This window comes from Scomber scombrus, chromosome 2 (assembly GCF_963691925.1).
Source record: "Scomber scombrus chromosome 2, fScoSco1.1, whole genome shotgun sequence".
Classification (NCBI taxonomy): domain Eukaryota; kingdom Metazoa; phylum Chordata; class Actinopteri; order Scombriformes; family Scombridae; genus Scomber; species Scomber scombrus.
Genome location: NC_084971.1, coordinates 5,619,112 through 5,899,111, shown reverse-complemented (window position 1 = coordinate 5,899,111; position 280,000 = coordinate 5,619,112). Strand labels below are relative to the sequence as shown.

General features: G+C 40.3%; 12 protein-coding genes across 19 annotated transcripts; 5 read left to right on the top strand and 7 right to left on the bottom strand.

Moving 5' to 3' along the window:
• The first annotated feature begins 61,091 nt into the window (after positions 1-61,091).
• On the top strand, positions 61,092-68,117 carry LOC133991781 (E3 SUMO-protein ligase CBX4-like). Its single transcript, XM_062430333.1, has 5 exons — positions 61,092-61,279; positions 61,497-61,540; positions 62,128-62,193; positions 64,041-64,107; positions 65,353-68,117. Exons 1-5 carry the CDS (start codon positions 61,211-61,213, stop codon positions 66,844-66,846), a joined length of 1,740 nt encoding a protein of 579 aa, XP_062286317.1. The 5' UTR covers positions 61,092-61,210; the 3' UTR covers positions 66,847-68,117.
• Positions 68,118-74,575: 6,458 nt separating this feature from the next.
• Positions 74,576-78,046, top strand: cbx8b (chromobox homolog 8b). 2 transcript variants are annotated; one of them, XM_062437877.1, is made up of 5 exons: positions 74,576-74,732; positions 74,849-74,892; positions 75,101-75,166; positions 75,298-75,364; positions 76,453-78,046. In XM_062437877.1, exons 1-5 carry the CDS (start codon positions 74,664-74,666, stop codon positions 77,320-77,322), a joined length of 1,116 nt encoding a protein of 371 aa, XP_062293861.1. In that variant the 5' UTR covers positions 74,576-74,663; the 3' UTR covers positions 77,323-78,046. The 2 variants fall into 2 exon arrangements, with proteins under 2 accessions (XP_062293861.1, XP_062293860.1); XM_062437876.1 differs by lacking the exon at positions 74,576-74,732 and having other exon boundaries at positions 74,753-74,892.
• A 1,265-nt stretch (positions 78,047-79,311) lies between these two features.
• c2h17orf67 (chromosome 2 C17orf67 homolog) lies at positions 79,312-83,448 on the bottom strand. The gene is made up of 4 exons (XM_062437878.1): positions 83,292-83,448; positions 81,802-81,902; positions 80,184-80,335; positions 79,312-79,545 (listed from the first exon to the last, which is right to left on the bottom strand). Exons 1-3 carry the CDS (start codon positions 83,422-83,424, stop codon positions 80,219-80,221), a joined length of 351 nt encoding a protein of 116 aa, XP_062293862.1. The 5' UTR covers positions 83,425-83,448; the 3' UTR covers positions 79,312-79,545; positions 80,184-80,218.
• Positions 83,449-86,351: 2,903 nt separating this feature from the next.
• On the top strand, positions 86,352-100,027 carry dgke (diacylglycerol kinase, epsilon). Of its 4 annotated transcripts, XR_009927359.1 has the most exons (13): positions 86,352-87,019; positions 87,425-87,584; positions 87,709-87,828; positions 87,959-88,102; positions 88,220-88,377; positions 88,881-88,929; positions 89,126-89,239; positions 89,399-89,470; positions 90,613-90,740; positions 90,929-91,040; positions 98,610-99,345; positions 99,511-99,535; positions 99,778-100,027. XR_009927359.1 is itself a non-coding variant. In XM_062437872.1 (11 exons), exons 1-11 carry the CDS (start codon positions 86,568-86,570, stop codon positions 98,634-98,636), a joined length of 1,536 nt encoding a protein of 511 aa, XP_062293856.1. In that variant the 5' UTR covers positions 86,352-86,567; the 3' UTR covers positions 98,637-100,027. The 4 variants fall into 4 exon arrangements, 2 of the variants coding, with proteins under 2 accessions (XP_062293856.1, XP_062293855.1); XR_009927358.1 differs by having other exon boundaries at positions 99,511-100,027; XM_062437872.1 differs by having other exon boundaries at positions 98,610-100,027.
• LOC133998532 (E3 ubiquitin/ISG15 ligase TRIM25-like) lies at positions 95,902-103,382 on the bottom strand. 2 transcript variants are annotated; one of them, XM_062437874.1, is made up of 8 exons: positions 103,233-103,382; positions 102,319-102,992; positions 101,920-102,015; positions 101,559-101,792; positions 101,009-101,177; positions 100,849-100,905; positions 100,034-100,237; positions 95,902-97,055 (listed from the first exon to the last, which is right to left on the bottom strand). In XM_062437874.1, the coding sequence occupies exons 2-8, from the start codon at positions 102,943-102,945 to the stop codon at positions 96,841-96,843; spliced, it is 1,602 nt and encodes a 533-aa protein (XP_062293858.1). In that variant the 5' UTR covers positions 102,946-102,992; positions 103,233-103,382; the 3' UTR covers positions 95,902-96,840. The 2 variants fall into 2 exon arrangements, with proteins under 2 accessions (XP_062293858.1, XP_062293859.1); XM_062437875.1 differs by having other exon boundaries at positions 103,229-103,347.
• A 6,791-nt stretch (positions 103,383-110,173) lies between these two features.
• Positions 110,174-118,207, bottom strand: trim25 (tripartite motif containing 25). The gene is made up of 10 exons (XM_062437870.1): positions 117,919-118,207; positions 117,001-117,607; positions 115,897-115,992; positions 115,095-115,328; positions 114,786-114,951; positions 114,626-114,676; positions 114,408-114,527; positions 113,931-114,029; positions 113,746-113,793; positions 110,174-113,659 (listed from the first exon to the last, which is right to left on the bottom strand). Exons 2-10 carry the CDS (start codon positions 117,598-117,600, stop codon positions 113,127-113,129), a joined length of 1,947 nt encoding a protein of 648 aa, XP_062293854.1. The 5' UTR covers positions 117,601-117,607; positions 117,919-118,207; the 3' UTR covers positions 110,174-113,126.
• A 1,555-nt stretch (positions 118,208-119,762) lies between these two features.
• On the bottom strand, positions 119,763-131,091 carry rasal3 (RAS protein activator like 3). Of its 3 annotated transcripts, none has more exons than XM_062436501.1 (19): positions 130,264-131,091; positions 127,922-128,064; positions 127,754-127,823; positions 126,457-126,524; positions 126,271-126,350; positions 125,952-126,081; positions 125,706-125,804; positions 124,937-125,608; positions 124,641-124,785; positions 124,404-124,548; positions 124,033-124,269; positions 123,717-123,918; positions 122,894-122,985; positions 122,678-122,800; positions 121,635-121,827; positions 121,321-121,431; positions 121,028-121,218; positions 120,709-120,793; positions 119,763-120,153 (listed from the first exon to the last, which is right to left on the bottom strand). In XM_062436501.1, exons 1-19 carry the CDS (start codon positions 130,886-130,888, stop codon positions 120,043-120,045), a joined length of 3,522 nt encoding a protein of 1,173 aa, XP_062292485.1. In that variant the 5' UTR covers positions 130,889-131,091; the 3' UTR covers positions 119,763-120,042. The 3 variants fall into 3 exon arrangements, with proteins under 3 accessions (XP_062292485.1, XP_062292478.1, XP_062292493.1); XM_062436494.1 differs by having other exon boundaries at positions 121,635-121,845; positions 122,687-122,800; XM_062436509.1 differs by lacking the exons at positions 127,754-127,823; positions 127,922-128,064; positions 130,264-131,091 and adding an exon at positions 127,147-127,310 and having other exon boundaries at positions 121,635-121,845; positions 122,687-122,800.
• Positions 131,092-135,996: 4,905 nt separating this feature from the next.
• On the top strand, positions 135,997-165,001 carry si:dkey-237i9.1 (SEC14-like protein 1). Its single transcript, XM_062435593.1, has 16 exons — positions 135,997-136,347; positions 137,920-138,009; positions 153,800-153,949; positions 154,130-154,261; positions 155,513-155,641; positions 156,061-156,373; positions 156,518-156,627; positions 156,968-157,157; positions 157,756-157,844; positions 158,981-159,051; positions 159,911-160,082; positions 160,351-160,485; positions 160,611-160,745; positions 161,167-161,418; positions 161,531-161,709; positions 164,315-165,001. Exons 2-16 carry the CDS (start codon positions 137,947-137,949, stop codon positions 164,409-164,411), a joined length of 2,217 nt encoding a protein of 738 aa, XP_062291577.1. The 5' UTR covers positions 135,997-136,347; positions 137,920-137,946; the 3' UTR covers positions 164,412-165,001.
• A 6,541-nt stretch (positions 165,002-171,542) lies between these two features.
• LOC133997032 (lactose-binding lectin l-2-like) lies at positions 171,543-172,137 on the bottom strand. Its single transcript, XM_062436588.1, has one exon. It carries the CDS (start codon positions 172,062-172,064, stop codon positions 171,567-171,569), a length of 498 nt encoding a protein of 165 aa, XP_062292572.1. The 5' UTR covers positions 172,065-172,137; the 3' UTR covers positions 171,543-171,566.
• Positions 172,138-175,494: 3,357 nt separating this feature from the next.
• On the bottom strand, positions 175,495-176,129 carry LOC133993517 (lactose-binding lectin l-2-like). The gene has a single exon (XM_062432510.1). It carries the CDS (start codon positions 176,025-176,027, stop codon positions 175,536-175,538), a length of 492 nt encoding a protein of 163 aa, XP_062288494.1. The 5' UTR covers positions 176,028-176,129; the 3' UTR covers positions 175,495-175,535.
• A 5,240-nt stretch (positions 176,130-181,369) lies between these two features.
• Positions 181,370-246,929, top strand: LOC133989228 (endonuclease V-like). The gene is made up of 9 exons (XM_062428126.1): positions 181,370-181,493; positions 182,114-182,285; positions 184,656-184,790; positions 186,528-186,567; positions 188,019-188,131; positions 197,001-197,069; positions 197,283-197,411; positions 215,794-215,863; positions 246,661-246,929. The coding sequence occupies exons 1-8, from the start codon at positions 181,450-181,452 to the stop codon at positions 215,848-215,850; spliced, it is 759 nt and encodes a 252-aa protein (XP_062284110.1). The 5' UTR covers positions 181,370-181,449; the 3' UTR covers positions 215,851-215,863; positions 246,661-246,929.
• Positions 246,930-269,526: 22,597 nt separating this feature from the next.
• Positions 269,527-274,203, bottom strand: LOC133991847 (neuronal pentraxin-1-like). The gene is made up of 5 exons (XM_062430432.1): positions 273,612-274,203; positions 273,060-273,267; positions 272,013-272,254; positions 271,454-271,633; positions 269,527-270,851 (listed from the first exon to the last, which is right to left on the bottom strand). The coding sequence occupies exons 1-5, from the start codon at positions 274,035-274,037 to the stop codon at positions 270,630-270,632; spliced, it is 1,278 nt and encodes a 425-aa protein (XP_062286416.1). The 5' UTR covers positions 274,038-274,203; the 3' UTR covers positions 269,527-270,629.
• Positions 274,204-280,000: the final 5,797 nt, after the last annotated feature.

Below are 280,000 nucleotides of genomic sequence, written 5' to 3'. Positions count from 1 at the left end.
ATGAAAGGGTTTTCTCTTTAACATTTAATAATAATTAAAACAGCTCTCAAAAAGTGCTCAGTTTTCAGAAAATTCCCTTTTCATTTTTGTGTGGGTTTTTATTGTGGTTAAAAAAAACATGACAATAATCTTTTGAAGCTGTTGTTGATAACAAAGAGCTGCAGGGACCTTCGGAAAAATGTCTCTACGGATTTTGTGAAGTTAGTCTTATCTGAAAGTGATTAAAATCATAACGTTTGAAGGTCAGCCGTCTTCATGTGGAGAAAGTGGATTTATCAAATGAGAAACATTTCTGCTTAGACCACAAAGGGCAGCCTGAGCCTTTTGCAAAACCTCCTGCTTAAGCTGTTATTGCTTTAGGGAGAAGGGTTTAATCCAAAAGAACATTATAATTAGCCTGCCAAGACAAGACCTTCAGAATGTATCTTAAAATATTTAAATATGTGTGGTGCTAGATGCTACATGGATAAATATTGCAGTCCTCTTTCTTTAAAGTCATCCTTAGTATTTTTGTTGTGCCAGACTACAATATTTGAAACAAACCCCCAGCTAGGCACCATATATAGCTCAGTGTTATCTAAGAGCTGACAGAATCTAAAGGTTTAACTTTCAATTAAGTCTCACAGTGACAGAGCCTCGTTTGATTGAAAGCTTGTAATAAAACTGGGAGAAGCTTTATTTCTGCTTTGTGCTTTGCACTGTAATGATGACACACAGGGTAAACTCTTCAACCATGGAAGGATTGATGGCCTTCCATGGATGTTGTAATCACATAGTAATATCTTGTTGGGAGTAAAACATTTGGATATAAACACAATTATTATACTAAGCAATTTGCATATACTGTATGTGTGAATATAATCCTACGGCCAAAAAGATGACCAATAAAAAACCACTGACAACACAACAGTGTCAATCAATGTGTGTCTTTACAAGCTACTTATCACATTGTCTGAAAAACTTGGGGCCAAATCGACCAAATGATTGCACGGCTGCCAACCGGTGCAAACAAGGCAAAAAAAAAAAAAAAAAAAGCGTCTAATTCAGGCATTAATCCAACCCACATTTGAGTCACATTAATAGCTGTAATCTGGCATTTGACTTTTCAGTTGATTATGTTATAGATGTGAAATACTGGGGAAGTGAAAGAAACAAAATACATGAAAGTTGGTTTGTGTTTGCGGAGAGTTCTGTGTGTGCGCACCTCACCCAAGACACGCAGTTTGATGCTTTCACGCTCTTTGCCGGTTCCAAGCCTGAAACAATGGAAACTGTTCTGTTCACACAAACAATTTCAAAACAAGGGCAAATTGCACTTAGCTGCAGAACGTTATGGGTGTGTTTCTGCCAGCGTATTATTAGTGCAAAATCTTTTGTGGATAGGATCTTAAAACAGAGCAGATTGTGGGTGCAAATGCTGCACAATTCACAGTGCTGTTGGTGTGTGCAATCCATTCTTTGTGGATTTGGCGCTTAGTCGTTCTATGCCATGTCTGCCTCTTTGTAGTAAAGCTAGTGTCATGGCGCTTGGGATGGCAAAGTTGATCTGTTGGTCAGTTGGTTCACTACTTTGTTCCAGACAGAAATATCAACTGTTATCCAATGACAACTACTCCATAGAGTCCTCTACTGGACTCTATCAATCAATCAATCAATCAATCTTTATTTGTATAGCGCCAAATCACAACAAAGTTATCTCAAGGCACTTTACACATAGAGCAGGTTCTAAACCGTACTCTTCAAGTTTTAATTTTAAAGAGACCCAACATTCCCACATGAGCAAGCATTTAGCGACAATGGCAAGAAAAAACTCCCTTTTAACAGGAAGAAACCTCAGGCAGAACCAGGCTCAAAGTGGGCGGCCATCTGCCTCGACCGGTTGGGGTAGAGGGGAGAGAGAGGAAGAATAGGAGAGAGAGAGTAGCACATTGAAAATAAACATTGAATGGGTAATACTCTCCTCCAATACTCTCCTCCAATCACATGTATGCAATTGCCCACTGATTATGTGTGTCTCACAGTGTATAATGCCCAGGGCGCCGTACAAGCTAGAGTCGCCACTGGGACTGCCTCACTGAGCCCAACCACTTATAGGTTAATCGCTGCGGCCCTTCTACTTCTTTATAATCCAAACTGCTTCAGTGGAGCAGTAGGGGCCCAACCCAGCAAGTTAACATGAGCATGAAACTGGGTGTGACCATGGGTTAACCTCACAGGCATCAAAAACCAAATACACTCACACTCACCTCATTCCCTGAGTCATCATGGATCATGGGAGAATACAGAAGTATATTGCCCGGCAGGCAGTCAGGTGTACCGTAGCAGGATAGGCAGGAGCAGTGTGAACCTTACACACTCCCCTGCCATGGCCATAACCTTCAGGAAATCACTAATAACTGAAGTTGGAGGTAGATTTCAAAAGGTCAGAGATGTTGCAGTCACAGATGAGAGGCTGCCGTCATTGTCTAGCAGCGAAGCAGCTGGGATAGTCTCAACCAAGACATCCGGCAGCAGCGCCAGGGCACCAGACAAAGCGGGTGACTCACAATCGACCAGGAGATCTATCTTGAGCTTTTGGTCACTCTCGCTGTAGATACAGTTGGATAGAACAGTGTTTTTAAAGTGGTTTCTCAATGTTGTCAAAAGCAGTTTATCTTATGTTACTTGTCACTTTTTACCACAGAGGTCCCAGAAAAATGCTTGTGTATATACAAACATGTGTGTCTGAAACTCTGTGTATGTGCACATATATGTTGGATCTGGAAGCAAAGTTTGTTTCAATTGTGGCTGCATGCAAATGTCTGAGCAGTGAGAGACTAAACAGTTGCTCTAGGTTGCATCAGTTGTGTTTTTCTAACTCTGCGCCATATCATCACAGTGAAGCTAAATCAAACTAAAGTCATAATTAAAGGCCACTAGTGGCTACGTGGGAGTTGTCCCAGAGATAGGCAGTGGTTAGTTTTGAAACAGAGAGGAAATGCAAAGTGTCACTCAGGTAGAAAAGCCTAGTGGTTCAGCTTAAGCTCATGTTGACTTCCTTTACCTTCCTTTGCTGTTCCTGTCCTGTCTTTTTTTAAATGTTTCTCTTGCATTAGCTGTAATAAACTAATAACCTATTTCCCTCTGTGTGTGTGTTTGTCTTTTTGTCTTTCGTCCTCCAGTCTGTGGTTTATTCAGATTGTTTCATCCAGAGGCCCCTGTACTGTCCTGGAAGTTGACAGTTGACCACAGGTGAGCAGCTCTGGAAAACCTCTGGCATGTTGTCACCTAAACTCAGACACCACCTCCACGCTTGAGCTCAAGGTAAACATGAATGTCAGCAGGCAGGCACACACACACAAACACACACACACACACACAAACACACACACACACACACACACACGTGTTTCCATCACTTGAGAGCACATTACATTTTCAGGAGATTTGTCCTAACCTTAAACATAACCACCACATACCTAACCCTAACAATTACCTTAACATAACCCAAATTAACCTTAACTTTAACCCAAGTTTTCACCCTAAAAATAATGATTTATGTTAAGGGAACTAGATTTTTGTCCCCATAAGGGAAGCATATCCCCACAACGTGACTGTGTAAACAGATACGCAAACACACACAGAGTCCACATGCATATACAAATACATGGCACCAAGTCACGCACACTGGGTCTGCTGACATGCCTGAAAAGCTCATAAATTAGGGTTTGTGACATGTGGGCGTTCTCACACACACACTGACACACATAGGCATATATACAGAAAGAAAACAAGCCATCCCAATTCATTGCCACACACACTCTTCCCCACCCTGACCTCTGACACACACACACACACACACACACACAAGCATATTTACCAAACAGTTTATAGTGGCTGCTGAATACTCAGCCTGTCTCTTGGCGCTGTGTCACTCCATCTTGATCCCTCTGGTATTTACAGTATGTGACAAGTGTACACAGTGGCCAGTCATGAAACAACTCAGCCAGGATCCACCGGGCGTAGTTTTTCTTTTTCCTTTGTAACCCAACAAACATCCTCTTTGTAAGCAGTTGCGTTGCTAATCATAGTGTGTAAGCTGACCGCTTGTTGCTGCATGAATGTCAACATATCTGTGTCAACAGAAAGCTTAACAGTTACAAATGTATAGTTGAATTAAGTGCTTTGTCAAATTTGGAGGAATAAGTGGAAGGCAGCATTACTCAGAGCAGAAGAATCATTTACAGGCAGGTGATTTGTTTTTTTTTACAGGGGAAGTTTCACAGACAAATAATGAGAAAATAAAATTCTGTCTTTATTTTGTGAACTGTAATCAGTAATGGAGACTAATGGTGACACACCCATGAGCACATACCTCTCTGCAGTTTTGTGACCATTCCTGGCTGTTTAACTCACCTTACCCTTCCAACTATTCGTTGAGTTTAATTACAGCATTAAGCTAGTTCAAATGCCATAAAAAACTGTGCCTGTAAGTCAATGGCCTTGCATGTGCACCCACAGCTGAAACAGCCATTTTAACAGGTATTGACGACAGGCTTTAAACGCATTCTCCACCACGCTTAAAAGCCCATGTTCTACTGATTAGCTAATTAAAACCTAGAGCGAGGGCTATCGATCTAGGGGAAGGGCACTCATGAGGCATCTGTCCCTCAGCTTGAGATGGCCCTGGTACTCTGACACACATACACAAACAAACACACACACACACACACACACACACCCCACAGACACACAAAAATATAATCTCTTCAATTGGTAATCTCAAGCGAACGTTCTCAAAATAGAAGTAATAATTTCTACTCAGAGCCAATATATTGATCCAGTGAAGTGTAAAAGGCCTTGATAATGCTTTTAGCCCCTAAGTTAAGAGGTGTGTGTATCTGTGAGCACGCGAGGTAAGAAGGGCCACACCTCCAGCTGCGTCGATCAGTCCCCAGCCATGCTCCCAGTAATGGTAGACACTTATAGCCAAAGCTATCAGACACACCTGATGGAGGCAAATTACAGGTTTATGGCTGGACTGGTAGCTTTAGAGGTGTTAGCCCTCACTTTCATAGAATCAAGACTCTTTCCTTTTCTGCCACCTCACATTATAGCTAATACCATGATATCACCAAAACTGTGTGAGACAAGCCTATTTTTTGTGGTAAAAGACACAAATACATAAACACAGTGTGTTGTGTTAAAGGCTGATTCTAAAAAGCACACCAACAATTGGCGCCACACTACTCAGGATTTTTTTGAAACAGGTCGCTCAAGGACAAAGAACAGAAATTAGGCTTGGTAAAAAATGTGTTATGGAAAACGGTAACAATGCATATTATTAATGTTAGTTAAATTCAAAGAATAATGTTATTATGTATTAATACATTTTTCATGATGATTACAATAGAGCTGGCTCCACCACAAACATCTTCAGTTATTCTTCATTTGATGTAATCAATATTCTGTGTATGTTGGTGTTTTTTGATTTATTTTGTCAACTCTGATTTTGATAAATATTTAGTAAATTCAATAAACTCATAATCTTGGAAAAATGTCTTTACCAATAATGTAATGAAACTGTCTAATCTAAATCTAATCTATCTTTCAAATCTAATTTTAATTTGGTACATATTTTATAAGTGGAAACCTTTAATAAACCTTATGTGAACAAAACTGACAAAAAAAGTAAGACTTTAACTGAACAAAATGTTGTGTTTGAGCTCCTGCCTGCATAACAGCATGAGGTTAGCTGAGGTTGATGGCCAGTGAATATTTCATTGGCATGGTTATGCAAGACACACACACACACACACACGCACACACACACAAACACATACTGTAAACACACACGCAAACACGATCACCTGTGCGGAAAGTAGGCCATATTAGTTCCATAATCACATTATTTCATAATGATACTTATCTTATTGCTGTTTTGGATAGGATTTACAAAGCAAATAAACTGTGTGTGTGTGTGTGTGTGTGTGTGTGTGTGTGTGTGTGTGTGTGTGTGTGTGTGTGTGTGTGTGTGTGTGTGTGTGTGTGTGTGTGTGTGTGTGTGTGTGTGTGTGTACAGTATATGTGTGGATGTGTTACTACATCCATGAATTTATCCAAACAATGTGTATGCGTATATAGAGACAGTGTGCAGTTGATGGTGTAGAGCATGCAGCGCCTTACAGACTCACATTTCCTCCTCTGTATTCATTAGCCTCCTGCTTGTCTCTCCTGGGATGGAGGATTAGCCCGAGAAGGGAAATGAATGCTTTCTGGGTAGACGGCATTCTCTCTGCCTGCAGCAGGAGGTCCATTGTCTGGTTTGATATCCGCGCAGAACACGGGACATCTGATCTGGCAGCCCTGACACACATGACACAGCCGTTAGCACAGGGGGACTGGAGAGGAAGGTGAACCATGTTGACAGGAAGTGCTGCCGTTTCCATCTGGGGACTACTGTTTGATCGGTGGAGTGAAATGTGCTTGTGATTGACTTAACTTGTAAAAATGTGGTGGATAGTATAGACTTTATTGGCTTCCTGTTGACAAGTGGGGACATGTCAACAGGAAGTTGATTCACATTCAAGGTGTGAATAATTAAAACGTGTAAAGAATTTGTAAGAGGAGCAGGATGTTCAGGAGTTAAGTCTTTATTTGGTTGCAGGTTAGAGAGTAAAGAATAGAAAATTGAGTTTGACTCATAGAATATGCTGGACAGGGATTTATAAGCATTAAAAGCATGTACAGTATGTGAGGCAAGGCAGCTCTGTGCTGAACCACAGAGCTACAGTAGGAGGGAGTTTAAATTTTGATGCTATCAATGGTAGCCGGCATAAATGCAAAGAGGCTTTCATAATGCATTAGCAGCTTCTAGTAGTATTCTGCTTCAATTACTGAATAATGTTACATCAGGAAATAAAACATTTTTCTAACTAGTCTTAAAAAAAATCTCTAAGACAAAATTACACTCAGCAAATGGCAGCATTAAGCTTCAGAGGATAGAGCGCATCTCACCACACTACCCCCTTCCCCTCTCTCCTCTGTCCACAAAATCCATCAAGGGAATTTAAGTAGCTGTTAATTACTTCCCCGTCCCTATTGAAAAGAGGGAGAGAGTGAGAGAGAAATCAAGAGAGAGAGACTTTAAAGGAGCTAAAGCTTTGCTGTGGCACAAATCCTCTCTTCCTAACAAAACCAAATCAATCTATACCCCTCAGCAATCTACAAACCACTCTATGCTCACACATACACACATACGGGAAGATGATCCTGTAAATCTGTGGTCTCGAGGGGCTGTTTGAGTGCTACTCCAGGGAGTTTGGGAGGGGTTGACAATGGGGGTTCCAGGATTGAAGGAAAAGCGTAAATATCCCCAAATTGCAGCTAAAATGTAACATTAGGATTGGTAAGCCCCAATCTCACCTATAATGTTCCACAGCTCTAAACCACAGCACTAAATGACCTCTATTATAGAGCCTGAACCCATTAAGTCGATACAGGAGAGATTACCTGTGAAATAGAGGCTAGCTGCCTGGTCTGACAGACGTGGCCCCCAAAAAAGCCTAGGGCAAAATTAGATTTGGGGCCGAACATGGCGTGTGCCTGTGGGCTAGTATGTAGTATCGACCTCCACTTGCTTGTTAGGAAGGAATGTGTATACAGGGGCATGAGGGTTGATCACAGTGCAAATGGCAAAGATCAAAACCAGAGCAGTGTTTTGTGATTTAAGACCAAGTGAGATACCAAAAGCTAGAAACTAGAAAGCGAGGCGGTCAGGTTTTTAGGCAGGATGCCTTTAGCTCTGAAAGGCACATGTTGAAGCCCTGTAGTCAGTGTTTCCATCAGCTGCCACATGTCCTGATGCAAACTTGCATGCATAGTTGTTGGATTAAATGTATGTATGCCAGAAATGTAAAAATGTATTGCTTAACAGAAAGTGGTGATTTATTTACACAATAGCATTCAACTTAAAAGACTCAGCAGACCGTCAGCCTGGTGAGTCTATAAAAGAAAGTTTGTCTTTAAACTTGTCTTCAATGTCAAGTTTACACTGAGTGCATTTAATAAATTGATTTACTAAATAAAGAGAAAAATAACATATATAGAGAAAAATAACTAATAAATATAGAGAAAAATAACAAATAAAATAATGAATCTGATCTTCCAACTGCTGCGATGCCATGTTGCATCATGAATCGAACACAAACATTACTGCTGCAGTTATTTCATAACTAGGGGTTGAGAGTATTTAAATCAGTATTTCTGGAGTCTATAATGTACTCTGGTCTAACCTACAATGAGGCCTTTTGTTTTAAAGCATCAGTTCACCAAAATTACAAAGAAAAACATATTATTTCACCAACCTCTGGTTGTTTTTAAACAGTTTGAATTTGAACTCTTTTCTACAGAAGCAGTCGTCCCTAGGAAAACTGTTTCTTCTGTGGATTATCCAGAGTTACACGAGCACCGTTCCTGAAAAGAAAAGTTGCTGTTAAATTTTAAAATGTTCTTTCCATGTCCGTCTGTAGATCACAACCTCACTTGCTAACTAAAAAACAATATTTTAAAACATTTCTCTTATCCCCTGAATCTCCTCACTGAACCTCTCCATCTCTCTCTCTCTTCCTCTCTGTGCCACACTTTATTCTGTAGCATAAACCCCATAATCTTTTCAGTACATTACTCTGACAACACATGTTCGCTATCATGCAGTCAAGACTGAAAATGAAGTTGGATGTTTGTTTGTGTGAGTGTGTTTTCCTGTCCGATGATATTGTATCAGAACGAGGTGATTTTAGTGCTATGGGCATGCAGGGTGACACTGTGCTTTGTGTGACGTGTGCTAAGATGCATGCGTGTGTGATGACAAAAAGTGAGGTGTGTGTGTGTGTGTGTGTGTGTGTGTGTGTGTGTGTGTGTGTGTGTGTGTGTGTGTGTGTGTGTGTGTGTGTGTGTGTGTGTGTGTGTCTATATATGTGTGTGCAGTGTTTGTTGCTATAGCAGACATCCCGTGGGGAGCAGATAGTGGTGGAGATGGAGGGAGGACGTTTTTAAGCACTTCAAAGTGGCCTCATTCCACACAGCTGAGCTCAGAGGTGTGTGCTTTTGTGTGTGTGTTTGTTTCTCAGCATATGTCTGTGTGTAAATGTACTGTATATGTTTAAATGTAAATGTGTTTGTATTTGGTGTTCATAGATACATCAGTATAGACATCTCTGTATCTCTGTGTGTTTGTTTTGTTTTGTTTGATTTTATGCATGTTTAAGTGTGTGTGTGTGTGTGTGTGTGTGTGTGTGTGTGTGTGTGTGTGTGTGTGTGTGTGTGTGTGTGTGTGTGTGTGTGTGTGTGTGTGTGTATGTGTGTGTGTGTGAGAGAGAGAGACCATGAGAAACAGTGTGCATGTAGGGTAACATTGGACTGCTGTACATGGCTTTGTTTATGCCCTCCTCCAATCTGGGCTCCTCTTGAGAATTAACTACAGAGAGTACTGCAGTGCTCTGGGCCTCTGTTTGAGGTGTGTGTGCGTGCGTTTGTGCATGTGTAGGTACCTGTTTGATGTGTGTATAAAAAGGCAATATCTCACACATAGTAGAAGAGTGAGGGAAATAGAGGAAAGTGAAAAGATAGACAGTGTCACAGTGACTGATGTGTTCCTGGTTTCAGGCTCGGTCACAGAGAAAGTGAAATCCACTTTCTATTGCTTTGTCTCCTCTTTCCCCGCAGGAGAAAATGGAAATAGCCTACATTGAACCAATGCAGTCAATACCACTCTCCAGAAAAGGGCTGAGAGGGATGCTCTTTGCCACAGAGCAAGACTGATGGAGGGAGGAGTGGGCGATAGCCAGAGTATGTCAGGTTTCATCTGCCCTGTGTGACACACAGCTCTCTGACAGCTCTGCTACACTTGATCTAGTCTGAAAACTATCTCTCTTATGTTCACACACACTCTTTCTTTCCTTACATTTTCCTCTCTTTCTATCATGTGCACACTCTTTCTTCCCCTTTCTTTCCATTTCTCACTCTATCTTTATCAGTCTCTTACCCCCTCTGGGCTGCCATTTTGCAGCATATGGCTCTCCCACTCAAGTGTTCACACATGCACCACCATATGCGTTTGCTCATGCAACCTTACATGCGGTTTCTTTCCTCCTGTTTATTCACTCTTCTTCCCGCTCTGTGAGTCTCTATTAAAATAGCACCTAGCCGACTCATTCACATTTAAATTAGCTAATTATGAACAAGTAATGAGATGGACAGGAAGGGGTGTGATTGGAAAGATGATTTTGAATTTATATTGGAGAAAATGAGTAAGTAAAATAAAATAAAAAACAAACTACACTCTACCTTCAATCAAGATGTCACTGAGTTAGGCTTTCGGTTAACAAGGCTAGGCTCTGTCTTTTGTTGTTTCCACTGACCTTTAGATTGGCTGAACTGGCTGTCAGTCGGGGATTCATAAACTGTCAGTCACTGTGAAATCTCACATCTCCACATGTAATTTGATTTGATCTGTCGACATCTTTCACTTTCTCTGCCCATTTTTGTCAGACAAGTCGAACATTCAGTTACAGACCCTGCAGCTTTGTCTTTCAAGCTCCAGGTGCTCCAGAAGACTGGGTCGATGAAACACTGGTAGTACTGGCCGAGTGTGAATACGTGTTACCATGTGTGTGCGAAGCAGATCGTTGTGTTAGGGCTGAAACATGCTCCATCAAAGTAACATCTTGCACAAAGGTGTAGCCTAGCATGTTCGCTCACCAAGGAGCTGATGTGCACATTTCCAAAATCTGAAACACATGTACATGCATATCACACAGACAATTAACTTTGTGCCCGCTCACAACCCACACAGCCCACATGTTTTAGGTTTAATTAAGGTTAAGTATACAGATAAAAGTTAATTGTGGTGTTTTTCTCATTGGGATAGGATTATGAAAGTTACAATCCAGAACAAAAGGGATTAACATGGGAGAGATCCAGAGAGACGAGATCTGAAGCAGGTGGATTTAAACTACAGCAACAAACAGTATGTCTGTATCATAGAGGACATTTGAAGGAATTTACACACCCAGCGGCAAGAATACAAAATTAAGTCTCTTAATAACCGCAGTGGAACTCACATTATCCCTGCTGCATGGTATATAACGACGGAATCATCACAAGATTGCAGATGTGGCAGGAGTAGTGCCAAGGAAGACATGTTTCCCCGTAGCTCCTGGATGTGACATAATCTAATAATTTCCTGCACAAATCTGGTCATTTATAGTTGGAAAACATAGAACAAACACTTAAAATGTGTTTAATGTGACCTTTTAAAACCAAAACATCCAAAATGTCTTCCATCAAGGGAATATCTCATCTAAAATCCAAACCACCCAGAGGAGGCCATAACAAAGTCTCACATTTTCCTGGACCGGTGACTCAAACAGTGATTGAGGCTAATGCAGATAACACACTCCATGCTGGATTTTTTCAAACTATGATGGACTCCCTGAAAGCTGATATCTTTGGGAAATTTGACTCTTCGTCTCCCAGTCTCCAATTCCAGATTTCCTCTGGTCAACAACATGGGCAAACTATGCTAAAGCTTGAGCTAGTGGATGCAGATCATAGTGTCTGGATAACGTAGTTGGAGACAAGAGGTAGCAAGCTGATGTCTCAAATTAAACATCTGGATGACTGATGTGAGGACCTGGAGAAGAGATCCAGTAGACATAGTATTCAGTTGGTTGGTCTACCCGAGGGATTGTAGGAACCCCGTCCTACTGAGTCTATTGCCCAACTGCTAGACCAAATGCTTTTCCTGGAGGCCCATGGAAGCCCATTGTACACAGCAGGACAAGCCCAAAGAGGGAGGTGCACCCTAACCATTTGTCATTAGAATACTAATAGTAATAATAATAACTTTATTTATATACAGTAGCACCTTTAAAAACAGTGTCGTGCTTTGTTTGATAGAGCAAAGACAGACAAAACAAAAGCAAACACACATACAATAACAAGGTTGATATTAAAAAGACAGTAGTACAACACAATAAAGAGATGATAAAAAGATTAAAATGTGACAAAAAGCAAATCTTTTGAAATTAGATTTAAAAAGTAGTTTGAAATAACTTGGTGATTCTTCTATATTCACATTCACAGTGAGATTATATGTCAGGCCATGAAACTCTCTCCTCTCCTCTACCGATTTCCATCACTATCACTAAAAAACAGGCTGCTTTCGGCAATGACGTCCAGAAATCAGGTTTAGGCTGCTATATATGGCAGTATAGTCACAAACACCAGTTCGAAAATCAATATTAATCAATATAAATGTTTGATACATTTTTTTTTATTCCTGTTAATTGCAGTAATTTATTTACAAGAAACTCATCTTAGAGTTTTTGATTAGACTAGATAAGATATATATGTACATCTGCACTGTTGCAATGTGGAAGCAGTACTGAGTACCTGCGTATCCTAGGAGACACAGCTATTATTTATTGTATATTAACATTCTTACTGTCACTGCTTAATTTTTCTAAGATCAAAACATGCTGCTTGTCGTACACTAGTTTCTGCAACTTATTTAAAAAACCTACAATCATTACTGTATGATCCAACTCTCAGTCACACAGATCTCATCTCATTGTTCTGTCTGTCCCTTTACAAGTGATGGTATTGTGATTTAGTTTCCAAAATACTAAATCACAATGTAATGTTTCCAAACTTTTTACTGTTGTATCTTAGTGTTTTCCTGCCAATTCTGTGGATTCTTTGTGCTGTATTTTTAAGCCTTTTCATACACAGCTGTATTTATCTCAGTTTTCTGATTCAGGAACCTGTTATAAAGAAAGCCTGTAGAAGCAGGCCTGTAGAAATCCAAAAGCAATACACAAAGCTATGTTGTTATGTGTATTTTTTATTAGCATGAAACTGCATGCAGTCTTCATAGTGCAGAGGAAATATCACCTGTTTCTCTCCCACACATACAGAACATACATAATCATTAGTTCTCTCTCTCTCTCGCTTTCTCTCTCTAATCAGTGGAAGCTCTGTCTCGTTCTTTCCTTCTGTAATTACATCCCACGTACCGCATCAAGCAGCAGATTGAATCCTCATCACAGTGCTAAACGAGTTTCAAGAGGAGAGATTGAGAGAGAGACAGAGAGGGATCTCACCCTCTGTAATGAATTCTGTCTGTCTCTCATCCCTGTCGTCTCTCTGTCACAGTGTGTGTGACAGAATGAGGTTCTTATATGACGGCTTGATCAAACAAACACACACACAGTGACATATACACTTAGGCCCTCGTCACCAAATGCACACAGACATGTTTGACTGCAGCAGTGCTGCTTATGTGTTTTTATTTCCTACAACGAAAATACAGTTTTAAATGTTTTGTTATCTCTTGCATGAATGTGAGCATTGCTTTGATTAGCAGCAATTGTTAGAGGCATTTGTGGGTCATGAAACGTGCTGACTAATGAGATGTTAATAAGCACTACATAGGCACTAACACTGCCAATGGAAGAGAGTAGTCCCCATTCATAATCAATAGGACTGTGGTCTCGCTGCCATGTCTCTGTATTGATCTGCCTGTGCTGCTAAATTAACACGTGTGTCTCTTTGTTTTGTTTTGTTTTTGTTTTTTTCCTATGGCTCTGCTCTTCAGCGCTCCTCTGCTTGTTCTCCCTCTGTGTGTGTTTGTGTGTGCATCTGGGTGTGTGATTATGGGATATGGATATGGCTACCAGGGTTGTGTGTGGGTGTGTGTTTATTTGCATTTTCGTGCAAACTTGTGCACACACATTTAGTGTGTTCCTCAGTGTTTGTGCCAAGAGATAGCATATTTCTGCGTGTTTCTTTGTAGTTTGTTACAGTTCGTCTGTGGGTTAACCGCAAAGATCAATGCAACCTTTTTCTTGGGTTCTGTGTGTGTGCGCGCGCGCGCGTGTGTGTGTGTGTGTGTGTGTGTGTGTGTGTGTGTGTGTGTGTATGTGTGTGTGTGTGTAGTGTACGTGTGTGTGTAGTGTACGTGTGTGTGAGGTGGGGGTCTCAGGCGCTCCTGTGGTGAGATTGCATTGACCGCTGTGTTATTGCTCTTTAATTATCAATTACGCAGCCCCCCATCATCCCGGGCGAAGTGGGGGGGTGGAGGCGTATGCGGAGGTGATAATGAATACAGAGCTGCCATTAGGACAGTAACAGGGCTCTCCGTCTGGGGCTGGGGAGCGAGCGTGGAGGAGGCGGAGGAAGAGGGAAGCTGCCTGGTGCGCTAATGAAACAGACTGCAGCTCAAGACAAAAGAAAAGCCACCATCCGTCCCTCTTCTTTTCTCTCTCTCCCTCTCTCCATCCCATCTTATTCCCCTCATCATCTTTTTTTTATGTCTCTCATGTATTTTCTTGCTCACTTTGCATCCCACGCCTTTAGATGTGCTCAGCTGCTGTGACCACCTCTGTAGACATAATATACGCACAAATATTCAAACACACTCACAAGGGACTGCAGTCTAGCAGACAAACAGTGCATGTATTTACTGAGGGGGTCATCTTTGAAGCTGTTGGTTAATCCATTTAAAAGTGTTCCCCTTCTTTCTCTATATATCATTACTCTGAATATTTCACATCCTCTTTTTGGGCATTTCCTTTTTATGGCCATATTTTCCCTGCATGTATTCATATAATTGGATCAAAACAAAAACTAAAATTTAAATGCACACTTGAAATCTTGAAATGTGAAAAAGATGCTTGTGAATAGAATCCATTAATCATTGTTTAATGTGTCACCAGACATTATATTTCCCTCACCTGTTGGTTTATTCCAGGTGCAGTGGGTAGGTGGGCATCCTGTGGATTCCTGAGGGAATTAAAGATGGCTTTTAATGAGACTGAAGCCAGTCAGTTCTTTTTAATGTCTTATTTACAGTTTAATAACAACAACAGTTTTAATGTAACATGAAAGAACAGCGGCTGTAGAAGGTTGAGTTCACTTTATTGTGCTTTCTGCTCCACATAAAGAGCCACATTTCTTGATAAAAGATATAATAAAAACAATTCAGTTACATTTGGAGATTTTCTTCGTAAAAATAAATACCTTCATTTGCATGTTTATATGTTATAAATAAAAGTGTTTGGGTTATCCCACAAGACAAAAAATGATTTTAATGTGTAGCCTCTCAAGGCATGGAGTCAATAAATCACTGTGCCTGCCTGCTGTGCCTATAAAGAGATGCCACATGACATTATGTCAGCAGCGCTCACATGTAAATAGCCTGTTTTATTTGGCTGACATGTAAATGCCATCATAGCAGCTGAATAAAGCACAACGGGACAGACAGTAAGGGCTTTCTCTTTGTCCTTTCGCTGCATGACAGATGAGAGCTGCTCCTAAAATGCAGCAGACAATCACATCCTATTTTTCCCTTTTAGGAGATGAGACACATTAAATGTCTCCTGGAGGGGAAATGTGAAAAATAAACAGAAATAACCGAGGCCTCTACTCCAGCATACCAGTAAATTACTGAATTAGAAAAAAGGCTATAACAGCTATGGGCAAAATGATGGCACATTTTCATGTAGTGGCATATTATCAGTGTGACACCATCCAAGAAGTAATGAGCAGACATGAAGAAGCTCTGCTAAATGTTTGTTTTCACTAACTAAATAGAAATGTGCTATATGAAGTGTGACTGAGAGGCAGCCACATCTACTTTATCACATGTGCTGTCTACCTGACCAGACGCCATGCTGTGCCGTGACAAACGGCTCCACCTGTTGTAAATCTGCTCCGGTTCACTGATACAGTTGCAGATATAGAACTAAACCCTGACCTCTAGTCTGTTAGCCTCATCAATCTAAAGAAAGAAAAAGTGAGTCAGTTGGTTGCTTATATATCCAATATTAATGAATAAAGTAATGTTTAATTTCAATAGCCTGTTTTCACAGTTAGAGGGATCACAGCTCCCACATTAAATAGCTCTAAATGACAAAGACATTCTCCTAACTCAGACTGAGAATAAATGGGCTGTGTGGCTAAACTGGGTTAAGGTGGTTTTACCCTTCAGTATGTATTAACTGAATTAATTCCCAGAGTCAGGCCCTTGAAGCGTACAGTAATTCACGTATCCACAACCACACTTGACTTGGTGGACAAAGCACTGGGTTCAAGTCCATGACTTTACATCTATTCAGATTTTTCAGCTAAATATTTCCTGAAGGGATTAATGCACCTCAGGCTTTATAGAGGCATGTTTGATTGTAGATTGAGGTTTACTCAAGGCTGTAAAAGAAGGAATGATTATTAAATGACATTATCCTTGTGGCCTTAGCTTATAACATATTTAAAGACGACATTTGTCACCATTTCTAAACTCATTTTTTTGCAGCTTTAATACAAATGCACATAATTAGAAATAGAAAAAAAACATTTGCAGTGAAAGGCTCCTGTGAAAGGATTTTGTCAGCATTGCATTTATTTTATAAATGGTTTCTAAAAACTGGTACAAATGTCCTGCATACTAGTCTGAAAATATGTTCTTAAATGTTTCAGACAGTATGCAGGTTCTCTTATTTTTCAGAGGATTTCCATTTTCTTTTCCATTAGCAATTCTTTTTCTGAACATGTCTGAAAAATTGCACATTTTTTATATATATTTCATTTTTTTCAAGCAAATTTTATTCTAGATGTGCTGTAACAAGCCATTTTTATGTAAAGAATAAAGTGTAGCATACAAAGAAGTAGACTGTGTTGGCCTAGAAATATTTGTATAAACATTTCTACATTTAAAATTTAACAATAAGTGAAAATAAAATTATTTGCATCATTGGCAAACTTTGGTCTCGCACAGACTGGGTTTATGTCTGCTCAACACATTTATTAAAGTCGAAGTTAGAGCATAATACATTTCCTGCTGAGTCATTGAGATGTTGCACCATGTGAGGTATCTGTTACACTTTACAGATACCTCACAGCAACTGTGTAGAATTATTTCACTAACTCTGTCACAAAGCAACATTTAGCCTTTTCAGTATCAGAATTGCAGTAAATGTAGAGAAGATTGTCTTATATGTTCTGGCTCATGTTTAACAGGACTAACAGGACTGCACTTTGAGATTAAGAATGGATAAATTACATGTTATTGCAAAGAGCTCTAAGAGGATTTTCAGATTACAAATGACAAAAAAAATACTATAGGAAAAATGAGACATTAATACAGCCCCTCGTGTCATTATTGGCTTCCTAATTTAGCCTGCAAAAATAGAAGTCCACTGGGCTTTCAGTCAGTGTCTTCTCTGAGAGCAGCAGGAGAGGATGCAGCCATGTTAAAGGTCACATGTTTTTATATAAATGGAAACCTTCTTCATGTCCATTTGAATCTCAGCAGGACTGCATTTTTATATTAAACAGTTTAAGAATTTGGAAGAAAATATCAGTTTGTTTTTGTAATAAAAAAGACAAACACAGGTGTGTTTTCCTGTCTGTGGGGAGCACCTGAAGTCTGCAGTGGGAGTTAATTTCTACTCACTGGCCCTTCCCTTCTCTCCTTTGAGACGCCCCAGCCCCAAAAAACAAAAACATACTGTAACCACTAAGACTCCAGTGGGAGTTCAAATTGCAGGGTAAGGAGGGGCAGGCGGTAGTCTGACCACACAGAGGATGTTGGAGCTCATGTCCCAGTGCCACCTAGATCCCCTGCCAAGGCCCAGACAGACAGGCAGACAGACAGATAGGCCAGCCGGGGGGGAGGGGAGGGGCAGGAACAGCGGTGTGTACAGAAAGCTGAGTCTGCCGGCGTCCTGCCAGCCAGAGCCAGCTGTGCGGAGAACAGGAAGCCCACCCTCCCTGTCCCCATCTGTCTGTATCTCCATGTCTCCATCTCTGCCCTGCTGTCTGTATCCCCATTTCTCTTCTATGCTGATTGATTAGCTGTTTACATGTACTACCCCAATCACCCCCCGCCCCCTCCCGCAACATTGCATCGTTGTCTTCTTTCCACTCCAACCTACCTCCCTCCCTTTTTCTATCTATCCACCCCTCCTCTCCTCTCGCTCCTCCTCCTCCTCCTTCCCTCTCACACGGGCAGACAAAAACACCACCACCCCGCAACCACCATCACCACCAGCCCCATCCCCCCCCCCCCCCCCCCCCCCCTTCCTTATCCGAGAAAAATAGACTGGATGCTCATGCTTGCCAAAGTGCCTGCGGAAAGCCTGGCCGGGGCTTTCACAGAGCTCTATGAGCAGTAATAGGCAAGCAGAGGAGGGAAAAAAACACAGCCCAATTTGGTCCATGTGTCTTGTTTCAGGAAATTGCATTTTAAAGGGCAGCAGGTCTTTTTGCACTCAAGCAAAGGGTGAAAAACCTTCACCTACACTCTGTTGTTTGGGAATATCCTGTGTGTCTGTGTACATGTATGTTATTAGATCCTATTTTTTTTTATTTTTTCAAGCATATGAAAGACCCAGCTTTAGACATTTGAAAAGATTAGAATCTCTAGACATTTCTCATAGCGAAGAGGATGTTACAGACACACACTGTTCTGTATCAGCTTATCTCTCCCCTGAAGTCACGCTGTAACACAGATTTATGTTATTTCACAGAGCCTTTTTTGTTTTTGCCAATGCTACTTTTGTCTCGTTTTTTTAGCAGTTGCACTGTCCTGTACTGTTGTTATCGCACGCCGAAGCCCCGTAAGGCAGAGAGATAGAAAAGGAGCAGAAAAGGATGAGGAAAAACAGTTTCGCTTGCAGATAATTGTAACGGAAACAACATCTCTCTCACACCATTGTTTTGCCCCTGCCCCCATTTGGATGTTGCATAAAGACATAATTCCCCTAATGTGAGGTATTTGTAACACTGCCTTTGTTGGCAGCGGGTCGGCTGGCATATAACACCAATCTGAGGGGAGGGTGCCAGCCTCGCCAGCCTCACGCTATCCATCACAAGCATTGATGCCAGGCGGGCTTCAGCACACATGATCCTCCACCCAGGCACAGTCCTGGACTTCTGAGATGGCATCAGGGATGTGTGTGGGTGTGTGTGTTTGTGTGCGTGCATATGTGTGTGTGTAGCTCTGTAGCCCTGTTTGTTAGTCATCTCATTGTCACTATAAACAGCGTTCTTTTTGTCTTCCCACAAGCCACAGTGGTGTGTGTTTTTTACAGGCCAGGAAGTGCTCATTACTGTTGCAACTTAAACCTTCACACAGTCCCTGATTCAAGATCACATTAGACTGTTACATTTTAGTGCGTTCACGTGTTTCTCAGTGAGTCAACAGCAGTAATTCAAGAGTATTTTGCTCCAGTTTTTCTTAACAAACCTTTATCGCCACTGAATTATGTTCACAGCTTGTGTTAAGCTTTCATATGCACCATGTATCAAAAGCTAAACCAATTAATTTCATAGAGCAAAAACCTTAATCACTCTTGTAAAATACAACAAAAGAGCGGATTGTGTCCAATCACAGTGTGAATAAGGCTTAGACCTTTAATTTTAACTGCTTCCATCCTCTGAATGGCTCATTTAAACTAGCACTGAGCTCACTGGCATTGTTCACATTTTTTGGCACCGTCCGTCTGCCGCTTGGTCCATAGAGTTCAGGAAGAGACGGGGTTAAGCCTGAAACACTTTTGTCATTCAGCCGCTCAGCAGCCAAACAATTCCGAGGATTTTGGCTCTTTGTTTCTGCTATCTCTGTTTTCATATCCTGAACGCAGCCAAGAAATAAATAGGAATTAGAGAGAGAGGAAGAGGTTTCAAGACAAGTGAAGAGACAGAGACTCACACAACCATAAAGTAACAATTGCATCATGATGATTGCGTCATTGACAAGTGAGCATGTGCATGCACCCGTCCGTGTATATGTTGCTATTATTTACTGTGCCAACATCAGCTTTACTTTCCCCTCCCTTTATGCCCAGTGCGGTACTGTGTAAAATTTTGGTGATAATTACTAACAGTGAATAATGTTGTATCTGCTAAAAGGGGACTTGATAATTGACTATTATTTGCTCAAGTTAATCAAAACTGAGGGCATTAAGAGATGTATGTGATTCTGCACTTACTGAGTGAATAAGCACATTAATGATCTGATAAATATTAATATTACTACAATGTATGTGATTAAATATACCATACTTTTATTATTATTGTGAAAAGAATGCAGTTGAAATGGCCTCTAGTGGTCGCTGTTTGAAGCAACCAACAGTAGTTGAATGATCTGTGCCAAACTCTGATTGAAAAAAATCTGAGGACTGAGTTTCAAGGCCAATGCGGGAATGGAGAAACTCGTGCCCAAAATAAAGCCTGACCAAGTCGAAGTCAGGTGCAGCAGGGACAAGAACGAAAATACTGTACCACCATATTGAATGGTGCCAAGAAAATGAGATACGGTTGTTTTGAAAGAAAGATGATTGGTTGAAATTGACTTCACTGTGGAGGAGTTGACGCTTTCCCACGGAGGTCAGCAAAATTAGAAGTATAAAAAGAAACTTATCTGAGATCATTGTATCATTTATGCTTAGACGCTGTCTGTGTGTTGTGGTTCCGGGTTCTGTTGTCGACAATAAAACTGCATTCAGCTAGATGACTCCTGGTAATATCTGATTGAATCTTTTGAGACTCCAACATCTTTTGAACAACGAACACTGCCTCTTCCATAAATGCCAGCAGTCAGGAATTCATCTAATTCATAGTATTTCCCATCCCCCTGTCAAAACAGAGCCTTATCCAGCCTCATGCACCTCCTTGTTTACTCTGCTGCTTTATTCTTCCTCCTTGACATACACATGCAGCTCCGACCACAGTCAAGACAAACACAAATCTGTAGGAACATGTTGTACAAAATGTTAATGCCACCTTTTTAATAGCTGAGCTTAAGCTCATTCAGCACGTCTGTCACAGCTGTCCTAAAGATTTTCTTACGTATTTCTAGCTGTAACTGCAATATTGTCTAGGTTTCAAATTAGCCTGTTTAACTATCTTCTGTCCTTTTCATGAAAAACTAAGACCTTTATCTGTATGCTCAAGAGCCAAGAGATATATTTCAGTAGAAGAAAGGTTCATGTGGTGGTTTATAGGTGGAGGTTTAAAATTCCCTGACCCATGAAAGTTCCTCATTGATCTAAAAAGTAGGACTGAGAATTTGACATTTTGCAGATGAAAGTTGGAAAGAGCACCATGAAGAAGAAAAAAATAAATTCTTTTGGAAGCCAAAGGAAAAGATATTTGATTTTATTCGACCAAAGTAAGACAAACGATCAGCTTTTGAAGCCAGAGACATCTCATCTCAGCTTTCAGTTCTGCCTCTTCCCCAAAGGAAATTAACCGATGGATTCCTCCTGACAGACAGCTGTTCCTCCCACAGTGGGTCTTCTTTATAACCTGCACCTCCCCATGACACACACACACACACACACTATTCTGAGTTGCACCCTCCCAGGAGAATAAATCTGCAATCAACTGGGCCTATAAATAGCTGTGGCACACTTCACTGCTGCTGAGGCCCCCCTGCCCTTCCCAAAGAGCTGCTAACACACACTCTCACACACACACACACACTCACAGGCTCTCCACCCTTAATCCAAAGCAGGGCACCCAGCCTTTCTTTGCTACTCTGTTTCCTCTTACTGTCGTTATGCACAAAAAATTCTGTGAGCAAACACATTAGCAGAGGCTAATTAAAGTAATTTGTCCTTCACATATCTGCACATTAGTTCTAATAGCTTTCAGGCAATTAATAGCCTGAACCACCAGCCATATTAGCCATTCCATCTGAATCACTGTGCTTAAACCCTCAAAGAGAGCCACTAACGCTACGCTAGGCTAACGCTAGTTATTGGTAGCCGGGCCTTATCACCTCATTAGTCAGCAGGCTTAATGAGATGTGTTATTTAAGTAGGCTAGATACTGTATCAGGCAGGACCTGTTCCTCTTGAGCCAATACACAACAGTGAGAGGGAGAGAGATTTTTATCATCATTAATCTTACACGTGCATAAACACACTAATGGTTTCACAGTAAAAACAACAGAAATAGATTTTATAATGAACACCTTAAATCAATGTAAATCACAGTCTGAGAGAAATTCATGTTAAAGCAACAAAAACCTCAACGGAGAGACAACGCTGAAGAAATAAAAGTCTTGTTGTTGGAACAGAAATATAGAAACATGAGAATGCAAAAGCCAGACATTTGACTGGTAATTATAGAATATTTTATTTCATATTTCAATGGATTTTATTGAATGGAGGTCATAAATTGTAAACAGTTTTCCAGTCATTCCTTCCAAGCTCCTCTCCACACTCCTAAAAGTCATAAATCTGGGCTTGGTTTAGAGAAATGGTCTGAAAAAGGAACCCCTGGGATGTGTGACACAGCTGTTACACACCGGTCCAGTCCATCCCCATTTGTCCGCTTTAAATCCCTGCAGTGTTTTCCTCAGGGTCACGCAGGAATGCAGGAGCGAGATTTCCACCATTAAGATACATTTCTGGGCTTCAGCAGTTGAACCCTAATAACTTCATTATTGTTTGCATCTCTTATGTTTGAACTCCCCTTTATCATTTGTGTCTTTCATCTTTACTTTTACTTTGAATCACAAAATTGTTTGGTAAAATACATACCTGACAATAAAAACCTAGGTTGTTTAACAACACTGACTGACATTCTGAAGGTATTTCCAGAATCCACAAAGACCCTTTTTATTGTCTGGATGACAAAATATTCTGTCCACTGCACAATAAAAACAATTTTTTTACCCTTTTCACAAGTTGCATCCTCATTAAAAGGTGGATCCAGAAATGCCTCTCCCTGATTTGTACAATGTGAACCCAAATGTATACATTTCATCATCAAATATATATATATAATTTTATATTTTCAAACAAAATAACATATTTGTAGTTTTTCTGTGTGGTTCAAATTGAGTAAAGCTTTGTTAATTCCTAGTTGGAAATACTGTCACAACATTAAAAATGATTTTGTGTGTGCAGCAGGCAAAACATTTTTTTATCCAGATGGTTAAAAAAAAGTCTTTGAAGGTTCTGGAAATACCTCAGAACAGCTTTATGTTTTATTAAATGACCTTCTGAGTTTTTCAAAGAGAAAAAGCATTCTGCGACTCAAATGTAATGGTAATGCATAACAGACTGATTCACTGTTTGGATCTGTTTACTCCAGAGTAATGTTGATCAAACAGTAAAAGTGCTCATAAAGAACCTGTGGTTCAGACACTAAAATGGTCATTAAAAATAAAATAAATGTTTATTTTCTAAAATTGGTCAAAGTCCATAGAGTGAGGTTTGGAAGCCCTGTTTTAACTGTAACTAAAATAAATTGGGGAAAAAAATAATAATAATAATGCACTACTCAGTTTGCCATTACTAGAAGAGAGAGAGAAAACAAACCAAATGCTGAAAACAGCTCAAAAAGGACAGAGTGACTTATTGATAAATGAGGCCTAACATACAGAGATGATTGTTTTTGTCTGCAGGTGCTCTGTGTGAGAAGGTAGACGTGTGTGACATACTGTGTGTGTGTGTGTGTGTGTGGTGTGTGTGTGTGTGTGTGTGTGTGTGTGTGTGTGTGTGTGTGTGTGTGTGTGTGTGTGTGTGTGTGTGTGTGTGTGTGTGTGTGTGTGTGTGTGTGTCTGTGGTTACTGCAGTGGTACCAGACCCCTGACCTTTCCATGTCCTGATAGTGTCCCTAGGGAGAGAGGGATGGAGGGAGAGGCTGAGGCTGAGGAGGGGGGGGGAGTGAAAGGGGAGGCCTTTGTTTTTCAGCTAGAGGCCTTAATGTCACTGCAGCTTTGATGAAGCAAACAAGCTGTTTTTCTGACCCCAGCTTGCAAAATACAATGATGACAGTACCCAAGAGGAAGAACTGAATTATGATGCAGCTTAATATGCTGCATCTGGTTTATTTTCTCACCTTAATGCGACAACACATCAGCGTTGAGTCTCACAGCTTTTTCTTTTGTTCTGCCCTGCAATAATTTTAGAGGACACAAACAGTAAACAAAGCCTGTTTTTCTGTCAGTTAGACGGAGACGTACACATCCTCCAGGAGACAAAAAAAAAAAGCATAATGCATAAAGCACCTACACGATGAAAGCAGTCCAGCGTGTTGATGGCAGATTTAATTGTCTGGGGCAAAGGCGAGCGTAAACTGCATGCCTCACGGACAATAAGTGCTAGTGTTACCAGGCTGCGCAATGTGTTAATGGAGAAGCGGGGAGAGGGGGGTTGAGGGGGTTTTTCTGGTGCTTCCGACCCGTGAATCACATCGCCTCCTCCCCTCCTCTGCCCCATAACACCCCCATCACACGCCCACCATTTGCTCATCCATCACTATCACCTCTCGGTCTCCTCTCCTCTCCCGTCTTCCATCACTCCACCCAGCCAATTTAGTTCATGCTCATTTTTCTCTCTCCTCGGCACAGCACCTCTCTTTTGTCCTCCATCCTAACATCTCTTTCGCTCTTCTCCGTCACCCAATCTTCTCTCCATCAGTGTCTGATTGCAAAATTTGAGCAGTCTGTTGTTGGAAGAGGGTGTTGAATGACGGCTCTAGGTGTCTCTTTTTGGCTTCATTTTCGTCTTTTCTGTTTTTGTGTGTGTGTGTGTGTGTGTGTGTGTAGTTTGTTGTTGGTGTGTTTAAAATGCATGTAAAAACTGAGCACATGTGTATTCATATATACTGCGTGTGTGTGTTTGTGTGTGTGTGTGTGTGTGTGTGTGTGTGTGTGTGCGTGCGTGTGCGTGCGTGCGTGCGTGCGCGCCTGTGTGTATTCTCAGTCTGTAATTAAAACCAATGATGACCAAAAGAACAAAAACTACACCCAGGCTTCACCATCTGTCCCACCGTAAACCTGATACTCCTGAACCACCTCTGTCTCTTTCTTTCTGCGTCTCTACCTCTCCACACTCACACACACTCCCAAATGTTCCACTAATGCTGCCATTGAACCATTTTCCAGGAGTCTCTCTGCCGTAGCATCCAGACTCCAAATTAAAAACCATTAGTTATGACTGCCGTGTACAGCACCTTGGCCTCAGCCTATAATGTTCACGCCATTCCTACGACAAACACACAAACATTATACCCCCTAACCCACACTCTGGCTACCCATCCACACACACACACACACATCTTACCCCCCACCTAAGCCCCCTTTGGTCCCCAGGCTCTCTTTGCCACTCATTAACCCTGTCACGTTTACGGTATGAATTAAATGATTCCAGTGATGCATCCCCACGCACTGAGGGAGGCACATCCAGACCTGCCACCACCCCCCCTTTCTCTCCCAAGGCTGTAGGAACGGCCCGAGGCACCACTGTGCGAGTATGGTGGTTGAAGCTGCCACACTGTTGTTTTTGCATGTGTGTAGTGTATGGTATATATCGACTACGTACTTGTCATAGTCTGGACGGTTGATGTTTTAATGTATGAATGGAGGCAGAGCTATCAGAGAGGTTGGTTTGTGCTCAGAGTTGTGTTATTCAAGAGTCAAGTGTATTTGTCTCAGGTTTCATTCAAAGTCTGACATATGACTCAAAGAGAAGGTGTGAAATGATAAAAAAAAATGATCCAAATGCTGAGTTTTAGTAATAATCCAAAACATTTTAATAGAAATTAATGTATGCTGTATGAATCATGCTTTTATATCCACAGTTAAAAACACATAGATGTTTTCCAGTTAATAATGCTGTGGTACAAAATGCTGTGGTTACCGTAAGCCGTAGCTTAAAAATGGAAGAAAAAATTAAATTGACTACTAAAGAAGAGAGAAACTCAGACATCAGAAATATACTACTAAGAAATACTGTGATAGCCTAATATTTTTTTTAAAAACTTGACAATCTTTCTTTGTTCATTTCTAACAAAAGGCTTGAACACAACAACAAGCGGGCACACTCAAGCTGTTAAAGGTGACCACATCATACCAGCAAGGGAAATTGCTTATCGGCCTTTTCTTTATCAGTATCACATGACTGCAACACACCTGTATAAACCTGCATGGTAGTCTTGTTGGAAAGTTCAAACTTTGCATGTTGGAGGGATAGCTCCAACATGATGTTTAATAATATTTGTCATTAGTCAGAGCAGGAAAATGTAGGGTTTCAGATTAAAAAAGGAAGGTTTTTACCCAAATGTAATAAAAGAAAATTAACTGTAAATATGAAATAAACTGGGCTCTAAAACAGGTCGGTAAAACAGAGCTGAAGTCAAACTACAACAACACCACTGTGTAACTTAACAAACCTGAGCAAACACACATCTGAGGACACATGAGGGGAATATTTATGCTGGCTAGTCAAACCAATTAAACAGACAAGGTGTGGACAAAAAGAAAATAAATAGGAATAACTATACAACAACACTAAACACACTAATAAAGTATGCCAGTTAACAATAAACTACCGCTAACCAGAAAGAAGTGATTTAAGAAATGTATAAATTAAAAAAGACTCTGCTTGGTTTGGCAGTCATGTGGATCAGTCAGCGCTTTCATCTAAAAATTATGTCGAAAAATTCTGATAAACTTAAATGATTAATCAAATTTTGATGGTTTAATTATGAAAATGTAATATAAACCTAAATGAGAGAAGAGATCCCATTAAGTGGTGAGTGGAAAACCGCTAACTAATTGCACTTTTAGTATTTGCTTGTAGGCCACATTTCTGTAATCTTGTGTGATGTTTAGTCTCAGCTGTTGTACATTCATGATTGTTATTTGCACTTCTATCTTTTCAGCAGCTTTTATGGCTTCTCTTCATTTTTTATGTTGTATTCCTTCTGTGCAGTATAACCATTTTGAAGTTGTTTATATGGAAGCCTATTTTTAATCATTCATTTGGAAAGTTACTATTTTGACTTTATATTTCATAATTTTAAGGTACAGTTCCATGTATTTTTTGTTTTTTATCATTCCATATCAATCTATTTTTTCTTCCCCTGGTTGAAATGGGCATCCAGAAATTGACTTGCTGTTTGCCTTTCTTTTTTCTATATTCCTTTAACCATCCAACTCAGGAAGTGAAAATGAGCCTTTAGCTAAACCTGACACATGGATGTTACTTGATGTACACCGCCCCTGATAAATAAAGTAGATCACTGAATGCACTGTAAATATGTAGAGTCAAATATCAGATTACCACTTTAAATGTGTAATGTAAAATAGGTCCTCAGTTAAACATGATATGTGGAGGCCTTTCTATTTCAAACACATCAGCTAATGTCAGCCAAAAAATGCATAACTATTCTTTATAATCATGTAATGTAATCCTGTTTTTATCTTACAGTGTAAGTGAGCTCTTATATAGTAGATTCCTCTTTAAGGCCGTCGATCCTGCATTTGTGCTCAGTTTAAATTTGTTGGTCATTTGGCAAGTACACACAAATATCCTTAAAAAAATATGAAAATAAATGCATCATCTTTTATATTGTTGGCCTTTTTACAACTGAGCCACGATCGACCCAAATAAAAACACCATTCACCTTCATTCTCATTTTGTGTATGTGTAAGTGAAGTCAAACGTGACCCTCTGCCTGCTTAGCAAAGCAGCGCCTTGACACGTGTTCGGGTAATGGCGCTAATACGCTCATAAATCGAAATCAGCCCAGCAGTGTCAAATAAAAAAGAGAGGCTGTGTGTGTGTGTGTGTGTGTGTGTGTGTGTGTGTGTGTGTGTGTGTGTGTGTGTGTGTGTGTGTGTGTGTGTGTGTGTGTGTGTGTGTGTGTGTGTGTGTGTGTGTGTGTGTGTGTGTGTGTATATAAGGTCTCAGGCTGCCAACAGTCCCATGAAGCTTATCAGCTGAATCATCCTGTCCTGATGCTGTTTATGACTTTAAGCTAACATACACCTACTTGATTACTCTCTGATAAGATACCTGTGTGTGTGTGTGTGTGTGTGTGTGTGTGTGTGTGTGTGTGTGTGTGTGTGTGTGTGTGTGTGTGTGTGTGTGTGTGTGCGCGCGGGTGCGTGCGTGTGTGTGCGCGTGTGTGTGTGCTTGTACGTGCGTGTGCATAGGTGTGTGCTTATGAAGGACGTGTCAACTACACCCATTGAGACAGCTCAGTGCTGTTAACCTGTGTGTCCTCCTCATTACGGCCTGTATCCGTGTTGCTATGGACGATATGAGAGGAGGGAGATAAAGCAGTAGGAGGGATTTGCATGTTAAAGCCCCCTTCTCTCTCCCTCTCCCTTTTCATACTGAAAGAAGAGTGGCTCCCTGTGCACACACACTCACAAACACACACCATATCCCACTCTTTACAGGGCTTGAATGCATAATCACACTCTTTTGGAGCAAAGCAGACCTGAAGTCCAAGTACATGAAGCACTAGTTTGAAACAAATGGTTGAAAGCCTGCAGGGCGAGGTGGAAATAGAGAGTGAGAGCAGAGGGGAGACACTTGAAAGGGGGAATTTCTGGAGGTGGATGAGAACCATCGATATCCTTTCAGGAATTTAACAAAAACCCCATCATTTTCAGATTTATGGCCACATATTCTCAAAATTGTATCATTTTTGTCACATAGGCCTCTGTTCAAACCTTAGGTTTGCTTTACTTAGATCATATTTATCCCTCAAGTAAATTTAAAAAAAGCAACTCATCTGAGTTTTTTGTGTTGTGGTCAAAAAAAGTTTGGTGTGGTATATTTGATTAAAATGGTTCACAATGCTTCACAACATTTTCTTTGTTAGTGATCAGACCAATCATTTCACAGTGAGGTGTTGACTGATTGGCTGGTGCTCATAGTTGAAGTGAATCCTCCTGTTATCTTCACATTTACTATTATCTTTTATCCTTTGGGTCAATTTGACACCAGCAATTCAAACCGCCAAAAAAATAATTATAATTAAAATCATTACCCAAATTAAGGTGTCAGGTAATTTCAATGGTTTCATATTATTTCTAAGTACAGATATTTGTTATTTACAACATTTGGAAAGAAAAGACCTATAAAATGTAAATTTGGGCATTAGGGATTTTTCTATGTTACTGTAAGTGCTATGTATTCAAAACAAATTTACATAGTCACCAAAATGAGTTTGACAGGATACAAAAAGCATAGAATATGAACAGCATATCATTATTCCAACAGGCCACCAGAAGGTACAGTCTAGCCTTTTGTCTACACTACTGCACGTGGTGAGCAGAATGTGTGTGTGCTCCTTGCAGATGTATTTCTTGCATTTCACAGAGGTGTTGCTGGTCTTGGAGGCCTTTCTGTTGGGACAGACCTGGCACCTTCCACATTTCCTGCCTGCAGTTTGATCCACAAGAGGAGTTAGGCTGTGTGTCTCCATTTGGAACAGTTACAGCAGCTGTTGATGCTCTTGGAAGGCACTGTCCTCTCTTGATATGAGGTTTCACCAGCACGTTACCCAGCTGCTCTAGGAGAATCCTCCTTCGGCTCAGTTTTTTTCTGTTCCAGTCCTTGTTTATTTATCTCCATATTACAAAAACATTGTAGATGCTCACATCTATGATGTTGAAGAAAATGACAAGGGGTCAAGGAACAGTCATGTGATGGCAGCCATATGTGGCTGTAACTTTGTCAAGGTTATCAACACCTCCCTTTGTCTTGTTGTGGCCCAAGGCAATTTGTGGTTTTCTGTATTCTCTGGTGCTCAGGACAACATCTTTGTGCATGGTGCTCATCAGCAGCACATTTTACCCATTTCTGGGGGCAATAAGAGACTGCAGTGGCTCTGTCAGTGAAGGCAAACATTGAAGTTACCTTCTTGTTCTTCATCACATGAGGCTCAGAGGGAAGTTCTGACTTGTTTTTTGTCACTGTCCCCAACATTGTAACCTTTCTTTTCACCAGTTCCTCACCCAGAGCATACAATGTGAAAAAATGACCACATGTAATGTTATAAACATTCAGTCTTTCAGACATGTGTAGTACCCCCTTGTGATTTTTTTAGGTGCTTACCCAGGGGATTTACTGTGAATCACATGCTGCCCATAGTTTGCTACAGTATTTGGCCGATTTGCTTTGTATGAATTGTCTGAAGGGACAGTGCCCACGAAATGCAACCAGACATTCATTTCATCATCCAGACATTCCACAGTCATGTGGGGGCCTGGAAAGGGTTATCGCTAAACCCGCTTGTCCCATGCGTCCCATATTGCTGCAAGTTTGTCACGCTCTGATTGGCCCTGCCTTGTTTCTCGGTCATCAAAGCGTATGACATGGGAGAAAACATGGAATGTCTTTAGAGACACGGTGGCCGTAAATATTGCCCCAATGTCAACATTCCAAAGGCTCGCTGTTGCTTCGCCTTTTGGCTTGTACACGGCTGCTAAAATGAGCAACCCATTGTAGGCCTGCAAGTGGGTCACATCCAAGTCTTTCTAACTGTTCCCAAACATGTGCCTCTCATCTAAGTTCGTGAACTTAAGTATATCCTTTTCGATTGATGTTGTTACAAAGAACTCAAATGCTGATTTTATGTCTTGGACATTGCTGACAGTGTATCCTCACATGTGCAGTAGATCGGCAATCTAAGGGAAGATTTATAGATGGTTGTGACTACATGGACAACAAATTGGGAGTGTCTGCAGGGCCTACGCATTCACCCTCCAATGACACAATTTACTTCAGACACATTCTTCTCTATTTAATTTTCACTGTCAAAGACCTGTGAGAAAACCCTATTGGCAGAAAACCTTTGCTTAGTGGTCATTTTCAGTTGAGATAGAGCATAAAGAGAGAGTACACAGAGCACCAAGAGGTTTAGAAGGCTGCTGTGCAAGCTTTTATATGTTTGCTCTTCCCTTATGTTGTGTGAACAATCAATATCTTCATAACGACCATATTTTAACGCCCCCACGGTGCGGGATATATCAAACTTCTCTTGGGAATTCCTAGATAAGCTCCTGCGGCTGCTATATTCACTCCTGTCCTCTGTCAGCAGAGTGATAGTTCATTTGGGGTCAAACGATGCAGCTCATCAGCAGTCTGAGCTAACCAAAACTGATTTTAATGTTTTTAACTGTATAAGTAATTGTGGAATGTCTGTCTACATTTCTGGTACTATCCCCAAACTAGCCCATGTAGCAGAATCCTCAGCCTCGATACCTGGCGTCAGTCCACCTGCACAGCTCACAATATATGTTTTATTGACAATTTGAATCTATTTTGGGATCGTTTCTCCCACGGAGTCCACCTAAACAAATATCCGCTAACATACAGCATGCAGTGCAGTCCTCTCCACATAACTTACTGTCTACACTCCGCAACCCCCCTTTTTTTAGTCTTTTAATTTTATTCAACATATGTGTGATCCCACATGCATTAGGGGTCGTACCCTGGACTTGGTTTTTACGCTTGGTTTAAACTTTGATTGTATTTGCTCTGCTGAGCTGCACGTTACCGACCATGAGTGTCTTATGTTCAGCTTGTCTCTCAGTTTAGATTTTCTGCCCAGCAAATATGTAAAGTGCTCTTGCATCTTGCATTGCCTCTGAGCTGAGAAATGTTCTGCAGCTTTTGACCTAAGCTCAGTGTTTTCTTCTCACACTGACATGACTTGTCTGGTCCACTCTTTTAACACACATTGCTCCACCATTTTGGATAAAATGGCTCCTAGCAAAATTTGATTTATTCCCTTCATGGTTAACAACATGGTTAAAGATGGGAGGGCCTCTCATTTTGCTAACCTAAACACCACCAGTAAACAGAGCACTAATGTCCTGTTTAACACCATCAGAAACATGGTCACTCCTGCGCCTCCTGATGTGCCTGTTCGAGACAGAGGGACAGACAGGGTGGAGCTTTTCCTCAAAGCGGGAAAATGTCTAAATTAACAAACAGTCAAATGTTCAGCAGGGATTTATTTAGACTTCTACAGACTAATTCACTTTAGTTTTAGTCAGACTCTGGATGGAATTATTTTTAAATACAAGGACGTATTCCTTCATGTAATGATCTCTCCTGTCATCCAACCACTCTATGCTGTACTTTCTTTACTATGATTATTTCTCCATTTTATCACACAGGGTAAATGAGAGGCCCAAGTTTACTCTAAGGGGTGGTTTAGCAGTATGGTCTAGTCCTCAAGTAAAATTGCCCTTTTAAGTCTTGCCGAGCAAAAGTCACCTTCTGAGTTGTGTATTAAAATAGTCCTTGATTTGAAATTATGTAGGTTAAAATGGTCTGCCTTTGTAGTTCTGATTATTCATTCCTGTATAAGATTACTGTGTAACTACATCAATTAGTGGTGCCTTTGAGAAAAGCTACAACAAGAACCAGTGGGTAAAATCTTGGGATTGGAATTAGATAGTTGTAGTTTGTACTTTGTTAGTTTAATGTTGTTCAGTCAGATTTAATTATCCAAATCATATTGTAATGTGTTGTAAAGCTATTTCATTAACATACAATGTTTGTCCTTGTTTAACATTGAAGAAGGCCTAGTAGCCTGCAACCTATTACCATTTTAGGCTACATAATTTAATTATAAATATAATTGTAAATATGAAATAGCCATTATTCCAATAATCGCTTCCTGTCCTGATCCACTCACTTATAAACTGATGCATTCTCGGTTTTTATAGCACCTTCAATCTAACCCTTCTAGACTAGCATAATGACTTAATCCAAGAGGTTAGGTGGTGTAGAAATGCATAAAATTTGTTTTAAATTACTTTTTTTCTGGGGGAGAACATAAACATTACCAGGCACCGATGAAGACTAGCATCACTTCTTCCTATACTTCCCTTTTATGCTAATCAAATTCAAACATAAGTTTTGGTTTCATTGGCTTTCATACTTTCCTTGCAAGACCGTATTGATCTGGTGGGCAGTACGAAACCTTCCTCAAGCCGTGTAGATAAATTAACAACTTCCATGCTTAAAAATTTATTATTGGTCCATAGTCTCCAGTATGAGTAGCTCCCTGTAATCTGTTGTTCAGCCTCTCCTGAACAAAAAACAACCTTGATCCATCCCTTCCCAAAAAATGACCAGCCTATATCTCATCTGCCTTTTATTTCAAAATGTTTCGATGAAGTTGTTGTCAAACAGCAAATTGCTTTCCTGACTGCACACAACATTTTAGATACATTCCAATCTGGTTCCCATCTGAAGCTTTCCCCTGAAACAGCTCTTCTCAGTATCTCCAATGACATAATGATATCTTCTGATGTGGGTTGAAAGTTCTGTTTTGGTGCTTCTGGATCTTGGCGCAGCTTTTGATACCGTAGATCACAGCATCGTGACTGAAAGGTTTTGGCAGTGGGTGGTTGTCTCTGGGAGCGCTCTGGAGTGATTCTCCTCACATCTCTTGGATTGGAGGTTTTCTGTTTCACTTGGTCCTTACATGTCTGAAACTGCTACTTTTTCCTGTGGTGTGCCCCAGGGTTCCGTCTTGGGTCCTATATTATTTCCCTTAAGTCATATTCTCAGCAAATTTAATGGTATTTCATATCACTGTTACTCTGATGATATTCAGCTCATTTAAGCCTGATCTGTTTTGTACAATTGTCTGACTGTCATAAAAGACTAGATGGCTAACAACTTTTTACAGCTAAACAAAAAGAAAACTGAGGTCCTTATTGCTTTACATTACATGCATCTTCTTTACTGGCTTCCCATCAATTTTTAGATTAATTTGAAGGTTCGTGTTTGCACATATATGGATAAGAATTTTACTTTTGTGAAGCACTTGTGATTTTGTTCTGTGTTCTGGAGCCAGTGTTTGGTATGTCTGTTCTGGGCTACTGTAGAAACATGGTGCAACATGGCGGGCTCCACGGAAGAGGACCTGCTTCCTATGTAGATATGAAAGGCTCATTCGAAGGTAACAAAAACACAACACATTTTAGTTTCAGGTGATTATGAACTGATTAAAACATACTTACAAATCTTATATTATATTTTTGCCAAGTCTGTTCCATTAGATGCCACTTATTTCTACGCACTGCACCTTTAAGACTGAAGAACTTGATCAAATATCTGAAAAGGCATCCCTCAAAAAACAAGAGAGGGAAATTTTATAACAGAACAGCTGTTGCACTGGTGTTTGTTTACCATGTTGGCAACAAGACAACCACTTATCTGTGGTCAACTGAACTCAAGTGGAGTTAAACTTAAAGCTTTAGTCTGTCGGCTGTCTGAAAATGTAAAAAATAAATGTTGCAAATTTGACACTTCAAAATAAGACACATGGGGAAAGCTGGATGTTATGAGAGCTGTAAGGAGTGTGTTTTAGGGTTAAAACAATGAAGTATTTTACACTGATATGACTGATCTGAACTGTCTCATGCAGTACCCAGAGTGGGTTAAAAAATGTGAGGAGGTTTGCTTTGTGTGTGTGTGTGTGTGTGTGTGTGTGTGTGTGTGTGTGTGTGTGTGTGTGTGTGTGTGCGTGTGCGTGTGCGCGTGCGTGCGTGTGTATGCGCTGTCTGCATGTGACTGTGTGTCTGCCTGTTTACTTTATGCAACAGCCTTTGGCAACTCACTCTCCTCCAAAGCTCTCCTCCAAACTTTAATTAACTACAACCACACACACAGAGAGACAGACACTCACATACAGCTGCACACAAACACACACAGACTTATGCACAGACACAGAGAAACACACAAACATACACAGCACCCCAGAGAGTTCAGGGGAGCAAAGGGAACCAGGGAAGGAAAACAAAAATATTTCTCTGACTGAAAAGGGGAACCTGCTTCCAGTAAAAGGAAAGAAGAGTGTTAAAGATTGTGTATAAGTTAGTGTGTGTGTGTAAGTTAGATAGTGTGTGTGTGTGTGTGTGTGTGTAAGACGTAGATGATGCGGTGACTCACCACCCTTCTGAGTCATCACTAACGATGGATGGATGGATGAAATAAGAAGGGGAAGAAAGAAATGTGATTTAGGAAAGAATAGCAGAGTCAAACATGGCTCCCTTCACACATCAGTGTTGTTTCAGAAAACAGTGAAGTGTGTGAGTGCACATGTGATCCTGCACTGACAGCAGTATGAAGGGTGTGTTTATGTGTCTGAGTGTGATTTCCCACCGAGTGTGTTTGTTTGCGTTGTGCTACAGTGAGTAGGAGGACTGACCTTCAACCAGATGTTTCTTCAGTCTCAGCGTCACAGTCGTGTGTTTACGTAAAGTACAAAAGTCAGCTGCATTCACGGCTCATTTTGTTAGCTGATTAAACCCAGAAAATAAACATGGACGTGAACATTTCAGAGCTTAAGACATTCAGATTTGACTCTCCTTCTGATAGCGTTTGAGACGTTGATTTGAATAGCACTGCATACTGAGTAAGCATCCCCTCCCTCAGAATTCATTGTGGATCTACGCCACTGGCTGCCATAGTTTTGTCTCTGCTTTTGACAATTCTGTTAACATGCAAGGTGTCCAAGATTAGAGCAAGTTGTCCTGTTGTTGGCTGCGAGGGCCTACTTAAATGCCTTCACATATCCCAAGCATTTGGGGATGGAAGGAAGAGACGTTAAAATGTATGTTTGATGAAACAGTCAGCAAAACCCTCTAACATGTGTGCTTCATGTCAGATAACCCGTCTGAGCCGCTCTTTAGCAGTGAGGTGAGGAAGTTAACCAGATCCACCAAACCAACCAGTTTTCTTTTGCAAAACAAAAAATACAGTTTGAAAAACAAAAGAACAGATTTCCCTTTTGTGTTTTTGTCAGTTTGTTTTTGAACTAGGTGAAGAAGATACTGCATTTAAAAACAGGCTTGTACAAGCCACACAAAGGTGAGATACATACTTTATCGGACTTGTTTCCAGACAATATGTTTTACTTTTCTAAGACAAAAACTGGTTTGGCAAATGTTTGTCTGGTTAACCGCCCCACCTCCATTAGAGAGAAGCACACAGATGCTTTTCCATGTGAATGATTTTTTTAATATATCTATTTATATGTTTTTCAATGCTTTGTAATGCTTCATGATGACTGTGGTGAAGACCACCAGCCAATATGCATTGTGTTTGTAAGTAGTAAAATGAGCAAAATTACCAAGTGCTGCTGGACTTCTGGACCTCTATAGAATATTTCTCTTCTTCATGCAGCAGAATCTCTGATCACAGTTAGTGTTCTAACATCCTGACTAGGAAAATGTGCTAATTAGGTTTGTTAGTAATTCTTTAGCAAATAGTAACTCTGTAAACAACACATTTATGTTTCTCAGTCGTACTTTATTAAAGTGTAGCCTACTGGTTAAGACGCATACCAAATAACCACAACATCTGACTTTGGTTGCATGTCATACCCCTCTCTCTCTCTCTCCACACCTGTTTCCTGTCTCTCAGCACATTCAGATATCTAATGAAGGCAAAATGCAACAAAAAAAAAGGACATAGAAAAGCTTTTGTACAGTTCCAGTATTTTAAAAAGATATTATACAAATATCCTGAAGCTTTGGCAAACATAAATGTAGAAACAGCTATCTGACAAGTAAAAACATATCAAATGAAAAGATCCTGTGAAACAATGTGTATTTTGAAACATTTACAAGTCGAATCCTAAAATATAAATATGAACCTGGAAATGTGCATAATATGTGACTTTTTAAGCCACACCAATAAATATTAGTGCAGCATCAATAACAAATGACTGTGAAGTGAACCATCCGTTCTCACTTTCCTTTCAGGAATTAGGAAAAAAACAATCATTTTGAGATTTATGGCCACACATTCTCAAAATTGCATCATTACTTTCACTGAGGCCTCTGTTAAAAGCTTCAAGCTGGTTTTACTCAGAGAATACGCAGGCCCTAAAGTCAAAACATGCAAATTATCAGACTTGCAGTTTTTTGTATGTTCAAAATTGCGATAACACCACGTGACGGCCTTTTGTAGAGATTTATGTTGAGGGTAAGAGGTCTCAGCATGTCTGTGATATAAGGGTGTTTTGTGTGGTATATTTGATTAAAATGGTTTACACATTATGATTACTCCAAACATTTTTGAGGTTTGTGGTCAAACCGATCGCTTCTTGAAGGAGTGTTGGCTGATTGTCTGGTGTTCATGGTTAAAGTGATTTAATTCTGGCAAACAAGGCTCTTTTAACTTTCTTATGTTTTTCCAAAAGAGTGGATAGTTAGATAGTTTCAGAGTGGAATTTCCATGGTGGAAAATGTTAAGGCTCACATTTCTGAATAGCCATCTCTCACAAGAAACAACAGAACAGACATTGTGCTAGTGTTTACCTTGGTGTCACTAATCCCATTAACAATGACTCATGACAGTGTGACAGTGATGATGAGTCAGCATGAACGACACCAGGATCTTAAAAGTGAAGCAGCTAAATGAAATTCAGACATTGTTCATTTTATTCATCTTAATGTCTGTTTGCGAACACATTCAGCAGAACCCTAACCTTAACCCTCACCCTAAGCCTTTACAATGTAGTTTTTTTAGTTTGTTGTATCAATGAATGTAGCAGAAAATAAGAGAATTAAAGTGTTTTTTTCCACTGACTAATAAACTTGTTTCCAGTTTATAGGAATAGTGGAAACTTCATAGTTCTGTTATGACTCATTTAATGAGTCAGAAAAAATGAATCTGATCGCCCGACATCATCTGCCCTCATATGCAGCCAAATGTGTCAAAACCAAAGTTTCCACAGGTGATATATTACATTGAAACATATTTCACATGGAAATGTCTAAAAATCAGACCTGCTTATATATGAATTTAACATGTATGAGATTGTGTTTCATATGTGATATTACATGTTAAATATCTAAAATTCACATGTGAAAATGTCTAGAAACCACATTATGCAATTTATTGTCAAATGAGTTTCTCATCTGATTGATTCAAAAGACCATTTTCATATGTGAAAATGTGAATTCCATGCAGGATGAATGCATGGTGCAAAATTCTTCTTTCTTTTTTTTACCCATGAGCCAAATGACTAGTGAATGTTTTTTTAGCAGCCATTCAATAGATTGGAGATATTGGAATAGATTGGACTATTGGAGGTTTTTTTTAGCTGGTGAATGAAACAACTCTACCAGTCATTTGCATATTTTACCAACATTTGACTGGTGCCTGGTGCTAATCTTGAGCCCTGCTGTAGTATATAAAAGTATTTAAATTAAAATGAATGAAATAAATGTTTTATTTCTATTTTTATAAGGATTACAATACAATACAATACAATACAATATACTTTATTGTCCCGCTTAGGGAAATTTGTTTTGGACTCAGCAACTGCGCCATAAATGCCTTGACAGCCACAATGACAACAGACAAAACATCACCAGCCATACCATCCCAACAACAATTACATAACAGTATTGCACATATCCCATAACATTGCACACAACACATACATACACCAATGGTGTATGTATATTCTACATTACTGTAGAATGACTGTAGAATGTACCACATTAAGGTTTATTTGGGCGTAAGAAATGCTGCTCTGTCGTGGAGAGCCCTGCCCCCTTTCCTCCTGTCACCTGATCCCCACCATTTTTACACCTCCAACCAACACAGCGCCATCAGCAGAGTTGTTCACTACATCAGGATGAGGCGTGGTGCAGCTTTGTGGGCAGCTGATAAAACTTTTATCACAGCGGATTGATTAAGATAAGCATCCGCTGCACAGGACGTTTATATAACAGTCGATGTTGACTCACTGTGGACTCCAACCAGCAGAGTCATCTGGCTCCAGCTCTGTGGATGATGAGTTGGTCCAGAGAGAGAAGTAAACAAAGCCGAAAGGAAGGAGGGAGGGAGGGATGACACATGTGAATCACACACACGGACATGCACACACACACACACACACACACACACTAAAACACACACCTGTCCAATGTTTTCCCCAGCTGTGAGTACAGTCTGTTTCTCCCAAGGACTCTCACAGAAAGACGTTGAACGCCACTTACACTCCGCTCCACCTCCCCCTTCACACACACACACACAGTCGTACGCACACACGGACACACTTTTCTCTGTGGTTTAGAGATGTCACGTCTGGCTGAGTTTGAAGTGTATCTAAGGGCCTATGATTATTATTGTCCGCTACACACACACACACAAACACAAACACGGTCACACAGGCACAAACACAAAACATACACTCTTCTCTGGAGAGCCTCGGTCGATCCGGGGATTCTGTATGAAGGCTGCAGTTGATGACTCTGCTCGTTGCACTTTAACGTTGCCTCTGTTCAGTTTGATGCGGACCTGTGCTTACTGTCTGAACGCTCCACTGATCGTTCTACCTGCTAAACACGACACACACACACAGACACACACAGCGAGCTCTGTGAGACACATGAGACAAGGAATAGACTAAACAACACAAGCCGCTATAACGCTTTCTTGTTATACAAAGATTTTGTTGTTATTTTTGTCATAGTTTAACCTTAATTTTTTTATACTGTCACTCTCACCTTTTATCTTAAATTTTCACATTTAATTCTGCTAATCTTTTGCACATATTATAACCTTACATCTACTCCGTCGTCAGTTCTGAAGATTACGTGGTGCTATCAAATAGATGATTATATCTAACATTTGTTTTCATGGTTTCCTCCTCTACATCTGTGTGAGGAAACCCATGCAGCATTTAAAGTAATCTCACTGCCGAAAGCTCAGACAGTTTTTAAATTATTTGTTCATTTAGTTACACTTGAGGCCTTGTTTCACCTGTAAATTTCACCCGCATTGAAAGAAAAATATACATGTAGCCAATAGTGATTTTTATCTGCAGCACAGATTATTCAGTCCCTGAACACTAACTAACTCAATGGACCAGGTTATGTTAGAAAATAATTAGTTTCTATGACAACATGGAAAGGCAAAAGTGTAACTGTTTAAACAGTTCAAACCCTGAAGAACACTCTTTATATAACAGGCTTACATTAACGTAGGTATCAGTGCTTGCACCATTCAAAGAGAGTGTATTAGTTTCATAACAGGAAGCTACTGAGAGTTCAGCCTTGTTCCAGTTATTTATGTGCATCGTTTTGGGTTTTGTTTTTGCATTTTTTTATCAGTACATCGCGGTTAAAGTTATCAGAGAGTGTGTTGAAGATTGTGTTTCAGTGGAGGTGAAATGCTCTGAGGGGAAATGCATGTCCTCAAACAGTGTCACATAATGAGGACAGTTAGGTCACATCTTCCCTTAAGTGGTCATTATGGGACAAGCGACATTCAGTCATGTAGTATGTTGTTCAGTACGTGTGTGTGTGTGTGTGTGTGTGTGTGTGTGTGTGTGTGTGTGTGTGTGTGTGTGTGTGTGTGTGTGTGTGTGTGTGCGTGCGTGCGTGCGTGCGTGCGTGCGTGCGTGCGTGCGTGCGTGCGTGCGTGTGTGTGTGTGTGTGTGTGCGTGCGTGCGTGTGACTGTCTGTGTACTTACTGACACTGGATCAGTAAGGGGAAACATTGACACAATTTGTCCATTCAGCTTTGTGTGCGTGTGTGTGTGTGTGTGTGTGTGTGTGTGTGCGTGTGTGTGTGTGCGCGCGTGTGCGTGTGTGTGTGCAGTCGTTACAAAAGTGCTATTGGCAGGAATGATGCAACACCTGCTGATGGCGACTTGTGTGCCGTGCCACTCACTAGAGGATGTAGGAATATATTTTTACAAGCTCTCCGTTACAATTTCCTGCCTGCTGACGGGTTTCTAGGCAATGGCACACACAGTGGAGAAAATCAAGCCACATTCCAACAATAACACCACCACTGAAAAACAATATGTAAGGATTTCATGCATATAGATGTATTTGCACCATTTCAGCTGCTGGAGTTGTGTTTTTACAGGCAAAGCCAGCAGCTGTCGAGCAGTCCAAAGCTTAAAAGAAGTTCAGTTTAAAATAACACTAAACAGAAAAAACAGCAATTAGTCACATTTGATAAGCTAGTACCCGTGAATGTTTGGATCTTTTGCTTGGTAAATTGATTATTATAAAATATAAATTGATAAATTATAAATCACTAATCAAAATTGTTGCACATTTTCTGTTAAATGGATTAATAAAACCATAAATATATCTTTAAAGAAATGTGTTGAATTTGGTTTCTTGAGGATGACAGGATATAGAGCAGGCCTCATTAGGGGCCCACAGCTAATTAATGCCCCAGGGCCCCAAGTGGGTTAATCCAGCTATGTGCAACTGTTAAAGAATAATTAAACATTTTGGGAAATGCTTTCTTTGTGAGGGTGAAGAAAAAGAGCAGATATCTCATATATTTGTGTGAAGTGCAGAGCAGGACCCTGGACATGTTAGCTTAGTTTAGCATTCATATTGGAAGCAGAGGGACAAACAGCTAGCTGGCTCTATCAAAAGTTCAAAAATGATCAAACATTATGTTTATGATGGTGGAGCGAAATACTTGCTGTATTTCTTTCTTTGGACAAAGCCAGACTATTTGTTTGACCCTGCCTCTGGTCTTTATGTGAAGCTGGGCCAGCCAGGTCCTGGCTCCAGTTCTGTACCACATAATAAAGTACGAATATTTCCCTAAATGTCAAACTCTTTCTTTTAAGCAAAGCCATGCCAACAAACTGCTTTGATCCATCTGAAGTGGATGTTCTTCCTGTTTCATTTTCATGAGGTTTTATGATAAATGCTCTCAGCACAAATTAATAATGCCAAAGACAGATGAATATTTAGCTTTCTTGGCATTTTGTTACTGTAATGTGGACTTAAAGTACACAAATATGGGATGGATCTTGAGCTTGTGTATTTAAAAAGTCAGTGTAACAAATTAGCCCTCATCAACCTTCTTTTTCTTTTTTTTTTGTCTCGAACATCACACTGGCTGTTTACTGAAAATACTTGCAGCAGTTGTACATATGTGAAAAAATAAGTATTTAATTGACAGTGAGGGGTGCCAAAGAAGAAGTGACTGTAAAATAACAAAAATATGCAGCGACCCTGCAGACAGCTGTTAAGGACATAAAGAATCCTCAAGGGCTTTATGTGTGTGTTTGTGTGTCTAGGGGATAACCTGCTGGGATCGAGCAGCAGTGACACCCTGATGTATTGCCAGGCCTTGAGCGTGACCGTAAGGAGAGACCTGTGTGTATGAGAGAAAGTCTGTGTGTGTGTGTGTGTGTGTGTGTGTGTGTGTGTGTGTGTGTGTGTGTGTGTGTGTGTGTGTGTGTGTGTGTGTGTGTGTGTGTGTGTGTGTGTGTGTGTGTGTGTGTGTGTGTGTGCGTGTATGTTGGCAAGGTTTGGGAGGTGCAGTTGCATAAAGTTGAAAATAATCAAGAAAACTGAAGGAGATGAGAACAACAGAGATCAGTGGAATGTATTTAGATTGGCAGTTAACATACGGCACTAAATCTTATCTGTAAACGGTAACACCGCAGATATGTGTGTGTGAGCATGAGCAGCTGTGCATGTGTGTGTGTGTGCGTGTGTGTGCGTGCGTGCGTGTGTGTGTGTTTGCAGATGTGGGTGGAGGTTATCAGCTATCCAGAGTTTTACTGCCTGTGTTAAAGCGCTTCCATCAGAAAAATGTTTTGATCCATTGCCACACATGGTTAAGCATTCACCACCTGACTCTGCTTCGTTTCACACAGCAGCCTGAGGGAAAAAGACAGAGAGAGGCGGCTCTAGAGAAAGTCCAACTTGTGGAAAAAGAGGTGTTGAACTGGTCAGGCGTGCCTGCCCTTACCTCCCCACTCGCTTTTACCTGCCCCCAGAGCTCCCTAAAGCAAGTTTACAGGAACATTGTGTTTTTCCTAAAGTTTTTTTTTCTTTTTTTTTTTTACGTGAGAGGTTTGCTTTCTTTCCACTTCCCTACTGTCTCTCTTTCTTTCTTTCTCTCTTGTTTTTTTACTCATTCTCCAGCTTAATGTGTCTCTCTCTCTCTCTCTTTCTCTCAGTATATCCACACTCCTGCAGCAATGGGAAATCCTTCAAAATCTATAATTCACGCTTCACTGCTCCTCTCCCTCCCTCGTCTCCCACCATTTCTCCCTCTGCAGGCCTCTGTGTGTGTGTGTGTGTGTGTGTGTGTGTGTGTGTGTGTGTGTGTGTGTGTGTGTGTGTGTGTTTGAACTGGAGAGAGAGGGAGAGAGAGAGAGAGACCTGAATACAGATGCAGATTCCTTGTGGAAAAATACTAACAAACATATGGTTCTGCCTTTACACATACACACAGTGTCGCACACTCCTCCGCACACATTACACTTATTTACATGCACGCACACACACACTATGCACTACACTATTATGCAAATAGTTGCTCATTTTAATGATTCTTAATGCAAAGTCTTTTAATAATACTGTATGCAAATTAAAGAGATATTTCCACTGACTCATTCTGCACATTAGAAATAGTAGTATATGAAAGAGAAATCCATGGCACACAAATTAAAATGCATGTAAAGTAAGGCCTGGTGTAGTCAAACCCACAGGGCGAGTAGGTCATCGGGAATAAATTCAGCACACTGGAAAATTCACACCAAAGCTGCTTCAAAGTTGGAGATTTGCCAGCATGTATGTTTTCATGTAATGCAGAGTACAGGCAAATTTTCTATTTAAATTCTTTTTTATTGTATGTATGAAAAATGAAGTTCCAGATGATAGCAGAATTTATTAGTGTTATTTCAAAATAGGACACTGACAGAATAATTCACTTATGATAATAAATCCCACTTTTGAATTTAGGTTACAAGCTGTCTTAATCCTTTTTACTCATAACATATTAACACAGGCCTGTTTCAAAGCACACATTTTGACTCATAGTAGGAAAGGCAAAGGTGTTAATAACCAATAACATTACTGGAATCTGTCTGTTTGGTTTCTGTATTGTGTGGTGATTCACCAGTATCCCTCACTTGAATGGAACTGAGCTGTCTTTAATATTATCAGTTCCACCTGTGATTGAAGTCAAAATATCTGCTGTGAAAAAAGGCTATTGTAGTGATGTTGCTCCGTTCCCAGATTTCAGATATTACACATACTGAGCTCCAGATATAAAACAGAAGTTAAGACTGAAAGTTCAATCTTTACCTTAGAAACAGCAGTTGATAAAAAACAGCAACATACACTTGCATTACACTATCCTTATCAGCAGAAAGAGGTTGCCTAGTTGCCATGGAATTATAGATGTTCATTTCTCCTTTTTTTTTTCTAAGCCAACATGGATTTCACATCCATGTTGGCTTAAAAGTTTAGATCCGTCTGCTAAAGAAGGGTGTGTATTATGATCAAAAGCACCAGCCACTGAGAGGACTTTGTGGTGAGATTATATTTTTCAAAAACCCAAATCGTAATTGAGCAGAATTATCCTTCAAGAACAGTCAACCTCAAAGTCAAAGATGGAAATAATCAACACTTCCACTCTCCGTCCTTCCATAAATATAAGGTAGCGAGTATTCGCTCTTTTCGCGTTTCATGGTATATTTGTGTCACACTCTCTTTCTCTCAAACAACCTGAAACATACACACACACGCTCATAAACTCACACATGCACAGTGATTCGTCTCATAAATCAGCAGGCTCTCAGAGAGGGCCGGAAACCTAAGGACAGCTCAGACACGTGGAGCAGACACAGCCAAGACCTCCTGGTCCCACGCCACCCTCTGTGTGTGCGTGTGCATGTGTGTCTGTCCATATTTATGGCTGCCTCTGAATGCTCATTCCCGAGTGTGCTCTCCCAAGCATGTGCACGTTTATCTATCAGTTAAGCGTGTGTGTGTGTGTGTGTGTGTGTGTGTGTGTGTGTGTGTGTGTGTGTGTGTGTGTGTGTGTGTGTGTGTGTGTGTGTGTGTGTGTGTTTGTGTAGTGAATGTGTGCTCTCGCTGCCAGACTGGCCTCTTGTCTCTCTCTCTCTCTCTCTCTCTCTCTCTCTCTCTCTCTCTCTCTCTCTCTCTCTCTCTCTCTCTCTCTACCTCTATCTCTCTCTCTCTCTCTTTCTCTCTCTCTCACTCTCTCTCTCCCACTCTCTCTGGGCTGTGTGGACTTGCACAAGGCCTCTAAGTTATGAATCTGCAGACAGCCCTCCCTCTCTGGCCCCTCACCAACTCTCTGCTCTGCCAATTGGCTTTTGTACAGACAGAGCATTCAGTCATGTGTGTGTAGGTGTGTGTGTGTGTGTGTGTGTGTGCGTGCCGGTATGCATGCTTGCATTTGTTTCTCTATTTGTGTCTTCGCTGTGATGTTTATTTCTGTCGTTTTCTCCACGCTCGCGCACGTTTTTATGTCCCACGACGACACGCACAAGCTAAACCCGCACTTAACGAGCTTTTCATCCCCAAATGAGCCTGACCCCCGTTAATGGCCACCTGTTCCGGGCCTATGGGGAACGTGCTGTAGCCAAACACTGTGTTGTTTAACATGATTACCACACAACAATGCAGGGGGCGGCGGATGGAGTGTGCGTCAAACAGAAGCTATTGGTTTTTAATGATGTTTTTCAGGCTCTAACTGACTCTATACAGCAACGCCGAGTAGAGACCATTGAAATGAAACAGCAGCAGGAAAATGTCCTGTTGTCTTTTGTGTGTGTGGATGGGACTGAGAGTTATTTATGGGGTCTTTAACACACAGAGGGGACGGGGAGGAGGTGAGCAGAGTGTTGGACGGAGAGGACGGCTCATTCAACAGAGACAGTGCCAAGCTGAACAGCTTTTCTCCGACTCCCTCTGTAAAATTCCTTCCCATTCTTACAGCTCCCCCTCCTCCCTTTTTCTTTCCCGTTTTCCATCGCTCCCTCTTCGACGCCCGACACTTTCTCCAGATCTGAGGGATAATTACAATTTTTCCTCCCTCTGCCTCTGAATCAAATCTAATTTATCTCAGGTCCACTCCTGTTAATTTGGCGTTAATGCTTCGATCCTTCTCCTCCACTTCTCTTATCTGTCTGCAGCTCTTTTACTCAGGATGAAATTCAAGTGCAATTTTAAAATCTCCCACTGAATCAAATCAAATTCTTCTCACCGTCTCTCACACTAATGTGTATTTAAAAAGATCTGATGCTCTATGTCTTTCTCGCTCTCTGGTTATCCATTCCTCTCGTATCTGTGTGTCTGTGTTTCTCCAGCAAATGGTGAGAGCAAGAATGAAAGTGTAAAGAATATACTGATAGATATTTCAATATTGTATTACAGAGGATTGTAGGGGAGGTTTGAGAAGATGAGGAAGATGGTGATGGGAAATGTATAATGCTTTGCAGAAATGTTTTATTATAGCAATAGAATTGTATTTAATTTATGTTTAATTCAGAGCCTTGCTTAGATGAAGCCCTGAAATAATTTGTAAAGGAGTTTAAATTAAAGCCAAAGTCTAGTTTGTCTTTGAAATTTTTTTTTTTTAAAACTCCACTTTCTGTCCATCTCTCTTTTTTCTTCTCCAATGTTTCCAGTCTCACTCTCTCTTTTTGTCTCTCTTGCACTTTATCTCTATCCCCCCCCCTCTCTCTCCTCTCCTCCAGTGTGTAACCAAGGGTGCGAGATGTCTGGTCAGAGAAAATGTTCCCACATATCAAAAGGCTCCTGGGTTCTGAGTGGAAGCGGCCAAGAGAAGGAAAAGGTCAAGTTGAATACAGTGGGTGAGGAGAGAGGGATGAGGGCAGAGCTGTGAACGACGGTGTTTAATACCAGCAGCAGAGAGGCTGCAGCACTGAAAGGCCACTGAGAGCGGGAACTAATGCTGCACTGCTTTGTCCTTTATTTCCTCCCTGAAATATCCATTCATCGCACTTCTCTATTGTGAATCAGTGTTTTAGCATCACCTTCAATTTTGTTAGATATGGTTTTGATGCGTAGAACATTCAAACAAGTTGTGTTAAGAAGAATAACATAAATATAACAAAAATAACATGATTTTTTTATTGGTTATCATAAATGAACATCTATATTTTAAAGGATAAAGCTGCCATTATTGTATATTTTTCTTTTTGTCAACAAATCCCATTCCTTAGTTTGTCTTCAAGTACATCTCTCCTACCTGTCTGTGGCACTCGACCCCAGGCAAACTACTTCCTAATGAAGATGGAATTCTTTAAAAGTGACTCATAAACATAGCTTTATTTTGTAAGACTTGTAGCTTCCTCTTTTGGGGGGCATTTCCTAAAATAACTGGGCACTTTAGATTTTAGCAAACAATTCGAAAACAAGTGGAAAAAAGTACAGTCGCTGGGGACCCTTTTTTCCACTGCTGATTAATACTTGTGGTGTTTTTGTGAATATTTCCAACCAAAAGTCAAAATAAATAACATTGTGTGTGTTCATGACAATGAAGAAACATGCCACCCAGTGCAACAGTGTGACTCATAGATGTGTTTTTAATAGGTCAACAATGGAGCTCGGTGTATCAGGCTTAGAGTACACTGACAGTGTTTGTTAGTAGATCTGTGCATTGTTGGTTTTAGTTCTTTCAATGGGATTTGTTGACATTATGGATGTATAATATATTGACAGGCGTATTCTTTAAAATGTACTTTTTGTGGGGGAAAAACATCAATTATTTGAGGAGATAAGTATAGCCTGTTCATTTATAACTGTTCCTCAAAAAATAGTGAAATACTAGACAATACGACAATAACACATCTCTGTAAAATGGCTTTCAAAAACCTTCTTATTAGTGAAGCTGCCATTTTCATGCTTTCATTCCGTGTTTCGTTTCTCTCCTTGTTCTCTCCCTTCAGACACCACGTAGCACCCTCTAAAAATAAATACATTTAAAATTCAATCACAATAAGCAAATTTGCTCCCCCACAGGACATCATTGAGTGGCGCACAGCAACAGTGCAAGGTACTCCAATCAATGGCCTTGTTCCTTCAACACGGGCCCGGAGCTCGTAATTTGCATGACATTGGACCAGTTAGCAGATAGTCTCTCTGTATCTCTCTCTCTCTCTCTCTCTCTCTCTCTCTCTCTCTCTCTCTCTCTCTCTCTCTCTCTCTCTCTCTCTCTCTCTCTCTCTCTCTCTCTCTCTCTCTCTTTCTCCTTATCTTTTACTCTCTCTCTCTCTCTCTCTCTCTCTCTCTCTCTCTCTCTCTCTCTCTCTCTCTCTCTCTCTCTCTCTCTCTCTCTCTCTCTCTCTCTCTCTCACTCATACACACCCACTAACACAATTGCATGCATGTTATGATCACACACTTATTACACTTCATAACAGACAAAAGACACAATGCAGGCAAACACTAGCTCACACACATACACACAAAAAAAACCCCACTAAAAACAGAGGCGGTGTCGTCCTTATGAGACATAGATGTGAAGTTTCCACAGAACATTAATCCAACTTACTGCTGCCATGATGTGCTCTGGTTCCTGTCTGCTGCTGCTGCTGCTGGTGGGCGGATAATGGACTTGGACTGCTGCGTTAGTGTGTGTTTCGTATGTGTGTGCCCTTCAGTCAGTTTATTTATGAGTGCTATGAAATTGACTGTTCGCTTAACCCTCTCCTCTGAACACTAAGAGCTAGACTAGACAAGAACTAGTTAGTAGTGTGTGTTGTTCAACCGCACTTGAAAAGCATTTATAGCCACTGTACTGCAACATGTGAAGGCTGGGTGAAAAGCAGTCTGTGGGGATAAACGGCTCTCATTTTTAGGCAGTCTCTCCTGGAAGGCATTCATAATGTTGTGCTCATTTGCACACCCAAAAAATTACAAGAAATAGTTGTGTAGGGAATAAAAAAAACAAGAGAGGGAAGAACCTGCTTAACTTTTCTTCTATGCACACCTGGACAATTGCTGCGAGACGTGTGAATGTCAGATTGTTGATTCCCTTCATAATTTCAACATCAAAAACATGTGGTGGAGGGGGGTTTCCGAAGCTGTTCAACCATCCAACAAACAGCCTGAGGAAGTCATTTTTTCACCTTTGCAAACCCAAAAAAACGTACAAAAACAAGAGTTTAAACAGTGTTGTGTGCTCAAATTTAGGCTGCTAATGCTTGCATGCCTGTCTAAATAGGCTATTACAAATAGCCTAATAGCAACCTAGTTAGTGACCTATACTACTATTTATACGGTAATATATATAATTGAAACTGCCATTTTATTTAGTGCAAATGGTGTAATATAGCTTGTACTTGACTGAGCAAACTGCTTTTGGGCCAATACCTAGTCAGTCAGTGGGGAAGAAATTTCTTGCTGACTTAGTTTTTTTGTTGTTGTTTTTTAATATTGGATGATTGGTTTGTTTATCTTATGTAAGATGTGTTTCTGGGTCTGAGAAACATGTTTCCAACTTAACTGTCCCTAAGAAATTATCCTACCTTTCAGTTCGTTGGTACTTTTTTCATTTTCCAGGCCAATATACCTCACATGTAAAAGCGAGAAATATTGTTTGAAAAAGCAAACAGTTCACTTTGAATATATTCTGACACTTGTCCAAGTATGTTTTTATATGATAAGCATCCAAACAAGTTTCAAACCGACTCATGCCTCATACAGCTCATGTTAATTAGCCCGCTAGAGCTGATCAAATCTACCAGCGGCACCTCGTTCAGCCGACAAAATTGATGGATGCCAAATAAAAATGAGAGGCTGATTTTGTCTTCTAACTGCCAAAAGTAGTATGAATATCCAAGAGGTCATTCTGGTATGTTATCATTGTAAGCTGCATATGTGCCGGGCTAGGAAGGAAAGCTTGACAGGCATAGCAACAGTAACTAAGGGGAGGTGGGGCCTAGTGAAAATTAGAGATAGACAATACACACACACACACACACACACACACACACACACACTCCTGTCTTCCTCCTCTGTCTAGCAGGTGAAGGGCAGAGAAAGGGTTTGTGCATTTGGCAGCTAAGTGGCTCAATGCGTTATCGACTGGCTCACCGTGGCAACCTGCAGAATTCCACCGCCTCCCCACGAGCCTGGCAGACTATCTGTTCACCCTCCCTTCCCTCCTCCTCGCCTTCTCCACCTCCCTCCCTCTTTCCCATCCCCCACTCCAGCAGATCCAGGGAAGCGGTGACGTGGGGGCTCCCTACTCTGAGAATGGAGAGAGGGAGAGAGAGAGAGAGAGAGAGAGTGAGGCATGGAAAGAAAGCCTGGCAGGGAGAGAGGAGGAGAGAGAGAGAGAGAGAGAGAGAAAAGACAGAGCTGCCGCACCACAGAGAGAAGGAGAAGGAAAGAAAAGATAAAGATCCTCCCTCTCCCAGCACTCGTTGACAATGATACTGGGAGAATAATTTCAAAGCAATGAAGCAGAAAACGCAGAGCCTCCTAAGCACGACACTCAGTCACCACCACACCACAATCACATTAATCTCACAGAGAATAGCACGGGCCTAATAAAATGTGTGGCAGAACGCTCGTATTATAAAAACAGCCTTTTTGAATGCAGTGAAAAAAACAAAATAGAAAAGTGAATTGTGATTTAGTGACTAGTCCTGTCAGTGTAGCTCCCACCTGCTTGACTTATATCGATATTGAAGATTAATGTTTATCTTTTTTTCTGATACCATGGTTCAATAATTAATACATTTTATGTATATTCCACTGATTGCTTGATTGATATGTAATAACAAAATCATGAGGTACAGTATATTTCCAAAATTGTCATTAAAAAGCCATTAAATAACCAAAACAATAAATATCTGACTTCTTTGGCTGCTGTACATAGTGAAATGTACAAAAATAAACACATAAGAAACCAAATAACAAAATAAAATTGCCATTCACAGCAGCTGAGTGTCACATCACTTATCCTTCTCCAAGTAGGACATCTTGTAATTGCCTGAATTGAATATTCATGGCCCAGCTACAAGCCCTACTCCACTTTCTCTTTCTCCTGACAAAAAAAAAAAATATCAAAAATACCAATTCATTTCCCCCTATCAGCCCCGGGACATGTGCTGACGATGAGATGGAAAACACAGCGTGTCGTTAAGCTGCCAGCTAATCAGCGTTTGCTCATAACCCCCCCCCCCCATTCCCTTTCTGTCGCGTCTTCCAAACAGGCCCCTTCTCTCCCTCTGCCACCGCTGCTGCTGCTGCTGCTGCTGCCGCACTGCTGCTGTAGTCAGCCTGTGAGATGGGTGGCTCAGTCCTAATCACCCCCTGCAGTGCATTGTCAGCATGGCTGAAGGCCGCCCTTAACATTTACACTACATGATCACACACGCACAAACAATAAACACAAATCAATATGTGACAAAAAATGCATCTTTCAATCCTCTCCTTCTTCCTTGTTCTCCTTCTTCTGCTTACAGCTCCCTCCCAGCCTCCGCTATGCCCAAGGCCAACCACACACCACCACTTCTCTCACTGTCACCTTGGCTGGATTCAGTGTTATTCAGTGTGCGCCCGAGGCCTTGAGGGGCTTAGGGAGGTAGTCCTCCTTCTCCTCTTCCTCCGCCTCCTCAGACAGCGCCTTCCTGTTGTTATCTCCGGGCTGGAGTCTCATCAGCCTGCACAGTAGCTCTGGCTTCCAGCTGTTTCACCACCAGCTCCGACAGGGGAGAAGGCTGCCAGAGGATCTGAGGGGGAGGCCGCTCCTATATCAGCATCCTCTCATGTGGCCAGCTTCAAGGTTCCTCTCTCTCAGGCAAGCCTTCAGTCAAGTTTACATTGTGGCACGCACACATAGACACACACACACACACACACACACAGTGATTGGCATTCATTAAGAGTATCAGAAATGCAAATCATCACACCGTTTCTCCCAATTTAAAGGATTTCATTGTTGCTCGGTGGTTCTTCTTGTTACTGAGGTTAACAGGCTGAATGTAGACAGCATTTTATTACACTGAGAGTTCTTTCTGCAAGGACCTTCCAAAAATATGCTTGTAAGAAAGGAAGAGGTCAAAGTCACTGACCAGGAGTGAGTGGATCAAGGAGGCTTTCTTGATCTTTCACAATTAATGTTGCTCTATAGCTTTAGAGGTTTCTAAAGTGTGAGAAAATAACCCTGATGATTTCTTCAGATGACATCGTGATTTGATGAGGTAGGAAGAGCTGATAGAGTTTAGGCCGTGTGATGAAGATGTCAGGGGACTAACCTACTGCTGTCCAACCTGAGCTGCAGCAGTCATCCTGCTGTCACAGTATTTCTTGTTCTTACGACACATGAAGCTTATCTTCTTCTGCCCCTTTTTTGAATCTCTGATCTTGGAGGGCCAGCCCTCTGACGCGCCTCTTGGTAAGCAGCTCCTTTTAATAGCCATCCTGCTTTTCAGAGAGCTTGTTTTTGAGAAGAGCTCCTTCTTGGTGACTCACCTGATTATGAGCTTGTCCCTCATTTCCTGCTGTTGTGTGGCCTCTTTCCAATCTTTTCCATTGATGACCCTCAACCTGCTGGTCACCTGCTGGCTGACTGGCCTATAGTGAGATGAACAGTTCTTCCTTCCATTTCCTCTGTCGTTGTTCTCCTCGAACAATTTCCCAAACTCTTCAATCCAAATATTTTTGGTCCAGTATAAATACAAATAGATGTGATTACTTAGTGAGAAATTCTGTCTTTCAATTTGTCCATTAGGCTCAAGGGATGGCAATGTTTGTCTAACCTGAAATATCTCAACAACTATTGGATGGACTGCCATTACATTTTGTAGACATTCACAGTTCCAGAGAATGAATCGTAATGACTTTAGTGATTGACTTTTCCTCTATGTGGCACCAGCCAGTTCACATTTGTAGCTTTGAGTAAAATATCTTAAAAACTATTTGATGGAAAGACATGAAATTTGGTACGCTTTCATGTAAATTTTGGTTTACATTAATCTGTACCTTTCATTATGAATTGTAAGTTTATGTCTAAATGCCTGCAGTATCAATGACACTCCCATCAGCCTCGGCTGTACTTTGTGTTTATTGTAAATGTTATGAAACTAAGCTGTGAATGTGAACATGGTTCACGTTGTGATTGTGATCACATTAGCATGCTGATGTCTGCATTTAGCAGAAAGCACTGCTGTTCCAAAGTACAGCCTCACACAGCCAACAGCGTGGTTGTAATCTCATAGTTTAAAGTTTTTCTAACAGTTAATCTCCCCAGGGAAGAACCAAATAAAATGCAAAAGAAGAGACCTTCACTGTTGTCCCAAATCATTGAAACAGCATAACCCCTGTCCTTCTCTACATTTGGGCAGTGGTGGCCTTAAGGTTAAAGAAGCAGGCCAAAAGGTCAAATGTTTGATCCGCATATTAGCAGAATAAATCTAGCAGTGGAAAGTGAAAGAGTTAAGCTGATCAGTGACCATCGGTGGTTGTATTGAGAAGTTTGTATTTGTCTTCTTGCAAAAGAGAGCATTGCTCTCAGTGACACTTTTCCTGAATAAATAACGGTTAGGGGGGGGGGATTACCTGCCTGTCCCACTGTGTGTATGTGTGTGTTTCTATCTATCTGTATTATACGTGTACATGTCTGCTCCCCTCCTGACCTGCTGACCTGACCATCAAGTTAAACCATGTGTCCGCTCCAAAGCCGGTCATCTGCAGACTGTTCCACTCAGCTGTCTCGTCCATGCAGCTCGTTCTCTGTCTCTCCTCCACCCTACTAACCAACACCACCTGTCACCTACACCGCTCCATGCCACACACAAAATTAGGCTGCAGGCTATTAGCACTATTACATCTGAGGTGCAAAGAACCCGGCAGTCAGATGCTGCTGCAAAGAACTGCATTACCCAGGAATCATTTGGTGGAATAACAACAGTCAGTTTATGGATGGACCTGTTGTTGTCCACTAGCCCTCTTGTTTTCATTTGCTATGCTAGCACGTAATGGAAACTGCAGCTAATTGTTGTCATAAACCAAACGCTGATGCCAATGATCATATTTATGAACTCACGGTATCCTGCTTAGCTGTTTGTGAGTGAGTCAGGCAGGGTAGGAGGCACAAGACTGACCACGAATCATTGGAAAATTATTTTTGATAAACAATTTTAGTTTGCATGTGTGGTTGTGTGTGTGTGTGTGTGTGTGTGTGTGGGTGTGTGTGTGTGTGTGTGCGTTCATGACCCATGTCACTATCAGTTTAAGATCCATTATGTAGACTTTGCTGCTGTGAGTCACCGAGCACAGCAGTCACCGCTCTCACAGTCATGCCTGTTACCTGCCTCTGACGTACAGAAACACACACACACACACACACATACACACACACACACACACACACACATCTTCATCAATTACACGTCTAGAGTGGAGTCTGAGTCACTGCGATGCCAGGGCACTTTTCCTCTCTCACTCTAAATGCAGAGGAGACACAAACAGCTAGTGTTGTGAGCAGGGGCGCTGTTGACGTAAGCAGGACCCTTTTGAGAGCTCCAGCAAAACCTCCTATGAGGCTCATTTCACCTATGAGTCATGTGCACCTATTATCTTCTACGTCATTACATTTCCGATACAAATAACTCCAATATCAGCGTTGAGTCTTGAATCCCTGATTGCCTTCCGGTGATTCATGTGTAGCGCCTGCTTTATGTATCTCTGAAACCTTTTTGAAACATGAATTACGCTCAAAGGAGGAGATAATGAGTGTGACTTCATGAATCCCAAAGAATTGACTCTGTCACTGGAGCAGGTTAAAAACATTAGTCACACACAAAGCACCTAGTGAGAAATCAGATTCTCTGGAAGCAGCTCAGAAGATTCGTTTTCTTTTATGAGTCATACAAAGACAAATCTCTGAAGAAAAGAAATTGTTAGATGTGTGCATGCGTGCGTTTAACTCACCTGCTGTTTCAATCAGTCTAAAAAAAAAACATCATTCACATTTTCAGCACAACTGCGTGTGTCTACTTTGGGAATATACACACTCATGTTGCTTTTCAACACATAGCAGGACACACTGACACAACGTACACAGATGTAGCCCGTAAGTCATTGAATAAATAGAAAAAACTGACAAATGAGGTGTGAAAATCTCGTTGTCAGACATTTCATGTGCGATTTAAAAAGTCACATAATTAAGTTATGAGCCATCAGTCATTTTACAAGCGTAGGTGTCACATTGCATAGTCTTGTGTTAAAAAGATTATTAAAAATGTGTGTTGTACTAAAGAGCTATGTGCCTTAACTAACAATGGTCGATTTGGAGTTTCACTTCAGTTTACAACATTATAAATCCAGTTCTCCTTTTTTTCAGTTTCATTATCCATCACTGCTACCAAAACCAATAAAATACGTCACAAGCACAAGCTGGGCTGTTGTTAAAGTGGCACTAAACCCCGGGTGCAGCGGTGACTCAGTTGTTTGATCTTTGTGAAAAAGCTGAAGCAGTTGTCGTGAGTCCCCGCTGAGAATAAAATGAGCAGCGAAACAGAGCGATGACAGTTGGGCTGCTCAGCTGTGACCATCAACGAACCGCATCAGAAACCTGTGCACCGCTCTGATACTTAAAATAACATTTACCTCATTCCGCTCAACTCAATGTCAAGTCAAACTGTAAAATTTTCAGGAACTGTACGAGGAACGATCGACTCGTTGGGCGGAACATCTGGCATTTTTAGTTTTTCCAACAAGTTTTGAATAGGTTTCATTAAAAACATGCCAACTCAAATTTTTCTCAAGCCATAGAGGAACTATGTGATCTTTCAGCTCTGTTCAAGCACAAAAAAATGTGTTCGAGTCAGATGAAAAAAGGAAGATTCTTACATAACTGAGTGCATTTTCCTTTATTTTACAGCTGGTGATTGAGTGTCTGTAGTTCCAGCTGATTTCCTGCCATGTTATGGATACTTTGAAGAAACATTTAAATTCATTAAATCACACAAAGGCTTTTAGCTGCAAGACAGCATTCCTTTTTCCCAATGCTGAGAGTCACTTAGTACATGCCAGCAGTAGTTTGCTGCACTTTGAAGTCTAGTATTTGCATTAAATATGTCATGTAGGGAATTATAATTGATCTTCGATAACAGAAAATGTTTTTATTTGAGAGATTTAAATTCTACTTCAGTAAATGTAGTTCTCCGTGAAGATTAAGGGTTTGAAAACTAAGGAAACTTTATACTTCAGACAATATGAGTTTCCTTTCAGGTTCCTCAGAGGGATTTGCGTTCGCTGTTACATTAAACAGTCCAGCTGATTTGGAAGTACACGTCTATATTTCTGCTTTTCTAATGAGCAAATATGTGCTATCATTATTCACATCCTTTGAACTGGAGTTTGTTTAATGACCTTGTCAGCTCTCCATCCTCCGGTTTTTCCCCTGCTGTCATTTGAGCCATTGTACAGCGCTGTGACGCAGGCAGAGCGTCATTTCTTCCTACGTGGAAATGTCATCTTAATCAGATGTGCTCACTTGACAGAATAGAGCAGGGGCATCATCGGATCCATGGATCCAAGTATTTTTGTCCATAAACATCAGCTCCTCATCCACACCTGCTGCTCTCCACCCTTTCTGTCCGTGTATCACACAAATAGATGTGCAGCAAAAAATCCCCTTCAGTAACGCCTCATAAAACTCTTGGGGATTTTTTTCCTTTTTTTCTGTATTTTTGTGTCTCCCAGCACAACACATTTGTTGTAAATTATGTTGTGAAGCACTGAACACAACTGTCTCAAACACTCCTCTGATTAAAGAGGTTTGAACATTTTTCTCTCTGTAAAGATCCTAAATTTTGCTTCTCCCTACAGTAATATCAGTAACTTCTTTTCACTCTTCATTTTCACTTCTTGTCTTCACCTCCTCCCTGAATGACTTGAAGACTTACATCATGTGCTTTGGATTAGTTAGTTAGTAGAGGTAAGGTACAAGATGCTGGTGTAGAGAACTGCAAACAGTTTCAGGACAGCTACAGGGGAAAAAGTAATGTGCTACATGATAACATAATGTTTTAGTCCCTCATTTTCTTACCCATGTAGTTTTAATTGGATTAATACCTGCATTTACAGTATTAGTGCTGTGCAAGGAGTTAGAGTTACAATTTCTCCATTAAAAATAAGATTCAAAATTAAGTTCCTCTCTGTAATTTCCTGTGGAGGATTCTTGACATCTTTACCCATTCTGCATTTAGTGAAGGAAAGTGATCATCTTCAGTAAATCCCATTCACATGCAATAATTCAGTCACTTTCACCAATTTGACAGTTTACACCTGCACTTCGCGCAGTTTCATATAAAAGACCATGTCATGTCCGTGTCTTAAAGGAACGACGACAGCTCAATCAGTGAAGAATTGTCGCATTTTTTTCTCGCCTGTCTGAAGACTTGTCAAACTAAACTTCTCGGTGTTTTTTTTAATTGAAAGTCGACCTGTTGAGATCACATGTTGATAAGGAGAGCAGGTTTTTAGTTTTGTTGATTCCTGTTTATGATGGCACTAAAATTCCACCAGACCTGTTTGTTCGCTTGTGTCAGTCACATGTCGGGTTTTTTTTTCTTCTTTTTAAATAATTTTCCTTGTCATGAAGCGTCATTTTTTTTCATCGATATGTCATTAAACGAGTCGTGTTTGAAACTGTTTGACACACTGGTTGAATTTACCGATGTCTGTGCTGATTTTCGTTGATTTGGGTTCTTAATTTGTTTGGGGGGTACATAAATAAATAACAACAGTGCGGGGCTCTGAGCGGGTTTCTATGCGGTGCCGTTTCTGGTGACATTTAAGTGCGCACGTACCATTAATAACACACGCACGTGCTGCATCACATTCCATCTGTCCTTGGTGCACGTGCCCTACTCCAAATCTCTTACATCTTGGCAGAACTGTCGCGTGAGCCTATGTTTATCAACTTTTAGCCCCCATAAGCTATATTATTATATCAACACTATCGAAATACCATATGTGAGAGGCATATAAATAGCATATGTGGTCAATAAAGTCAGGTGTTGGTGAAGGCATCAGGTTGTGTGGTGAGAAGAGAAGCAGACAGGTGATATTGGATATGCTCTGTGGTCGTCTAATAAAAGCTTCCTGACCACTGCTTCAGAGCAGTACCTTTCTTCAACCCTTTAGCTACTAATTGACGTCCGTGTTTCTTGCCGTCGCAGTTAATTTAGGAGTGACGCAGCTGAATTAGCAGACTCTATGCGTGGCGCTGTGCCCTTGAGCGCGCGCAGAGGCTGCTCGCACGCCGTGCACGAACGCCGCCGTCTCTTGAACCGATAAACCGGTGAAGAATAATGGATGTTTAGACAGTCTGTGTGCTTTTTCAAAGGGTATTTGAAGCATATAGACAATTGTGAATGCGCCGCAGTCGTTCATTTCGTTTGATATTCCACCGCCGATTTGCACTCATTGCCTTATAAGGAAAGACAGTCGTGCCTTTCTGCAATAGGCCGAGCGCTGCAGCCTGCGGGAACCCTGCACTTTAACCCTTTCGCTGCTGAATTTTATTTGGTCCAACTGTATGAAACAATGCAACTAGGGCATCGTAGACAATTGTGTGTTTTTTATTTTGATAGCAATATATCGAACATGTGTTCCTGCTGTAGATATGACTGTAAATATAACATTAAACAGCTGGATAAAGAAGGCATTAGCAGTAAACAACTGGATATGTTAGGCTATTTATAATGTCTCCCCCTTTTTCGGCTTTATGACAATATTCTGTCCTCACTTAGATGCGACTTATGGCACTGCCATTACCAGCCCAAACTCTGGGTTTGGTGCCAGATGAGGTGTGTGTGTGTGTGTGTGTGTGTGTGTGTGTGTGTGTGTGTGTGTGTGTGTGTGTGTGTGTGTGTGTGTGTGTGTGTGTGTGTGTGTTGTGTGTGTGTGTGTGTGTGTGTGTGTGTGTGTGTGTGTGTGTGTGTGTGTGTGTGTGCGTGCGTTTTGTGGACGTCAGGCCTGAGCTGGTTCATACCGTGAGTGTTGTGTGCAGTGCCAAGTGATAACTAAACCGGCTGCTGCCTGTCCTGTCGGGTCTCCGCAGTCAGAAATAACCCCGATGGAGCTGAAGCCGGCGGGGTTGGAGCCCCGCAAAGGATGCTGACCTACATCGGGTGCCACGCAACCGGGGGCTATCTTTTAACACGGCGAAAATCCAGCATAAAATCCCCGCGACACGGTGGTGTCTGAAATGTCATCTCTTTGTGTGACCTTGAGTCAGAGAGGATATGGAAATCTATTCATTGTAATGAGCATAACAGCGACCAGGCTCTGTCCTCAATTTAACTTTACACAGGCGATGATTCATGTCGCATTATCATCCCACTGAAGCGGCTTCATCCACACCACAAGAGCATCGGATAAAATTGTTTTCCTATTTCAGATGGATCCCCTGTTATAGACAAGGCCGTGTCATGGCGGCCGTGATAAATCCATGTCAGCCAGTGGCCTTGACTTTAACTTGGGCCTAGGCGATTATTTTTTGATATTGGTAGCCTTATAATTAGGCTACATGCAACCCAGCCGTATTATATGCACCAGCTCATAAATAGGCTACATTGTGGGTCTGTGGGTGGAAGACTGTGGGCGCACACATCCTAAACACACATCTGTCAAACCCAACCTACTGATGTGTTGCGACAGAAATAAAATGAAGCGAAAGGCCTTGTAAGTTGCTACATTTGAGTTGGTGAACAGCAGATTCAGGCCATCGTGGTTTAGGATAAAACGCTCTCTTTCATAGCACCCTCTTGCAGTTAGATCTCCCTTCACATCCAGCGACGTAGGAGGGGGTGATGTGGCGTTTACGGTCTCATTTCAGCTCGTACTTTTGACAATCATAATCACGCGTTCAGTTAGTGATCATTCGCCTGCCCTTTGGTTGATCAGTAGAAACAATACGGTGCTTCATAATAATCGGAGTGGTTATCAGTGGTTCTGATTCCTTTGCCATGCAGGTTTTCCTTCCAAACATACACCACATTAGCTGATTTCCAATCAGCACACCTTCTCAACCAGTGATGTACACAGTGTCAGCTGGAGGGAAAACTTCCTTGTAAATTCTTCTATGGTGCAAGTCTGGACACAAGCATACCAAAGATGAAGAAATATGCACACTTTGTGTTAAAGGGGACCTATTATGCTCATTTCCAGCTCTACATATTTTAATCTGGGACTCAACTTGAGTAGCTTTGCATAAGTCACAGATCAAAGAAATCCTTATTATTATCTTATACTGGCCCTTTGTGCAGCCCCTCATTTCAGTCTCTGTCTGAAACAGGCCATTAAGCTTTGGTTTCTTTACAGTCCCCCTCCTTAGCAACCCAATTTTTTCTCACTGGTTAGTTTCCAGGAAGCTGCATCACAGCTGACTTGTAGACCCTCGGGAGGCAACATGAACAAACTATGAAACAAACTATAGTGGTAGTATTTCTTTTTTTTTTCTTGTTAGTTACTCATCAAAAACTTTCTGGCACACCTGTGTAGTCTTTGTGACAGGTGCGTTAGTGAAGCAATGTCAAAGAGCGAAGCATTGAAGAAGGTCATTGACAGAAACTTTGTATAGGCCTATAAAGTATCCTTATTGAAGAAGTGGACACAGTGTGCAGGTGCACCTTCCTCTTTCTCATTCTTTACTTAAAATGTCAACTTCTCAAATACATCTGCACATCCGTACATTGTTCACTTCCATATTCTTGAATCTGATCCGAAATACACATGTGAACAACAAAAACCTACCCGGAAAAGTGTTAGCAACCAAGGCAGGCATGCACGATGATCTGCTTAGCTCATAGGGTAGAAAAAAACACAAAGGCAGTGTTCATAGCAGGTTGAAGCTCAGCCATTTGATTTGCTCGGAAGATTTCTACATATGCTAACCTCAAGTTTTGGAACTTTGACAATGTTTAACGAATATATGCAACTTATTATGCTTAGCTTATTATTAAGTTTATTATGCCTCAATAAGCTATGTAGCTGTTATTTATGCAGATAATGACTAAAGGTTAAATAATGGATGATAATAATAGAAATAGAAAACAAGTCTAGAAAGGTCAAAGAATAAAATGGCCTACAGTTGTAAAATTCACATCTATAGGCTACTACAAGTTGTTACTATGGTATCCATTCTCCTCACTTAATATCTTGCCATAACATATCACTTTTCATTAAAAAAACTAAACAAAAAAACATATGTTGGTGCTCAGGCGCCGTCGAGGTCGTGATTACATTTTTTCCGACAGCACTTGAAAGTAGCGTGATAATAAACACCGCCCATATTACCTCCCTCTCGTCTGACGTCACGCCAACGGCTATTTGCATCAAGTGTTTTGTAGCTGCGGCTTCAACTCGGCTGCAGAACGAGTCTCTCAGAGGGGGAAAGCGAGGGAAGAAGCGCAGTGACTATACAGAAGGAGGAGGAGGAGGGGGGTCTCTTGTGCTTCACATCAGAGAAGTGAGAAAAAACGGCCTGCAAGCGAGGATAAGGTGTCGGAAAGCAAAAGCAGGGGGGAGAAAAAAACAGGAGAGCGGCTTGTTTTATATCGGATAAAAATGGAGCTACCCGCCGCGGGAGAGCACGTCTTTGCGGTGGAGAGCATCGAGAAGAAGCGCAGCAGAAAGGTTTGTCACAAGAGCACTGAAGGACATTCTTTTTAATGATTGCACTTGGAAATGAGGATGATTTCTCTTTGGCTTTTCTTCTCACTCTGATGGATACATGCTTTTTTTCTCCCTCCTCACCTCACAAGATAATTTCTATGATGACGGTGCAATGCAGAATACATATCGCTGCGTAAAGTAACGTTACGCTCATTATCCCGTTTGTCTCCATTCACAGGGGCGGGTGGAGTATCTGGTCAAGTGGCGAGGATGGTCTCCCAAGTAAGTCACCTTATTGAATTCAATCATTAAAATGATGATGGTGATGACACAACATTCAAAACAGATGTGTGCGTGTGTGTGTGTGTGTGTGTGTGTGTGTGTGAATTTGTGCAACCGCGTGAACGAGGGCGCGCTTATGGGCGTTTGCGCGTTCTTGCGTTTGACTCGATGATGAATGTGATTTTACAATGTATGCAATCCCCCAGTGTGCCAATTAAAGGAAGACATGTCTATAATTGAACCCTATGTTTAAGAGGTGCCCATATATCTACAGTTAAGTAGAGACTGAGCCAATTGTATCCTCTTCCTCCCTCTACAGCCGCGTGCGTAAAAGTTACTCATGATTTATTACACGTGCATCCATGGGGACCACAAGTGTCTCAGCATGTTGTTTAGACATGCACACGCCTACAAATAAGAGTTATGGGAGAATGCAGGAAGCAAAGATTGGGCTATGGACAGTTCAGGGTCGTTTTGGTGCTTATGAAGTAGAAATCACCTGCTATCCTCAGCCAGTGCTTAATTATATCAGCCACTTTTTGACATGCCTGTGTGTCCTCCCTGTTTACTCTTTCCTCTCTGATTAGATACAACACGTGGGAACCAGAGGAAAACATCCTGGACCCAAGATTACTTGATGCTTTCCAAGACAGGTAAGTTGACAGTGGGATAAACAGTCATGTACATTACACAAATTACCATGACCAAACAGGTTTAAGTAGGCAGTGAGCGTTTGTGGTTATGTCACACTTTAAAGATAATCCCATGTTGATAATGAACCATGGACCGGTTAAAGGTGCAGATTCAGCATGTAGTGTAGGTTTGGATTAGGATTAAAAGTGGTGTCATTAGAGGGTCAGGTTAGAGTTACACCCAGGTCAGGCTTACCATAACAAACTGTGACACTTTGTTCAGCATCTACTTTTTGTCACCTGATAGTTATTTGAGTGTCAGCATCAAGTTATCGTGTAAGTGCTACCTGCTGTCCCACCATCCATTCACCAGATGCACCTGTGTCATCTTCCACAGATCATGGCAACCATCTGTATTGACAAATAAACCAAGTATTAATTTTCCAAAATAATGAAAAGATCAGATTTTTATCATCCATTATTTAAGTGGATACAAACCTGAAGACCCCCTCCAGAAATGTCAAGAATAATAAATCAGTAAATAATTAAAAAATAAAATAAAAATAAAAAAGTTTCAGTTACTCAAACATTCAATCACAAACAACACATTTTTCAAATTTCAAAAGTTGCTGCTGAAGACATGTTCAGATGTCTCCTACTTCACTGAAAAGTCAGTTTTTCAATGTATATACACTGGAGTTTTTACATTTTCACATCACACTTGTAATTCTCATGTTGGACAACGATTGGCCACAAATTAGTTGTGATTTCACAAAATCATCTTGCACATAGCCTATACGTCTCAAAGTCAGATTTAAGATAATTACAGAGAAGCAGATGATTGTTAAAACAGTCTTCTAGTGTCAAACACAGAAAGTCAAACATCTGAGTGAAATCACAAAGCAGAACACAATTTTGAGTGGATGGGGTCTTTAAATTATGAGCAGGGAACTAAATAGTAGCTCAGAAATTATTATAAGTGGTCCTCCATGGTGAAATTAACTGCTTGGCTTCATTTCTAAATAGTCTGTTGATTGCTGTCCAGACAACTCCATGTAAAGGAAAGTGTAACTGAAATTTTTATAAATGCGTGGTGTGTTAAACTGTCACTGGCTTTTCTCTTGGCCTCCCCCGGCTTTTGCTTACAGCAACCTCTCAGGCCCAGGTCACACGTTATAGCAAAACATCGACATCACTCTGTGTCTGTTTTTGCAATTACCTCTCTCTCTCTCTAAAGCGGCAAGATTTTATTGAAACTAATTGCGTGTCTCTCAGGGGAGCCAAATCGTCTGAATACCAGGCTATGAAAATACACTGAGTCGTCATTGTAATTAGATGTGAGGGAGGAGGGTGGGGGAGGGGACTGACATCACTCCTGTCTGCGGTATTGAGTTACTGCCTTGGAGAGACTTGTATGGAAACTGAGTTAAGCTAAGGAAAGTCAAAGAAGGGTTGGCCTTCATCTCCTAATGTATCCACTGTAAAAGGTAAAGGTGTTCAATCATCTATTTATTGCTATTCAGGGAGGAACAAGCCTAAGTTAATGCCACTGTTCAGCTTGTTATTGCAGTGAGGGCTGACAATAATTAGTGGTTAAATATTTGATACAATGTAAAGAAAGGTCATTATACTGTGAGAAGGTAAATATATATATATAAGGATTGGAATTAAAATCTCTTAAAACTCCTTCAATTTGCGTTGAATAAATGCCACTTTGCATCAGGAAGTGTAACTCCAACCTGTAACACAGGCTCAGTGTTTTCTAATTGAGTCTGAGGAGGACACCCGTAATGTTGTGTTGCCATGCAACAGAGACTCATGTCTGTGAGATGGTTTCACTGATTGGCTGCTGTTTTTCTCTCTCACAGGGAACGTCAAGAGCAGCTGATGGGATATCGCAAGAGAGGACCCAAGCCCAAGCATCTACTGCTTCAGGTAAGAAAAGAATAACACTTGATACTCTTGATTATCTATCATGTAAATGATACATTACAGCTATGCTTAAGATTTCTTTTCATGCATGATTCCCTTACAAATAAGCCTATATATTAAAAAATATTATAAAAAATGTACGTTTTCTAAAATAAGGCTTATTTAAAAGGGTACTCTAGCAAGTTCATATTGGACTTCCATAAAGTGTGGGGACTTACAAGAGACAGATTTAACAAAGAATGGCTATGAGTGGTTAAGATCTTTAGTCTTTAGTATGCGTGAAACTCTGAACATTTATCATAATGCAACTTTGAAAAAAGTGTGTTTTGTTAGTCCCTCCCTGCCTAGTAAATGCCCACATCCTTCAAACTCAACACCCCCAGTTTTAATGCAGGTTTTCTGATATAAATTTGCAGCTTTCAAACCCAAGCAAAGATAACCCTGATGACATGAACAGGGTTATTTTCTTAGACTTCAGAAAGCTTCCTCCAGGACATCATACATGGACAGAAGGCATTTTCCCCCCTGCCCTGACAAGTAAACTGAACTTCATGGTTAAAATTGGCGACACACCCCTTTTAACACTGGTGTTGCATACCGAAAATTAGAATATATATTACAAACAACAAGATATTATCCGCGCTAGATTTAAAGGGGCCAGCTCCCTAACTTTACAGTTGTAGCTAAATGACTGTGAATCGTACATTTAGCGCATCAATCAAAGGTCCAAAAGGCCAGGGGAACCTCTCAGAGGACTGCTTTTGTTCCTCTCAGGAGGGTGTTTGTGGTAACACATGGGATAAAGTCAATGACGGGACACAAAGCAGCCAGTGACATTCCTCCGAGCTGAGGTCACAGCCACAGGAGACACTTTGAAATGTCACTGTGATGGCCGGGCCGGTGGCTGAAAGAGCTGCTCACGAACTGTAGGAGGGCTGTGTGAACATGGACGAAGGCCCCCGAAATAAATGTTGCGGTGGTTCTGGCCTCAGAAGAGCCCCTCCACACATTCCAAGCGCCGTTGGGCACAGTGCAGCTTGTGGGCCCCAAATGAACCGTAGCTTTTTGTTGTAGCCCGACATAGACACATGTATAGATACTGTAGACAGTTGAATCATTAATCAGATCCCCTACAAAGAGGGATGGCCTTTATTTTGAATAGTCATGTAAAGGGAGAAGAAATGTAATATTCATTGAGCTATATGTTTGTGCTTCTCTGAAAAGACTAATGGCTGTCTTGTTTCACAGGTCCCTTCTTTTGCCCGGAGATCCAGTATCCTGGCTGACTTACATGAGGCGTCCTTGGACAACGACAGCTGTCAGAAGAGCAACCCCATTCAGATGCTCCGTCCCCAAAGCCAGCAGTACCAGCTGAACAGCAAGAAGCACCACCAGTACCAGCCGCTGGGCAGGGAGCGCGAGGCCGAGCAGCAGCAGGCCAACAGCAAGAAGTACTTCTACCAGCTCAACAGCAAGAAGCACCACCACTACCAGCCGGGCCTCAAGGTGCACGAGCCTATGTTCGCTAAGCCCAGAGAAGTCAAGGCCCCGGAGCTGTCCAACAAGGGGTACAACCTTCCCCCTGTGTTGCAGCAAAAATGGATCCGGGACAAGGACTCCGGCTGCTTGACCAAAGTAAAGGATATCACCATGGAGCTGAAGAAGCTTCCAGCAGACCTCAACGGCCACAAAGAGCCAGAGAAGGTAAAACCAAAAGAGGACGCCTCGCCGCAGTCTAACGGCGTCAGCAGCAGCAAGCTAAAGATCGTGAAAAACAAAAACAAGAACGGGCGGATTGTTATCGTCATGAGCAAATACATGGAAAACGGGATGCAGGCGGCGAAGATTAAAAACGGTGAATCTGAAACCGGTGGGAAACCACCGCAAGGAACGGACAACAGCGTGGAGAACCACCTCGAGAAGATGAAACTCGTCAAAAAGCTGGGCCTCATGAATGGATTTGCGAAAAACCCCAAAGACAAACCGACTCTTCCCAGCCCTGGATTTAAGGGAGGTTGCCCCAAAGAAAAGGAACAGTCCCCTAAGATGGAGCCAACTGTGACGGAACAGGATAAACATGTCGAGGTCAGGGGTCAGGGGCAGCTTCCAGCGGATCAGCCTTTACAATTGACAACCAAGCCTAATCTGGTCTCCTTGCCTTTGGATAGAGGAGTTCCCTCCTTAACGGACAAAAGAGGAAGCCAAGGTGGATTTCAAGGACTAAAGCGACACCTCTCTGACACAAGCGGCGAGGAGCATGGGAGCAGTAAGAGGTTTTTGGGCTCTAGGAGTATCAGCGTTCCTAACACGGTATCTTCGCCCGCCCAAAGCATCAGCATAAACCAAAACGTTTACCAGGGTCACCTTGGACAGCAGGACTGTGGGTACGCAGACCAAGAGGAACCCATTGACTTGAGAATAGTGAAGTTCAGGCCTAAAGCCGCATCTTCCACGGTGACTCAGGCCGAATCTCCGACACAACTTGAAACACACACACAGGATCAAACACCCACACAAGCTGAAACACAAACACAGATGGACACACAAACACAAACCCAAACCCAGGCCGAAACACAAAAAATTGCAGAAGAGGAAAAACCCGAGTCATTGTCTGTTTCTAACCACGAAAAGAAAAACGAGGAGTCATTTCCCTCTTTCCAACCTTTCCTTGGAAATATAGTCATCACAGACATTACTACGAACTGCCTCACAGTCACATTCAAGGAGTATGTGACAGTGTAACAGAACTGTGTACCAACTGTAACTGTAGAAATGTACATGAAATATATTTGTATTTTCAGATGCTTGAATGTACAAACCAACTCTTAATGTTTTCTTTTTGTATAGTTCAGGAGAAAAAAAAGCATATTTGGATCTTTTATCCCATTATTTGCATATTTCTTTTTCTAAGCTCTACCTGTTGTAATTTCTGGAGATTTTATCACATGCAGTATCTAATTTCAGCTATTTCAAACTTAGTTTAAAAAGCAAAATTAGATGAAATGAATGCGGGAAGTTTAATTGCAGATGCCCTTACACTTGCTTACCTACTTACTTGTAAATACTCTTCACTTTTCTATAGATGTAATTTGATTTATACACTCAACTGTCTACATTCTCAGAACATGCTACACAAATGTAGATTATATGGAGAATTTTGTAAGGAAGAAAAATTATATTGAAACATGGTAAACTACACTGTGTGTGTGTGTGTGTGTGTGTGTGTGAGAGAGAATTAGAGTGTGAGTGTGTGTGAGAGAGCAGATGGACAGATTTAAACAAGGATGTGTGCTGCTTGGACAGATTATGCCATTAGGCATGCTTAAACAAGCAGATAAAGAAAAAAATAAGCGCCTTTCTGTCAATAAATGTCATTTGCATTGTTGAAAGGGAGGATGTTTTGAAAATGAAAGAATATTAATGGTTAATGTTTGATATATGCTCCTATTATTTGGTCTCTGTTCAAAGTGTTTAAATCATGCATCTGGAGATCTGATACTGAGCACAAGTCACTTCCATTACAACAGTAGACATACAACCATGTCACCATATTGATTTCATGTTTTGCAGCGCTGCAAACGTCTCATAACAACGGTTCATTTGAGTTATATCATTCACAATCCTGTGTTAACATTGCCAGTTGAGCTGTGTAATCCAGCAGATTAGTCCCACCAGGTGGGTGCTCCATGATCCATGATTCAGCTTTTCATGTTCCTGCCTCTGGCACCCCTAACATGCCCTATGTAGATTACAGAGTTTTTATCATTTTAAAAGTATTGTCAAAGCACATGTTCCTGTCATGATCAGATCGGTCCCTTTGTGTTATACATCCATGCCCCCTTGTGTGTCATTAAAAAAAAAAAAATCCCTTCCAGCACTGTGTGGTCTGGAAGTCCAGAGGTGCATTGAACTGTGAGAACGATGATCAGATGCACTTTTGATGTTTTGTGTGCAGACTAAGTGAAGGCTTCCTATGATACATTTTGCAATAATAAATTTGTTTGCAAGTGGAATTTGGACTTGTGTGTGATGTGTTTCTTGCTACACTTTTTAAAAAAATTTTCTTTTAATTGTTTTTTTACACATTATCCTATACTACCAACCATTGTTGTCCAGAAAAGAAACCTCATGGTTGGTATTCTATATCACATTCCCACTAAGAACTAAAGAGTTTAAAAGGAGAAGGGTGGCTGCTATAATGCTCTTAAATGGCTGACGTTACCTCAGAAGTTGCTAAATATGTACATGGGGGCTATTTGTGGCCCTGCGTGTGTCTGTGTGTGTGTGTGTGTGCAGGCTGCGGGCCGTGAGGATTATTACAGAGCCTGTGAGTTTATTTTCAGATGGGCATCATCTAACCCTGCGCGCTGCCTGGACCAACTGTTTGCCATCTATACTATACAAGTCAAGTTTCGTCTATGGCTGCATAAATCAATAGCTTTTCATTACTTCCAATTTACCAATAAATCCCATTTAACGCGACTCAAATGGGCCACAGGTGGAGATTTGCAGTTACAAAAGAAACTTATAGTGTTGTAAAATGATCAACAGGGGCCTGTATTATAGCCTAGCGTTAGACTATAACTTCAATAAATATAATATCCAAGAAAAACGTCAAGATATCGTGATGATTGTCTAATAATTGTTCTTAATTGCTAATTGGAGGTGAACGAAAATCCGACCCACTGTGAGCGACATTAGTAAGGGAGGATATTAGTGTAAGGTTGATCATTTTAACACAGCTTACACCTCAACCTATCAAATATGCTCTTCAATAAATCCTCCCGACGTGCTGAGAGGCTCAACGGGAGGCGAGAGGGTTTATTGCAGGTTCACTTTAATGACATCGCGTATTATTTATTTCCATCATGTTTTTTCCAAGGTTTTGGCCAGTTGCTGTTCCTCTGAATCAACTGAATGGCGCTTTGAAGCAGAGATCTGCAGAGAAGCTCATTCCGCTGGCGAACTAAACCACTAAACCTCTCCCTCCAAACGCTCCTCTTGTTTGCTGTAATGTGAGCGCAAACCCCCCCACACCCCCTCCCCTCTACCTGATGTCTTTTACACGGACATTATAATTGACGTGAGCGTGTTCCGACGCTGAGCTGACGTCACTCTCGGTGTAAAATGATAGAGACGGTAAAGCACTCGACCATTTCCTCTGCTGCAGCCCGCCAATAAAACTGCTTTCTGTGCGCGTTAATGTGAGGAACGACAGAGAAAATGGCTGTCCTCTCTCTCTCTCTCTCTTGCTCTCTCTCTCTCTCTCTCTCTCTCTCCCTCTCCATCCACTTTTTCTTTTTCTATCGAGTCTCTCTGAAACGCCTCGCAGCTGCTGCAGCCCACAAATAATTGCAACAATGTTTCAACTCAGTGGCTACAGCTGGAAATCCCCCGCTGGATTTAAGTAGAAATGATTTCATCAAAGTAGCATATTTATGGCTTTTTTTTGCAGGTATGTGGGTGCAGCTGCACGAACAAGCTGGTCATGTTGTAAGATTAATATAAAAAAAAAAGACATGTAAATAAGAGTGCAATGACACATCCTCTTTTCCTCTTCCTCTTATCTGTCAGCTCATGCTGTATTTATGCATGCATGGCTGATTCAGGCCTCAAGGTGCTCTGACACATTGTATTTGAAACTTTCTACAATCCCAAACATATTCAAGGAATCTTTATTTTTTTGGAAAACTTGACAGTGACATTATGTGAATTCTGGGTTAAACATGTAGTCCACTCCACAGACTCACAGTCTGGACTAGGCCTGCAGATTGTTTTCTCCCACAGAAAATAAAGTGCTGTGTTGCAGATTTTAAATTGCGCCACAGTCTTCTAAAACCGAGTGACCTCATGTGATTGACCCTTATACAGCTTTCCCACGCGTTCAGTCTTTTATATATAAGTATTCCAATAGGCTATAATTAGGCTCACTTTTAGCAAACTGAACACACATATAACTTAAATAAATTGAGATCGTGGCTGTTTGGCTTGTGAGCTATACAGACCGCCTTTATTTTGTAAAAAATGTATGTAAAAATTCATTTTATAAAAGAAAAAGATGTCTGGATCTCTATCACAAAACCAGCACTATGAGAGAGGTAGAACATTTCAAATCCATTCGTTAAGAAGATGTTGGATATAACGAACAGCTCACTTATAAAGTCTGAGTCTCTGTGTAGACTATTGACTGGGTATGAAAGCGTTATTCACAGTGACTAACCAGCCAGGGTCAACCAGCATCATACAATTTTAGCGACAAACAAACAAGATATGACTAAACCTCCGAGTATTCAGTGACTGATACTTAAAAAACTGACCTCACTGTGATTCAACACCACTAATGAAACCGGTGGATTCTTTTCGTTGAACCTGGGCCTGTGTACGCATGAACATCCAGTCATCTATTGTATTTTCAGTGTGTGGTTCTTTGGAGATAAAATAAACCTGAGCGCGCAAACATCTCACCAGCCACATTGTTCATCATACATGTAAATGTGTTCTGCTGTGTTTGGAATCATTTAAAGGATGGTAGGCCTTACATGGAAATAGCTAATTTGCCCTATTAGGCAATTATGAGAGATACAACCAAACGCATCAAGACCGCACCATATCTAAGAGAATGACGTTAGATTAGTGAAACTGCCTCACCTCTCCATTAGCCACGTATGGACTTTAAATGAATAGATCAATTAAAATGATTTATGCCTAATTGGAGAGAAAATGTGGAATGACCATTTATTATTGTCATTGGTCATTTCGGTCAGAGGTGACATATCTCCACATCGACATTCCTTAACTGTTATTTATTTACACCACAGTCTGATCATCGGCTTTATGAGGTGAACGGGTTCCATTTATCTTCCTCTTCCCGCATCAGTGCTTCTTTCCTCATTACTGCGCCTTTGTAATACGGCCGGGGTTTTTCCCCGTTCCTGCTCATACCGGGAATCCGCGTCTTGCCCGGATACAAGCCAACCAATGATGTTTTAACGGCGGCGGCACTGCTGCACTGCAGACGCGCCGAGACCAATCGCATCCAGAGTGTGAGGTGCGCCCATCTTCCCTCTCTGCCTGTGCTGACTGTTTGTTTATGCTGTCACAATCCGACAGGAAAGAAGGGCAATCATATATATTCAAATGATCAAAGTAGACAAACAGGTTCCTTAATAAATAATTACCTGCTCCCGACGCTCACCTGAAAAGATTGCGATATCCATACTTTGTTTTTTCTTGTGACAGCATATCTTTACATTTTCACACATGTCACATATTCTTTTTATTAATTGTGCATAGCTTACAAAAATAAAATGTTCAGTCAAACTGATTTCGTTTTTGTTTTTTTTCCTCTTGGCTTCAGCTCTGACCGATGTCTTGTTTGGCAGATGTTTTCATTGTGAAGGCATGAAACAAATGAGCAAATAATGTGATGGCAGAGAGAGGTCTGCTTCTGATGGATCTTAAAGCAGCGCTTTACTGTCCGGGAACAGATGTCCTATTACCCCGCAGGAGACTGGACCAAACTGTCTTCGTGAGAAACAACAATTCAGGCAAATAACACTAAATGTGTCTTCATTTGGTCGCGTCTAAATTAAGACTTTGGAGAACATTCAGGGCAGTTTGTAAATGCCTAACGACCTTATAACGACCAAGTTTTGGTGTTAAATGGATTAGACGTGATGCAAAGATGTTATTGGTCAGTGTGTAATAAATAACTGACCCCGAATTACCCCTTATTTGTCATGAACTGCAAACAGATCTTTTCATGCATTCAATTGAATAGAAATGCATTAGAAATGTGAACACATACGTTTATTTTATGTGCCAAATGATTTGAGTTAAGCCGTCAGCCTGAGGTATCACATGTCATCTGTCTGACGTTATCTTTCACTGGCAGGGTGGTTTTATTGGTTCTGTTGCAATGCGAGTAAACGTCTATCTTAAAAAAAACAAATTTAAATTAGTAGGCGGCTTGTATCTTTACAAATACACAAATAGTCTAATTTAAAATAGACAGGTTTCAAATATCGGCAATAAGTCAAATGAATTGTTTATGTATCTTGTTATATCATTGAGAATCTGATAAGCTTTACAAGCGTGTGTTGCATTTAAATGCATTTAAATCCGCAGTTGGACATTTTTATTTGGTCTGTACAAGAAAACAGAAGCCTACAATCATTTAATTAAAACGGCTCTTATCTATTAAGCTCATTATCAATGACTGCAGCAGTGATCAGAAAAAAAACCCTTTTCTTTTATCAATAATATATCTTCATTTGAATTTTTAAAAAATCGCATATTAGACTTTTAATTCCGTGCTCATTTCACTCATCGGTTCTGATTAAGATAAGGAAAGAAAACATCAAATTGATCAAGAGTCCAATATTTTTTATTTTTAGGCCCAACGTAATTATTTAGATTTTTTTTTTTTTTTTTTTTTTAAAGTAACTGACCTCTACTGACCTTATTTAACAGCCAGCAAAAGTCACCTAGGCCTATTTAAATAACCCTATAAGTGTCACCGACGTCAACCATCATTATTATTATTATTATTAGGATTTGGCTTTATAATGTAATTATATATAGGCCAACTTCATTATACAGCTTTAAAACAGGTTATGAAGCCAGAGATCTATTTTCATTTTTTAAATGTTATTTTCGCCCCTGTTTTAATCTTTTTAACAGATACGTCGGGTTGTATAATAGCCTACACTGTGAACAAAACAGAGAGCTGACTCATAAGACGAAACCACGTTACTGTGACTCAGTGCTTTTTTTTAAAAAGTCCACATAAAAAAACTAGGATGTCGGATTTTATTAAATGTATTTTTTATTGAGTTGTTAAACTAAACGCGAGTGAGCACATGAGATCAGTGATATTTTCTCTTCACTTTTCCTTATTGATTTATTGTTTTTGTGTGTGGCTCTTTTATTGCACTGATTGCTCCATTAAAACAGCAGGCCTCATGGAAGCCTCTAGATTATCTCCGCATTATTTTGGTTGGGTAATGTCATCAACAGAAAAAAACACTTGGACATAAAATATGTTATAAGAACCCACAGAGCAGACGACAGACTGTTCTCACAAGTTTTATTGAACACATCGATCACAGAGACGTGTGTCATAATGCAGAAACAAACTCTTTCCTGACCGTCGCCAGATGTTGACTTGCAAATCATCTTTTCTTACCATATTGTGGGCCATGGCAACAGCTCCGTTTCCCAACATTTTATAAATCAAATCCCCTAAATGTCTGCATATGGTCAGTGACAGAAATCTGACGGGATGTCAGTTCACCTAAAGATAAACTGATCAAACTGACCATTCAGTCCACCAACTTGACAGCTCTTTAAATATATGGCACGCGGTGAAAAAAAAAAAAAAGATCATATGAAACAACACACATCCAGGCTACGGCATTGGCAGCACTTCAAAAACATCACTTGCTGTCAAAGTGCGAGTTAACCTGCTTATAGATGTAATAATATGAATAAATAGCCTGGCTATAATTTTATACCAGGGAGTGGATTTATCTTCCCTATGCTTGGCCCGACAAAGCAAGGACAAGTCAAATGTATTTATACACCACATTTTAAAAATAACCGGAGCAAAGTATTGTACAAAATAGATACACTAAAAGCACATGTAAAAAAAATGAAATGACATAATAGTAAAAGGCAGAATAACAACAACAATAATGATAATGATAAATTCTGGTTTCTCTCACATCTCTCTCCGTGAGCCCTACTGGACGCTGCTGTTGTAGTTTTGATGTATTTATGAATATATGAACGATGTAGCGTATGACATATGACTATTTTTCTTTTACTGTGTATGTCAAGTTTTGTGCACACACTGCAACCCAATTTCCTTGTGGGATAATAATAAAGTTCGTCCAAAATAGTCTAATAAAATAATAACAATGACAAAGTGAATGAATTACTACGGGCAGGTGAAACGTGTGTGTAAGGAGAATAGGCAGACTTTACAGTTTAGGGACTGATATAAACACCCTCAGCCGGGCGGGTTCACTGTCTGTGCACATAGAAACATTGCTGGATAGACTGAGCGAAAATGAGGGTGTGTTGCTCCCTTTTCGTTTGTTTATTCCTACTTTTCTCGCTATCCTTGAATACACCGTCGCGTGCACGTGCCTACCGAGTCCACTTTTGTGACCACGTGCGTTTTCGAATATCATAACTTGCGCGTTATGATTCATTCGCCGCGCGGGGGAAAAGAAAAAAGAAAAAAAAACGAGCCTCCATTTCCCGCCCCCCCCCCCCCGAAAGAATTCACACACACAGGCTCACGCTCCTCCCCTCACTTAGCAACCCGAGCACGTAGCAACGGCTGGACCAATGGGCGTCCCGTTCGAGGTTCCACCGACTGCGGTTTCCTTAGCAACGCTGTAAAAAAAAAAAAAAGATTGCGCTGACGTCCATTCTGCTCGGGAGTATTATGGTCTGTCGGGAATTCAGAGTGGCTGGGACTGGAAAAAAAAAGAGCTGCTTTGCTAACGTTAGCGTCCGCCGAGCTAACGGTAGGTAGCACCGGAGTAAACATGGAGCTGTCTGCCGTCGGGGAGAGGGTGTTCGCTGCCGAGTCTATCATCAAACGGAGGATAAGGAAGGTGGGAGATGTAATGCGCTCGTGTTGAATATAATGCACCAACACTGCACTCTTAAACATTACTGTTGCCCTGCGAGGCTAACGAAGTCATTTGTGTTTCTTTCTGACGGCATGCAGGGTCGCATTGAATACCTTGTGAAATGGAAGGGCTGGTCTCCCAAGTAAGTCCTGCTACATTTGTGTCTGTCGCATGTTTTCAACCCCCTGCCGTCGGTACTGTCTGTCGTTAGCTCGCCACAGTTAGCGACAGACAGTCAGATTAAAGCCGAGGTGTAACACGGTGGGGACTTTAGCTCGCAAGCTGACTTTTAGCTCATCGTGGCCATCCGCATCGCTTCCTCGATATTAACTTCATGTTTTATCTCGCAGATACAGCACTTGGGAACCAGAGGAGAATATTTTGGACTCCCGCCTGTTTGCCGCTTTTGAGCAGAGGTAGGATGTTTGGGCTGGCCTTTATGGGCAGATCCAGTGGGTGTTAACATGTCCAATAAATATCTGGTGTCCTCGGTGCACTTTGCTCCCGTGACACTCAAAATGGGTGTCTGACTGTATATATTTCACAGAGAGCGTGAAAGGGAGCTCTATGGGCCCAAGAAGAGAGGACCAAAACCCAAAACGTTTCTGCTCAAGGTAAGTCCAGCAGATGTTTTTTTTAAAAATTATTATTATTGGTGTATTGCATGCTCACAGTGAATAATGCAGAAGTGTAATCACATCAAATCATCATACCATAATTTCTCTATCGTGTCGATATGTTCACTTCTGCACAGTTTACTTATAACACCTGCAAACTCATTTTGGGCTCATGTAGTCTAAACGCGCAGGGATCCTTAATGATGCTAATCATGCATGTAGAAAACAGCGCATCTGGTAATATTAGCTGATGGGGACTCGTTAAAAGAGTGTCATCCGTTTGGAATAACAAGAATAACAATGAAGCAATCTTCAGGTCAGATAATTGCTTGTGTTTCATCTGTCAGCATGATTTCATACATCCGTCTCTGTAAAGGTCAGGAAATATAATTCAAGCACGTTTAATCGTACGTGATTGTAAGTGGAGTGTGGGTTGAGTAAAGCATCATAGCCTGATACAGTCAGCAAGAAGGTTCAGCTTTTCAGGACGGCGAACCGTGAAAATTGCTTAATGACCGACAGTTTATCTTGAACTAAATACAATAATCTCAATTGACAGCTGCTGTTAAAAGAAAGGGGGGGGGTGTGTAGTGGAATTTCACGAGTAGATACTGTGTCCAGACAGGAACTGCTTAGTGTTGCGTTTATCATCCTAATTGTGTATAATTACAATCCCATGCTACTAATTCCTCCTTCGTTTTAAACTGTTGCATTTGTAGTCTGGGTGTAACAGCGGTGTCCAGTGTCAGGCATGAGCAGCAGTTGAAACGATCAAAAGGCCTTTCACAGCAGACATTTTGACATGTCACAGCAGGGAAAGTATAGGTAAAAATAAATTAATTAGTGATGGCTGAGTTCCAATTAGCTGCTTTGGTTTCAGGGGCTTGGTATTGCGCATGCTGGCTCACCTTCAGGGTTTATTGAGGACACTTGAAATACCAGAGTGTTTTCCTGCTGTCACAGGTTTAAAAGTCCTGCTGTGAAAAAATCCTGTTAAGTTTATTATGAAACACAAAAAGGGGAAATTGATTAATTTAATCATTTTTAATAATATTTTCTTTCCTGTTTTAATCATTTTCTCACAGGCACAGGCTAAAGTTAAAGCAAAGTCTTATGAGTTCAGGAGCGATGCAGTCCGAGGGATGCACATCACCTACCCAACCCCAGAGCCGGTTATCACCCCCAGGGCCAGAGAGGGACTGAGAGCCGTTGTTCCCACCATCTTCCCACCCAGCACCGTCAATCGTGGAGAAAGTGTACGTGTCAGACCACCAGAATTGTCCCGTGAGCACCAGCAGCTTGGCCTCCAGCAAACCGGTCCTGAAGGGCTCATCCACATACCCAAAAAGAGAGGCCCAAAGCCTAAGCCCCGCTTTAAGGACAGCAGCTGCGGCCCTGCTGTCTCCGAGCCCCACAAGAGGAGAGCAGAGGAGCAGCTGAGCCACGGCCCTCACAAACTGGTCAAGCTCCAGGGGGGTGAAGATATGAGGCTGGTCAAAGTTGCCCAGAGACACCCAGAGAACTATGGTCACAGCTATAAACATCACCACCATCACCACCACCACCACCACCACCACACACACAACCGGGGAATGTCCAGTGGAAGCTCCTACAAGCAGCTGTACTCAGACTGCAGCCTGCATCCACACAGGACAGACATGGACACACACAGGACTAAGGACGGCCCCAGCTACCTGGCACCTGCACACTTCAAGCACCAGTCCAAAATGAGCCAGAGCCGGAGTCGTTCTGTGCAGAGTCCAGAGATGGAAAGGCCTTACTTCTTGGACAGGCCGTCCCCGACCCGGCTCCTGGACAACTTGGACGAAGTGACGTGGAAGCCTTCCCTCTGCAACGTGGAAAAGGTCCTGGTGACAGATGTGACCACCAACTTCCTGACTGTCACTATCAAAGAGAGCAGCACTTCTAAAGGCTTCTTCAAAGACAAGAGATGATTTCTTTATGGCACGCTTCGTTTTCTAGGACATGGTGTGATTAAGCAAAGCTTTTTTTGTATGTAATGTATAAAGGCAAATTACATTATGTGCATATGTGTATATATTATAAAGCTGGACATCTATTTAATGTATTGACCAAATCTAATGAAGTCCATTTCACACCTTGCATTGGTTACATGAGTGACTTTTTCATGTTTCCTTTGCAGCAGCTGGCTACTTTCTGTACAGAGCTTGTGAATTTTACTATTTTGAAAAGTAAAGAAAAGTGTAACAAAGAAGAATGTATTTTTTTCACTCTCATATTTTCTAGCCTGAGCTCATACAAGTAAACTGAGAGGTGAGGCCAGACTTAATCTGTGGATTGAATTAATTTGAACCGATTAGACAGAAAATAAAATATTATTTAAAAATGTACTCAAGCACTTTGAATTGAAAAGTATTAAGAAAGAGTCCGTTTGTGTTGTGTTCAAAGACCGAGCGTGTCCCGGTTTTTACAGCCATGCTGACTTTGTAATGTCATAACATTTCTAAATGTGTGCTGAATTAATAAATTCATGTCGAACATGTTACCAAGTTTTCCCAAGTTGTGTATAACTGCATTTTTTCCATTAACACAGTATATTTTACATTTTCATAGAAAACGAAGCTTTGATGTAACAAAATAATTACAGTTGGTGTCAAATCACTTTTTAGACGCATTTCAATAAACCTTTTGAATTCTCATGTTGTTGTGTCTCATGTCTCTTCCGTTTTATTAGCAGCGTTTATTACACAGCCGTCGGCCTTGACCCGTTTTAAATAACATTTGAAGGCAACGCCTAAGCTGAGAAATGAGCTTGTGGATTTGTTCCAAACCTGTAACGATATTAGGCCTTTAAACCACAGTTTAAAAACACTGGAAACATTTTATTAATTTTAATATATTCTAATGGCTTTAATGTAAGCTTTAGCTAATTGGAAATGCCTGAAAAAGCTGCCCTGTTGTGGTTTTAAATAGGCCTATACTCCATGCTAAATAAAGAGTGGTGGGTGGAAGTTGGAGGCCTCAGGCTTTGGACGAAGTAACCTCATTTAGTCAATTCAAACCTTCAACAGGCCCTCGCTGATTTCTGTTAAGTTTGCTGAGCGACAACACGCCTTTTCTTCCATCAAATAAAACGTTTTGTGTGAATATTAAATTTCGAGGAGAGCTTTTCGTCGTGCGTCTCAGGTTAGCTTTATCTAGCTAGCTACCTTTAAATTGAGTCATTTGAATAGGCTACATTTGACATGGATGTGCAGCCTGGCGGGGGAAATACAGCTTCTCATTCTTACAGGCCCCAGCTCCTGCATTGAATCTATTCTCTCATTTCACAACCATCTAACTGATAATGCAGTGTTAAAATATTCACGTTGTTATATTTTTCTAATCAGGTCTTGTATGAATAGGCCTATAATTGCCGCTTTTGCAGGCACGGTACTGCTCCATTTATCAAGATTTTAGTGTTACATATAAGCTTCAAAGCCGACACATTCGACATACTTTACATATCCAGGATTCATCCCTAAACAGGTACCTCTTTTTGGTGCAAAATATGAATAAATGACATAATCGAAGTATTGTATTTAATGAGCTCAGACCGTTTTGATTTCATATATCCCGCTCTGATCTAAAAGGGTTATATTTAACAGGTGATAGATACCAAACGCAAATACACAGTATTAAGGCCGCATAGCTGATTGTCATAGGGTTAATTAAACCCGCACACTCATCAATCTATATGCAAATGTTGATCCCACATTCAAATCGGAGGCGGTAAAATCCCCTCAGTCACTGTATCCTCAACGAGAGACAGGAGTGGACTGAATGTTGAAGCCTTCACACCTCATCACCCCTGCTCCTCTTTGCAGCAACAATAAAAAATGAACACAAAATATGATAATAATAATATAATAATAATAATTATAATCATGATGATAATAAAAACACAACTATTGCTTCCCAACTCATGCATTTGGATTTATTTGACACTGATTTAATCATTAACACAGTTTATTCTCTATGATACATGATACACAATTTAGAATATACATGTAGAAACTATTGATGACAGTAAACTACACAGTTGTAATACAGTAAGTTTATATATGCACAAACATTTACTCCACAGATATTTCAGGAGATCAGATATCAGTTTTCACTTCTGCCATTGTCCATGCTTTCATGTCTCTGGTCCTTTTCTGTTGAGATAAGAAGATAAAGAACAGTTCAAACTATGAATCCTGCAAATGATATTACACATGCTGACACATTTCAGTATCAGAGGTGAAGGAAGCAGATGGGATTACTGATTAATATTCAGTTAAGTGTCGCTGAGTCATATTCTTCAACCTAATAATCAAGTTTAGTTATATATTAAAATGAGAGGCTATCTCCACGTTGTAGGATTTACACAAGATAACTGACAGTGTTGAGAAAAATATTACATGATATGAGCGTGACTCATAAATTGTTTCACAGGTTTTTTGAGGTTTCCTGTTGTACCAAGCAGTTCAGATAATATCACAAAAAAACAGGAAGAGCTATAAAACAACAGCAACAAGAAATTACAGACACTACTAATTCAGTATGCAAAGGATAACAAGGCAGCAGGGAATAAAAGGAGACTTGACTCAGGCCTTGAAGCAGGACTTGCTTGTGTGTGTTGAAATGTGAAAGAACATCAACATCAACTCAAGAAATCTGTCACTGCATTTTTTTTTTTTTGCACCCTGCATGTACTGCTAATGGCTTAAATTAATACTGACCATGTTGCTATGTAGCTGCATGTACAGTATGTATTTTGGGATTTGAAGTGAAATTTGAGACTTTTGGTGACCTTTGTAATCATCATTATCATCATCATCATCATCATCAGATGGGGTATCCGTAGTTCCTGTTACAGCGAGGGTAGCAGTGAGGGTTCAGCCAGTTCTCCATGTTGGTCTCCTGGGCCCTCTGATCCAGAGCCTGCATGTGGATCAGATGCTCCTGGGAAATGATGCATCAGTGGATGAAAGTAACATTAAAAAGAGAGAACACATGGAGGCTGATGAATGTGAACTTGGTTGCTACCCACATTTGCATAAACAAAACCAAATGTAGAACAGGGGAATCACCAAGTTAAAGTAAAACTTCTCTGACTGAAAACAGTTTATTCTCTCTGTTTTCAGTTTCACAGACAGCACGGCAGCGTGATCACATTACAATTACAGATATGAGTATAGCTTATAAGTGGGACACATGCTGGGACTTGTTCAGTGATGACTAGAATTATTCAAGAAAAAACCCAATCCAAACACCCGGAGAGTAATATAAAATCATATTTATATGTGCTGCTGCTTGAATTCGATTTTCCTCAGGTCAGAATAATTGTCAAAATAATTACGCAAATTCAGAGAAACAGATAGAATGCACATATTTGATTCTACTAGATTATATACATATCATGAGTTAGTGTTAAAATTATATTTACTATAAATGTGCTCTTTACAATATGTTGAAAAACAAAAAACAAAAACCCACTTAACTAAAATTCCCTCCCTTTGGTACTGACTTTTAATTGATTTCAACTTAGAATTTAAATGATAAATAATGTCAAGTAATATCTCTCAAAAACTCCTACCTGTTTGTGATCATTGAGGATTGAGCTTTTTGCAATTATTTGTATTGATTTATTTATTTATAATTAGTAGTTTATGTATTTGTTGATTTTTTTGTTTTGTCATGTTGATTTTAATTATGCATTATTCAAAAGTTGACATCCAAGTTCAAATTTAGATAATTTATGAATAATACAAATGATAAAATTATATATATTTTTTAACAAGATAGTAATGTGTCAATAAATATTTTTACATAAACACTAACAAAGTGATAACACTTTATTTAAACCATCCTGCATTAATTATTATTATGTATTCATAATTGTTTTCTAATTAGACATGATATATTGCACTATTAATTATACTATTTATTCAATGTTTATTAATGGTATTTCAAAACAAATGATACGAAGCCTACATTAGAGCTGCTTGAAAACATGTAACAAAGTTCTTATGATATATAATCATATGAATTGCAAAAATATTTATAAGCAGGTCTTAACAAACCTGAAATTGATTTGTACATGTCTGTAATTAATGCTTCATAACACTGGAAGGATTTCCATTGATTATTGTTCTGTTATATTTAACATTCATTAACTGCTATGGATGCTTTATATGAGGAGTTATAATTACAAAGACATTAATAATCACTTCAAATTGTGCTCTTTTTTCACAGCTACATTATAGTGTTAGAAGAATGTATTCAATGTTTATGTACTGCTTAAAATGCTGAGGGAGGGTTAAAGTGAAGTGTTACCTAAAAGAGTGACAAAGCTCAGTATAGTCAATAGTATGTGGTCAGTCTACACCTTGTATGTATCTGTGCTCTTTGCTCTGAATGAACCTTACCCTCATTGGCTCATCGGGGTGGCCGGGCTTCATTGGTCGGTCCTGCCTCTTGCTGCGGAGCAGCTGCTTAGCAAAGCTCTCCTTGATGATAGGGTTGGCATCTGAGGGAGTGACAGAGATAAGAGTTTGTCTGGAGAGAGATAAAATGTTTACTCTAATGTCTTGTGATACGCATCCAGTACTTCTGCTGATGCTGGGAAAGAAAAGATTAAACAAAGAATTCATGAATTAGCTATGTGAAAGACCATAAAAGAGATGAGAGACAATTTATGTGTGACAGGTTTATTGTTGATGTGAGTGTGAGTTAGCAGTTTCTTTTATTTTTACTCGCTCCTCACAACACACAGGATAGTCTGCTCCGAGGTTAACCTCAGCCTGAGTTATTTTGTTTTTGCAAAGAACATAACAGCTGTTTGCTTGGTGGCTGGGTATTGGCTAATCAGGATCACATTCCTCTCACTTAAAGCTGTGTTCAGACCCATGAATAAACCTCTCACCACTATCCACTATCTGTGGCTGCTGAGCTGTGGTTGGCCTGATCTGTTCAGCCAGTCCATGTGAGGCTGTTTATTCCTCAGCACCATTCCCAAGGGAGCTGCTCTCCTGCTCCTGCTCTCCCCGACACACACACACACACACACACACACACACACACGCACGCACGCACGCACGCACGCACGCACGCACGCACGCACGCACGCACGCACGCACACACACACACCCACACACACACACACACACACACATGCACAAACACTCGCTGGCCTCTGCAGAGCGAGGGCTCTCTGTCTCTGTCTCCCTTGCTCTAACTCAGGCCTGTTTTGAGAGGCAGGGTATTTGGTGGAAGGTAACAAAGTGCCCATTCATCCTCCTCGCTCCCCAGGGAGTCCGACCCGTGCAGCACGTGACCCCAGCAGGCAGCCAGGCTGGCTCTCTGTTGCTCCCTTCCAGAGGGAGCTACTGTGAAAATGAACCCAGCTCTGTCAACACAAGAGCAGAGCTGCTACTGCTGCTGCTGCCTGGACTTTCACAGCAACGTGGCAAGACAGCAAATCAATATAAGACAGACTGATTTTACCCTGCTGTTTTAGTTTGTGCTGGCTTTAAGCAGGTATGCATGCTGCAAATTGACTAATTATACATTCTAGGTGCAGCTCCTGCAAAATGCAATAATGAGGTTAAAGGAAAAATGAAAATGCATCAATTGTTAACATAAAACAAATGTAAAATGATATTTCTTCCACATGATTTACCATCTAAATAAAGTCACACAGCAGAGGAAAGTAAAAAACACCCATAAAACCGAAATGGCATCATCCAAACCTCCATGATATGCATCATTCACTATCCTTCATAGCCCTTATCTGACTCACTGGTGTAGATTCAATCTGCAGGAGAAAAAAGTTTTCCCCTCGATTCAAATTCCAACCTGTGTGCAGAGATAGGCAGCTTTTCCACCTCAGGTAAAAAAATTCCCTAAATGTTCCTACCTGAGTACACGGTCAGCAAGACCAGGCAGAGCAAAAACACCAGCAGCTTCTTCATCTTCTTCACCTTTTTGCTTCTCAAGCCTTCTCTGCTCTGAGGTCCAGATGAGGGTCCAGAGGGGGTGAAGGGGAACATTCTCCTCCCCCCTGCACCTCACCCACAAACATAGCTGCTCATGTTACTGTCGAGATATTTTAAATAAAGTGATTGTGCTGAGACATTAACACTAGATGGCAGTGCAGGCTGTTTTTGATGCTGTTTCAAACCACATCAGTGAATGAAGTGAACCACTATAATAAAAAAAAATACACATAGCTACAAGCTTGATTTATCACGTATCAGTTTAAAACAAATAGTACCACTCACCGTGTAGTTTACTGTTGTTTACTGAGAGAACAACCCAGATGATGTCAGCTTCATAATTAATAAAGAGAGCTGCTTCACAAACTGGGAAAATGGAATTTAAAAGATGTGGGCGTTAGCCTGTCAGTGAGGGTAAATAAACATGCTGTCACATTGCATTATGGGAAGTATAGTTGTTTCGGTTTTTTTTAGAGCTTGACCCACACAAGGGAATAAATAAAAGTCAGCATGGCTCAGACCAATTCTTAAAAAATAGAATAAAATAAAATAAAAATATGCCTCTGACAAGTCCCCCAACTTAATGGGAGTGCATTAGAACATCTTGGTAAGAACATCAAACATCTGCTTGGGGCCCCCAGACGGTTTAAAAAAAAGTTATTAAAACAAAGTAAAAATATAAAAAAGAAATAATAAAATGGAGAAAAAAACTCATGGGTGAAACCACAATAACAACTGTGATTCGCTTTTTTGTTGTTGTTGTAGTTATTCTCAACATGGTAGCCTAATTGTTTGTGTTTTCTTCTTGACATCACTGCTCTCTGCTGTTACTGAGAACACATTTCCGGACAAGGATCATAAAAGTTTTATCTCATTTTAAACATGATTACGTTTATTATGATTTCAGAGTATAGTTCTTTGTTTTGTTTAATCGACTACCTGCATAGATAGTAAGCTAATATGCTTTTTAAAATGTATTTATTATAGCGATGCCAGTGACGTCATCGTGCGTCATTCTTTCCGTTTCCTCCTCTGCGCGCCTTTTTCATGACGCATGTCTTCAACAGCCACTGTGCGGACTTATATTGCACTGATGTTATTGCTTTGATTCATTCCTGAAAGCTTTTGTTCCTGAATTGTGATTATCTCACACGCTATGGGCTCCTGATGCAGAATAGAGCGCATGCGTGCAGAGGAGCGGCTGCCTGCGCATCAGGAGCTCACAATCAGAGATGAGAATGGAGTGAGATATTAACTATGTTTACTTCCTTGTTCGTTTCCACACTTTTTTTTCACTTCTAGACTTGTACTCAGATTTTAGTTGGGTGGAGATATGATGGGAATCATGTGAGCTCACTTAAACCCAACATTAAAGGTGCAGTGTGTAGAATTAAGTGGTTTCTAGCAGAGCAGACTTGGAAGAAATGCAATATAATATTCTGTAGGCTATTGTAGCAACGGAGGAGTTCCCAGGTTTTGAATTTCAGTCACAGATGCACTTCCAATGGACTCGTGGTGCGACCATCCCAATTCTAAAACTAATTTAACAAAGGAGGGGTTTCGCGCACCAGGTCTTGAATCCCAGTCTCCCAGTCTCCCAGACCCCAGACGGTGTTTATCAGTCAGTCAAAGGGTCAACCTCTAGTCTTTAGTCATCCATAATTATTTACAGTATGTTTTACAGAGTGTATAATCACCTGGAAATAAGAATAATTGTGTTGTCATTACCTTATAATGGGCCTTTATATACATAGGCTACATATAGAACAGGTCCTCTTATACAGAGCCTGCATGTTTCTATGGTAGCCCAGAATGGACAAATCTAACACCAATTTCATGGCCACCACAGGTGCTCCTAAATGCTTAGAAGGGGAGCTGCTGGTGAGGGTGTGTATTAGGTTTGTTGCAATCTGCAACTTCACAGGTATATGCCACTAAATCCTACACACTGGTCCTTTAAATCATTAAGAATGATTAAGGTGTATCTCTCAGCCCAACAGGAGGGTCAAGCTGTCAGTCAAGTGCAGTCTGTACCTACAAGCGGTACATCCCAAGTATTTTATTTGATATTTCCTCATTCCTTGCTTGGTATCCTTGCATCTCTCCATGCATTCACAGAGGGAGGGACTAATACACAAGAAAAAGAGGGAAGTGAGGGAAACATGGGGGCAATTTAAAAGACATGGGATACACCCAAAGTCATCAGAGGAGGTCTAATTAGGCAAATGAAGTGAAAACCCCTGTGTGGGTGTCCCATGAGAGGGCTGGGTCTTTTATTTTGTTACACTACAGTTACTAGAGACCCACAGTAATCTCAGTACTGCAGCTACATCAGGGTTATAGAATACTTCTTCTAAACATCAGTTTTATCAAAGTATTTTCATATAGACTTCATTATTTTTAATTAGATAATTATCTCAACTATCTCAATGATCTGATGTAGACACCAGGTACACTTGTAGCTATCTAGTGGCACTTGAATAAGACACTTCATTTCAATAGCTATAATTTGTTCTATTTAAGCCATATTTATTTCACTTTAATCTGTGCAATACGAATATCACCTCTGGTATATTACCACTGAATACAATTACTTTTGCAAATAATGTAAATAATGTAGATTATTTTATTATATATTTTTACTATTATTGTTTTGTCTTATTGCTGCTCTTCTATTCTATTTTACTGTCCACTTGCTGATGACTAATAAAGGAATATCTTATTTTATCTTATCTTATTTTACATGTTATCTTGTTTTCGGTATGTTCCAGTGTTATATGAATCGATATTAGAATAGATTACATTGTCTCTACAGTTTCCTTAAAGGCTTGTCCTATGTAATACATGTTTGCATGTCTGTAGTGTAGCAACGTGTAAACAGCTGCTGTTGTATAATGTAGGATATACACAGCGCATGTGTGTTTTCCTGTTTGTCAGATGACTATCTTGGTGATTTCATACTCTTTGTTGAAGCTGTCTTAGCGAGGTAGCTCGTGGGCTCAACGTCACATCGTTTCGACTCAGTTCTACATAAAGATCATTGAAGCTGGGATTAGTTTCACCATCCAGCTGCTGTGTGAGAACATGAGTGTCGCAGAGGAGTCGTGGTGCTCCTCCTGCCTGCAGTCAGTGTTGTTGACATAGCTCTGCTCTGCACTCGTTAGCATCCTCCGCCTCTCCCCTGCCGACCAGCAGCGATGTACGAAGAGGGGGAAGAGGTGCAGGACGACTGCGGCTCCCGGGAGGAGTGGACGCTGCTGTTCTGGACCTCTCTGGCCGTGATCGTCCCGGTCATCATCACGCTATGGTGCAGCGCGCAGCGATCTAAGCGGAAAACCCACATGAAGGACTTCTTTCGCAAGAGCAAGCACGGCTGGCACTACACAGACCTGTTCAACAAGCCCACCTACTGCTGCGTGTGTTCCCAGCACATCCTGCAAGGGGCTTTCTGCGACTGCTGCGGCGTGTGTGCCGACGACCAGTGCCTGCGCCGGGCCGACCGGAGTTTGCAGTGCAAGGAGATCATGGCCCCCTCCCGGCCTGATGGGGCCATGGAGCACCGCTGGGTGCGGGGAAATGTCCCCCTCGCCAGCTACTGTGTAGTATGTAAACAGCAGTGTGGGACGCAGCCGAAGCTCTGCGACTTAAGGTAATGTTGACATTGAGACAATGCATCCTCATATGTTGGAGACTCACTTGCAGACCTCCAAATCTGTAGCTGCGCTTGTGCGTAAAATACCGGTTGTGATTATGTTGCAGACATTCAGTCACATTAGGGTCTTGAGGATAGGTGGTCGTCTATACGTAAAGAACAACTGCAGCTTCCTTTACTGATGTACAATCCAAACGTTCAAGGTTAACTTAACATAATGGAGTTCAACGACCTTTCATTTTAATCTGTCATTAATTTGCTCTAATGCACTGCTGCTGCTATGTGGAACTGCATGGCACAGTCTGTCATAATCTCATATTAATCCCCCTTTAGCAGCGAGGAGTCTGAACCACCTCTCTGTATGTTCTCTTTCTGCTATGCGTGTGTCTCTTTAACTTCTAGGTGTGTGTGGTGTCAGACCACGGTCCATGATGACTGCATGGACAGCCTGGCGGATGAAGACCACTGTGACTTGGGCGAGTTTCACAGCCTCATCATCCCTCCTCACTACCTCTACTGTGTCAACAAGCTCCGCAAGAGACACCCTGACGAGTACAGCAAGGTGGCAAAGTTATGACTTGGTAGTTTGGGGCCACAGATAGTATATGTGTTCTTACAGCGAGCTTTGTGTGGTGTCCCAGAGCTTTTTTAAGCAATATTGGTATTGTGTTCTTGTGTTTCTTCAGCTGGCGTCTTGCTGCGGCAGTGGCTGGACTCCAGTGTTGGTCCTGGCTAACACACGTAGTGGTAACAACATGGGGGAGGCTCTGCTGGGAGAGTTTCGTACCGTCCTCAACCCTGTGCAGGTCAGTCTTCTCTTTGTTCATGTTAATTAGTCTAAATCATCCTTCTGCTCTCCCTTTTTATTGTCATCCTGCCATCAAAGCCTGGCGATGAAGCTAGATTGTAATTTCTTTCTTCTCCTCTCTCCTCCAGGTGTTTGACTTGTCAGAGCTGTCTCCCTCAAAGGCCCTCCAGCTGTGCACCCTCCTTCCCCCTGGTAGTGTCCAGGTGCTGGTGTGTGGGGGTGACGGCACAGTGGGCTGGGTGCTGGATGCCATCGACACTATGAAGCTGAAGGTGAGACGACAATGAAATGGGATGATTTTTGCAGTTTTGAATTCAACACCTCTACCTTCAATTTCTCAGTGCACAAGATAACAACATAGCTGCTGCTCTTGTACTTTACTGTTTTAGGGCCAGGACCAGTTTATCCCAAGAGTGACCATCCTGCCCCTGGGCACAGGAAATGACCTTTCCAACACTTTGGGTTGGGGTGCCGGGTATGCTGGAGAGATCCCTGTGGAACAGGTTCTCCGCAACATCCTCGATGCCGAGGTGGTCAAAATGGACAGGTGGGGCAGCGATCGCCTTCAGTCTATCTAGTCAGATCTATCTATCTATCTATATAGTAGCAGAAATGTGTGGTAATTTTCTTGTAGTTGTGCAAAGATGTTCTTGCTAACAGCTTCTCTGGTGAAACCGGTATTGTTGTGATAGTGCAGCTGGCATTGAAAGGTCTAAAAGGGTCTTAAAGTGAGGCTGAAGAAACTTGCATGAAGAATTAGTTTTTTGTTTAATTATCTAATTTGTGTGCAGGGTTGTGGCTAACATTGAGGACACTGAGGTCAAGTCTTTTTCGTATTTTCACTGGGCTTGAATTTGGGGTAGTTTATGTTGTGTGTGTGTGAAACTCACACATGGTGGATATTTTACAAGGTGATTTCAGTATTTTTTGATACTGTAATGTTAAATTTGAATACCTATAAAGCAGCATATATTTTTAGTATCTTCCTGTAGCTACAGCCATGTTTGTGTTTCTTATGTTTCTTATTATTGCCTGCTTTATCATTTTCAGATGGAAAGTGCAGGTAGCTTCAAAAGGCCTCTACTTTCGGAAACCAAAGGTAAGTTTGATATGTCTTTTGATTTAAAAAAAAATAAATATACATATTTATCTTTAACTGCTGATATGTTGTTGTACTGTTTCTCCAGCTTTGTATTGTGGGGTTTTCTGTGCAGTTTATCAATGCCATTGTTAGAAAACTCACCCATTGACACACTTTATTTTAAATTTACACATGTACTGCATGTCCTCCACAGGTCCTGTCCATGAATAACTACTTCTCTGTGGGGCCTGACGCTCTGATGGCGCTCAACTTCCACACACATCGTGAGAAAACACCCTCCTTCTTCTCCAGCCGCATCATCAACAAGGTCAGAGAGTTTGAAAGGCTTCATTTGAATACAAATATCACTTTGCATTTGAATTTTCATATCAATGCACAGGTAATGCATCTAAATATGTTGGTTCATTGTCAGGAACATCAGTAAACAAAGTGCTTGATATTGATACCTGCTTTTCTCTTTCCCCAGGCTGTATATTTCCTGTACGGCACCAAAGATTGTTTAGTGCAAGAATGTAAGGATCTGGATAAGAGGATTGAGGTACAAAAGCCTTGTTCATGTAATGAAGTTTCATGTTTATTCTGTTTTCATGTCTACAGCTCACAAAGGGTATCAGCCAGTGTTTTTACTGTATGTGTGATATTCCTGGTTGAAAATCACATTTAAAATAATTACTATTCTGGATTTTACACTGAGTTTTCTTTACTGTAGATTAAAAGCAAATGCTAACGATAAGGCTTAGCATAAAGACTAGAAACAAGAGGGAGCAGCTAGCCTAGCTTTCACTAAAGCTCAAAAATACAACTGTCACTCTCCATAAAACTACACTGTCTTACTTAAATTTCTATATGAATTGAAGAAACAAGATACAACATATTAATAGTGAGCTTAAGAGTTGTTTTTCAAGTTTGGACAGAGCCAGGCTAGCTGTTTCCCCCTGCTGTCAGTCTTTAAGCTAAGCTAGGCTATCTGTAGCTCCATATTTATCCCAAAAGCATGAGAATGGTGTCAGTATTTCTACAATACATTAAGAGGACATGACCACTGATGACAGGTTATAATCACTATCAAAAATGTACTTTCACCACACACTACCTCATTTATACGTATTATTGTTCAGCAGAGTTTATTATAGCTCTGTTTTTATTGGCTCCTTTTTTAGCAGTAGTTTCTTATCTCAACTTTAATATATTTGTGTTGTTTATAGTTTTTAGTGAAGTACTGTATACCTTTTAAACTTTAGTGTACTGTAAAATATCCCACTCTGTCTATCTTAGTTGCTCTTAAATAACAAAATATAAGGAAACCTCATAAAAATAGTTTGTCTTTGTTATGTGTTGGTGTTAATATTGGATGATACATTGTTATCAGAGCGTTTTCACTCTCAAATGTTGTCATTGTATTGGCCTGAAAAGTCCAGAATTGGTTGGGCTTTACTCTTTCTTTTTTCCCCCCCTCTTATGTTGCTTACAGACATGCTGGACAGCACATAAAATATTTTTTTTTGTATTGTTGGTCAGCGTGTCCAGTTATATCTAACATTAACCAAGCTGAAATTCAACTAAGACCACTGACCATTCATCTAGCAGAGTAATAGTGCCAGGGCTGGGTAGGGAACAATAAAACTAATTAACAATGATCAATACTGTGTGTGTGTGTGTGTGTCTGTGTTCCTGCCACAGCTGGAGCTCGATGGGGAAAGAGTGGCGCTGCCCAGTCTGGAGGGCATCATAGTTTGCAACATTGGTTACTGGGGCGGAGGCTGCAGACTCTGGGAGGGTATGGGAGATGAACCCTGCCCCCCAACACGGTAAGACCAGCATGAGTATATGGGACAGTTAGTTATTTTTCTGACGATTATTTTACGGCCCATCATAAGTAAGCAGAATCCACTTTCAGTTATTATACTTTGCAATTCTTAGAGGGGTGTTTGTATGAAGTGCACCAGACTAATGTGGCAACCAATCATGAGCAGCAGTTTCCTGTCTGTCTGTGCAGGTTGGATGATGGTCTGCTGGAGGTTGTGGGTGTCTTTGGCTCCTTCCACTGTGCTCAGATCCAGGTCAAGCTGGCCAATCCTGTGCGGCTGGGACAGGCCCACACTGTCAGGGTGAGGCGATATCACACACACACACACACACACACACACACACACACACACACACACACACACACACACACACACACACACACACACACACACACACACACACATTGTTCCTTCCTGTTTACCTTAATAAATGGATATGGAGGAAGATAATGAGGGACTCCAATTAGTTTTCACTACCATTTGCCTTGTAGCAGCACTCGAGAATCTAATTTTAACTAATCTCGTTAAGTACATATTATTCGACTCTTCCATGTGCTAATTTTCTTACCTTATTTTCACTCCACCTCACTCTGTTCTTTTCTTTGCTCCCTCTTTCTTGTTAAGCCCTTCAGGAAAATAGTCCACACATAAACACTCTCAAAAACATGTAAAAAATTAAGAGCTACACTGCATTTCAAGGTCACCAAATTAGACTTTCAGAGACTTATAAGCGCTTTCAAACAGTGAGCTGTTATTGCTGCCACCTCCATTATTTTCACTGTAAACACCACTTCAGTGGCACTGAAAAGGAGAGGATTGCTGCCATTGTTGTGCACCTGCATCGTTATGTGAGTGACCGTGACAACCACAGGAAAAACAACAAGGGAAAAGACGGAAATGAAAAGAACTTGCATAACTGGTATTTGAATATCTTACCTGGTTATTTGCAAAGGTAAGGGTTACGGTCTTTGTGAATTCTATTTCTTGCATTTGTACGTATTTTCGTTAACACATTATGACATTCAAGCATTATATAATAATTGCAGTCAAAATAACTAGAAATACTGTGTTCATTTCTGTATTACTAATGAATGGTCTAACCCTACTGTAAATTATATTCTAGATTCATTGACAGAAACCTGACAATGATAGATAATATACTTTGGTCTTGAGCCAAAAAATAATCCAGAACACTTTTACTTTATTGGTTTTGATAATTCATATAATGTGTCGTATATTTCAGAGATTATTATAATATATTCATTTAAACATGAATCATGAGTGTTTTCTTATCTACGCAGTTAATAAGCTTAACAAGGTCTACCGGTCAAATGGTTAGTCTGTAGCCTGACAGACGAAATCCAAGGCTCATTTGGATTTAGTATTAGGGCCACATGAGGAAAACTTTTTTTTTTTTTTCACAACGAGATTAAACTCGACATGACGGCTTTATAGTCAGCACTTCGACATTAAACTCGAAATGTCGAGAATAAAGTTGAAATATCATGCTGACTTTAATCTCAGCGTGTCGACATGTCGAGCTTAAAGTCGAAATTCCAACAATAAGGTTGGCATGTCATGTCGACTGAAGGTAGCCTAGATGAGTATCTTTATTTTTATCATGTCCTCCTGTCCCAAGTGGGAATATGACCAAAAGAGATAGGTTTAGCATATCAGCAACCTGTATTATAGTTATTGCCATGGCAACCCAATTGCACACAGCTCGGCAAAATATATCACTGAAACAGATGTAGAGGTTATCGCTGAAATCGCCATCACTGATGATTCCCCCCTCTCCAGTTGGTTCTCAAGAGCTCCAAGATGCCCATGCAGGTGGACGGGGAGCCGTGGGCTCAGGGTCCCTGCACCATCACCATCACCCATAAGACCCAGGCCTTCATGATGTACCACAGCGCCGAGCAGACAGATGATGACGACGACGAAGACGAATCTAGCGCCTCTGAGACAGAGAGCCCTACCCCTCACGACTCACCCAGGCCCCCTGGGCCAGCCTCTGCTCGTGCATGACCCACCCCAAACATCATGTGATGTGAAGCTCTTCTCACCTTAGTTTCTGCCCTTTATTTGACCCAGCTTCTATTAATCGATTGTCATAACGGCTCATGTTATTGGGCGGTTAGTCATCATCCTCTAAGATCTTTGAACACACTTTATTCTCAGATCATGGTGATGAGAAGAGATGTTATTTTTTTCTTGTGTAATGGCTTCATATCTTTTTCAGAGAGCTTGCAGGGGTTGGAAAGGTTAGTCTGATCCTTTATCTTCACACTCCCAAATATATATATATATATATATTATAAGCCAGAGCTCAGGCAACTCAGTTAGAAGGAGACGAATGTTTTTGGAAAAAGATTGCTGTTTATTTGCACTGATCCCTTGTGCCATAGATATATACTGTATTTTACAAATGCTCAGTGCAAGCCTGCAGGTATCAGTGAGCCATTTTAACAGGTTGACCAAGTTTCATTGCTCAAACCCCGTCAAAGCCATGTCTAAATCAACAGCAGGCCATGAAGTTGTAACAAAGGAGAGAACAGTACTTTAACGCATGTGGAGGTTTGCCTGAAGGTACATGTAAGTGGTTGTTTTTATTCCACAAAGAGCACAATCAGATTAGTAAATCAAACAGCAAACTCATTTTCTGCATAAATCACAGTGCGATTGGACTACAGAGGATGGTGGGTGAAACAGGATAGTTTTCAGTTCCTCTTTCAGGTCCATCATCACAGCGGTGATAGTTTTTTAGTGTCTCTTGCATTTGTTACCTAAGATAAGGCTTTGAAATGTGAGTGTGTGTGGGGCAAAAGGTCTCTGAACCTCTGTTCTGTTACAACTGCAATGGGTTCCTCACCACTGGATGTTGATGTCTGTTTACGTCATGATGCACTGTCTCAAGTAGCTCGCCAAACTGCTGGTTTGTACAACAATATATGAAACTATATTTAACTTTCCTGTTAGAGCTACAGGAAACAGCCTGACTTACTGAGGTTTTGAAAGTACTGCCAAGTAACTGATCCATTTTGCCTCCATGTGAACCCTTTTTCTTTTCGTTTTGTTTATATACCTCCTCCTCTTTACATTTTCTGTGATGCACTGTTTTGGCACTTAAACTAATAAATACCTTACACTGCATAGGAAGTAGATAATATTGATAGTGATGACTGCTGATGATATTATACTGTCCCATGTACTGTTGTTATTTTGTGTTATTCAAGCAGTCCTCTTGCATTTTGTGTTCTACTAAACTATCCTTGTTTATGCTCTCATCAGTACTCACCACTAGGTGGCAGACTCAAGACAGTATTTTTTTTAAAGTAGAGTTGGTCTTGTACTTTAACCTCTACAGTTTAATATTAATACCATCAGAGTAACTTGCATGTATTTTATGTGTAGTGATCAGGTGACATTGATGTAGCTGTTGAGTTTTATAAGTCTTTCCTGTGCTCTACATAATGTGTGCAAGAGGTCATTTGTGTTTATTTCTGTCTACCTGTAGGGAGAATTGATTTTTGCCATTTGAGGTCATCCTGTTTATTGCAGAATGGTTGCCTGTCGCTCACGGCCATAACAGAAAAGTCTGTAGAATAGAGAAGCTCAACAGGGATCAGTTTATAGCCGCGTGATGCCTATGCTTTTGCAATATTCACCACCTTGGCAGGTAACCAAGGCTAATGGTTTCATTACCCTACCTATTTGTTTGGTGAATGTCTTCATGCTCAAGGGCACTTATTTGATTTATCTTATCATCCATGTTTACCAGAGCTGTGGGTGTTGTGTTACACTGAATTTACTTGTGAGTGGGGTTTATTGGCAGGTTTTTAGCCATGTTAGCAGCATGGCTCTAGTTCAACACACTGTTTTAGAGCTCAGTATCTTGACAAATGGATTCATGCTCCCCAGAATCTTAATGTTTCTGTTGATCTTCTGAGTATTTATATAGCGCCACCAATAGGTCACAGTTGTGCTTATAAAACGCTTCAGTTCATGGTGTGATAGCATCAAGCCAACATGCTAGCTTTTAGCACAAAATAGAGTAGGTCCAAAACTCAGCTGTGGTGTACAAAATACACTTTAATTTTTTTATTTAAAGTGCCAAACCTCGAGAGGAAGATTTATTCATAAATGTAGAGTTACGTTTAGCGTCTTTCATTGTACGGCCTGCAACTTTACTATTTCGGTTTAATCCCCACGCTCTCATCAGCCTCATATCCAGCAGTAACAAGATTCAAGATGTAAGAGAAGAAACAGGCAGTTACCAGCCAAAAAAGCTCAGATAAACACTGTTGCCATGTGCCCTGCAAAAAGTGGCACGCAGACAAAGTCAGCAACTAGCTTACAGTTAACTATATCAGACTAAGATAAGTCACTACAACACAACTCCAAATTCATCAAACTTGTATAATGCTCAGCTTGTTGCAGAGTTTTCCCAAGCGGTGATTTATGCAGTTTTAAAGTGATAAAAGTTGACATGTGGAGCTGAGCACAGCTGAATGCAATATGTCCCAGAAACTTCCATGTGTACAACAACATGGCCTGTTTTCTGGCACCTTCCTGAAAATATGTTTCCTCACTAGTGGTAAGGATTTAATAATAACAAAGTATTCTCTCCATTATTATATCATAAAACAAATTGTTCCCTGCATGCAATGATGACCTCACAGGTCACAGGGTTGCTAGTGTGGCTAAAGACTTGCCGGTTTTATTGTGGGGTGTGGAGGAATATGACTGTAATGTTATTGGTTGTCAGTTTATTACTCGTATCTCGGCAGATGTAAAACAGCATTTATATAGACTCAATTTCAAACCGAGTGATACTGTGTCAGATACTGTATCTAACCTATGTGACTGGCATCAAATAATTAGCACTGGCTTTTGCATTCAAAATCCAGTTGATGCTCATATTTTACTGTTTGTACCAAAATGCTTTATTAATTAATACATACACATTTGCAAATGCTTGCCTTTTTGCTGTCAAATATGTGTACACCTAAAAAAAATAATAATAATAACACAAGGGAACCCTAAGACTGATAAGAATGTGTAGAAAACATTAAGTGATTTCATTTTGACTAACATATAAGAAGGAACCCCTTTTTTTTTGGTCTCTGCTAAATAGAAATGAGAATAATAAGAAACATAGTCGGGAACAAAATGAGTTTTTATTGGTAACAATCATGTAACACAGCTGTTTACAAAAATGGTAGTGAAGAGGGTGTGGTGAATTTGCTACTACGAGTGTCAAAAGCTGATTTTTGATTGAACTGAATGTAATGAAGTGGTCTTTTGAATTTGAAGACATTCCCATAAATATTTTCATATATAAACCATGTGTCTGTGTTTTTATTCAGTTTAATTTTAAATACTTGAAGAAACTTGAGGGCAAAACTGCTGCTGTGACAGTCAGACATCACAGCGGCTAAGCTCCTGGATATAATCAAATTTCAAAGTTTTACATAATACAGATTCACCAACAAGAAAAATCAGACCATCAAATTAAATAAAAACTCAGAGCTTAACATTAGAAAACCATTTGAAAAATACAATTTTATTACAGTTGAAGATCAGATCAGGACATAAACAACACAACCAGTCAATACAATCACCACTGTTCATTAAAGACAAATATTAATATTATGCAAAATTAATATTGCATGTTATTTAAAAAAAGGTACAGATGCACATAATCACGCTTAACATTAGCATCGAGATGCATTGGATGCTGATTATAGAATGGTAAGCAATGATCACTTCACAAACTGAAATACCTCACAACACAAACCCTATAAATACCAGTTTTCTAAACTAATGTGAGAATTTATCAGCCAAATTGGTATTTAATTAATCCAGAATCGCTTCTACTTTTCATTTACACTTGAGTATTTTTGGGCTGAAAAAACTATTAAAATAGTAAGAGCACCAAAAACTGTATGTATGTGTGTACACATTTATTAAGCAATAGAACTGTGTCATTTCCTATTATGTGACTAACTGTTAACTTCCATTTGTATCATGCATAAGTCTCACGGTGCATTGTTCCAATTTGTATAAGAACTGGAGATAAACACACATGCTGCTGCATTCAGTTCTTTTTGTGAGGCCGTTGATGCTGTTTAGTTGATTTGTCTGAAGGAGAGTGGCTTTTGGGGTTGTCATGTGGTTTCTTTCCACCTGGATGACTTGGCTTACCTCCACCTGGATTACTTGGTTTACCTCCACCTGGATTACTTGGTTTACCTCCACCTGTAGTACCTGGTTTATTTCCACCTGGAGCATTGTGAGGCTTTTTGTCTGGTCCTGAAGGGAAATATAAAAAAGAGTTTGAGAGTTGTGCCACTTGACAAAACTGACAAAACTGCTCACCAACTTCGGGTTGGTGAGCAGGGCCTGAAGCTATGAGTTTTTATTGGCAAGGCTTGCAGACACTGCTAAATCTACTGCTGTCCTGGGCAACTGTGCAGATAGGTGCTCAACTTGTTATACATGGTAACAACTGGGCAAAGATCATCAGGTTCACATTTGACATCATAATCGGTGGGAGTCAGAACATTTCCTGTAAAACAGCTGCACCTCAAGCCTATCCAGTCCTACTCAATAACTCATTAGCAGCAATAGAAGCACCAGTTTCTGAGGTCCTTGAACACAATCTTTTAAAAACGTTGGAAAGCTTATTGTCTTGTTCACTCTAGTCTCTCACTGCTATGACTCTACTGTTGTTCTGGGGAGTGTTATACCCATGATACTTGCAGGCTACTCTCATATGAAAGCTCACTCAATGAAACTGAGAACATTTCTAATAACAAAAGCACCTCAAACCAGCCCTGCCACATACCTGCAGCTCCTTGTGTACACACACTCTCTTTAAAAACTCATATCATCAAATTATCAAATTTCACACACATTGTGCAAATTCAGAGCAAAAATGGCACTTTTTAGCCACAGATGATTAACATTCCAAGTTTGTAAGTACCTGCAGTCTACTCTCCAGGCGGTCCTGGCCCTAGTGCATGGAAAGCTTCCAAGACTAACATACTTACTGACGTGCTCAATGGGCCAACACCTTCATAGTAAATAAATTAGATCACTAGAAAAAAATCCACCACCAATTTAGAAAGTAATGTGTTGAGTAATAATGAGAAAAGTCCTGCAGGTGGCTTGTGGACTGCAGTGTTTCCACAAGGACTAGTAAGTGTTCTTCAAGACCAAGGGTGTGTCTCGAGTCAGATTCAGCAGCACGTCATGTGCCACAACAAACACAACATCGAGGTGAAACAATACAGGTACTCAGCCTTATTATACTGGCTTCTAAGAATTAAACACCTCTTCATCAACCATAAACATTAGAAAAACAGTCTTGGAGAATCATCCTGCCAACCATTTTTCTCTATTTTAAAGGCCCTGAAAAGTTGGTTTCAAAGCTTTTGTATTAACATTACATTGCTAAAAGAGGAACAGTCGAGTCTAAGTTCAAGAAAATCATCTTTTTAAAATTGATGTAAGGTTTAAGAGTCAAAAACTCAGCCAGTCTACTTCTTCAGGGTTAGGGTTAGCAGGTTTGGTTTGATCATGTTTGATTGAATAGAATAGAATGCCTTTATAGTAATTGCATGTTAACATATAACGAAATTTACTGTCTCTCTTAAAATGGAAAACTGTTCCCCATTCACTCTACTCATTTATCCTTTCACACACATGCACACACAGTAAAAGAAACTGTGGGTTTAATGAGTTAATAACTATATAAATATATTATAAAATAAAATATAAAATGAATGAAAGTGCTTATGCTTGCTGAATCTTGATTGGTGAATGCATGTGACATCACTTTTTTTTTTTTTTTTTTTTTTACAGCACCTTGCTGTCACCAATAAAAAATAAAATACAATGATATCATTAAGTGGAGAACACCACATACTGTCTCAAAGAAAAGAGAGATAAAATTTGACGATCCCGCCATCATCATACAGCGATTAGCCTGGCGAGTGCAGGTGAGTAAAAAGGTGCAGTTTGAACTTCACACATTGTTTTTACTACTTGTGTCATGTTTTATGTGTCCAATTGTGTGTGACATCACTCATTTGTAAGACTAATTACATCAATTCAACAAAGTTAAGCTAGAGAGAGAGAAAGCCAAGGCAGTGAGGAAAAATGACAAAAATGTGTCTTGTTTTGATCTTTGTTTTTGGGTTTGCAGCTGAGTGTGAGTGTGTTGCTCTTCTATTTATCCTGGTAGTGTTTTTCTGAAGTTGGCAGAATTCTGCATTTTTGTGTCCTGTGTTATCATTTGGTCTTCACTGGTTGTTATTTGTCTAGTTGATTGACCTTGCAGAATTCTTATTGATTACTGCATCTTTCAGAGTATTCTGACCGCATACGTTTTTATAGAAAAATGATGCAATCATTGTTGCTATCAGTCTGTTGTGACAACCAGAAGTAGTTAGCTATTAATTATATAGCCTCTCTGTAGTACAAATTAAGAGAGGACTTAAAACAAAATTTGGAACAGCGTCTCAGAAGATTAGAATTGCTCAGGAGAAATTGGTGTCAGGCAGCAAAGGGGAAACAACACTTCACTGTTATTGAAAAGGTAAGGAACATTTTTTTTCTTTCTTTCATTTATCAGTTCTTTTTTCTTATAATTTTCCCATAACAACATTCACCATATATAACAACAACAATTATACAACACGTGTAAAATAATTAAATAAATAAATCAACTTTTCTCTTGTAATTATTTTTGTTTTCCTTTCAGGTTTTGTTCAAAATCCACCTGTGAGGTGAGTATTTAATCAGTATTAAGTATTAGTTTATTATCAGTATTAGTATTAAGTTTATTTCTGTTTGATTAGAATGCCAATTTAGTATCAATAAATCCTATTTTATAGTGCCTTCAACTTCAGTTTCTTTAGGTTTCCTTCCTGTGTGATAGTTCTGGCTCACTTCCTTTTATTCGCTGTACTTAAAAGCTCTGCCTTCACCTCCTGATGTTTCTCTCTGTCTGGTGTCTCTCTTGGCTAAGGTCTCATCAAGGGGATTGCAGGAAAAAAAGCAGTATTGATTGGAGAATTGAGAGATGAGCAAAAAACACGAGATAAGACTTGTGGCACCTGAAAATCTGCTGCTGGCAAAACTGGCTGTTAACATCTAACTAATAGAATATTTTAACATTAATTCACATATAAACAGATTTCTATAAACACACATACACTTTTCTCTAAGGTTGCATCACCAAATAGTTTAGGGTGAAGCAAACACAGCTGGCGGTAGTGACTTACTTGGTCTGTGGCCTCCCATAAAGCGAGGAGGAGCCATAAAGAAGCCGCTGTGTGGCCCAGCCATTGAATGCTGGGGTGGATTCCAGCCTGGGTGAGACCCCATAAAAGGAAAACCAGGTGCTGGGTGGAAGTATGGCTGGATGGGTGGACGACCTGGACTATGGGACCTGGGAGGATTTCTCTGTGGTGGAGGCTCTGGCGTTTCTGAAACAAGAACAGGAAACGTTTCATCACATTGTAGAGAGTCATGTTTTAAAAAATGCTAGTCCCGCATGGAGGCATGTAATTAAAACCCCTACATACCTTTAAGTTTATCAAACTGTGTATACAACATGCTGCAAGAAATGTTTGTTTAAATATTAAAGAATCATTCTAAGAAAATATTCTAGATTTTAGAAATGTATTACGTATGTGACTTGATTAAATTTCACTTTTTTCGGACTTCAAAGTCACTGAACACAAATTGTTGATATAATAAAAATCAAAAATTACGTTTGCTGCCAGTATACGTGTTCAGTTATCTACAAGACTTGGAAAACTATCCCTGTACAGAATATTATCTGGTGCTGACACAGTAAATATATCAACTTAGAATATGGTCCTATTTTTTTTTTTTTTTTTAAATTCGAGTTCAGTTTTAGATTTTAGTTATACATGTTTATTACTCGTTGCTACCTTTTTGAGTGTCCTTTTACTGTTTGTTTTGTGATTCTTATGTGTAATTTGGCTGCTGTAACAGTGCAATTTCCCTTTGGGATGAATGAACTACTCCATTTATCTGTCTGTCTGTCTGTCTTCTATAGAGATGAACATACCAGATTCCCGCTCTGGTTCATTACTTGCACCTTCTGAGACAGAAGCTGCTTGTTCCCCTGTGAAGATCAAAAAAACTCAGTCAGAATTGGATACTACAATACTTTCAGAACAAATATCCAAATGTGAAATATCCCACTACAAATGCACTAGCACACTCACCTGTTTTAACTAGTGGTAGTCTGTCCTCAACAGGCTGTTTAAAGAGCTTGCTCAGATGTCCCTTAAGGCCAGAAGCAAAGGTCTGTGTCGCTATCACCTTCTTGGTGTCCAGGTTGATTCGAGGTATGTGAGGTTCACAATTTACGACCCGAGGTAAGTCAAAAGTATCCTGTGAGGAACAAGGGACAGGAAATGTATATTTTTATGGCATGTAATTTAATTTACAGGAATGGGAAAGTCAGAAAATGTTAAAATATATCATAAACATAAACTTATATTGTGGTGGCTGAACCATCTCATGCAATCAAATAATATACAGCCCTTCCTGCCAAATGTGAGCTAGGAGTATACAGCCATGCTATAGAAGGTATGCAGGGGCCCTTTAAATAATTCTGAAAATTCCAAGTCTATTCAATAATGAGGAATGTTCTCATTTGAACTGCGATTCCTCTCTGTACAATAAATTCTGTCTGATTATTTTTGGGCTGAACATTAATGTCCCCTTTACCCCTTCCCCTACTTTATCTTTCTATGACAGTTGTTTCCCCACCTGTAGAAAGGGCAGGGTTTCAGACTGACTCAGCAGACTGTTGATATCATCTTTGGCTTTTCTCATAATCTCAGTGTTCTCAGTGAACTTCTTCAGGAAGTCCCTGTGTTTGGTCAAACCGATCTCCAGCTCGCGGTCCACCGCATGCTGGGCCTCGCGCTCCTCTTGGGTCAACATGTCCCGCATCGCCTGGTACACGGCTGCCAATGCTGTCTTCCTATTGGTGGCCGCTTCCTGTGGGCAAGGAGAAAAATGGGAGCCAGTGGAGTGGAGATTTTGAAATGATTCAATAATTCACTTGTTTTCCAGTTGGTAAGTGCTCATGTGAATAATTTGGGAAATTTCACTCTATAAAAATTACCTTCAGTTTGCCCTGCATGTTGTTTATTTGAAATATAGTTTTGTCGGTCTTCTCGATCTTCCCATCCAGCAGGCTCAACTTGTTTCTCAGGTCAGACTACAAAGACAGATATAATGCACAGTTATTGTTTTATATGGCAATAAGCCTATCACTTGCCAGAGTCCAGAGGCCTGGAGCACAATGCAAATGATGCCTTTTGTAAACACTATCTGCTTTATTCCTGTAGCATCACTCTCTATGTGGCATCATTAGTGTCAACTTCTTATTGTTCAAATGTTTTTCTGATGCTCAAATGTATTTAAAATCTTGACTGATTCAAACGCTAGTGATTGATTTCTATCTGGTATCACACAATATTTACTTCAACACACACACACACACACACACACACATACACACCTCTTTCAGGTTCCTCTGCTCCTCAGGAGATATGTAGTTGCAATCTTTGTGTACTTGGAGGCAGACGCTGCAGATCAGGCGGTCATGTTGGGTGCAGTAGAACTCCATCATCTTGTGGTGGTCTTTGCAGATACGCTCCATCAGGTCGTGGAGAGGCTCGCTCAGCTGGTGGAGACTTAACTTTGGATTTTCCAGATGCGGCCGCAGGTGTTCCTCACAGAAAGATGCCATGCAGGTGAGACAGGTCTTGGACGCTTCTGCTTCCATACATGTATCACAGCGTAGGACTTCATCTTCTTCGGGGCTGTCCTCCCCCTCCTCCTCATCCTCGTCTTCCTCCTCTTCCTCCTCCTCTTCGGACAGGCCGACCTCGCTCTGGCTCGAGCTGGCTCTGAAGGTTTCCACGACGGTGCTGAGGACCGTGTTTTTCTTCAGTTCCGGTTTGATGTCGAAATGGGTCCGACATTGAGGACAGCTGTAGTAGGTGTCCTCCCAGGAGGCGATGAGGCAATCCTGGCAGAAGTTGTGTCCACAGGGGATGGTCACCGGACTGTCAAAGGTGCTCAGACAGATACTGCAGGTCAACTCGTCCTCCAGACTCATCAGAGAGAACTGACTCTCGTCCATTTTGTCCGTTGTGAGGCTTGTGCAAAAACGAAACTTAACTCCAAGTTCTGGAGAAACAAGAAAAAAAGGGATTTCTACGTCATCATGATGTTGTTATTGAGACCTCACCCCGGTTTGGATATATAGTGCACAAAAATCTGTAAAAGCCAAACATCTTTCTTTTCTGGGTCGCAGTTTAAATATTACGACGCCACACCTTGTAATGACACATTACTTATTTCAGACTACTTCCTTCTCAAACATGACATATTTCTGTAAAGTGAATAATTCCTTTTATCCACACTTACCTTTGTACTAGTGCAGATCACTTCAGCTCATATACACACCTCTGGAATTCTGACAGCGCTATCTAATGCTAGACAGCCTATCTTGTGACTGCGCACATCACACTCTCACTCTCTCTCTCTCTCTCTCTCTCTCTCTCTCTCTCTCTCTCTCTCTCTCTCTCTCTCTTTCTCTCTCTCTCTCTCTCTGTGTGTGTGCAACGTATTCCTCGTGTTGTGGGGACTTCAGTCTATTTACAGTTAAATGTGGGGACTGGCTGCCCTTTTTGGCGATGTTTGCCGATGCGTGTTTGCGTATGGGCATAAGGTTGTCCATCTTGATATTTGTATAACCCTTAGGCTACATAGCCTACTAATTTCACCCATTTTTAAAATTTGAACACATTTTGAAAAACACCTTAAAACACCTTCCTTTTAGCCACAAATGACTAATATACTTATTAAAAAATTCCAAAACCACCATTCAAAAATCTAGTTTTTTCATCATTCATTGAAAGCATTATGTTCTCCAGTGTTATATAATGTTGGACCATTATACAGTGTGATTGTAAATACTTTTTCTCCATCAACTAAAAGAGTAAGTCTCTCTTCTCACTGAAAGCTTCATTGAGGATTTATCACCAACTTATTAATGACTGATGAGACGTTCATGAATGATTTGTGGTTTCAAAATGATGTATAAAGACTAATTATGAGGATATATTGTGAAATGCCCGAATATGAACAGTATGTAAGGATTAATTGCATTGGTTACCAAATTGTCAGCCAATTGGAAAGGTAGAGGGGCGGGATGTACAGGTGACCCCAGTAGAGTATAGCCACGGACTATCATGGCTACCGGTGTTATGTCGAAGTCAGATGTGTTTCCCTTCCCCCATAACCCCAACCAGTCGTCCTCTGGGGTGCTTAACCTTAAACTTCACCCCAAATTGGCCCGGCTCTTCCATACGGGCAATCTGGGCCCTTCATCAGAAAGGGTTCCTCAATGATCTCTTGATGTTGATAATTATTGTCGCTTTTGTGCAAAGAAAACCAAGTCTCATGATTGACTTGATCATTTCTCAGTTTGACGGCTCTGCAAGTGACAATTGGTTTAGCAGTTCACAATGCACTGTGGTTAGTTTGTATCAACTAGTGTGTGGGAAAATTGATCACTTTGCAGGAAATGGACAGCGCCAGCTGTAACCACAAGCCCAGTGGGGAAGGCAAAAGAAAGAAAAAAGGAAGAGAAAGAAGCGGCTGCAATAAAAAAAAACGTCCCGTCAATAAAGTCTTATTCGTAGTAAGGAGGCTTTCAGCGCTCTCTTTCATGCCTCCAGTCCGAGTTTGTGAAGGAGCTGGACTTTGAACACCTGATCTCTGACTTTGTAAAGAGAAACTCAAGAAAGAATCTCTAATAGTAAGAACCATTATTCTTTCTGTGCATTCAGTAGTATAATATGTTGTGATTTGGTGACCAGATAATGTAATACACACGTATTTACATATTGTGGATGAGTTTATTTGATGATATGATACAGCTCTAAGCCTATTTGTGGGAGTTGAGTTGTCATGTGTATTATATGTTGGCTTTTGCAGTGTGAGAAGTTCCTTTGCTCAATTAGTGCCCCTTATTTTGAAACCTGCATCCACTGTGTGTACCTCAAGATGGCATTGTTGTACACTTTTGCTACTTTGACTTGAGTAGAAATCTGGACAGGTTGATGAAGTGTTTCCAGGACCATCCTCTCTGGTGTATGCTGCTTTTTGCAGAAATTCTATTTTTTTTTCTAGTTTTTGAAATACTCTGGAAGGAAGGTCCAGTTCATGCTGTAAGTTATATTACACCACAATTATAACTCTGGTGTAGATGACTGATCTCAAACTGTCAAACTGTGGAAATGGATTAATAGATGGTCTGTGTTAGCCACCGATCAAGGCTTTTCAAACTTTGTGAAAACAGCTGATTTGATTACACCAAACCTAACATCTACCTCTGTATTACTCTGTACTATATCTTATCTATACAATGTTACACATGCTTTTCTTGCTATGTCTGTTCAATATATCAGCTGTGAAAAAGACTTATCAAATGCTGCTGAATAGACAACGTCCCCTTAGCAGCGCTGTCCAGAGTGCTGATCCCAGTGCTTTTCCCACCTGATTCACACCAACAGTTTATATACAGTAAGTGTGATGGGGTTTGATTAGAATTATGTGACAGAGAATGAAACCATTATCAATCCCTTATTTTAATTTTTAATTTCAATGGGGGAGGGGGGGTGACTGGAACAATGTTGTGTGGATGGATGAGACCAAAATCAAGCCTTTCAACTTGAATGAGAAGGGTTTTGTTGGGCAGTAAGCAAACTCTGCATTGCAACATAAGAACCTCCTCTCATCTGTTAACCATTGGGTGCTGATAGTATCATGGTTTGGGTCTGCTTTGTTGCGTCTGGACCAGGACAGCTCGCAAACATTGATAGAGCTTTGAGTTCTGAGTTGTTCAAGCAAATTCTACAAGAAAATGTCAAGGTATCCGTCCATGACCTGGAGATTAATAGGAAGTGGGTCATGAAAAAACACACAAGTTGTTCTACCAAAGTAAAATAAAGTTCTGTTTTGGAACAGCTAAGTCAAAGTCCTGATCTTAATTCTACAGAAATACTGTGGAAGGACCTGGCAGGCAGCTCATGCCAAGAAGCCCAACATCTGTTCTGTGAGGAGGAACAGGCTAAAATTCATCCAAGCAGATGTGCAGGGCTGATAAACAGTTACCAGTAATGTTCTGTTGAAGTTATTGATGTGAAAAATGATCATTACTGAAAATAAGGGTTCACATATTCTTACCTCACACAAATAGCAAAGATAGAAGAAGATATAATATTTTTTCTCAATAAATAAATGATTTTTTACCCTCTCTCCCCATTATCATCTATTCTGTTGTGTCATTGGATCAGCTGGTCACTCCGGTCAAATCGTTTGTTTAATCAGGTTCTCTTTGTCTAGTTTAAGGACTGTAAAAATCTAATCGTGTTTCAGGTCATGTTTATGCAAAAATAGAGAACATTTTAAAGTGTTCACAAACTTTCAAGCAGCACTGTATTTACATTTCATTAAGGTGTGATTTGAGTTTAAAAAGGGAATAGTATTTCAAAGCATGTCTAAGTGGGATTCAAAATTACTGATTCAAAGTTACAAGCCTGCTAAGAGGAGGCACTGTCATATATTTGTAATTCATAATTGGAATAAAAGTTTTTTTTCAAAGCTGATAATTTAATTTCTGTTACACAGGTTAACACAGTCAGCCACAGGTAAGAAAACCCAGGGTCCAACCTATAGCACTACAACACTCAATAGATAGAAGCAACAGGAGTCGAGTGCTCTGACGGTTGGCTTTGAAGCCAATTTGACATAGCAGCCAAACTGTGTATTTATAACATTACATGATGCTACTGGGCCCAGAAAGACTTTTCCCATAGACTTACAATGTGAAAGAGACATCTGAGTGAGCATCACACCACCCGTGAAATGTCTGGTTTCACTATCAGAATTTGAATTTGATCTGTTTGGTCTGATCACATGTTGAAAGTCCTGAAGAGTTGCACTCAGTGGCGGCTGGTCAATGCGCCGCCCCATCCAATAATCTAGAGAAAGTCTACTTAAACATATTAAATATAAATTAATTAGATAATGCTAAATCATTATGAAATAAAAAGTATTTGCTTGTAAAATGCGCCTGTTAGTCTCTCAGCGCCTGTCAGCATTCATTATAAATCGATTCCAAATTGTATTTTATTAATTTCTATATGTACTTCCCGTATGCGCGGCGCCGGCCTAATGGGAGTCAATGCAAGCCCTCAAACTTTTGACAAGCACATGACCTGAGGCTGCTCTCTCATTGGCCTGCGTCACGTTTCCCAAGGGACACGCCCACTTTTATTGGCAGCGAATTGTTGTTGTTTCATGTTTTTTAATCTACTGTGATTGGACAGTTCTGGCTGTCATTCACGCCCTCCCGTCAGCTGCTGTCACCCAAACTCCTGCTGACGTTAGGTTCAAAAGATGATGTTAAAGTGGAGCCGCGGAAATTAAAGAAGATTATTTTGTAATTTCTCTACAAAAACATAATTTCACAAGACTTTCACTACAAGAGAGAAAGAGGATAAAGCAGCAGCAGGTGATGGAGGAGCTGAGAGTTTCTCCCGCTGCTGTTATGATAAACGGAGCTGGCTAGCTGGATGCAGTGTGAGTTATTCCTTTTATTGCTTTATCTGTTTGCTGTTTCAAAGTGTCAGCACCGAAGCGTTGTGGACAACGACAGGGGAACGAGACCTAAAAAATCTCTCTGAAAAAATGCAAACAGAAAGCTGCAGCCATCGAGACAATAGCATGGAGCTAAGTTGTTTTTAGCAGACTTAGCATTGCTGAGCACTTTCTGCAGCTGTTTCACCACATCTGGCCACATGTGGACCTCTGCTATGCCAAGCTCCACAAGAGGAACATAGATTCAGTCAGTGGCTGCATCTAGCAGCTCCAACAGGACATATAAAAGATCAGGTAGTAGCTGCATTCCTGTTTTTAATATTGTAAAGTGTTAAAAATACTTTATAAAAGACATAACTATGAAGTGAAAAAAACTAAAATGCATAAATGCAGGATAAGAAATGATGGAAGTAATTTTGACTATTACAGTTGATTTGGAGTACATTTCATTATTAAAATAAGTTAAATAAGTTATGCTTAATCACAGCAGTGTATAGTGCTTAATGCGCCATCTATTGTCATGTTTAGGTATTGCAACAACTAACAGATTACAGTGAAATCAGGACTGAAGACACAATAACTAAAATATAAGTGGTGTCTCTTTTTAAGCATATTACCTTATTGGTAACTCTGCTTTAACTGCTGGTATCTTTCGGTGATGTGAGTGAATTTTATCAATTTTTTATTACTCTCTCTGTTGGTCAGAGATACCATACTGGGACAAACCAGGGATCATTATAGTGTGTTGTGTTATTTTTAGATTGGTTTTCCTTTCTTATTTTAATTTTTTTGCTGCGGTATGAAGTGGTGCTACGGCTTGTTTGAAACTGCATCAAACTGCGCCCCCCCCAAACATTTTTGTCACCAGCCGCCACTGGTTGCACTAAATAGTTTTTTCCTCATTCAAGTTAACCAAAGGGCTAAACCAGAGTATCCGGCTCAGCCAGCTGAAGTCACCAGCTTCATTGGGCACAATGGTGCAGAAGCTAGGCAGAAGAGGAAGAACATTTTTTGGCTTCACGAGCCACTGAGCAACTTTCATAAGGGAATGCTTCCACGGAGCCTTCCATGTTGCATCATTATGTTTCTACAGTAGCCCAGAATGGACAAACCAGACACTAGCTCTAAGAAGGCCTTTTTCAAGTTTTATAGCACCTGTGGGTTCTCCAGCAGACTTGGAAGTGGATGCTACTGTAGGTACAGTGGGGGAAATAAGTATTGAACATGCAGGGGGAAGAAAATCAGTACATTTATTTCCAGTGAGGATATTCACATGAAAATTTCCCCAGACTTTGGTATTTACTCAAGAAATCCACACATATAAAGAAATCAAAACATTAAAGTCCATATATATAAAGTTATGTGTAATAAAGTGGAATGACACATGCTAACTGAAATGTATTTAGTGGAGAATGCTTTGTTTGTAATGACAGCTTCAAGATGCTGTGATGTGCAGTACTGTTTCTCCTCCAAACATGGTGTGTAGTATGACAGCCAAAAAGTTCCATTTTGGTCTTCAATCTTGGTCTACATTCTACCAGTATTTCATAGGCTTGTCCAAATGTTGCTTTAAATGAGCTTCAACATGCCTTTTGAAGCTAATGGAGTCTTGTCGTTCATTGCCTACGGTTTTCTCTGTAACAGTTGTACCTGCTGCCTCCAAGTCTTTCTGGGGCTCTTTCCAAGTGGACCTTGGCTCTAGAGCTACTCTTGTTACTAATCTTTTTACTCCCTGGTCAGAAATCGTGCGAAGAGTTCCTGTGCATGACTGGTTGAGGGTGGAGTGATGTTCCTCCCACTTTCAGATCACCACATTAAGTCTGATGCAATGTTAAGGCGCATCCACAAGCCAATGATCAATGTGGTTATTAAATGGCCCTGTTATTAAGTTAAATATGATATTTCAAACCAAAGACACATAAACATACAGTGTTGTTCATATGGACCAGGCAAAACAATCATTTCTGAAGAATTTTCATCTTTCTTTAATTTGTAGAAGAAAGTATGTATTCATCGACACTTATATCTGTTAGCAGAATCCAATCATCAATGGAACTTTATTTAAATAAATTAAAAAAATGCATATTCAGATTTGGAAAAATATGAGAATTGTGTGTAACTACAAAATGCCCTTTCTTATGTAAATATAACAATAAATATTCAAATCAAAAACTTGAATTAATCATTTAAATGGAATATGTTGTTTCAAAACACATTTATATACCAAGTGATATTTCTTTTGTCTGTAGCTTATTTTATTGTTTTACAGCCTGTATTGTATGCTGCATAATAAATCAACACAATACTCAGAATTATTGCATCATGCATGTCCACATTGCTAAGAAGGCTGGGTGGGGACCACTTAATATCTGTGCAATGTTTCTGCTTGTGAAATATGCAGCTGATAAGTGATGAGGATGAATCAGAAAATATGAATTAATTTTAACTACCAAATGATCATAAGAATACAGGAACACTGATAGTTTACAGAAGCATTCTTGTCACCTGCTTGTATCAAACTAAAAAGATCAATATCAATTTTATTTATATGCTTTTAGACATAAATATAGGTCTAAAAGCATATAAGCTGGATACACAGAGATGAGACTAGATATTGTTAAGTTTCTAATATATTTCCCATGATGTAAGGACTGCTAAAAGCACTTGTGCATTTTCAAAATAGAGGCACAGAAAGTGTGTCTGAGAGAGAAAAAACTTTTATTGAATGAATCATTTGGTTAAATTGTAATACAAAGTTATTTTGATTAAACAATCTAGTAGAGCAATAACCTTTTGAATGATAAAACAATCAAATAAAAAGTTGATACTTCATCTAAGAATCTCTTGTTAAGTACACAAAATAAAATCACAGCAGATTTGGCACAATTTCCTTTCACCAAACATGTTTCACGACACAGAGCGGCAAGCACAGGACGATTGAACATTGAAGCATTACACAAAGGTTGATTTGATGTAAAATGACTGACACCTGAAAATATATCATGCAAAGAATAATGAAAAAAAAATCAAACAAAATCAACAAAATGATTTGCAAGCTGATCTATATAATGCATCTTACAAAACAAAAACAGAAGCCATAAGCAATAACATCAAATACTACTTGAAACAAACTTAACTATTCACTGGGTCTGCTAAGCACGGACACCTCTATTATGTTACTCCAGGCAGGTTGTAAGAGTACACAAGTGTCAACACACTACCAGGACTTGGATACTCATGGTATGGGAACATGCTCAATTGTCTCCAACAGCTATGTATCCCAAACCTAAATTCTCCATTGTTATGATAAGCAATGGCATATAGTGAAAACAGCAGATTTCACCACACAGGTTCAGACCTTATCTGCAGTGATGGACAACACCTTCAGATATTGGAATGTACTGGAATCTAAAAATGAAGGTGTGTAACAACTGATTTATTAACCACAGCAGTCATCATGTCTTTTGCCTTAGCTTATCAATTAAACCGTTCGGAACAACAACCTGAGCCTCTACAGTATGTTAGTTCTTTTTGTCATGAAGAACAAAGAGAAACGTGTTGAAAGTGCAACATCACTGAAATGTGCCGTGCGTTCGGTGGACGAATCTCAACTGCTTCGCACCCATACAGTGACAATTGACACCTTTTAGCGACACCCAAGACGATTCTACTCTGACCTCATGTGATCAGCTGACTGAACGCTTCATCACCTGAGGAACATGAGTAAATTAGTCACTGAGGCTAACCCGTGTGACAACCAGTGTGTCACCAGAGTTCTTCAGCAAACACATCTCACAGGCCAGGGGTAAACTTTGTGTTATGCCACAAATGATCTACCCCTGTGAAGCATCTTACTACCATCTTTCTGCCCTACGAGCAACCAACAGAGCATTTTGATGGCTTGTTGTTTTAATGTGCCTACCATAGATTTACAGTTGCATCGCAGTGTAATTCTATGAGGCAAACCATTACTTACTGGTTCTAACTCCACCAATAGAATGACGTGAAATAATCAAAAAAAAGAAAAAAAAGAAAAAGAGACTGACAGACCTTGATAAGAACACAGTCTATATGACTTCTGCTCTCATCAGCTGAATCAGTCACGGAGTTTAGGAGATGACCTTATAGGGCTGGGTGATACGAACACACTGCTTTCTAAATTGATCATCTGATCACATCACCGAAACAAAGTACTATAACTAGCTATTTATAAGCCAGTCCTTCAGGATCAGACTTTTTTCTAATAAAATGCATTACAGCGTTGTTTGAGTTGAGCTTAATATACCACATGCTATTGCTTTGGTTTCAAAACTCCAATAGAAGGAGGACATGAACACTAGTTCACATGAAATTTTGAGTGTCAGAAAGAAAGTGACAGCTCAACCATCACAAGGACTTTAATTGTGGATTTATATGGAATTTTAAACTTAGTGGAATCGTTAAGCTTGCAAGAAATGATCCATATATTGACATAAGCTGATATGAAAACATGTTTTTCATATCACCGGGCCCTATGAACCTAATAGCCACACTCTTATATGCAGATATATTGAAACACTGTACTGACATGTGTCTGACAGTAAAGTAATTAACTTCTTTACCTGCACACATTCAGAACCATCACACAGTGTGTAATAAATACTCTGCATAACAAATAAAAAGGAGTACACACAAGTACACACAAGCTGTATAATAAGTATGCAGTGTGTGTGTTATGTATGTGGAGTGAAAAAGGAGGAGGACATTTAAACCGACACCAAGAAAACCTAGTACTTCTCTACTCTTCCCAGTCTGGGTAACTAGTTTCGTGTGACTGACTGACAGGGAATCTGACTTTTTTTTTTAACTGCATTATGTTAAATGGTTATGGTTATATGGTTACTTACTGTATTGGATTGGTTACTGTATCAATACAATTTATAGGAAGAAAAAAGAACACCTTATCTTTTATATCCCTCATCTTTTTCACTCAAAAATGTTCTTATAATTCCCTCTGCATGTTAGGCAAAAGAAATATGATTTTTTTATCTTGTTTTTTAAGAAGTGATTGGAATGCATACTATATATATACTTGAAAACACAATTTAAATTGCCTGCCTGAATTTGCAAATGTAGCTGTTGGAAGCATATCAGGCATATCTAACGACATTAGCTATGACATGCTATGTCATACCTAATGTCATTAGCTATACCAAACCTTTAGGACATAGCTAATCTTAATAACATGCTTATCATTTGTGAAGCTTCAGGCTGACTAAGGACTACTATTCTAATGCCAGGCAGGCTCAACCACCACTTACTATTTCTTTATTTAGTTAAAGGAGACCTAAAGGAAGGGTACTTAGAACAAAATGTTAGCATTGCACAGTTTTAACTGTACAGACAATATAAATGTTAAACTTTTAATGAAAAGAATATTGACAAAATTGTTGGTTGGGTGCTATACCCTGTCAGCCTCTTAATGTGAAAAAATGTCTTAATCAATGTACTCAAAACTAGCAAAGAACTGTTTCATGTTATTGTTTCTATTGAGAACAAAGACTTGACTGTGTGTGTGTGTGTGTGTGTGTGTGTGTGTGTGTGTGTGTGTGTGTGTGTGTGTGTGTGTGTGTGTGTGTGCATATGCAATTGTACTCTATGTGCATGTGCTACTCATGCCTGCAGCTTGCACAAAGAAATGGACGAGCCACTGGAGAAAATCCAGAAAGCTGGATACACAGCTTCAGCAAAGGGAAACACAAAGGAGTGGAAGGGATATGCCCTGTCTGCCACGTTATAGAACGTAGCAGTGCCCTCCTCACAATCCAACAGCACACCTACGCGTTTAGGACTGGAATTGAGCAGCACGGTCTCACTGCTGTTATACCAAGCCGACAGCTTGACGTTAAACCACTCCACGCACCAAGACTGGTTGTTGCGCCCCAGTCGACTGGTGGGACCTTTGCGGTCAATGCTACCGTACGCCAGGCCTATACCAATGAAGTTGTTGCTGCTCAGTCGGACCTCCCAGTAGTGACGCCCCCTAGAGAAACCTTTGGAAGCAAGCACCTGGGAACAGACGGCGAAGCGATCAGGGCATTCAGGGTAGTTTACATGCTCATCTGACACAGAAGCCTTAGTGAAGCCATCACTCAGCGAGATGCGTTTGTGGGCCGTCTTTGGATCCAAAGTGAGCACCGAAGCATCTAAGACAGAGGAGACAAGGCCATTCTAATAAGAACTGCTGTTTCTCTCATCATGTTAGTGGAAGATACCTTACAAACACACTTACATTTCAGAAGTTCACTTCTTTTTTCAGCAGATGTAATGTCCACAGTTCCTACAACAGAAGACAAAAAAGACGTCCATCACCAAGGACAGTGATAACATAAAAAATGCCATCTCGTCATGTGACATGTCTGTTGCAAAAATCTCATATTGCTTTGATGTCTTGACGCTAATGCAGAGGTTGTCTACCTGGTTTGGGCTCACAAAACTCCAGCAGGTTCTCCATCGAACGACCTAGATTCATATTTCCCATAATGCCTTCTGTGGGCTGGGGAGGCTTTTTGGGTTCTGATGGTTTTTTTTAAACAAACAAAAAACAACATAATTCATGTTTATTTTGTGAATGTAGTGAAAATTCTGAAGAGCTGAAGGTAGAGTTCTTACACGAAAAAACAATGATCTGGTTGAAGCAGTGACACAAAACAGGAGTCATCAATATAAATGGTATGGACAAAATATTTGAAACACTTCTCAGTATAATGCAAATCATTTCAATAGCACCAAAACAAAACTACAAACTCCAAAAAGAGCGTTATTGTTGTATCTATACCTTTCTACAACAGTTTTCACAAAAACGGCTTATAATCTTAATAAAGATATGATTTATTGTATTAGTTTCAACTCTGTGTTGAAAGTAGGGAGTAAGTGGGTGTCTTTTTTTCTCACTTTTATCTTTTTCTTCTTTCTTTTTCTTCTTTGCGGCGGATGCTGCTGCTTTGGGCTGAGAAGCTTGACCTGGACTGTGGGGGCTGGGGAGTGTGGGATACCCCAGTGGCCATTTTAGCTCTGAAACAGGAACAGGCAAAGGAGAAGCATTTTCACCATGTTCAATCGTCATGACAATAAAATGTCTGTTTTTTTTTAAACACATATCATAAACCTACCAGACTCCTGGTATATTCCAAGGCTCGGAGAGACAGATTCTGCTCTGTCACCTAACAAACAAGCCAGAGAGTGTCATCAAAATCATGATTGACTTCACTATACTTTCATAACACGCTTCCATATGTAAAGTCTCCCTGATAATTGTACCAACAAATTCACCTGTTTTAATTGGTAGTCTGGTCTCAGTAGGTGGTTTACAGAGTTCAGTCAGATATTCCTTCAGGAAAGTGGCAAATGTAAGTGTTGCCATCACCTTCTTGGAGTCCAGGTTGATTCGAGGGGTGTAAGGCTCAAAGGTTACGACTTGGGGCAGGTCAAGTGAAGTCTGCGAGGAGAGGAACAAAATGTTGTTTTTCTTAAGTAGAACAAAGTTATATTTAAACTGTTGAGGTACAAATACAGTATTGTCTATACATGGCTCAAATATGACACTTTTTTGACACTTTTAGATAATCACATTTGTCTCACCTTTAGGAAGGCTGTGGATTGGGACTGACCCAGCATACTGTGGATATTTTCTTTCACTTTGCTCATGCTGTCAATGTTGTCTGTGAACTTCTTCATGAGGATTTTGAGTTTGGTCTGACCGCTCTCCACCTCACGGTCCACCACATTCAGAGCGTCACGCTCCTCTCGCGCCAAGATGTCCCGAATATGCTGATACTCCACTACCAAAGCTTTCTTCCTGTTGGTCCCCGAGTCCTAGGAGAAAAAAACAGATCAGCACGTCATGAGACACGTAAATACAGGGCTTTGGACTAGATAAAGGAAATGCTTCAAACTGTAACATCCCTGCAATAAAACAGCAGTTTAATGAAGTTGGTTTCTTTACACGGCTAATCAAGTGACCATCTGACATTTTGATTTGAATAACAAACGATGTTCTGTGTCAGCTATAAAGGGCTGGTACTGTTTCCATTTCCTTTAGAAATGCCAGTATGATACATAGATTTTTAGTACTGATACCACCTTTTCAGTACCTTTTAATTTGGGAAATATAACATGTTTTAACAAAATATGCCGAACTAGTCAGTGCATTAGTATTATAAAAATAACTCTGCCTAAATGAAATATAGTTTAGACCATGTGTCAGCTTTGACTGACAACTGACTGGTACTATTTTTAGGAGCAAGTTTTCCAGGCAGCATAACTTTGAAATACATAACGCCTTAACAAATGTACCATCACTTAAGCTTTTTGTCTTTCAAGCATTTTTTTGGTATTGATGTGGATTACAGTACAGTAAATGTCAATGCAAATGGCTAGTTACCTTAAGTGAGTTCTGCATGTCCTTCATCTGAAATATAACAGTCTTATTCTTCGTAATCTTCCCATCCAGCAATCCCAACTTGCTTCTCAGGTCCGACTGCAAACAGAGAAACATGGTACATACAATTCACTGAGATAGAGATTATTAGGTTCATTTGTTTTTCAGTTTCAGAACATGGTGTTAGGGAATTTTCCATATTTAGGGTCAAGCATGGGCCTTAAGTTCACAGTAAAAGCAGTACTGTCATCTTGGCACAGAGAAGTACTGTTTCTCTCCTTGCGACAGTGAAGGCAATTGATTGCGGTGTTTTGGCGCAGCGTTTCTGTGGCAACCAAGGTCAGGGGGTATGACTGTCGGACTCCCTAAACCCACAGATGGGTAACTGTGTTGCCTTGTTTGTAAAATAACGAACCAATAGGCAAATTCCATTACTGTAGATGCATTGAGTATGACCGTTTATGGGGCTTAAAGACTATGCACTGAGGACAGTTTCCTCAGATCTGTGATTGCATCATCAGAAGGGTGTATTGATAATACTTTGATTCTACTTGGCCAAGATTCAATAAACACTTTCAGCGGAAGACATCCGGGACTCCTGAGCACTTTCCCCACTGATGAGGTTAACCACTGACAAACAAATTCTCCATAACACACTGGAGTTCACTTTTAATGGGACTACATCAACAAGCTATCATGATCAGCATCACCACTACAGGGTCATGTGACCTTCTTAAAAGGTCTTTCTTGAATAATCTTCTGGAACATCCTTTTGCAAACCAACACATAATCAAAAACATTGCGGTTTAAATGAGAAAGGCAAAAGAAGGATGAGGAAATAGTCAGAAATAAAATTGATCACAGCAAAGCATCTTACTCAACTGGATCTCAGTGTGAAATCTTCCAATGAAAACATTTCAGTGTGTTCTGTTTAACGATATGGATTTTTTTTAATGTAATGTAACTTTTAAATACTGTGGGTACTTAAAATACAATTCCACTCACTTCTGTCATACATCTGCTTTATCAATATGGTGGAGCGTTTTTTTCTTCTATTTTGAGTGAACTAGCCTTTTAATCTTCTCAAGTGAATACTGAGACACACACCTCTTTCGCGTTCCTCTGCTCCTCAGGAGATATGAAGGTGCATCCTTTGTGAACCTGAAAGCAGAGGCTGCAGATCAGGCGGCCATGGTCGGTGCAGTAGAACTCCATCAGCTTGTGGTGATCGCTGCAGATGCGCTCCATCAGGTCACCGATAGGCTCACCCAGCTGGTGGACGCGGAAAATGGGGTTATCCAGATGTGGCCGCAGGTGCTCGTCACAGTAAGATGCCATGCAGGTGAGGCAGGTCTTGGATGCTTTTGCCTCCATACATGCATCACAGAGTATGGCTTCTTCTTTCTTGGCTTTGACCTCCACCTCTCCGGACAGGCTGACCTCATTCTTGTTGGACCTGACTCTGAAGGTCTCAACGACGGTGCTGAGGACCGTGTTTTTCTTCAGCTCCGGTCTGGTGGCGAAGTGGGTCCGACATTGAGGACAGCTGTAGGTGTCCTTCCAGGAGGCGAGGAGGCAATCCTGGCAGAAGTTGTGTCCGCAGGGGATGGTCACCGGACTGTCAAAGGTGCTCAGACAGATACTGCAGGTCAACTCTTCCTCCAGACTCATCAGAGAGAACTGACTCTCATCCATGAATTCAGCCATGATGAGGCTGCAAAGAGAAACGAAACTTACTTGTCAAGCGCATGAAAACGAAACTTAAAAAACAGTTTCGCTTGAAAGAAATATGTATGCTTTAAATCGAGGGTTTTCTTTTACTTTAACATATATAAGCAGCGAAGTTGTTGTGTTAGGCTAAATAAATCTGTTTTAAAATGTAGATAAACAACTTCAAATGAGAATTGAGCATTCGGCGCTACGCTGAGTTTCACAATCAAATTTTCATTCAGATATTATTTGTAGTGTAAAAAAAAAAAAAAGAAGCTGTAATATGGGCTAGTTAAGCAAACTCTTAAATATTACCTTGAGTCCTAGGTGTATTGCAGGATAACGCAGTCCTGCTTTATAGCTTCGTGCAGTCTGCGCAGCTTGTGACACAGTGACTTAGGAGTCCGTCCTACACGCCTCCCCCAGTCTGTTTCCTTATACACACACACACACGCACACACACACACACACACACACACACACACACACACACACACACACACACACACACACACACACACACACACACACACACACACACACACACACACACGACAGACCATGGTCACTTTTGGGGACCTTAAATAGACTCACATTCATTTTCTGGAGAATTACACTCACCTTAACCCTAACCACTATGCTTAAACTTACCTTCACCACAGACCCAAAAATCAGCCTGGGGACCACAGCTGTTTTCCTCTATTGCCGTTCTCAATGAACTGGTCTTACATTTGAAATGTGTCCCCAAAAGTAGCCTATGACTGAATCACCCACACTCCCCCAACAGTTATAAAAAAAACTGTTCAAACAAATACTGAAGATATTGTTTTTTGTTTGTTTTTCTCTAGAGGTCCAGCCCATTCCCGCAATACCGTCAGGAAAACATCAAATAAAATACATCAATTCAAGGTTAGTAAAATGATAAGAGAGCAGGTATAATTTACTGAGTCCAAAGTCTGGCTGGCAAAATCAAAATGAAAATATTTGATCAACTAAAATCTCAAACCTTTGACTAAGTATGACATAAAGCTCAATTTTAAATGAATTGCATCAGAACTACCATCAAAATATAAGCATCTAGTATTTTATAAGTAGTGTATAAGATGCCATTTAGGCTACTAATTACTTTGTGGTTACTTGCTTAAGCAACATGTATTTAGTAAAATTCTTGTGAGCAAAATATGTACTAAAATAAACAAAGATAAATAATGATAATTGATTTATTGATTTATTGATTAATTACCATAAACTAATTACCAGGGTTCTGTGGCAGTTTTGTAGTCTAATACATATAATATCATATCATATGCTTGCTATATTTCCCCCTTAAATGCACAGTATAAGTATTGATGGGAAAATACAAATGTCTTATTCATTTTATGTCTCTATAACCAGTAATACTAATGTCTTATATTCATTGATCGTACTTTTAAGGTGTTTAGAATGATTAGCGTGACTATTTTTATGACATGTAATAAAGATTGAAAGTGGCTGTCCTACACTCTTGCTTTTAAAGGCTTAACAGAGTAAAGGCCACACGTTAAAAGGTTAAGAAGCAGTACATTTCAAAGCCTGTTTGTGAACTGTTTTGACAAAGAGTATGTGAAGGTCACGGAGAGAAGGAACGGGAGGGTACCGAGAAGAAACAGCCCAGCACCTGGTGCCCTGATAACGTGGTGGACAAGAATGATTTGTTTCCTTTGTTTAGTATAAATCTCACTCGTCAGGACTGCCCTGGCGAGCATTTTCCTATATGTAACTTGACTTTTGAACTTGGTCTCTGCCTCAGTCTTGTATTAAATTTTTCTATCAAGTATAAATAAGAATATCATTAAATTAAAAGGTCAGTTACCTCAATTAAACCTGCAATAACATATTATTTGCCACTTGGGGGCAGTGCAGGCAAGTTGCAAACACAACACTGATGACACTGTATTGTTGAAAAAAACTGCCATCTGCAGCCACAAATGAGTGTGACAGTTGCAACATGGACATCCTTCACATCAGACATAGTCATTTGACACACTGTTATTAAGAAATTATTGATTAAAGCCTCTTATCAGTACATTAGTGCAGTATATATATTTCCCACCACTGTTACATTGTTAATGACAAATTGGAGAATGCACTCAGATAAACAGAAATGTATTATTCTTTTATTTATCAGAAAGTTTTACAAATCAAACACATTTGAAGCTGAGATACATTAAAAGCTGAAATGCAGACACATCCAGTAGTTTTCATGTTCACTTCTGTGAGAATTGTCTCACTCACATCCATGCTGAATATGTTCATGAAATAAACTTACATTTAATTAGGAAACCAACATTGTGACGTCAGGTTGGGGTTTTTACATTTACTACTTATTAACTACTTATACTTTTATATATACAAAATTGTTGTGATACTGTAGCTCGGACCCTTTTTTTCTTTCAGGGTTCAGTTGCTGTTGATGTGTGGCCTTTCAGGATTCTGTATGTTGTTTTGGCCACTGTTGTGGGTCTCACTGAGCTGGTGAAGTTCATTCACCAAGCCTGCAAACTGCTCCTCCTGTGAGCACATAGAAAAAAACAAAAAGGGTGTTATCAGCTCACTCTTGTATGCAATTTAACTGCAGTGTAATGTAAATGAAGGGGTTCCTCACATAATATCTCCATAGTTAATATTTTGGTATTTTGAAAAAGACATTTAATCTGAACTGATGATAACAACATGGACTGATGGTTAACTATCTATTATCTTTTCCAGCACATGCCCATTAAAATGTTTAAAAGGGCACCAAACACACAAGTCATTCATAAAATCATTACACTTTCATTTTAGTACTCCAAACTAGTTTTCACTATGATTAAGTGTCTTCAAATGTGTTTTGTGGGCACACAGTGTAATATATGTACAGTATGTACCAAATTATCTCCTGCATTTTTCTCATGAGAAATTATCATTTTTGAGGTGAACTATGCCTTTAACAAGGCATTAAAAGTACAACAATATACTGTATCTTAATTGTGTAGTAATTTTCCACAATAGGATAGTATATATCTAACATTTGGATAATCCCTCAATTCATATCTACTTAATAAGTGAGGTTTTTTTCCTTCTTACCAGTACGTTCATTCGCTCAGCTGCTGCAATGGCAACATTCAGTTTCCTCTCATCCTCCTCCCTCTCCTCCTCAATCACACCCAACCTATCACAGAAACAGATAGAAGAGATGCTCATATTCACAAGAACAGAACAGAAACAAAACATCAAATAATCATTGATAATTAGTCATTAATAACAATTTGAACACAGCCTAGCCCACTGGCTTCATTAATAATCATTTATGAAGTATAGAGTATGCAGGTCCGATATGATAAAAACACTAATAAAAAAAATTGGATATTTGCTGGCAGTATTACTGTTGTTTCCACAATATTACCTGAAGGTGGCGCTGGCGAGTTGCTCTTCTCGCACAGCAAGCAGATTCCGAAGTTCGTTCACCTCAGTCTGCAGCATTGCATTCTGGTCCTGGCTTTGAATAATGAAATCCTCAAGCCGCTTTGCCATATCCAGCTCACGCTCCGTCACCTGCTCTATCCCCAGACGAAGCTCTGACAGTTCCTGAGCATGCTGGTGTGTGATTCACAAATCAACAGTTTATGAAATGTAACAGTGAGATGATGAACTATAGCCAGAATTATGTAACTTTAGTGGGGTGCAGATATGACATACCCTATCTAGTAAGCTCAGTTGTTCATTCTGAGTCTTCATCTCACTGGGCTCCCTGTTGTGTATGTCTTTGATCCAGGGAACTGGTGCAGGTGGACGTTTAATACTCTCACTCTGAAACAAGATGAGAGATTGTATAAAGATTCCTTCTACTAAACCAGACAAAGTCATACTATCAATGTGTTAACTAAAATAACATCAACATTAATCAAATAAAAGACATTCAATATTTCAAGACAGCGTACTAGAAAAAGGTGTATTTATTTATTACTTTGCAGCATATGGCCTGCTGGCCTGAAGTTCCTCTTAGTACTCACAGTTTTTGGTGATGAGATAAGTGGTTGGTTGGTCTCAGTCTCATTCTCAGTCTCAGTCTGAGTCTCAGGTTCATTTTCATCAGTTGGCAGAGCTTCAGAACTTATCTGCCTCTTCAGAGCATGTTTTGTTTGACCAGGACGTCTGTGTGGGGCACTCTGAGTTCTGGAGACAGGCTTCCTTTCTCTCATACTTCTCTGATGTCTGCCATCCCTATTTAATGAATTATTTATTATTTTAGGTAATATGCATCACATGGTGGTATTTGCTAATCATTTTAGCAGGTTAATCTGTTCTATATATGTGTCAGTGTACACTTAAATAAAATGCTTGTTCTCTATATATTGTTACTTGAAAAAGGATACATGCAAGTCTACTGACAATTACACTAACAACAGAGATTTATTGCAGTAAAATATAGTGAACCCGTTTTGCATGTGGATAAAAAGCTGCTATATATGTTTAAATATTCTTTAAGAAAACTACTTCACTACTGGTATAGTTTGGGATGAAAAACATCAAATTTATAGTATTCAAACTTGGACTAAAGTCCAAGTGGCCTGTCTGACTTGGCCTTATCTACCATATAACTATTGTACATATGGTCATTAGCTTTAGGTACCAACTAAAAGAATGAGGCTGTGATGAGATAGAATGAAGAGCTCAGACATCCAGAAAGAGCTCAGATTAGAACAGCTGCTCTTTGGTATTGAGAAGGAGGATCAGTTAATGTTATTTAAGCATCAGTTTCGATGCTTCCCAACCTAATTGGATGGTTTACATATCCTCTCTGGCCTGGGAACACCTCTGGATTTTCCAGAAGGATCTGGAGGAAATAGCTAGAGGTTTAGTATCTAAGGAGGTGTGGGCTGCCATCACCATGGTATACCACCACAAGCTATATTGGGTAAATGCTAGAAAATGCATGGATGGACCATTGGTACATAACATTCAATCAAGGAGTTCAGGGAAAGTCAAAAAATCGCTTTCATGATTACTGACATCTAAAAAGCGATATTGGCTGAGCCCAGTAACAGACAAACACCCATCATACCCATCTCGTAGGCCTTTGGAGTCCTGAGGAAGCTGCTGGAGGGATGATTGGAGAGGGCTGTATTTGCTCAGGTCTCTAGGAGGGACATAGATTGGCTTGATTTGTCCCGTTTCACTGCAAGAAAAAGTCTGCTTAAGTGACATCTAACACCACCACGTTTGTAATACCTCACGAGATACTGACAAGTCAAGAAGACCTTCAACATACTTTTTAACTATGATCCGTTGTGCTTCAGGGCCCAGTGACTCTGTTATCTGGTTCAGAATTGAAGGCAGTGGGTGCAGCTTGTCAATCGTATCCTGAGGAAGAAACAAGCTGCTTGTTAGGCCCAAAATTTGAGGCTTTTGAGTAATTTCTTGTAGTGCACCGTAATGTCTATTCTCGTATGTCTTAATGCTTTGTCATGTTTTATGTAAAGCACTTTGAATTGACTTGTTGAAATGTGTTGAACAAACAAACTTGCCTTGCCTTTCCATTTAATATAATCTGTGAACAGGTGATCAATATCTTAATACGTTGTATTGATTTTTTTTTTTTAAATACCATTAAAGAAAGGGGTACATGCAAACAGCAACTGGAATGCAATTGGATGGCCTGATAAAGTAAGTCTGGCTGATTGAAATGAAAATGTCTCTTTGCAAACATCCAGAACTAGGTCTATATTCAGATAACATCTGGATACACCATTTAAACTAATAGGTTTAAATGAGACCTGCCTTGTTAGAAGTGTAATGGTTTGTCCTGAAGTATTTTGTGTGTTTGGCTCAATACATGACTTTCTTCGGTTTGGGGCATTAAATGAACCAAATAATTAATGACAAATAGGCCTAATATGATATAACACGTTCTACGTCTTGGCACATGAAAAACATAAATTCAAAAATGCTGTTACAACCATAGAATGCACACCTGATCTTAAGTGTTAGTATCAAAGCTGAAAATATTTCATATGTATATAAGTCTTCAAATTATGCTTGTAAACACGGTAAGTTACATAAACCTGTAAACTAAGTATTTGTTTTTATCCTACCTGGTTCTTCTGATAGATAATGTCTACCAGCAGGCCATGTAGCACAGCCAAGCGCAGAGGCAGATCCACATAGCCATCAAAGGAAGTCATTGTGTTGTCTGTGTCTGGATTGGAGACAGTTTGTAAAAAGCCCCTCATTCCATCCCAGTGCTGCTCCAGGAATTCGTTCATAAAGAGCATGTACTCCTCTTTCTCTCCGAACCTGAATTGGAACAAAAGACTGTGTTTATTTAAGCCACTTCAAGTGAATTTCTCATTCCTAGAAAACTTGTTTCCTAATATATCAAAATATGATTATCTGATGAACATCACTCACAGGGTGAAGTTGGCCAGATTCTGAATGACTTTGGCAGTTAAAGTGAGGGTACGCAAGGTGTTTGGCTCTGGATAAGGCTGTGTCAGACCAAAAAGAGAAGGACTGAGGATAGCAGGGCACAAGAAGCGGAGGAAGAGGGAAGCAGTGATGAGACGTTGGCCAATCTCTGGTCTGCCCTGGTCTTCGCACAGCTCCACCCAGCTGGAGAAGATCTTGTGTAATTCTTCAGGAAAGGCTCTGAAAACAAAAAAAACATCAAGCATCAGCTGTGTGAATACTGTTTTTCCATCTACAACTCTAAAATTAAGATGGCCTAAACATTTCATATTTATTATTTCAGATGTTTTCTACAATTAGCTCCATTCTCTCACCCATGGAATTTAATAATTTTCTGCACCACTTCCTCACAGGTTTCCCTCATGTGCTTCTGGTTGTTTGAGAGGTCAGAGGATTGGCATTTACGAGGGTCAACTTCACAGCTCTCCATTATCGTATAAAGACGGTTGATGAAGTCCCCTGCATTGTAAAGGAAAGCACAGAGTTCAGTGAAAACAAAGCACCAACCCATACCAATCAGAAGATGCCACCTTACCACTGAGTTACCCCACCTAGTGTGTCAATGAGGTATTTCTGTCCAACCAGTTTCATATATTCATCTATGGCTTTAGTGGCAAGTGTGTTCTCTCTGAAGATCAGTGCTTGATTCTCTCCAAGACGCTGCACCTCTGCACCACCCAAATCAATGAGGAACTCCTGAAACATACACATACAAGCAAAGAAAAGTATGTCTGATTATTCCTTTTTGCTGTGTTATTATATCAGATTGTATTGAGTGGTACTTTTGGATTTCGAAAACATGATGATGTTAGCATATATATATATTTTTCTGCAACTCATTACTCACCTTGGCCTTGCCGATACTCTGCAGCACATGAACCAGAGCTCCTGCTAGCTCTTCCTTCTCCTTCACATTGAGAAGTGGCTCCAGACCTCTGCACATTTCCACATAATCCAATGTCACATACTCTGCAAACTCCTTGTATTTCTCCATGGGCAACACCTGCAGATTCTGAAAACGGGCCTTGATGCGAAGGGAAGCCTGTTGGCCCAGAAGTTCTTTCCCAGCTGAGCCAGTGGCCTTGTATGGAGTGATGGGATACCATTTTTCCTGATAGGTCCTACCTCGGATCTCAGCTAATGGTATGGCCACGCTGCCCAGTGGATGCAGGCTGGTCTCGTCTCGGGAGTGACGCTTTTTTTTGGGGTCCTCTTCGCGGAAGAGGTGCAGGGTGATTTGGGAAACGCAGGGCAGGTTGTCTAGCTCAAAGAATTCACCCCAGAACAGCTGACACCCTCCAGCCACACCTCCACTGCCCCCCTGGCCTCCTGAAGACCCAGTAGAGATGTCCCCTGCCAGGCTGGAGCGGTTAGGTACCTTGCCAACAGATCGGCTGCTAGTGCGGGCAAATAGGGTCCCGTCTAGGTGTACCTCACAGTAATAACTCCGTTTGGGTAGCAGATCCTTAGCTTCATTTACCCACAGACTTAACGAGTTCTCTGTGCGCTCAATATTATCCTGTAAACAATGATGAATTATAATATCATTTTATTTGCATTTTTGCACCAGAATATTACATACACTTTTTTTTAAGAACAAATGGCAAATAGCTGACCTTATTAGGCTGGGCAGCCCGTCTAAGGTCTTCAATCCAACGGTCGCGCTCTGCAGCTGAGGAGCAGCCAAAGCAGTGTGTGTTCTCAGAGTTTATCACCTACAAGTACAATTAAACCAACAGGATTGTGTTAGCCATCCTGGAATGTGAAGTCTCTGTTCTTTGAGACAATGGCAGGTAGTGTATGATGCTCCCGAAGTAACCTGAATTTTACACACAAGTTAGAATGTATAAGTCGAAGCGTACCTCAAAGCAGTATTTCTCCCCCAAAATAGAGCTGTGGACCGGTCTGATGACAGTGCTGGTGTCTGCACTCAGATTCAGACTTCCTAGTGCACCGACGGGAATTGACACAGACTCCCGGGAGCCAAAGTGCCTTAAGTAAACAGATTTGGGAAAAGTCGGTCAAAAACCAAACTGATAAAGACATAAAGTATCAAATTTGGATTGATCCAGAGTGATTTGTCCAGTGTGCTGGAGCCAACACAACCAAATAATAATGTCCAAGTTACTCCAAGTTACTTACTGTACTATTTGCCTTCACATACATTACATTGTACTTTACCTGTTTCCTTTTAGTCCCATGGTATTCAGTTGAGTGGTGCTATTCTTCTTTGCCTTGTCAAATTGTCGCTTAATCCGTGCCTAAGGGTGAATGATACAAATATGGTGTAGGAGGGCAATAATGTTTGACATCAACAGGAAATGAAGCGCTAAATCTAAAATTATCTTGGAACATGACAAGACTCACCCTCACACCGCCATCTTGGGTCTTTGATCGAAAGCCTCCTGCCATGCCCACATTGTCAGGGCTACATTCTAAATATTAGAAGGAAATCATACCATATTGACGATGACAACGAAGTAAAATTGACAGTGTTACAACAATTCTTGGGAACTGATGTTAGTTTATCCAATGCAATTATACACAGACACATTCTTCCTTTGTGGGCGTTGTGTTAGGGTTTGTGGTCATTACTTCTTCTTGACTTTCTATCATTATCAGGTAATGAACAACACAAACAAATTTTTGACTGATGCTCAATCAACTGATTGATTCTTGCTTAGTTTGAAACCCTCAGTTGCATAACAGCTACCAGCACTTTTTTCTGCTCTTCCACTGAAGAGAGACTTCATACCTTACATTAGTCAAGGCTGTATTAGCCAACATAGACAAATTAGGCCATACAGGATGTGGTTCAGCTGAAGCTACAGCTATCTAAGTTAGTTTATTTTCATCAGCAGGCATTCTTATTATTGATACCTATTTGAGCTTTGCGGAGTATAAAACTGGAAAACCACATTCTGCCATGATTTTCCCAGATTTTCTCTTCATTGTCGCATTTGTAACTTTATATAAAATAAAAATATCTTAGAAGTTAAAGATGTGAATGAACAAGTTTACAGTACTATCATACAGACATCTCTCCTCTTTGCTTACCCAAAGCCCCGCCACAAACAATCCAGCGTCTAAATCCCATCATTTAGTCCAGAGGTTTGCCACAGTCGTTTTTCTTCAAACCATTGCCCTACTCTGTTTATCAAGAAAGATGCTGGTGCTGACACAGCCAACCAGCCAAAGTCAATGCAGGATCAGCCACTAACTCAGTGCAACCTCAGAGCTTCTTTTTCTGAGTAAAATGGAAGAAGAAACAGACTCTATCTCTCTCTCTCTCTCTCTCTTTCTCTCTCTCTCTCTCTCTCTACATATGACTACTACACCCAGGCGCGATGTTATCTTCCCCAAAAAACGTAGAGGAAGCAATTTGACAGCCACTCGCACGCATAAACATTCAGCTATTTCCTCTGTGACTGTTCACAGAATCATAGTTCTAATTGTTGTGATGTTGATAGCTATTTCACTTCTCATGATACATTCCTGGTATTTTAATGTCTGCTACATTTTGAAATACCTTAATCTGTTCGACATTTTGCTTAAACTCTTTGTGTGTGTGTGTGTGTGTGTGTGTGTGTGTGTGTGCATGTGTGTGTGTGCATGTGCGTGTGCATGTGCGTGTGCATGTGCGTGTGTGTGTGTGCATTCTGACCTGTGTCAATATCTATGGAGTTCTGCGCGCTGACGTTGGACAGGCAGCGGTTTCGGGTCCACAATGTTGGCTGAAAAAGACATACACACACGCACATATATATTCAGCCACTATCAAAATACATTGTTGTATATTTGTACATTTGCACTGTGTCTGTGGAAGTAATACCTCTTCCTCTGGGGGAATGAGAATTTGTCCATCTTCAAGAATACAGTTGCTAATGTCCCATAATGGAACCTCCTGAGGTGGTAACCATTGTAGTCTTGGAAGTTCAGCGAGGGTCGCATGTACAGGTTGAACCTCATCCAATTCTGCAACAGAAGCAGCACACACACACACGCACACGCACACACACACATGCACGCACGCACGCATGCACACACACACAGGCACACCACACCCCACACACACACGCACACACAGGCACACCACACACACCACACACACACACACACACACACACACACACACACACACACACACACACACACACACACACACACACACACACACACACACACACACACACACACACACACAGAATAATATATTAATCACTTCACAGCTTACAGAATCGCAGGGAAGTGAAACAGATGTAAGTTCTTTATCAACAACACAATCACAGACTAAATTGATTCTGCAAAATTCCTAACACATCCAGTCTCTTTCACTTTTAAGAACTGGCTATAGTTAGATAACTGCACGGCCATAATTACAGGCACAAGCCGACCCTCGTTTGTTTGGTATTTTTGGTAATTATGACATGATGGCACTTATCTCCCACAAAATTTGGCCACTCCCATTTGTGGAGTTGCCGGGGCCACTGATGCTATCTCTCTTTTCATGACACACCAGGATGAGCTGCGCACATCCTGTGGTTCCTTTGTAGTTTTTTGTCATTATGTATACATCCTTCAACATGACTTGTACTTTTTTTTTCTCCTTTTCAGTAGGATTTGTTGTGTGAAGCACAATATGTTCCTCTTATTATTATTATGTGTTGTGGTGGAAGGAAGTTATTTTATATATTAAATGAGAGTTTATCTTAATTATCCTTGTTCATTTTTGGTAGTCTGGCAGGTTGTATGCTGTCAGTTGAGGCCCAAATATCTAGTGAGTTTGTGTTGGGAACTTTTGGTTCAATCTAAGTCTTTGAAGTTTTTCCAAGGCCAGCTGAGGTTTCTGATGTAACTCAGTGTAAGGCCTCAGCCTCAGTACAAGTTGAGGACTCCGTCCTTTCTTCAGCCATTTGTAGGCAATAGCTAAAAGTAAAAAGTAACAGGACTTTTTTTTTTTTTTAAATACGGTTGAAGATTTTGATACTTCAGCCTCAGCACCCAAGAACCCACCATGAAGGCTTTTTGTCCCTGTTTGACTGGTCATTACACTGTGTCTGATTGGAAAGTAGTTTTTTTTCAGCCATGTTCAGCAGTCAGCCTTTAATGCCTCAGCTTGAGTTTCATTAGTGCAAAGCAGAAGTTTCATGTGGGAGTGGTCTAAAGTTGGTTTGTTCCAGCGACAGCTGAATTTCAGGGTTATTTCTCTGCAGTTTTGACCTTCTTTTTTTTCTGGTGTTGGTTTAAGCCTTTTCGTCATATTCACTTTGAAAGTCTGACAGTACTGATGAGATAAATGACTAGATCATTTGCATAAAACAGACGCGTCTGTGCTGAAAAAAGTGAGACCAGGCGGTTTTCATACTGTCCAGTAATGTCACAGGTTAATTTACATACATTAGAAGAGGATAGGGCTGAGATTACAGCTTTGCTTAACACCTCCACTCAGATTTTTAAAAGACTCTTCCTAGTGTACTGCTCTTTGATAGTTTAGAAAATAAACCAATGTATAATACATCACAATTTACAATTTTAGTGTGAAAATAAGTGAAAATGGTATGTGAAGGTTACCATTTATTAATTCTCAATAAGCATGTTCCTCTGTAAAAGTTTAAGATAATATCACAGGTACAACAGTTGCTTTACTGGTAATATTTTTGTAATTCTTAGGCTTATATGTAGCTTAATGAGATTTGCTGTTGTGCCTGAAGTTCTAAATATTTTCAAATTTTTTCCAGTTTCAATTAAAGTTCCAGTTTCCCAAATTTTAACCCTGTTCATTTCATTGTTACCAGTTTCGTATATATTGCTCTTTAATGCAGCAATATTTTAAAAAGTCACACGTACCCCACCTACTGTTGTGTCACATTGAGTGATCCTACGTGAAAGGAAATGTTGCGGTGAATCACGTGGAGTACTATTTTGCTGTGTGAAATGTATTTGTTGAGTGTATTTTATGTGTAGGGATTCACATTTCATCATAAATTGCCCATGAGTATCTATCAAAACAACTAATCAAGCTAAATGTGAGGAATTTTGCCAATTTCTGTCTCTCATCCCTTGTACAAAAAAGCAACAACTACTGCAATAATTTCAAACATTACATTTAAAATACTTTGAACTGGTTTATAAGCACTTTAACAATCTGTGGTTGGTTATATTCAGATGCCTCACCTGGCAGTAATGAAGGGGTGCTGTTCCGGCTCTGAAGCTTGGGCCTTTTGAGCTTCTGAGACACCGTCTTCAGGTACTTTTTAAAGAGTGCTCCTCCACCTCCTCGCTGAGAAGGGTCTGTGGGGGAGACCCCTGAGGCCTCGGCAGCAGCTGACGATGGAGCTGCGTGAGACGTGTTGGCAGTGCTGGAGGAGGGGGTCCGGGCTGCAAACAATGACCCCGGAGGCTCGGACATGGCCCTTCTGAAGGGGTTCTTTCGGGATGATGTGGCACCCTTATCCGACTTGGTTGCCTCTCCATTTTTACCAGTTGAATTTTTGTCTGCAGTTTCCTCACTCAGGGCCTTGCGCCAGTTTTGCATCTTGTTCCATTTGGTGGTTGAGGCCTTCTGAAATCTATCGATTGTAGACGTTGCAGAAGACGCTCCTTCTTCTCTGTCTTCTTTCACCTCATTAAGCGTTCCCTTCGAGCCGGTATGCCATTTGTATGTGTTGAGAGGGTCCGTGGTCTCGGATGCTTGACCTGGAGGATGCTCTGCTGGAGCTTCATTTTCCTTTTCTGGTGATCCTTGGTCCTTCAGTGGTTGTTGAGCTGCTTGCTCTGAATCTTTTTCCTCAGTGCCCATTTTAGATATTCAGTTTTTCTCTCCTCTCAATGTTACTTCAAACTAAATTAAATGTGTGCATACAGATGACAAAATAGTCCGTGCCTACTCTGCTTTTGCCTCTCTGCTTCTCTCGTTTCCTGTCTTGCAAAAATGTCATCCGGCAACAACTTGCGACAAGCTGCTCTGCCTGTAGTCGCTTTTCTGCAGTGCCCAACTCTTCTCACCCCATTGGCTGTTTGCTTCCTCATGAAACAAGAGAGAGAGAAAAACTCACCTATTTTTCTATATGTCGCAACTTTTTCATCTCTAAATGTTTTCGCTTAATACTTCCCTTTGTATTCACTTCCTTGTATTTCAAAGGTTTTCCTTCAAATGCAGTGTTCCCTTACACACATATGCTGTCTTCGAAGTCTGATTTTGACACATGGGTCTGCTGTAGGTAGTTTTCGATTGCATGCTCACCTCAAAGGAAGCATGTTGGTCTGTCAGTTATTGAGTCATTTAGTTTGTCACAGTATGAGTATGAATGTGGTTTTGAATTCAGTACTTTTGACATTAGTTTTGATGGAGTTTGAAAAATATGCAACAACAATTACAGCTGAATTCTAAACATTACCTGTGCCTTCTGTTTATTAATCTATAAAGACGTTTAATGATTGAATGACGCTGATAATTAATTGATTGAATTAAAGTGTAACTGAGATTTTTTTTTGTCCCCATGTTTAGAAGTATACTTGTGGTAATTATTTATAAAAACAAGGGAAACATCTCTTCTGTCCTGCATGGCTAAGTGACATTGCAATGCACAGATACTGCCTGTGACTGTTATTAAGACCATGATCAATATAATAAAGTAATAAAGTTGTGACACTATCTATTTGTTATGAGCTACCTGTGGGTGTATGAACTGTTGACTGTTGAGAACAGTTTCCTGTCTTAGCGAGACTGCACTTCCTGTTGAGATCGGTTTGTCAGACTCTGAAAACCACTTCCTGCACTCAAGTCGCTTTGCTTGAACACACCTGCAGGATTTTTCTGTGTACCAGTGGGGCAAATGTACATAACTATACCCATGTTAGTTGCTATGTGATAGAGAAATAGTATGTGGTATGATGTGATAGAAAAAGAAAGGCCCTGCAGCATGCTGGGCATTCAAACAATTGCAAGCATTTAAGTGTACAGGTTACAATTGTACTGTTTATTTAAGGGCCTGACACCTATTTTTAAGCTTTAAGCTTTTTCTAGGATCCAGTCAAAACATCTTACACATATAAATGTAATGCCTTTTTAAGCAATCAGTTTCACAGTATGAAATCACTAGACTAGGGGTTAATTGATGTTTGTCTTGTATTATTTAAGCCATCTAGTGGCTGGGTCTTGCTATTGGTAATGTATTAACATGGTATTAATATTGGAAATGTGTATGGAATGCAACTAAATATCACTTTCTCATGCTTTTTTGCATGGGTTGTAGATAAAATGCAGCCTCTGCATCTGTGAAATACCATTATTAAATATCAAAATGCCTAAATTAATCAAGATTATAAAGGGTTGTGGGATTATTAAACTATCAGCAGGGGGAAGTAATATATAATATGTTGTAAAAGTATTGATTCAGGGCCTATGTATTTAAAATTTGAGCTTACTAAAAATCATGCAAAAGCATATGAATTGTTTGAATCGTCCTTTTACTGTACTTATCCTATATTGTATATCTGATTGCAGTGGATGCAACATAATGGATGTTACCATGTTAGTCCTGTAAGATGTGAGCATGCTATGTTGTTGCTGGAATATGACCTCTGCATCATTGAAATGTATTCAAATAAGGTGAGCCAGTAGTTATTTTACCTCTCAATTTGTCGACTTGCCTCTACTGCAAATTGTTGTAATTTCAGCCATTTGCCAGCAGGGGTCACTGCACATCCATTTTAAATGTCCTTAGGTCACACTGAATATTATCTTTTTTTCTTTCCATATAAACATACATTACTTTCTGCTGTCTACTTATAAATAATTGATCCAGAGTGGCATGTCACAATTTAATACAGATGCCACTGTCTCATATTCCAATAAGAACAAATCCTCTTATTTAAACTCTGCACAGATTATCAGCCTGTTAGCACAGTCTTTGAATGTTTTCTTCCACATCATCAGAAAAAATGTAACAAAATATGTGTATTTGGGGAAAAAAAGTATGCAATGATGAAAGGCAGTGAGGAGAGGTTCATATCTTTTATGTTTTAAAGATATTGCAAACCCCTAATCTGAAAAATGTGAACAAAAATATGAAATATGGCAGTCAAAAAAAATGGGAGAGTCATGCAGACTCATATGTTGTTATAGAAAGTGAGTTAGGGTCTATTATCAGGAGTTGAAAGTGAGTGTGCAGGTAATATACAGAGGAGCGGGATACAAGGCAAAGCAAAGAGTGATGCAAGGCAAGAATCACCAGCTGGATTTGAAGCCTAGTGCATCACAGTCATGTCGTGTTTGCCTTCAGGCTGCTGTACACCTCATTTAATGATGTATTTGTTCTGTTCTTACAGAGTGGTGTTGAAGTTTACCCTTGCCGATACGCCGAACAACACACAGCACGATGACCTTTTGCAACGACCCCTTGACTGAATCTCAGCCAAAGCTGTGATATTTGCTGCTATATCCTGTTTTCATTGTAGGAAATGAATAGTGTACTGCTCTTTTATAACAGATTCACAATGGACCACATTCTCCTCTCTACCCAATCCTCCAGCCGGACATAATGGGACCATACAATCACATTTTGTTTTTCCCTTTTCTTTTTTCTTTCTTTTATTAGACTGCAGTTGTTCTTTAACATTTGGTATGGTGGCAGACCTCGGTGTAATCTGCACATAACTCAACTAGCTTGCCCTTTGAAACACAATCGCCTTAATGCTATCATCCACTGCCATCGCCGCTAAACCTGTTACGTAATTAGGACGTGAATGTATTTAACTCTGAGAACTAAACAGAAGCTTACAGGCTTCAGTAACATCCGGACAATTGTGCAACAACAGAGGAAATAAACACTTTGGTATGAAACACGAACTAAGAATGATGACAATTTATCATTAAACATTTCACTCGTAGAAATATATTCTATGTGCAAATCTTAACTACGTGTGTATCTTCAGTTTCCATCTACAAATCTGCCTCCTATCTTTTAGAGTCCATTGTGTTGAATAGCAGAGATATTCTGCATATGCCACATTCTTTATGAATCAAATCTCGAACTATGAATCATTTTATTGCTTATTCTCGAATATGTGGTGATACTGACAAAAGTTATGGAGCCAGTTAAAAAAATCCTGATATTAAATCTTTATAAAACTATATGAATCCAGTGAAAATAAGTGAACAATACCATATAAAACGATGCTACTTACAAGCTTACACTTGGCTGCACATTTCAGAATTCAATTTTTTGACAATAGCCAATGGTCTTGTGTTACATGTGTATAAATAAGCTGGCTCATAGCTAAACTACTTGTTTACAACGCTTGTTTTACATGTCACAGGTACCAGTAAGGATCAGATTTCTACACTGGGATTGATTTACCTGGGTGTCCTGAAATGGATTACACTGTATCTACTTACATTAGGTACAGTATTTGGTGGCTTGGCACACACTTCGATGTTCCTGCGGGTAAGAACACACCGCTCTCTATCATTTTGAAAAGCTCAAGTATATAGATGTTGTGTTTTTGGTGTAGCCCAGCTCATTATCTTGTCTGTAGTGAAATCTCCAACCATTAATCAACACCTACACAGATAATGCTGGAGCATCTGCACAAGCAACACTTTTACAAGAGTGGCTTTGCATTTGTGTCACTTTGGAGCTGCAGCCTTGTAAACTCCTCGGTCACTTAAGATCATTTTCTAGTAATAACTTTATCTTGATATAGTGACTGGTCTGTGACCCTGTGGATTTAACACATAAAGATCAGTTTATTAGGCACGAGGAATACTGCTCACCCTGTGAAAACGGTTTCATAGCAGTTCTACGGACTGAAAGCGTGCAGTTTGAAAGATCTGAGGGTGGAGGGTGGAACTAAAATATACCATAAGCTGTATTATTGGAAGGGCAGAATCCATCATTTGTAATTGTCCCACACTTGGAGCTTATATTTAGGATATCTGCTTCAATTTTTTTGTTAATCTATGCATGTGCAAACATTCGTACTGGGTGTAGCCTCTTCCTTTATGAGGAAACGGCAGTATCAGTTGCAACATCATTTCTCCTTAGTGACAATATTCGTGATCCGGTGGCACAAAAAAATCTGATCATTCATTAAACTATTTTTTTAATTTATCTTTTCCATTAATACTGGTTTACATGATCTGTTTGCATCTTAATTTTACTATTCATTGTCTCTTTTAACTATCAGTATTAAAATGTCTTTATGTTTACTTATACATTTGTATTGTGTATAAACACTCACCGGCCTCTTCATTAGGTACACCTGTGCAATCTAATTCAATCCAATACAACAGTAGAATTTATGGAAGAGCTTTTGTATTGAATTGAATAAGATTGCACAGGTGTACCTAATGAAGTGGCTGGCGACTGTATGTAATTCTTTAATCTAGGAGGACCTAAAGTGCATTTCACTGCACACTGTATTGTATACCAAGGGTCCTTGAGGGGTCCCAGCAAAAGAGGAATGATGTATCACTTTAATTCCAGCCATAAGAAACACAATGACAGAATGTGTGACTGTTTTGGTAATAGGTTTCATACCATGGGACCAAATCAGGGTCAGGGGTCTAATTTGAGCCAGTTTATGGGTCCCTGATGATAAGAAGTTTAAGAACCAGTTGTATGCTTTGTAAAGAGCTTTTCATCTTAAAACTGCAAATAAACGTTGCATACAATAAATCACATCAGTCCAGTCAGACCAAATTCTTTAAAAATAAAACATGAATGCAGTGACATGACGACACTGTGACACATGTAAGTTGGTGTTTGCTTTGCTCACAGGTGACTGTGTCGTCTCGTTTGTCCTTCAGCTGAGCAGCTGTGAGGCTGGGAGATGGAAAAAAACTGAGTTTACTGTACGACACAAAAAAGGGGAGGAGCGTCGGCGGCAGCAGCAGCAGCATGACGACCGAGGCAGGAGGAGAGCACTGACAGAGGGACGCTGTCCTCCCGTGCCGACACTTCATCCATTTAGGCGTGATTTAACAGCGGACTGTTCGGTGGGGGGAGGATATTTCGTTCTTCTAGCTCTTACTGTGTCTCTCGTTACCGGACTGTGAGGAGGAACCTGCTCGGGTTAGCCTGTTAGCCACTTACTCCGGCTACATGGACAGCTAGCACAATAAAGCTAACCCGGCGAAGTGGAGAGAGCTGAGGACGGGAATGGCAAAGAGTCCACTCGGATAGCCCCTTTGAGAAGAAACGACGACTTACCAGACAAAACCAGTCCTAGTTTCTGTAACGGGTTTAATTATCGGTAAGTAAGCCACCGTTGTGTGTGTTTTTTTTTGTCAGCGAGTTAACAGCGAGTTGTAAAGTTAGCGCTAGCATGCGGGGCTACTCTCCAGTTATCGTTACTGTGTTGTGAGCTAACGATGAACCGAGTCAGCGTGGCAACTGTTATGAACCAGTGTCGAGGTTGTTGTGTCAAAATAGTTACCGATTTACTTTTATTTATCATTTTATCCCTCAAGCTATACATTTTACTATTGAAAACATGTGTAGTATCACATGTGTGGTTCAGTTAAACAAATGTTACTGGATTCCTCTAACACTGACAACAAAGCAGTTCACACAACAAGAGGAAAAACGAAAGCATTCAAAACACCAACAAGCAGCGAAATGTTCCAACACGAAAACAGGAGAAACTCGGCTACAAGAAAGATAATGTAGATAATAGAAAAAAAGATGATAACTCTTTGATTGGAACTGTGTGTTTGCTTGTTTGACATGTCATCACAACTTTAGAAAGTAATGGTTTTGTTTTGACGTGTCTTCGAATGTGCTGGCAGATCCTGAATCATGACGGTAATTATATATTGCTGTAGCGATGCTTAGATATGTGGTCTTTAGAGAAGGTGTACTGTGGCGACCTGTATTTTTGCTCTGTCTGTCCTAACCCGGTTTATTATTAGTCTTGCCTCCCTGCCTGCCTGCCCTTATCCCTCTGTAAAGTAGTACTGGGACGGTAGCTCAGCCCTCTCCCCGCAGCTATGTTGCCATCACAGCATAGCATAGAGTCCCAGACATGTATCAGCACGCTGGACAACCACAAAACATCATGTTCAGTTCAGATCACACTTTGAACTTATTTTAAAAGAACCTTTAATAAGCACAATGTGTCCTTTTACACCTTTTTTTTCCTTTAAAATATGTGCATTTGTTTTTAATTATTCAGTTTATCTAGAGGATTCCTGTTTTCACCCTCAGTCTCACTCTGCTCAAATGTTCCAGCAATGAGAATGTGCTGTTTACATTATAAAGAATGAACAGCACCTGCCTTTTTTTTTCTCTTTTCTTTTTTTAAATCATTACATGGAGTGCTGTCCTATAGATTTGTGACCTGAGCTCCTGCAGAGGCAATAGTCGGACCTGGCGTATTTATATCCCCAGTAGTTTGCAGTAAATGCCATTGCAGTGGTTGGGTCCCAGTTTGATAAACGAGCGGGAAATGCTGCATCCATTGATCAATGAGGTCCTCGGTCACGGCTCAGGAGAGTTCCCTTCTGCAGCCCTTCACTATGCGTTGGGTTTCTCGTTCTTTCAGCTGCTGGCCAACACAAGCGCACACACACAAGCACCTGGCATCATTGAAGCAGTCAGCCAAAGCACACCTTTATTTAATTACACGCTGAGTCTCCTGTTTTAGGGCCAGATGCCGCTATAATGCTGTAATTCTGGCACTCGGTGCACTGTTATTGTGACGGTGCCAAGAGCGAATCAAATGCAGCCTCAAATACATTTCATCTTCTCTGTATTCCACTAATCCCTGTGATCGTAATTAACTCTTTCTTTTTTTTTCTCCTTCTGATGTTTATTTGTTGTTTAGGTTGTTGAAGTTACTGTAATCCCCAACATGGTGCAGAAGTACCAGTCCCCTGTGCGGGTGTACAAATATCCCTTCGAGCTGGTGATGGCGGTAAGTGTCTTTATGCCTGTATTTGCAGACCTGACCTCCTGTCTACATTAATATTGCATGCAAAAGCTGTAGAGTTATGTAACGCCTGCAAGTGGGCGCTTTAGAGGTCACACCTGTGTAAGGTCATTGGATCACACACCTTAGCATGTGGTTTGCACATAGATTCAAAGGCTTCTCTTCATGTTTCCGCTGTTGGCAACTATGTCACCTTTTTTCTCGAGTTAGGTGTTGGCAAGCTGCATCGCAACCTACAGCAACACTACTACAAAACTGGCTTCTGACCAGCAATCATAACATACCTTTGTTCCAAGTAGAAACATGAAATCCAAACAATCATCACAACTAATGTTACTGATAGTAGAAACAGACTTGCAGTTGTTTTTTTCTTTAGTTGCTTGCAGTTTGAACTCACGCAGCTGCCTAAAACACACCAATGATTAAGCAGCTGCCATGATGACTATAATTAAGAGGTCCTCTGACACACACACACACACACACACACACACACACACACACACACACACACACACACTGATGTCAGCTACTGACAGCTACGGACATGGCCCACTACATCTAGCTTACTTGTCGTCTCAAGCTTTAAAAATTCCACTCTTTTGTTACCGAGGTGTGGAAACACCCCGCCGTACATCTGCATGCTCAGCATCTGAACACACAGCGTAACGAGTCCGTCGTGTCAAACAGAGGTTTCACAGCGAGCTTGGTGCTGGCAGTCCATTTGCGGCGTAAAAAATTAAACGGCACACTCACAGCTTTTAGCGAGGGGCCGCCTCCCTCGCTGCTGCCTGTATTCCTTTAGGTTTTTAAGTGTGAGCGGCCGCGTGTAGTGCAGAGAGTGTGGATTTGCATGATTTCTCTCATTTTGTAGCTGCTCCTTTCACCCTTGTGATGTAAGACGGGGGATGAGTGGATGTAAATGCTCCATCACTGATGAAGGGCCTTAATGGATCTATTTTCTTTACTCCAAAAAGAGAAAAGAACAGAACACAGTGTGAACTATAAAGACACACTGGATGGATGAGCTACCCATCAAATGTCTTGACATCAGCGATACTGATTATACAACTATACACTGTCTCATTAATCAAAGACACTTTATTGCCATGCCGATAATACCAGTGATCTATAGTTCCTCATGCTTTATTCATTTAAATGACCGGTCCTCTGCTGATCAGGAAGTGAATTAGCAATGACTTCCTTTTGTTACAACCCCATCATGCGTTTTGTAGCACGGCAAGTTCCAGACAGGTGCCGATTTCTTTAAATGGAAATAAGCTTTCTACACCGGGCCAGAGAGAGAGGGATAGAGAGAGGATGCAGGGAGACTAAATCTCCTTAGCGCAGGCTGGATTGAGCACTGGGGCAAACAGATGGCTATAAATAGAGGGCCCCGGTGCCGACACCTGGGTCTGCGGGGGGGGGGGCGGCAGTTATAATAGCAGAGCAGACTTATACAATTTGTGAGCTGAAGATGACCCACCTCACGGGTTTGTGAGGATTGGGGGGGGGACACGGGGACCGAACCGAAGAGGCACGGGTGTTTCTAAAGTAGAGCAGCAGCGGATAAGGTGGATGTCAAAAGTTGGAAACAGAAGATAATGTTTGCTCTGTCTAGTCAAGCAATTGTTATGACACAAGCAAGAGGCCAAGACGTAGATCTCCCATCTGTTTATGAAGCCGGTGCATTAAGATTCTTTTTCCCTCCTTGTGACTTCCCTCTGCAGTGAGTATTTTTGCAGACACTGCAGAGTAGACTTAATAGTGCGTCACAACACTCGCTGGCTCCTTCTGTTTTTTTGTGTTTTTTTTTTTTTAATATTGAAATTCCAGTGCAATTTCTCCCCTCTCACTTCCTCTACAGCTGGCCTGTCACCGTCGCACTTGTATTGGCATAACAACATCCTGCATTTGTGGCGAAACTGTCAGAAAGCTTCAACACAGCGGACTCTTTATCTTACGTGTGCAATCAGCTTCTTTGTGCAATCCCACTTTTTTTCCTTCAAAGCATATAAGGTTGACATATTGCCAGGTAGTTTGAGAAATCACGCTATTTCCAAAGAATACACATAGACTATATAGAGCCATAGCTCAGTCAAGCCTTATTATTCCTCCTTGCAGTTCCTCTATGTGAGGTTTCAGAAACACTCGCCTGTAATGTCTTCTCCCTTTCGTCTGCCGGGGGGGCGAGGGGAGGAGGATTATATTTGACATTTCGCTTTGTGGAATTTGGTGTTCTCTCTCCACTTGACTCCAGTGTTTGGATACTGTCACTGCTTTGAAATTCCCCTATACTCTTCTAAGGGTAAAAAAAAACAACCAAGGCTCTACATTCCTCTGTTAAAGCCTTTAAATGCATTCCTGCAGTCTAGAAGAAATGTAGCATCTCTCTCCTCACACTGCCTCAAGGAGCCACTCAGCGGTTCACTGACAGGTGCTATCGGAGAATTGAAACCTCCGGCTAACGCCGCTGTGGCTTGAGTGTTCTGTTGCATAAGTCAAGCTCGGATGTATGATGCCCTTCAGCTGTTTTTGTTCTGCAGCGGTTACTGTACCCTGCGTTCAACATGGTCCTGTCTGTGTTCCCAGTATTCATGTCTCTTTTTTGGCAGATTTAACACTCTTCTCACTGCTTGTACTTGGCAGTTATAAATCTAATCTGTTGTCTTCAAAACTGCAACAATAATGACACACTTTAAATACATTTGACCAATGTAGAATTGACTGTAATAATAATCCAGTTTATTTTTATAGTGGAGATACCCATGTGTATATATAACACAGACTGGACATATTTAACAAGTACGACTGCAGCTAACCATTATTTTCCTTATCAAGTAATTGATTTTTGAGAAAAACAGTGACAATTGTTTATATTAATGTATATTATAATGTCTTAGAGCTTTAAGTGCCTTTTTAATGTTTGATGTCTTTTGTTGTGTTTGTGTCGTCTGATCCAAACACTTTCAGTTTACCTTCATATTTGACACAAAGGATTTGAGAAGCTGTAATCAACCCATTTTTATGCTATTTTTCCTTTAAAATCACATAAAAAAAAAAAACTGTTGCTGATTGATCAACTAATTGATTAAATGAAGTTGCAAAAGCAAGAAAATGAATGTGAAACAAACAGTTAATGTAAAATCTCATAGCAGTGGGTGTTGTAGCTTTCATTGTTTTAATATTGACTCACTGGCTTTGTGCTTTAAGATTGCAGCAGTAATTAAGCGCCATACAAATATGCTCGACAGGACCAGACACAACACTTAATCAAAGATTGCACTGTAATGTCGCATTCTGATTTATTGCCATCACATCTGTTTTGTCGAAGATTGCATGTCACTCTCAAAAGAACTCACAAGATGAGAAGGGCGTCGGAGTGAAGTGCAGATTCACGGTTTGTGCCCTCATAGGAAACGCTGAACTTCCTTTTGTAGATAAAGTCAACTCAAGTCAACAACAGCTCCATCTTTCTGAGAGCTGTGCACATCAGCGAAGGGGGGGGGGGGGGGCTGCGTACCAACAGCTGACTCCATCAAACAAACACCCATGTGTGTTAGTACTAACCTTGAAAGCTTTCTCATTCCCCTGCAAATTGTGTGTTTTAAGGGGGATTCAGAGTATCGCTGAAGTAAGGAAGTACAGCAGGAGTGTATTGTTATTGTTTTTTTTTTTTTTTAAATCACCCTTAGCCACAGCGGTCCCTCGAGTCCGCGCCGCATCTCAATAACAGGAAATGTAGTCGATGCTGCTGCTGCTATTATCGCCTCCGTCCAGCCTCAGAGCCTCTAGTGTGTCCTCGGGGAGTCACAGAGGAATGTCAGCCAGCACAATACCCCTCTCTTGCTGTTGTTTCAGGCCTGAAGGGACAGTTGCTACTGGCACACATCCACGATAAAGAAACACCTCAGTTAAGATGACGAATAATATATAAAACAAACAAACTGAGCAACCTGGAATAATAAATAACACACTAACTCTGGGATTAAAAAAACAATAACTCCCCTGAAGTCCCATAACTCCTAGATTAGTACCCATGCTGCACAGTGAGGGTATTAAGTGAGGCAAAGCCTGTGGTCTGCTAACCTGCTCCATGGAAACGTATGGCTGTGTAGTTAATCCATGAGGACAAGAGGAAAAGAACAGGATGTGCCATGCCAGTATAATTCTCACAGCACCATCAACAACTTGGGACGTTTCCTTTTCGCTGACTAAATCTGCTCCATCAACGGCGGTGATGCAAATGCATACGTGTACGTTAGTAACCGAAACGTGTGCACAGTAACAGAAATAGCACACCAGAAATAATGTGTCATCGTTTAGCAAAGTGGTGTAATGTTGAAAATGTGACTCATGCAGTTTAGTAAGTGGAATACACAGAATAATGAGGCCAAACAATTAGGAAACAGAGCAGGAATGAATCTTAAATTTGCCGGAAACTGAATTTTCACAAGGCCGAGTGAACCAGACTATATGAGCTGTTTTATTAGGCTCGGCTCAGCTCGTCCATACAGTAGTCTCTAGCTGACAACTCTGCCACTTCACATTTTCTGAATTTCAGCATTTCCCTCTCCGTGGAGTCCACACACACACTCTGTTTTGACTCTAGTGAAAGTGAACAATGACACACACAACTCCTACTCGGTCACACGCTTTCACACATTTCGTGCCACTGCAAAGTTAGACTGTAACCTTTTTGTTTGCTTATTAACAAAGGCTCATTAATGAAGCCTGCAGCGTATGACTGAATATGGTCGTTTCCTATTATTATTATTCCAGAGTTGCATGAACTGCCTTTTATCTAGGCTTGGCAAGTGAATGAAACAGGACCAGCTGTGCAACTCATTTTGAATAAAACCTCTGGCCTGCCTAATAATGAGATGTGTTCTCATCACATGGACGCCTGCGATAGGCGAAAGGAGACGTCAGTGTCTATTTATAGAAAACATACATAACCAGTTGTGCAGTTGATTTCTGTGCATTGTGTTACATGCTGCCGTTCTGTCGAGAATTTAAGATCATTTTGATTCCTTTCCTTTATGGTTTTTCTAAAAAAAACAGCATGAGAGTAGTTTTTTACTCTGGATCATTGCTGACTGCTAGATATTTTAAAGTTTAAAAGTCAGCCTCAGCTAATTCAAAGCAGAAAAAAAGGACCTTTTTATTCGAGGAAGTACAAGAGGCCAACAGATGCTCATCAGTGTCTGCTTTGCCTGTTGGTTAGTTAGATAACAAACCAAAAGTCAGCTGTTTGAGATAAGAGCTCACACTCAAGTTACTGATGAGATCTTTTTTTGCTACTGTACTTAGGAGCACAGATCCAGTAAAAAGTCTGTTAATTTTTGTCTGTATTTGTGGATATGTCGGTCATCCCCGCGTCGGGACCGTTTTAATTTTAGTGCCTGTTTACCACCGAGCCAATGTTTCTAAACCTGGCTCATCCTGCTTGTCCCCCTTCCCTCAATCTAGCCCCGGCTCATCTCAGAGCAGCCCTGCCAGGGTGACATCCTGTCCCTCCACGTCCTGACCCACTTATGGCCCGGTCTGGTTACAGGCTTTTTTTGTGCAGCTCAATTCTCCTGTCGCCAATACATCCCAGGCTTTACTCTTATTGTTTTAATCCGCCTGTGAGCCGCCGGCTTGTCAGCCACTCATATCACCTAATGGTCTCACGTTTAAAGCCGTGTCGGATTCACCTGCATGTCAGGCTTGCTTTGACAGAAAAAGTGGGTCATTGTATTATTGCACACAATCTTATCCATTGAAAAAGAGAGCACGAACAACTAGATATGAAACCTGATTACTCATCGTTGACTGTCGTTTATTGAAGGGGAAGTTTTATACCAGGAAGGCAATTTAATACAGTCTGTCTTAGTGAAATGTTTGCTGACGTTGCTGCTTTTTTGTCATGAGCTTTTTTTCCCAGCACTGCACCTGTCTCCTCCGATTCAGAAAATTTCCATCCACTCTCCTGAATGAATCCGTCAGAGTTTTTCTCCGCAGCATCTAATTCACTTACTACCGCTAGATGCTGTTTGCCAAAAGCAATGAAGAGTTATGGGCCTGTCGTAGGAAGAGGAGCTCATCATTTAACTGCATTAAGAAATGACTGTACCATTACCACTACCAGCAGCGGCAGCAGCAGGTGACTGTAAGGGCATATTAGAAAATACTGGAGTTAATTTCATTCCCCGATCAGCAGGACACTCATTCACCCTCTTTTTCCTGCTGCAAGGTCGAGACGCTGCCCCAACAAGCCACCCCTCCCCCACCCCGCTCCGCTCTGCCAGACACGGATGAATGTCTTCACACATACCCTTACACAATGACCCTTTAGCGTATTTTACACCGCAATCATGCTACAGTGTGGCAACGGACAGTGACTCAGATCTATGCGGCAGCTATGCAACATTAATGGGAACGTATACAGTCCACTGTGACAGCTTTAGTATGCACGTCTTAATTTAACACCTGCCAAGTGCCCAATGCGGCTAGGTTTTCAGTTTGAGTGAATCTCGGAAGGCTAATGAAGTCTTTACCACAATTTGACGTCATTTACGATCACGCTGCTCACTCACACACATACACGCACATTTTCTGAATGAATGGATATTTTGCATTATTTTTGCCGCAGTTTCCTGTCACTCATTGCTCATGAGGAATTCTTATTGGCCTATCAGCAGTGGTTCAGATCTGTGTAAAGAGCAAAGACGATCATTTCGATGTTTAAAGGTAGAGTTCGGACACAATATATGTAACAACGCTCTGTGTTAAAGTTAGTTTATTTTTCTCTCCATCAGCACTAAATGTATTCTTCAATATAGAAGACACTGCACAGGAATGGAAGCATCATATACATAACAAACACCTTGTTATGTATATGATGCGAGAACAGGCCGATTTGAGCATGTTTTCTTGAAGAATATCTCAAATGTATTCTTAATTTTTTAATCTATTTTACTCCATGACTTGAAGTTTAGTGGGGCTTAAATGAACTGTGCCTTCAGCACTGTTTGCTCACATTGTCACTAGTTCCTGTATGTTTTCAATGAACTTGCAGACTGAAAGCTTACAGTGACGTGCAGTTACATCTAAAGAAGCTCTTACACCAGCAGAAATCTGTGTAGCATTTCTCGTTCCCACTCTGATGGCTTTTTGATAGCCGGCAGATGGCCGGCCTGCTGCTTTCTCTGCTCTGCTGCACACACACGTATAAGCAGTCATGCATGCATCACCTAGGTCCACAGCTTAGCGTATTGCATGGCCCACCAAATATTTAGGACCTTACACTTATACACGATCCATGTCCTTGGCAGATTGGACCCTCGCTCCTCCTCCTCCTACTCCTCCTCCTCTCTCCAAGTTGGTAGTTCCAGGCGGTTCTGCCATTACAATGCACACTATAGCAGTGAGCTCAGTGGAAGGAGAGAAGTGGGTGGTATGGCATGCAGAGACCAAAGGCTCTATTGTTGCATCTGTTCAATCCGTTCATTCTCTCCCCTACCCCACATCCACTCCACACCTAGGCTTAGTCGCTATTTGACCTGATGGGTGGAGAAAGAATGGACCTAATCTAGACAAACGAGTAGGTGTCGCATCAGTACAAACAAACAATTTGGACACTTGTGATGGACCGAAGTTGAATTCTGCTTAGAGAATTGAAAGTGTCAGAAATATAACATATATTCAAGACTTAACAGCTCAAACAATTTAATTGCATGGCAAATACTACATTAAGTAATAAAATAGTACTATATCAATACAGCATCTCTGTAGCGTTTGAGGTGTAAAGCTGTTTAACTGGTCGGCCCAGCTACAGAGAACAGGAGCATAGAGGCCCTTTGATACATGGCACCATCTTTTCCCAAGAGTGGTTTCACCTAGTTCAGCTTCTAAGAGCCGTCGTCTATTCAAATGCTCAGTCAATACACAATCATTAAAAAAAGCGAGATGAGTCATAGTGAAAGCAGCCTAATGGAGCAAACTGAGGTCTTAGTACTGTCGTTTGGGCCCTGACAGCTGCTGCAGGGACAATGAACAAAGCTGTGAATGTTTGTTATTAATCATTTGTCAAAAGAGTCACTGTTAAAGGTTCGACTGATCAATAATGTATTAAGTGACACTGTGCAAAGTAGAGCTGACCGATCAATCGTGTTTTCATCATCACGATATGAACATGCACAATAAAGCATCAGACAAGACTGAAACATCTAAGAAACATAATTGTATTGCTTTCATTTGCTTTTTTGAAGATAAATCACAAAATAACTGTAGCGTGTGCTCGCCTTAGTCCACCCAGGCATTTCTCTCACAGTCGAGTTCTTCCTTTTTTCCTTCCATCAACATCACGTTATTAACGAATAGATTTTCCTGATTTAATCTAATTTCCTCCTGATTTAGTGGCTTTACTCCACTTAAGTTTCCCCCCTTCATACTTCAGATCTCTGTTGGGAGGAATCCAGGGCCTTGATGATTGTAATGGGAAACATTAGCTGTTTCATTTATATTTATTGAATTATTTCAGTTGTTTTCCCCCCGCACATATTTTTTATTTTGACATTGCTACAGTTAGAAAAGATTTTGAAAAACAGAACAAAAGAAGAAGAAGAGGAAAATATTTTAAAGGCAGCAGGGGAAATTAAACTTCAGCTTCCTATAATTATAATGTCTCATTTAAATTCAAATTCTGTTTAATTTAACTTCTTTATTCAGTTGACAGGCTTTTAAATGTTTGGGATCTCTCTTAGCGGTGTTCATTTTACAGCAGAAGACATAGGAACTGTAGAGTTCATGTGCACACTTTTATGCAGGCCTAGTGCAAAGTGGCATTTTATTCATGTTGTCAGGTAAATCCTCTAAGTGGAGCAGGAGCAAAAAGATAGTGACCATTTATTTAATTCAGGATTCAAAGAAAATTACTTATGTTCATTTATTTTTGACTCGAGTCCTGATTTCCTATGGCTATACTACAGAGATGGCCTGTGTCAGTAGTTTAAATTAAGCGTGCATCCCTACACAGCATATGCTGAAAGACTTAAAAAACACAGTCACATAAACAGTGATGGTCATAGAGCCCGCCCCATTCAAAGAACTGGAACTTATGAGAACTTGTGTGTTAAATCAAATTCCACATATTTAGCTGATGCCCTGAACCTGAATGTACTACTAACAAAAACACAGCTTAATTCCAATCATTGCAGTGGTTTAGGTGTAAGGATCAAATAACCCAGACAGCTCTGGAGAAACTGATCATGATCAAATAAGTGAAATATGAAGAAAGAAATGAAATCCAAACACAGGAAAACATCTCTCCTCTTGATTTCACTTACTGGATGAAAACTATTCCTTCTTCCTGATCACCAGTCATCACCAGTACCCAGATAAACCAGTTTAGCCTGTGGACACAGGTTCTTGATATGTATGAACATATCTATAACACTTGACACCATGTTTTTTTTTTTTAATTTTCACACTTCACTGTGCTTTTGAGTCAATCAGAAGAAACCCAGAATTTGAAAGCTGCCTGCTCAGTAACTTTCCTCTCTGCTCTCCCCCCCTCCGTCCTCGTCAATGACCTAGTTTGGAGTTTATAGCTTTGCTCTCTGAAATGAAAACCAGGAGGATATTTTTCTCCTCTCCATTTGCCGTTCTCTATACCTCATTCTCTATAACCTATGTCACCTAAAACCCAGACCCTTTTTTTGTAATGTAATGTTGGCTTAACGGATGCCTGCTAGATCCCGTCCGTAATAACCATCAGTTTAAAGAAAAAAGCTTGCCTTCTGTCTGCTACAACCTGCTTCATTCACGAACATGGCATTATCTGTCATTTGGCACCAGAAGTGGAACACTAATCTGTGCGCCTAATATGCTCTAATATTCTTGTGACCACGACTCAGCATCCTAACATCCTCTTTGCAAAAGCAACACCAGCAGCATCTAACACAACCCAGTCAGTCCAGTTAATTATCGGCACTGGCTTAGTGGACAACGCCCCAACAAAAAATACAAATACGTGACAGGGCTGGTGCGCATACTCAAGCCATGTAATGACGTCCCTAAAAAGTCAAAGCCCAGAATCGCCTAGCGGTAACGGGCAGGGACTCGTAATGATTTTTGCCGTCAAACATGGGCTAAATGACATCACAGTCCTGCCAGCGGCCCTCGCTCCACGCCAAGTTTTGATGATATGATACGTCAAGTATGGCGGGCAGTGATTATTCAACTGTATCGGGTGGTTAATGAGGAAACATGAGGAGCGTGTCAGCACAGCCAATAAATGCGGCCTGTTGTTTGACCAGAGGGGGGGCTAGTTCATTAGCCTGACTGCATTCATTGAATTGATAAAAGGACAATTTGTGAGTGAGCGTTTAATGAAGGATTTGCTGACTCATGCTGCCATGCTAAATCTTTTATTACTTTAGCACAAACACCAACAACAAAACAACATATGTAATGTGTTCCGTATTGATTTATAACTGAGACCAAATGTGCAAGTCAGCATTCCTCATTTATTTGTTACAAGAGGAACAAAAAGCAGAGTTTGAACAGAACATCTGCACGTGTCACTGCAGTCACGTATACTGCAGTCAGAAGTTCTCTTGAGCGCAAACACATCCAGCCTTTTGTGAGCCTTGTTCAGCGTTATGTTTTGACATCATTTCTAAGCTGTCCTCATCAAGCATCTTAATCTTAAAACTGCCCCCCCCCCCCCCAACCCAACCAAAATGTTCCCATTTTCCCAGCTGCCAGAAAAGCCAATTGACAAAAATAGCAGGGACTGACCTCGCAGGCGACCCTCGTCTCTATTACACAACCCTTTTTCACAAGCTCCAGAGATGTGACACTGGAACCGAGGAAGTTGGTGTCAGTCCCCCAAGGAGACCTCGCAGGGACCACGGATTGAACCACATCTCACTTTAAGGATTGACCACGTGAGCGAATAGCCTTTATAAATAGCGTCAAACGCGACAGAACCAAGAAGCGAAGATGACAAGAACAGAACAGTCTTGTCTACCCAACCTCGTGTGTTTGTGTCTATAAAACTTGATCTATCAAAATATTTACCATCGAGTCACTTCATGTCTTAAACAGCTTCTTCTAGTTCTGTGGAACAGCTGTAAATCGACTGCAACATTGCATCAGAACTGTTTCTCTTTTAAAACTGCTTTGCCTTCAGGTCAGGGTGTGTGTTTCTTACTTCTAATCCAGTCCATTACAACTATCTCGCAGCACTTACATTACAATAATCTGGTGGATTCGCATAACCTCCCTTCTCTAACCACATGCCACACGTTTGAGCACATGGCCTCAATGCGCAGTGCCACAATTGTAAAAATGTGAAGTTATGAGTACATTTTGTAACTGTCACTTCCTCTACTTTGCGTTTACTGTAAGTCGTTGCGTCGGGCATCAGTATGACTCAGCACTCAGCGTAGATGGCACAACTTTCTGAACAGGCATTGTTAAGTAAAGGAACAGACCAACTATTCATTCATGGTATTAAAATGTGCTATATCGAGATAGGTATCGTCATATCACCTTGATCGCTATGTTAATTGGTATGTGAAAGACAATTTAATCATATTATCCATCTCCTATTAACATATGTAGGGCATGTTCTAACATTAGGTTTTCCTGTAATTGTTGAGAACATGCTCACAGCTATATTTAAGTTTGTTTTTTTATGCCACAAGTTAAAGCCAGATAATGGCTGGGCTGCCTGCCGGTACTTTTTTTTTTTTTAAATTGTTGTTGTTTTTTGACCAGTTATACATGCACCACGCAGCCTTTTGTAATCTTACAACATGTTATGCATCCCCTCAGAATTCCTGAATTTCCTGAATCTCCCTTCCTGAGCTCTCATTTTTCCGTCTGTAGCCCCCCATTATCCTCATTCAAGGTCACGCATGTTGTCCAAAGAAGAGAGGGGGGGGGAAAGTTTAGCATGCATGCAGGAAAGGATTAAGTAACCATGTATTGTTTTGATATTTTTCTCTCATGTGCGCCTGGAAAGCAGTTGAAATCTTCCGGCCAAAAAAAAATTCCTGGAAACATTACTCATAGCCTGGCCCTGGCCGAGGTGTGTCCCAACATATCCTGTCGCTATGGAGACCGGAGAAACCGATGTTCTCGCATTCTTTTTCCCTTTTTCTTTTTTACACACGCACAGTTGTTTTCAGCCGGGCCTGGAAACTCTGAAGTTTAAGTCAAGTGTTCCAGGAAAGGAGAAGAAGAAGAAAACAACAAAAAAAGATGAATGTATTTATTGTTGTGGAGTTTAATTGTGACTGATCTGGTGTGTTTGGGTTGATGTGTCATCGCTGCCCTCTCCTTATCCCAGCCTACGCGGCAGGATGTCGTCATGTACAACCATGTTGTTACTGAGTAGCACTGTAGAAATCTGGTTTAGATGATTTTTGTAGTTAAACTCTTAAGCACACACTTGACAATGCTATAAAATGTTGGATCTGTATGTAATAGATTCAACAGCAGGTTCTATGACTGTATCTCATTCCCCATATTCAGCACATTTTCTCTTAATAATAGAAAAGAAGAGAAGATAATTAACAGGTGGATCCTTTAATACATACTTCCACACTGTTTGCCAGCAATACTTTCTAAATCAATATAGAGTCAGGTGATTATCTGGACAAATGCGAAATGACTCAAATATTGACTCGGTTTCAATTTCCTTATTATTTGTATTTTGAGTCACGCGTGCATAACATATTACGTGACACGCGTGACTGTGGGAGGCTCTTTAATAGATGTCAGTGCAGATGAATATAGGTTAGATCCTGTTGAAGGTGACGCATCCTGGACAGACTGGTGCTTCAGGGTTCACAAACTAAAACAAGATCTTGTGTAAATACCCACGAAAAGGATGAAAAAATGTGTTGCTTGGTTGGTAGGGTCAAAAAAGGAAAGTCAAAAGGCCAAGAAATGAATTTGGGACATTGAGTTAACCCTTACATAGTGTTCACGGTCAAATTTGACCCATTTTTTTGGGTCTGTCAGTATCAGTTGGCCAATCATATGAAGTATGAATGTCATGTGACAAAAGACTAATTTATAAGCTTCTAACTTTGTTAAAATCAGCGATTTGGTCAAATAATGCTGCACAATTAATTCTTAAATTCTGCCTCTGATATGTGATATCATGTGTACGTGACAACGACACTGCCGTGTTTGTATTAGTGAGAAGATCCCTTGTGTTAAAACAAACGCACCTCTTACACCTCAAGCCGCGTCAGCAAATGACAAACATGACGTGGATGTGGAAGTCAGTAAATCCATCATGTCCCTCTGTATACATCCACGGTTCTTAGGTACAACAAAAACATGTCATGAAACATCAGATACTGTTTTTGAATGGATAAAGTATCGGTGTAAAATCAACTGTTGCATTATGGGTTGTTTGTTTATAGTGAATGTTTTGTTGGTCCAGTTTAACCAGCAGGACTTTCTGAAGGCTTGTGTAACGTGTTTTTCCACCACAGATGAAAATAATTAACGAGGAGTAAAACGAGTCAAACATCTCTAATGAAAAAAAAAAAAAAAAACGGAATATGTAAAGCTGCCAAATAGCACTGTCACAGTTAATGAGGAGCTCATAAAGACGTGTGCTAACTCAAGCTAAATGCTAACTGCCAGAAAAAATTATGTTTGACACTCTTTCAAGAGCCTGGCAGGAGAGAGTGTGCGAGTATGTAACTGTACTATGATGGAAGTTGTATTCAGAAAGTCCATTTCCAAAAAGAGGTAAATGAAACAGGAAAAGGGGCTGGGGCCACCTTATAATCTGGGTCTCCTAATATTTGAGACAATACCGTATTTAGGAACCAATCATTTCATAACATCTGAGGTTTATTTATTTATTTAAATCGCAGTTACCATTATGGTTTGAATGGCAGTCACATGATCAGATATGAGCAGATGGGGTCTCTGTGTATTTTAAGAAGCACTGTAGCACAACAGTGTGCCCTTACATCCCCTTTTTAAGGAGTAAAATCATGACCTCCCCGTTTCCTGTTGTTTACACTAAAAAGGCTATTTTCAGTGCAAAAAGAGGGCAGCTTAAACTTTGAATGTCTTTTTTTTTTTTTTGTTCCTTATGTAGTTTGCATTCACAATCTCACATAAAGTCAACCCTGTGTTATTCCACATTATGTCAGCCTATTGTTCAGGTAGTTGTTTAACAGTGTTATTGACAGTGCGCCTGGCATTCGTGCGTTCGGGGGTTTGTTATTGACGGTTGTTTTTTTAACGGGGTGAAACCGATGTTTACAGTCAAGCGGCCGTTATCGCTGACGGCAGTACAAAGCCCCGGCGGCCCAGTGTTCCAGAGCATCAGGGCTGAAAGACCCAGCTCAGCATTCAGCCGGTCAGTGGACAGTGGGCAGCTGATCGACTCAGTAGCCCTGGCAGCGGTATGCCAGGAACTGCTAAACTCTATAGACTGCCTACTCGCTGCACAAAACACAGGCCGCTGCTGCTGCTGCTGCTTGACATACTAAACAGCCTAAACCTACGCCCGTTTATGTGGAAACACTCCGAACAAGGCGACATTGTCCTAACTATTTGTCCTGTTTTGCATTTCACAAGCGATCATTGCATCTGAAAAAAGGCTCCGGACAAGAGCATCTACCTTCAGCTCTGCAGTGATTTTCTCTTCTCACGCTTTTTCACAGGATCTCAAAGACACACATATATATTATCCTGTGCTCCAAAGAACACAGCTCCTTTTTCTCAGCAGGACTCAGCTGACACCACCTCAGCCGACCCCAAAAAGTCTTGTGAGCAGCTCTCCGCTCTCCTCCCTCAGGCTTAAATCTCAGTCTGCCCCTGTTATTTCCAAAGCACGCTGTGTGTTTGCAGACAAAATCGCTGATGAAGAGGATTGCAGCTGATAGCATTGCACCCTAAATTAAGTCTTGCATCATTTACATATTAACTTATTCACTGAAAGATAAATGTATGCATTCATATTCTGGAGACTGCACACGCCAATCAACAATTAAGGGAAAAAAACAACACATCAGTTCATGCAAAAAAGGGTACACAGGATAATAGTCTGAGACAAGCTTTTATTTTGACTAACTTTTGTCATCTCTGGCACACGTTATCAGGAACATACTGTACGTGTTTAGACTTGGCGGTTATGCAACCACGCCAATCAAGATCCAAGATTGGTATAATGGTGGTGATAAAGAAAAAAAAGGGATGTAATGGGTGCTGCCGAGGTCACGTTGTGCCAGTTAAGGCCCCTGTTGCATAACAGCTCGCCTGGCGTCTTCACAACAGTTTGCTTGTGTCTTTGCGTTTATGAGAACACTTAATTCGGAGACGCAGCGTTGCCCTCAGGCTCAGAGCCTCTTATTGTGTATGTCAATCCCTTTGTTGCGAAGGGATTAAAAAATACAGCCAATATTGAACAGTGCAAAGTTTGAAGGAGCTTTTTGTTTGCACATTGAGATCTTTTCTGCACACCTATTCAAATTCTTTCATAGATTCATAGATATGTGATTGCATACCTTTCAAAAGTGAAGTGTACAATGTTATTACCAGAACAGGAGACAATGTCTCGAACACCGCCATCAGATTTGATTATCTGCCCTCTGTGTGGTATGAAGAGCGATAACACTGGTATATATTGGACTCTCTGTTCTTTCTTTCTGCTCCTTTTCTTCTCAAGAATGAAACCTGAAACCTAAAAAGATATCTCCCCAGGTTGTGCGTTTAATGACAGCTCTGCTCCTCCTTCCTCTTCCAGGCTTACGAGCGCCGCTTCCCCACCTGTCACCTCATCCCCATGTTCGTGGCCAGCGACGTGGTGGACGAGGAAACGAGTGAGGACGGATCCACCAACAGGGTCGAGCGCCGCTGTGCACTGGACGTGGATGCCCCGCGCCTCCTCAAAAGGGTAAATTACTGATCAGATCATGCAGAAGAGCAGTGCATTGTGGTTACTATGATTTTTACCAACTCGTTGTGAGACTGGTCATTTTAGCTCAAGGAACAGTAGTTTATAAACGCTTAATTTAGTGTGTGTCATGTGAGTTTAGTGTCTTGACTCATGAGTTTTTGTGTCTCTGGTTTGCAGATTGCAGGCGTGGACTACGTCTACTTCATCCAGAATAACACACTTAACAGAAAAGAGAGGACGCTCCACATCGAGTCTCATAATGAGACCTTCTCCAACAGGGTCATCATCCATGAGATCTGCTGCTATTCGGTCAGTGGCAGCGTTCAGTGCAGGCTCCAGCTGCTGCTTATAGCACATGAATATACATTTTTAGTCCAGGTCGCCCCAGAAGGAAAAATCCAACCCTAACCCTGACACTTTCTTGTGACATGCTCAACCCATTGTGTAACAGAGAAGCACATGTCTGCATGCTCACTGATACACGCACACACGCTCTGTAAAGCAGTTGTTCAGCTGCTGAACAGGAAGCGGCCGACAGCACACTCATGTTAATGTCTGTGCGGTCCATAATCTCTTCCCTGCCTTCCTGTAGAGAAAGCCTTGTTTAGACCAGCACTGAGCATGTTGCTAGCTATCTCTGCCCATCTCTCCCAGTAAATTATTCAGTCTTTTTACATTGTAGCTGAATGCTCTCAAATTCTGATCTGAAACCAGCGTGCCCTCCTTCCTCAGCGCACTGCATGCTTAACTCTGACTTCAGATCTGCCTCTCCCCGAATGGATGTGCACTGAGTTAATGAGGTCAAGCACATCGCATTAGCCTCCAACCATTCCAGAGCGCTAATTTTAGGTCCAAGGCCACACAGAGGTTCTTATTGTGTGCTTTAGCACACTGTGCTAACAGTAACTGGGATAGACAGCTCAATTAGACTGAGCTAATGGACCTGGCTAAAGCTGAAATATTTTGGTGGCCAGGGATAATGAAGCTACCAGCGCAGTGCCTTCAGAATGCGTTTAACTCTTGACTTCTGTCCAAATTTATTGACGTTGTAGTCTGAATCAAAATGAATTTAACAAAGGTTATTTGTTTAAAATATACACCAAAATAACGGGAACATTTTTAGGTTTTGGAAACATGAAAATATTAACTTTGAATTTATTTAGATGGAAAGTAAAGATAGATAGAAAAAAATTGTTCTTCGTGGTGTGCGACATTGATATGTCAATCCTGACAATTAGCCTCCGTTTTGTGTAAAAGTGGCAGCACTGTTTAACATTAGCCTCTCAGAACCAGTACACCACACACCAGAAATGTGTGTTCTTGCATGTTTGTGCGCTTTTTAGCTCCAAACTGTATGTGTAAAGTGCTGGCTAATTGCTGACAGACTGACGCACACATACACACACACACACCCACTCATAGTGCACAGTGTGAAAATTGCTCTCCGCGTCATAATCTAGTGAAGTTGGGTGTGTGGTTACCATAGTAACACGGTCATCTTTTCTTCCTCGCTGGTCACTACAGTATGATATACAATATATGCTCTTATGTGCTTAACAGGTCCACCCGGAAAACGAGGACTGGACGTGTTTTGAGCAGACCGCCAGCCTGGACATCAAGTCTTTCTTTGGCTTTGAAAGCACAGTGGAAAAAATTGCTATGAAGCAGTATGCCAGCAGTATCAAAAAGGTGTGTGTTGTTACATCAACTCATTACATGTACATTTTGCCTTTTGTAGTTTTGGTGCGAACATAGAAACATAAATTCACAGGAGGTGAATAGTTACAGTATAATGTTAGAGGTATTTGGAGTATGTCAATCTGTCTCACATTGTAATTGTTTAAATAAGCTTGTATAATCACTAAGAGTGGATAAGGGTCCTTAACAGTGGACCCAGTGAGTCATCTGCCTTCATTTAGAATGGATGTGGGCTTTTGTCCTTTTAATTTTCTCTCTGTTTTCATTACCTAACACTTATGTTGTTAATACTAAATGAATAAACAGAATCTGGTTTGAAGATATCAAATCATACATTTCCTCGAATTCGCAGCCCCTCTCACCGTTTTTACTGCAATTCTCACACTTTTCTTCTCTCATGTTATTCACAGGGAAAAGAAATCATAGAGTTCTACCTGAAGGAGCTCGAAGATGAGGGGATCACACACGTGCCCCGCTGGACTCCTTCCTCCTCCTCCTCCTCCTCCTCCTCCTCCTCCTCCTCTTCCTCCCTCTCCCTGCCTCCCCCCAGGCCGACCAGCCTCTCCGCCAGCCCACCTGTCCTCCCTAAACTCACGGTCACGCCCGCCGTTTCCATCCCACTACCCGCTGACGCCAATGACAGCGACTCTCAGGACGCCAAGCAGGACAGCAGCGCACTTCAGGGGGACAACGTGTCTGAGATCCTGGCTGGCACACCTGACGGTCTGTTCTTTTTTAATAAACTGAGAAAGTAGTTCTACTAAAAAGGGTTGTGGTTTTGAAATGTCCTGAACTGTCATATTATGAGGTTAATTAGCCAGGTTCCTGTATCATGTTAATTTGAGGTGTTCTGTTTTCGTGCTGCAGATAAACTGGATGCAGATTATATCAAACGTTACCTTGGCGACCTCACCCCCCTGCAGGAGAGCTGTCTCATCAGACTTCGCAAATGGCTGCAGGAGACACACAAGGGAAAGGTGACACACTGTTATTGAAGCGTTTGTAATATAGACGTAAAACAGAATAATATTTTGTGGTATTAAAATGTTTAAAGATTTAATATCCGCCTCCAAATGAATAACTATCAGGATCATATGCACAACACTAGTTGAAGTTGAAGTAGATTTTGAATCATACTTTAATCTGGCTTTAACACTCTTATTATCTGTTTGAATTCGCCAGCTGACAATGATATTTTTATGAAAGTTGTGTTAAGTTCAGTGTTTGATTTTTATTTTCCTTGATCCCTGACTTGACTCTTGATTTTACACACAAAAAACACCAACAACAGCTAAACATGCTCTCCTGACATTTTAGATCCCCAAGGACGAGCACATCCTGCGTTTCCTGCGAGCCAGGGACTTCAACATGGACAAGGCCCGGGAGATCCTGTGCCAGTCACTGACCTGGAGGAAGCAGCACCAGGTGGACTACCTGCTGGAAACCTGGAGCTCACCACAAGTCCTCCAGGATTACTACACCGGGGGCTGGCACCACCACGACAGAGGTAAATTTGCATCTACACCTGCACTCCTCAAAGACAGTGGAACAAGAAAAAATGCTGCGTGCACACTCACGATTTATGTAGGCCATCTCAGAGCTGGCTATTCTTGTAGCGTTAAGTAGAGGGAAGATCTCAGCTCTCGAGTTTCTTACAGACTCGAGTTACTCACTAAAGATCTTAACCGGCAGTCTTCAGCCATACAAATGAATAAAACCTGAGGCCAATTTGTCAGCACTACTAAGTTACCCAGATAGCCCACACACACACTACCACACACTACCACACACTCTTCATTCTGAGTCATGATTTCTTGTTTAGAGGGCGCAGAGGGCGACTGTTGACATTACTCACCTCTAATGGCTCTTACGTCAAATTAGCGTGCAGTTAAGCTTTTAATTCAGTCTGTCCACAAGTATTTATTTAAACGGGCACAAAACATAAAAGCATAAAAGCTTTTTCTTTGTGTACACACTCACTCATTGTCTTATACCACACAGAGGAGGAGGCAGTAAAACAGAGCAGACCTTTTCTCTTTAACGTACAGCATCATAGAATGTAAACAGCGCAGTGGGTCATGTGAATGTTTGCTTTATTGTCTCAGATGGTCGTCCTTTGTACATCCTGAGGCTGGGCCAGATGGACACCAAAGGACTGGTCCGCGCTCTCGGAGAGGAGTCTCTGCTCAGACATGTACGTACCTGTAGTGCACGTGTCAATAGGTTTAGGGCGCACTCACACTAGGGCCAGTTGTTCCGTACCGTGCTGAAGCACGAATGTCCCCCCTCCCCTGTCCCCCGCTGGCCCACACTCACATTACCTCAAACCCAAGTGTACTCAAGCACGGTTGCCTCTGACACATAAGTTGCACGTTGTGTACGTAACCGTGTCCTCATTAGGGTTTAATCCAATCAAAATCATGACGGGAACCGGGAAAATATAGTATTATTTAAAAATTAAAAAACACAGAACATTGGTGAAATATATTCACTAAAACATAGGCGGACAGTTTACTTTCATAAAACATGCACAGGTGTGTGCGCCGGTAAAACACAAAACAGACGATCAATTAACACAACGCACTATGATTAAAAAGTGCAAGCATGTTCTTCTGAGTCATGCCTGTGTAGTATGCAGATGTAATGAAGTCCACGCTGCACGCTGGATGCAAACTAATATTAAGCCTATAGCCTATTCATTATAATGTCGATGGACATAAATTGAGTTCTTTTGCCCTAATAATGATAAAATAATACACAAAAAATGGTCGGATTGGGAACCCATAGCCTATATGCATAATTTCTCCTCGTTGCATTTAGTGTTGCTTGAAATGACCAGGGCCCAGCTAATGTTGTCTTTTAAAAATCGTTGATTTCCTGGGATTCCCGGGAAAATTGGCTTCTTTTCCCGGGATTTAAAATGTCTAATTTTCGGGGGGAAAATATTCATGGACATGCGTGACCAAGTGTACCGTGCTCAAGCACACCTCTTCCAACCGTACTGGGCCAGGGAAGTGTACCGTACTCAAGCATGGTACACTTGCACTCACACTAGCCAAAAAATCCGAACTTTAGGGGTCAAACGTGCTTGGGCACGGTACGATTGCCTAGTGCGAGTGCGCCCTTAGAGGTCAGGCTCAACTCTTGGATTACAGGTTAGGGGAATTAATGTCAAGCGGCATGACCTGACAAGTGTATTAACACCAGGATGTATACAGTTCATGTATAAATAGTGCGCTTGTTTATGGTGTTGCCCTCAATGGAAGGGTTTGACATGCTTGACATGTCAGATGGTAACATGACACTGAGTTTGCGTTGTGTCGTTTTTAGGTGCTGTCAATCAACGAGGAGGGTCTGAGACGCTGTGAAGAGAACACCAAGGTGTTTGGGCGACCCATCAGGTGAACAGAGAAACAATTTCTCTCTTTAAAAGTGACCGGCACCCATGTTTTTCGTCTTTAAATGTGGTTGTAGATCCACAGAAAGACAGGATGAAGTGGAAAAGATTGAAAAATATATTTTAAAAAGCAACATTTCACAGGTAGAAACTAATACATTACACATTGACCATGTTTAAATATCAAGATGTCACTCTGTCAGTACAACCACCTACATGTGTTTTTTTAAAACCACCTACCCGCTGTACAGGCTGTTTGGAAGCAGTTCAGCAGCCTGTTGTAGCCAGGACACACACACACACACACACACACACACACACACACACACACACGCACACACACTCACACACACGCACACACACACACACACACACACACACACACACACACACACACACACACACAAACACACCATGAGCGAGTCCAGAGATGTATTATCTACAGCAGAATGAGAGGAATGCACAAGGCCTTTCTCCGATCCACACGGCGATGGAGAGAATGAGAGGGGAGGGAGGGAGAGAGAGAGGGAATGGAGATGGTATCTGTCATCTGTCAGGCCTCTCAAACAGGAGATGGCGGCCGGGATCAGAGCCACGCAGGAAGGCATGCAAACTATGAATGGCTGTCACGTCACACTCCTTAGCCAGAAGGGAGGATGTGGAGGGAGTCAGTGCAGGGGGAGGTGAAAGTGGTGGGGGGGAGGGAGAGTCCAGAATTAGCAAGTGTTGCCTTCACCACTTAAGCTTCACTTGTGGGTGACAGGTGCTAAGTGGTTGGAAAGAGGCTGCAGCCCTGTTCTTTGCGTGTGTGTGTGTGTGAGTGTTTATCCACACACTAATCCTTGTCCCTTCCTCTTCTGTAGCTGTTGGACTTGTCTGGTAGATCTGGAGGGTCTGAACATGCGTCACCTGTGGCGGCCAGGAGTCAAAGCCCTGCTGAGGATCATTGAGGTTGTGGAGGCCAACTATCCAGAGACTCTGGGACGCCTGCTTATCTTGAGAGCTCCCAGAGTTTTCCCGGTCCTGTGGACACTGGTGAGAACCAGCGAGGACTTAGATACTAGTTCACACAATGTGACACACTTCTCTTACAGTACAGAGTGTATATGTAGATTTATGCATACTGTAGTCATTTTTACCATGGAGTGAATAGAAGAGTGTTCACAAAGACCTCCTGAAAACACCTGCCAAAACACAGGTGACCAGGTGATGTGTGTAGACACTGATTACACTGACTAAAGTTGCTGCTATGCAGCCTGTGTAGACACTGTAACTCACATTCTCTTCTGCCTTTGCCCTTTAGGTGAGTCCATTCATCGATGAAAACACCCGCAAGAAGTTCCTGATCTATGCAGGCAATGACTACCAAGGTCCCGGAGGTCTGGTGGACTACATAGACAAGGAGATCATCCCTGACTTCCTGGGAGGAGAGTGTATGGTGAGCGAAGAGTTACGCTTTATTATTTGAGAATCTAGTTTTACCTCCCATACTGATACCTCCTTCATTGACCCAATTGCATGCGTACGTGTCTTTATCCGTGCACATGCTTCCTCTTTCTGCAGTGTGAGGTACCAGAGGGCGGACTCGTTCCAAAGTCTATGTACCGCACGGCGGAAGAGCTCGAGAACGAGGATGTCCGCCTTTGGACCGAGACCATCTACCAAAGCGCCAGCATCTTCAAAGGAGCGCCACATGAGGTGAGGCTGAACACAGCAGCCTGCAGTGATGTTTAAATAATTATGTAGGGCAGGAGAAGAGAGAGGTGTATGATGCCTCAGATGTAAACCTACTGCCATCTAGTGGTTGTAAAGTGTATATTACTTTATTTTGTTGTTTTTTTGAATTGGCGATGCTGTGGAACATAATCTGCCTGCCGTGACAAACTGTTAGTCACGTTATATAATTCATACCAAAGGGAGAGATGCATCGTCATGCATAATCACCCCTCTGGAAGCAGTTTTGGCTTCCTGTGAATGAGCCAGCAATGTCACAAACAGAAACTCACATTGTATTTCTTCTTATAAAATGCATGTAAAGCAAATGAAAGTTCATAAGAGATCAAATGTGTCTCTTCTGCATTTCTTGCCTGAAAAATCTCCCCACATCCCTTTTAAACAGCTTCTGATTGAGATCATCGACGCCTCCTCGGTCATCACCTGGGACTTCGACGTCTGCAAAGGCGACGTGGTTTTCAACATCTACCACTCCAAGCGGGCCCCTCAGCAGCCACGCAAGGACCCCCTGGGAGCCCACGGCATCACCTCCCCGGGAGGCAACAACGTCCAGCTCATCGACAAGTCCTGGACGCTGGGTCAAGATTACAGCATGGTAGAGTCCCCGCTCACCTGCAAGGAGGGAGAGAGCGTGCAGGTGAGAATCCAGGAGTGCGGATTGATGCGTAATAGTCTTGATAATTCTCTGCAAGATGTTTTTTTTTTTTTTTTTTATGTATTATGAACTCGTGAATCTCTGCTGTCTTTAGGGCTCCCATATTACACGATGGCCAGGTTTCTACATCCTCCAGTGGAAGTTCCACAACATGCCAGCCTGCTCGGCCACCAACCTGCCCCGAATGGACGATGTGCTGGCCACCCTGCAGGTGTCCTCGCACAAGTGTAAAGTCATGTACTACACCGAGGTGTTGGGCTCTGAGGACTTCAGGTTGGTAGCCTTTAATGTGTGTGAGTTAGTGTGTGTGTGTGTGAGAGAGAGAGAGAGAGAGAGAGAGATGCAGTATAAAAGTACACTCGTGTCAATGTTGTGTATGTATGTGTCCATAATTTTTTAATACGTTTTAAAGAATTTTACTATGATGTTGTAATAGTTTTAATTTCAAACATTATTCCTTTATGACTGCTCATTTTTCACTCCTGTCTTCTTACAGTTTTTCCCTTCTACAACCTACCTCATAGTGCCACGTATGACTTATTACTTGTGAATGAATTCAATCTGTTGCTAAAATGACCTTATGAAATGCCCTGAAAGCATCATGAGTTTTCTAGGCCCAGATTTTAAAATGAGGATTGCTTCCATCCCTCGGAGAATCTCTTTTATCCAGCTTTTTCTGTCCAATACGCTCCTGTTCTATTGCTCACAACCCACTCCTCTTCTTCTTCCTCCTCCTCCTCCTCCTGCTCTATCTTCTTCCTGTGAAGAACGGCTTGCTGTGATGTGCAGAGTTTGTAAGTGGCTCAGTGTTTGCCCCTTTTTATCCTTTTTAGCACTAGCTCATCACCGCTGCTTCTGACTGCTAATTTGAACTTCAGTGGCACTCACGCTTCCCATCCAGCAAAGAGATGCCTGTTCGCATCTGTTCTTGCTGGTTTTTGTTAGCGCCGGCTAACAGAGTGTGTCGTAGTCTTATGAGCGTGTCTCCAGTGAAGAAAGGATCCTTGCACAGACAGTCTAACTCTTCACTTGCTGGCTACAGTCACCCCGCTTGCATGACTAACAAAACTAAGAATCCAAGGCTGGCCTGAATTCAGCACACTTGCACTCAGCTGCTGTATACCCACACAACAACACACACACTTTCCCTACGCACTTCAACAAACATTTGCAGGCGTGTATTTGTTTTTCTGCACTCATCCATTCTACTACAAACCCACTGACCTACTTTTCTTTCAATGCAATCACTGTTTCATTTTATTTTTCTCCTTTAAAAGCACTGACCCGACTGCACAACCCTAATCTAACTAATTCTAGGAGTATTTAACAAGATGTGCTAATTGTTGAAACATTTATTTGAGACTAAATATCTAAAAATATCTTAACATCTAAACCACCGGTCTGAACTAAGTGAATATAAAATGTGGGTAACATTCTCTTTGACCATATCTGTAATGTTTTATACAAGGATGTGTATACATATATAACATCCTCAAGGCATTACAAACATATATTTAGTTCTATCAAAATTATTTACAAGTTTTGAATTAATTTGAAATATTTAACGTGTTAAAAAATTACCGTGATTAACACATCAGTGTGTTTCAGAGGCTGTAGGCTCAGATTCAAAGTTAGTGGAGATATTGGTATCATATAAAACTAGACAACCTAAGGCATCCATTGGTACCAAACATGTCATGCTAAATATTGCTCCTAAATTAGGCTTAATTTTGGCGGGAAAAGAGCTCCCTATGAACCCCCCATGTATGAATCAGGGGTGGTTATCTTTTCCATATTTTGGGTATTATTGTGGACCTTGTTGAAACTGGCCTTGACGGTTTTGAAATGTAACCGGCACTTTAAAGGCATAAGTTTTGTTATTGGTGAGTATAAGAAATCTGCCTTTCAAGCTGCCAGTAAATGGGCTTGATGGTTTTATTGGAAATCTATTAGAGAATCTGTGTGAAGTTAAAAAGATGAATTGGTCCAAATATAATCAGATTTTTTCTTTCTTTTTTTTACTACTTGTCAAATAGGATATCAGGCTAACAGCTCCAGTATGTGCTTGGCTCATTCTCTGAATAGAAGAGAATTGATAATATGGTTCTGGCTTCTCATATGGCCCTGTAAAAGCATTTCATAAACTTTCTTGGTTGAAATTGTGATACAAGACTCTGTAAGGTATTCTGACTATATTTCACAATATCCTAATGCATTATCATGTGCAGGTATATATGATACATCACACACAGGCCATATATTGCCTAGTGGAATCAAACCAGTGAAATGAGCAGCCTCTCTACTACATATACCTTGATTTATAAATGTTGAAGCACTCTTTAAGAGTGCTTCAACATTTTAAAAAAAGACACAAAAATGCTCCATGCTTTGCCACCTGCAGGAAGCCGTAACACTGAAGGCTTTTTAGTTAGTGCACGCGAGATAGTGGATCTGCTTCAGCCTACAGCACAGCACAGCCTGCCCTGAAAGAGCAATCACTTTTCACCCATAGTATTTATGAAAATACTTAATCTGGAACAAACAAAGTATTTATAGCATCTTGAAATCCTCTCTCACACACACAGTTTAATTCTAACAGCCCTGAAACGCTTAGTTGTTGCAGCCTATGGCAGAGCCTCGTGTTGTGTGCCACACAGAGTGAATCCTCCTCCTTCTGTGTGTTTGTGTGTGTGTTTGTGTGTGTGATTTGGCTGCATGGGGATTTGTGCAGATAGAATGCATTCAATTTTAGTCACTGGCAGATTGAGGTTGCTCAGGTTTTTGCATATGTGTGAAATTAGCTGGAAAAAGTGCAAAGTTTGTGTCCTCTAACAAGTTCTCTGGATCTCCCTCTCTCTCTCTATCTCCCTCACCTCAGGGGTTCGATGACCAGCCTGGAGTCGAGCCACAGCGGCTTCTCGCAGCTCAGTGCCGCCACCACCTCATCACAGTCCAGCTCCATGATCTCCAGGTAGAAATTGGAAACAGAGGACTTTTAACGCCCACAACAACCCCCCACTGTTCCTACCGTCAACACGGAAGCCAACTCTTCCTCCCACCCCACCCCCCTCTCTCGTCTTTGGACTCTTGTTCCTATTGCACAGCCAGTCTCTACTGAACTGAAGCATGCTTGCACAAACAGAAGACAAAGAATAAAGGAAAACCGAGGCAAAAAGAAAAAAAAACTAAACAGAGACTGTATGTACAATTTAAAGGGCTGATTTTTGCACAGAGGTCATATATTTTTTGTGCCTGGCACCTCCGCTGGGGCAACAGTTTGAATCAGAACATTTGCAGAATGTTGTTTGTTTGTTTTGTGTGGGGTTTTTTGCGTCACGTCTTGAGCAGGGCGGGAAAGGTTAAAGAATCGGAAGCTGGAAAGAAGCAATATTCTCTAATGCCGGGAGCCGCCAGGGGACCGGATGAAGACACTGGAGACACTGTTACATGCATTTACACGCTCACTCATGCCTACACAGTACTGAGACGACGCAGACCTCATGTGCGTCGCCTTGAAAAGACTGGATGAGCTGTTACACACACACACACACACACACACACACACACACACACACACACACACACACACACACACACACACACACACACACACACACACACAGACGTTTGATGACATGCAAAAAATCTACAGTGTTTGCCATATTACCAGAAGGATTTGTTTAATCTGGTGAATTGTTTATAGGTCAAATGGGGAGGGGTGGGGAGGGAATGGGGGTGTAGACTCTTAACTAGACTTGTGTCGAATATCACTTACAAATAACGTGTTTTTCAAACCAGTCCGGAGTTTTTGGAGTTGAATGGAGCTTAATGAATCACGACAATACAGACAGTGGTCGGCACAGTTTCCAGTTTTATGAGCTGTCATTGTATCGTCACAAGTGGCACAAAAAAACCAACCCCCACCCGTCTGTCTCACGAGGGCTTTATCACACCCCCAGAAAAAGCATCCGAATATTTTGACCTGGGTCTGACTCTTAGCGAAGTTAATCCGCTAGAAGCAATAACACAAGTTTCTACTGTGTGAAATATTTCTATTTATCATGAAGATGTTATGTGGAGGATCATGGGTGCTGCTGACTTGCAGATGACCTCTTTTTTTTTTTTTGTTGTCATAAATCGTGTGTACAGGCAAGCAGAGCGGGTAAACATCAAAATTATCACTTTGCTTTTCGTCTCTATTGTTACATCCATTTCCGGAGAGAAAGAAAAATAACTCGCCATTGGGGGGTTTTTTTCTCTCGTGGAATGATCCAGATTTGGTTTCCAGCGTTTGCACGACTGAGGGATCAAGCTGTCAAGGAGACGCCTCGTCACTGATTTGTGAATGTGCTACTGATTGGCTAAACCAGTGAAATGCCTGAATTTTGAAAGGGTCATGATGTAAGCGGGCACTGGCATCAATGGATTTTTTTTGGAGAGTGATGTAGATTCAGTGTGCATTAGAGGGGATGAATGTTACTGTGTTGATGATGCTTATCATTCGACGGAGCGCCAGTAGAAAACATTGATACTGTACATGTACTGTTGTCGGTTGGAGTTTAACTGTTTCTGGAGACGAGTACTTGATGGAGTGAAGCAGTATGGTGTGTTACTGCATGCTCATGTGGTGATCGGGTTTACTATTTAAAAAAAGAAAGAAAGAAAGATAGCCATTTTAAGAGCCATGTGTCAATAAATACCATTTTAGCCTTTGTGAGCATCACTTAGAAGCGTACCTGCTCTTTGGAAGGTCACCACTGTATTAGATGAGCGGTTTGTGAATCGAATGAACATTTCTAAATGCAACGCATCCATGCAACAGTTTTTTCTTTTTCTTTTCTTTTTTTGATACAGTGTCTGTGGTTATTAAGCATTGATGATTTTTCCATATAGATCTTGCCTATGTGGAGGGTGTAACTGATCACCATTGCCAAGAGTCATCGGGTGCTGTTGCCATGGTTACTGAGTGCAGCTGAGATAAAAAAAAAAAAAAAAAACATCGATAGAGGCTTTTACATGGAAATCAAAGTCCTGACAATACTGGCCCTGCGATTTTTGGATACATGAAACAGGTTGTTTTTTTCTTTTTACTGTAAATGAAAGGTCAAGGAGTCATTTGCGGTGTATGTATAATATGTCCTTAACTGCAATAACATGAGATGCTTTACTGAGAAAAAGGACCTCATGAAAAATGAGGGCTATCATGTGTGATTGATGGTGTAAAAGAATGAATGTTAGAAATGGTGAGAGGAGGGGGGAAAAACAAAGGATATGCCTGTAAACTGTAAAATCTCCCTCTGACTCTCCTGGCAGGTGTGTATCTCTACTCTGCCTCTTCTCACTTGTTCTTCTTCCTATTATTCTTCTTCTTCTTCTTCTCTAAAGCATGTCTAGAACCACAAAACTGACTTTCCTTCAACTGCTATTTCCTTCAGTACTTCATTTCAGGGTCTTCTGATGAAACAAAAAGCAGACCTAACTTCTCTAATTTATCCTCTTGTGTCTCTTTCTACTCTTTGTCACTCGAACACTCCAGTTTTGCTGGGTTTTTTTTGCTTTCCAAACACTTCGATTGTGTGTATCTGAAAAGCAGAGTGGACCTTTTTTAGATTTGTAAGACCGGCTCACCTTCTCGTCTAGAGCGGAAGCCGTGGGCGTTAAGCGTACTGAGATCAGATGTTTCTTTTCCATTTGAATCATTGAATCGAGTGTTAGAGATACCAGAGAACTTTTCACGGTCTGCTTCGTCTCACGCCTCTCTGACTTTCAGCTCTTTCCGCACTAATTAAACTTTCATAAAGATCTCATTGACGAATGAGGGCTATAAGCATTTGTCTCTACTGTTCCACACATTTGTCCGTCTCTTTCCTTATCTGACATCGTTGCATATCTTCTCTTTATTTGTGAAAATTATGTAAAAAGTACTTGTTTGAATTAATCAGAATATGGCGCCTTTACTTTTTTTTTGTGGAAAACATTAAACTTGAATTATGAGAAAATATTTACACTTGTGTCACATTCATTAGCTTCCAAAACTACCATGTTTGCCCTGAATCCATGAGCTAAAATGCTCATTTATCTCCTATATCGTAGAAGCACTGGGCCTTTGGTTGCATTCACTTTTTACTGGCCTTTTAATTAATGAGAAACATATAAAATGAGTCATGTTTGCTGCATGACTGACTTCCGTAATGATCAGAGAAGATGATCCGTCCCCACTGACCTGAATCACATTAATGAAAATGATTTTTGGAGCTGAATGAACATCTCAGGTGCTGGTTATTCTACTGTGGGTTAGTTCGGTTCGCTCACTGTGTTGCCAATACAGTAAACTTTTAAAGCTGCTGTCAAAATGAAATGTTCTTGGCCAAGAGTATGAAAGCTTTCTTTCATCTCATTACATTGTTCACCACTGATTAATACTCAATAACTCACAATAACATGTCATGAATATTGACAGCAAATAAATGTTATATTCATGTCTAAAAGTTGTTGTTTTGGGTGAAATCATGTGTACATAGGCTGCTCTAGAGCTCTACAGTACATCTGTGCTTCATGACCCAATGTAACATTTATCCATATCCAATTCTCCATATTATATAAAGTACAATATAAAATTATTATTATCAACTGTAAAATAAATCATCATAGCCTATCGACACTGAGTGCATGATTAGTGTTTGGCTAATTATCAAGCAGGACTGTAAAATGAAAACAAGGAAATCAAAGAGAAGCAATAACAGATGAATTATTGATCACTATTGATTTACAGTTTTTGAACTTTGCCACTTTCAGGAGAGCTGTTTTTTTCAGTATTTATATTAATTATATTTCTATTGCATCAAAAACATGCTCAACAACACTGTTACAATATTAGTCCAAATTTATTTTGGCACTGCTCTTGTTTATTACAACTAAAGATCGAAGATTCTTTGACAGCCCTAATAAAAACTGTCCCAAATCTTCAAAAAGAAAAGTGCATTAAAATGGTACTATTATTATCTGTAGTTGCATGATGAGATTTCAGCTATTTAAGTTAATTTTAAAAGTAAGAAATATTGATCCATCTGTCAATTTACATTTAATACACAAAAATGGGTAATTCCCTTTTTTTAATCAGTTGAGTTCCTTGAATGTCCAATGTTGTTGAAAATTAAGGTTAGCGAAGTGCACACATTTATTATTTTTTTATTTTTTTTCATTAGACTATGGTATTTTTGTTCTAATTGGTAATAATCATGTTTATGTTGTACAGTATATATCATGGGCTTAAACATTTTTCAGACTGCAGATTTCTTTTCTAAAGTACAGAGCCCCTCTGGTGACATGGTCAAAACATTTTTTTAATTGTGGCCACAATATAGCTATAACTTGCGCACAAAATACTAATTTTGGCCACGAAATAGGTATAATGTGCACACAAAATACTAATTAATAATATTAATATCATGCCTGGACAGCTGGGTAAGCAAATCGAGCGCACCTTCTCTAGAACCTGCAATAACCTACGTCCGGACCAAATTCTGTTCACAATCAGCTTAAATAGTGTCTTTCACTGATCATCTCCTTTGAAAGTAGCATCATGTGTGTGTATATATATATATCATCTTATCCCAAATGTCATCTTATCTTATCCAAAATAAGATGCAAAAACGACTGAAGAGGATTTCTCAAAGTTTTTGTAACAAGGATGAACACAAATTAAGAAAAAAAAAAAAAATAATATAACTGGTGCTCTCTTAGTAGACTCATCTATATGTGGGTTCACTGCTACACTGCTTACAATACATTAAAGAGAAGATCATCTTGAAGCTCATCAGTTCAAATTATTACTGAATATGGACATTTTTGGACAAATAGTGATTTATAATTCATTTCACACTTAAAAGTTTTATTTCATATTTCTGTAATAGTCAGTCATGAACACTGAAAACCTGTGAAGGAAAGAAGATCCTCATAATTTGTATGAGGAATGTGTTTGGGAAGAATGTCTTTGAGTCTCCTACTCTGTTTTTTCTTATAAAGAAAATAAAGTCTAATACAGTGGTCTCCAACCCTGCTCCTGGAGAGCTACTGCCCTGCATGTTTTATGTATCTCCTCACTCTAACTCGTTATCAAGCAGCTGAGGCTCGTCAAAGGGCTTGATAACGAGTTGATTATTAGAATCAGGTGTGTTAGAGTGAGGAGATACCTAAAACATGCAGGGCAGTAGCTCTCCAGGAGCAGGGTTGGAGACCACTGGTCTAATAGATCCTTTTCGTGTATTAAATGTAAAATCATGGGTGGAACATATATTTATTTCTTTTAAAATTAAATGAAACAGCTAAATTCTGGTCATGCACCATAGATGATAGTACGATTTTAATGTACTTTTATTTTTAAAGATCTGGGACTCGTTTTATTAGGGCTGCCAAAGAACCTTGGACTCAGGTAGATGGGTCAGTGACAAATAACGGTTGGCAAGATGAGCAATGCAAAAATTGTTAGGGTAGACTAAGGGACCAAAGCACAGGACATGACGGGGGTTAGATTTGAAGAGTTTATTTACAAAAATGCAACATGTGAGGATGGGGGAAAAGTCCAGGCAGTCACCAGGGAAAACACCAGGGAAAACACCGGGGGCGAAGTGAAGTCAGAGTGTGATTGAATCCAGTGAAGACAAAGACTCTGGTGGATGGTGGAGAATTTCCTCTGGTTGCTGGCAAAGGATATGGCATGCAAATGATCCACTGTGGCAAGTACAACAGTCTGGTGAAGAGTGGGTGAAGATCTGGGGTATATATGCACTGCAGCTTGAAGAGTAGATGAGGAGCAGGTGAGTATAATTTACTGGGAGTGGAATGTGACACAGGTCAATGGAGGTGAAAGGAGAGTGGAGAAGGATCCGCCCACACCAGCAGCCTGACACATGACACACAGAGACTGACAGGGAAGGACACAGAAACATTGGGGAAGGAGAAACAAAGAAAAACACTTGGAAATACCAGCAGTGTGTACTTTGCTTAAAAAATTCACCCTTAAAAAAAAGAATGATAAATATTAAATATTTAATCCACCTACAGTGTATTTAAGTGCACTTATACAAATCTGATACATTGCCTGACCATGTTCCTTCTACAGTCAAACACATTGTTTGTTGAAGAAATTGAACCTGAAAATCAAATATGACATTCAACAAGGTTCAGTGAACTTGGTTTTTCATGTTATTTCATTTTAGAAAAAGGAACATATGACGACAAGAAATGATTAGGGTAAACTTTTGTATTATATTTTAAATCAAATTTAATATTTGAAACAACTGTATTCCATTAACCTTTAATTAATAAGAAACAGTAATAATGTAAGATTATACCAGACTAGTTGGTGTGGTATTTTGTTGAGAATTTAAGTATTTTTAAGCAAGTGTAATTATTTGTTTTTTATGGTTACGCCAATTAGACATTTTTACCATGATCCCCTTATATATTGTCTGAAATGGATTAAAAGCAGAAATTTTATACTTGAACAAGAACAAAAGAATTTGTGCAAGGTATTTTCACATTTTAACCCTTTTAAATTTGACTAAACCACATGGAGACTAAAAAAGTAGCATCACATTATAGACCCATATACATATTCTGGAAATGCTCCACCTTTTTTAAGTTTACCCCAAAGGTTAAAATGACAATAGTATTAAAATGGTATATGGAGAGGTGGGAAGATAACCACTTTGTGTTGCAAGTAAAAAGAGAATTATTGACCTCTGGATGAGGCTGCTCGAAGGTAACAAAACTCACTTATTGATGGATCAGAATATGAAATCCATGTAATGTTCCTTCATTTAATCAACAAGCAAAGATTAAGAACATCTAGAACAGACATGTAAAACACTTTAACTAGAACACTGATTTAAATCTGGAAGAGGAAAAATCTTTGAACTGAAATGTCTTCATGCCATTTAAAAGTAAATACCTCACTGGAGTTGCATGTGTGAATGTTCAACATTCATTAAAAAAAGGTTTGTCCACACAATGAAATTTGCAAACTCGCATACATTTTTTGAAATTAATAGTCAGAGAAATAAGTTCTGTACACACATGTAAAATTGCATGTTTAATCACCAGGTAGCACTCATCAGCCATCTCAGTAGCTACTGACAGAGTATGCGAGATGCACAAACAGACGGATAGGTAAGAGAACACTGGAGATCATTCCAATTCAGACGGTTTTCAGTGTAAGATTTGGCGTGAACACAATGTTCATTTCCTAGAGCGTTGTCTGGTTGTTTTGAATTCCAAAAGACAAAGTCCACTGCACATCCATTAGACCACATCCATCTGCCTTCTTTGTGGACATCATTAAGTCCGATCCAGGTGATTCCCTCAGTATGGTCAAAGTTCTTGATCAGAGATTTGACAAAGTTCTGTTCTTCCAGACTGTGCATAGACACCAGGTTGGCCTTCTCTGACAAACAGTATATCTCTGCATCAGCCCAGGTCACACGTGTGGCGACGTACTTGTAGCAGCGGCTGTTGAAGCTGAACCAGAACGGGGGACAGTTACCACGCTGTAGCATCAATGGACGGTCACTTGAGGGAGACTCTGTCCCCAGAGCCAGACCAAACAAGAAGAGGAACAGGAAGAGCATGTTGGAGTCTCTCTGTCACAGGAGCAGGATGAGAGGTTGATCTGTTAGTCACAGCTGATCTGCGCTGTTGGAAGTTATCAAGAATGTTGCAGACAAGTGAAAGGCTGCTTTCTTTTATATGCTTCAGAGAGGCTGTCTGCACTGTTGATGTGATATCATTGGTCAAAAGCACAAACACAAGCAGTTGTACACACCCACACTGAAAATAATGAAGTTCTGTTTAAAAGTGGGTCTTCATCGTTACTCTACAGTACATCTATGCTTCATCACATGACTTCATGTAACATTTGATCCAAATTATATAAAGTACAATATAAAATTATTATTATCAACTGGGAATAAATAGTCATAGTCTAAAGATACTGAATGCGTGATTACTGTTTGACTAATTTTCAACCATGACTGAATGAAAACAAGGAAATCAAAGAGAAGCAATAACAGATTTATAATTGATCACTATTGATTTACAGTTTTTGAACTTTGGCACTTTCAGGAGAACTTTACTGTTTGTTGTTCAATCTTTAAATTGATTATATTTTTATTGCATCAAAAACATGCTCAACAACACTGTTATAATATCATACAATGATCATTTAATTATTTAATTGTGACATTGCACTTTTTATTGCAACAACTTAGAATAGAAGATTACCTTTTTACATATTATACAGTCATATTCAAAATGAGTTTGTTCTACTTATATCTACCTGAGTCTAAGATTATTTGGCAGCCTGAATAAAAACTGTCTCAGATATTTACAAATATTGTGTATTAAAATGGTACAGTTATCTTTGATTACATGATCAGAGCTCAGATATCATTGATGTAATTTCAAAAGCAAGAAATAAATTAATGATACATTTTAATACACAAAGGGGATCTACTAGGATCTTTTTTCTTTATAATAAAAAAAAGAATAGCAGGTCAGAATAAAACATTTTAAATGTGTTTTTAATCTTGTTACACAAGCCTTGAGAAATATTTTTCAATCTTTTTTGTCATCTTATTTGGGATATATATATATATATATATATTGGTTATATTTACATAGCATAAAGTAATGAGGGTAATATTTATGTTTTGTTACATTTATTTTACCTATCCATGGGCAAATCAGGGCAAAAAACTCTAAAATCTAAAATATAATTGTTGGTACCACAAAGTACTGTGTTCAAATGTAACCTCAACAGGTATCTAATATTTGTTACAGTATTACAAATAAGAAAGTAAACCAAGGAAAGGAAATCATTTTTGCCATGTGCAATTAACATATTCATCAATTTATCAAACTAACTTTACATCCCAAGAAGGAACTATAGGTCTCAATGAATGGCATTAAGGCTGGTATGGATTAATGGGGTTAGTATGAAGTTCCTTGCCTTATGAAGGCTAAGAAATATTTGTCATGTTCTTTGCTGACCTTTTGGGGATCCAGACCATATCATCTGCAGACGTGTCATCTGAAAAATGTATAGCTCCATATCATATAAAGTACAATATAAAAAATTGTTTTTACTAACAGGCATAAAATATCATGGTCTAATGAAAAAACATGCACGAGGAGTGTTTGATTAATGATCAACCAGGAAGTGAAAACAAGGAAACCAAACAGAAACAAAAATAGCTTATTACTGATTTATAGTCATTGAACTTTGTCACTTTCAGGAGATATTTGCTGTTTTTCAATATAATTATATCTTTATTGCATCAATGATCAAATATTTTATTATGGTGTCAATCACTGATATAAAATCAGGGCATGAAGTTCTAAAAATCTAAAATATAATTGTTGGTACCACAAAATACTTTGTTCAAATGTAACCTCAACAGGTATCTAATATTTGTTACAGTATTAAAAATAAGAAGGTAAACCAAGAAAAGGAAGTAAGTATACTATTTTGTATTTATTTTAGCCATGTGCAATTAACATATTCATCAATTTATCAAACTAACTTTACATCCCAAGAAGGAACTATAGGTCTCAATGACTGGCATTAAGGCTGGTATGGATTAATGGGGTTAGTAAGATCACATTGTAAACATATTTATACATCTCACCATTTCAATTGTGTACAGGCAAATCCACTTCTGCTGTCTATTTAATTGAAATGAAGAAATCCAATGTTCTTTTTAACATTTGATCTGAGTCACTTAGAACACTGACCTGCTGATTAAGCAGAAGGAGCCAGGGATCCAAACTTAACATTGGGATGTAATTTGAATGAAATTTAGATCTAAATTACAAGAGAGAAAAGTTTTGCATTGAAATGTTATCATGATATTATTGTTAAAAGTAAATCAGTCAAATGTACTTACTTTTACTTTTAAGTCTATGGGGAAAAGTTGTGTTAATACTCCTTTTGCTCAATCTCTGGAATCACATGTATGAATGTTCAATATTCATGAAAATAAAGGAGATCAGAGAAGTGACTTTTGTATAAAAATATTTCTAATTTTGTGTGGAGGCCCAATGCATTACAACAGTGCAACAGGTAGATATTCACCAAGCTGTCCTTAGCAACCATCTCAGTTTCTATGTACAGACTATGTGAGATGCAAAAACGTCAGCCAACAAAAACACTAAAGACCCCTTCATGTTAGACACCAGAGGAGAGATGAGCATCATCACACTGATTTGTTCTTCTGCTGCTCCCAAGTGGCCACAACATTCCAGCGTTGCATCTTTCTGAAGTATGCACTTCCACATTGATGAACTTCTGAACATGGCACAAAAACTGACATGTCTGTATAGTCATATCTTGACTATAAAGTAAATGAAAATAAATCACTGATATTACTAATATGCATGTGTGTGTTTTGTACAGGTTAACAGTAAAAATAATCTCCACATATACCAAGTGTTATAATAACAATATTATTAATAATGTCTATGGAGAGTTGGGAAGTTAATCACTTTGTTGCAGGTAAAAAAAAAGAATTAGTGGAGGTTGCACAAAGTTAACAAAACTCACAGTTATTGATGATCAGAATATCAGATCCATGTACTGTTCCTTTATTTAATCAACAAGCAAATATTATGAAAATATAGAACAGACATGTTAAAGCACTTTACCTAAAACAATCATTTACATCTACACAAACCTGCAAGAGGAAAACTGGGGATTGAAATATCTTTATGCCATTATTGTTGTTTTTTTTAAGCAAATGCTTTTTGTTGTAATTCTATACATTTTGTATTATCAAACAGGGGGAAAAGAAAGCTACATGTGTAAATGTTCAACATTCATGAAAATAAAGGCTTGTCCACACATTGAAATATGCAAACTCAAAGATTTTTGCTACACTACTTGTGTTGATAATGTGAACATCCAGCACTGGTGAAATCAAGAGTGAGAGAAATAACTTCTATACACACATGTAAAATTGTTGCATTTTTTTGTGGGGGCCAAACACATTTCAACAGAGCAACAAGTAAATATTCACCGATGCAGTCAGCAACCATCTCAGTTGCTATGGGCAGATTATGCGAGTTGCACAAACGGACGGATAAGTGTCAGAACATGGACGATCATTCCATTTCATACCAGTATCATGGTTATTGTGAACACAGTCCTCATGTCCTCCATAGTTGTTTGGCTCTCCTTTGTCCCAAAAGACAAAGTCCACTGCACATCCATCAGACCACATCCATCTGCCTTCTTTGTGGACATCATTAAGTCCGATCCAGGTGCGTCCCTCAGCATGGTCAAAGTTCTTGATCAGGGATTTCACAAAGTTCTGTTCTTCCAGACTGTAGATAGACACCAGGTTGGCCTTCTCTGACAAACAGTAGAGCTCTGCATCAGCCCAGGTCAGATGTGTGGAGACGTACTTGTAGCAGCGGCTGTTGAAGCTGAACCAGAACGGGGGACAGTTACCACGCTGTAGCATCAATGGACGGTCACTTGAGGGAGACTCTGTCCCCAGAGCCAGACCAAACAAGAAGAGGAACAGGAAGAGCATGTTGGAGTCTCTCTGTCACAGGAGCAGGATGAGAGGTTGATCTGTTAGTCACAGCTGATCTGCGCTGTTGGAAGTTATCAAGAATGTTGCAGACAAGTGAAAGGCTGCTTTCTTTTATATGCTTCAGATAGGCTGTCTGCACTGTTGATGTGATATCATTGGTCAAAAGCACAAACACAAGCAGTTGTACACACCCACACTGAACATAATGAAGTTCTGTTTAAAAGTGGGTCTTCATCGTTACTCTACAGTACATCTATGCTTCATCACATGAATTCATGTAACGTTTGATCCAAATTATATAAAGTACAATATAAAATTATTATTATCAACTGGGAATAAATAGTCATAGTCTAATGATACTGAATGCGTGATTACTGTTTGACTAATTATCAACCATGACTGAATGAAAACAAGGAAATCAAAGAGAAGCAATAACAGATTTATTATTGATCACTATTGATTTACAGTTTTTGAACTTTGGCACTTTCAGGAGAACTTTACTGTTTATTGTTCAATCTTTTCATTTGATTATATTTTTATTGCATCAAAAACATGCTCAACAACACTGTTATAATATCATACAATGATCATTTAATTATTTAATTGTGACATTGCACTTTTTATTGCAACAACTTAGAATAGAAGATGAAAGATTATATTACCTTTTTACATATTATACAGTCGTATACAAAAGGAGTTTGTTCTACTTATATCTACCTGAGTCCGATGTTCTTTGGCTCAAAAACTGTATCAGATGTTTACAAATATTGTGTATTAAAATGGTACTGTTATCGTTGATTACATGATCAGAGCTCAGATATTTTTGATTTAATTTCAAAGCACAAAATATATGTTCTCCCTGTCAATTTTTATTTCATACACAAATAGGATCTACTAGGATCTTTTTTGTCATCTTATTTGGGATATATATATTGCATAGCATAAAGTAATGAGGGTAATATATATGTTTTATTACATTTATTTTACCTATCCATGGGCAAATCAGGGCATCAAGTTCTACAATCTAATATATAATTGTTGGTACCACAAAGTACTGTGTTCAAATGTAACCTCAACAGGTATCTAATATTTGTTACAGTATTAAAAATAAGACGGTAAACCAAGGAAAGGAGGTAATCTTTGCCATGTGCAATTAACTTATTCATCAATTTATCAAACTAACTTTACATCCCATGAAGGAACTATAGGTCTCAATGACTGGCATTAAGGCTGGTATGGATTAATGGGGTTAGGGTTCCTTGCCTTATGAAGGCTAAGAATTATGTTTTATGTTCTTTGCTGACCTCTTTGGGATCCAGACCATATCATCTGTATAACACAGAGTACTCACAGGGTAATACACTCACTTTTATTACACCTATTCTAAAACTCAATTTTTAACAGTAAAATGCTGCCTTAAGAGAGACATGTCATCTGAAAAACATATAGCTCCATATCATATAAAGTACAATATAACAAATGATTTTTACCAACAGGAAAAAAATATCATAGTCTTTCAGTGTTTGATTAATGATCAACCAGGAAGTGAAAACAAGGAAACTAAAGTGAAACAATAATAACTAATGACTGATTTGTAGTCATTGAACTTTGTCACTTTCAGGAGATATCTGCTGTTTTTCAATATAATTATATCTTTATTGCATCAATGCTCAAACACTTTATTATGGTGTCAATCACTGATATAAAAGAGAGGGGATGACGGAAAATGGGTGGAGGATAAGACCCCATTGTAAACATATTTATACATCTCACCATTTCAATTATGTCCAGGCAAATCCACTTCTGCTGTCTATTACATAGTAATGAAGGAATCCAATGTTCCTTTTTCCATTTGGTTTGAGTCACTTTGATCACTGTTCTATTGATTAATCAGAAAGAGCCAGGGATCCAAACCTAACATTGGGATTTCATTGTATTTCAATGAAATTTAGATCTAAATTACAAGAGAGACAATTTGTGAATTGAAATATCTTCATGCCATTAATGTTAAATGTAAATGTTGAGTCGAATGGGGAAAAGTAGTGTGAATGCTTCTTTTGATAAATCATTACAGTTACATGGATGTCCAATATTCATGAAAACAAAGGAGATCAAAGAAGTTTTCTGCACATATTTGCTAACTCCTATTTTTATCAGTTGAGTTAACTAGGCTACTTTAAAGTCCAACACTGGTGAAAATTAAGGTGAGAGAAATAACTTTTGCACATAAAAATCTGTAAGGTTTTTGTCGAGGTCAAATGCATTTCAGCAGAACAACAGGTGGAAATTCACCAGATTGTCCCTAGCAACCATGTCAGTTACTACATACAAAAAGACTGTGAAATGTGCAAATGTGGGGACAAATCTGGGATCACTTTTGTTTATAACATGAGATATTCTGTGTTGTATGTGCAGTATCCTTTATTGGATTTCTTTGAGTTAATAGAACAGAAAATAGAACAGGAGGCCAAAATTCATTCTTCCCAAACATATTCATGATAAAAATTATGAAGGTCCACTTCTCTTCACAAGTGTTCAGTATTATGTTAATGACTGCTCTGTTAGCTTTTACAAAAATATGAATGAAATACTTTTTTCAGTTGGAAATGAATAATGTATCTCCCTACTTGTCCAAGAAGGATGTTATCTTGTGATAATTTGAGGCGGTGAGCTTGAAAATAAGCAAGACAATCATTTTGCAGAATGAAGAAAATAGAATTTTGAACTTATATAAAACACATAAGATAATTATTAAGCAATCCATGTTGTTCATAGGTTGTACATGAGAAAGTACCATTTCTACCCATAATGTTATTCATATGCTGCTGGACCTCAATAGAATACTTATTTTGTCTTTGCAGCTGTAAGGTTTTCATTCTTATTGAATCTCTTTTGCTTTCTCCTTTCGGATCCACTGTATATGAGTATCATTTGTAGATAAAGTATTCAGGGTAATATATTCATTTTCATTACATTCATTCTGTAAATATATTTGAACATTTTAAAATAGAAAAGAAAAGCTTTAGAAAAGTTGTTTAGGTCCATATTATATACAGTACAACACACACAAAAAACATGCATGAGGAGTGTTTGATTAATGATCAAACAGGTAATGAAAACAAGGAAATGGTGAAGCAGTAACAGTAACTACTGGTTTACAATTGTTGAACTTCAGCACATTAAGGACAACAGAAGAGAGATGAGCATCATCACACTGACTTGTTCTGCTGCCCTCAAGTGGCCACAACACATAACAACAAGTACTTTTACATTCCATCGTTGCATCTTTCTGAAGTATGCACTTACACATCGTTGAACTTCTGAACATGGCACATAAACTGACAAATTGTCACTTCAAAATGATTTAAATAAATAAACCATACATCACAATAATGTGCATGTGCGTGTTTTGAACTATGACACTGAACATGAACAGACTATGACTCTGATTTATCAGCTCTAGCACTTGAAAAACCACTGACTTGATTTCACAAAAAGCATCTTTAAAGGCAAAACTGTGCAACATTTTCTTTTTAAAGGAATTGTTTTTGGGCTTTCTTCAACAGCAGCTAGCATAGAGGCCGCCAGGAAACAGCTAGAGAGAGAGGAATGACCTGCAGCTAAGGTCCCTTGCCAGGCTCGAACCAGGGATGCTGCCTTTATGTGGCATGTGTCTTAAGCACTCAACTACCAAGACAACTTTTGAGAGGAGAAATATCAAACTGTTCATCTTTCAAGTTTACTAATAACAACTTGTCAAAAGGAATCAGCTGAGTTGAGACAGAAGCACCTGTTCAAACACTGCATTGCTCCCTTAATAGAAGCATTTCTGGGAAATATAATTTAAACATTTGTAACACTGTTGTCCAGGATCTGATCAATACGCATGAAAATTGCAGAGAAGGATCATATGCACTTTGCTCTCATCACTGACTGAGTGAATTCCCAATATATCTTAATCCAAGTGTGGGAAAATGCACCTGTGGAAGAAACTGAAACTGTGACTCATGTTTTGATCTAATGCACTGTCACTCTTAATTAATCATCATGCAAACAGTGTGCGGAAAACTGCAGATCATTCATTGTAATCAATACGCATTGCAGAACATTGTGAAACTGCAAAAATGGATTTTCTCCATCGCACTGGACTTTACAAAAGGACTTAACTCAAAAAAACATCAGCACACCTACAGTGCATCAAGCCAGCTTAACACCAAAAAGAACATCATCTGCTTCTGGTCAGTGTCACCATCAAGAACAAACTCGTGCCATTCAGTCACCACCCTGCCAGCTGGTAAATGTAGCAGCTGAAATATAAGACTGTTGTCATTCAGCACAACACCAACCATTATAAACAGATGGTTCACCCATCATATAATGAATATTGAGGTAAAATACCAGTCATTAAATAAGAAAAGAACCTCCACACAAATCAAAAACAACTCCAAACAGGAGAGTTTGCTTGTTGTAATCATCCCTCCTGTTCATACTGACCATTAAAGGATCCCTTCAAATGTCGAAGTGAAGTTTACATGAGGCTTCAGCAGTCTGAGTTAGTCATATCAAGGGAATATCTGCCACATTTACAGTCTTTTAGCATCAAATTCCATCTTTTTTTCCCCCCTGTTGAGCTGTAGCTTTGGCACTAAAAAGACTAACATTTACAGATATCTGGCTGAAGCTTCATATTAGCTTCAGATCAACTTTTAAATACATTTTTACACAGGACTGTGGATTTTGTCCTCCATCACTTCCATTGTAAGTACATTATGAAGGGATCTTATAATGGTCGGTATGAACAAGAAGAATGATAACAGCAAGACAAGCCCATTTCAATGTCCCTTTGGGCACCCGACTGTTGTTTTAAGACAGACTTAAAATTCTGAACCTGTCCTTTAAACTGAATAACAGAAGTAAGACACATGGTAACATTTTCTCCAGGTTGCACCAATTTACTGTATAACTGTAACACTGTAATTATGTATTAATGTGAGGAAAACATCTTTTGGTGTTCATTTAGGCACCTGACTTATTATTTTAAGACAGGCTTGGAAACATTGCAAGCCTATCTTTTAAAAGCAAAAACGTACAATACTTCTACTTCCTACGGGTCATTATTATTGCCTCTTTGCATAATTGTCTAATTATTGTAATTTGAGGGGATAGTTATCACATTTACATTGAGCTGTATAATGTCAAGACAGAAGGGGAAAAAAGCATGGATCCTTCTTTTTGTAATTCACCTTCATGGCCACTAGATGGCAGCATTAACCCACATACCGCAGCACTGAGCTCACAAAGCTCCGCCCTCATGCTGACATCAGAACACGGAAGTAAACAGCTCAACTAATATCTTCCATGGTGTTCACGTTACTCCTGTTTGGAACCGGAACCCGTCCTTCCCGCCGGGCTGACACAGATGTCTGCTTCTCCTGAAGAAGGTTTGGTCCAGCAGTGGACAAGGTTAGACCGCTATTCTTGCATTAAATAAACCCTGTAACTTTCCAGCACGCTGTGTTCAAGCACTTCATATCACTGCAACTCAGTCCAACATTTGAAGCTCCTGTAATCATGTGCTAGCCTGAAGTAGGAGCTTGGTAAAGACAAATAAAACAAACAAACAGATAAAAATCAAGTACCGTACGGTGCAGACAGATGCTGCTGCACTTAGAACTGTGTGCCAGCACCTCTGGACCTGTGCCACCACTGATTTGTCAGTTTGTAATGAAAAGGCAGTAACACTATATAGTAACAGTTTTGTTTGATAAGGGGCAGAGAGAAGTTATGTATAATGTTACAGCCTTGTTTGACTGAATAATGACAAAAAATCTACATTTAGCATGTTTTAATCATCATAATTTGAACAAAAATAGCTTATTGTTGACTTTTTCATTACTAATATAGGCACATTTTCAGCAGTACCATAAAACATAAGTAACTTAGATGTAGTTGCCGTCTAGCTTGAGACCCTGTAATAAAAGAGTCACTGTGAGAGCGATGGAAGTCTCCAGTCTTGTGTGTATTTTGGCACACGCGTGAGCATTTGTTGCACTTGTGGACTCAGTAATGTGTTCTCTGTGCAGTGAGCAGGCCCGTCTGAGACAGCAGCTGGTGGAGGAGGACACAGAGGATTGGCAGAAGAGCCCGGGATTCTCAGGCCTGGAGAGAGTGGGTGGAGTGGACCTCTCCTTCATCAAAGGGGATGATGTCAATGCCTGCGCCCAGCTCGTGGTACTCAGCTACCCTGACCTGGAGGTGAGCTGAAAAAAAACACTGTGGTTGTAATATGATGAGAGAGAAATGCCAAATGCGCTGTCATGATAAATGAATTAACAGACACAAATATCACTTAGAGTTTGTTCAGACCCTGTGTCAAAAAATCGTGAAACTCAAAGGTACATTTAAATATGATTGATTCACAAACTATTTTGTAATCATTTAAAGGAGAAAGATGCAACAGTGACACTGAGTGTTTAAAATGGGTACTGCATGCCAAAATCAAAATATTAGAGACAATTGTTTCCCCTATCCCCTCCTCCCTAGAGTCAAAGCTCACACAGGTTTTTAGGTCAGTGAAATCCATCTCAGTTGATTCAGTGTGCTTACTTGCTTCCATGGCTGCAGCATGCTGTGTTTACACGCCAATGTTCCATATCTGGCAACCTGGGGTGTTGAAGTGGGCACCCTGAAGAAAATACATGAAATGACCACGACCTATTAACACCACATTATGTGTTAAAAGTACGTGACAGAACCATGGTTGGTTGAGTAGTGAGCAGAATCACACAGGCTGAAGCAAAAACACATTCTGGAAATTTCAAAGGAGAACATAGGCTACTGACTGCTGTATTATAGTGATAGAAGCCAGTATTTCAATTTAGCATGTTACTTTAATATTTGTTAATTTATCACAGTAATTTTATGAGTTATTATAGTAAATATATTACATGTTGGTCCTTTAACCCAAGACCCTACTCACTGATAAGTGTGTCGAATTTAATTTTTCTTACTAGGAAAACCCATTATTTTTCAAGTCAACCTAAGCACTGAAAGCAGACTCCCATAGAAAGTAATTTTAATACACCGGAGAGCTGTTCTGTAATATACAGTACAATACAGCTCAAGGTCAGGTCTGTTAAATGCGGTGCTGTTAAAGCGACCTTGACATTCCCAGTTTTAATTCCATCTACTTTTTTTTGCAGCCTTTCACAAGCATTGCACCTTCCTGCTATTTATCTGTGCGTTAACATGGGCTGCTGGCTCCGTCTTATTACATAAGCCGTTATAATTAATGACATTTGTCACAGTACGTTGTTGATACATGGACCCAACGAGGCTAATGAAATGTTGTTCAGAAATGTTGTCCAATAATGTGATTATGTTCCCTGCTTGCTTTCAATTTACTCTAACATTGCTACCTAAGGCCATTGGTGACACAAAGTAATACTGCTAATATGATGCAGGGTGTCCAACAGAAAAAAGGCCAAGGATTTGTATTTTTATTGCACAATACAATGCTATTAAAAAGGAAACTTATCACACTATTCAAACTGTTACTGTAAAGAAATTAATATCAACATGCAACCCTGATTGTTGAAGTTCTTGACAGTAATAAATGCTCAGAATTTTTTTCAAGGCCTGTAGCACCTTTTACAGATGACTAATGATGAAAATCAATATAAAGTTTCAACAACAGTAAGTAGCTTACATAAAAAAAACCTTTACTTTTCCACATAACAGACAGAAGTGTTTTATCACATTGGTTCTGCAAGGAGGATGAAGGACACCGCGGTGTATGACAGTGACATGGGTATTGGCATTTCTGATAGTAGAGAATGTATTCAGAGAAGCTCCCTGTGTGGAGGCTGCAGACTCACCTTTAAGCAGGAGCGAGAGCTTTTGTGTGTTACTTTTGTAGCCACTCCTGTAATACTTGATCAATGTGTTTTAATGTTACAACGTCTGAGACCTTGGCTCGTCCTCTCACTGGGAGCAGGAGAAGATTTTTAAATTGGTAAAAGAGTAGCGTCAATGCTTCTGGCTTCTTGAACCCTCCGGATACTGATAGACAATGAAAATGAAACTAATATTCGGAACCCAATACAGCAAAAACCTCACACCAGTTAAACTGTCAAAAACTTAGTTAAAAATGTATTAAACTTGTAAGATAATAACTTTGAATCATGTAATTTTTCATATCTGTGCCAACATCTGACAAAAGGCATGTCAGTTATGTAACCTCTGATATATAATCTATTCCAAATGGTCTTCAATACACTAACCTGACATAGATTATGTCATAGCTGACATATTCACAAACCCACCACACGAAAAATGTGAATAGTGTTTCCAATGTATTACTTTACCTACAATAAATACCCAACCATAGTTCAATGTCTTTGACTTCATCCTTCATCTAATAGAATCCAACTGAATACCCATTAGTCATCTTTTTTGTGCTTATGTCATGTGTGAATCATGCCAATATGTTGTTCAAATACAATGTAGCAGGATAGACAGGTGAGGAGATACAACCTTTTCAATTACTAGAGAGCCAACTTGCTGCCCAGAAAGAAGGTGATATAAGATATTGACCCATGTTTCTGTCACTTCTTCTTTTCCCAGCTGCTGTATGAGAACAGTCAGATGGTGACCTTGACAGCCCCCTATGTCGCCGGCTTTCTTGCCTTCAGAGAGACCCCCTTCCTCATCGAGGCTCTGCAGCAGCTAGAGAGAGACAAGCCCGAACTTCTGCCCCAGGTCAGCTTCTGTACACACATTGATGGATCATATTCATTGCTTCATAAAAAAAATATGTGTTCAGTTTGTTTGAGTTTCTTTTCATTATTGCCAGTATGGATCCAGGACCAAACCTATGCTTACTGTACTGGACAGAAGGATAAACTGCTACAGCGCATAACGCCCCCTAATGTCAGAAGTAGCTGTTACATTTCTTTGTGTATTAGGGTTAAATAAGCAAGAACTTTACACTTTGGACATATCCTTTTCTGAATGTTATAGAGACACATAGGGGGCATTTTACAGTGTTTGAGAAACAAGAAATACTTTGGACCCACTGCCTCAAGTCTGTATACTAAGCTAAACTAAGCTATTTCTCAAAAATGATGAGGGTGGCACAAGAGAAAAGTTGCTAACTTGTGTATATCAAGATGTTTTTTCCTTGATAAATGTTGGAGAATTTAGGACATGTGACTAACACTCACATTGTCAGTCTCAGCTCTACATTTTAAGACCCTGTTCAACTTCTACCAGTCTAGTAGTTGCTCTGTTAGCTTAACGTATCGTTGTGCTTTGAGTTGAATGCTAAAGGCAAAATGCTAATTTGTATGTATGTTAACAGGCTAACTGTAAGCAGATCAATTTGGTCATGTAACTTTAGCATGTTAGCATTAAACTCCAAGTATAGATTGAGGTTGATGGGATTCTGACGTGATTACGTTTTTTGAGGTATCCTGGATTAAATGAAGAGTGGGATTTTACCCTTTTTAAAATAATGGTTTATTTACACCAATAAAAATGTGTACAACTTCCTGACATTATTGGGCTACTTTCAATGGTGTAAATCGTACACAGTCCTATTGCACATTAATACACAGTGAATGAATTGCAGCCCTGACAAAGCTCTTCTTTTTCCCCTCCAAAAGTTGCCTCTCACACATCGTCACCCACTCCCTTCTGTTTGTCACAGCCCACACGCCTCCCTCCAACGCTCTACGCCTACTCTTCCGAACTGTCACCACGCGTGCACACAACGCATGCACAGCCTCGCCCAGCACGCACAAAGTCACGCACGCCCGGATTTACCTCCGCTGACATTTAGCCCGGGACACATGCAGTCACTGCTCTCTTTATCTGCAACCTTTGAATAGAATTTTCCAGTTGACTTATGAGTCACTGCGGAAATACGTGTGTGAAGTCACCTTTGGCTTGAAGAAATCATCGGTGTGTGCTGGAAGTTGGAAGTGTCAGAATATCAGTTCAAGAATCTCGTCTCCTGCCAGCTTTAACTTTTGAAGCTCGGGATGAAGACGCTCTGCTGTGTCACACTCTGCACTTGCATTGTAACAGACAGTAGGTGTAGATTCTGCCCATAGACTATACACAAGTGGAAAAGGGCATTTTGGTTGATATTACAGGAATATCTCAGGTGGAGCTAATGTCATTTACACAGGTTCTGTTCATCTGAAGCGTCTAAGTAGCGATGATTAACACAATTAATCGTCCTGTGCTTTTTCCTGCTATATCTCAAAATGTCTGCTGTCAGAAAGGTTTATTAGTCTGGAAACAAGTTAATGTGAAAAAAATGTTGGACAGTGGTGCAACAGCTCAGAACTTGATTAATGTCCCAGTAAAGATGAAGAAATACACATTTTACCTGCTACTGTATTTGTGATATTCATATTTAATGTGCCTGACTATGATTTTGTTCTGTCATGGATGAATTCATTTCACATGTGTTGTGTGCCCTCTCAACAGGTGGTGTTTGTGGATGGAAATGGTATCTTTCACTACAGAGGTAAGACAAAATGCCTGACAATAAACTGAACCTTTTTCACAGCAGATCGTGGCAAGAATAACGGTTAATAACTGAGATAATGAGCAGCTTTGTTATTGTGCGTGCTGGCAGTGACTTACTGGCATGTTTAATGGAACTGAGTCATCATTAACACCTGTGCTTTTCCTATTATGACAAGTCAAAATGTCTGCAATGGGTAAAAATATATTGCAGTCAGATTTCCAAAGTCATTTTTATGGCAGCAGTTGGGTTTACATTGTGTTAACCAGGTGTAGTTCTCCAGGAGTGAAGAGTTCAGCATTTTGGGTAATACTCTTATTTGCTTTCTTCCATAGAACGAGATGAGGTCAGTATAAAATTCAAGTGAACATCTCACAATGCCTAACAATACACGTCAACACTCACCCATTCACACACACATTAATACACCGATGGCAGAGGTGATGTCTTACAAGGTGCCAACCTGCTCATCAGAATTTATTCACACACACTTAAATACTGTTGACAAAACCATCGGGAGCAATTTGGGGTTCAGTATCTTGCCCAAGGACTTGTGGACTGGAGGATCCAGGGCTCAAACCGCCCATCTTCCAATTTGTGTACAACCTGTTCTACCTTCTGAGACATAGTCGCCCATGTATGTAATGCACATGTCTGTGCATTAAGTTCAGAGCTAGAGTCAAGATATGTTTAACCTAGCTTAGCATAAACACGCCCTAACTCCCTCAAAAACCACAGTTGTTTTTAGATTTCTGATAAAGATATAATGTGTAATTATTTAAAGGTGTTGGTAGCCATATTTTTCTAACTTTAGACAGAGCCAGGCTAGCTGTTTTTCCAGCCTCTATGCTAAGCAGGTCCTGGCTCAGCCTTCATCTTTCCAGATATGGCTGTGAATATGATGTTTTTTCCTCTTATGAACAAATCCCATGAAAAGACCAAAACCAAAATAACTTGATACAGTCATAATATATTTTGTTTGTGTATCTAAAGCCTGACAAAGTAAATTCCCCTGTGCCATAGACGTTCATTGTCTAAAAACACATAAATAAAATGACATCTTCCCTCATTACCATTAACATGGGCACTCATGTTTATTTTGGTGTTTATTTTTCGTATACAAAAGAAATATTCACAAGTGTATAAATCTCCAACATAGACACTATCCTCTTCTGTTTGAGTAATCTTTGCTCAAAACTACAATGCCCAGTTGTATCTATAATAAGTGTAACTGAAGTCTTAAGTAGAAACAAGACTGGGCAGGGAGGTCAGAACTATTATGAAATGTACTGACTCAGTGGTGGATTTTATCTCCAGTGGGATTTATGTCATTAATAAAGCAAATGAACATATTTCTCAAAATGTTGAACTATTCCTTTAAAAAAGTATATAACATAGAAACTTGGAGAAACACTTAAAGGTGCATCACTGTTACTGTTTGACCCGTGCAGAGTTCGGCCTGGCGTGTCACCTGGGAGTGCTGTCAGGACTGCCCTGTGTGGGTGTAGCCAAGAACCTGCTACAGGTGCAGGGTGTGTACAAGAGTGAAGAGCATCAGTCACAGGTGAGACACTTCAATTTAAGACCTTTTTTTTTTTTTTTTTTTAACCAATTTGAACTCCCAGCTTTATCCACCGTTGACAAAGTTGAACATCTGTTTTCTTTTCTTCTGTGTTGGAGAGGTTTGTCATTCGGTGATTCAGCTTACACATCACATCAGTGTAAAAAAGATGTTGAAAAGCTGATGTGCTACTTAATATTTTGTGTTGCTTCTACTTGTGTACAAATGTTGCGTCTGTAAAAGAGCTGCCAGCCTTGACAAGAGTCAATGGATGAATTATTTAAGTTAAGTTTTCAAAGTGTGAATTTTTTTTCCTCTCTTGTGTTCATTACTCGCTGCATTCTAAAAACAAAAAAGGAAGAGCAAATAAATGTCAGAGAGGGACAAAGCATAGGACAGAATCCTCAATTACTTCTCAGTGTGCACCTGTGTGTACGTGTGGACTCCGTTTGGACGTACGTGTCAATGTGTGTGTGTCGGTCGGCGAGTGCTGTTTTGACAGTGTGTCTTTTACTGCAATCCAAGGCCTCCTTGTGTAGCTAATGCTAATGTGACTCTCTGAATACAAATCATGCTGGAACAAATACTTATGTATACCTGCGGGAAAGCAAAATTTGGATTTCATTAATATGCAAATGTTCACTTTGTTTCAGTCTGGCGCCTCAGTGACCTGTTGAGGAGAGAACAACAAGTTCAAGTTAAATCTGCCTGATGAGCAGGTGTCTGGCTGCTCTCTGAAATAGGAACATAATATTGAGTTAATATCGTAATTTAATCTAGGCTAGTAATATGAAGTTAATATTTCTTATTTAGCAGGAGAGCTACTGATATCTGGAGCTTTGAGTTTCTGTAATGTAGTCAGATTATAAAAACCTCTTCATTTACTAAAAGGTGTAAAGATTACCCCATTATTAACACTAGAATGATTTCAAATGAGACTGCAGATAAGAAAACTAAGATTCTCAGATAACTCACACTCTTTTAAAGTTTATGTGATATCTGATGCAACTGGATTATATTTCCACCCGTGCCTCTGCTCTACATGTCAATATTTAGACGGCCTTACCGTCCATTTCTAATGAGTATTTCAATGATATTTTTCCTGATAAGATTTGTACATTCCCATCATGTGGATTGTATATGTTTGTTTTCTTATTTTATTTTTATTTAGTTCGGTTTGTTCGATAGGGACAATGCAAGTTAACATAGTATCACTTTCACTTGTTACAAACATATAAAATATTGACGTTATGAATACATAGTTTATAACTATTGATCATTTCCGGCTCCAGTCCCTAGTAGGCCTGTCACACTAATTACATTATCGACTTATCGTACAATAACGTAATTATCAACATCATCATGTCTATATATGGACTTATCATATGATACATGGACATGACCTTGATCATTTTTTTCCCTCAATATTGCCACACCTCACATTAGCAGCTAAGAGGCTATTCATGTCACATTGGCTAAGCAAGTAGTTGCCTCTGTTCCTTACTTTGCACTGCTTATATGGAATTAAAGGTAAATAACTCTCTCCTGACCCATAATGGCAGTCTGTGTTTTTATAGAAGCGTAGCATCCACTCCCCAATCCTCCCGCCCCCCTTGCATGATGCTATTATATTATCACTATATCAGTGGTGTAAAATGATCTTCAAATGACAATAATATTGTTTATCGCGATTATTTCTGAGACAATATATCGTCTAACTAAAGTAGTTATCGTGACTGGACTAGTCCCTAGTAAGTCTTTTAGTAACAGAAAGGGGAAATAAATCAAGTATATGAGTGAGATACAATTTAAAACATTTAAAGTCTTGCCATATTAAAAATGCATATTTAGCTTCAGATTTAGCTTCAGCCAGCCTTTAATGCTTTTTATTAAACACCTTTATATCTTGAGTTATTTTTTATTTCCATTGGTAGTGTGTCTCACACTTGAGAGCCCGTTATGGAAAAAGCTGACACACCATGTTGTCATCTGTTCAGGAGATGCTTTGAAACGCTTTGAAACGCAACATTCAATATGTTTGGAGCCACAACCTGAAGCAAACTGACAAACCCCTCACAGGAAAGGGGCTTGAACCCTTTTCTTTCTTTCTTTCTTTTTCACTCTCAAGTGACAGTGATAATAATTGTGCTCAAGTGCTTCCCCTGAGGAAAATGCCATTATGCAAATCTGTCATAGATGGTGTGGATCTGTACCAGAGCAGTGACTGGCTGTCTCCGGTAAGGCTTGATGACAAGTGCTACTCAAAAAGATTCCAAGGGAGCCGGCGAGGACGGCTCCAGCAATCATCCGATTCCGTTGCTAACTCCATTAGCAGGCAGTACGCTCCCTGCTTATAACCCCAGCAGTCTTCATGTAGTTGTGTAACATGCTAATATAATTCTCTGTTGGGAGTATATCCATCTCCCTCAATTAGTGTGGCGTCAGAAAATGTTGGTTCGTCTCTGCCGTTGGGGGGGAGGAATCTGATCTCTTTGTTTACATAGAATACGGTCACCTCTGAGGTTGCAATCACACACATCTACTGATTCAATCTCAGTGCCAAAAAAATCATATTGGCTCGGTCGTGTTCATGTTTAGGTATCAGGTAGCGTCAGAGTTATACACCCATTGCTCAGGCTTTTAGCTTTGTATCAGTTTCTGTGCATGAAATGTTATAACTCCCTTTCTCGTCCTCATTGATGTAATTGTCACTCTCCGGGGCGCCTTCTAATTTGTCCACAGGCATGCACGGAATTGCAACGCCTCGAGTCAACACCAGCTCTGGCGTTTGATGGCTTGGTGGGAAATTAGCTTTGAAGTAATCCGTGAAACACAAGCCATATCAGGCTCCCTACCAAATTTCAGAAATAAGATTAGCCATTACACACCGTCACGTACCACTGACAAGCGATACGCTGCCATACTCAATTAGATGTCAGTAAAAGTTTCCAAAACCATTTTTCTAGCAACACTGAGACTTTTAAAAAAAACAGTATACAGGCTGAGGAAGTGTCTCTGAAGGTTACAGGAAGAACTTTTTCTCAGGTGCAGTAATGTTGCGAGCCTTGAGAGTAAAAGTGGGATTCAGGTGCACAGATCTTTGAAGGAATTCATGTGAAAATGTAACACTATGGAGCCAGAGTGATGTTTTCATGTACAAATGGACACAACACTGGTGGCAGAATGACCTTGGGGTTAAATCCATGCTGAGTTCTTTGTGATTATTTCAACTCATATTCAGCCTTCAAGGTATTCCTTAAAGGAATAGTTGAACATTTTGAGAAATAGACTTTTTCTTTTCTTTATAAGAGGCAGATTGAGATACCACTCTCATGTCTGTACATTAAAAGAGCAATCCACAGACGTATGGCCAGATCTACCATATGGGCAATCTGGGCAAGTGCCCAGGGGCCCTTGAACGGAAAGGGGCCCTCAGTGATGATTGAGATTTATTTTTTTTGTTGGGCTCCACAGAAATACAACACAAAGCTTGACCCAATCTCTTGATGTTGATAATTATGGTGACTAGGGCTGGGTATCTTTTAAAAAATGATGATTACCAGTACCAGTACATCTTGGCTGCTGAACTGCTATACACCCTTACTCAAATTCACTGTGACTTCACCACCACAGACGGGTTGTAACTGCTGTGGCAGTGGGCCAATCACATGTCGCATTAAATTGAAGGACACTTACGTGATTGGCTGTGAGCTATACAAATAGTCATATTTTTTAGCTCTGGGTGCAAAAAGGCTCGATTGCAGGTATCGTTTGACGGGAGATGTTTCGATACTACTTATTTCGGTTGATACCACTGTTGGAAAGTATGTCCTATGTCCAAAACCATTGAGTTCCAAGGTTTCCACTCGACAGCAGCGTTATCCAATTGGGATAAAATAAAAGATGTTTGGGGGACATGAGCCTCGGTGAACAGGGGCCCCTGGAGGTACTAATGCAGCCTTGGATTTACCATTGCATTCCTGTCACATTGTCAGACTCACAATGTCTCAATCTTTAAGAGTGTTCCATGCAATCGTCTTGCTTTAGGGATACCACTCCAATTAAAATTAATATTAAGCACTTGTAAATTATATGGGGCACCACTCATCGCTTTGAAGAGTAAAATGAAATGAATCAGTGTCATAGCTCAAAGTCGTAAATTCTGAGAGGAGGGAGATTCTGTCGTAAAGGGTTACACCAATACAAAGACTTGGCGATAAATCAGGATATTTATTGAACTACTAAGGGAAAGGGATGAATGGGAACCCTAAGTATACATATATATATATATACAATGAACGAGTGAATGGGTAAACAAGTTATTGCCATCAGCATGGATGAGTCAATGTTATCAAAAATGAGTCACAAGCACGATGAGGGGCAATTAACTCTAAATGAAGCCAATAAACATTAGATTTTGGATAGGTCTTTGCATCAACTGTGGCAGGTGGTTTTTCCTGCTGTTTCCGTGGTGATGAAGGGGTGATGATGAGCCAAATTTCTGAGCAGGGCAAAGCAGACTTTGTGATCCTCAGGTGACAGCCAGATGAGAACAGCTGCAGTAGGTTCAGTGAAGCACTTTGGTTCACTGCTTCTCAGGAGGAGAGGAATTCAGGCTCAGACTTAGTAGAAGCAGCAGGGGTGTGTGTTGTGGTATTGTTGCGTTCAGTGGCAGACTGCAGAGTTTGGATGCTGCAGCTCTAACTAACTAACTAACTAAAATAGTCCTTGGAAAAGTCTTAAAAGTTTAACTACAGGATAAAAATAGGAGATTACAAAAATAATATGTATTCAAATGGCAAACAGAGTGCAAGGACTAATAGTACCTGGGTTGTTGCTTTTAGGCGTCTTTCAGTCTTTGTGAGAGTCTCTTTTCTGGAGCTCTTTTGAGTGAATACCTCGATTACTAATTCATTTCTTTGTGTGAGGAGAAAACTGACCTTCAAATAAAAGGGAGATCATTTTATTCCCATTGACTATGTGAAAATAACATGCTTGCTAATTGGATACTCCCTCATTTATGTTGTCGATGCCAATGTCATCAACATATCATGAAAAGCAGCGAGAAAAGACTGAGATATTGTAATAAAAATAAATGAAATAAAATCAATGAACCTTCATATCCTAACCTGTAATTAAATATATTAAGAAAGCATTATTGAACCATAAATAACACATTTGTACTGGTTAATATCAAATAAATTTAATGCAGTACTGTAGAACAGAGGTCAGTAATAGGCAGACCGCAGCCCAGACGCCGTCCTTTTCGGACCCAGACCTGTAACTTATGGAATATTGAGGATTGTTCAATTTTGTCCGAGCGTTTTTTATTTTAACGGGTGCAGCTTCTCCAGCTATTACGGTAAAAGTTGAACGACCCTCAGAGACTGACAGACGATAGTGAACAAAGCCTTCTGTGGACTATAGAGGAACTTTGTCGAGTCTGAAAATAATAAAAAATAACCCTGACAACATCTGATAACAGTTTGGAAACACAAATCACATATCTGCAATAAGCCAATATCGGCCAATAATATCGGCTGACCCATATATCGGTCTGGCTGTATCACCTTCTCACCATGGTATTATAATAATTTTGATGTTCTTTTGTATTGCCTGAATTTATGGTACGGTCACTAGCAGTGGATCAATACATTTCTCTCCTACTTGACAGTGACTGTTAAATGAAGTTGTCCTCTTGCTAGAAGATGTTTATTCCTTCTCTCCTACTTAATTATATCATCTGAATCAAGATAGATCTCAGTTGAAAAGATAGACAGAAGTACATATTTGTCCCAAGTTGTTGAGTTTTGTTTGGCATCGGGGTGTATTTCCTGTGGTCAGTCTGCTGTGGAACAATGTCGCCATGGACAACCGTGGACAAAACCCCCTTTTTCTTCATTTTTAGCAGAGACGATGAGAAACTACCAAAGGATGCCAGCGAAGGGACATTTAGATAGATCATTAACCAGTAGACACCATGCATCTTCTGAAACTGATAGCCCGCTGCCTAAAACAAATGCCTACAAGCCCACAGAGATAAAAAGACTATCATTTACAATGGAGCCTGCGCTGTCTGGGACGGCACAGATTGTCCGATGCTCAGAACCCAGCAGTAAATCCATCCATACATTGTGAAAATGAGATATGCCCGGATCGTTTCTCAGTCAAATTAGATCGATGTCAGGACTTTTTGTGCTGTGTACAGGAAATTCACCTGTTTTTTTCTTTTTCTTTTCTTTTCTTTGCCCTCTATACACTTTTGGAAAATGATATCCTTGATGCTGCTCCAGAGTCTCCTCAGATCTTGCGTCCTCTATTTGTTTTCCTCCTCCTCCATTTCTTGGCTCTTAACTGCCGCCTGTCATCGCCTCATTCATTCACCTGCAGTGTATCTCCCCCCTCTATCTCTCTCTCTCTCTCTCTCTCTCTCTCTGTATCTCTCTCTCTCTCTCTCTCTCTCTCTCTCTCTCTCTCTCTCTCTCTCTCTCTCTCTCTCTCTCTCTCTCTCTCTCTCTCGTCCTTCTTTTTCTCCCCTTTCATCTCTTTATTTCCCCCCCCTCTTTGTCTATCTCTCTCTCATTGATCACTGCCTGGCTGTAACTCAAACTAGTATGTTATTGATGACTTGCTCTGTCTTTCTGACTTCTGCTGTTCTGGCTTCAGTCCTACACTTGCCCGCCCACACACACACACACACACACACTACTGGCCTCATCCCAACCGGGATCTGAGGTCCTGCGCGGCCCCTCCTGTCTCCCCGCTGGCTGCTTGCTGTAATCAGTCATAGTAGAGCAGACACCCCATCCATCACGGAGGCTAAGCTCCCTTCATCGCTCTGGCCCGTAACCCAGAGCACAACCGTCAACAGCGGCCCACATCACTACCATCTGACTTTGCACCGTCTCTTTGACTGTGTGAGGAAAACTTTTAGTCTCTATTGGGGGAAAAAAATGAACTCTCATTTTTAAAATGCAGTGATCTTCAGTTCATCATCATCTAATATAAAACATCTCCAGATGAAGTGGAGTTACTGCCTTTATTAAATATCAAATCAGTCTGATTTGACTGATAATGCAGTTTGGTAATATTTTCGAATGTATGATTGATTTAATATTAGACTAATAGGCTCAAACAGTGTTGCAATCTCCTATCTGTGTTTAAATTGTTAATTTTTTTAATTGATTAGGCGTTTTATTGATTTGATAGACAGGACAGTATCTCAGTGGAGTTGGTTAAATGCTAGAACAGAAGGTCTTGCAGTTCTTTCTTTCCTGTCTCCTGAAGCTCAGGTAACAGCTGATGTCCCTTTATGAAAGACTTCCCATCGACAGTGCAACTTTTGTCCTCCTGGGTCAAAATTGACCCGATCAGGTTTCAATCAATCAGATATTATTTATATAGCACGAAATCACAATAAAAGTGACCTCAAGGCACTTTTTACATAGAGTTAATTAATGTTCTGTTGCACATCTACACAGATCAGCTGTTACACACAGACTCAGGTTTATACGTGGGATTGTTTGTAATAAAGCAGAATTTATAGATGAACCCTGAGCTCCATCAGAGCTGTCAGGACATTTTTATTTTTAAGTAGCTGAAATTAAAATTCAGTCTGACTGAAGATTTCACCTTTAGTTAACACCAACTCTCTGAACACAATGACATCAACACCTCATGTCCTCCTGGGTCACAATTGATCTGAAGATAAGTTTATTCACTTTGAATTAAAAGTTATGGATTGAGTTTGATGATAGTGTGCTATTGTTTAAGCAGGTGTTTCTCTGCTGTAGTGAAAACTTGAAGCTCTGACTGTCTTTTTATTCTGCTGGGAAGGCTTGTACGGAAAAAGATGAAGTTGTTCTGCACCTCGGAAACTTTACAGTTACCATGTATTGCCTCTCTTCATTACATAATCTCATTCACAGACAGTTAGTGCTGGATTATTAAAACATTATATTTTGAGCTGTGTCTCTTGACAGAAAAGCCTCATTAAGAACATCCTCCCTCCTGTATTTGAGTTACTTTGTACTGCTTAGAGGTACAGCTGGTTTATTTATAGCGTTATTGTATTAAGCTTGTTGTTTACTTGAATATGTGTGTGGCACTGGAGATATTTGGCTGCTCACTGCTGAGAAAAAACATGTCTTAAATGTCTTCTTTTCTAGCACCTTGATACATCAAGCATGAACTGGAAGTTTTTGGCTAATAAAGGGTTAAAGGCCTTTTTATGTAGCATTTCTCTAATTGTTCAACTGTCTTTTTACTTCTTCCTTCTTTCTTTTTGTTTTTTTTTTTACCAAAAAATTACATTTTTATTTTACAAAGAAAACAACATTTTATCCAAGAGTTTTTTTTATATTAAGGGTATTTATTTTATCAATTTGTTTAGAAAATATTTGAGGAAAAAGAACATGATGTGGTTTTTTTTTTTTTTGTTTTTTTTTTACATTTTTGTTAAAACTTTTTAAAAAATTAAATATTTTTAACAACATGCTTTAACTTTTTTAAATTATGTTTTTTTCTCCCCAGTCTAACTGTGCAGCAGGTAGATGACACTGACAGGTTTCTCTTTCTGCTAATCAGTGAGCAGCCACAGTGTCTGGCTTTATGTGTTTTTATACAGCTGTCAAATTTCTTTATGACTTCTAATATTTTTTAAGTATTTTCCATTCTTTAAAAACTTATTTGTTCTCAGTTTGGAGTTGTGAAGCATAACTTTAAATATATGGGCATAAGAATGGAGTCAGACAGAGGGTAGACAGTGAGAGAAGCCTCCACAGTAGGTTAATAGTTTGGTTCAGGTCTGTGCTATTTGTATTGACATCTCTTTTGTCTCTTCTGTCTGATTTTTGTTTGTTTGCCTCTGCAGATAGCTGCTCTGCAGAAAGGAGGAGACAGCTTCCCACTCACAGCCACCTCAGGCAAAGTGCTCGGAAAGGTGCGGCAAAAAGGACAGACGCACAAAAGACAGAAACAAATGATTCCAACTAAAGTGTTACTTCATCACTGCCAACCTCAAACAACAACCAATCTGTGAAAAGTCAAAGCCAACACAATGCATACAACAGTCAAAATCAGAGAGGAAGAGAGATAAAAATGCTAAAAAAGTTGTTAGATAAACATCAACCGGTGTCTCTGCCTCTCTGTCCAGGCGCTGCGCAGCTCTGACAAGAGCTCAAAGCCGGTGTATGTGTCCGTCGGCCACAAGATCAGTCTGGACGCAGCCGTACGCCTCACACACTCCTGCTGTCGCTACCGTGTCCCAGAGCCCATCAGACAGGTACACACACACACACACACACACACACACACACACACACACACACACACACACACTCACACACACACACGCTGACCTAGGTCACAGAGGGGAACATTACATAGACTTACATTCATTTCCTGGAGACTTACCCATAGCCACTGACCCAAAAATTTGTCCCTGAAAGTAGCATATGACATACACACGTACACACACACACACTTCATGATGACTATATAGCAGCATGGATCCACTCCTAGAGAAAAAGTAGAGCAAGAAGCAAAAGATTTTATGATCAAATGAATCAAAAGTTGAACTCTTCACTAGCGAGGCAAAGCGCAGTGTTGGAAAGTGAGCGGCGCTCATCACTCGTGTAACAGCATCCCGCTGTGAAGCGGGGAGGTGTGAGCATCATGCTGTGCGGCCCTTTTTCCGCAGCAGGGCCTGGGAGACTTTTAAAAACGGAGGGAACAATGAACAATGTATGCAGCTAAATTAGGAATGTTCTAATTTTCTGCATCTTTTTTTGTTTTGTGTTTTTTATTCCGGTAGCAATGCAGAGAATAACATAAACACTGAAGCAGCATCAGGAAATATGATTCTAAAGTTGTATTTGATTTAGAAAAGCTACAGTGTGACAGTTTTATATGCTCCAAAGAAAAGCAAACAGTCTCTTTCCTGGAGCAGATGAAGATGTGATCAAAGCAGCAGCAGTGGATAACTAAAGCCACATGGGAAGTTATAATAAAATACTGAGAAGTTTGTCACATATTCAAATTTCTATTTATTTACTTGTACTGGAAGGTTGATTTATACTTCAGTGACAGTAAACAAACAGCCAACATAGCACTTAAACATCTGCTAACCTAAACATAATACGAAAAAAATCAACAACAACAACAAAAAATACTCATTGGAGTATTTTTGACATGACAGCTTTTACAATTCAGTAGTTTCTAGGCCAATATTCACACTTCTTCAGCTACCTTAGTAATTGTAATGTTATCATTTTTTTTCAAAATGAACAGGGAGTACAGCTTTGCACTGTGATGCTGCTTTTAAGCCTCTGTTATATTTTTTGTGATTGAAGCAAAGACACAAGCTGAGTGCGTTATAGAGCAGTTTTGGGGCGTCACACTGCAGTAATGAAACAGCACTCATCAGCAGGTGTTGTAGCAGCCAATAACGTAACGCCAACTGAAATAGTTTTTCTTTTTTAGGTTGGAAAAAAAATGATGCTTGTATTATTTTTCTCTTAGTAAAACTTAAAAACATGTGTGTTTATTTGACCTGAACATAATGCAAGAGTTATGCTACTATTTGAAAGACCTAATAGTAAGACTAAGTGCCATGGAAGTGTGACACTTTATATCCATAAATAATCCATAATAACTTAAATAAAGTCATATTAGTATATTATTACATTATCGGCTCCAGTTATTTAATTTGTAAAGGTTTTTTTTTTTTTTCCTAGCCAATAATATAATAACTTATTACAATAAGATAAGATATTCCTTTATTAGTCCAACAGTGGGGACATTTACATTATTTCAGCAGTGGACAGTAAAAATAGAAGAGCATCAATAGACAGAATAAAGAACAATAAATAATAAGTAAGTACACAAACAATAAAACAACAACCACAGTAGTAAAAAAATATAGTAAAAATATATTAACATTATGTACAGTAATATTGGTGTCAAATGATAATATACCTGAGTTGATACTGTTATTGCACATATTTTAAGAGAAAATATATATATATTTATACACACGCACATACACACATACACACACACCACACACACACATATATACATATATATACACATACATACATACATACAGTAAATACATACATATAAACATACATACATACATACATACATATAAACACACATACATACATACATACATACATACATACATATAAACACACATACATACATACATACATATAAACACACACATACATACATACATACATACATACATACATACATACATACATACATACATACATATAAACACACATACATACATACATACATACATACATACATATAAACACACATACATACATACATACATACATACATACATACATACATACATACATACATACATATAAACACACACATACATACATACATACATATAAACACACACACACACACATACATACATACATACATACATACATACATACATACACACACACACATACATACATACATACATACATACATACATACATACATACATACATACATACATACATACATACATACATACATACATACATACATATAAACACACATACATACTGCACATTTGAACTGAAAGTAGTGGTATACCTGATATACTAACATTGCACAGTCATGTACATTAAATAATGCAGTTTATAAAGTTATCCAGCTCGGGGGTGTGTGAGGTTTACTGGGAGCAGTGCTGATTGTACAGTCTGACACCTGCATGGAGGAAGGACCTGCAATATCGCTGCTTCACACACTTTATGTTATTGGTACTGAAATCTTATTACGTTATCGGCTTTATTACGTTAAAAACAGGCAAAATGATTATGTTATGGTCCATTATTACATTACTGGCAGCTACAGGTGTCATGAATCCTGTTAAGCAACCTGTTTACAGCAGGTCTGTTCAGTTTGGGACACATGAGTGAGCAAACTTGACAGAAAAACAGAGGAGAGATTTGAGATAAGAATCCAAAAAAAACTTCTTCCATGACGTCCGTTGATTATTTTAGTGTATTTTTCCTTTTTATTTCTGCTTGTCTGTGACTGCAGGCTGACTTTTATAGTAGTATATAATAAATGAATTGTTGCACAGAGGTGGTGATAAAGATTGCTACTGTCCCTTTTCTCCCATTGTGCACCTATAACGTGTACTCTGCCTCTGCAGTCCAGTCCCCTGTGACTCTTACAAAGGAAAATTCATGGCATTTTCACTGCTTTTATGAATAGAGTCAAATGACTCATAGTTTTGACACAGTCTTGCATTTGTTTTTTAAAAAATAAAAAAGGTTATCAGCGTCATATAAAAACACCCACTAACTGTCATTTTGGGGAGGAAGTAAAAAAATAAAAAACCTGCAGTTACCTGAGTTGATCCCTCCTTCCTGCCTCAGGCTCTGTTCTTCTTTCTGCCACTAGGCTGTACTGTGCTGCTGTTGTTCTCTGTCCTTTTTTTTTAACATCCACTGCACAGAAAACACACTTTCACACACACACACACACACACACACACACACACACACACACACACGCACACACAGGCACACACAGGCCCGCACACATCTCAAAATCAGTTTTTCACCAGGGGAGGTGCAGTAGTGGCGAACTCATCCCCTCCCGTGTGTGTGCGTGTGTGTTTATTTCATCAAAGTGTGATGTGTTTAGCTGGGGGGGGGGAGGAGGAGGAGGAGGAGGAGGAAGAGGGGGAGGAAGCAGCTCCACCACCAGCAGCAGCAGCAGGGACTTAAATGTGGACATCAGACAAAAAACCAGGGACACTCTCACCTTCCTCTCTACAAATCACTAATACTTCTTTTTTTCCTGACTTTATCTTTCTGACATCATATCGCCAACATCACAGGAAAAAAAAAACAACAAAAAACTCACAAATCAAGCTCCGGTGAGTCGTGTTCGCAGCCGAACTCTACATTCGCGTCGCTCTTTCGTGGGCAGGGGGAAAGATTCACGTCCCTCAGGCTTGCGAAACTTCAGTCGCAACTTCTGGGGGAAAAAAAAATCAAATAAAAAAAAAATCAAAAAGCTTTGCCTGACAGGAATGTGTCAAAATATGACAGGTCGTCTTTTTTGAAGTTTGAAAATAGAAGATGAGCCGCGGAGCTCTTCAGATGCTCGTCATGGTCAACAACGGGGACGGGCTTGGGCGCACATGTGTAGACCTACAAATATAGCGTGCAAAAGTCAAACACACATACCCGCTTATGTAACTTCCAATGCCAAACAAGTATACATGTGTGTATGCAGTTATACATAAACACACACACACAAACTTGCCCACGCTGAGTCGGACTGAGCGCTAAAGCTTGGCAGGTTCTCAGTGGTGGACGGTGTGATGTGGTTTGTGTGGTGACTGGTTGTGTGGTTCACTGCTGGGACACAAACAGAGCGAGTGGTGCAGTTTGTCAGATAAGGGAGGAGTGGATGCTTATGTATGCAGGAGAGAAACACTGTGCGAGCGTGATCAACTGTGCACCGGAGGAGCAGATATGTCATTCATGTATGCAGGCAGAAGCTCAAATCTATGAAGGGAAGTAAAGCAATGAAAAAGTTTCCACAGTGCTAGGTGTCAGGAGATGTACTGATGCAAAGTGTGTGAGAATTAAAGTTAAAAACAACAACATTGAAACCACAAGTGTTTTATGTATGAGTGAATATGAGCCTCTAGAACAGATTAGGTTCTACTTCGGTATTAATTCTCCAAGTCTCTACTGAAAGGATGAACGTCATTCTTCCAGATGATTCTCCGCATTCTAATATATCGCTTCAAAATCTCCCTTAAGTGTTTAATTGGATTAAGATGTGGTGACTGTGACGGCCACAGGATGTGATTCATGTCATTCGCATCATTTAATCCCCAAACCATCACTGACTCCTTGTGATCTGTATAGAAGCAACTCCATTTGTCACAATTTTCCACCCATTTATTTAGGTGTGTCTTTGATTTGTCAGCAGTGAGAAGTGAGTGAGAAGAACCAAAAATTAAAATGTTAAATATTAAATTAGTTTGGTCTTATAGTTCATTGTATTTTTCAGTTTCTCTAATTGTTTTATTAGTAGTATAAAGTATTGTTTGATTAAAGGTGCACACCGCTGGTTTTTTTCACGGACAAGCCCCATAACCCACAGAGTCAGTGAGTGAGTGATGAAGTTACACCATTCTCCAGCCGGCCCAGTGTTGCAGTGTCTCCGTTGGCCAATGCTATTTTCAAAATGAATTGGTGCAAACAGTTTCAGCTGTGTCCTCAGGGGACTTTTAAAGTGAAGAGGCCCTGAGAGCAGCTCACTATCAGCGGGACTGAGAGTGTGTGCAGTCCTGAAAATAAGTTTTAAAAACACACATATGCCGACCCAAAAGTCTCACAGAGGTTAAGACACTGACATGAGCTTCAACCTTAGGACACAAGGAGACATAACAAATCCATTTTTACCAGCGGCTAGTTAGCATGGCTAGCATCGTTAGCAGATCATTAGAAGTACTATTTAAATGAGTTCTCTGAGTGGAAAGTTTTGTTCCTACAACTGCATTTATACCCTTTTTTTTTTTTTTTAACTCAATCGTAGCTTAAACAAGTCATGTGATTTTCTACTTCATTACACTTTAATGAACACATATGACTGACCTCTACAGAAAATGACAGATAAACATTTCATTTCTAGGAATTCACATTCAAAAATCAGACCATTTGTAAAAAATTTGATATTTAGTAAAAATAAGTTAATTAATTAAAAGCCAGATTAAATAAATATGTCTTCAGGTCACATCTCTTATAGCCTTAGGTAGGGTATTCCATCATTTTGGAGCATAATTAAAGAAAGCTGCATTTCTTGTTTCAGTAGCAGTAATAACAATCACTACAAGGTTCTTGAGCACCATAATAATCATTTTAAAAAACAGCAACAAATATGTTTTGTTCTCAGACATTTATCTGGTACTTCATATAGATGGTACTATAGATGTTAATGTACAGTGTTTATATGGTAACAGTGCTGTTCCTCTATATTTCATCAGTTCATTTTCTAAATGCTCTGACAGTACTTCTTCCAGAGAAGGGCATTTTAATATTCTACCATGGAGAACATTTCTTACATTTCAGTTGAAAATGAGCAAAATGAGATTTTACAGAAGTTAGGAATTCTGTGTTGGATTAGTAGCTGCTCAGTAATCATGACTGTCAGAGCTAAAGTGATCTCCTGCCTCCAAATTAACCCTTTACTCAACCTCTCTGCCTCGTGTCTGTTTTTTCCTCCTTTCGTCCTCCTCTCTGTCTAATGAGATCCTCTCACCTTACACCATGACTGAAAGAAACCCCCTCCTTCCACATCTTGAGAGATTCACAGAGAGGAAAGATGAAAGGGAAAAATGACATCATGGTTGGATTCTGCAGTGAAGGCTGATGTGTGAATGCACTGCAGCAGAATCTTATGTATCACGGCGCACAGCTAAAACACACACACACACATACACACATACAGCACAGACTAATTCGCGCCTTATCTCAGTCCTGCTCTCTCACACCATTAAATTCTCACACTCCTTTGGTATCCCACGCTTCACTTGATAAAGCGTAAGAGTAACATGTGATGGGAAGTAGAAGGCAACCATGGGCCAGATGCATTAAACTCTGTGGTTCCATACAAAACCAGAAATGTATACAGCTGTGTGTACTCATGATTCTAATTCATACATTGAATGGGACAATGTATGAATTTCCACTCCTACCATTAGCCTTAAATGGATTAAGATACACTGAACCTGATGTTTAATATGATATGAGATGAGTAAACCTCTGTTTTTGTTAGCCTCGCCACCAACTTGACTGTAAGGGAACCAATTAAATGAGCTTGGAATTGTTTAGGGGAGCAGGAGGTAAGGAGGGGGGGTTAGTTTGTGTGGTGCATTACCACAAAATGTTTAAAATAAATAATAATGTTTGACTTGAGAAGTTTGGACACATCATCCTGTTTCTTGTTTCCTTATCAGTTTCTTGCAGCAGAGGAGGGATTGACTCTTGTGTTAATTCTGATTAGCAGAGTTGAATTTAAACTTGAAGCAGTGTTATAATACATAACCTCATGTTGGCAGGTTCAACTACAAGCTTTAAAATCACACAAGCTGCAGGAAAATTAGTGAAATTGGCTCAAGTTGTTGGAACATGCGGTCATCAGCCACTTCTACTCCTGTACAATCTAATTCAATCCAATACAACAGCTCTGCTTTAAATTCTACATTTATGAAGTTTATACAGTTTCAGTTTTTGCTGACAATGTCAAAACCACCACCACTTAGTATGACCTCAGTAATAAACAAAGTAGAATTATCACTTTTTTAACAATGTTAACAAATCTGAAAATATATAAACTTGAAAAAAGTTGAATTTATAGCAGAGTTGTTGTATTGGATTGAATTAGATTGCACAGGTGTACCTAATGAAGTGGCCAATGACTGTATATATAATAATAATAAACGTAATTTACATTATATAGCACTTTTCTTAACAATGTTACAAAGTGCTTCACAGAAGAAATAAAACCAAACCAGGCAGATAAAAATAAGGCAGTGAAGAGCACAGAGATAAAGACAGAGGCACAGAAGTAATAGTACATGATGTATAAAATAATAAAATAATTTGTAAAAAATAAGATAATAATAAAATTCACAGAAGTAAAACAGTAAGGATGTGCCCAGTGTTTGTTACAACTAAAATTAATGATTAAAATGAAATTAAATAATTTTCTTTATATTATTTGTTTTCCATGATGGCGCCCCCTATCTTTGCAATGATTAGTTGGCACTAATTAGGTCATCATTTACATCGACAGAGAACTAATTAATGCCAACTCATCATAATTAATGTCGTTTCCATACACTCAGTCAAGTAGCTTCATTTTAAAGCACATTTGAATACAGCAGTAATGTCAGCATTTATAATAGGCAGATGGTCACACTGATTAACAGCCAGACAGCATCCTGCTACACAACACATGAGACACAGACTCTGATCAACAACCCACATTAGCTTTCCTGGCAAAGTCTCCTTCTTATCTAACTTACAAACATGAGCATGCGTCTTGTCCCGCTGCTTAGCTTGTTCAACGAGCCAACAAACAAACATTCACCAGGGAAAAGCGCGCCGCTAGCATCAGTTAGCAGGCTAGAGGCACACTGTGAACATGTCAGATGTTGGTGTGGTTCTTACTCTTCAACACACTGCCAACAACACCCCGGCTGCCCAGGAGATGAAGCTACAAGTTCTTTTTCTCCAGTCCGCGTGGCCTAACAGCAGCACTTTGCCAGCCGCTGTCAACCAAACACAGACACCGACACGCCCCTCCAGCCACACGGAACTAAAAGGAGCATTTCTGATATTTTCTCAAAGACCTTGTTTCTTCTTTTTGATAATAATACATTTAAAAAACACAACAAACGTGAATTCAGTTGGTCTTCAAACCTTACTTTTTTACTGATTAATAGAGTGTTGTTGGCTGTGCATGTACACTCTTCTCCTGTGTGGTCCTGTTTGACATTCACAGTGTCAGTGACAGTGTTAAATTGGTATACTTCCACTTTATTATTTCCAATAGGTCAGGTTAGTTGAACATATAAAAATGTGCTATTTGATTGATATTTCCAATAATAGATCTATAACACTTTAAAGATACAGTATGTAGAATTTTAAAGGTGTAGTGTGTAGAATGTAGTAGCATCAATCCAGCCAACATGTCCATGTGGGCCCCACATGGGTTAAATGTGGGCTACATGGGTACTGAGTGGGCATGGGCTTGAGCTGGGCAAATTTTGTGGGTCCCACATGGTTTCAGTAACATGGGCCCCATATGTGAAGCCCACGTGGGCTGACTGTATAAACCCCATAAGGGATGTAAGTGGGCTAAGCGAGCATAGGCATAAACTGGGCAAATTGTATGGGCCCCATATTGTTTCAGAAACATAGGACCCACATGTGTAACTCACCCAGTTGGGCCTCACCTGAAACCCAGTCAGAACCCACTTGAAGCCCATTAGGGCAAACATAGGTGGGGCCACTATTGGGACCCATATTACAGGCCAAATTAGGTTTTTGATGTCATCATTTTACAGCATTTCAGTGTTAATTCTATGGACATTTTTTACAGTGCAGTAGTCCGGAATGGGCAAACCAAACCTTTCTTGTTTTTTGCAAGTTTTGTAGCGACCATACATTCTCTCACATTCTTAGAAGAAGGGTGTTTAGAAGTTCAACCTCACCACTAGATGCCAGTAAACCCTACACAATGCACCTTTAAGTGGAGCAGCTCTTTAAAGAAATGTTCTTGGGAAAATGACAGCTGCTTTTAAACCTAACCCAACTATCTGCAATGCATCTCTGAATTTTGCCTCAAAATGTATTAGAAATAACAGATCTACAGTTGTGTGTGAAGGGATTATGGTGTAACAACAGATCTTATGCCAGGTAGCTGATGTACTAAGCTATCTACACATTGGAGGTTACATACATACTGCATGTGAACTGTAAAGAACGTGATTAGTCAGGTGTGTTTCTCTCTAATGATGGTGGATATTCGTGAAGTCAACATAAAGTTAGTGGTTGACAAGTCTATCTTCTCCTTTCCAGTGACACACATTCAGTAAAACCACATCCACCGCAAACCTCCTACTCACCTCCAAGAAATATCTCTTCCTGTCATAATGAACCAAAGAGTAGTGACTGCACAGAGGTAGTCTCCTGTTCAGTATGGACCTGAAAATCTCTCTATTTCTCAAAAGAAGTGACAGACTGTGAACACGTCTACTGTGAAGCATGAAATTAAAGTATGATGCGGCTTCATCAAGTACAGTACTTATCTAGTGTTTTGGTGCTACCAACAGGTGAAATCTGATGCTGAACTCTAAATCAAAACCTAATCACAATCACTCAAATATGGACAACATGGAAAATGTGTCAGTTTGCCTTGGAGACACACACACACATATAAAATCTAGACAGAAAATCTAAGAATATGTAAGAGCACAGGCAAACATACTGTGCACTAAAGCACATAAATATACAAACACATATGCACAGACTCCGATAAAAGCCTGGACACATACACACACTCACAAGCTGCTCTGTACTTCCTGTCCTTCAGCAGTCAGTTAAAAGCTCTAATGGACAACCACAGAGCTGAAACCTGATTTTTTTTCAAGCAATTGTTCCTTGACAAACATTCTCCTATCCTTTAAGTCCTGCCTGCTGGCTTTTTAGGAAATTGGTAAAAAGAAGTATTAGAAATAAACCAAATAAAGAACGGTCATAAAGGTTTGCAGGTTAAGGCCCCAAGGAGTGACATCATTATTCTTTAAAGCCAAACTATGTAACATTTGGAAAAAGAAATAATATAATATTCTTGTTATAAATGGAACGTTACATTCATAAACAATAAAACACAGGGTTTCTCATTTCAGAACACTCGGGGGCTGCTGCTGCTACAGCCTTATGTGTTCTGCTATAACCAGTAAATTATGGTGGCCAACATTAGCAAACATGAGCTACTAGTCATACCAGACCAAGTCGATGAATACTGCTGTATAACTGACTACTGAGTGTGACTCTCCTCTAGTTATGTGACTGTTAGACTATCACAAATGTTTCAGTTGTTTTATCTCAAATTTTAAGTGTACCTGTCTCATTACATTAGCTCTCATCTCTTGCTTATCCCCTAATAATATGTTTAAAGCTAATGATTTGAAAGAATCTTAATCCATATAACCACAACCTCTCCCTTCCTACATATCCTGTTCATACAAAGTAAACCTTTGACTCATCATTTATATACATCTGTAGGACTGAGAAGCTTGTCAGGTATTGTTATTGCTGGTTTGTGCACATGTTTTATGTCGTGTGTAGTCTTGGGCCACTTTTGGTCAATCAGTCATTATCTCCAGTCTGAAATCCATTACACTTCCCCCACCTCCATCATCCCTCTAAACACACACACACACACACACACACACACACACATTGATGGGAAGACATCCTCTGGTAATGGGACTCTAAGGAGCTGGCCGAGACGTACAGCAACAGCCTATTTCCAGACCTCTCCTCTCTGAGTGCTTTTCACTGAGCGGAAGTCACTAATTATGTTCCCTCTCTTTCTACAGCAGTCACCTATACACTGCTGGCTCTCAGTGCTTTATAGTATGACTTTTAGAGTTGTGAAATTATCTTAAAAGTCACTCTGCACAGTCTAAAGTTTCTGTCAAACTGGCTCCTGGAAGGATCAAAGCTTTGAACTTGTGTTCCTTTCCAGCTGATGTTCATCACAATCTTCCTGCAGAGCCACCCATGCTATCAACATCTTCCTTCACAGTACTGTAAGGCTCTCTAGATATTGAATGTGTACAACTTCCCTGCTAAGAGGCAATAAATGTGGCTCCATCTTGGGTTTCCATACCCTGTGGCGGGGCAGGACGACGGGAAATGTTAAAGCTCCACAGCTGCATGGTCAGATTGCAAAAACAGATGGAATTTATGCAGATGTGTGATGGTATAGTGTCTGTGTGTGTGTGTGTGTGAGAGGAGGAGATGCGCAGTGTGTGTTTGTTTAAGAGAGAGATATTGTCAGTGTGTGTTTTGCGTGCAGATATTGAAACCTGGGATATATTTGTGTGTAAGAAGTGTGAATATCTGTTTTTATATTATATTTTTGTTTATTTTGTCTGCACTGCAGTCTGCAGACGCAAGAATTCATTCTGTACCCCAGCAGGCCACAACAGTGTGTGTGTGTGTGTGTGTGTGTGTGTGTGTGTGTGTGTGTGTGTGTGTGTGTGTGTGTGTGTGTGTGTGTGAGAGAGTGACCGTGTCCTCACTTGTCACCAGAGCCCTGGCTCGTGTGTGTGTGGCTTGCTTTTGATGAGTCCCCACTTTTTCAACTTCCTCTCACCTCCTTGTTCTGCCCAACTTTGTTCATCCTCGCTGTACTGTACTGTTTTTGTCTTCTCTCGCCGCCGTCTCTCATCCATCCACCCCTCCGCCCCGCTGCTCCGTCTCCACTCTCTGAATAATTCAGGCCTGCAGAGCCAGTGTATTTTTGGTTGTTGTCACCTCTGCAGTAACACAAACATAGCCCTTATGACTGCGCATGCACAGACACACAAACTACTATAGCTGTGCTGGCATCCACACACACACACACACACACACACACACACACAAACACTGATTTACACAAATGAGTTTGCCAAAAGAAACAAAAGGTATCAGAGTCGATGAGACCCAGAGACTCGCTAATTACGAACAACTATCCTTACGGGGATTTCACACCATCACTGTGCTCCACCTCGTCTCTGCTACTCCAGCAATGATTAATGACACGTCTCACTTTTCTGTGTCTTCACAAAGTTGTATGAAGTTGGGACATTGCTTGTTTGTGGTTGTGCTGTCTTTCTGGTTGTGTTTAGGTGTTTTTTTTACAGCACACTTGAATACATTTTGGAGTCATTATGAGTCATTACAGTTTGGTTTTATTAATGTAATCATTATTTATCTTCATTATTCCCGCTGAGATCAAGAATCTATCATTAAGCAAAATGTTCAAACCTGCTGAGGACAGCAGCACATTTACATACTCGTTAAAGGCCAGATTCGAATGTGTAGAAAAGGGAAATAAAAAAAAAAAACTTTTTAGTATATAAAACCCCCAGACTCTCATCTGACATCTATAAATGCTTCTTTTAATGCTGCATATATTGATTTATTGAGTTGGTTGGGCAGCAGAAACACTGACATCACCTGTCAAAGCTGGCAAACGTCTTACCAAACAATTGCTTATCCACACATTCATCTGAAATGGATGAATATTAGCATTCATTTGGAGTTTTTTCTCCAGCCATCATGTTGAAATTTAAGTCCAGTATTCTCTCTCCTTTTAGCTCTATGTTAACTCTGTGTTAAATGTTACTGTTGCATTTTGGTTTCTGTCATTTTTGCATTGTTGATCCACAATCTTGTCAAACAAATACTCAAAGTCCATGCTAGCAGCACTCAGGCACAGCTAGACTTTTAGTTAAATGTGACTTGCAAACTTCTGCATGGCAACATCAGTATGACATTACCATGGATTTATAATAATAGCTGGATAGGGTGCCACCGCTCAGCATTTCCCAGTGGTCACTCGTGGTATTGCAGCTATTAAAAAATAAAATAAATAAAATAAAAATTAAAAAAGTTGTCAATGTGATGTCATCACAATGTAAAGTCTGTGGGCCGAGTGGGAACTTGTGGGCGTGGCTAGCAGGGGAAACACTACTGCACATATTCAGTTGGCCACATAACCCGGAAGCTAGAAACTTTTTTTGGCGTATGCACCAGCCAATCAGTTCTTATAGGAATGAATGGGAGCCATTTTTGGCCCAGTATCCAGCTCTTATAATACATACATGGACATTACTAACACTGCTGTTTAGAAGGAATAATGTTTGTCATGGTTGCTATTTTAGTTTAGCATGTTAGCATGGTAATATTTGCTAATTAGCACATACCTGGAAGTATAGCTGAAGCTGGGCTGAGGCCAAAGTTTTGGTCAAACTGAAATGTTGATCAGATTTTGATGGTGAATAAAAAGTCACCAATGTTATTACAATTCATCCTGAAGGGGAAATGAATGTGTGTACCAAACTTAATGGAAATCCCCCCATTAGCTATTGAGATATCTCCCTTAAAACCAAAATGATCAACATCATAAACATACTAGAGGTGAATCCAGGGAACTGCCTAAGACATCATCTGTTAGGACAATGAGTGTAAAATATTTCATTGCAGTTGACCCAGTATTTGTCAAGATATTTCAGTCTGATCTATCAACCAACATTGCCACCTGTAGAGCCAAACATGTGGAGATGTTTGTTTCCTTCTCTTCTTCCACAAGTCAAATAATATCTATAGATAAAACAATAAGATAAATAACTGCTACCTCCAGCCACACTTATAGTAGTGGCATAATCACTTTCCTCACTGGTTTCTCTTTGAAAACAAGCCTGCGGAGACTTGACACTGACAGTGACACAACACGATGTCAACATAGTGTCGAGTGGAATTTGAAGGGAACAGACTGTCTAAGACTAAAAGTAAGTGAGAGAAAGAGAGAAGCCTACACAGGGGTCACGTCTGACAACTGACGGGGTAAAGCATCCATGAAGATTGACACCGGTGGGTCCGCTGGTGCCATCTGTACCGGCCGGTTTGTGGAACTTTTCTAAACGCGTGGAAAGGATGTGACTGATTTTAAACCGGAGCTCCTCTTCAGGCCCAGAGGCTGTCTAAATGTTAATATATGGCTGTCTGACATTTTTAGTGCTTCAGCCACTGGACTCTGGGCGTCCACAGAGAGATGGGAAGAGGGCTGGAGAGAGACGAAAGGAGCAGCCCAGGGGCGATATGAGAGAGGCCAAGGTGTAGATGAGAGGTGACATAGAGATTTGAGATGGGAGAAGGAAAGTAGTGAGATGTGGAGGAAAATTTTTAATGATTCAAGTGATAAATTGGATTTGGCTTGAAAAAAAAAATAAGTGAGGAAAGGTGGATTCCAGGGAGAAGGAGATTATTAAAATGATTTGGAAAAGGAAGAAGAGTTATAGAAAAGGAAAGGAAAGAGCAGGCTGGCATAGCTGCAGGGCTTAAGGGGCTTTGTGGGGCTGGAGGATAAAGACCTGCCCCAGGCCACTGGACCAAAGCCATGTCTCAGACACCTCTGCAAGTGTGTGTGTGTGTGGTCTGAATGTGCCAAAAGCTCCCACAGAGAGCCAGTAGAGCACATCTGTTCACCTGTGGATTCTCACCTTGCCAGGGACTGTGGCCAGAGGAAAGCAGTTTTGAACTGGTCAGACTTCAGTTGAGTCTTTTCTTTGCTCTGTGGCAACCCAGCTGTCACATTCTCTTCATCTTGGCACAGTTATTTTCCCCTCATTTTACCTTTTGTCAGGCAGACTCAGGTCAATGATTTATGCTGTGCCAAACCAGAGTGGGACATTTTATTTGTAGCTTTTTTTTTTAATAAGGTTTGTTGAGGTTCACACTGCCAAGCTAGAATTATAAAGTAACAAGACATGTAAGTAAGTGTTGCAGGAACTACGGGTGGCTGGTTTATTGGACATTTGTGTCAGCTTGGTGAAAAGATGAGTCCAAAAGTTTGAGTTCCTTTCTTGCAGCCTCTTCAGTGACATCCTCTCATCATTTTTAAAGGAATAGTTTGACATTTTGGAAAATATGCTTCTTCACTTTTTGTGCCAAGAGTTAGAACAAAAGATCAACGTTGCTTTCATATCTGTTTATGAAATACGAAGCTGGAGTCAGCAGCCTTTTTAGCCAAGCTTAAGCATAAAGGCTGTAAACAGGGGAAACGGCTAACCTCGCTCTGTCCGAAGGTAATAAAAATCTGCCTACCAGCCTCCCTTAATGCTCGCTAATTACCTCCACAAGCTAACCAGCTGCTCAAAGTTTCTTAACTTGAGGTGAAAGTATTTAAAAATGCTCCATGAAAGTGAAAAGCCCAAAACTTCAGCCGGCTCTGAAAGCTTCATTTGCAACGTTTTCTTTTTTTACTTTCCCGACAAGATATCAGCTTTTCACACACGTCTGTTAGCAGCCATCCATTTAGTTTGTTATTTGCTGGTGAGGTTGTTGGCGTTGTCCACTCTCATAGTTCGGATTAGATTCAGGCTCAAATGTGGACAGATGTGTAGTAGTTTCCATTTCAAGTACAGAAGAAGAAAAAAGGAGTTAAATATGACAACTGTTGTTTGTCCATGTAGCCTCTGGAGTCGGACGAAGTCTACTACAAAGTGGAAACAACCAAAAGCTGGCCAATCAGAAGAAGTCATTGTAATATGCTCTTCTTCACTGATTACCCTACAGTATCTAGCCAACCTACAGCCACTAGTAGTAGTCTATTACCTTCAGCTGTCTCCATCTGTCATGTGACCCCCACTTCGCAGATTGTAGAGGTCCCTAAAGAGTCTCAGCTGACACACTACCAGAAGTGGATCAAATTGTAGGGTGGTGCTTTAGAAAACAGAACGGTTGTGATTTGTTGAAGTGATAGCTGGGATATGATCAAATATTCATGAATTCTATAGTAGCAAAGTTTATACATTTATGTTATTAAAGTTTTACAAACAGAGCAAAGATTGTCTCTCTGTTTGTTCCCCTCAAGCAGGATGTGATAGATGAGGCGGACGGACCAGCGTTAGCATTGCTGTATGTTGTCTCTGTGTGTGTGTGTGTGTGTGTGTGTGTGTGTGTGTGTGTGTGTGTGTGTGTGTGTGTGTGTGTGTGTGTGTGTGTGTGTGTGTGTGTGTGTGTGTGTGTGTGTGTGTGTGTGTGTGTGTGTGTATGTGTATGTGTGTGTGTCCCTAAGCTGACTTTTTTTTCTTTATGGCACATTGTACATAAGCAGTTTCAAACCTTCTGTTCTGTTCTCTTTTTTGGGTTTCCAACATTTTTGCCTGGATCTCAACTAAGAGTATTTTTACTCAGCGAGCTGTGATCTGTGAAGGACACAGATCGCTTGTTAGCCCCTGCAGGCTTAACAGGCATTTTACATTTAGAAGTCTGGAAGAAACGGGCAACATAATAAGTGTAATAGAATATTTGCAGGCAGTGAAGAGTGGATTCAATTAGTTTTTGTGTGCAAGATTTTAGATAAACAGTCATTTTACAGTCTAAAGTAGTGGTGTATTAAACAAAAAGAATAGACGTGATGTTGGGTGTGAGCTTATTTGTCATGGTGTGTGTGTGTGTGTGTGTGTGTGTGTGTGTGTGTGTGTGTGTGTGTGTGTGTGTGTGTGTGTGTGTGTGTGTGTGTGTGTGTGTGTGTGTGTGTGTGTGTGTGTGTGTGTGTGTGTGTGTGTGCGTGCGTGCGTGCGTGTGCGTGTGCGTGTCTTTCATTGGTACAAAACATATATATATATATATCTATACTCCTCACACAAATACAAAGACGCAGGTCGTTGCCAGTCATTCACATCCAAATGGTATAACTAGCATCAAATGACTGTGTAAAGCAGTTTGATCAAGGCAGAGCAGGTTTATGAACTCAGACAGCTCACTGAATCAAAGCATTGATCAAAAGGCAGTGGGGTTGCTTTTATTTGATGCTGTTGAGAAGCAAATAGCACAAATTGGCCAAAAATAATCAAACCAAGGCTGATGTTTTTTTGTTTTTTTTGTTTTTTTCCCATTATAACAACTAATAGCGATCAATACTTTGCCACTCACCGAGCTGACTCTCTTTCCTCCAGTTTGCAGAGGGCTGCTCTCCAGTATACACTCAGCATCCAGAGTAATAAAACCTTAAGATATAGAACACACACGTGACCTGGGTCTATTTTGGTTCTTACTGTTAGTAGAGTCTGTGGTGCAGTTTCTTACATTTCACTCAAAATTTTGAGAATTACATTAAAATCATTATTACCTTTGTGTTGGACTACGGCTCACCCACAAACACACACTTCCTATTTCTTTTTCTCATTTACAAGTCGGTTAAATGACATTGACATATTGGCATTTGAATTGATTTACATTCCTGATGGCAACACCATTTCGACAAGCTGGTCAGCATCCAACCCATGTTGAAACCTGTTTGAGAGGAGGGACGGCTCATGTGGGTTGACCCTTACAGATAGACCCCCTGATGCAGATTTAAAAAAAAAAAAAAACATTACAAATGACTGTTAAAATATAATGATGTTTTTGTTGTTTGTCTATAGATAGGCTATAGATACATATGGTGTGGGATAAAGTTACAACTTCTTTAAATTTAGGCAACCTTCATCGTCATGGCTACAAAGATAACCACAAGGTTAAGGTATGGCAACGATCATAGTTACAGTTTTTTAAATACTGTCCTGACTCACAGCTGGGAATGTGACATTCCACAATTAACTTGACTTAACTTCATGAACATTACCAGTCAAAAGTTTGGACACACCTTCCCTATGCACTTAAATGAGAAAGTGAGTCCAAACTGTTGACTGGTATTGTAGGCACAAGTCGCTGTGTCAGTTTGAATGGGGTATAAAGTTGAAACAGTTTAAAAAGTGATCCTTCAAGATTATAGCTGACTGGATGATACACACAAAAAGGAAATATCAAGCCAATCAGATCATAAGCAGCAAACCAGCACCTGCCAAGTTCTGGTCATCATATTCAATGAGTCAAGTTGTCATTATTGATCCTTACACCTCCACAGCATGAGGTTTGGTTTGAACCATTATGCAGCGAGAATAACTATAAAATGTCATTATAAATGCTGCATCATAGTAATTATGGAACCACAGAGATCTTTTTTTTTTTTTTAATGGCACCTAAGTTAGTCCCATAATGATATTTAGATGGAAATACTTGCTGAGAAAACATTTGTGCAAACATCCGTCTGTGTCAATGTGATTTATGTTGTTTGGCAGCAAATAGAGTTTGGTTTGTTCTGGCAGAAAACCGACTTTAGTTTGCATCAAGCCACTTCATTTTAATTGCAAACTTCAGAAGCATGTGTCAGGACTTTGCTGCTCACCTCTGATCACAGCACAGCAACTGAAGACAGTGTGTGACAACCGTCTATCTCCTTTCTTCCCCCTTCCGTCTTCCCCGTTCCCCTCACAGGCCGACTGTCGCTCCAGAGAATACCTTCGCATACACTTCCCCTCTGCAGATACATGACTCAAAGAATGAGGTAAGTGACAAAGTATACACCACACACGTGCATTCTCACCCTCTCAATTGACGCGCTCGCACATACACTCACACAAATTGTATGTGTGATACCGTGGCGCTCATTTAGAGAGAAACGATTTCAGTCTCAAAATAGGCTTAAAAGCCACAGCGAGTGACTCACTGAGGAATTTCCTTAAATCCCAAAGTTAAGCCAAGTTTGTTGGTAGCGAGCCTAATTATTCTCATCAAAATTTTCTTTTTAAATTAAGCAAATTTATTATAGAGGTGGATCTTCAAAAAAAAAAAAAAAAAGAAAGTTTCTGAATTTGCTAAATGTCTTTCATTCTGTGCAGCTTATTAGCTTGAGCACAGTAGGGAGAAAGCAAGAGATGAGTTTAAATCAAACAGTTCAAATTAAACTCATATATCACAAACACTGTGTAGTCTACATTAAACAGGTCCTGATCCCTGTTTCTTTTTTTTTGGTGCTTTCTCTCAGACTCCAGAGGTCACATAGGAGCACTCAGCGAGGTTAGAAGTCTTTGTTTTGCTTAAAGATGAAAGCTTCAACTCAGGCTTCCTGTTTCAGTGACTGTACACAACTTTATCCTCCTGCAGCAGCGGAGGGGGGGGAGTTTAAGAATTTAAGAGCCTCTGACAGTTTTTCTCTGCATTTTCGGAGGGGCGTGCACGGGGCAGAGGTGAGCTAAGGATGCCTGGGGTTAAGCAGAGATGCACAGGGAAGAAAGAAGAAGAGAGGGAATGATGAGGAGAGAGAGGAAAAACCTTTTGATCCTGAGATTCTCATCCGAAATAACAGGCGGCTCCGCTCTCTTCGACCCTACCTCCCTCATTACCGTTCAAAGCCGCGGGACCGTTAGCACTCACATAATTCGAAGACTCAATCATCATTTCGCTGTCAATCTCGTAAAGTGAAATAGTTTCAAACGTGCTCAGAATCCTAAATTCGAGAGGGGTGAAGTTGAGCTGCTTGTGTGAGCTCACCCGTACAGGTTCGCTCACTGTGGCTCACACGCTGCGGCGTCCGAGGGCGTGCGCGCGAGTGCTCTCACATCCCTCAGCGTGCCCCACTGGGAAACATAATGGGATGTCCGTATTCATCCGCTCAGAAGCACCCTGACGTGGTGAATCCTCTGAGCGCGCTCCGCTCTTTGATCAGCCTTTCTACAAAGAGACTGAGACAGGGAGAGAAGCTTTGTGCTGAGTATGCAGGGCTGCAGCGGGTTCCTCTAGGCCTTAACCCAGCTTTACCCTCTCACTGACTCAACAGGCTGCAGGCACGTTTGATCAGACTGTACATTAGTGGCCAGAGCTGGTGAGCTATACTTTGCAGGCTGGTGATCTCATAGGTTTGTTACAGCAGGAGGAGAATTCGTATCCATGCATCATTATCACCAATGCTGAATATTTGATGGGTACGTGACTTATGAAGTGTGTCTGTTTATCCGCAAGAGCACATTATCATTCAGTTTGTATCTGGTTAATGATGTCGTTCATGGGCTTTGAGTTTAATGTTGATAGGTGTTGCTTGTAGTGACAACCCACAGAGAATTATCTGTGTCTTTGAGCATATTGTTCGGGTTTTTTTATTGCATAACTTCACAGTTCTGGTTCAGTGTCACTGCTCTCATCAGCATCTTTACAGGCAGCTGCAGGCAGCTGTTTTCAGCAGGAAAGCTGTGATAGACCCACTGTGCACTACATACACAGCACCAAACCATAGATGAAGTTAGTTACCAGATGGGATACATAGCATCAGGCAGCGTTAGAGCTCCATAACCCTCAGCTTGTCGCACCGTCTCCAAGTGGTCAGTAACTGATTATAGGTTTGACTTTTCCAAGATTTTTAGTAATAGAAAACGGAGAAGTTGGACCTTAGACTGGAGATGATGTAATCTAATTTCTTCAATAAGGCCTCCATATGAAACAACAAAATATGTCATTGGTCCCTGCACTGCAGAACAACACATAGAGGTGTTTTCTGATCAGACACATTATTTGTAATGTGCTTTCCAAACAGGAAACAAACAGCAATCTCCCATCTTAAAAAATATTCCAATGTTTTCTGGATTACTTCAAGATTAGACTTTCCACACAAATCTATCCCGTTTCAGCCGAAACACTTCTCCGTTCTAGACTTTTTATCACCACTTCTTTCGCAAATTGAATCCAGTCTTGGCCAAATTTGGTAAGTGGGATATTTGAATGAGACTGAAGGAAAAGCCATGCTGATCTATAGCAGACTGCCAAGCCCCATTTCCCCAGCATACTAACAGGAGTCCGATATATATTTCAACTGATATTATCAGCTGATATCAGCCTATCAAAGCTATATCGGTATTGATGTCTATGCCGTCAAATATTTGCTGAATTTTTAAAAAAGCTATATAGGCCAATTTTTTTTCCTAATTGAACATTTTTCCTAATTCAGGTTTATTATATACATATTCAACTCCCAGTGAAGTTTACTGTTTCTGTGCACTGATGTCATTTTATTAAAATGAAGTTTATTTTTAAAGTGTAAAATATCATGTCTCCATTACATATCTATCTACAAATGTTTGGTAACCACATTTGGGGGGAAAAAAGTATCTTTATGTACATATTCTGTATATAAGATTATCCATATCAGAATTTTTTTTATTCCCTAATATCGGCATCAGCCCCAAAAAGCCAGTGTCAGTCAGGCCCTAATACTAACATTTAAGCATTATTATAATATCTGGCCTTGTAGCCACACCAGATAAATCCATATTACATATTTGCATCATGTTACATGTTCATAGCAGTTAGAAAAAACAGATACAAACAAACAGTCTTCTTTTTAAATAAATACTGCATTTTATTTAGGTGTAACTGCCAGAAATAGTGGTTTGCAGCCATGTAGCCACTACTTTGTTGCCACTTCTGTTGATCTTTTTAACCAGTGGGAGATAGTGTAGCTGTCAGAAACTCCACAGAATTACAACTATCAGGTTGACGTGAGCAGATTTTAGCTCTCAGCTGCTCGTGATTGTGGTCTGTATGATGTGACGTGAGCATGGCAACGTCCCTAATACTACTGGACAGGAATTGTTGTTTTGCAGCTGCCGTCAGCCAATCAGCAGGTTTGCCTGACGCTTGGTGATGCAGATTCATATCCAGCTGCGGATTTAAAATGCATAAATGTTTTCTATTATTAAACTGTGGAAGATTGTAAAGCCTTGGCGAAGGTTTTTGTGTTTTGAAGATGTTCAGGCCTTTAGGATCCGACTGGAAAACAGCTTAATGAAACAACAGCGAAAGGTTTTTGAGGGAAGAATGTAACTTTGTGTTATGTTCCCCAACACTATTTTTAAATGCCTAGAAAAAAAGATGCTTCTAAGGTTTGAAAATAGAGGATATTTTTAGGAAAATGACTGACAAGAGCAGAGATCATACCTCAGAAATAATGGCTTTAAGTATCCATCAATATGTATTTTACCTTAGTCTTATTCATTTGCTACCTTTGTGCAATCACGCAATGTTTGTAAGGTATTAAATGCAACATCAGTTGTCATCCTTCTTTTTGAATACCTTATGAACACAGGCAGGATATCCACCTCTAACTCAGAGTGCTACATTATCAAGATGAACTCATTCCAGCACTCACCTGCGGATTGGCCGGGGCCAATCCGCAGGTGACAGCGGACCGCGGTTCGTGTCCCTGGGAGGAAGAGGAAGAGAAATAGAGTTTCTGTGTCTGTCAAAGAGAGAGGAGAGAGACATGAAAGACGGAGTGGCAGGAGAGGAGATGAAGAGGTCTGAACAGAGGAGGAAAACAACGGGGGGGTGCAGAGGGAGGGAAAGAGTAAGAGTGAGGAAAAATCAATGTCTGCGTTAAGAGAGAAGAAGAAAGGAGCGGAGGCAAGAGGACAAGAACATACTGTAGCAGTGATTGAGTTGATGTAATGATAAGCAAATTTCTCCTAGTTTAACTTTTTGTATTTACAACTATTGAAGGCTTTTATGTGATTTTACTGATACTTGAACTATAGGAAAATACTATAAATACTATAAATACTGGTCAACTTTTACTTTCACTTGTTGATTTGAGTGTCCTGCACCTTTCAGGACACTAACCAATAACAACTAGGATGGCTGCAGGACAAATCATAGTACACAGTTCCACAAGTTCACAAGCAGAACACAGCAAAACATTTAGTTTAATTGGCAGAAATGTCCTGTTGAGATGGATACAGAGTTATCTGTCTTAGCAGCCAAGCCTCTGTAAATCTTCATCTTAATGAGTCAATTCAATTTTTGAACTTTGGGCAACCAAAATATACTCCTTCTGCTATTTTGCTGTTTGTATTATTGCATTTATCCAGTTAAACGCAGCAAAAAAAGAGAAACTAGAATTTGCAGGGATTTTAATACATTATATGATCACTGTATGGGAAATACAAACTAGATGAGGGAGAGAAGCTCCTCTTTTAGTGTCTGGATACATCAGTTTTGTCTTTTTATTCTTAAATATGCATTTCATCCTCACTCCCATCCAACCAAAAATTAGGGAAATGAATTGTTTAAAGGTGCACCATGTGGCTTATAATGCTTCACTGTCAGTTCCCAGTTGCTCTCCTGGTGATAACATTATAGTCCAGGTTAAATCAATAACATACACAGCACAGTGGCAGCACAGTACAGAGGTTATTCCAACAAGGTTTCGCTTAAAGAACAGAGGTCCCAGTCGATATATACTGTGATCGAATTACAGTAAGGTTAAAGTAGTAAACATCTGGGTTCTATTTACTGCTACATATCAACTCATCCACTTCATACAGCAATGCAAATGCACTATTATGTTTATTTTATTTGCTTTTTTTAAACTGGTGATGTTGTTCTGGTAGAGCATTGCAAGTGTGCATCATGCAAAAAGGATGTGTAATTGTTGCTGTCTATTTGTGGCTTTCGACTAATTAAATATCAAAAATAATCTCTCTTTGGAAAGACTTATTAATGGTATTTTCCCTCATAATTTGATACTAAAACGGTGTGTGTAATGAGCGAGGAAACACAGGGAGAGAGAGGGGGTGGAAATGAGCAACAGAAGTAGATTTTTAAACAACTTTAAGTGTTAATTATGTGTGAGTCATGTGAAAGGTTTTATTACTCACACCGCACACACACCATTGTCTCGAGCTATCAGCAGGCCATCAGGAACGTGTTGAGTTACAGCTACGGAAATTGTTTCAATCAACTTCATGCTGTTATACAAACTTTACTGCCCTTTTCAAAAACATTCTGAAAATGTCATGGAAAATGTTGTGGAGGCAGTTGGCCCCAAGGTTGGACGGATGAGCTCTGTCGGGAGCAGCCGCTCTCATTAAAAAGTTATAGTGGTACAAGGACACAGCTTGTTGCTGGAGGTACTATTCAGCGTCAGAATTAACTGGAGGACTGAGCTAAAGGGGCAGAGAATGTTTCATCGCCCTCCTCAGACTCGTTCTTCTCTCCACAGAAACACCAGTTCAACCATAAATCATTGTTTAAATTTTTTAAAACACCATTACCTCATTTCATTTCAATTTGGGCTGAAATTAAGCTGTTATATTTGAGTTACTGACAAACTGCGCCACCATGGATGAATGTGTACGTACGTATGTGTTAGTGTCATAGGTCACTGTTTTGGACTTTTGGGTTTACCAGTTAGATTTCTACAGAACGGGGCCGGTGTCACTTTTAGGTTCAAACTCACAATCTAGAGTTAATGATCTGCTTTGATTTTTAGCAGTTTTACTTTAATGACTTTTTATGACAGAGATGCATTCATATATTTCACATGTTGCCCATTAAACACTGTTTTGTTGTTTGTTTGACATCCATTAGCCATACATTTCATTTTTCAGTCCACCACTTTGGTCTAGATTACCCACTAAAAATAACTGGATTCCAATTTTACCCCGTTTTATTTAATACCAATAAACCAGTTAATAATTCATATGTACAGTATTGGTGCACTGGTTAATACCAATGCACCAATACAACACTGGTTTAATAACAAGACAAGGTGTTCACTCAGTCTAAGTGTTATTTTTTATTTTACTCTTGGGTTTGGGTTACCCAAACTAAACCTTGTTATAATCTACTCTACACTTTTTAAAGTTACATGTTACGCTGTATTATTGATTATGACTATACCTCTATTGCATAATACTCCCATATGCAATAAAGTGTCAACTGAGGACCACTGACCCATCTTAAATTTATTTAAGTACTCCCATACGGCCTCATAGAACAGCTAGCATCGCTGTAGACTCTAATTATTATTTCTCTACTTAAAGGACCAGTGTGTAGGATTTAGTAGCATCTAGCAGTGAGGTTGCAACCAACTGAATATCTCAAACCCCCCTTCCAAGTGTGTAGAAGAGGTAACAAAAACATATTCTCAGCTGATTATACACTAGTACTACAAAACGTAGGCTGTGTTCGAAACCGCATACTTTCCTACTACTCGTACTGACTCTGACGTCATTTGGAGTATATAGTGTGTTTCAACTGCGTAGTATGCGATTTAGAGTATGCGAGAAGTTCCCGGATGGTTTACTAGATTTGCCAGAAATGCGGAGTATGCATCAAGAGCTGACTAATCATACTCAAATTACCCAAGATCCAACGTAACTTCTGAAAAAAACCAAAATACAAACGTCACAGATCACCACCTCGGTGGTTTCAAGTTAGCTATAGCGAGGGTATGTTCGCTTCCTGTTTTCAAAATAAAAGCACCAATTCTATCGTTATGGTTTTCTTAATAATAAAAGGTAACGGGTGTTTTATTTTGTGAAAATGACTGGAAGTGCGTTACTTGCTACGGCTAACTCCGAATTCGCAGGAACAAAACTTTAAACAGGTGTTATTTGGACAAATTAGCGTCACATTGTGGATTTAAAGGGCTACTTTCGTGCTTAAAAAGGTTAGAAATGTCGATAAAGTGGTATATTTATAGAGTTAGAGCTCAAATGAAATCTGTTTCAGCCTGCTGATTTCAGCTCGGGTAGGGACGAAATGCATTGTGGGTTATCGTGTAGTTTGCTACAGTGTAAACGGTCTGCTTACTATCTGGTCGTTTAGTGTGTAGTGTGTAGTATAGAAGTATGTAGTATGTAGTATGCGGTTTCGAACACAGCCGTAGTCATGAATGTAGTTACGAAGCCACTAAATTTTACACACTGCACCTTTAATGTCACCAGTCTCTGTAGATTTCTGTAGCTTCCTTCAGCATTATGTAAACTAGTTGGTATGTAAAATGATTTGGTTATGATAGAGTTCAATTTAGTCAATTCTGTATCTGAAAGTTTGCTAGATAAACATGTGTGTGTGTGTGTGTGTGTGTATGTGTGTGTGTGTGGCTCAGGTGTGTCCTAGAGGACTGTAGCCTCTGGCGTTGTTTGTCAGGCTTCGGCCCAGACTGAACCAGACTGTGGAGCAAACAGTACTGACGCCAACTCTGCTTCTAAGGGATGGTAAATAAAACATGTTAAGGTGACTCAGGGGCACAAAGCTTTAATGATATTTTTTCTGTCTGACTGTGTCTAGCTCTCTGTGTCTCTGTTCGTTCTCTCACAGACATACTCAGTGAAGTCAAAAAATCAAGTGAACATTGAGAAGTAGGATTCATTTATGAATCCCCTTTGAGAGTGAGTGGAGAAATACGAGGTACTAGCAAGGCATTCTGTATCTGCTGACCCATAATAACCTTGTATTTATTACCATTAAAGAATACTTTACAGTTTGGGTCTTATTTTCATAGTTTAGCCAATCATATCTACAGAATTATACCAATAAAACCAGTAAATTTGGAGATCTGTGAAGTCTTATGGGGCAAAAACAATCAGACAGATATCAAACAAACCCTCAGGTGAGCCAAACTTATTGGCAAACACATAAAAACAGTCTCCTTGTGGAACGGTGGTCAGGATGAGCTCACTTTCAGTTTTACCTCCAAATATATTTTAAAGTCTGATCCAGCTCTAGCTTCTTTTTTTTTTCCTAATTATCACCTGTCTCCTCAGTTCCTCTCAACCCTACAGACGATTTAGCCTTTTGGAACTTTTGCAGCCCTCGACTTTTTACCGCTCGGTTCGGTCTCGCCGCTCTCATCGACCTCATTTCCAGCAGCAGAAGGCTGTTGTTTTTTTCAGCCAAAGAAATAATAATAGCTGTGATAAACTCACTGAGTGCTACCTGCTCAGCATCAAACAGCAGGCGGGTAAAGTTAGTGAGTAGCTTGGTGCATAATGGAGCTTTTAGCAGCTAAAGAGCGTTTCTACCATTGAAGCTCGCTCTATGGAAGTTCATGTCGGCTTATAAAAGAGGAGCAGCTGTTTTTTGCTCCCTTGTATTAAAAATAAGAAAACAAAACATGGAGTATCATATCAACTGTGAATGTCAGCCTTAATGTAATCTAGTGAACAAAGACCCCTTGCATCAAAAGCATTCTATATCACATCCTGCTAGAGTGCAAAGCCATTTAAATGTCGCTGCATCATCGCTGTTTGTTATGTTGCTTCTTCTACGATTTCTCTTCTCTCTCTTTCTGTGCGTGTGTGTGTGCATGTTCACACACACATATGCATGAAGTATGAACACGGAACAGAAAAACGTTCCCCGTTCAACTTGAAATCGAAGCCGGAGTTTTCTCCTCCTAAGGATCCCCCGTAGGCATTTCCTCTATTGTGCCGTTGTTTTCCTTTCTCTTATTCGTCCTTGTTTCAGCATCCACCGCTTATTGTTCCCTGGTTTGTTCCGGCATTACTGGTTCGGCTTCATCGTAATTTGATTGCGCTTTGTATAAATTCGAGCTCTCTCTAATCTGTTCTGTGAGACTCATCCTCTATCTGGCAGGAAGATGAAATCACTGGCACATTCAGCTTTTTGTTGAGATATTAACAGATGGAGTCATTTTGAGCTCGTCAAGGACGAGTTTCAGCCAAGAGTTGTTTATGTTATTTTTATTCTTTTAATTAATGACTCTGGCATTTTTGGTGTCCATGTTTTCTATCTTTTTCTTAACCCTCCAACGCCTTGATGTGTCTTCCCCTCCATGCGTTCCTCCCTGTGGAGAGAGTTGCACAGTGTGCCTCAAGCAGCGGCAGGCAGCAGGGCCGACAGAGTACAGTAACAGAGTGTGTGTGTGTGTGTGTGTGTGTGTGTGTGTGTGTGTGTGTGTGTGTGTGTGTGTGTGTGTGTGTGTGTGTGTGTGTGTGTGTGTGTGTGTGTGTGTGTGTGTGTGTGTGTGTGTGTGTGTGTGTGTGTGTGTGTGTATTTATGCATTGAAGAAGGGGATTGGAAGAAAAGATGATAGGATGATAGGAAAGGAGATAAATTGCGAAAAGGTCAGAAAGTGTAAGGGTGGCTAGGGGGTTTGTGCTTGTGTGTGTGTCTGTGTGTGTCTGTGTATGTGTGTGTCTGTATTTATGCTAATTTAGGGGGCTGAGAGCAGAGATGATAGCGAGAGAAATAAATCAAGAGATGGTTTGAAAGTTAAAGGGTGGGTGGGAGCGAGAGGGAGAGTTGACATGGCATCATTGGACTGTGAAAGAGTTTCTCTCCCTGTTCATTCCCCGCTTTTATCGGCATTCTGTCATCTGTTTCCACGCCAACAGAGATACAAATTGCATAGGAAAGAGAAAAAGGGGGGAAGAGAAAAAGTGTGTGCTGTACATTTGTAGAGCAAACCCTTAAGAGGCTCACTCCCTTGGATCAGAGGAGGAGGAGGAGGAGAAAGGGTGATGGGGATGATGTGAAGGCAGTTGCAGAGGGAGAAAAGCCCGACGCTTGATGTGGAGGTGGAAGCCTGCAGAGGGAGGAAAGACCCTTCCCCTTCTTTTTCTTTTCTCTCATTATCCATCCAACCTCCTGTCTGTGTGATGTGGCGGAGGAGCAACCGCATCCATTTCATCATGCCTGGCCTCACACAGAAAAACCCTCAGCATCGCCTTTTTTTTTGTTTTTGCGCCCGCCTCACCTCGCCTCGCTCTGCCAGAACGCCGCCATGCGCCGCTCAAGTGTTGATAAATTGCCACCACCTGCCTCATTTTTCACCAGCTCCGCTTCGTCGTCGAACACATACGCACTGACACAAAAAAACCCTGTGGACTCCTTGGTGATAACAAGAACGATCGCTGGAATGAGAGATGGGAAGACAGAGGGAAAGGGCAAAAGGGTGGGTGGATAATTTGGGGGGGTTTTGGGGAAGTGGGGGGGGGGGGGGGGGGGGGGCGTGAGGTGGATCAGAAGAAGAAAACAAGCAGAAGCGAACATGACTTTGTTTAGTTTTTGACAGACTGGTATAGGACGGGACAGCACAGCTTGCCAGTGACAAAAACTGGCCTTTTTATGGCCCTGCAGAAGAATCCAGTTGTATTTCAGTTGAGTAAAGTCAAACAAATGCACTGTTGAAAATGTTGCAACAACATTTTCAGTATACTTGGATTTACTGTCTACACATCTTACTTTAATAGCTTGAGGAGGAGCAAAAAGAAGACGGGATGAACGGGCCCTCGCTACTCCGTCCCAAAACATTGAAATTTGCCGCCATACCAAACCCATCAGATTTAACAGAGGTGAAAGATTTTCATAACTTTTAATTTTCAAGGTCTTAATATGACACCAGGCAAATTTGAAGTCGATGGGGTTAAATCTGTAGGAGGAGTCAGTTAAAGTACGAGGAGTGGAAATGGTGAAAATGGCGCCAAAATCGCAACTTTGAATCAAAACGGCTGACTTCCTGTTGGAGGAATGGCTCTAAGACACTTTTTTGTGCATCTTTACGTGACACATATGCATACCGAATTTTGTTCATCTACATCAATCTGGAGCGAGGGGCAGAATTTTTAAAATGTGCCTAGGGGGCACTGTTGAGCAATTTCTTCCCACCTATTTACCATAAAATATAACATTTTTCACCAGTTCTAATGTGTGTGCAAATTTTTGTGCAAATTTAGGCCCTCAAAAATGAGTTTCGGAAAAAATAAGAACACAAGGAACTAGAACGAGAAAGATTATTCCTTAAGATGCAATAAGGCCTTTGCATTATTAGTGCTCGGGCCCTAATTAGAGGTACAAAAAGGTCTAAAGTGTTGTTTTTTTAAGTTAAAATCTCAACAGCTGTGGCCTTTAAACAATTTCACTGCACCACAAACAACTTTACCTGTTTCCTGTAACCACCCTGTTGCAACAATGCAGTCATTTCCAGCATCCGTGTGACTGTAAATCACATCCCAAGACGATCGTGATGGAAGGGTTGAGTCACTCCATAGATCTGTGCGTAAGCTGCTGTGTTCAGAAGATACTACTGCAGAGGAAAGGTCTGCAGGTGACTCAGTGCTGCAGAAAGAAAGACACACAGACGAGTAAATCAATAAAATGTTCACCTGTCTGTTAGTCCGTGCTCCCATCATGCTTTGACCTTTTCCTGTGTCTTTTTTCCCCCCGGTGGTGGATGATGCCAGTGAGGGATGGTGAAGGTTTTTACACTGATGTATGTCTGTTCAAGTCATACAAGTCACTGGGTGGGTAGATTGTGTTTGTTTGACAGTGTAATATAGTGTATATCCACCTCTTACACTCATTCCTCCCTCAGATTGATTCAGTTTTTTTCCCTCCTGTCTCCCCTATACAACAACAGCTGCATAGACAACCCCCAATCTTTTACAGGGTGTTTTTTATTCCATAGCTATACTACGGTGTCAGAACTTATAATCATGATCGCAGTTTTGGCTTCTTATTGATCATTTGTGATATCGATGCATTTTTGTCGGGCTGCTTGAGCCGGTGCAATAAATCAAGCGCTGCTTCTGAAGCCTAGAGCGTTTTCATCTCAGGTATGTTTCTATCCGCCTGTTTTATGCACATATTCACTTCGTACATAAAAGAAAACCTGAGCAAAGTGTTGCGGCTGAGCTGGAAAAGTTGGTATATAGAATAAAACACAGTAAACTTTTCAGTTATATTTTGACATACAGTACACACAGTATTAACCAATCATTAAAGATATTGGTTAATGATGTCATCTTGTTATCTTTTGAATATTAAGTTGCATGGTTGATAGGAAAACAATAGGAGGGCTAAACTTTTGTATGCAGTGGTGTTGTTGGTATTGTGTTCAGTTATATTTATATTAAGCTTCTTTAAGATACACTAATAGAGAGCTAAATTCAAGGCATCACGTCAAGGCTAGCCTCTTTTCCACTAGTTTCTGTAACTCGGTGCAATCTCTCGTTCAGCATTTTTATAGCCTCTCTTTCTCAAAAAATAAAGCTTGAGCCTGAGGTTTGCTCTCCATATTCTCTGACAAAGTGGCATCCAGTGCAGCACTTGCTTTTAGAAGTTGAATCCTTCAAGATTTAAATAAAGTGTACAAAAAGCAGAAGTGCGGGTGTCATTGTAACTTAGTTTCATCCATATCCATAAAATTCAACCAACACTCTCTGCTGGAGTCATCTTTTCAACTTTTTACTGATATTACAGCTGTCTAAAAATGTTGACTCTGTTCAGTCCTCTGTGTCCTGTTGTCTGTACTAACCATGGCCCCTTGTCTCCCCCCATGGTCTATGTGTCTCTGTCGAGCCATGGCGGTTTGTCAAAGGCCACAAAAAAGCTGAAATGTTGGATAAACAACAATGCAACTATTTTTTTTCTTTTTTATTCCCAACCTTGTGTAGTGAACAACATGGCATACTTTTTGAGAATGCCAGGCTATGTTCCAAGGCTGGATTCTTTTTTAGTCATTTATATTATTACAAGTTCAGTAAAGTTTTACTTTCTAGATGAAACGGATGAGTCGTGATTATCTATGTAGCTATTATTGTGTAGTCCTTCATTCTGGATGACATACTGTTGTTGTATTCAATGTCAAATGACTCTGGTTAAAAGCATTGACATAAAATAACGAAGGTATCCAGAAATTGTACTCGAATGAAGCTTGGTGTTTTTTCATTTACTTATGACATTTGAGGCTCTTCCTGCAAGGTTGATCAAACAGAAGCGCAGGTGTGTTTGCTGTGTTTTATATTTGTTCGTTCTAAACTGACAAAATGTGTCCCTGTGGTGTTATACCGTATCCACCGTTGTCAGCAGCTTCTTGTTCTATTGTGACATCATGACGTGTGTGATTGATGAATGAATGGGCAGACAATGCCTGGCATTTGAGTTATAAAAGCAGGTGAGCTGCTGCAGTACCAGACAAATGGCCTTGTTTATTTCCAATAGAAGCTTTGACACAAAGCACACCAACTGAAACCAACATCCCACATTCTCCAACATCCAACATCCTTACCCAAGGTGCAGGGTTATGCGTATACTTGCTGTCTTCTTTACCACAAGCTTGAGCTTCTCACATGCCCTCACTATAAACCAGAAAATCAATACGCCTTTTTTTCCCTGAGGCTTCTAAAGACAAATCAATTGAGGCCGATCTATTGTAATAAGGACGCGTCAGCCTTGGACAAGGCAGAGGAGATGCTGCGAACATCGGTTATTAGATTTTCTGGCGAGGTGAAGAGAGGCTCAGTAGACAGGGCCAAGGCTTTTGTTTTCATTGAGTGGCTGTTATGTGAAGTCCACCCCTGCTTAGTAACTCCAGCACTGCTGCCAGCAGGCCGCTGTGTTCCTGCCTGTAAGGTGCTTCAGTCAGCAGGGATGCTCAGCCCTGTCAGGAGTGGGATTAACATGCCTTAGAAGCCTTTCCCACTGACTGGAGGCTTTAAACAATGAGATTCCCACCTCAGCTTTATTGTGTAACATTGAACTCTGTGTTAAACTATTCAGGAGATCTTTGCCAGATGTTTGTTGTATCCTCCATCCATCTATCCATTTTCCACTGCTTATGCAGGACTGATTCCCAGTGGCATCAGACTAGATAAACCCTGACACCTTTCACCCCCGGCAATGCCCTCCAACTCCTACTAGGGGATTCCAAGGTGTTCCCCCTCAGAAGAGATATGTAGTCCCTCCATCGTGTTCTGGTTCTCCCCAGGATTTCCTACCAGTTGGACATGCCTGGAACACCTCAAGAGGGAGGCGTCCAGAAGGTCTCCTAACCAGGTGCCCAAACCACCTCAACTGGCTCCTTTCAATGCAGAGGGGTTTGCCCAGAGGCTCAGAGTATAGAGCCTCCAGGCAAACTCCTGGATGATTAAGATTCTCACCCTATTTCTGAGGCTGAGCCCGGAGGATACTCATTTTGGCCGCTTGTATCCACCATTTAATTCTTTCAGACACTACCAAAGGTTGTGGTCACAGTCAGTAACCGACTGGTACATTTAGAGTTTTGCATTCTGGCTCAGCTTTTACCAGCTCCAGCTCACTAGATTTCTTCACCACAACAACTGTCTTGTACAACAACCAGGACAGATCTACCGGTCAGCCTGTCAGGGGTGAGAAGCAATCCTTGAGGTTCTGTCCATGAAATTAAAAACAAAATCAGTGATGACAATATCTACTTCATTGCATGTTGTACGAATTCCTTGTATAGATGTATGTGCTGTATAACAAAAAACACTTTATTAGTCCATCAGTTTGTCGGATCCAAATGCTCGACTTTGTTTAAATCATCCATATCCCCAGCACCGGATTAACCTGCTAGGGGGCCTTGAGGCTAAATTACCTATTTCCCCCTCATTTTCTTTACTGTACCCCCACTGTGTTTCATAAACATCAGTCTGGTCTAAAGCTGCTCAACAGCCTGGCTCTATAGCATGAGCATTTTGTTGCATATGAGACTGCAAATAAGGGTGTAGCAATTGATAATAGCAGTTTTCCTTAATACATCCAGGAATGAAACGTTCTAGCTGATTGGTGCACATCAATTTCAGGACTCAAATTTTGTTCAATTAAACTTTCATTCATATCGATTATTTCATTATAATATTATTTGAACCTGGACCTGTAGCATTTGGATCAAGAAGCTCCTCAAACATAAGATTTAGTATTATATATTATATATTTAGTAATTTAGTAGGCAGCACCTGTTATTGCACAGGTGTGAGAATCGGATCAGAAATGAGGGGACAATGAAAACTATAACTGTTAACTGAAAAGACAGAATTGTCAACATGATCAGTCAGTTTCATAAAAACTGGTTTTGTATTTTTGTGCATAGAGAAGGTTAGCAAGTCTCTAGAGTTTTTGTTGATCTACTCTGGCATTTAGTTGCCTGTGAAAATCTTTCGCCCTCTCTCTCTAACTGCTTTCCTATTCCAGTTTACATCTTTCAAAATATTCAGACATGTTCCATTACGATGGAGGCCTCTTCAAAGCCCTGCTTTTGCTTCGTGAAAAGTAATCAGCTTTTCCTTTTAAAATCGTAGGCAGAGTGTAGGCTCATTCACTTCAATGCTGTCCACAGATGTCTGGCAATAATACCTGGAGAGATAGTTTTTTTGTTTGTGTGACTGCGATTGTGTGTTGGTGCAACTGATGCGGATGAATATTAATAATGTTACAGAAAGCATTAGATAGACATCTGCCCAGAGCACTGAAGTGTACCACATCACAGTGAACTGAGCCAAGCACTGATCACTCAGTGATCATCCGCATGTCTATTCTTCTATTCTTTATATTTATTTATTTTTATTTACCATGCTTAGCGTATGAAAAATAATGACCTGTATATTTATTTTGATTTTTTGGGGTATTTTTTGCCCTTATTATTAGATAGTGGCATAGAGGCCGACAGGAAACAAGGGGAGAGAGAGAGATGGGTACATGCACGCGGCGATCCAACTCAAATTTAGCTTAAAGTGACATCATGTCCCCTTAACAACACAGACACTAGACAGCTCGTTTCAGACAGAGGCTGAACTGACGGGCTGCATAATGGACCAGTATAATTTAAATAAGTATGTTTGTACTGGATCATACAAAGATATACAAGTAGAGCACCAGAATGTAAATAGACATGGAAATATGCACAATATGTCCCCTTTTTAATCATTTTCATTCTTACAGCACTTTTTGTGGAGAAGACACGTTGAATGTATGTATGGGTCTCAACAAGCAGCTTTGGCAACAATCAGTGTTTTATTTGAGTTTTAAAAAAAACAACACTTTGTTGTAGCCATGTCCACAAGCCAACAATTAAGAATAAATCAGCTATTTTGATCCAATATAGTTCCCCTCATAGTCCATTAGCTGTCCCTTCTCTGTGTGATCTAAAACAAAAAAATCTGGTGTTCATATACAGCCCTGACTGTAAATGGGAAACATTGTGGTTTGGATACAACACTATTCCGGCCAATCAGCAGGGTTCGATCGTGCTCGTTCACAGGACAAGGGGAAGTCATCAGAGCAGCTGTCTGTGTGAGGACATGACAGTCTCCCATCTCCAGCACTAGTTGAATGGTGGGGGAGGACTGGAGAACTAGAGAGAGAGAGAGAGAGAGAGAGAGAGAGAGAGAGAGTGTAGCCAATTCATGTAGAAAGTGTTTTCTCACAGAACAGAAACGCTTCCATTTTATTAAATCTATCAATCCACACTGTTGTTACCCTGTAAGTCTGGTCCCATCACATTTAGTGAAGCCTAATCTGAGAAGGCAGATGTTTAAATCACACAAATATCCCTCCGTATAGGTGTTTTCAACTTGTTAACCACATCAATGAATCAATACAAACACTGTCGATATCTTCCTGTGGAGACGACATCCAAACTGTTTTAGTTTGGTAAATTTGTGCTGTCAGTCAGCCTGGTGAAGACAGCTTGAGTTATGCTTCTGCGTCGGAACGACGTAGCTACGCCGGTGCCCTGACGCCGTTATTGACCTTTCATAGTTCTGCGTCGAGGGAACGCGTTGCTCTGCAATTCACCGCCATGCCACCAGGGGGTGTGACTGTGTGTGTGTGTGTGTGTGTGTGTGTGTGTGTGTGTGTGTGTGTGTGTGTGTGTGTGTGTGTGTGTGTGTGTGTGTGTGTGTGTGTGTGTGTGGTTTCAGAGGAGTCATATCCGTATCCTTGTTTATCTTTCGGTCACAGTAGCATGTTTTTTTTGTTTTTTGTTGTTCACAGTAGCATTGCGCTATGTGCGCTTTGTGCGCTTTGTGCGCTAATAACAGAAAACACATACCTTTTGTTCATTATTAATAATAATGGCGGTGTTGCAGGAAGAAAGACCGGAAAAAGCAACTGCTGGAGGAACTGACTTTTTGAGTGGACCAATCACAGCCCTTGCGGTCCACGTTGCTGTGACGCATAGTTAGGATTTTTTGGAGGTGCATGTCAGGCTATGGGGGGTCTGTGTCGACGCAGAGAGCTCTGCGTAGCTACGCCGTCGTTCCGACGCAGAAGAATAAATCAAGCTTAAGTCCTGCAGCTGCCCTCTCAGCTTTCCAGGAGCTGCAGATGACAGACGGCTGCTTCTGTGGACAGAGACACTGAACACAGGTCGATTGAGAGGTGGGGAGGTGGAGAGTGTGGATGAGATGAGCTATCTAGCAGTATGTTGTATCCATCCACAGACACACTCAAGCATTCTACTGTACACTCATCATAGCCCCTAAGGCTATCATTTGCATTCATAAGCCTGTAGTATATATATCCCACCATCCTGCCTTTCACATCTCTTACATCCTCACTCATGATTTCCTTTGCTATCATTTCCCAAGATATCAGCTGTTCGTATCAGCTGTTCACATCTACCCAATAGCACAGCGACACACCTCCATTGTTAGCCTATTACCTCGCTGCCGTCTTTTTAAATTTATTTCACTCTCACCGGCTCTACTGCGTTCATGCTGCTTTTATGTGAGCCCCTCCACCTCCCCCTTAACCGCCCAGTCTTCGCAGATTCATCATTGTATCACTTCATCAGCCTCGTCAGTTTCAGCAGAGTCATCAGCCACCAGCGCTACCAGTGTCTGGACTCCACATGGGGATTTATTTTGCTGTTGGTCAGGGCTCCCAGTTGAATCTAAGCGCCAAATACCTCCTTAATGAGACTGATTTACTGTATCATCTGCTATAATATACAATTCTCTTCACTTTTTATTCACTTGTCTCCCCTGAGTTAAATAATAGATGCAGCTCACAGGTTGAAGCCTTGACATAATCACATGCTGATCTGCAGCATCAGCCTCTCATCTCAGCCCTGACATCCCATCAGTAGCTCCAGTGTCGTTATCCCTCTCACACATGAGCGCTTACTCGTTCACGTATCACACTGCTCCCCTGAGACACTCCCTGCGTGTATACGTGTGTGTGTGTGTGTATGTGTGTGTGTTTGCACTCAAAAGTGATGTTTTTCTTCATTTTTTTTCAATTTGCCGTCACGCTGGCTCGTTACTGTGGGAAAACCAGCATCTCCTACTCACACACACACACACACACACACACACACACACACACACACACACACACCAACACATTCACCTCCCCTCACTCACACACATCATTACTCACTATAAAGAACCCCTCAGGCTCTTGGCTCTTTCGCCGCAGCCCACCGTAACACCTCGTCTCCCCGGCCATTCATAAGCCGTAATGTGCGTGTGTTGGTGCGGAGTAGATCAACATGAGCATCGGCGGCTTGCATCGCCTCCGAGTTTCTCAAAGATACTACATCCAGTTCCATGCATCACACCCACTACGGCTCATTTGCATGAGAGTAATGTGGTGTTTGACTACAGGCGAGGCGAGAGCGTGATTTGTCGGCGAGATCGGTATTGAATCAATGATGTTGATACTTGACTTCAAACTTAAATGTCACATAAATGTATTCTCTCTCTCTCTGAACTCACAAGGTATCTACCATGCATTGAGATTTATGAAGGACACTCTGACATGATGCTATAGTTACACATCATGCTTTACATACTGTATATGGTGGTAAATCTGGGCTGGTGAGAAGGCAGTGGTGCAGATTGTTTGGTGCACTGATTGTATTATTCGTTATGTCAATCCTCTGGGTGCAACAGAGGGAGCCTTCGTCTCTCCTCCTCCTCCTCCTCCTCATCCTTCCCTTCAGTGTCAAGGCTCAGCTGCCTTAAAAGCCTGTTCTTTGATGTCAGACAGGCAGCTTCAAACACTGTTTTATACATCTCCCTCGTTTCTATCTTTCTTCAGGCTTCCTGGACATCCCTTCATTTTCCTCTCTTCCTCCACTTTTCTCTATTCTTTTCTCTAGCGTCATCATCCTCATCTTTTATTTCACTTCTCCGTGTCTCATTTCTTATTTCTCTCACCCCAGCCTTCTCTCTCTCTCTCTCTCTCTCTCTCTCTCTCTCTTGACTCTGTCTCCCCCTCCATCACCTTCTCATTCTGGTACACGGCTGTCAGACATGGCAGTGAATCGTATCGCACTGACCCAATCAGAATTCAGCGTGAGGGGGCATCTCTTCCAAGCGATTGTCGGGAGTTGGTAAGCAGCTGCTGTGGAGCAGAAACTCTGGGAAAGACAGACAGGCGAGAGGCAACAGGGACTCAACTTCTCACTGTTCACTGATTTTTCTGTGCTTGGAATGCCTAAATAGTTTAGATGCTGTAGGTGTTTTTTTAAAAGGGACGGTTCAGTCAAATGTCAATGCATCTGGCTACGTCTGATGATACAGCGGGTGTCATTAAAGAAGTGATGAAAGTCAGTTTATTGGGCAGTGGAGGGAGATGAGAGAGCAGCAGGATGTGCAGCCAAGATTCAGATCAGGATTCAAACCTCCAGCAGCATCCACAATATTATATTAAAGCTTGTTGTCGTACAAACCCCCATTGCCTGTCACCATCACAATAGCAGACTGTTCCTTTTCACTTCCACTGGTTGAAAAGAGGGCAATATTAGATTTTTTTACAGATAATTTCTCTCGGGGAAGTCGCCAGTATGCAGCTGAGCCTCAGCAGGCAAGCTGTTGATATTTTCCACTGCCAAAAACAGTTTGTGTCTGTCACTGCTGCTGACTTTGACTTTGAGGAGTTATAGTACAATACAGAGATTTCACATTGTGGTATTACTGCATTACTACTTCCACTGTACCGATGCTTTTTAAAAAAAAAAATGTTTTACTGTCTATCAATCAGTAAGACTACTTCACATCATACAGGATGGATGTGAGAATGGGAGCATTTCCATGTTAACAACTTGCCAGCATTCATGTCATCTAGACAGTTATATGATTATATATGCTTAAGATATGCATCGACAGTACAACATAATATATGTATACACCACATGTGAGGCATCATCTCATTTTCCAGAAGGCCTTGACATGTGCTTATTAATCTTCTTTTTCACAAACTGTTCTTCCTGTAGAAAGTACACACTAAAACACACAAGAATAGACAAAAACCTTTAAACATGATAAATAAGAAACAGAAACAATGGCAATCATTGTTTATGACAAAAATTCATAATTAGAAAAATTAGGGTTGGTAAAATTAGCAATTCAAAAATATCTTTAAAGTAGTTTTAAAAGCAGCATCAGGTAAGAAAGTAAAGGTAAAGTAAGACTGAATGCTCCTGAACATGTCAAATGGTGTAACCACAAAATAAATGATAAATATTACATATTTTATCCACCTACAGTGTATTTAAGTGGACTTATACTAATTATTACTTTATTTAAAACATGTAAATGGTTCCTGATTGTAATGATTCCCCAGATGAAATGTAATATTTAGAACAATTGTATTCCATTACCTTTATTTAATATAAAAAGTTATAATGTAAGATCATGCCAAACTAGTTGATATGATGTTTTATTGAGAATTTAGTGTTTTTAAGCAAGTTGAATTATTTGATACAAAGTTTTTATGGTTACACCACTTAGACATTTTTGCCATAATCCTCTAATATATTCTCTCAAAATGGATTAAAAGCAGAAATTTGATGCTGGATCCACAAAAAAACACACTACACTATTTGTACTAACCCAGGAGTTCATCAATTAGTCAGTGATTTTTCAAGTCCTCTCATTGGATGATTGAGGCAGCCCTTGATGAAGGTCTGAGAGATTGAAACGTTGCAGTGACTTAATAAACAACAGTGAGCGAGACAGTGTGATGGAGTTTTTCTTTCATTTTTTTTGGATTGCAGCTTCCTCCTACGCACCTGCCATCACTCAGGTGTGCAGAGATTCATTTCTTTAATCCTTTATTCAAAGTAAAAGTCAAACAATGCACTCTAAATTGTACCCTAAGTCGTAGTTTTACCAGCAACGTGTACTTCAGTGTTACCTTATTAAACAGAATCCGATTTCAGAAGGTTACATCATTGTAAATATGATATAATTACATTCATTTCTAATACAGTCACCTCTCGGTACAATTTAACCGCACAACAAACTCCAACTTCCAAAATGACCATGGAGTTTAATCAACACCTCTAAAACAATAGAAACAAAATGTGATTATTACTGTATAGCATTCATGAAGGAACAGTACAATAGGATTTATTGCAGGTCTGTTGCGTTAGACCGGCAACACAGTGAAGCATTTTAATGTTGTACCTGGATGAGGTGGAGCTGATTTAAAATACATGATTTACTGTTATGCTGTTTAATCTTTAAAAAAATGCTTCATATTTATAAGCAGGTGAGATGTTTCCATGTAAAATCTTAATCTGCAAAGCACCTAAAGCTGTCAAATAGATGTGGTATGTATATGTATGTATGTAAGCATGTATGTACTTGGAGATGTTCTTACTGGAGCTGCTGTTACAGTCTGTCATAAATATTTGGCTGAAGTGTCAACTCCTGTAAAATACTCTGTTGGTGTCATTTTGAATCACGAAGGCTCAGGGTTCTTAAAACCTAACACTCTGATGTTGACTTGCAGCCTGTCACCACCCTGCAGATGTCGCCCATAAATTTCAGCGCTTCTATCTTTTCTTCAGAATTCGGTCAGCAGTTTGCAGGAGGTGGCGAGCATCTCTCGGGGGGCCGGCCGGGCGGCAGGTGTCTCTGTCGCTCTGCCACGTCCTCATCAGTCAGGTCACCGCTGACGTCACAGAGTGTCGTTTCGAGACCCGATACTGTATCATCTCACACACTCATGAATTCTACTTTATCGTGTTCAGCATCTCTTGCGGTCCCCCTCCTTTTCATCTGTATCAACAGTTTTTTCAAAGTTTTTTACAAAAGTTTACCAAGTTTAATGTAGTGAAAGTAAGACTATTATGATAATGGTGAAAAAGAAAGATGAAAAGATGTGAGTGTGAGTTGAAACCAACCATCTACATTTTCATGAGGTTCTGTTTCATCGGTCTTTTTTCATATGAAGCCAGGAAAGAATACTGAACACAAGAGGAGCTCAGTATGAGTTATGTTAGTCCAGCTCATTTTACTAGTTAGAAGGCTGACTAAAAAACTTTGATGACGTTAGAAATGAAAATAACTGTGTGACAGATCTTGTTTTAAAAGATTTATTTCAATTAACGAATTCAGACACGCAAATACACAGAGAGGTATCTGCACACACACACACACACACACACACACACACACACACACACACACACACACACACACACACACACACACACACACACACACACACACACACACACACACACTAACAAGTCCTCCAAATTAAATGACAAAATATAGATTTGGTCCCTGCAGTGCGACACAGTCAAGCTCCCTAATCAGCAGTAATCAGCAGGACAACATAATTTATCCGTGCCTTCCAAAACCATTACAAATCACTGTTGAAGATGTTTTACAGTGTGACGATACTGTGGTTATGGACAAAAAACAATGCTGGGTTAGGTTTAGTGACTAAATGTGGTAACTTCTGTAAACATTTCAAAATAGCCTCCTCATGCCTCTCTGTGAAGCTGTAGAACCATGTAGAGTTTTTATTCATAGACTTTTTTTGGTAAATGTTTTACCCTAGACTGGCGAGGAACCATATATGGTAACTTCAATTACCTTGATTTGCAACATAAAAAATAAAAATGTCCACAAAAAAGCAAAAAAAAAGTAATATCCCCAAATAGTAATTCGATGAGTGCCCTTTTAAAGGGTTAAGGAAAGGTTGTGGTTTGTTAAGGGTAGGAGATCTATGTTACCAGGGTTACAATAATAACCATGTGGTTAATCAATGGTCATGGTCATGGGTTAAATAAAATAGTGCTGACTCATGGATGGAAATAGGAAACACAGCAAACTTTTGAGTTAAAGTCCAATGAAACTGACCAAGTTAGCCGAAGGCATCAGTGGTTTGCTTATTAGTTTATTTGCCTTTAGCTGACTAATTAGTTTTTCCTATATGTCATTTAGACAACATTTTTAAATGTAAAGACTTTCACCATAAGAAAAGCTTATACTGGTAGCAGCCAACCTTCCTCCAGAATTTGACATATTCATAATGACTTTTCTTGCAAATAAGACGTTAATTAGATTTTGAAAAACCACATTTAACGGCCAAATTCTGTAACGTATGTTAGAGAATAGCAAATAATGAAGAAGACGCAGCTCAATGCCAATGGAGAATTTTTCAATAATACATTAGCAAACAGTCATTGTGGTCTATAATATGATATTGTAAGTAACGGCTCACACACTGGTCAGTCTCTAGTAAACATGCTAGTAGATTATCTCGCTAGCTGTAGTGCTATAGCTCAACTACCACCTTCGGTCACCTGATCTTCTTGCAGGTCATATCTTTGTTAATATATATTCCCATCATCTGATTTCCTCCTTAGCTTAGGGCTTCTACAGAAATATGTTGTTTTGGTGCATTTGCAGTAATGACTGATCCTGTCGTTTTTCTGTGGAGGACAGCTTCACACAAACACTTTTAACATCTTATTTAAACCCCAGGGAAACGTGAGCCTGGTAAGATAAGTTACGCTTTCATCTTCAGTATGAATCCAACTGAAGTATCTCTTAATATTCCAACCAGCAGCACAACCAGTGTTTGCTTTGGTGTGCATAATACTAATACACAGTTAGTATTATGGATGCACATACACATACATACATGCATAATATACACTCTTACAGAGCAACAGATTATAGGTTTGAACACACTTTCTCATTGAAGTGAATTTGAAGGTGTATCCAAACTCATGACTGCTTCTGTTTATTCAGTTCTCTCTGTGTGTGTGTGGGTGGTAGAGACTATGCAAATACATGACAGCAACAAAACATATGATAATGTAAGGGTAATGAATATATTTGTCGCATAACTGCCCACTCCAGATTCTTCAAATTCCCTAAAATGTCAAACTATTCTTTTAAGTCGTTCAAACTAGTTCAGTTCCCGAGAGATTGTTCATATGGTTTGTATTGGATATATTTTCAGAACAGGAAAATTGAAGGGTGTGTGGGTGGCAGAGACCTTGTAAGTGTGCCATAACAAAACATACATAAAGGCCTTCCTAATGTCCTTTTATAAGAGAAGTACAACATGTGTATCAGACTGACAATCAATAGATGTAAATTAGAGCTTGTTTATGTGATTTCCCTGAACTTCACAAAGCTCTGACAATCCACCTGACCTTATCTTTATCAGTGGAAACATCTGTGCACCTCTGCTCTGCTCACAATATCTGAACAAGATCCTTGGCCTCTCTCTGCACCTCTGAATCCACACACACACACACACACACACACACACACACAAAGGGACACAAATACACACTCACAATGACCAGAAAGTTCAGCCTTCCCGTGGCACATCAGGGCCCCCCTTCTCTCCCATACACGGTGACCCCTTCCACCGTGATTCATCTTCCTGGCAGTGTGAAGTGTAAGGCAGATTATTACCAGTGAAGGGCTCAGCCCCCCTCAAGATCTACTGCTCTCCCTTCTGCCCTGCAGAGGAAATGGGAAAATATTGCTCATGTTTACTGCGCCCGTTAGTGTGAGTGTCTGTGTAGGAGGGGGGTGTGGGGAGGTGTGTGAGTGTGTGTGGTGGGGGGGGGTCATGTTATGTGCACTAGTAATGCCTGAAGCCTGACCGGCATGGCTAAGCAGCTCTCAGGCTTGTTTACTGTCTCGAAATGTGCTGACTTAAGGGGGTTTTGTGTGTGAATGTTTCTGTATGCACGCGTTCGCAGAGGTACGTGTGTATGTGTGTGTGTGTAGATGTGTGTGTGCGTGTATGTGTGTGGGTGCGCCATGCTTAAATTTATTTTTGCACATTAATAAATGCAGAAGCCAGCTGTTGTCGAAGCCCGTACAGTATGTTCCACACTGTTGTTCTGTGTCTCTACCTTTTCTTTTTTTTATCAGTTTGTTGGTTGTCACGTCTTACTAGAGTTAAGCCATTAAAAAAATGACCAAGCAGACCAAATCATAGTGTTACTATCAGTGACTGTGCTCAGTGAGAGGGAGGCTGACTAATATTCCCAGTCTAAATGAAAGCCTATTTGCATTAATCATGTAAATTATAGTGTAGGTCACTCTCATTATTTCTTAATGAGCTGTAGGGTCGAGGCATCTATATTGAGTCTGCACTCACTTCTCCAATTTCCCTAAATTAGCTTCAAAATTTAGCGTACTGGTACTAGTACTCCGAGCTGTTGCAGGTGGTGCAAAGCCGGCTGTTGCTGGAGCCACTTTTTTTTCTCATGTGTCCTCTTTTTGAGGGTCACAATAGGATATGCATAAATTCTTAAAGATGAAATCGGATGCTGCTAAGGCAACAAAAACCTGCGCGCGTGGGTCACCCTCACTGTGAAATGGATGAATATCACATCCCCCTTATTTTTTTATCATAGTGAGATATAAGGACTTTCAACCCTTTCATCTCTTTCTTTGCTTCCACCAGTCTCCAGAACCGCTTAATGAAAATTTGGATTCATCCTCTTAAGTATCTGAAACTCTCGGACGGGTTTGACGCCACCTGTTATTATTATTAAATAAATAAGTTCAAGCTGAAATGTATTCATAAGACACTGTTTCATACAAAGGCGGTTCAAAGTGCATCAGAGGGTAATAAAACGTTCAAAGAAGAACGTACAAATGGGAAATAGAACACAACCACAGACAAGAAAATCAAATAATACAAGAACAATATTTGATGAGAATAAAAAGGTTGCTTTTCAACTTCAGCATTAGAGAAAATAAAATACATAATGTACACACAAACTAGCTTCTGATAAAATAAAATCTCTGAAGAAGTTCAAACTCTTCATACAGAGAAAAATCAAAAACGATGCTCCAAAATAATTTGAGCCTTTGAAATTGCTCTCTCGAGGAACATGTAATCCATATCAAGCGGTTTCACAGTATTAACTGAAGTTTCAGATAAGCAGGCAGACTACTCCATGCTTTTAGGTGTAAAATTCTAAATGGTCTTGTCAGATTTAGAAAAAGCTCTTAGAAGATGAAGGACAATGGTGCCTTGAGGCCTGTGAGACCTGCTGGGTTTATAAAGTGAAGCCATGTCTTATATATTTTAGAGTCAGGCCATTATTGGTTTTGGACTTGAGGAGGAGGATCTTAAATTGAATGGAATTGGATTCTGAAAGTAACAGGTAGCCAACACAAGTTATTAAGGAGCAGGTTGATGCAGTCTGACTTTTGACCTTACTTAAAGTCTGATTGAGCTACAGTGAATGAGTGGTTTTAGTACAGAAAGCCCATTGAGAGTGTAATGTAGAAGAAATCTAACCTAGTCATAAGAAAAGCAGTTTTCAGATTCAGACTGGGATGGAAAGTTTCTGCTCTTTGACATATTTCTTAGTAGTGATGCTGCAAAACACCCCCTAAATGTTTAATAAGCACACACATTTTAAATAATTGTGCTCTCTTTCAGTCTTTTGCAAACCCAACCAGAAAAGCATTAGCAGTTGACCAGGAAGTCTAGGATTCTTATTACTTTGACTGTTACATTGTATACAGTATACCCAGCCTCTGGACCTCTAGATATATTAAACTTTCTAGTTTCTCAAATTTTTGAGTATATCAAACTGCAGTACTGATTCCCACTAAACTCCAGCCAGGAATAGTATCCACAGGATAACAGGCTAAGTAGAGCGGAGTCTACTACCTTACCTGTATATAAACAGCCCTGGAAAGCCTCAAGCGGTCTCCTTGGTATTCTACAGCATATGGACAGCAGTTCAGCATTTATGAGAAGTGTCTTAGAAGAAGCTGTTATCTGCAGCAGTAAAATCAAGTCAATTGTAGTTGAGTATACAGGTTTGCCGTACTGAGCAATCTCAGCAACAGGCACATACCACTTTAAGTCCCAAAGGGAAAACATGTATTAATCAGTCACCATCTGCACTGCTTAAAGCAACTTTGAGTGAAAATCTCAATAGAAAAGATTAATTTGTTAAGTTTTTGCCAGGACTAGTATAAGTGAAACAGAAGTGGTCCAATAATTGATCCCTGTGGAACCCCCATATTTAGTACACCATATTTATCAATGAAAGACACTAAGTGGGATGATGAAGTTCCCGTCAAGACTCAGCAGTAATGGTCCAGAGTTCCTGGACTGCTTCACTTCAGTTGTTAATAATTAAAATATATATTGTTGTTTGACATTGAAAGTTTCATTCTATACTGGTGATTGTGCTTTTTTTTAAATGTATGAGACACAGTCACTTCATTTATTGCTTTGTTGCTCTTATACTAAGTTCTGTTTTTTTCTGTTTGTAAAAAATGAATAAACCATAGCAGAGCTGCAGGTTGAAAATGATCACATTTAAAACGATTTTTTTTTTTTTTTGCATTTGGGCAGAGGTGCAACCAGGACAATGTGGCCTATAGCAGCTTGGTGTTTTTCTATCACTTGTTTACTCTGACTTTTTCTTTATTTTATTTCAGAGCTTACCTGTAGCTACAACATCAATAATTTACAGTAGAACTCATTAGATTTCCCCTTCCTTCATCCTTCAAAGAACTAGAGGCTTTTCCTTTTTGAAGAATGGTACAATATTGCTTGACACTGCAGCTCATGGTGTGTCTGACAGCAGAGAGAGAACTGGAGCCAAAAACCCAAGGCTGCTGACTGAATTTCTACATTTTCTGTTGGCTGCAGTCCTTTATTAGAACTAAAAGTTCTCTGTTTGAAAATATTCAATGCTTGAATATATTTTAGACTGTATATATTAAAATGTTCCTGTTTATAATTAGTGCTGCTTTCCTGTAATATCCCCCCATGTATCATCATGTCTTATATCTAATTAGAAAGGGTGCATAATAGCCTATTAGAAGTAGCACTCCTCAACTCTAATTGCCTGAGTCTGTGCCATCAAAGCCCTACTGTACACTTTAAAGAATATATTGGTTCTATGAAAAAAACAACACTCATCATTTGTCTTTTATAACACTAACCTTTTATTAGCCACACATGCAGTGTCAAAATGTTCCACAGAAAGAAGAAGAATGAGGCCGCACTTGAAAATTAGGTTTTTTTTTTATTGTAGACCTGATGGGGACCCTGGGAAAACAGAGACTGAAATGAGAATGGGTCAATGTCATTTTTTTTCACTTTTCAGTGTCAATGTGACATTTGGGAATCTTCACAGGGTGGCACACATCTTATTTCGCGGTTAAACACATTGTGCCTGAGCAAAATCTAACAGAACAAATACATCTGTTCCAACATACTGAGTGTAAAAGCAGGTGAAGAAATTGTTGTTCATCTATGAAATATACAGAAATCTAAAAAACATTTTTATTGTGTGAATTCAATTTATTGTCAGGATGATATTTCATAGGAAGAGAGCGGGAAATGATGATGCCTTCTCTTTTATTTCCCTCCTTGGTCTCCCACTTGTTTTTTTATTTTATGACAACAAGAAGTGTTCAGGAAAACTACAAAAAAGCAATTCATCTCATCTCTTATTAATCAGCTTTGAGAGAAGCTATATGTCAAACTGAAATTATGAAAATAAAAACATCTGAAAGTATAATTTATTAAAGGGGATGTATTATGCACATTTGCAGGTCTATATTTAAAATCTGGGTCTCTACTGGAATATCTTTGAGATCTTGATAGCAGGATTTACAGTTTAAAATAAGACATTATTATTTGACCCATACTGGCTCTTTAGGCAGGCCCTCAGTTCAGCCTCTCTCTGAAACAAACTGTTTTAGCTGCTGTCTCTTTAAGACCCCCCTCTGAAGAAGCCCACTTTGTTCTGATTGGCCAGCTCTGCCCCACTGCTAACAAAACGTCTTGGCTTTTGACTTGCAGGATGCATTTCTACATTAATGTTTTGTTACTATACCATATTGTGAGCCTGTTTATCATAGATGGCTGACACCATAGCAGTATATGCATTACAGAAAACTAGAAAAAGCAAATGTCCCCTGTAAGAGATCTGCTTCATCGGGTAGGTGTGAATATGATTAGATCACATTTGATCAGCAGTGGACTGGCAACGTGAGCAAACCACTGCATGTCTTCATCAACGTTTTATTTATTATTTAATATATGACATCATAAAAAGTGTGTTTTTTTTCTACATCAAAACTTGAAAAAAATCCAATCTGTTTTATTTACTTGGTTGCTTCTCTGACGTGAAAACTACGGAAGCTTGGGTTGCTGCTTCCATAGTTTTGGATTTGGTTTTCCAACGATATCGCTGAGATCGGGGCACTCACTTTATTTGGAGAAAAACTGAAAATGAGGGCATGCATTTAACTCAATCAGTAAAACGTTAACATTACTGATAGAAACAATGGCTGAAAAGCTTCATGATCTACCTACTGAGCTCCATTGTGTTATAAAAACAACTCAATACAATACTAATTATAATAACATGTTTTTCTCTGCAAAGCTACTAAATGTAACAAACATTCAGCTCTGAACAAAAGAAAAGAGACAAACCCTCCTACTTTATATGCGCTGCCAAGATATACTCAGGGGTCTTGTGTGTTTTATGGATATGCACCTGCAGAGATGATTGTGCAGAAGAAATGTGACTACCTCAGTCATTAAACATACATGCACATAAAATCCCACCAAGAGAATTTATAATACCACTGCAGAATCTCCAGCCATGACATAACATGTCCATATCTAATAACTCATATTAACATCTCGACCACTAAGAGCCCCCTCCGGCCGCGGTGGACACAGCAGGGGGCTTCATCTTCTCTCCTTGCTCACCCTGGGTCAGTCTTATGTAATGTCCACTCTCTTGCCATCACAGCTCTATTACGTCGTCCTTTTTATTGCCCATTCAGCATCTCGACCAGCACCGTGGCCGCCTCTAACAGTTCTCCTTCTCATTCTCCACCTGGCTCTTTCTCTCATTCTCTCTCTCTTTTCTATTTCTTTATCTGTCTCTCTCTCACTGTTTCTATTCTATTACCTCTGTGTCGGTCAGTGTCGCTCTCCTCTAGTTTACTTGCTGATGCTGATTGCTTCAGTAATGCACCGAAAATGTCCTGGGTGGCCATTCAGAGCAAATAGCTGTGCGATGTGCTGCTGTACGGCCCAAACGTACCGGACCGGGGAGTCAGACTGAGGCCTCCGCAGTGTTTCCGAATATTAATGACGGGGGGGGGGGGCTGCTAATGGGCCTCGCTGTTAGGCTCCAGTTTTTGCTGTTACAGCACAGAACTAGCAGTGCCATGATAGTATAATGTGTTCTACACTGTCTGATGAAGCCCCTTGGTGTAAACTCACCTCTATACCATCAAATCTGGATGCTTTCCCAGTAACAGCTCTGACTGGGGTTTGTGTGTGTCCCTGGTGTTTTAAGCTATTTGAGCTAAGCTGAGAGCAACTGTGGCTGTCATTTACAGGTGAATAACAAAGCTTTTTGTCTTTGAACACTGTAAAAAACTGTATTATAGCTTTTTTGCTTTCATTATTGCATTGAAAGGTTTGTCCTTTGTCCCAGCTAATCTCTCCCCTCCTCTCCTCCCTCTCTTGTTACAGGAAATGGTGCAATGAAGGATCTCAGGGACTTTGAAGACCAACAACAGAAGACACCTAAGTGTGTTTTCTGATCAGAAAGAAGATGCTGTAGGTTTCTCGTGCTTTTAAAAGTGCAGGTGTATCAGTCTGGGCGAAGAAGACACCATCAGATCATCTTTTTATGCACTCAGCCCATATTTAAACAGGATATGGGTCAGATTGGATCTTTTTATATACTGTCCTTATTACATTTTTGGGTCACTCAGCTTTTTACACTGTGAGTCTTTTAAATAAATAATAAATGTCCCTGATGTGATTCAGTGCTGGTCATCTATTAGTATCTGTGTGTGTGTGTGTGTGTGTGTGTGTGTGTGTGTGTGTGTGTGTGTGTGTGTGTGTGTGTGTGTGTGTGTGTGTGTGTGTGTGTGTGTGTGTGTTGTGTGTGTGTGTTGTGTGTGTGTGGTGTGTGTGTGTGGTGTGTGTGTGTAGGAGGGGGGTTGCGCTTTACGTTGCCTCATACAGTAAAGCTGTTCCCATATGGCTGCGTGTGAAAGCAGCGAACACTATAGCACACACACTGTCACAGGCCATACGGGTTCTTGTGTCGTCACCTAGCGTCCCTCTTTAAATAAGTCAGACTTGGCAGTGGGCAGCGCTGTGCCAGGCCGGTCCCAGCGAGGTGAGCGGAAAAGAAGGGCAGGGGGTGGGGGGGGGGGGGGAGAAGGGAGCTGACGCTGCAGGGATGGTGGCCAGGAATAGAAGTGGTCAGATGGGGCAGTATTGATCAGCAGGAGGGGTCAGGGGATCAGCTGGTAGAGACCGCACACCGCTCCCACGTCACACGGACGTATACAGCTCAGGACACTGGCAAATATACAGTATGGACAGATTGCGGTGGATTGCAGATTCCAGTGGATGGTTGTAGAAACCATTTATTTTACTCACAATGTTAAAGAACCCTCTGCTTAAAAACTCAAATTGTATTAGACTCAACTTGAAATACATACACATTGAAACACAGCTAGATGTAAGTCTGTAAATAATGTTGCAATGTTGTGTACAGTATCAGTATACATGAACAGTGGTGTAAGAAGGCCTATACTATGAATCATGACCGGTCAAGAAACACACAAAACTTAAGATAGAATTTTTTAACTCAAACTCTTCCATTATACATTTGAACTTACCTAAAATCCATATGTCAGCATCATACACTGCAAGCTGCAACCCAATTTCATCTTCAACCCATCCACCCTTTATATATATTTGAGCATATGCATGTTAAGGCTTTTTGAAATATTTCAAAACTGCTGTTGGAAAAAGAAACTGTTGGATTCCAAACCACATTTTTTTCAGATGACTGACTTTGAGACATTTTCTATAGTGCTTTTTTTCATTGAACATAAGAAATCAGAATTGTGAAACATTAATATACACGCAAAAAGAAATATGCCTTAAAAAGATACAGTCCAAAATGTGTTAGATTTTGATTAAATCTGAGGTAAATGTTATTAATCTGACAACACATTCAGTGTGTCAGGATCCCAGTGTTTCTCTTTGTTTCCCCTTCCCTTTTGTTGGTGTGTCTTGTGGTTTTCCCTGTCTTCTATTGGAGATTTGTCTGGAGTTGGGCGGAGTCGAAGTTCTCCTCACTGCAACCTGCACACCTTCCGTCAATCAGTCATCAAGCCATCTACGACTCACGGTGTTTAAGGACCGGTCCTGCACTCCATTCTTCGCCGGATCGTCAGTTTCGCCTGCGTGGTACAGTGCTTTGGCTCACTCTCACGGTTGTTTCTCGTTGCCTGTTCTTGTCATTCTAAAGTGTCATTCTGTGTGCAGATCTCTGGTCGCCAGCTACGATTTTCCCACTGCTCCCTGGTTTCCGCTCCGCCTTGTACTCCAGCAAAACTCACCTATTTCCTGTTGACTCCACGGATCTCAGAACCTCCGCTCAGTACTAAGGAAAGACACTCACCTTCCATTCCTATTGTTTACTGTTATATGGCACCAGAGTAAAAAATGAGATATTTGATTGGTCGTTGATAAAAGAACAATGGTCTGTGTTGAGATTTCTCACAGCAGCTCTCACTATCAGACACTTTATGTACATTTCATTGTTATTCAGAAGTCATAAAATAATGATTGTATTATTAATGCTACAGGATATTAACATGATATATTACCTCTCCAGTAGACTCTCTGCTCTTACCTCACTGGTCTCTGAGAAACCGATGGTCAGACTTGCTGAGAGAACGTCTGACAGCTTCTCCCTCTTCTGCTCTTCTTTGTTTGTTCTACGGTTTTCCCATCTGCAATCCCTCCTTCTTTTTCATCTCCACCTCCCCTCTCCCTCTCACAGCCTGAGTTTCAGAGGCCCAGAGCAGTTGAAACTCGGGTCGGGCATCTTTGCTTTTTTCGTTATTTAGACCCCGAAGACTCTGACAGAGGGCAGCGATCCTGCTGTCCTCCTCCTGACAGCTCCGCCACCATTCTCTCTACAGCTTTTCTGTCTCCTCCACTCTCTCCCTTGTTCTTTTTTGAAGAAAAAGTTGACTTGTTTTGACTCACCATCAACTGACCTCCTTTTCTCTACTTGTTCACATCTCTTAAAGGTGTTTCTCAGTTTTATAATTGTCTTCTCTCTTTGAGAGAAATGTTCTTCTCAGACTTTCGTAGCTGATGATTTGTTGTTGTGTTTTACAAGGCTGCTGCCCTGAACTATGTAACTTGCTGTAAAATGGATTGAGGGTCTTGTATTACAACTTAAATCACTTTTAGTTGAACTGAGACCAAAAGTGATTTAAAAAAAAAAAAAAAAAAAAACGTTTATGAATTTTGAAACTGCGATATTCTAATACTTTTTCAGTAAATGAACAGGTGTCCACTACATAATGTTGCATGTTAGATATAACACAATTAAACAACAATAGAAAAGACTAAGTAAGCAATCTGTCAAACTTGAAAATCTGACCAGGACAAATTAAACGGTGCCCAAAAGTGTGGCTGCCCTTGAGACGTTCCTATCAACAGAACTGCTACAAAGCCAAACAAAGGACAGTGAGCAAGACAGAAGTAAGGGCCATGAGAGTCTGTAAAGAGAAGAAAAAAAGTGTTCAGTTCTCTTTTGATTACATTGGACAAGCTCCAGAGAGAGACGACGAGAGGCATCTGCAGCATGCTGAGGAATTTCTTCAACTCTTTGAAAAGAAACAACAATGTAGAGAAACAGATCAGAGCTTAAAGGAAAAAATCCTCCACAATTCCACAAGGTATTTTTTAATCAGTGTTGCAATTTACTTTCTCTTTGCATTAGCCTTTCTCATCTATTTCTGCGAGTCTGTCAGTTCTTACATTAACTGGGATAACCATCTGTAGAAAACAGGGAAAACTCATTCAAATAGTCAGCTAACAGGGTTTAATAAGCTCATGAACATATCGGTATGTGTCTGATCACAGCTGCACAACAGCAAAATAACAAATCTGTCCAATGTAATGTGCAATATGTGAAGTATTTTATAGTAGATACTGCCTGTAATTATTGAGCCAAATGCATGTTTTCATTGTCAAAGCAGATGTCTTGCTTTGCTGTCATTTACCTCCACTGGCTTTCTAGCTCATCAAAGCTTTTATTTCTCTTTGTTAATCGCAGGCTTTGTTTACTCCAGAACTATCAGAACCACTGAAACTCTGCCTTATGTTTATCTATTTAGTTCCTCACGTATTTCTGAGCTCGTTTGTCCCATTTATTTACAGACAAAGAGAGATAAAAGAGTGTTTATGAAGATGCTAAGCCTTCATAAAAATCTAATAGGATGGATTAGCATGATTTAGCACCAACGTTTTTTTTAGTTTTTTGGGGTGAGTTCAAGTCAATTCTCAAGTCAGTCAACACAAGTTTAAGTCATGTTTCATGCCAGTTAAGACAAATCTTTAAGTAATCTCTTAAGTCATTCAAGACAAGTCCAACTCAAGTCAATCGACACAAGCTCAAGTTATGTCTGAAATAGACAAGACAAGTCCAAGTCAAGTCTTGAGTCAGTCAACTAAAGATTAGGTCAGTTCTCAAATCAGATGAAGCTCAAGCTGTGTCTAATGTTAAGACAAATCTTTTAAATCGTTGAAGACCAGTCGAACTGAAGTCAAACGACACAAGTTCAAGTCAGGTATCAAGTCATTTGAGATAAGTGTAAGTCAGGTCTTGGATCAAATGACACAAGCTCACGTTAAGTCTGAAATAGACAAGACAAGTCCAAGTCAAGTCTTGAGTCAGTCAACACTGGTTCAAGTCAAGTCACAAGTCACAAGTCACTAGTCATACAGTACGTTCAAGTCTCAAGTCTGTGGACACAAGTTTACATCAGTTCTCAAATCAGTCGAAACAAGTCATTGCTTGTGTCAATTAAAACAGATCTTTAAGTCATTAAAGTCAAGTTGAACTCAAGTCAAACACCACAAATTCAAGTCAAGTCGTAAGTCACTCGTCATACAGTGGGTTCAGGTCAGTTGAGACGAGTTTGAGTCAAGTTTAAAGTCTGCCAGAGTAACTGAAACCAAGTAACAAGTCTTTAAAAGAAAATTCCATGTCAACATACAAGTTTTTGAAGTCTCTGAATGATATTTAATGATGTAACATTTTCCTTTCAAAGCTGTGCCTTTAAATAGATGAGATCTTTTAGTGTATTCAGTTTTTATTCAAACTATTGAAGCTTTTGTGTGGCTACGCAGGTCAGGCTGGCCTTGCTTCAGGGTTTTGCCAGAACAAAACATGATACTTGATGTTTTTGCTGTCAGGTAACGTCACAGGGAGTCAAGGCTAGTGTAGACCAAGTCCCAATCAAGTCTCAAACCCTCATTTCTGTGACAGAAATCTGATTAAAGTTTGACTCTCAAGTGTCTGGCTCGGTTCCATACAATTTAAAACATTCAGACCTTTTATGTTGTGCAGCAGGTTGAATCCTTCTGTTGATTGGTTGGTTTAAGAAGTTTTACATAAAGCACAAACAACACAGGGCATCCTTGATTTGTTGGTGAGTTTATGAGCAGACACGCTGTCACTGATGCATGGCTGCACAGAATCACAGGGACTGGAGGCAGATTTACACTCTCCTTTTTCTGTGGTCCAAAACGATCTCCAATTCTCTCAGATGAATGACTTCCAAGAGAAAGAAGAGATAAAGTGCGTTCAGTCCCTTTTATCCCGGGGGTTTTATCCAGCTGATTTCTCACTACTTGGTTTAACCATCACACAGTGTTTCATGTGCTCCCTAGCTCTTCGTGAGCTAAAAGTCTCTGCAGATATGAAATATTAACTGTCAGTCTGTATGTCTGTCTGTGTCTCCTTCCTGGAAAAGCTACAGTATACCTGGGCGTGGTGGTGGTTTTCAGCTGGATGGAGATTAAAGGGACTAGGACAGAAATCGCGTCATCCGGAGATACACAGATACACAGAACATGAACCGAAAGAACACGCCTCCCCCTTTTTGTGCCTTTCTGACTGAAGTTAATTCTTTGATGCATTAGGGACACTGTGTGTTCATGTAGAGGTGAACATGAGAGTTTGTTTGTGTGTGGCAATCCCCCCGAGGTAATTACAAGAGTCCTTGTAGGAAATTCTGTTTTGTTGATGAGTTTCATCTACGTCTGCCTGACTCTGTCCTCTCCCTGCTCATCTCCTGGTGGTCTCCCTCGTCACCTCGGTGGAGTTACCGCACTGATATTTACCTCTCAATACTGAAGACGACGTTTTGAGACTACATGTGTGTCCTCTGTGTTTCACACAGTGAGATCCTGTAAGATTTTCTCAGAAGATCAAGCTAAATTGACAAGTAGTATGCAAGTATGTTGAAATACCAGCAATTCTGTGTCTCGTGGTTGAAATCCAGTGTCAATGACAAAGTGGATAGGACGGCTTTCACACTCAGGACCAGAATTGATGTCCTGTCATGGACTTACAATTATAATTCCCCCGTTTTATGAACCATAAAACATCTTCACTTACATTAACCAGGTGTTTTAGTTGCCTAACCCTGCCCAAGCCTCCCCTAACTTTAACTATACCATGATTTCCATGCACAGATGTGGTAGAAAGTGACAATTTGCAGAATTGTATATATCAACTTTTTTTGTCTGGGTTGTGTTTGTCAGTCTCTTACAGAACATTATATGATCATTGTCTCTTGTTACACCTGAAAATAGATAGAAACAAGCTGTAAGCAGAACAACAACATACTGTTCTTTTTAAAGGGTTGACAGGGTGAACTTTTACCAAACTATACTTCCTTAATTAATTTGGAGTTGTTTCTCTTGAAACCTGACTAAGTACAATATTCACTCTGCTTTTTTGTTTTCCACCAACTTCTATCTAGCTTTTTAGTGGCTAAATGCACCACTATGTTCATTAGCTAGTTGCTAACTGTCTGGTGCTGGACAGGTACCATACAATGAGTTTTAAGAGCTTTTTTGCTGAAAACAGCTGCCTGTTACATATATAAATGACAATATGATAACAGTGAGAGTGAAGCAAAAGAGTAAAGTTGCACACTGTAAAACTAAAACAATGAGCCGAAACACTTTGTAGAACTGAGTAACCCTGATTCAAACAGGGATAGAAAAAGCATGTGTTAGTAGTCACGGATTAGGAACTGGACTCACCTAATGTCAATACAACTATATTTTTCCTCCTATAACAGGTCTAAATATTAAAGGAGGCCATTAAAAAGTTTTTTTTTAAAATGCTAATTTATTGGTCAGTCTTAAAGAGCAGGGCATGGTTTTGCTTATAAACTGTATCTTAAATGCAAAATACTTTTCCCAGAGTAAAATCTACAAAAATCACTCATCACTTGTTTTTCCTCTTGGTTTATTATTACATGTATTACTTTTTAATAGTGTTTATCGTACTTGGTAATTATATGTGTAAGAAGTTTCTGCCAAGACTTCTCATTTCTCAAAAGAGTGTGTTCAGCTGCAAAAGTAACATTTTCGCTGCCAAAGCAGTACATGGCAAAAAGTTTGTCTTCAGTGATGGTCAATACCTTCTTGCTTGTTCATCTGTGTGAAGGTCAGTTTTAGGCCCAGTCGAGAGGCAAGCAAAAGAGTATAGTCCCCTAGGGGAGATGTGCACAAGAGAAAAGACCAGAAGAAGGATTTTTAATGAATCTATGTGCTACCTGTGTGTGGTTAGAGGGACACGAGGGATTTTTGCAGTGTGAATAGGGCTCAAGTTGTCTTTCTAGGGGACATCAGTGCAGTAATTGGTGAGGGGGGGTCTGTGAGAAACCAACAGGGAATTAGCTGGCCTTTCCCCCATGTGGAGCTGTCTCTTTTTCACGAGGTCATATTCTGCTGTGTGGCATAAAAACGCTTCCATTTTCTCCAAAGGACGACTGTAACATGAGTGGATGTTCATTTTTTCATTTGAATCTAAGCTCCATGCATACACCACAGTTAAAGTAAATCCCTTTAGTGATACTGCTGGGTATCATTCACTTCTGTTCTATTCCATGTGGCATACAAGAAATCTGAGACTTCAAATTAACTCAGCGGTGGCAACACAGTGAATTACTGGGGATAAGAAGCTGACAGTTGTGTTTTGCTCAATTGCGAAGTAAAAGTACGATTACGCTTGTGATCTTTTACATTTTTAAAGAGCTTCCATTCACCATAATATATTAATGTGCAGATCAAGAGCGACCCGAGAGTCACGGTGACTGAGAGGGCTCCTGTGATCTGCAGGACCCTGCTGCACTGTCATGATACCGTGTTTGATTAAAAAACCAACCGCTGCTTTACTGCAATGTGACTGTCATGACTCAAAGGTCTTTCAGGTGCTTCTCCTCTGAGGGACTGACAGGACCGTCACCATACACGTCTGTACTCCAACATGAATATTGCAACCAATAGCGAGCTGGCATACCAAAGTAAGAAGCCACTGGCAGCTGTTACTCATGAAACCAGAAGAATAATTTTGATTTGACTTATTGTGAACAAATTCCATGAAAATACCAAAACCGTTAATACTTTCTGACTTCCTCAGTCTGTTTGAGGGCTATTTATTCCTATTGAAGATGTAATGTATGTAAACCTTTACTGTGAAGTCACAAATGTGTTTTTTTTATTCTTTAAAAAAAAGCTTCAGTCATTTCCTTAAACAGCTGGGCAGAAATAATTACTTCATTTCTTAGGTACTATTTTCAGGTGTGGATTAATACACATTTTAAGTTAGTGAATGCTAACGGCAGAAAGATATTGAATGTGTGATTGAGTAAAAAAAAAAAAACTACAGTGCCCTTGTTCAAGGTAATGGAGAAACGTGTCACCCAGTGCAACAGTGTAGCTCAGTGATGTGTTTTAATGGATTTTGGGCAATAGAGTTCAGTGGCACAAAAGAAAAAGCTATATGAGGCTTTGGCTACACACACATAACTTACTAGTGAGTTGACAGTGAGCAGAAAATCTAGCATCATATACACATTTTTCTTCACTTTTAGGACAGAAGTATATATATAATCCTTGCTGTGAAATCCAAGACGCTTCCTGGAAACAATACACTCTCCAATACATAGCTCCTGTAAGTACTTCCTCTCCATCACAAGACTGATTGGTTGTCTCATGGCTCCTCTCTCTGCCTAGATCAACTTGCCATGCATGTGACAGCAGCAATAATGCTGTTTACAGAATAGCATGCACAGGTGAACACAAGATATTAGAAACACATCAGCATGGACTCCCTCGTCCTTTCTTCTTCTTTATCTCTTTTCTTCCACTTCCTTATCTTTGTGTATATCTATTTTCTCTCATGTTTTTTTATGTCCAGCATAAAGCCCATCTATTCGAGGAGAACCCCGGTCCGTTCCCTCCGGGTTGCATTTTAAAGCGTCTTCTGTCTCTGCATTGTCATCGTGAGCTTTGCAGCCACATGGCTTCTGCTTTGGCTTTCGCTCAGTTGCTGAATCATCGCTTTGATTCTCTTCTTTCTGTCTTTTTTGCCTCCATCATCCGCCAGCTCTCAGTCCCCAGCCGCTGATCCAAGAAAAAGTTGCTGCCTCTCTGTGCTTGCTTATGTAATTCCAACTTATTTATATGTTATATTATGTAATGTATTTTGCTGCAGTAGCAACACTCCAAACAATATCCCTGGCAGTACGGCTTTATGCGGAGATGAATCATGTTGAACTGAACAGTCACGACTAATGAGCGGCACTGTGTTTGTAATTACCATAAAGACATCCGTTAAGCATTATAGCCGCACTTGAGGGCTAGCTAGCTCTCTCGGCCCTCGCTATCTTGATTTAGCTTGCGAGAATGAAGCCAGCTTGATTTTTAGCAAAGCTCATTTAGCGCCAGAGATTTCGCTTTCATTTCCCTAACTGTTAGTCATGCATTACCATTTAAATACAACAGATGTGTGATTTACACTTACATCTGCAGCTGTGATGCTAATGTACAGTTTAATGCAGCACCTTCTGTTCAGTTCATATACCTAAACTGGAATTTACATGAGGTTGTACAATTAAAGATTGATGCATAGAAACACACAGACAAAAGGGTCAGTTTGCTGAAGGTCAGTTTGCTAGTCGTGAGGAGTACAACTCAGCCTGTGGAAACAGTTGTGTAATGTCTACTGTGGCTCTTCAGAAACGTAGAAAAGTCTGAGAAAATAACCTCAGATTGAACTTTGGAGACTTTATACCAGACGACCTGCGTTACAAACTAGGGACGTGGATTTTTAAAGATGTGGACAATTACCAGGCAGACAGTGTATATCTTAGAAGTGCAATCCAAGCTTTTTGGACACCAATACTAGAGACTACAATCCAAGATATCACAACCTCTGTGGCATGCCTTCTAAGGTCTGGAAACAATGTCCTATTTTGGACTGAAATTGAGAATAGTCCTAGATAGATCACATTGTAAGACATGTCCAACAATGGCTGATTTAGAGATTTGTGGCCTGCTGCACCAGCTTGGATGTTAGTTTCACCATCTCTACTTACGCTCTAATTGGATTAACTCCACAGTAATCAAGTCATTATCGCAAGTGATGTTTCGCTTAGTGCATCGTGTCTATAAGATAGGCGAGAAGTCAAAAAAAATGGGGGCGAAATCAGTATCTAAACAGTCAAAGTTCCTGTTTCAAGCAACTGAGTGATGTCCATCTCATTGAATGCAACATAAAATCACACTTGTAGTCTTGTCTAATTTAAATGTAACTCTAGATGACAATACAGAAAGTGCATGTCAGTCATATAAATGTAAATGGATACAGTGTGTCCCAGGAAATGTGTTTTGGTATTAATAAAGAACACTGTCACACATTCATTTACAAGCAGCCACATTTAATAAATTATCCAATGGGAATATGGCATGAAATGATACACAATACACTAGTTGATGCTGACATTCAGCACCTTTTTTTAAATTCAGCATCATCTTTTAAAAACAACACTTTAGCCAAAACCTTTTGTTTTTGTTTTTGTTTTCCTGCATTTTCAAAATGAATAAAGCGAGCACACATTATGTCTCTATTTTCATCATGTTGCTCTATTATTCTCCGGGCGTTCATTGTAGAAACTGACATGCCTGAATACTGATATTGTACAGTCTGACACAGTTTGGGGCCCAGATCTTTTTTTGTTGTTGTTGACCCATCTCATAGTGACTCATGCTTTGTCTTCTTTGCAATATGTGTGTTATAATGTGCAAGTGTGTGTCTGTGCATGCAACCTTGTTTACTGACAGGTGTTTGCTTTATTAACAATGTTTTGGCCTTCAGATCTTCATCACGTATAAGCTTTATACAGGCAAACAACAGGTTTCAAATCTATGCAGGTAGAATATTACGTCATAAGGGAGCATGTGTGTGTGTGTGCGTGTGTGTGTGTGTGTGTGTGTGTGTGTGTGTGTGTGTGTGTGTGTGTGTACTGTATGCCTGTGAATATGCATTAAACTATTCACAATTGACCTAATTACATTGAACATCCGTTGGCGATGTTCCCAGGTGGATGCAAGGCGAGTGGACAGGTGTGTGTGTGTGTGTGTGTGTGTGTGTGTGTGTGTGTGTGTGTGTGTGTGTGTGTGTGTGTGTGTGTGTGTGTGTGTGTGTGTGTGTGTGTGTGTGTGTGTGTGTGTGTGTGTGTGTGTGTGTGTTAGAGACAGAGAGATATAGTTTAATGTCACTTATGTCCCTTCTCTCCCAGAAGGCCACATGGAGGGGCGAGCAACCAGCTTTACTGAGTGGCAGATTTGGGTCAATTAAGCTGGAACTAGAGAATACACACAAATTCAAACACACACAGAAACACACACGCACACTGTAGCTTAAGCTGTGGCCCGGATTGACAACACGCTGTGGATACACCCTCCTGCTCCTTCACACACACACACACACATTTCCCTTCTGTTCCACGTCTCACAGACACTTAAGCAGGTACTCAGCCTGTTTTCTGTCCACACAAACACACAGACTGTATGCACACACATCTACTGCAGCATCTCTCTGTCCCTCCCTCCCTCTCTCTCTCTCTCTCTCTCTCTCTCAAACACACACACACACACACACACACACACACACACATCCACTGCAGCACTCTCGTGTCTCTTCCTTCTTCTCGCATACAACACACTCACACACATCTACTGCAGTGTATTCCCAACTTTTGTCCTCTACATGCTGCTTCTTTTTTCTTTAAAAAAAAAAATCTCCGCTGGGAAAACCGATTGATCCCATCCTTCACAGATCCCCCTCCAGTGGAAAGCTGCTCGGCAATATTGATATCAAACCTCGCCTGTTCTCTCTCTCTCTCTCTTGGCCGTATTACAAAGTGCACAGAGTCTGAACATCGGCTCAATGTCACACAATTCGAAAGGCTCCTCTACATCTGCAGCTGAATATTCTCCTTTACTCAAATCCCCCCCCAAAAAATGAAACAGGCCGGTCACTCTGCAGGGGATAGGATGAGTGCATGTGTGTGACTTTGTTTCTTTGTGTGTCTTTGTTTTGTTTTTTATTTTGTTTTTTGTCATGGATTCCTTCCTTCCTGCCTGGCTGCCACACCAGCAGACACAACCGCAACAGAAATTCTCAATCCTGATTCAGGCTCGTTCAATTATTCATACTGCTATTGCGGTGCTGTGGCACAGTGAGGGAGAGAGAGAGAGGGATGGAGGAGGAGAGAGGCAATGAAGGAAGGGAAGGGAGGGAGGTGTTTCCTAAGAAAGGCAGCTTCAGAGATGGAATACAATATGTATGTGCACCCAGTGGCAGCAACTACTCTGTTTCACTGTCGTCAGCCCGCCCTGCTGCGCCTGCCTCTCATAACCTCTCCCCATCTCTTGTTTCTCCCTCTGACTTTCTCTCTCTCTCTCTCTCTCTCTCTCTCTCTCTCTCTCTCTCTCTCTCTCTCTCTCTCTCTCTCTCTCTCTCTCTCTCTCTGTCTTTCGTCCACCTCCTTTGCTCCATTTGATCTGCCCCGTCTCTCATTTTCTTTCATTCTTCTCCCCCCTCTTTCTCCTCTCCTGGTGTCTTTCCTCATCTGTCGCTCTCCATCTGATTTATTTACAGGTATCTCTTTTCCCTGTTCACCCTCTCTCTCTCTTTTTTTTCTCTCTCTCTCTTTCTTTCTGTCTCTCTTACTGCTTGACACCATATCACCGTCCCTCCTTAGGGCTCTGATCACAGGACGAGCTCTACCATTAGACGAGCTCTACCTTTAGAGCCCTCAAAACTCAAGGGAGAGAGAAGAGGGGTTAATCTCGACCAGGTTGCAAACTGCATCCAATGACTTATACTGCTGACCTTGAATATGTGATCACCACCTATACTTAACCCCCCTTGGGAGGTTACATCATCCCATTTACAGTTCACCCTACACTTCTCCCCCCCCCTATGTAAAGACAAGTCCAGGACCTATATTTAGCCCGAATGGTCTTCTCAAACCTCTTGACCTCCTCGTCTCCAGGTATCTCATTTTCTTGCTCTTGTCTTCTGTGCTTTTTCTTTTCTTTTTTTTTGCCTCATCTGATTTTGCCGTCCACACCCTTTTTCTTTTTAAAGGCTTTCTTCTCAATGCAGCAGACCACTGTGAGCCCCCCCCCCCCCCCCCCCTTCCCCGTTATGGAAATCACTGGCCTCCTCTGGTAGATGGCCCGTTTCTGTGAGCTATGGGCTGTAACAGCTTCCCGAGAGAGAGAGAGAGAGAGAGAGAGAGAGAGAGAGAGAGAGAGAGAGAGAGAGAGAGAGAGAGAGAGAGAGAGAGAGAGAGAGAGAGAGAGAGAGAGAGAGAGAGAGAGTAAGAGTTATGTAGGCAGGGAGGGGGGGGGCATGAGAAAAAAGAGCGAGAAGTGTAAGAATATGTGGGATATGTGCGAGAGAGAACACGCAGGAGGGGAAAATAAAGAAAGAGCATACGCCTGCTTGGTTGGGTTCACAGTGAGAGAAATAAAGATGATGAGGGAGTAAAAGAGAATATGAGGGGCAGAGGAAGGGAAGGCTGGAGGGAGAACACAAGAGAGAAAGGCTAATAAAGTCTGAAAATACAGAAGAAGAGTGCAGAGGAATGTCTGTCATAAAACTCAATGGACTGTGTATTTACATCTAAGTTTCATTAGAAATGTTCTATAAAAGATTTAAAAGGTGTAATTAATTGCTTTATATAACTAATATATAATACAATATATATAAATAATTTGCTAATGCTTTATATAAACCAATAATAAGAGCAACTTTGGGCTTCCAAGTAGTTTATTCTCTTCCAGCACCAAACTTGATTTGTCTTTTTAGCTCATCAGGCAGACCCACTCATCTCAAAAAGTTATTATCACCTTATTAGCCGTGAACTTAATGGATTGCTTGAAAAAACTCTTTATTAATTAATTGAATGCATATCAGTAAAAGAGACTCGTTATTAATGACTTAACATTTGTAAATGCACAATTTGAGTCATTTTTCAGAACTTGGTAACCAAAAAGTGTTAATGGCTCATAAATCAAGGTAAAGACTTAGTATATTATTCATTCCCAGTTTAAATAAAAACATTAGTTATGACTTATAAACCAAGACAAGAAAGCAGTAAAGATTTCTGAAAATGCATCACAGTAATTTAAATGTTTGTGATTTCCTTCATGGTTTTATATAAAGAAATATGTCATTTGGTAGGAGAACAGAAAACCTCATTTAAAACCAAGTAAATATTTATTTTCTAATCTTCATTATTGGAACTTTAATCTCCCTATGATCAAATGTATGCTTCCCTGTAGATGCATTTCATATTTCTGCATGTTCGGCTGACCTGCTGTGGATTGACTAAAATACTCTATTACAACTTGTTAATACTCTGTCGTTACTTAAACTAGACTATTAAATGGAAGTGCACTAATTGGACACTGTCTTTGTATACCCTCTTATTACAGTCCATTCTCTAAAGAAAAAGGACAATATACGTCAAAAATTTAGCCAACAAAACGACCTATAGTTACGTTTGAGTGGCAGACGCCCTCTAGTGGCCATACTATACTACATACTAACCCTGGCAAAGTGACGCTTGAGATGTCAATATAAGGTGACAAACTTCCTTTATCTGTGGTGGTGGATTGAGTGGAAGGCTAAAAAGTGGTCTAAGTTGCAGGAGACCACTGTTAGCATCTCACTTCCAACTGCAAGTGCTACATCACGGTCACACCATAACATTACGTTTTTTTGTTTATATCAATCATGTGTAATAGTTTTGGAAAGTACTGACAGAGGTGGCATACAAGAAAAAGCTTGTATGGAGTGCATGGTACAATCGACCTATGTGGTTGTTTAACTATGTGTGTTGTCTAGGATGTGTTGTTTAGTTAGTACCACATTACAAAATCTTCTACTACAAACATTTTGGAACATTTTGGGAAATTATTTAAAAATTAAAGACTTGTAAATTAAAATTCCTTCTTAATCGATAAAGAACCATCTCCTCTTATTTGTGTTAATGAACACCAGACCTGCATGATATTTTTCTTTCTCATCTTCACACTCTAGAATTACATTCTTTTAGACCCAAGGCTGATTGTGTAATTTATTAATTATTAAATACATAGAATATAAATGTCCTTAAGCATGGATAAGCTTGGATAAACTCTGCTTGAAATGTGTTGTATTTACTAGTAAATAAAATGAAGTTATATTGATTTCAGATATTTATCCTCTGAACACTATTGCCAAATTATTGATTGGTATTATAATTGCCATTTTGCTGTTTTTGGCCTGTATGCCACACAAATATTTCTCTAGCATGCATGAAATGTAATATTTCATTTCATAAAGGTGAAACTAATTCAAAAATAAAAATAATTCACACATTAACCAACCATATTCTTTTTTGTCAGCATAAAAGTAATGCTTTGCCTTGAGAATGACTCATTCATTTTACAACCTAATTATTGCAGAAAGTATTTTGTGTTAGTACACACACCTCCCTGTTACTTGGCTGACCAGTTGTCCAGTTGTTCCTGACTCACCCCCTCTGGATACACCATGACCTGTATGACAGTGGTTATAGACACGTTACATGACTTGGTTTTAACCACTTCTGAGTCTATCTTTTCCTCTGCTGAACTTCAGCTATATCACATTTGTCTGCCTCACATTCTGATTTCCACAGGGTAGTTCACCCGAGACAACCTTTTAAATGAGATCAAGACTCTTGGTGGTGATGACTCCTCCCCTTCACCTTCCCCAGTGTTCTATCAGCTTCCTCTTTGACATCCCATCATCGTGCGTCAGCCATACATATTTTATAGAGGATTCAGCGAGGGGTAAGTGGCAGTAGGTTAAGGCTAGGCACATAAATAAATCACAGCAGATCAGAAGTGACGTGGAGGAATTTCATACCGATTTGGTGCTGTTATGGCAGCAGCCTAGTGAGCTGCAGTCGTAGTTGTTTTTCTTTGCTTTTCGGTTGAGGTGAAATGTAATTTGTTGATTTGTGTTAGGACCCCAGGACACTTAAAGTTTTTTCAAATTAATGAATCAGAAAGAAAATTCATGCAGTCATTCATGACAAACATGCTTACTACAGAGAGGTCCATTTGGTGGAAAGAAACCTGAGCTCACCTGGGAGAAACTCATCACAAACAGAGGTAGGAAACACCTGGGAGCCCACAACCACAGGCCAGAGCATCCATCTGTGGAGAGCTGGGTCATAACTCAGCAGGTTTTCAGATCAAACACACACTTCAAAAGGCTTCCACATCTCAAAGCAGACCCTGAATTGTCAGGATTGTCCAGGCTTGTTTGGGATGCAGACAAGCTCACATGGCCACTGATATATCATAGAAGGAGCATTTGTTTTTCATTTGAAAAAGCTTGCTTGTGGATCATTAAACCAAGGAGACAGCAGCAACCACGCACAGCAGTAGGAGTTCATGAGTAAACAAGAAAAAAAAAAGACTGGCTTGATGAAATGATGCGAGGTGTAAAGCTGAATCAAAAGTATCAATAAATGCCCTTCTGTCAGTCAAGCATGAAGAGGTTACAACAGTATACCAACCAAACTGAAGCTGCATGGAGCTACTCATGCCTCCTGATGTTCTTAAAGGTCTAGAATGTAGTATTTTGCGGCATCTAGTTGAACAGACTTGGCAGAAATGGAATATATATTATTATAAATATATATACATATATATATATATATCATTAGTGTATAATTACCTAAAAATAAGATTTGTGTTTTCGTTACCTTTGAAATAGTCTTTTATATCTACAGGGGTCTTCTTCCATGGAACCCACCATGTTGCACCATGTTTCTTCAGTAGCCCAGAACAGACAAGCCAAGCACTGGATCTGGAGAGGGCCTCATGTTCGTGTAGGAGAACCTATGGTGGCCCATAGGTTCTCCTACACGCTTGGTAGGGGAGGGGTATATGTTGCAAACTGCAACCTCATTGCTAGAGGCCACTAAATCCCATACACTGGTCCTTTACATGTGCCCCAAATCTAAATTAAACACTCTCTTGTTTGCCGATGATTAATTATTTTCTCTATTGCATTTTTATTACAATTATAAATGTGGGTTATTTATTATTGCACTTTAATTGCAGGGGGCCAGAGGAGTAACCCTAACCCTGAGCTGCTGAAACTAGATTTTGATACAGGGGACAACATAAAAATGTGTCCCACCGTAATTGAATGTTACACTGAAAAGTATAAATTCCCTAATACATTTGCAGTCAATCAAAAACGAACTAAAACATTGAAATTTTGGGACTCTAGGGGTCTGGGACCCTTGACAGTAGCACATTTTGCTTGGTTGATAATCCAGCCTTGTGGAGGAGCATTTACACAAGTTTTTTTTTTGGTAAGGAAAGACTGAAAAGGTTACCTTAGTGACTCAAACATGGTCAACATAGAGGTAAATATACAGACGAGAGCAGCGCTTCACGATCTGAAATGTAGGAGTATTATAAGGCAACAATCAATAGTCTATTGTAGAAGGACTGACACAATCCTGCAGTCTGTTACCTAAAGTGTTTGCTGACACGACGCTCTCACTGGCTCTTCTGCAGCAACAGCATATGAGACTGCATTAATGACATCTTAAGGGACAATTGAGAATAATTATCTGGCAGCATATGCAGTATTAAAAATCAAATGCAGATGAAATGCTCCTGAGAGCAGAATATCATGCACATGTGCATTTGACAGCAATAAGCATCAGTGGTTACTAACAGTTTTTATTACTTGCAGATGAATTATTAGAAAGGTCTACTGTATGTGGCTAGTGTAACTGTTTAAGCTCAAGACTAATGTCTATTTAGTGCTACTGTAATTAGCTCACAGGTATACCTGCAGCAATTCTCAACACCTTTTCACTTTTTCATCTTTTAAATCAGGAAACACTGTTCTGGTAACATACTTAAACTACGTTCTTAAACTGGCAATGATCAATAGTTTATATTGACATTGGATTATATCACATTTTGGTTTTCCAGCCTGCAACTTTACTGTTTTGGATCAGATGTAGAAGCATCTTAAAATGCAATGTGACTGATGGCTGCTAGAGGCTGGCTCCAAAAAATCCCTGGCTCCAACTGACCCCCATTTAAAAAGCCTCAACTACTCTAGAAAGAATAAATAAATATATTTTTCAACAAGCCATTACGATCTCAATCACTAAATTCAGGCCCTTTAATAAGTAGAGTAGTGATAACTTTGGAGAAAATTATTGCTCTGTTAATAAAATTTGAAGCGCAGATCTGCTATGTGGGCTTTGATTGACAGGAGCTAACAGCAAGTACAGCAGTGGTGGCCTGCTGGAGTGGGTCTCTCCGTCTATGACTGTCTGCGGGAGGAAGAGCTGCTGGCAGCCACAATAACAGCAGAAATCCTCCCCGCATCTCAGCCTGCAACTCTCCAGCTGTCTGTTCCTGTGGTTATTAGCTGGTGAAATCTTGTTTCAAAAAATTTAATTATGGTTTAACTGAAGCTTCACTGAATCTGTCTATCCTTTCTGTCAGCTGAACACGAAGCAACTCCCCAGAATGTGAACATGTATGCTGCTGGAGCAGATAAGGTGGAGCAGAGCTACAGAGCAGAAAGATTCAGTAACTGCTCCAGTTACACCACAATTTAATGTTTTAAAACAAGATTTTACCAGCTGATAACTACAGGAACAGAAATCTAAACCGTTAAAGAGCTGCAGGGTGATATGCAAGGAGGATTTCAGTTGTTTTTGTGGCTGCCAGCTCTGCCTGTTTAAACGTTGTTCCACTGTTTGTCTTCCTCGCATCATTATCATATGTAACTGAGCAATTCCTTCCCTCCGGCTTCTAAGCTAACATGCAGTTACACTTTAATGTTACTTGATTATTAGCACAGTTTTGCTAAAGTAGCTAACGTTAATCAAACTGTGCAGTGCTCGGTTTCTCTAGTAAGCTAGTGTTAGCGTCACTCGGAAGTATTGGGGCATGAAGCAAAAGAAAACACCCCTCACTCCTTATTTGGAAGTTCCTGGCTCCAAATGGAAAAAATGGCGCCAACCATAAGCTGAAGCAGTGATAAAACACCTCCCTATGTCCATCTTTATAGTCTTATAGTCTTAGCACAAGGGCAAATTAAGGTCAAAATATGCCATTTTATTGGGCTTACCATATCAGTTTGGTGTACAAGATAAAATGATACTGTTGTACTTTGTTTATCTATTCATTATTACAAGTTTCCTTCTTTCCTTGGGCTCCTCCAGTATTGTGATGGAGGGATCTCTGTTTGATGCCTCTCCCAAGACTTGTCACATTGTCATACACATGCTGAGGTTATTTTAAAAGGGAAATTTGTCTTCTTGGATTGCTGTCGTGGGCCTGCAAAGCCCACTGAGACGTGTGAGATATTGGGGCTATGAAGACAGAGGAGTAAAGTAGTGGGCTTTCTCTGCATGGACTGAGACAGGTCTTCGTTTAGCATACGTTTTTGTCCCACAGTGATTCCTGACCAGCAGAGCCACCTCCTGTCGTGGCCTACATCCAAGCTGATCCCAGCCTGCCCAGGAAGCCTCATTATCCTCCCTGCATCCTTCCTGGAAGCTGCCGCTGATCAGTAAATGCCACAAGTTCCACTCCCTGCTGTCTCTAGGAGCTCGCGCCATGTGAGGAGAACGAAGAGGAGGAGAGCCAATGAACAAGATGAGGCTCTCTGTCTTTCTCTCTGCAGTTTGATGCAAGCTCTCGACTTTCAGGCATCCGCTGTGAATCAAATCCCTTTGACCACTTCACGTCTTGGTGCTCAACATGAAAGAACTGCAGCGGCAGAAATAAGCAGGCTGGCGATAGTCTAAAAGGCCACACCGTGTGCTGATATTTGAGGGAACACACACTCTTTCAGCAGACAGCCTTCTTGGTTTTATTTGTAGAGCATGGCACCCCCAAAACTCTCATTACATGGCGCTGCTTTGTCACCCCGGTGTTAATAAGAGAAATTGCTGCCGTTCTGACCTGAAACATTATTCCTGTTCCATTATTCCTTGCCTCTGCCACAGGGGACAGCTTATGAATTAATGAGATGTCAGCAGAGATGTCACGTCTTTATCCACTCAATCTCTCCAAAAGAAAAAACAACCTCCATGGAGGAATTGATATAACATAGCACCATGAATCTTGTTAGTCTCAGGCAGCTTGACTCAGGGGGCCTCATCTTTAAAAATGCTCTCTCCTTCTGTTTTGTTATGACAGTTATACATCTGGAGTAAAATAAATGTAAGAATTAAGTGGAACCCACTTATTCTTGTATCAAAACCTAATTAATTGTGCGTACACGTAAGAGCTCTTCGTATAGCTGTGTAGGAGTTTTCTGGCTTTTTAAAAAAACTTCATAAGTCCATAGTAGATCTTGCTGTTGGTGTTTTGTGTGAGTATATTCTGTTGGGCCCAAGGTTAGCATGTGAACCGCTACATCAAACAAACAGTATTGCTGTGTATGCTATGTATTGCTAATATGTAACAGGGATATAGTATTGTTAAAGGAACAGTACTTTTGGGGGAAATTTGCTTGCAAATATTTAGACAAGTAGAGTAATTCCACTCTTGTGTCTGTAGAGTCAACATGTTACAGGAGTCAGGAGAAGATTAGCCTAGCTTAGCATAAAGACTTGAAACAATGGAAAACTGCTAGCCTGGCTCTGTGGGGAGGTAACACAATCCACACACCAGCACTTCTAAACGTCACTAATTAATTACCATCATATCTAGTTTGTTTAATATGTACAAAACAAAGGGAAGTGCAATTTGCATTTCTACAATAATGACAAGTCACTGCACGCAGCCAAGAAATATTACAGCACAAAACTTTAAAGCAGCAACTTGTCATTTCTCCTTTTTTTACACTTCTCATTTCACTGCAGGAAAAAGTGAATAAGGGTATTGGATGTCAAGCTTTGGCATCGATCTTGAAACTTGAATATATAGCCTCACTGAAAATAATATTGTCCCTGGATATGAGGTCTGTGTAAAAACTTTACCTTAATAAATAAGTTAAAGTTCCAAAGAGTCATGTAGGACAACTTATCATAAAAACTTATCCTAAACGTCAGTATGAACAACAGCATCTGTTTATGCTGCCACGTGAGGATGTGTCCTGGAATATGTGCTTTGCCAGCAAAATATTATGCAATGTACTGTACCTTAGCATATAGAATATGAATATTACTGACAACCCTTAAAGAGTGGCCTTTTACTGACTTCTCCTCAGTCAGGAGCCCTCTGTCCTTAACACTTGTGTCAAGGCCTTATGGAGTAATTACATTGAGCTCGATAGACAGGTGTGACCCCAAACATTTCATCATGTAATATCATCAGTGGAGCTCATGTAGGAGGTGGCTTGATCTTTGTGTCTTCCACATCTATACAAGGTGTAAGACCATCATTAAGGTCATCTGGATCTATTCTAGTCTGTCCGCTTTCAATTCTGCACAAAGCGGGTGTCTGCAGTACAAATGCAATTGCACCATAGCAATATACTCTGTCAGGGCTTAGCAGCATTACGCAGGCAGGGTATTAGCTGAGTGTAGTAAGCAGACATAGTGATTATGAGAGCTTTGAGATGAAAGCGTGCCCATTGACGGGCGTTGCGAGTGGTAGCGTCAAAATGAAAGTCCATTTTGTCAAGACGCAGTGCATCCACCACCTGATGGGGATTCATTTATTTGGTAACAACGTTCATCGAAAAAGTTCAGTATGAAAATGACATTGTGTTCAAGAAGGGAAGTGCTCTCTTGTATATGAAGACTTTTGTTTCCAACACCATGCCTGTCCGCTCTGAGGATGGGACAGATCTGCTAAATCCTTAATTTGCTTTGAAAGCGGTGCAGCTATTTTTCAGCTGTCCTGGTATTTTTCTATAAATGTAATTGGCCGATAAGTGTTCCAGGATCCATCTGCCAACGTGGCTAAGGGACAGAATAAATCGTTTTCTGTCACTGCGTGTGTTTAATGCTGCTTCCCAGGATAAAACTTTTGAGGGGGTACGGTGACTCAGGAGCAAAAGATTGGCTGGTTGCACTAATGCCTTGTTGTCCTTTAACAGGCTCTTGACCCTGACTGCTGTCTGCTGTGCATGATGGGAGATAAATGTAAGGTGATGTAGATCTTCTCACAGCTAAACAAAATCCATTTCAAGGTCAAACTTCAGACAAGAAATGTGTGTGATAAATCCTGCGAGTATACTATAACTTTATCTTTCCTCAGTAGATTTCAGGCAACGCTCATTGGAACGTCACTTGTCGTTAGATAAGATTACAGCTGCCCGCTCTGAAATGTTTCATGGTAAAATATCTGAAAACAGGAGAACACATTGCTTTCACTACTCAATGAAGGAGAAACAGATTAAGTGCCTAATTTGAATTCAGTAAACAGAAACATCTTGTCAGTGTGAATTTTCGGCGCGCCGGCAACAGGTCATTCGAGCGAACCGATAATGACAGTCAACCTTAAAGTGCTGCAGTCTTAGTTTAAGCTGCACTTGCTTGAACTGGGCCACTCGAGGGCTGATATGACTAGGCACTTTTTTCCTCTGACAGTCTTTAGTGCAGGCGCTGCATCTTCCAGCAGCAACAACAACAAAGCATTGAGTGGGTTATCTTCTGCAGTCAGATGTAAAGGAGTGACTGCACACACACAGATACATCGGCACTCATACGGTTTGATTTCTTTTCTGAGGTGCCCCCCTGTGACCTTCACTGCCTTTGGACATTTCACTTATCTGGCTTTTAGCTCCCCCTCTTCACCGTTTGACACCCTAAAGTTGTTACATGTGATCAGCGACGCTCTCTCCCGCTCCCTCTCGCTTCTTTCCCCCTCCTGTTATGATCACACCTTTTGACGCACATAACCAAACGCCACGAATGCACTGGGACATTAAGTATCACAATTTTATTACAAAAATTAAATTCTTCATCTCTCAGTTTTGCCATGCTTGGAGCATATAACAATACAGTAAAAAACCCAGACCCAGAGAAGATAGTAAAGCAGATTTCAACAATGCTTTCACAGCACTCTGTCATTCATGCTGTTACTATACAGATACTGTAACATTCCTAATACAGAGTAGTACAAACACCTGCCAAAAACACATTATGTCAGATAACAAACTGTAATTAAATTACATTTACCAGAGGAACAAGAAACTCAACCCGGCTCAAAAGAAACAAAGAAGAGAGAGAGAAAAAAAAGAAACCAATTAACATTTAATTTGCAACTTAAAACATACTGAATGTGCTGAATATTTGTACCAGCCCAAGGCACCCAGGCTTTGTAGCAATGTTGGCAAGTTAACGACATTCTTACAGAAACACTGGAAGCGAACAACGATTACAAATTGACTTGTACCACAGTCTGACTTTGCAGTGTCCTTCAACATACCCTCCTCTCCTGGCGTTCTTCTTCTTCATCTTCTTCTTCTTCTTCGTCAGTCACAGTGCAAGTTCCGGAGGGGCGGGGGTGAAGGAGTGAAGGAGGATAGGGGGGGTAAGGGGGTGGGGTGTGGGGCGGTTGCAGGGAGCTGTACCGAGTCAGACATCACTTCACAGCGCCAAACACTGACAAGAATTGGATGGACAGCGTAATCTCCCACTCTCCGAAGTGAAAGGGGGTGGGAGTGGTTATGTAATTCCTCACTTGGATTGTGAATTGTCCAAACATAAGGCGCAGATTGCCAGCTGCCAGTCCAAGACGAGATAAGCCAAAACGAAAAGCTTAGGTGTGCTTTCAACCAAACGTCCGAGAGAAAAAAAAAAGGAGAAAACAGATACCAATACTTTCTCACTGAGGTTTCCCAAGACGATTTTTTTTTTTCCTCATGATGAAAAGTGTTGTTTTGCACATAAATACCTAAGAATGATAGAAATCCCAGATTTAAGCTTACCACTAACTCAAGATCAAATAGTCTCTAACAAACGTCAAATGAAGACGAGAACGACAAAAGCTCAGAAATACAGAGAGGCCTTTCTTGAACGGTGAAACTCAGTTCAGTTGAGCGAACGACAAGGCTCGAAGGTCCATTTGGTCGCTCCACCGAATATTTCGATGTTGTTCTCCGTCCAGGAGAAGACGTTGCCGGCTGACGCTTTGCTGTTGCAGGTTGCCAAGTTGTAGATCTCGGCGATAGAAAGTTTCCTATTCCAGATATTTAAGTTTGCTAATTCGCCGACGAAGGCTTGTGTTGCATCAAAGCCTCCTCCCAATGTGTCCTGTAGAATGAGACAAAAGAGGACCATCAGTGCTGTGAGTGCACATTACACAATTCCTCCTGGTAGACAGATGGTAGACATTTGAGCACAAGACTGCAGATTTGGTAATCATGACATAATTTGATAGGACTTTTGTTCTTAGATATGACCAAACCCTGCACTGACTTAGCAGTCTCTAGTTAAAGACACACAAATGTACCTTAGGAGCAATAGGACAGCTTTATTTAATTAAAATCCACCCTGGAAACCATTAAATTTTTTTTTTCATGTTTGAACAGTGTAATGCTTGTGTGAGTGAGAATGAGAGTGTGAAGCAGGTGTCTAATTATGTTTTTTGTCTAAATACAAGCCAACTCAATGATGTGCATTGTTATTTTTTACAGTTATTGGACGTTTTACAATATTGGAATGAAAAATCATACACTGATTAGTTTGGAAAGCTTCAGTTGGCCAACTCTTCGTGGTCTCTACAGTCTCATTGCATAAATATTCTAGTCTAGTTTCTCCAAAACTGATTTCATAATTGCCCGGTGATGATTTCCAAACACATGAGGATTAAAGTGATTATAGTTGTATTCAGTGATGTGTAAATGTATAATCACCTGCTCTTGTCCCAGGACCAGCACTCCTTCCGGTTTGATGGGGTGGTACGGTGCTAGATTTTCACCGCTTCCCCGCATCACCCCGTCCTGGAAGGCCTCCCACATCCCGTCGCGGGTGGTCCACGTGATGCAGAGGTGATGCCATTTTCCATCGTTGATGAGGAACGGCAATTTTGCGACCTGCAGCAGAGACATTTTCACTTTTCACTCTGTGCTCCTCTGTTAACAGGTAATCTTGACACTTTTGTAGCACAGTCACTCCCTGTTTTCGTTTGCAGCATGAAATCTCATCTCTTCCACACCTTATCCTCTTCCTGCAGAATCACTTCACCTATCACATATCCTCTCAAAAAAAAAAAAAAAGCCTTTTGTTGCTCAGCTAAGCACCTATTTTTATTCCATTCTCATCTTTGGTATAGAAAAGTGGTCTCTTACCCAACCAAGCACAAGTATTTTAACTTTCTCCTACTGCCTGTAAACTTAACATCTTAATTCAAAAGGCCTCAATACACTGCAAAGCTAAGAAAATCAGTCTTAATCTGTGATAATAAGTAATTACCTTATCATTAATGAGAATCTCCATGGGGTTGTTCCCCCACTCGATCAGCACCAGCTCATTGGCCTGACCCGGGACTGCGTAGGAGAAAGGTGTCCCCACCCCAGGCGAAGCGTTGGACTTGATCCACAGGCACACGCTGAAGGAATACATCTCAGGAAGGCTCCTTTTGGCTTTGGCGTACATGTAGTTGGTTCTCAGAGGGAAGGTCAGCTGGAATTTATCTGTTGGCCTGTTGTCTTTGCCTGTAGATGAGATTAATGTCAGTTAGTTTCGCCTGTAGAGTGTTTTCATGCATTTTCTTAATGTATTTAGGGATTAGGTGAAGGGTAAACCTTTATAAACCCACATCCATTTTTACATACACAAACACACATGGTAAAGATGATAGATTTTTTTATGAGGAGTTTCTTTTATAGGCAGAAAGCTTGTAAGAAAATGTAATCTATTCTATGATTTCATAATGATATTTCCCACTGTATAAATTACCGCTATCCCATCAGATTATGAAACACTGTATCTATAATCATCTTCTATCTGTTGCCTGTGTGTAGAAGGGTTCTGTCTCCTCCCTCTGCTTCTCTCCTACATACACTGTGTGCACGCGCGTAAGCACGTGTTGAAAGGCTGAACGAGCCTGGATATATGCTCCAAAACGCGCCAGTGAGAGGCGCACCCTGCAAACTTTCCCTGCGTCTGACCTTTGCAAAAATAAAATCCCCTTTTTGCACCTCAGGCTCAAGTTTGACAGTCAGATGTTTGGCTGTGAAAGAAACAACTCAGCGAAGTGCTAACAGGTCTAGAGGTATGTAAAGCAATGCAGCTCTCCTCTCCTCCTTCACAATATCTGTGCGCAACGTGATGGTTGCAGCAGTGTAAATGGTTCCATATGAGTGCTGATGATAAAGAGCAGAATATATGTTCTCTAAAGGGTGCGACACCTTGGAGCTTAAAATTAAATTACACCTCATCTTGCTTAGAACTCCACATTTGATGCGGTGAAAGCCGGTCAGTTTTTAAAATCCTGTGCGCCCTCAAATCCAAACGCACCTTTCTCCAGGTCTGTGATGCGGTGGTGCAGAGTAGTGAGCGTGGTCTCCACTCTGTTCCGCTGCTCGGTGTCATTCCTGGCGCCCGGTTTGGTTTCCTCTAACGTGTTGACCCGGGACAGAACCTGCTTCTCCATATCATCTATCTTGTTTTGCAGCAAATCTTTCAGGCTGTTCGCTTGCACGGTGTTATTCCCTCTGCTGTATTGCTGCAACGGACAGAGGGAGACAGACACTGGGTTAAAAGACGGACAGGGAAGACTTTTCTCTGATATCAAACTCTCTATACTCACTTTAAAGCTTGCTGTCTTTCTCTAATCTTAATGTTTGCTGTTCTTTACGCTCTGCGACACATTATTAAAAAGGCAGACACCCTGCGCTTGGTTCACTTAACATACAGGTTCTCTCCTGCTGCCGGGGAAAAGACACTAAAACACATGTGGAGCCAGAGGGGAAAATGCAGCAGCTTATGAAGGATTAATCCTCATTCTAATTAACAACCCGAGCAACTTATTGCATTAACTTTTGACCTGGTCAGCGCTGCGCTCCTCACCTCTAGGTTCTCCAGTCTCTGTTTGAGGGTCTGTAAAGTCTGTCCCAGCTGGGCCAGAGTGTCCGTGGTGCCCCGAGATACATCTCCCATCGTGTTCTTCGACCCCGGCCGCTTCCCGCCGGGTCCCACCGGCAAGCTCTGGCTCTCACAGCGACTCAACTTGGACGTTAGTTCCCTGATTGTCTCCTTTTGGTTCATAATGGTCTCCTTTTGCTGCAGCACGGTCTCCCGCAGCTGCATGACCGTAGTCTTCAGGTCCTCCGCCGGCCCGCTGTTCTGCATCGTGGCCGTGCACAAGTCCATTCCCTTGGGCACCGACGTGCAAATAAACTGCGTCTGTCCGAAGTCTTGCGCGGAGCTCTCCAAAACAATCAGGCAAGAAAGTAGAAAAAGTTTCCAAGGGGACGCGTCCATGGTTCCAGTCATGTTTGAGAGTGTGTATGAGAGAGAGTGGAGGCTCTGAGATTTCAGCACCACGGAGCTGTCCGCTGAAGCTGAGAGCTGAGGCGCTGTGTGCAGTTTATATAGCGGACATAACGCAGCGCGGATTCACTGCATCATAAAGGGGAGGCAGCGGGTTCTGCTCTACCTACAGAGTCCAGCCCCTTATTTAAGGTCGTCCTCACTGTTTGCCAAGAACCTACACAGGCAAAGTGTACTATAGCAGGGAGCGCGTTTACTATATGTAGAGGATATTGTGCAATATTAGATGTGAATTAAAAAGTAGAACAGAATACTCCAATACTATAAAGTTTAGCATTCAAAAACTTACTTAAATAAAACTATATGGCTACTTAAAATAAAACTCATATATCATTGTGTTATATATACTAAAAGATGCAGTATTCTTCTTGTAGTTGATCAAGCTGGAGCTGATTTGAACTACTTCATAGCTACAGTATGATACTGCTTAATCTGCACACATCTCCATCCTATTAAGACATTTCTGTCAATAGCTGAGTCCTAACAAAATATTTTGCAGTGCAGTAAGAATATTTCAAGATGCATATCAACTTTATTTCAAGTGAAGATCAATAAGAGACTAACTGTGTGTTTGCGGCACTTGAATGATAGACAAAAATCGATTTGGCTGATTTGCTTTGAAAACAAATTGAAATTTATAGCCTACACATTTTTTTTCACTTTTCACAGCAGAGAAAATTTTATTTTGGAAGAATCCACACAAAAGTGACTTCCTTATTGAAATATAGTGGAGTTGTGAGTATCAGGAGCACCTCAGCACCTTAACATGTAATGTAACTGGGTTCATTTAAAACATGAATATTATGTGGCAGACCATTTGAATGTGTTCTGCCTTAAATGAAAGCCGCTCCCCATCCTCCAGAGGAGCCTGTCCCAGCATTGGAGTCCCCACCAGGCAGCACCACCGCTCCCCCTCCTCCTCCTCCTCCCCCTACTCCTCCTATCTCTCTCTCTCTCTTTCTTTCTCCATACGCGCTCTCACGCCGTAAAACCGTAAAATATGTAGGCTTTAAAATGCTCCACTATTCACGAGGTTACAATACAACTGGCTCTCCATATTTTCCCACAGGAGGACGTGCTGTAAGAGTGTGTGTTTCTACTTCTAGAATGGTTGTATTCTGTAATGAGGAGCAGTTTTTGGGGCTTTCTTTGCGCTCAGTAGAAGTGTGCTTTCTTTCCAAGAGTGAAGGAAGGAAAACAGAGAGATAGAGAGAGAGTGGAGGAGGGAGATAGTTAATTGACAGAGAAAGCGCAGTATACACACAGCCTGATGGAGATGCTCTGGGCTCCTCCGATGTGCTGGTGGCGCCGTGTTCACGCCTCACAACTACAAGACGGAGGAAAGTGAAATGTTTCCAAATAATTAAACAGACTGTTACGCAACGACCCCTCGCGGCTCCCGCATTACTAAATAAGATAACGGAGGAGTTCCAGCACCCTCGCATAGAGATCATGTTGGGATAACACAATCACAAATAACGTAGGAAAGGACCACAGCTGCAGCTTGGACGGGCACACAGACAGCTCAACCTACACTGGTTTCATTTAGAGAATATTCTGATTTTTTTTCAAAGGATTTAAGTATAAAAAAGTACTTCTCAAGCATCTTTAAATCCTTTAAATGAAGCATCATGAGAAGGAAACATGCCCTATTCACTGACCTTTTAGAAACTCACAGAAACAAGATGTGCTTAAGGCCCAAAAAACTTGGATACACTGCCATAATGTTGTGCAAGAAGATATATGAAGTTCTTGACATGTTTTAAGCCACTGTAGTGTAGTATATTAGAGCTGAAAATGTACCAACATCATTCACTAAAGTCGACAATATCACAATATATAATCTTTTCTGTCTGGTTCTCTGCTCTTTCTTTCCTTGCATGTGTTTTAAAGTAGAGATTTAGACTAATTAAAGTGTCTGAGACAAACTGGTGGATGTGTTCTGTACTGCGGTGTCCTCGTTTATTATGTCATCTGCATGAATTTTATAATTTTGATTTATTTGACTTTATAGTGTCAGTCTGACATCTGGCAAAGGACAACAGATGTCAACGAGCCTCATTTATAGCACTTTTCTTTATAACTGTTGCTTAATGATATTCTCTGTCCCTGTCAAATAAATGATGTATGCCATTTATATTAAAGCTCTTTATAAACTCCAAAATGTTCCACCAAAATGATTAAGCAGTCATATTTATAAGATGAGCAGGCTCACTTTTGGTTCAGTTTAATGTGAGCTGTCGCTCTTCTGTCTCCAGTCCTCATAAATCTCATAAAGTGCAACAGCTCCATTTTTAAGCGCACGGGACTGAAAAAGTCACTCCTAAAAACTCATACGAGGCGCCACCTCACATCACATTATCTTTTTCCACCTCTGCTAGTAACTGTAGGTTATATCCTCAGTCATCAGCAATTGACGCACTTGTATACACAGTGTGTATCACAGTGTGTCACAGGTTATTTCTCTTGTGCGTCAGAGCGGTGCGTAAATCTGTAAATACCCGCAAACAAATGTGCAAACCTCTAATTTCATCCTGTTGCATGTCAAGAGGTTTTTCAGACATGACGTCACAGCACCCGCTGGCTAAGATGGGATGAAAATTGACCCAGCAGTCCGCTTTAATTTGTTTAATTATCGATCCAGCGCATTGTAATCAGCAAGGTGCCAAGCTGAAGGCGAGAAACGGCGCATATAACAAATGGTTAATGGCAGAGTCTAATTGCTGTGGCACAAGACAGGCATGTAACAAATCCCCCCTATCTCAGCACAATACTTGCCATTAGCGCTAACACAGTGAACTGCTGCGGATCAACAAGTAATGCTTCATTTTTCTTCAGCAGAGCCGCAGCAATACAATGCTTGTTTACCAAATGGAGTAGTGCTTTTGATGTGCAGAAGTGTTCACCATGAAGCTGAGCAGCCCACCTCTGATACAGTGAGGTTACAGTAAGGGATGAGCAGCTTGCCACATGTATCTATTCAGTATTCATCTCCTGTCCCACGCATTTCAAAAAGTGCTGCAGCACCATATGTTCAGCATGTTTTCTTTCTCTCTCACCATGTGTCTGCTACTTAGTCTCCTGCGCTGAGGAAAAAAATTTCATTAGCTGCCAATCAGTTTTTACTTCACTTTCCAGACTGTAACAAATCTCATTTGTTTCCAGGTTTCCAGGAACTTTGGAAACAGCTGCAGGCGTAAACGTTGAGGTCGACTTTATTTATTAATTTTTTTATAAACCCATTCTTTCTTTCTGAAACCAAAGTATGCTGTTGGGATTTGATATTTTGCCGCCAGACTTGTTTTGGGTATGTTGGTGCTTTTGACAGGGAATGCACACAAGTCTGTAGTTGACCCGTTCCTCATTTTCACACCAGTGTTCAGAGACACAAGGTCAAATGTATGCACACGGCAGCCAGCAGGCCGAGCCTGACTCCAGGGGCTGTGTGAAAAAGGGCTGAAATCCATAATGATCAGTCTCTCTTGGGCTCGCTGAATAATGCAAAGCTTCATAATAGAACCCACTCTCTAATGGCAGAGATATATAGATAAGAACCATTTCACACACTGGCAGCAAACTGCTTGCTTATTTATCCAGCATCTGCAATAGCAGTGGAGAGAAGATGCAGAGAGTGGAGGGAAGTGGGGTAGGGTGGGGTTGGGGGGAGGGGGGGGCTGTAAAACTGACAGTGCTGTACAAACAAAACAAGAAAGCAAGAGGGGTTGTAGTGAGGGCAGAGGCTGTATGTTGGTGCACTTTGGGGTATTTTAGATATGGTTCGTCTTGCAATATTTCAACACCATTAATCCTGCTTGTCTGTGCTCAGAATCCCCTTTCTACTAAGTGTACTTCTAATTGTCGAAGCTTTCATCTTGCTCTCATTGTTTGCTCTTTTCATATTCCACAAAGCAAGCTTTACTTTCCCTTTGCACACACATCGCCACTTTACTTCTGACTACTGAGAATTTCGATTTGCTGCCAGGTAACTGGAGCCTCGGCTGTCTCTGCTGCACTGACGTCTTCATTTTCAACTATCCCGCAGAGAGGGAAATGAAGGGGGGAGTCAGGAGGGAACGCCTGCACTGTGGAGAAGTCTGCCGCTATGCATGTATTCCCATCGGGGACAGCGTGAAAGACTGGAAGTACGGAGCGGAGCAGGAAAAGCTGAAGGGAGTGTGTCACTTTGTATATGCACATAAGGACGGGTGAGAGAAAATCTATCAGATTTCAGGTTCATCTCTGAATGTATGGCTTCAAGTCATGCATAGAAAGAAAGAAGAAGTTGTAAATAGCTATCTCTGTGGGCCCATTATTTTCCATTAGATGTCCATCCATGCAGATGAGTAACGAGATTGAATGATGTGACCTCAACCTTCAATTCTATAATCAATTGTTCATAACTCCTCAGTCTGGAACATTGTTTTATTGATATCCAACCACACCAGAGAGTCATTCAGTAACTTATTCGCCGCTCATTAAAACCCAAAGTGACATAAACAAATACTGGTGGCATTATGCGTTCCACTAGGCGCTAAGCTAACCTCATCATAATTCTCCTAAGCCTGCACATTAACACTTTTGCAATGACAGCGCTGTTCATCAAGCAGCTCGCGTTGGCCTTGTTGGACTCGTTCCAGAAACAACATTTTCCCCCCATCAGGCCTTCTCCTCAGTAAGTTTGTGGCCAAAATGTGTCCAAATAAGGAAGTGGGTTTAGTCGTTTGCTGGCATGGTTTGGGTCCACTTGTCCCCTTAGAGGCAAGGGGTCACTGCAAATCAATACAAAGATGTTTTGAGTCATCACCTTTATCCTATAATTAAACATTTATAATCTGAAGTGAGATGCCTTCCGGGATGACAATGCATCCATTCATGGGGCATAAGGGGTCACTGAATGGTTTGATGAGTATGAAAATTCTTTTGTGATTGTAAATCCATCATCTTTTTTCCATAAGATGAATAAAAACATTTATTAATGACCGATGGGGAATTTATGAATGTGAATTGGTGTAGAGGCTAATTATAAATCAGAATATGAACAGTATGTGAGGGTTAATTGGCCACCTGTCTCTACGTGGAAGAATAAGGCATTTCATTGTTTCTGGTGCTGTAAGATTTTAGGAAGAGGAGAGGCAGAGTGTCTCATGCTCATTCATTATGTAGTTTTAAACAGCAGCTACTCCAAAGACATGATTGATGATGTTAAAGGCCTCAGTATGCTTCAAATGAACTACGTCCTCTGACAGGTTGACCATTAGTGCCTTAATATCCACTTAAGCAAGTCACCTAAAAAGAGGAATCAGTTACTCATTACATGTTACTCATTGAAAAGACATGATTTGATCATTATTGCGTCTACACCCACATACTTCTTCTGTCTTTAACATGAATATCAACAGCTAGTTTAATATAAGACAGACCTTTGGACACAGAGAGAATAAACTAATGTCAAACTCTTGGAACAGCCACCACAACACTGTCAAAGTAATAGAGCATTAATGGGATTGTAAAACATACAGTATATAATTACATATGTATAATCACTGAATTTCATATTGCGGTCCATTCTATTATTCAGCACTGAACAAAGTGTACTGTTACTGAGTAATGAGGTTACAGTTGATTTGTGCAGTAACTTGATAAGGCAAACATACGGGAAACCCATCATTTCCATATCTGGGTTGGAGGATTAGAAAAAACCTAATTTTTTTTTCTCTGGAGAACACCAATACCATGTATCCAGATTTCTAATCAGCTTTTAAAAAGTGTGCTTGTGCAGAACTAAGACTTGAGACAGCAAAGGTATCGATGTGACAGCACAGTGGTGGGTTGAAGTGAAAGATAATAACATCTGAAGAAAGTCAAAGCTCCAGCAACATTTGTAGTAAAGAAGAACTTTATTAGTA

Coding starts and splice junctions, on each gene's coding strand:
- LOC133991781 (XM_062430333.1), top strand. CDS start 61,211: ATGGAGCTACCCGCCGCGGGAGAGCACGTCTTTGCGGTGGAGAGCATC. Junction 61,541..62,127: donor TGGCGAGGATGGTCTCCCAA/GTAAGTCACCTT, acceptor CTCTCTGATTAG/ATACAACACGTGGGAACCAG. Junction 62,194..64,040: donor CTTGATGCTTTCCAAGACAG/GTAAGTTGACAG, acceptor TCTCTCTCACAG/GGAACGTCAAGAGCAGCTGA.
- cbx8b (XM_062437876.1), top strand. CDS start 74,765: ATGCACCAACACTGCACTCTTAAACATTACTGTTGCCCTGCGAGGCTA. Junction 74,893..75,100: donor TGGAAGGGCTGGTCTCCCAA/GTAAGTCCTGCT, acceptor TTTATCTCGCAG/ATACAGCACTTGGGAACCAG. Junction 75,167..75,297: donor TTTGCCGCTTTTGAGCAGAG/GTAGGATGTTTG, acceptor TATATTTCACAG/AGAGCGTGAAAGGGAGCTCT.
- c2h17orf67 (XM_062437878.1), bottom strand. CDS start 83,424: ATGTTCCCCTTCACCCCCTCTGGACCCTCATCTGGACCTCAGAGCAGA. Junction 81,903..83,291: donor CTTGCTGACCGTGTACTCAG/GTAGGAACATTT, acceptor TCACTCCCTCAG/ATGCCAACCCTATCATCAAG. Junction 80,336..81,801: donor ACCCCGATGAGCCAATGAGG/GTAAGGTTCATT, acceptor ATCATTTCCCAG/GAGCATCTGATCCACATGCA.
- dgke (XM_062437871.1), top strand. CDS start 86,568: ATGTACGAAGAGGGGGAAGAGGTGCAGGACGACTGCGGCTCCCGGGAG. Junction 88,103..88,219: donor TCGACACTATGAAGCTGAAG/GTGAGACGACAA, acceptor TTACTGTTTTAG/GGCCAGGACCAGTTTATCCC. Junction 88,378..88,880: donor GAGGTGGTCAAAATGGACAG/GTGGGGCAGCGA, acceptor TATCATTTTCAG/ATGGAAAGTGCAGGTAGCTT.
- LOC133998532 (XM_062437874.1), bottom strand. CDS start 102,945: ATGGACGAGAGTCAGTTCTCTCTGATGAGTCTGGAGGACGAGTTGACC. Junction 101,793..101,919: donor ACATGCAGGGCAAACTGAAG/GTAATTTTTATA, acceptor CCTTGCCCACAG/GAAGCGGCCACCAATAGGAA. Junction 100,238..100,848: donor TGAACCAGAGCGGGAATCTG/GTATGTTCATCT, acceptor TTCTTGTTTCAG/AAACGCCAGAGCCTCCACCA.
- trim25 (XM_062437870.1), bottom strand. CDS start 117,600: ATGGCTGAATTCATGGATGAGAGTCAGTTCTCTCTGATGAGTCTGGAG. Junction 114,528..114,625: donor TGGAATATACCAGGAGTCTG/GTAGGTTTATGA, acceptor TTCCTGTTTCAG/AGCTAAAATGGCCACTGGGG. Junction 114,030..114,407: donor GAAAGAAGAAAAAGATAAAA/GTGAGAAAAAAA, acceptor AAAAACCATCAG/AACCCAAAAAGCCTCCCCAG.
- rasal3 (XM_062436494.1), bottom strand. CDS start 130,888: ATGGGCACTGAGGAAAAAGATTCAGAGCAAGCAGCTCAACAACCACTG. Junction 127,824..127,921: donor TCATTCCCCCAGAGGAAGAG/GTATTACTTCCA, acceptor TGTCTTTTTCAG/CCAACATTGTGGACCCGAAA. Junction 122,801..122,893: donor CAACGGATCATAGTTAAAAA/GTATGTTGAAGG, acceptor TTTTTCTTGCAG/TGAAACGGGACAAATCAAGC.
- si:dkey-237i9.1 (XM_062435593.1), top strand. CDS start 137,947: ATGGTGCAGAAGTACCAGTCCCCTGTGCGGGTGTACAAATATCCCTTC. Junction 155,642..156,060: donor ATGCCAGCAGTATCAAAAAG/GTGTGTGTTGTT, acceptor TGTTATTCACAG/GGAAAAGAAATCATAGAGTT. Junction 156,628..156,967: donor AGGAGACACACAAGGGAAAG/GTGACACACTGT, acceptor CTGACATTTTAG/ATCCCCAAGGACGAGCACAT.
- LOC133997032 (XM_062436588.1), bottom strand. CDS start 172,064: ATGCTCTTCCTGTTCCTCTTCTTGTTTGGTCTGGCTCTGGGGACAGAG.
- LOC133993517 (XM_062432510.1), bottom strand. CDS start 176,027: ATGCTCTTCCTGTTCCTCTTCTTGTTTGGTCTGGCTCTGGGGACAGAG.
- LOC133989228 (XM_062428126.1), top strand. CDS start 181,450: ATGTCTGCTTCTCCTGAAGAAGGTTTGGTCCAGCAGTGGACAAG. Junction 182,286..184,655: donor TCAGCTACCCTGACCTGGAG/GTGAGCTGAAAA, acceptor TTCTTTTCCCAG/CTGCTGTATGAGAACAGTCA. Junction 188,132..197,000: donor GTGAAGAGCATCAGTCACAG/GTGAGACACTTC, acceptor TTGCCTCTGCAG/ATAGCTGCTCTGCAGAAAGG.
- LOC133991847 (XM_062430432.1), bottom strand. CDS start 274,037: ATGACTGGAACCATGGACGCGTCCCCTTGGAAACTTTTTCTACTTTCT. Junction 272,255..273,059: donor CATCACAGACCTGGAGAAAG/GTGCGTTTGGAT, acceptor TCTCATCTACAG/GCAAAGACAACAGGCCAACA. Junction 271,634..272,012: donor AGATTCTCATTAATGATAAG/GTAATTACTTAT, acceptor TCTCTGCTGCAG/GTCGCAAAATTGCCGTTCCT.